General features: G+C 42.0%; 1 protein-coding gene across 7 annotated transcripts; it reads left to right on the top strand.

Annotated features, from left to right (window-relative positions):
* Window positions 1-52,350: 52,350 nt before the first annotated feature.
* ETV1 (ETS variant transcription factor 1) lies at window positions 52,351-262,714 on the top strand. 7 transcript variants are annotated; one of them, XM_030201254.1, is made up of 13 exons: window positions 52,351-52,412; window positions 54,017-54,150; window positions 54,828-54,915; window positions 55,425-55,478; window positions 65,603-65,656; window positions 163,975-164,104; window positions 170,057-170,245; window positions 173,451-173,698; window positions 202,914-202,982; window positions 216,530-216,598; window positions 228,664-228,833; window positions 250,239-250,340; window positions 260,592-262,714. In XM_030201254.1, exons 2-13 carry the CDS (start codon window positions 54,106-54,108, stop codon window positions 260,811-260,813), a joined length of 1,440 nt encoding a protein of 479 aa, XP_030057114.1. In that variant the 5' UTR covers window positions 52,351-52,412; window positions 54,017-54,105; the 3' UTR covers window positions 260,814-262,714. The 7 variants fall into 7 exon arrangements, with proteins under 7 accessions (XP_030057114.1, XP_030057123.1, XP_030057107.1 ...); XM_030201263.1 differs by lacking the exon at window positions 52,351-52,412 and adding an exon at window positions 52,417-52,495; XM_030201247.1 differs by lacking the exon at window positions 52,351-52,412 and adding an exon at window positions 53,178-53,440.
* Window positions 262,715-288,358: the final 25,644 nt, after the last annotated feature.

The following is a 288,358-nucleotide window of genomic DNA, read 5'->3' as shown; positions in this document are numbered from 1 at the left end:
TGTTAAGTGCTAGCATGCAATGCAACAGCTCTTATTTTAGAAATTCTAAAGAGCGGCATCATGCAGGCATTTGAACAAGTAAGTGCTGGCCCTTACACATGTACATGCTGAATTTTATTAAACTGGATGCCCAGGAATAGCCAATAAAAAGTTAAACGTACTAACATGATAACGCATTACTGTGGATCATTAGTAACTAGGTTCTTGTGAGGGACTGAGTGGTATAGCAGCAGGTGTCTCTAGGAGCACTCCCTCACTGAAGGTCAGGTTAGCCACCTTACAGCAGGTGGCGCTAAAAGGACACAGTTTAGCTGCCTGAAAGCAGGGGGCACTAAACTGCCAAAGCAGGTCCTGAGTCAGCAGGGTGGGGCTCAGAGGGAAGGAAGGTTAAATGCCCTGAGAGAGTGTAGAACCAGGGAGACTCCGAGTGTAGAGGCTTCCAGGAGAGAGGTCCTGAGGGAAGAGGACTCCATTCTTTTTTTTTTATTTTTTTAAATTTTATATTTATTGAAATTTTAACATATATCCAAGCAATAAACACTTGTACAGCAAAGTGATATTATCGAATTAAAACATAAAGCAATCTATAAAAACCTTATAAAGAAACTCAAAGAAAGTCACTCAAGTCCACCATAAAAGGGATCCAAGACTTAATAAAGAAGAGGAAAAATAAAGAAACAAATCAGGAAAATATGCACACAAGGTGCTTGGGCACAGCACTACTCAAATGAAGAGCTACATCAATCTCTAACACTCGTTTAGTTGCCAAAAATAGCTGAAAGATGCATTGGATCAAACAAAACATATTTAGTAGATTTATATCTAATGATGCATTTACAAGTATATCTTAAGAAAAGGGAACCTCCAGTCTGAAGAACACCTGATTTCAGTAACAAAAACTGCCTTTGCCGATGTTGGGTATTTCTTGATACATCTAGAAATATTTGAATCTTGAAACCCATAAAAGTTTTATTTTTAAAGTACATTCGCAACAACCATTGTTTATCAGGTGAAAGTGACACAGAGGCCACCAAAGTAGCCGCTGTAGCAATCTCTGAATCTGAAGTTTCTAATACAGCTGAAACATCTAAAGGAGCTTGCAACTGTTCCACAGCTTTCTCAGGGAGATAATAAACTTGGGTAAAAGTTTCCAGCAGACCGCCAAAACCTGTCGCTTCTTCCTTTTCAACATCAACAAAATTTGCCCTTTCCTCACTGAGCACACCACCCGAACTCTCGTCCACGCTCTCATTACCTCTCGCCTCGACTACTGCAACTTACTCCTCACTGGCCTCCCACTCAGCCATCTATCCCCCCTTCAATCCATTCAGAACTCTGCTGCACGTCTTATATTCCGCCAGAACCGATATACTCATATCACCCCTCTCCTCAAGTCACTTCACTGGCTTCCGATCAGATACCGCATACAATTCAAGCTTCTCCTCCTTACTTACAAATGCACTCAATCCGCTGCTCCTCACTACCTCTCTACCCTCATCTCCCCCTACATTCCTGCCCATAACCTCCGCTCACATGACAAATCCCTCCTCTCAGTACCCTTCTCCACCACTGCCAACTCCAGGCTCCGCTCATTTTGCCTTGCCTCACCCTATGCCTGGAACAACCTTCCCCAATCCCTACGCCAAGCCCCCTCCCTACCCATCTTCAAATCCTTGCTTAAAGCTCACCTCTTCAATGCTGCATTCGGAACCTAACCTTTCGAACATATAGGTTGCCCCAATCTGTGTGACCTATCAGATTAACTGTACATTTGTCTCTTAGATTGTAAGCTCTTCGAGCAGGGACTGTCCTTCCATGTTAAATTGTACAGCGCTGCGTAACCCTAGTAGCGCTTTATAAATGTTAAGTAGTTAGTTAGTAAGTAGTTAAAAGGTGGAAATGTGTCCTCTGATATACCAAAAATTTCCTTCATATAATACTTCACCATTTCCCTGGGCATAACAGTAGATACCTGGGGGAAATTCAAAAAACGGATATTATTGATACTCACATAATTTTCCAAACCTTCACATTTATTCTTCAAGTTTGATAAGTCCTTCACCATGGAAATTTGAACAGCAGATAAGAGGACTCCATTCTAAGCTGAGCTGTAGTATCTGAGGAGAGGATCAGGGAAGCATTGTGGCTCAAGCTTATCTCTTCAGAGTGGGTGTGTGAAGACTATCAAGGTAGGAGATAACCTTGAATTGTATGCAGAACGTACTTGTTTGATGAATGTCCAGAGGGAGCCCAGGAAAGTATTAATGGACACTGTTGGGCTAGACTGGAAGCCAGCCCTAAAGAGAGAGTGATGACAGTAATGTGTGAGGAACCAGAGAGAAATAAAGAGACTGTACTTGTGCTCCACTAAAGCTTGTGAAGTAACAGGGGGCAGATGTTGAGTCAATCAATAGTCGTTTCCTTTTTGCTTGCAAGTTGCAACCCTGTGTGTATGACTGAGTTTGTGCCCAATCCAAGCCACACCCTAGACCACACTAACACAATTCTATTCTATAAAATAGGACCTGTGGTAAAAGAATGCATGTTAATGACATTGGCATGAACTAATGCAATAGGGCATATTAATAATTCTAGACCTACTCAGTCGAGCAGGAATACTTTTTTTTTTCATTTTTGAGGTGGGTTTAAACACTAGAGGGGTAAGCACAATTGCCTCTCAATCACAGATGCAAAACCCCTAGTCTAAATAAGCAGTAAACTGAAACTAATGCCTTCCTTAGAGCAAGTGTAAATGACAATGTCTTGATTTATTCAAGTACAAACTTAGGGGTATGTTTACTAAGCTGTATTAAGCAGCTAGCATGGATTTTACCACACATTAAACATTAGCGCAAGCCTGCGCTAATGAGCAATGCATATCAACATGGCCAGTGTGGTAAAAGTCCAGCGCTAGATGTTTAATAGTAGGGGCACAGAATAATAGGAGTGGCCATCATTGACAGCTAGTGCACAGGTCATGACTACATGCTAGCTGTCACAACTGCTTATAGAAATGCTGCAAATACCGCCACCTCAAGAGGAGGCAGTAGGTGCAGCAGAGCTATTGGCAGTCCCATCTTCCCCTGACAAACATACTGTAAGAACCTTTCCCAATCTTTACAACAAAGAGACGAAGCCCTCCCGATCCCCTGACATACATAAGAAACCCTTCTAATCCCCTGACATACATAAAAAGCCTTCCTGATCCCCCCAACTATTAAGATCCCCCACATGGGGAGGCCTCCCCCCTCCTGATCAAGAATCCCTACTCAATGTCACCCTGAAAATCAAGACCCCCCCCCGATCCCTACCTGATCCCTCCCTCTCACCCCGAGACCTATTTCGAACCTTTGCGACTTACCCGGGGCCATCCATGGTGAGTTAGTGGGCTTGAGCAGAAATGATCCCCTCCTCTGCTCCTGCCTGGTCTGGTTCTGGGTTCATAATGGCAACCCCCTAGTGGTAGTCTTATGGTACTACTGCTAGGAGTCAGCGGCTACCATTTTGAACCCAGATGCACACCAGGAAGAATGGAGAGGATCAAATCCTGCTTGGGCCTTCTGGCCCATCATGAATGGCCCCTGGAGGTTCTAAGAGGGTCCTGGGGGGTGGGAGGAAGGTCGGTAGAGATCAGGTAGAGAAGTCTTGATTTTTGGGGTGGGATCGGGTAGAGGTTACTGATCAGGGAAGGGGGATTGAGAGGGTATATTTTGTCAGTAGGGGGATTGGAAGGGGTGATAATGTTAGGTGGGTGGGGGGAATGGCTAGATTTGCTGCTGCAGGCATGGAGTTTCTCTTTGACGGCACTAAGTTGCATGCAGTGCCTGTGCAGTAAGTAACTGCCCTGTATGTTAAATGCAGGGCAGATACAGGACACACCCCCTGCAGTTAAGATGTGGTAAGTGCAAAACCTTCCTCCACTTTAGTAAATAGGCCCCTTAGATTGTAAGCCCTTCAAGGACAGGAAAATACCTATTGTACCTGTACTTGGAACTTCTGAGAAAGGCATGAGCTAAATCCAAATCCCCTCTACACTGATAAATAGAGATTTTATATAATAAGTTTTTGCATGCTAGAGCACTCACACATGTAAACACTGCAATTTATGGGTCTGATATTCTGCCTGAAGCAGTCAGTGGTTTTTAAGCTGCTGACAGCATTGGACTGAATTAAATCTAGACATTCAGTGGTGGGCCATGTCTGGTCTCCAGCATTGAATATTCAGGTCAGTGCAGGAGTTAACCAGGTACTGGTCAATATTCAGATCTTGGCAGAGTTAGGACCTTATTTAACTGGTTAGCAGACTAAATTTAGCCGCTAACTGTCCTGGCACTAATCAGACAGTACTGTGACAGTCAGAGCTGATATTCAGTAGCAATGTCTGGTTAAGTGCTGCTGAATATTGGTGAAAAAGCAAAAAAAGATGTAGAGGGTAAACCAAATGTATTTCCAACGAGTAGGTTTATTGAAACAGACTCAACACAGTCCTGCGTTTCAGCGCTAAACGCCTGCCTCAGGAGTCAAGTAAATTATCTCAGCCATTGATGACAGGCACTAAAAATACACAGGCTAAGAAATCCAAAGGTACAGCATAAAACTATGTGGATTACGTGAAACATGCCAATTTTCTTGACTCCTGAGGCAGGCATTTAGCGCCGAAAGGCAGAACTGTGTTAAGTCTGTTTCAATAAACCTACTCATTGGAAATACATTTGGTCTACCCTCTACTTCTTTTTTTCGCTTTTACACTGTTGTTAGGGGAGCATTTCTGCTGAATATCGGTGGCCAGCCTGCTCAGCTTGGTTTAAGCTGCCAGGAGCCTCTCCCGTCCACTTAAACCATATTGAATATTCACCGCTATGGGGTGAATTCTATAAATGAGGCCTAAAAAATCAGCACTGAAAAAACCCCGCTTAAGCAGTATTCTATAAGCTGTACCTAAAGTTTGGCGCGGTTTATAGAATAATACTTAAGCAGAGAGGTCACGCGTAAATGTAGGCACCAACAAAAACATGATATAAATGTTCATGCCTAAATTTATGCACTGAATACCTTTATTCTAGAATTACATGTGTAACTCAGAACCACACCCCTAATCTGCCCTGAAACGCCCATTAATTTCACATTTCCACACCCCCTTTTCGGGCCACATGTAAATCTTAGGTGTGTAAATCCGAATTAAATCTAGTGCCAATAATTGTTTGTTAAAAAGACAATTATTGGCATTAATTGGCTTATTCTATTAAACTGCAGGCGCAAATCGGGGCCACGCCTAAATTTACACACGCACAATTTTTGGTGACTTTTATATCATCGGGGGTACAGGTATAAATGCTGTGCAAACTTCTAAAAAGACATTTTAAGTGTAGCAAAGTAATCCAGTGACTGAGATAGAAGGATTTTGTTTCCAATGTTTCTTTATATCCTGCCTCTGTGAAGTGCTTTTTGCCAGGCCTTTTACCATGGACTCCTTAGTTTAACTTCAGCAGAATTTCCAGCATTGGCCAGACTGAGAAACAAAAACCTGAGCTGGATCTAAATCAAGGTCTTCCTAACTGATTGATGACTAAGAATGTTTCTCACCAGTTGTCCATGATCATCCTTACTGTCCTCTGTGTTCAATATTATCAACTAAATATTTCTATCAGCTTTTGATCTCATATTGCTTGTCCAAGTATCAGTTTAACATGATCTGCATGAAAGGACCAGATGGCCCTGGTAAGTGAATTTACAAACCAGGACCAGATTATCATCTTATTATGACAGGGAGTTAAACTGGTACCATTGGCCTTCCTACTGCCATCAAAGAAGTTATGTTCTCTTATCAAAGGACTGTTAATATACTCACCTTTCAACAGACTGACTGGCAGATTGCAGCATTCCTGATGGACACAGAAGGCTTGATTTGTATTGAAGTGTGCTGGAAAATGAGAGACTTAAGCACTGCTTTGCCAGAAAGCTATATTTTCTAAAAGACCTGCTATTATTATTTTTTTCTCTTCTTACAATGTACAGAATACGCACTTGAGACTAATAATTCTATTAGCAATACCATTTCTGTGTGTGTGTTTTAACCACTATGTCCAGTTTTCCAGCATTCAGCTTTTCATGCAATAAACTGAATTAACCCCCCCCCCAAAAAAAAAAAAAAAAAAAGATACTGTGGATAGGTGGTTGAAATGAAGAACTACCCTACAGTAATCCAAATTTAGCTGCAGCTACTATTTTTCTGCAGTGAAATAAAGATTTTAGGAGTAACTGTTAACTCAAAATTAACAATGAAGCCATATATAAATACGGTCTTAAAAAAATATTTTTTATAACTTGAAAATGATCTGTTAGATTAAACCGCATCTAGAACGCAAGCATCTTCACACGATACAAACAATGGTTTTTTTTCCCACCTAGATTACTGTAACACAACACTATTGGGTCTCCCAAAAATGAAAAATTTGTAGATTACAAAATATAGCAGCCAGACTGATTCTGGGAGGAGGTTAGGCAGATAGGGCTACACCTTATTTAGGGTCCCTTTTACTAAAGGGTATTAGAAACTGGTCTTAGTACATCTTAAAGCAAGAGTTTCCCATGCACTAAACCCAGATTCAATATAGCACAATTTAGGGCATTTTTAAATAATTTTTTCAGGTCATGTGCAAATGTTCACATTAACGAGTGTTACCTGAAAATGTTAATGCGCTAAGGAAGAAATTCTAATGAATGCAAGGTGCCATAACATGAAAAAACACGGAGATGCTACTACTACTACTACTACTTATCATTTCTATAGTGCTACTAGATGTACGCAGCGCTGTACACTGGACATAAAGAGACAGTCCCTGCTCGACAGAGCATACAATCTAATTAGGAAAGACAAACAGGACATCGTCTATGGCAGGGGTTTAGCTACGTGGGGCCACGGGGGCCTGGGTCCCCGTAGATTTGGTCCTGGACCCCCCTGCCGATGACCCTCTCGACCTCCCCCTCCTGCCACCAACCCTCTCCCGCCGTCACCGTGGGCTACCTTTGCTGGCAGGGGACCTCCAACCCCTGCCAGCCGAGGTGCTCTTGCTTCCCGCGGAAGGCTTCATTCTGTTTCTGACGTCCTGCACATTGTACGTGCAGGACGTCAGACTCACAGAAACAGAACGAAGCCTTGCAAATCTGTAAATGTTACCTAGTGATTTAGGGGTATGTCTACTAAAAGGTGTTAAAACTTAACGTGTGCAAAAACACTTACCGTTGTACGTGCAGGATGTCAGACTCAGAAACAGAACGAAGCCTTGCGCCGGAAGAAGAGGACCTTGGCTGGCGGGGGTTGGGGTCTCCCGCCAGCAAAGGTAGGCAACGGCGGCAGCGGGTTGGCGGCGGGAGGGAGTCGAGAGGGTCATCGGCAGGGGGGTCCAGGGCCAAATCTTTGGGGGCCCAGACCCCCTTGGCCCCACGTAGCTACGCCACTGGTTGATATCCCAGCGCTTAAAACTAAGTGCCTCCATTTACACCAATGAAAACATGGCATAAATCCCTGCATGTAGATTTACAAGCACTGGGCCATATTTTATAACTGACCGCGTAAATTTTGGAACACCTATGTAATGCCCATTTCCATGCCCATAGCCATGCCCCTTTTGAACTGCATGCATTAGAATTTAGGCACAGATCATTACAGAATACGCTTAGAGGGGCATAATCGACCAGAAACGCCTATCTCCATGGGCGTTAATCTCCGAGAACGGGTCCGTGAAGGGGCGGAGTGAACCGTATTTTTTAAAAAAAATAGACGCCCATGCTTTATTCGCCAAGGTGTGAGCTGGGCGTTTTTGCTTTTCACCGATAATGGAAAATGAAATCGCCCAGCTCAAAAACGAATAAATGCAAGGCATTTGTTCGTGGGAGGGGCCAGGATTCATAGTGCACTGGTCCCCCTCACATGCCAGGACACCAACCGGGCACCCTAGGGGGCACTTTTACAAAAACAAAAAAAAAGGTAAAAGAGCTCCCAGGTGCATAGCACCCTTCCCTTGGGTGTTGAGCCCCCCAAATCCCCCTCAAAACCCACTGCCCACAAGTCTACACCAGTACTATAGCCCTAAGCGGTGAAGGGGGGCACCTACATGTGGGTACAGGGGGTTTGGGGGGGGTTGGACGACTAGTAGCATTAAGCAGCACAATTGTAACAGGTAGGGGGGGGATGGGCCTGGGTCCACCTGCCTGACGTCCACTGCACCCCCTAACAACTGTTCCAGGGACCTGCATACTGCTGCTTGGGAGGAGGGTATGACATTTGAGGGTGAAAGTAAAAAGTTGTGAAACATCATTTGTTGTGGTGGGAGGGGTTAGTGACCACTGGGGGAGTCAGGGGAGGTCATCCCCGACTCCCTCTGGGGGTCATCTGGTCATTTAGGGCACTTTTTGGGGCCTTATTCGTCAAAAAACAGGGTCCAGGAAAAGTGCCCTAAATTCTAGCTACAAACGCATCCATTATCGGCGAAGGGCGCCCATCTCTGTTCGGGTGATAACCACGCCCCAGTTCCGCCTTCACCACGCCTCCGACACTCCCCCGTCAACTTTGTCCGCATCCGTGACGGAGTGCAGTTGAAAGCGTCCAAAGTTCGGCTTTCGATTATGCCGCTTTATTTGTTTTTGTGAGAGGAACGCCCATCTCCCGATTTAGGTCGGAACTTGGGCGTTATTCTCGTTCGATTATAAGCAGGTTAGTGAGTTTTGCACATTAATTCTAATTATTGCCAATTAGTGCTCCTTATTGCTTGTTAAGTGCTGTTATCAATGCTGATTAGCTTGTTATGCCAAATAAGTTACGGACGCTGCTATAGAATATGCCTGGATTTCATCATGCATCTCTAGGTGCGCTATATAGAATCTGGCAGTTAGCGCTCATTTTTTTTTCAGTGCTGATGTTTTGGTGCCATATATACAATTTCGTCCCATGTGCTTAATGTGCTTTGGTATAAGGGCCTCTGAATAAATAAAATTAGTAATGGAAAACTAAGCGTGGGCCAATTCTGTGCCATCAATGCTACATCCAAAAAGGCTACATTAACAAATGAAGTCTTAATACCCTTCAGAAATGTTTCTTAAGTCAATTCCATGCACAAGTAGTGTGGTAAGAAGTTCCATAAGATTGTGCTGAGAAAAAGAATGCAGCATTCCTCAAAGTCTAGTCTTGCTCTAGGACGTCTTAGACTTTGAGATCATAAAGCACATCCAGGAATACAGGAGTCAATATTCAAAGCGATTTAACTGACCAGAAATGGCTCCTGGCTGGTTAAATCGTTTGTTAGGGGTTAACCGCTAATTTTCAGTTCCACTTACCAGGTTAGTGGCGCTGAAAATAACCAGTTAGCGTGGAACTGAAAACTGGCTATTTTGGTGGCATTCCAGGGGTGGAGTTGGCACTTGGCTGGTTAAGTGCTGATATTCAGCACTTGGCCGGCCAGGTTAACCACATACATAGGGCAGCATAAAAGTCAGTCCTATCTTTATGCGGTAACTCATAGCTGGTTAAGGGGTCCTTTTACTAAGCTGTGAGAAAAAGTGCCCTGCAGTAGTGGCGGAGCTGTTTTTCCCTCACACGAGGGCCATTTTTACCACAGCGGGTAAAAACCCCACAAAAAATGACCATGAGGCGATAAGGGCTCCCGCAGTAACCCAGTGGTAACCAGGCAGCATGTGGCAATGCCTGATTACTGCCAGGTTAGCTTTCACTATAAAAAAAATGTTTCTAGCACACCGGAAATGGCGTACGCTCGAGCCAGAACTAGCACCGGCAGCCGCGTTGGGCCAGCAGTAGTTCCGATTTAGCATGCGTTAAGCCCACATTGGGCTTACTGACGCTTTGTAAAAGAGCCCCTAAATGCTGAATATCCCACTTAACCGGCAATGTATTAGCTGGCTCTAGAAACCTGTAAATTCAATGCTGAAGCCCAGACATGGCCCGGCATTGAATTTCCGGGTTTAACACCGGTGGCAGATAGGAAAATGCTAATCACCACCAGATGAATTCAGGGCCCCTAAAGAATTAGTTGCTTAGATAGGTAAACAGGTAGACTTGTATGATGGGCTTTATGTGTCAAGATTAACATTTTATATTTGACATGATAACTAATGGGTAACCAATGAACTTCTTTTAAAAGGGGTGCATAATGGTCTGTATGAGTTGCTCTTGTGGTTAATCTTATAGCAGTATTTTGGACAGATTGAAGATTAGAAAATGGTATGGTAAAGCAGACTATAAATGTCTATGTTAAATTAAATTATGGGTAATCATAGTTTCTTCTCTGCATTTTGGTCAGAGTCATGATCCCTGTGTTACATATGTTTACACAGTTTCCAGTATTTGAGCTATGCCTTTTTACATACAGGCCTTCCGACATCAGTAACCTTCTAGTTCAGTGCTGTAGATTCTCAATTGTCTGTTATTCTGTGGGGTTTTCCTATGCTGGCTGTAAATTATCTTGTTTGTACTCAACCATCCCATGCTGCAATTATCAATATCTCATCTTTAATTGCCTCTCTCCAGCCATTATTGGGTCAGGTTATTATCTAGGCCAGTGGTCCATCTAGCCCAGTATTCTGCTTCCAACAGTGGGCAATCCATGTCAAAAGTATCGGCAGAAATCCAATTAGTAAAAAAACTCCATGCTACCAATCTAGGGGCAAGCAGTGGCTTCTCCCATTTCCATCTCAATAACAGACTATGGACTTTTCCTCCAGGAACTTGTCCAAACTGTTTTTAAACCCAGATACGGTAATTGCCATTACCATATCTTGTAATTTCATCAAGTGTTCCCTGGCCTTTGTACTTTTTGAATAAGTGAAAAATCGATTCACTTTTACCCATTCTACACCACTCAGGATTTTATAGACCTCAATCATATCCTCCCTCAGCCATCTCTTTTTCAAGCTGAAGAGCCCTAAGCCTTTCATCATACAGGAAGAGTCCCATCCCCTTTATCATTTTGGTCTTCTTGTTTGAAACATTTCTAATTCTGCTATATCTTGTTTGAGATATGGCAACCAGAAATGAATGCATTATTCAAGGTGAGGTCGCAGCATGGAGCGACACACAGGCATTATAATATTCTTGGTCTTATTTTGCATCCCTTTCCTAATAATAATTATTTTTTTTTGTTACATTTGTACCCAGCGCTTTCCCACTCATGGCAGGCTCAATGCGGCTTACATATACAGGTACTTATTTGTACCTGGGGCAATGGAGGGTTAAGTGACTTGCCCAGAGTCCTGTTTGCATTTTTGGCTGCTGCTGCACACTCGGCAGAAGATTTCAGTGTATTGTCTACAATGACATCTAAATCTTTTTCTTGAGTGCTGACTCCTAAGATGGACCCTAGAATCAGGTAACTGTGATTCGGATTATTCTTCCTAATTTGAATCACTTTGCATTTGTCCATATTAAATTTCATCTGCCATTTGAATGCCCAGTCTTCCAGTTTCCTAAGGTCTTCCTGCAATTTTTCAGAATCCGCATGTGTTTTGACAACATTGTGTAACCCAAGGGGTTAAAATAATCTTGACTGGGCTCCTCCAGGGAAAAAAATACAGGTTCTAAAGTGACATCACTCTGGGACAGCAGCTGAGCAACTGGTTGCCTTGGCAACGGCTTGCTGGTCAGTTGGGAGGTAAGCTTAAGGCTGAGCAGTCCTGTATTTTGAGTCTGAGATCAGCGGTGGCGACAAATCCTTTGTAAAAGTGGATTTAGAGCGCTTAGGAGTTGTATGAGTGAGAACAGTGTGACTGAGAACAGTTAACAAGAAGCCTGTCGCGGTGTAGAAGGCTTTGAGGGGGTGGTCTGATAGCTGCTTGTCACTAAGAATAAAGTAGCTTATTACTTTAGATTGGAATAGTATATCAAGCTGACTGTAGAGGCAGTTGGGAGATTGTTACTCCTAATATGGTAAATGAAGTGCTGATTGAGAGGCATCTTCAATGTATTTAAAGTTATAGCTTCCTGAAAGGCAGTAAAGAGGAAAATTATCTTCTGAGGCGTCTCTTGAAGCAGTACCCGTGCACACAGTGTTATAGTTGAATATATATATATATATAATTAATATATATATATGTACTTGAGGAACTACATTGAATTTGGAGTGGCACCATGGTATATTTATAAATATACTGTATGTATGTATAAGTATCCTTGAAATTCACTATATCTGGTATTGGGGTATATGTGAGTTACGAAGCAACTTTAAAAGCATTTCATACTCACTGTAATTTGAGGTATGAAAATATTGTCTCACACTGTTACTCAGAGATACTGATTGTGGGAGGGATAGCATAGGGATAAATAATTATCCATTTTTTTTATATTGGGAAAAGCCAGGGAAGAAAGTACTGAAATTGGGGGTATCATTACTGTTTGGTGTCATTGTGTCAAGTGAATGGTAGGGTTTTCCTATTTTGATTTGTTTAAGCATAGTGTAGTAGGTGTTCCAGTTCCTGGTTCCTGTTCCCTGGCCAGGGATCATCGCAGCATCATGTCTAAGGTACCCACCGTTTGCAAAGAGAACAGAATAAAACCTAACAAAGTATCCTTTTGAACATCATCAAAGTTAAAAAGAATGGAGATACTACAGTACTGTAGAGTTTCTACTTACCTTGGACTCGCCTGAAGAAGGACCTGTAAAGAAAAATAAAGCAAAGAATCAATTCTTGATAAGAGACACACTCCAAACAGTACTTTCTATTGCATGCATGTTTAAATCATAAACTAGGAAAATTGAACTGATACTTATTTGATGTTAGTGGCATCTTTTAGTTGATAGAGGGACCTGTGTAGAAACAAAGAAACAAATGACAAAAGTTACTGTTGTGTTGTGAGTTGAAATCATTTGTGTTAACAAAGTTAATGGTTTGAATAAAAAAAAAACCTTAAATCAATTCCATCTTGATAGTTTTATTTGTACCTCTTCTCCACTTCTGGGCGATACCATCTGGTCCAGACTACATTTGCAACCTAACCCATAAGTGGGGGAGGGGTTTACAATTGAATAGTTTTTCACCTCTTCATTCAGATTTCCAGATAATTTATAAATATTTTAAACAGCACTGGTCCCAGTACAGATCCCTGTGGCACTCCACAATACACCCTCCTCCATTGAGAAAAACGACCATTTAACCCTACCCTTTGTTTTCTGTCCAATAACCACTTCCTAATCCACAGAAGGACATAATCATTGTCTCCTATCCTATAACTTTTTAATTGTCTGAGGAGTCTCTCACGAGGAACTTTATCAAAAGCTTTCTGGAAATCTAGATACACTACATCAACCGACTTCCCTTAGCTAAACCCATGCTGACTCCATCCCATTAAATCATGTTTGTCTACGTGTTCTGTAATTTTATTCTGTATAATAGTTTCCACTATCTTGCCTGGCACTGATGTCAGGCTTACTGTTATGTAATTTCCTGGATCACCCCGGAACCCCTTTTAAAAATCAGCGTCACATTGGCCACCCTCCAATCTTCAGGTATTATGGATGATTTTAAGGACGGGTTACAGATTACAAACAGCAGATCAGCAGTTTCATGTTTGAGCTCTTTCAGTATCCTGGGGTGTATACCATCTGGTCTGGGTTATTTATCACTTTTTAAGTTGTCAATTTGGTTCAGTATGTCTTCCATGTTCATCAATTTTTCTTTCAGTTCCCTCGCATCGTCACCCTTAAAAACCATTTCCAGTGCAGGTAGATCTCTTATATCTTCTTCCGTAAAAACCAAAGCAAAGAATTCATTCAATCTCTCCACTATGGCCTTGCCCTCCCTGAGTGCCCCTTTTGCTCCTTCATGATCTAATACTCCCACGGATTCATAAGAACATAACATAACATAAGTGATGCCATACTATGGCAGACTGAAATTTCCATCATGCCCAGTATTCTGTTTCCAACAGTGGCCAATCCAGGTCACAAGTACCTGGAAAGATCCCAGAACAGTAAAACAGATTATATGCTGCCTATCTCACGAATACGTAGTGGATTTTCCCAAGTCCATCTTAATTCCTTCACAGGCTTTCTGCTTCTGATGTACCTGAAAAAGGTGTTACTATGATTTTAAGTCTCTGCAGCAAGTTTTTCTTCATATTCTCATTTAGTCTTCTTTATCAATGCTTTGCATCTAGCTTGACAGTGCTTGTTGCTTCATGTATTCTTCATTCAAATCCTTTCTCCATTCTTTGAAGGACGCTACCTTTGTATGCTGTATTTATTTGTACCTTTTGAACTTGTTTCTCCTTGTTTGACAATCCAACAATTTAAAGAGCTCTTCTTTCAAGTGCAAATGTTATTGCTTCTTCTGTTACCATGATCATTTCTTGCCTAATGGAGATTCAGTATGTAATGAAATATTAATTTAATTAAACTGAGTTCAATTATTCACCAACCTTAGCATGATCAAAATTTGCAGTGGGCAGAAAACTACAATGCAATTTTGATTTATATCCTGCAATTCCAGTATAAAATACAACTCAAATCAGCAAACACAATTCAACAATTTCAATTCAACATACAATATAAATATATGCATGAAAATATAAAACCAGTAAACTAAAATTATAAAGTGAACAGTAAGATACTCATAATATGCTACATTTTGCATATCTGATATGTATTAATTATTCCTTTACTTCTAATTTTCTTGATATCTAATGTACCTTAGTTGTAACAATACTCTGTTCTTCTTATACCGTTAATGACGATTGTCATTGTGGCATAATGTAAGCCACATTGAGCCTGCAAAGAGGTGGTAAAATGTGGGATACAAATGCAGCAAATAAATAAATAATTTCAGGTACCAAATCCATAGCTCGATGGCAGGAAACATCTGAGATTCCATGGTGGTAAGAAACCTTTTTTTTTCTTTTTACAAACACCTACACAATGAACTAAAGTATTAGGGGTTCTTTTACTAAGGTGCGCTGAAAAATGGCCTGCGGTAGTGTAGATACGTGTTTTTAGCGTGCGCAGAATCATTTTTCAACCTACCTGCAAAAAATGCCTTTTTTAAATTTTTGCTGAAAATGGATGTTTGGCAAAATGAAAATTGCTGCATGTCCATTTTGGGTCTGAGACCTTACTGCCAGCCATTGACCTAACAGTAAAGTCTCACGCAGTAACCGGGTAGTAATGGTCTATGCTCGTCAAATGCCACTTGGTACGTGCCTAATACACGTGTCCGAAAATAATTTTTTGGATGCGCGTGTCAGACACTTGCCAAAAATGAAATTACTGCAAGAGCCATGCGGTAGCCAGGCAGTAATTCCATTCTGGTGCGCATTGAGCCTGCCAAGAGTGGGAAAGCGTGGGGTACAAATGTAACAAAAAACAAAAAAACAAAAAACACGTAGACGCTTACGTGGCTTAGTTAAAGGGACTGTTAAATAAAACTAGAGATTGAATTTTTCTTTTAGGAACATGGATACACACTGAATATATGTTTTGACATTGAAGTGCATGAAATACTTTAGGAAACACATTTCTTTAAAAAACCTAATGGCCTTTTTACCAAACTGCGATAAAAAGTGCGCCCTTACATGGGGTGTTTTCCGTATGTTAAGGTCATTTTTACTGCTGGGGTAAAATGGCAGAATTTTCTATTATTTAATTAATGACCACTCATTAATTTTGCCATTAGCACATGGCCATTAGTCAGTGAGCCTCTACCACTAATCGGTAGCGCATGGCAATGTAGCTGCACTAACCGATTAGCGAAGAACATGCCCATTCTCCACCCCCAGATACGCCCCTGTGCCAAAAAATAAATGTTATTTTTTAGTGCATAGGTAGTGCGTGCACATTCCAAAATTACTACGGGATGCCTCAGTGCACGCCCTGGTATGCCATTTTTTGTTGTAGTAAGCATGCATTGGTGCTTACTGCAGCTTTGTAAAATGGCCCCCTAGTTTCCAGAACATCTGTGGATGTCTATAAGTATATATGAATCCTAATAAAATACCCTCATCAGAATCCTCTTGTACCTCTCTGAGATGTCCTGAAATTTTAGCATAGCCAGGATAATGAACACAAAAGGTATCATGGACATGTTCACACACACATAGCAATCTTATAAGCTTTGTATCTTAGGAAAGTGCTGTCATTTACTATGTTACTCTTTGGGGTACTACATGGAATGTTGCTGCTAATTGGGATTCCAGAATCTTGTAACTCTTTAGGATTCCAGAATCTTCAGAACTCTTAGTACAAGAACAGAGCTGGGCAGACTTCTACGGTCTGTGCCCTGAGAATGGCAAGGACAAATCAAACCTGGGTATACATATGAAGTATCACATACCATGTAAAATGAGTTTATCTTGTTGGGCAGACTGGATGGACCGTAAAGTCTTTATCTGCCGTCATTTACTATGTTACTATGAAAGTAAGCCATGACATTCTTTTTACTAAGGGGTCCATTTACAAAGCTGCAATAAAAAGTGGCCTTCGGTAGTGTGGGCATGTCTTTCTGGCGCACGCTGGGCTACTTTTTAATGTGGCTGGGAAAAAGGCCATTTTTAATGGGCCAGAGAATGGGAGTGTGCAAAGATTAAAACTAGCATGCACCTATATACGGCCTGAGCCCTTACTGCCAGTCATTGACATAGCGGTAAGGGCTCATGCATTACCCATGCGGTAACCATGCAGCATGCGCCAGTATGGCTGCACTGCTGATTACCACTGGGAATGCCCCCCACAGTAGAAAATAGAAAAATATTTTCTACCGTGGGATTTGGCATGCTCCAAACTCGGAATTACCACCAGGCGCATACGCTACCCTGGAAGTAGTGCAAATTTGGCACATGCTACCTGTGCGTTAGCCCTCCTGTGACTTTGTAAAAGGGTCCCACAGAGAGTAATATGCCATAGAATAAACATAAATAAAGGGTACTTTTTTCATTTTGTTCTTTTTTTTGGGGGGGGGGGGAGACGGTTGAACTTTCATAGGGACTTTGGGACACTAGTGGTCAATTTCTTGCAATGCACAATAGACTACAAGCTGAAAGTAGTACAACACGCATGCAATTAACAGTCATGAGGGCATCAAAGGCATTTCCATAAGTAAAAGGACTGTGTGTAGAAATGGGGTTTCAGAAATGCTCAAACAATGTCTCTTTCTACCACAACTACAACTTGTTAGCAAGCTACACAGGCCAATTCTGGGCAATGCACATAATGTGGAGAAAAAAAGACATCAGGTATAACGGACCACCTCTTTGTCAAAGGACAAGCCTTTTGTATAACGAGGGGACCGTATCAATCACGTGTCTTGAAAAAAACTCCACACTATTTTTTACAATCTCTAACTTGCCACTAGCTTAACCATGTACCTTGTCAACACTTGTAAAGGAGATTCAAACAACAAACTCTAAATGCAAAAAAGAACTTGGAAAGAGTACTTATCTTCACCGGAGAATTATCTTGCCTAATAACTCCAGCTTCACTTTCAACGTACTCCACATCTAATAAATCGAAATCCCGACAGGGTTGCCCTGTTTCGCTAAATTCAAGCTGCTTCAGGGGAATTTTTAAGAAATCCAAGCTTAGATGTCTCGCCGTCTCCCTTAATCCCTGGATCAAAACATGGCGGACGGTCTCTTCACTTTCACAATCCGTTTTTATACTCGGCGTCTGACGTCACTCAGAAGCCCTCCAATCAGAGAAACGCTTTCCATTCCAGCGCTACATTCAAACCTCCGGGTATGACAGTCTTAAGTTCAAAAATCCATCGTTGTTCTCTCTGTCGTAGAAGCCGTCTGATGTCCCCTCTTCTTTCAGAAACTCTCATCTGTTCTAGTACAATACAACGCAACTCTGAAAATCGATGTTGAAATTGTACACAGTGTGAGACCATAGGTTCATAGGTCTTCTCCGATTGAATGCAATGTCTATGCTCTATTAATCGAGTTTTTAAAGACCGGGATGTCTGTCCCACATAACATAATGCACAAGGGCACATTATGATGTAGATCACATTCGTTGAAGTGCAATCTGTTATAGAGTGCAACTTATATTTCTTGTCAGAAATGGGGTGCATAAATTGATTAGAACTTAACATGATATGACACACTGAACAATGTCCACAAGCGCCATGAAATCCATCATAAGGTCCTTTAAACCTATCTTGGTCCCAGACTTCCGCTGGGCATAAAGTATCATTCAGATTGTTATTCCGTTGATAAGCAAAGACCACTCTCAGATCCCGGAAACAAGAATGAACCTTCAACATCGCTAAATGCTTTCTGACAATCTTAGATATTTTGTCTGTATGTGCATTATAACGTGTTACAAATGTTAACACCTCTTCAGGCTTCTGGATCTTCGGGCTAGGATGCAACAACCAATCTCTATGATTATTCCTAGCTCTCTTCTTCGCTGTAGATACCAATTTCTTCGGGTAACCTCTGTTTATCAACTTCAATTCCAGCTGATCAGACTGTTGTTGATAACCCATAGTGGAAGAACAAATTCTTCTATATCTAAGAAATTGAACAAATGGAATATTCGTTCTACAATGGTGAGGATGCATACTAGCAAATTGTAAGGTAGTGTTGCGATCCGTAGGTTTGATATATACTGCAGTGGCCACGCACTGATGTTCTAAAGTGACCCAAATGTCCAAAAAGGCGATGGCTGAAGTGCTGTGTTTGGCTTCAAACTTTATTGTATCATGACATGAATTTAATTCGACGACAAATTGGTCCAATTGTTCTACTGTGCCCCTCCAGACCATAAAGATGTCGTCAATGTATCTGAGCCAACAGACAGCATGATCGAATAAGGTGGACGTATAAATCCATCTTGTCTCAAAATATTCCATGAAGAGATTAGCAATGGTGGGAGAGCAAGCAGCACCCATGGAGACTCCTGTCTTCTGAAAATAAAATTTCTTATTCCAGGTGAAATAATTCTTGGTCAAAGTGATACGAATTAAATCAATTATAAAATTCGTTGGTACCATCTGAGGACGAGGTCTAGAGTCCAAAATTCCTTGCAATACTAAGATTACTTCTTCTTGAGGTATTGACGTATATAAAGCACAAACGTCTAATGTGACTAATAAAATATTAGTTCTTTCTTGTATCTGTAAGGCTTCCAAAAGGATCAAAAAATGAGAACTATCACGCACATAAGATTTTATCAAAGTCATATGGGGTTGTAAGATCTTATCTATATATTGTGCTGCTCGTTCCAATAAAGAACCCTTGGCTGACACTATAGGACGACCAGGCGGATGTTCTATGTTTTTATGGATTTTCGGTACTGTATAAAAAACAGGAACTTTAAAAAAACGATAGTTCAAAAATTTATATTCTCTTTCTGTAAGAAAACCTTCTTTTTTGCCTCTATCTGATAATCTTTGAATAAGCTCTTGAACCTCCTCAGAAGGATCTTCGACCATCTCGAAATATGTGTCCCCATTAGCCAACTGACATGCAATCTCCTCCATATACTGTGTCGTGTCTTGCACCACCACTGCCCCTCCTTTGTCTGCCTTCCGAATGGTGATTGTGGAATCTTTTTTTAATTCATATAAGGCAGCCCTTTCGTCCTTGCTCAAATTAAATTTACATTTAGGCAAATGAGATTCCATCTCCTCCAGATCTGTCAAAATACACATTTTGAAAGTTGTCAAAACTGCTTCTAAATTGCCCGAAGGACACCACTTGGAAGGTTCGCTTACTAAAGATCTATCTGGGCTCTCCTCCATTGTATTTGAGGCAAAAAACAATCTGAGATTCAACTTGCGGATGAATTTCTCAAAATCCATACGAAATTGAAAAGGGTCATGAAACCCTGTAGGTACAAATGTAAGTCCTCTAGCCAACACTGCAGTTTCAGTCGATGTTAATATTCGATTAGAAATGTTCACCACTGTTGATTGCGTCTCTGGGACCACGTTTGGGGTCTCTGATTGAAGTTCCGATTTCCTCTGCTTCGCCCTCTCCAGGGTCTGGTTTTTTCTTGCATATTTTTTCTTGTCTCCCCTGGCGGATCATTGGCCTCCTCATTGCTGCTGGAAGTATCAGATGAAAATTGAAATCTTGTCTGTTTTTTAACATTCGTTTCCACTGGTTCTTTCCTCATCCAGGGATAAACATATCCCTCTTTATAATCTTTCTCATCTCTTTGATATTTATGAATTTTTTGAACACGCAGCTCTCTCTGGAATTTTTCTAATTTAAATCTAAGATCTTTATGTTCCTCTGCATAATTCACCGACTCCTCTTGTATCTTCAATGCATCCTCGCATCGAGTTTTCTCAATCCCAACCTGTTCTTGTGTTCTCTTTACTAATAATACCATCAAATCCAGAGAACATCTGTTAAGTATCATATTCCATTGCGTGACAAAATTTTCGTCTTCCTGAAACATTTTGGGACCCCGCAGCATTCTTAAACCTCTAGGCACAATCTCCTGTTTACAATAATCAGCCAGGGAGGCACTATGTAATTCAAGCCTAATCATAGCCTTGTGCATATTCATGATCTCTAACCAACTGTCATATCCTTGGGTGGTAGCATTATTAGTCAATAGTCCTGGTATGTTCAGAATTTCCTCCCTCTGTTCCTGTAAGAAACCCAATCCTGTTTTCCAGTTTTGAGCCATGAATCTTCCAATCTAGTATCACTGAGTTCAAAAAACCGGAATAGGTAGAATATATTATCAAACAATGTCTCTTTCTACCACAACTACAACTTGTTAGCAAGCTACACAGGCCAATTCTGGGCAATGCACATAATGTGGAGAAAAAAAGAGACATCAGGTATAACGGACCACCTCTTTGTCAAAGGACAAGCCTTTTGTATAACGAGGGGACCGTATCAATCACGTGTCTTGAAAAAAACTCCACACTATTTTTTACAATCTCTAACTTGCCACTAGCTTAACCATGTACCTTGTCAACACTTGTAAAGGAGATTCAAACAACAAACTCTAAATGCAAAAAAGAACTTGGAAAGAGTACTTATCTTCACCGGAGAATTATCTTGCCTAATAACTCCAGCTTCATTTTCAACGTACTCCACATCTAATAAATCGAAATCCCGACAGGGTTGCCCTGTTTCGCTAAATTCAAGCTGCTTCAGGGGAATTTTTAAGAAATCCAAGCTTAGATGTCTCGCCGTCTCCCTTAATCCCTGGATCAAAACATGGCGGACGGTCTCTTCACTTTCACAATCCGTTTTTATACTCGGCGTCTGACGTCACTCAGAAGCCCTCCAATCAGAGAAACGCTTTCCATTCCAGCGCTACATTCAAACCTCCGGGTATGACAGTCTTAAGTTCAAAAATCCATCGTTGTTCTCTCTGTCGTAGAAGCCGTCTGATGTCCCCTCTTCTTTCAGAAACTCTCATCTGTTCTAGTACAATACAACGCAACTCTGAAAATCGATGTTGAAATTGTACACAGTGTGAGACCATCCAGCTTATAATCGAACGAGAAAAACGCCCAAGTTCCGACCTAAATCGGGAGATGGGCGTTTATCTCACAAAAACGAATAACGTGGTATAATCAAAAGCCGAATTTGGGACGCTTTCAACTGCACTCCGTCGCGGATGCGGACAAAGTGGATGGGGGCGTGTCGAAGGCGTGTCGAAGGCGGAACTGGGGCGTGGTTATCATCCGAACAGAGATGGGCGCCCTTCGCCGATAATGGATGCGTTTGTAGCTAGAATTTAGGGCACTTTTCCTGGACCCTGTTTTTTCACGAATAAGGCCCCAAAAAGTGCCCTAAATGACCAGATTACCCCCAGAGGGAATCGGGGATGACCTCCCCTGACTCCCCCAGTGGTCACTAACCCCCTCCCACCACAAAAAAATGATGTTTCACAACTTTTTATTTTCACCCTCAAATGTCATACCCTCCTCCCAGGCAGCAGTATGCAGGTCCCTGGAGCAGTTGTTAGGGGGTGCAGTGGACGTCAGGCAGGTGGACCCAGGCCCATCCCCCCTACCTGTTACAATTGTGCTGCTTAATGCTTATTAGTCGTCCAACCCCCCCAAACCCACTGTACCCACATGTAGGTGCCCCTCTTCACCCCTTAGGGCTATAGTAATGGTGTAGACTTGTGGGCAGTGGGTTTTGAGGGGGATTTGGGGGGCTCAACACACAATGGAAGGGTGCTATGCACCTGGGAGCTCTTTTACCTGTTTATTTGTTTTTGTAAAAGTGCCCCCTAGGGTGCCCGGTTGGTGTCCTGGCATGTGAGGGGGACCAGTGCACTACGAATCCTGGCCCCTCCCACGAACAAATGCCTTGGATTTATTCGTTTTTGAGCTGGGCACTTTCCCTTTCCATTATCGCTGAAAAGCAAAAACGCCCAGCTCACACATTGGCGAATAACACATGGGCGTCTATTTTTTATCGATAATACGGTTCGGTCCGCCCCTTCACGGACCCGTTCTCGGAGATTAACGCCCATGGAGATAGGCGTTTCTGTTCCATTATGCCCCTCCATAGGTTCATAGGTCTTCTCCGATTGAATGCAATGTCTATGCTCTATTAATCGAGTTTTTAAAGACCGGGATGTCTGTCCCACATAACATAATGCACAAGGGCACATTATGATGTAGATCACATTCGTTGAAGTGCAATCTGTTATAGAGTGCAACTTATATTTCTTGTCAGAAATGGGGTGCATAAATTGATTAGAACTTAACATGATATGACACACTGAACAATGTCCACAAGCTACTATTTACTACTATTTAACATTTCTAGAGCGCTACAAAGTGTACGCAGCGCTGTACAAACACAGAAGAAAGACAGTCCCTGCTCAAAGAGCTTACAATCTAATAGACAAAAAGTAAAGCATTTAAATTTAAAATATTTAAGCAGTCAAGCACAAGAGAACAGTCACAGAAGGACAGAAGATGTTGAAGGGTGGTCAGTGTGATTAGGTGCATCATAAGGTCCTTTAAACCTATCTTGGTCCCAGACTTCCGCTGGGCATAAAGTATCATTCAGATTGTTATTCCGTTGATAAGCGAAGACCACTCTCAGATCCCGGAAACAAGAATGAACCTTCAACATCGCTAAATGCTTTCTGACAATCTTAGATATTTTGTCTGTATGTGCATTATAACGTGTTACAAATGTTAACACCTCTTCAGGCTTCTGGATCTTCGGGCTAGGATGCAACAACCAATCTCTATGATTATTCCTAGCTCTCTTCTTCGCTGTAGATACCAATTTCTTCGGGTAACCTCTGTTTAGCAACTTCAATTCCAGCTGATCAGACTGTTGTTGATAACCCATAGTGGAAGAACAAATTCTTCTATATCTAAGAAATTGAGCAAATGGAATATTCGTTCTACAATGGTGAGGAGGCATACTAGCAAATTGTAAGGTAGTGTTGCGATCCGTAGGTTTGATATATACTGCAGTGGCCACGCACTGATGTTCTAAAGTGACCCAAATGTCCAAAAAGGCGATGGCTGAAGTGCTGTGTTTGGCTTCAAATGCTCCCAGGGGCAGGCTGAGCACTAGAGTCTTCGTGCATGGATAAGAATGATAGTGCAAGAAAACGGCACGGTTACATGAGGATAGGCTCCATCTTAATCAGAGTGTACCCAGGCTGCTGGTGCATTTACAAAGGAGGTAGACCAGATTTTAAACTGGTTCATGAAGGAAAGCCGACAGTCACTCAGGAGCACATTGTTTGGACAATATTGGCAAAATTGGAAAGTTAGGCTATCCTGATAGAGAGGTTGATTTAAAGGTTGAAGCATTTTAATAAATAGCTGACAGATATACATTTTTCCAACAGCTAAAGAGATTGAAAATATAAATAAAAACACACTTTGAATCATCTGTATTCAGATGGAAGAAGTCTACAAAAATAAGTTTGGAGAGTTTGAATATATACCACTAAGTTGATGGCATAAAGTATCAAATTTGCTCAGAGCATTAATGTCCCTTGTTTTCCTTTGTGGCGTGCTGTCACTCTGGTTCTCCTGCATTTCTCAGTTTCAGCTCTCCTCCTTTGCCCTGTGTACAGGTTCTCCTGTGGATGGGTTCTGTACCCTCCCTGCTCTTTTGTAAATGCCTCTCTGTTACAGGGACTTGTGGCAAAACAAGGGATTTTCATGCCTGTGATTTCTATTATTATTCTAATTACAGGTATTTCTCGTTTGGCCAGCAGGTGGTGTCTGTCCTCTGCTTTAAAGCTGTTGCAGAGATGACTGTTTTCCATTCATCTTAAGTCTTGAGGGAAAGTAACCTGCACTGCTATTGGTCAAATACCCCTCAGTGGTAGTACTCTGACTCTGATTGGCCCTGAAGTACAAAATCCAGCCAGAATGTTCTGGATTCCCCCAATCTCAGAGATAGAGAGTACTGTGGAGAGTAAATAATCTCTGCACTGAGACCCTGTTCAAATCTTGTGAGCAGTTATTTTCTTGAACTCCCCAGGTACTACTCAGGTAATAAGAAAGTGTCCAAATCGTGGCAACACAAAATATGTGTGTAAATGCTGATATCCTAGTCATTGTCAAAACTATACAGTTTCATTCCATAGCACAGCATGCCCAAATGACTGAATCCAGGCACTGGTTAAATAACAGGACAAGCAGAATGTATGCCAACTTGAGATTTTGTGATACATCAATAAACAAGCCATTTTAATAAATATTGGTCCACAGAGCCGTTATAATGAAATAAGCCATCCAATTGAGGCTATCATTTCTTTGCTCACTTTACAGCATGTGATATCCCACATATATTATGTCAAAATACAGTTTTCTAGTGCCAGATAATAATGAATGTTAAAATGTCCATATACCACCGAAAAATAATTGGTATGCAGTGAAAACGTTCAATAAAAATGTCACTTTCCAATGAAATTCAAACTATCAGAAGGTTATCAATAGAAATCAAACAAAATAAAACATGGAAAAGAAAATAAGATGATACCTTTTTTATTGGACATAACTTAATACATTTCTTGATTAGCTTTCAAAGGTTGCCCCTCTTCGTCAGATTGGAAATAAGCAAATGTGGTAGCAGATAGTATATATAAGTGAAACATCCAAGAATTACTTTGACAGTCTGACAGGTTGGGAGGGTGGGGTGGGTAGGAGGTATGCAAGGGGACATCAAAGCATTTCATTGATAGTCTAACAGGATGGATGTGGGTAGGTGAGAGGATAAACTATCAGAATAAACTAGGGCTGAATACAACCATCAATCTAATGCTCAATGAGGGGCTGAACAATGAAGATATGAATAAATAATTTGGAACAGACAGTATTCCTGGTTCTATAGAACCCCATTTTGTCACATCCTTCCTCAGGAACCATTGTTTCAAAGTAACCAAATATCAAGATCCCATTCTTTGGGATGCTTCTGAATATAATGGTGAACTGTATAATTGGCTACAAGTCATTTTGTTATTTATGCGGTATTATTTATGTGGCTATATGGTTGAATGCTGAATATCAACACTTAACCACAAAAGTGTTGACTCTGCCCCTGAAGCGCCCATAAAATAGCCCGTTTCAGCCTAGGCACTAAGGCAGTGGTTCCCAAACTTGGTCCTGGAGGCACTCCAAACATTCAGGTTTTCAGGATATCCACAATGAATATTGATGAGAGAGATCTGTATGCATTGCCTCTACTGCATGCAAATCTCTCTCATGAATATTCATTGTAGATATCCTGAAAACCTGACTGGCTGGGGTACTACCAGGACCAGGTTTGGGAACCACCGCAGTAAGGGGTGAATTCTATATATGACACTGACAAAAAGTGCTATTCTATAAGCTGTGCTTAAAGTTAGGCACTGTTTATAGAATAGCGCTTACGCCCAGGAATCAGCCATTTGCACCAACTGAAACAGATAGCCAGTTTTAAGTGGGCCTGAGTCTAAAGTGGGTGGGCACAAATTTTTCTCTGCCCTGTTCTACCCTCACCTCAAAATATATATACTTTAGCTAATGAGGATCCCCAAGCTCTGTCAGCTTGAATACTTTCTCTGAAGGTGGCCTTTTACCAAGCTTGGTAGGCAGCAGCAATGACCCTAAGCCACTGATGCTGGCACCCCACACATGCTTAGTTGTTGATGGCTCAAGGATGCTTTTGTCAACTGCAGAGCTTGGTAGAAGGGAGTTCTGGCCATCTTTGGAGGAGGTCCTTAGCTGGGGATGCTTGGGGATCCTCACCAGCTATACAGCAAAGGTCAGGACTGGTGTTAGACCTGCTTGGACCCAGGGCAGAAAATAAAGGAGGGCCCCACTCCCCGATTCCTTCTCCTCTCTGACTCCCCTCCGATTTCCCACCTGCCATTACTATCACACCAAGAGACCCTCACCAAATATAGAACAAGGGATCACAGACTAGAAATAAAAATATTTAGACAAAAATTGAATGTAGTTGAGTGGAGGAGTGGCCTAGTGGTTAGGGTGGTGGACTTTGGTCCTGAGGAACTGAGTTCAATTCCTGGCACAGGCAGCTCCTTGTGACTCTGGGCAAGCCACTTAACCCTCCATTGCCCCATGTAAGCCACATTGAGCCTGCCATGAGTGGGAAAGCGCAGGGTACAAATGTAACAACCCCCCCCCCCCCCCCCCCAAGAAGTTAAACTTAGCATTATTGCAACACTGGAGACAGAAATGCATTTCCTTTTCTAGTGAACATAATACAAAGACATTTGCTATGCACATTTCCAAAAGCTAATATATTCCATTTAAAACATTCAAAATAAAAAGCTTTGTTTCTACCTTTGTTGTCTGGACATTTTATATTTCCATCTTGCCGGTTCCAATTTCTCTTTTCTGCTTTCCTGTCTGTTGTCTGCTAATTCTCCTTCAAGCAGCTGCAGTCCATTTGTTTTTTCTCCTCTCTCCTGTCTGTTCCCTCACTACATCTGCTTCTGACATGTTGATCATTCCTTTTTAGCTCTTTTCTGCTTCTCTCTCACCCTTCTTTGCCTCCTTTTTCCTTTTCAACTACCTGTCAAATTTCCATCTTCTTCTTTCACGCACTAGCTCTCCCATTCCCCATCTCACTCCTTCATCAGCCCTACTTTCCCTTTCATCTTTAATCTGCTCTCCATTACCATATTTCTACCCTCTGTAATCACTATCCTTTAATTCATTTCCTTTCCTCCCCCTCCTGGCCTCTCCCACAGGGTTCCACTATTCCCATCGTCATCGTCTTCTTCCCTCCACCCTTCTAGCCCAGCATCTGATCCCTCTTCCTCCCCTCTCCACCCCACCCCACCCTCATAACCTGACATTTCCCTGTCCCTTCCCTCTTCCTTCCTGTCCTCTCCCCTATGGCCAGCATTTTCCCTCTTTCTCCTCTCTCCACCTTCTCTGTACCTCTCTCTCCCTCTCATCCACCTGCATATCCAACAACTCCCCTTCTCATTCCCACTGTCCACCATCTCTCTCTCCCCCTCCCTTGTGTTCCAGGTCCAACATCTCTTTCCCCCTCCCATACAGCATCTCTCCCTTCCCCCCTCTACCATCATGTCTAACATTTCTCCCTCCTCTCCACCCTTTATCTAACATTTCTCCCTTTCCTCCACCACTATGTCCAACATTTCTCCCTCCCTCCCCACCTACTGTGTACCTCTCCCTCCCTCTCATCCACCCCCATGTCCAACTCCCCCCTCATTCCCACTGTCCACCATCTCTCTCTCCCCCTCAATTGTGTTCCAGGTCCAACATCTCTTTCCCCCTCCCATACAGCATCTCTCCCTTCCCCCTTCAACCATCATGTCTAACATTTCTCCCTCCCCTCCATCCTTTGTCTAACATTTCTCCCTTTCATCCACCCCTGTCCAACATTTCTCCCTCCCTTCCCATTTACCATTTCTCTCTCCTCTCCACCTGTATGTTCAACTTTACTCCTTCTCTCGCCACCTATTCCTTCTCTATGCAGCATGTCTCCCTCCCCTCCACCTCATGTGCAAGATTTCTCCCTTTTTTGCCCCTCTACGCCTTTGCTGCATCTCTCCCTTCTTTTCCCCCCATGCATCTTCCCTCCCCTCACCATGCAGCGTCTTTCCCCTATCTTCACTTCTCCCATGCAACATCTTTCCCCATCTTCCCTCATCCCGTGCAGCATCTTTCCCCCATCTTCCCTAATCTCTGTGTAGCATCTTTCGCCCCCTTCCCTTCTCTTCCTTATCCCACCCACAACTCTCCCTCTTGTGTTTCTACATGCTTCCTGCTAATGAAGGATTTCCTTGCAGCTGCTAAGCGCTAATCTGGAAGCCTCTCCTCTGCCGCATCCTGAGTGTACAGAAACCAGAATTTGCTGAAGAGGAGAAACTTCCGGGTTAGCGCTTAATGGCTTCAAGAAGGTCATTGTACGGCCAGGCAGCATGTGGGAATCACTGCGAGCCTGCGACCTGTGAAAGCTACTTGCTTTAGGGACACCGCTGCTGGGTGGGCCTGACCCCAAACTGGGTGGGCCCACCCATGGCTATGCTCCTGCTTGGTGCAAATATACATGCCTAATTTAGGCGTGTATTCCCCCTTAATCAATAGCAATGCAAGTAAATGCTAGGAATGCCCCCATTCTGCCCATGACCCTCCCATTTTTGTGCCCTCTTTTTTTCACTCTCACGTAAAATTTAGGCAGAACTTTCATTAGAGAAAAATTCCATTAAGTGAAATTCCATAGAAGGAAGAATTGATGTACTTGACTCTCCTTATCACAGGTCAGTGAGCAGCAAAACTCACACCTTTATACAGATCTGACAAGAGCTGTGATTCGAATGCTTGTGCAATGGCCCCTACAACTGTATATTCCAAGACCATTGTTTCATCCCCTATAGTCCACGTTTTCTGGAATTTTAAATGGTGGTTTAGAGGTGAAAGGCTCTGGCAAGCTGTGAGCATACCTGGAACTGGAAAAGGTACATGGAAGGGCAACCAAAATGGGGTTGCCCTTCCATGAGTCGGAAGGACTCATGAGGAAAGGCTAAAGAGGTTAAGACTCTTGGAGAAGAAACAGTTGAGAGGGAATAAAATTCTATAAAACCCTGAATAGAGTGGAGATGAATCAATGGTTTACAATATAAAAAAATACAAAGACTAGGGGACACTCCATGCAATTACGTGGAGGGGCATAATCGAAAGGGACGCCCAAGTTTTGCTGAGGACGTCCTCGCAAAACATCCCAATGGAGGGGCGGGGAAACCCATATTATCGAAACAAGATGAATGTCCATCTTTTGTTTCGATAATACGGTCGGGGACGCCCAAATCCTGAAATTTAGGTCGTCCTTAGAGATGGTCGTCCTTAGACTTGGTCGTTTCTGATTTTCGGCGACAATGGAAACCAAGGACACCCATCTCAGAAACAACCAAATACAAGCCCTTTGGTCATGGGAGGAGCCAGCATTCATAGTGCACTGGTCCCCCTGACATTCCAGGACACCAACCAGGCATCCTAGGGGGCACTGCAGTGGACTTCATAAATTGCTCCCAGGTACATAGCTCCCTTACCTTGTATGCTGAGCCCCCCAAACCCCACTACCCACCACTGTACACCACTACCATAGCCCTTACGGGTGAAGAGGGTCACCTAGATGTGGGTACAGTGGGTTTGTGGTAGGTTTTGGAGGGCTCACATTTACCACCACAAGTGTAACAGGTAGGGGGGGATGGGACTGGGTCCGCCTGCCTGAAGTGCACTGCACCAACTAAAACTACTCCAGGGACCTGCATACTGCTGTGATGGACCTTACTATAACAATTGAGGTTGGCATAGAGGCTGGCACAAAATATTTTTAAAGATTTCTTTTGAGGGTGGGAGGGGGTTAGTGACCAGTGGGGGAGTAAGGGGACGTCATCCCTGATTCTCTCTGGTGGTCATCTGGTCAGTTCGGGCACCTTTTTGTGCCTTGGCCGTAAGAAAAACAGGACCAGGTAAAGTTGTCCAAGTGCTTGTCAGTGACGCCCTTTTTTTTCCATTATGGGTCGAGGACGTCCATGTGTTAGGCACGTCCAAGTCCCGCCTATGACAAGCCCCTGGGAACTTTGGCTGTCCCTGTGACGGAAAGCAGTTGGGGATGTCCAAAATCGGCTTTCGATTATACCGATTTGGGCGACCCTGTGAGAAGGATATCCATCTTCTGATTTGTGTCTGATAGTAGCACATTTAAAACAAGTAGGAAAAAATATTTTTCACTCATTGTATAGTTAAGCTCTGGAACTCACTGCCAGAACAAGTGGTAAACAGTATACATAGCTGGGTTTTAAAAAGGTTTGGACAAATTTATGGAGGAAAAGTCCATAAACCATTATTAAGATATAACTAGGGAAAGCCACTGCCATTCCTTGAGGTTAAGTAGCATGGAATCTTGCTACTTTTGGGGACTCTACAGAAAAATGGAAGGAGAAATGTGAAAAGTGTAGCAATCTCCCAATTATATTACAAGTAACTTGAAACTTTATGGGACTCTGGTAGGTACTTGTGGCCTGGAGTGGAAACAGTATACTAGGCTAGATGGACCATTGGTGTGATCCAGTAAGGCAACTCCTATGTTCTTATCTAATACCTGGTCAGGCAGTCTGACTCACCTATTTGTAACATGATATTTATATGGTGCACATCAATTTTACGAAGCTAGCAGGAAGTAAGATTACTCCAAAGAAACATGACTAGGGTCTCAGTCTGCTCTCAATAACTTCTACACGTTTACAAACATTTTGTCTAAAGGACATTGTAAGAATAATTCTGTTGTTTATTTTTAAAAATAATTATCTTCTGTATAATGTCTGCAAAACATGTAGAACCTTCAAAAACCCTGAAGATCATAAGAGGGTAATTTCCAAAGGGGTCATTTTTAGAGAGTTGCAGGGGACAGAAATGTAACCCATCCCTGCTGGAATCTTATCCATTCCCCCCTCCCCCTGCTAGAACCTTACCTGTTCTCACCTATCCCCACAAGAATTTAATGTATCCCCACCCATCCCTGCAAGATTTTAATGGCACCAAAAAAAAAAAAAAATTCCAGTCCGCTCTCTCAGTCTCTGGGTTTGAGCCATAGCACTGCAGGCAAGGAAGAAATGGAAGTTGGAACACTCTGGTGCACATATGTAAGGCTTGTCTCTGATTCGCTGGCACTGTGTGTTGAGAGGTCGCCACATGCACGCAGCAATAGGTCTGAAGCTCATGTCTGTGTCAGGGGTGAGGCCTGTGCATCAGCCCAGGAGCAGAGAGGGTTAATGGAAGACTTTCTACATAAGCACTTTTAAAGCAAAGAGGAGGATGAGGTGGCACTCAAAAAACTTGGCACTTGGTAGGTGAGAGGCTGGCGCAGGTGCAGCTTACACTTCCATGAGAACCCCACAGGAACTGCTTCCATCCCTATGGAAACCCCGCAGCCCCTGAACAGATTCCCACGGGATTCCCACAAACCCTGTTCCCATGCATGTCTCTAGTCCTTTTACCAAGCTGTGTTAAGCATTAGCATATGTTTACTGCTGTTTTAAGAGTTTACATTTAGGCATCCTATGGTAAGTTCCGAGTTGGCACACACTAAAATGTTTTTAAAATTTTTATGACGGAGGGGGTGTGTCTGGGGGCAGAGTGGGCATTTCTACAGTAATCAGCTAATGCAGCTACATTGCTGTGAGCTAACTGATGAGAATGTGCTTAGCCTGTGAGCCCTTACCACCTACAAAATAGATGGCAGTAAGGGCTCTCACACTAATCTTTTTTAATGGCCACGCGCTAATGGCAACAATAATGGGTAGCCTTTAATACAAAAATTTGAAAATCGGCCATTTTACTGCTACGTTAAAAATGGCCTTAGCGAGCAGGAAAGACCCACTTAAGAGTGTACTAAGTCCACTTTTTAGTGCTGCTTTGAAAAAGGACTTCAAAGTTTTCCTGGCATAATTTTCATAGCAGAAGCATGGCCATACTTTCACTTTCTAGTAAAGCCAGCAAGATGAAAAGTAGGCATGCACTTTAAAAACAGAGGCACAATTTATTGTTTGGACTTCTAGAATAAGAGCAACACTCCCCAATGTGAAATAATCTTTAATGTTTAGAAGTCAAACCACTTCAGCTACACAACTACTGCTTTCAGTCTCAACTCCCTAAACTATGTGATCCATTTCAATCTTACTTAGATTCGACATGGACAGCCACAGCTGACAAAAGTCTCTGCTAATAGGGATTAAACACTTGCGGCATCAGAACTGTCAGCTTCTGGCCAGTAAAGACACTTTCGGTCTGATCAAAAGGAATTTTTTGCCTATGGGCACAGAGTGACAAAAACAATTATGATAAATCAGGTCCCTTGGATCAGAATTGTTTTCTATGTACATACCTAAACATTCTCAGACCTGTAGTCTTGTCTTGAACAAACAGATTATAAATGCTAACAACTGAAAGGTATAAATTTAACACAAACAAACAGAAGGCTGTAGGGATGGTTTGGTCTCATAGGAAGGTCCTGACAATGCATATCTGCTTAGTTATTCACCACCTGTGAAAGGCTACTCGGCCATGATGAGCAATGGTATAATAGGGTTAGCACCAACATCCAACTCATATGGTTTTCTTCAGAGAAGCACAAGCACAACAGGCTGTCAACATACAAAAATACTTTAAAAATCACAAGACTTCTACTATATAAAAGTCAGCTGTTTATGTACTTAGTATGCCTTGGTAGGGTATACTGTGCATGTGTGGCCTGTACAGTCCTGCTTATTTATTTACAAAATCATCTAGCCCATGCAATCCACAAACCTAGGTGGGTTACAAATGCACATACAAAACAGCAATATAAAAACAGCAAAAAACAAACATTAAAAAACAAAATAAAAATAAATAGAACAAATTTATTCTATATACAAGTCACAATAGAAAGTCATGTGAAGCAAAGATCAACACAGCAGGTATGGAGTGTCTGGGCCCTGCCTGCCAAAGAGGAGGCAGTGAGTCAATGGACCAGAGTGACATGGCATGGGAGGCCTCACCAGTCACAGCAGGCAACCTTGCATCCCACACGGAGTCCTGCCACCCCACTGCTCTCCGGGTCATTTTTGATGGACATTTTCATTTTTAAATTATATATATATATATAAAGTTCTATCAATTGGTCCTAGCAGTGAATATTTTTGCTTGCTTGCTTGCTTGCTCAAGTAGGGTGGTGTCACATCATAATCCTATCTTAGCCCACAAGACAAACACAATTAATATCTTTAAATGCAATGCACCTGCATGTCTAGTTTGCAGTTTTACTTAAAACTTCCAGTTAGCCAACAATTTGGTAAGCAGAGGAATGTAAATAACAGTTGTTGTAAAACTGCAATATACAAATATAATTAAGAGTGCTATGCAAGTAATGAAATTATAAATAGAATATTTACTCTGGCACCCATCAGAATGAATAATGTAAGTGTACTGCAGGAAGGCTGAGTTTCCTTTTGCAGGCCTCAGGGCTGTAGCAGTCCTGAGCTCTGTAAGGGCCTGAACATCAGACCACATTTAATCCACAACATTTCTTTGCTAATGCTCTGCACATAAAGATATTCAGCCTGTCTTAGGGAATATTCACATCTGCCTGCCTGAGAATGAATGTTTACACCCCTTTGAATTATGCAGAACTGCGGCCTCTCACTATTAATCCACAAACCTTGTTCAAATCAAACATCCCAAAGGAAATATAGCTGTGTTTCTGGCTTAGCTCTGAGATGAATGCAAGACACTTTATTTATTTTAATAAAAATAACAAAAAGGCCACATTGCTACGCTAAATAAATGGATACGGTTAATAGAGCAAGTCTGCTTATTATGATGCAATAATTTTATAACATCATTTCCCAATTTTATTTGCACCATTTTTCTACTGGAGTAACTGCAGGCAGAGTTTGGCACTGATGCTGTTGGTTCGCAGAAACTATTCTGGCATTTCTTCATAGCATGTTGTGATTACATGAGACATTCTGACTTCCATAGCATAGATGAAACGCGCAAAGTAAAAAAAACAAAAAAAACAACACACAACCCCCCCCCCCCCCCCACACACACACCACCACCACAAAAAAAGAAGAAGTAAAAATAGACTGGGCATTGTAGCAAAAGAAGAGCACTGCTTGGAGAACGAGAAAATCCTCAAATATATGCCGTATGAGCCGCATTTTACATCGAACGTAGAGATCAGAATTGAGACATCCAGGTCACGACTTGCCCGGTTCCGGTAGCATTGTAGAAAAGGATCTGCCAACACAGAGCCTTTTCTAAAATACCTGCAGAAGTGCAAATGTATTTGCCGGCATATGCAATAGGAACAGAGATCTTACAGATACACATGTTGAAAAAGTGAACAGCATGGACTTGGCAGATTCCACGTGGAGCTGTCAACACTTACATGCAGAAGTGGTGATTTCTGCACTTTTATGTGTAAGTGATGCCATTTCCACGTGTAACTGCCCCATTTCACAAATCTACAAGTATAAGTGTTGCTAATTAAATTAAACACTGAGGCTGTAGTTTTAATATGGGTTCATTTTGGAGGTGGGAACAAACTACATGGGATTAAGGAAAATGACTGTTTTAGTCCCTCATGTACAGCCCTGGCAGAAATGAGCATTTGTTAAAAAACCTCTGCAAATGGGCAAACTAGGTACATGCCTTGGCCCCAAAAGTTTAGGGGCTCTTATCAGATTTGCCAGGGTTAGGAGGCTTGGGGCTCCGTTTACTAAGGTGCACTAGCATTTTTACCGTGTGCTAATGTTAGAGACAACCATATATTCTTATGGGTTTCTCTAGAGTTAGCACACACTAACTTTTATCACAAGCTGAAAATGCTAGCATGCCTACAGCGTGGCTTAATAAACAGGGCCCTAAGTTTGCTATCTATCTGGATTTTTTTTCCCTGTAAGGAGAGAGGGAGGGGGAGGCCTTACCTTGGAGGGAGGGACACTGGACCCCTGCAAGAGGGGATAGAGGAAGGAAGGGCATGGGGTATAGGGTAAGAGATATAAGAACGGCCTTGAAAGCAAGGGAATGAAAGAGAGACAGACAGGGATGGAACTGGGGACGGATAGGGTAATGAGATCCAGTGGAGGGTAGATGAGTGATAAGAGGATAGGAATGGGGGCTAAGGAAGTGGGTGAAAGATGGAGAAAGATAGGGGTTTAGGAGACTGGATAACTGAGAGACAGAGGGAGCAATGGTAAAAGCTAGTAGGTAGATGAGAAGTGACAGGAAGGCTAAGGTGAGAGAAAGAGTTTGTTCCGCAGTCCCGCCTTCTGACGTCATTCCTCGAGGGCGGGACTGCAGAACGTACTCACGAAGGGAGGGAAGGCTAGAGATGGGGCAGGGCTTTCAAATGATGCGGCTGCTGGAACTGAGGTAAATTAAAGATTTAAAGCACCAAGAGTGGTGGGGGATGGGGTCGGAGAATCGCTGGACAGGGGCAGGGTGGGAGAAGAGAGAAAGGAGATGCTGGGGGGCGGGGGCGTGCGGGCGCCAACTCATAGTCTGCAGGGGGGCGCCAGAGACCCTAGGACTGGCCTTGCTCAGACAACTAAGGTAGAAAAGAAATATTTTTATTTAATACTTTTTAAGGACTGAGATGTGCCTGCTTTGTGAAATGTACATCTTTTCTACTTTTGTATTTTACAGAGTGCAGGAGAAAATACATTTCCATTTCTCTTTTACTAGTGTTTGCACTGCTTACAGTGTCTGGCTTCCTTGAGGGAGATCTCTGTTTCAGTTTTTCTGTGTTTCCTTGTTTTGTATAGTGATAAAAACCACTGAGGTGGAGGAATAGGTGATCACTATGAATAGTCTAGAAGGGAAAAGGGGGAGACTAGTGGAAGGGTCTTCCAACATAAGATACTAACATGCAGGTAATTGTCAAGAGGCTTTATTGGCAATTACCTGCATGATAATGTCCTGTGTTGGAAGATCCTTCCACTATTCTCTCTCTTTTCCCTATTTTGTATCATGTGAGGGTCTGTCCATGTTCTGCATGTGCAACTTAGGTGAAGGATTCTGCTAGCATGTAGTGTCTGTGTAGGAATGTGTAACAGTCCAGATTGTTCCAGTTTCCCAGTAGCAAGTGTTTGGGGGGTATTCTTTCTATCTATGTGGCATGGTATGAACAGTTGCTGATAAGGAAGGAGAAAGAGCTGGGATTTGGAAAAAGCGAACAGAGATGGTGCTGTGTCAGGCCTAGGGAAAGTGCATGCTCCTCTTGCTAATTTGTGTGAATGTGAGGGGCATAAAGAGAGAAATTTCTCTTGGTGCTGGCTCATTTTCAGTAAAAAAAAAAAAAAAAACGTCATTGCTTTGATATAGTGGCTTTATTCAATGTTTTAGTGTGTGTGTGTTTTTTGAAGAACCATAATGAATATGTATGTATGCAAATAAATATGCTAATAAGCCAAGCCATAACCTTTGCCCCCCCCCCCCCCCCCAATGAAATTACCAAACTACGCCCTTGGGGATGCCTGAAATTGCACCTTCGCTTTTGAAAAATTCCCATAGGATGTGGCAAAAACCCGCCTAATTCCGCGAGAAAGCCGTAGACATGGCAACTTTGAGCCTCATCTGAGCCCCGCCCATTTTACTCAGCATCAGACTCAGTGTCTGACTCTGCAGACTAGTGCCACCTGCTGAAAGCTGGCTGAACTACACCAGTGAGAGAGTGTGTTTAAAACTATTTAGTGTCCAATGTTCCCATCAATCTGTTCCCATATGGCTTATTACGGGAACATTGGACACTAAAGGGTTAAGGAAACTCTGCCTTGTACCATCCACTCCCTCACACAGCTGTATGCACAAAAATATTATATATGGCAAAGTTTTAGCAATTGTAGGTATTCACGCATGGAGTAACCAAAATATTTAATGTAATTTCCACATAAGCTATAACCCTTAAGAAAAGCCAACTACCCTATGGTCAGAGAAAAACCACACGGAGTGTGGAGGTGCACTTGATCCCCACAGGACAAAAAAGCGAAAACAAAAAAAGGGGTGGGGAAAATAGGCTCTATTCAAACAATGGGGCAGACGTATAGATTAGTTAAAACAATGATTTTTATTGTGAATAGGTGACTCAACACAGCCGTGTTTCGGCGCCATAGCGCCTTCCTCAGGAGTCTTCCGGAAGTGTTTCAATCTTTGAGGTGATTGGCACACTGGGGAAAAAACACTAAGGGATACACAATCCTTTCTTCCAAAGGAGTATTCAATGGTTAGATGGGTAACACTCAGGAAGATAATGGCATAAGGAAATGCACAGTTCCTCTTTAAGCCAACTAAACTTCTCAGGAGACCAGCACTGATCCGACGGCTGTGTTGAGTCACCTATTCACAATAAAAATCATTGTTTCAACTAATCTATAGTCTGCCCCATTGTTTGAATAGAGCTTATTTTCCCCACCCCTTTTTTTGTTTTAACTACCCTATGGTGCCAGAAGTAAAAAAAAAAAAAAGTAATACAACCGCATATTGGGGTCATTTACTGTAAATCACTGTTGCCATGCAGTGATAGCTAATGGTTCAAAAACTAGATGATGCAGGAAGCATTATTTCCATTGCCCCAAGCCCTAAGTCATATCGTGCAGTACCCTCATCACCAGAATTACATGTTGCAGCAAACAAGAAAGTCATTCCTACAGGGTTCCTAGCTAGGGATGATGCTATTGGTGAAACAAACCAATGTGGTCCACTAGATACTCTCCCCTCCCACAGTGCTGTTCATTCCTGCTGTCCTTGGGAGATGATTTTGTGTTTATTTCATGTCTCTGTTTTTATTGCTTTCCATTTGAACCTGGTTCGCACTAGCAACATTTGAGAGACTTCAGTTACAGTTGTTCTTTATTGGATGCTCTATTTTATACTCTAAGGCTCATATATTTGACAAGTGGTAAAAGACACAAAAAAAATATTGACGCTCAGGTTTGAAACATGTGAAGAATTCAATTCAGCAAACCTAAGCTAAACAGATAACTTTTCCTTTAGCGGGCTCAATATCACCACTAACCTGATTATTCCTGATGTCACTACCACCCTTCACCTAGTCCAGACACTAATTGAACTTATGTGACAGTTTTTTATGTGATGTAAACCGTGAATTTTATGTGATGATTTTAGTTTTAAAGTTTGTATTGTTTGTATGTCTATACTATGTTTATAATTTATTTTTATAGATCTGACTTTCTAATCCACTTAAAAACTTCAGATAATGCGGAATACAAATTTTGTAATTAAATAATTAGAGGGATCATATTTGGTTGTGTAGCAAAACAGTTCAATATTATCCAGCCAATATTCAGCCTGTGGGAGGTAGGCCGGCTATGTGCCTCGATTGGATCTGAGCCCGAATATTCCGGTGCCCTGCACTGAATATCTGGGCTTTTTAAGCTTAAATTTAACCAGCCAAATTACTTTCAGCGCTGGTCGGTTAAGTTTATAGTGGCCAAAGACAGGACTCCTATTTAAGTGGTCCGATTTGGCTGCTAATCTTAGCCAGCAAAGTGCTAAATATTTGTGGCTAGCCAGTTAAATCATACAATATATCCAGTTAGCTGCTATACACTAACACCTATGTTTATGAAGGTGCGCTATGGCGCATTAGTGATTTTAACATGCGTAAATTGTATATGCGCATTAAATGCTAATTCACCCATAGAAATGTATAGGCGCATTAGCGTTTAACGCACCTAAAATTTAAAGATGCGTTAGAAACGCTAACGCACCTTAGTAAACATACCCCTAAGCATTAATATTCAGCAGAGATAACCAGCTATCTCATGCTGAATATTAGCGCTTAGCTGGCTAAGTGCTATTTAACTGGCCAGGAGCCGTTTCTCGCCGGTTATATAGTGCTGAATATCGAACAGTATTTTTTTACAAAGTAACATAGTAAATGATGGCAAATAAAGACCTGAATGGTCCATCCAGTCTGCCCAACAGTCACACTCATTATCAAGTCATGATCAAACCAACAATGAATGTGATATAAAATACATAATTGTCTCTCTTTGGTATTTCTGGGACATAAACCATAGAAGTCCACCTGGCCCTGTCTTTAGGTTCCAACTACTGAAGTTACTGTCTAAGCCCACTGCAGCCTATCCAAATCCATCTTGTCATCTGCGCAACACAGACCATAAAAGTCTGTCCGGCATTGTCCTCATGTTCCAAATTGCTGGAGTTCCCGTCAAAGCCCTCTCCAGCCCATCCTAAACTGCATTGTCATATATGGGACCCAGACTGTTTAAGCTTGCCCAGCACCGACCATAGTTTTTCCACAACTGATGTTGTCATCTAAGCACCATTCGACATGCAAACACACATGCAACTATTTAAGTGCTTTATACCATTCATTTTCTAATTAGAGATCCTCTGTGTTTATCCCACACCTTTTTGAATTCGGTCACTGTTTTTTTGTTCACCACCTCCCTTGGGAGGGTATTCCAGTCAGTGGCGTACCAAGGGGGGACGGTCCACCCCAGGTGCATGCCGCTGGGGGGGTGCCGCGCGCCTGTCGGCTCTTCGTTTTCAGGTTACTTCCTGTTCTGGGGCAGAGGGAGCATGAAAACGAAGAGCCGGCAGGCGCGCGGCACCCCCCCCCAGCAGCGTGCACCCGGGGGGTTCTTTCACCGGGGGATCGGGGGTTCTTTCGCCAGGGGGGGGGGCGTCGCGCTGTTCCGGGGGGGGGGGCGGGGCGCATCGCCAATCCGCCCCGGGTGTCAGCCCCCCTAGGAACACCACTGATTCCAGTTATCAACCACCATCTCCGTGAAAAAGAATTTCCTGCCATTATTCCTAAGTCTACCACCCCGCTACCTCAGTTCATATATTCTGGTTTTACCGTTTTTCCTTCTCTGGAAGATTTGTTTCTATATTAATACCTTTCAAGTATTTAAATGTCTGTATCATATCTCCCCTGTCCCTCTACTCCTCTAAGGTACACAAATTTAGGTCTTCCAGTCTCTTCAAATACCATTTTTGGTGCCTTCCTTTCTCTTTTCACATCCTTAGCAAGATACATCCTCCAAAACTAAACACAATACTCCAAGTGGGGCCTAACTAATGACTTTTACAGGGGCATCAACACCTCCTTTCTTTTGCTGGTTACGCCTCTCTTTATACAGCCTAGCATCCTTCTGGCTATGGTCACCACCTTGTCACACTGTTTCGTCGTCGCCTTCAGATCCTCAGATACTATCACCCCAAGGTACCTCTCCCCATCAGTGCATATCATGAAACAAGGGACCAAAGATCAGTAATAGAGATATGAAGGCAAACACACTGAACTGGAAACCCTAGAAGTCAGACTCTGTATATACAGCAATGCTAGAGAAATAAAAATTAAAATGCAAGGTATCCGAGATGTGCATTTCCAAAAACTGACATATTCCAATTAATAAATTCTAAATAAAATAAATTTTTCTATATTTGAGCATTTAATTTTTTCCATTCACTTTGGTACTAATGTCTCTTTTCAGCTTTTCTCAATCTCTTTCTTCATAAAGAAACATCAGGATAAATAGTTTTCCTTCTCTTGTGTTCTGAAAGAGGGGAGACTGGTTGTAAAAGATATACCTGTATCTTGATCCATTCTTGTTCCTGCTTCATGCAGACCACTGTTCCATCCAGTTTCTTGTTCCCTCTTTATTTAGCCCACTGTCAATACAATACCCTCACATTTGGCCTCTCTTGAACCTCTCAGGGTCTATACCAAATGACTAGTGGTGCAGCTTGCCCATCTAAACAAGCAAGGTCACCTAGTTTTTTCTTTATCTCAATGACAAGCTTCTGGCAACTTCCTTGGAAAGCTACCTCTTGCCCTTAGGGGTTAAACAATTCACCTCCTCCAAGTTTAGACTTCATCATCAATTTCTAGGATTTAAGGGCAGTACTGAACACAGTACAAGCCAACGATTTTCTGTCGATCGACAGAATGTAATTTGTAATGCTTTATGTCCACAACATAGCTGTTTTCATGACAGCCACACCTAGGGCCTACTGCCCAGTGCCAAGCAATATAAATGCTGCCATCCTTGTAGTTCCTCTTGCTCAAGTGAAAATGAGAAGTTCCACTTGCTCAACTGAAAATGAGAATGAGAAGACCTTAATGGGATCACTACTTCCACTGGAACCATCCCTATTCCTTCACTTCAGCTAAATATCATGCTGCAGTGGTGGATAAGAACCTAACGAGATCTTGGATGTCCCTTATCTGCTCTGCTGAAAAATTAATCTGTCCTAACAGAAAATGCTTCCAACACTGACTGGGGAGCTCACCTAGACCCTAATCTTACCCAGAGCATATGGTCACATTTTACACCTTTTGAGTCTTTGTCCATCTTCCCTGAGACACTTCTGCTTTAATTCAAACAGACAAAAACTTGCTATGTTTTATGTCAACAGCAAAGATGGAGGCACAGGATCCCTCTTTTTCTGCTGGGAAGAAACCCAGATCTGGGACTTTGCCACAACATCCAAATAATAGCTGTTTACCTCCCTGGTGTTCAGTCAAGAAAGATGCACCCACCATTATTTGTAAGAGGTTTTCAGTGTGGAGAAAATGGACACTGGGAGAGTGTTCTCCATTCATCTATCCTTTTGACAACTGGGACAATTGGAGAATGAGTGACCTTTGAAAAGGCAGCCATAAATAGGGAACCATAGCTGTAAAACAGGGTCTGCTGGTTACCTCTAGCAATGTATATTAGTTTTAAAATCTTGGTATTTACTTTTTTAATTGAAAAGTATAACATCTTTTTATTTGAGACAATAGATCCAACAATATGTATCCATAACAGCATTACATCCAAGCCAGGATAGACAACTAAGAATTCCATCATTGCAAGAGATAAAGTTAATGTCAACTCAAAATTGAACTCTATTAGGAAAGGAATCCACAATTATGGAATGTTTTTTACCATCAGAATTGCAGAGTCATCTTCAGTTTCAGAAACTTTTACACGTTGTTTTATGAATATACGGAATAGTTTTCATTGGAGAAATGGGTAAGTTTATGATTTTTTTTATTTCTTTATGTTATTGATTTTGTCAATATAAATTGATTTCTTTGCTCTATATGAATTTTTATATTATGTATGATGTATTATAATCAATTAAAAATTGATCTGTCATTGGCCAGGTGATCAAAAAAGGACCAGTATAGCCAGATTCCCCATCCAGAAGACATTAACTCCAAATCTCTGGCCATCCAGAATACATAGGCTAGTAATATGATGAAGGACCAAGCAGGCATCAAGGTGATCTTGAGCACTGATAATCACAGGATCCCATGAGCAATGCTGAAGCCCTGACCTCTGATACAGTTTTGCTGACTTGATTTCCTTCACTCTGCCAGTGTCTCCATTCAGAGCTGGGGACACAAGTTCCTTCTGACAGATTCTGTGCCCATGTGCATCATTGGAGGGACTGTGCTGCCACTCAAGAGATGTTGCAAGCAGATTCCATGCTACCTCTGCATAGTGTGGGAGACCATAGAGACTTCAAAGTTCAAAACTTAAGCCATGCTTGAATCTGTGAGCCTGGGGATGGGCATCACATATAGCAGTGTATTTATAAAAATGGAGTCTTGAGTGTCTGTTCAATACAAAGCCAGACATCAACAGAGGTCAAACTCCAGCAAGGATTATGCATAGGGCTCTTGGTAGAAGTGTATCCTACCTTGACACCCTCAACTAGCAGAAATTGACACTGAAAAGAAGGTGGTTTTCTTACTGTCCCAGGTCTGGTGGAAAGGTACTACCACTCTTCCTCTACACTTATGAGAATTGGTTACCGCTTCAAGGATCAGTTGGTGCCCATTTTGCTGCAGTTAATATACATAATGCTTACAATTCAGATAAGACTGCATTACCCAACATGGGCTGGACTGGACTAAGTCAGAAGAATGCCACAGTCTACAAGAACAGACCCAATAACTGTGGTTCCAGAATCAGAGGTGGAAGAAACCTAATCAGAAGTACAGAGCTTAGTTGTGATCCCAGAGACATATTAGCCTGAGATGTCAGAAGGACCAGACCCTACAGGTGAGGACCATCTACCTAGAACTATACTAGCTATTCTGTCACTCAAGCAGCAAAGACTGTAGACCCACCTGCTCACTATTAGGGCTAACCTCTACTTAAGGGTGGACATCCCTGACTGGGTAAAATAATCCAGAGGAGCCACCTGAGAGTCTGATAGTCTTTTCTGTCTTCCCAGGCAAGTTTGAGAAGAAGAATTGCCAACCCCACATCCCAAAACCAACCTGTGACCAGAGCACAGATAGGAACTTTCAGTTGTGGGTGTCATGAAAAAAGCTAAGAAACAACTAATTATGTATGTGTTAACCTAAATGTTTATCTCCAGTTAACTGAGGAAAGGACTCAGCATAGGAGGAAGGGATTATGGGAAACCTGGCAAGACCCACCACTGCTATGCCACTGCTCTTGCTTCCTGCTGCTGCTTCTTCACTCTGTGCTACTGCTAGAGTGGTAAACCGGAGTGTAGTGCTTTCACTTTTTCTGTAGCCCATGCGTTAGTTCTCTGACTGTATGCATGGGTACTTGCTCTGTGGGTGCAATGAGTATTTGAGAACTCCCCAGTATATTGAGCAAGCTCCTTCACTATGCCCAGAGGCAATGTGTGTTGAATTTAGCACCCATAGGGTCAAATTTAAGATTTTGTCACCCTTAGGCCCCACAATGTAGAATTAGGGAGGGGTGACATAGATTCCAAAGAATAGAGATCTAAAAGAGGAACAGAGGAAGGCCATAGTGCCACAGTGAACCCTTTTCAAGCAGCTAATGCACATGACCCTAAAGCAGAGGTTCTCAACCCAGTCCTCAGGACACATCCAGCTAGTCAGGTTTTCAGGATACCCACAATGAACATTCATGAGATAGGCCTCACCCCATGCTTAGAATAAACTCTCTGAGCCCATATGCCAGGCCCCCTCCCTGCCCATCTTCAAATCCTTGCTCAAAGCCCACCTCTTCAATGTCGCCTTTGGCACCTAACCACTACACCTCTATTCAGGAAATCTTGACTGCCCCAACTTGACATTTCGTCCTTTAGATTGTAAGCTCCTTCGAGCAGGGACTGTCCTTCTTTGTTAAACTGTACAGCGCTGCGTAACCCTAGTAGCGCTCTAGAAATGTTAAGTAGTAGTAGTAGTTTGTATACTATGGAGGCAGTGCATACAAGTTTTTCTCATGAATATTCATTTATGGGTATCTTGAAAATCAGAATGGCTAGGGATGTCCCGAGCACTGGGTTGAGAGCCCCTGCCTTAAAACAGGGGTTCTCAACTTGGTCCTCGGTACACACCAAGCCAGTCAGGATTTCAGGATATCCACAATGAATGTGCATGAGAGTAATTTGCATAAATATAACCACTGTATGCAAAACTCTCATACATATTCATTGTGGATATCCTGAAAACCTGACTGCCTTGGTATGTCCAGAGGACTGGGTTGAGAAACTCAATCCAAAAGTAAGCAGAAGCAGGCTCTTTTGATATTTAGCCAAATTTGGCATCCTAGGCTGTTGCCTATTTCTAAATTCAGACCCAAGCACCCCTAATTGTTCTGAAAAGTTTGCAAGTATGGGTTGCATGTGCACACCCAATGTTCTGCCCTCGTGTTCATGGTGGCAGGGTGTATTGTTATGAATATTTAGTATGAGTATTATCTGTATTAAATTATAACAGATAGCACTATGTTATGGGGCTTCCCCGCCCCCCTATAGTTTGCAGTATCCTGTGATTGACTCTTTGTCAGCTTTCCCTATTGGCTGTTAGCTCTGAGCTAAGGCCAGCCCTCTTCTCTTTTCCCTATGAGGGCTGTGTGAAAGAGTCCAGTCTTCCTTGCATGCCTTAGTGTTCAGCAGCTATTCTAAGAGGGCTAATCCCTCCTTAATCTACTGTAATTCCATCAATATTTTTCACCATTTTCCCTGAGTTTCTCCCCCTTATTCTCCTTTGAGTGTTACAGCTTTTCCTCTCAGCTAGGATGAGGTTCTGGCCATCTTCTTGCCTCTGGGGTGGCTAGATACAGACTGTATGTGCAGAAAACAATTCTCTTCTAAGCAACTGAACTGTAAATTGGATTTTTTTGGTTGAGTGCTACAATAAAGAAGATTTGCTTAAGAATTGAGAGTCTACTGGTAAAGCTTCTGCTAGGGGATGGTTTAGCTGGCTGTTTAGCTACACTTTGCCTAGAACAGTAGAGTGAAAACTCTTGATGGAATCACAGTAAAAGTCTCAGGGGGAGTGAAGAATTTTGGAATAACTCAGTGGATTCTACTGACAAAGTTTGTAGTAGACATTCTCAAAGTATCTTATGTGTGGATAATGAAGTATGTTCCAGTTCAAGTGCATGTGTGCATGTAATTATAAGCATTTCTCAATGTAAAAGAAAGAGAAGAGTTACAAGTGCATTGCTTAAAAACTCCTAATGTGTGATCTCAGTTGAAAATTCTGCAGAAGAACTGTGCAGTATGAAAGCCCTAAGCGTCAGCTCTATCTCTAGCAGAGTACATAAAAGTTTGTTAAAGTAAATTGCACCTGCTTGTGGTATCGGTTTGATGGGAAATCTGGACTGTTAACATAAAAAGCCTGATAACCCTTGCTGCTGGAAGGCTATAGAGAAGGCAATTTTGGTGCACTGAAGGAAACACTCTCTCTGAATATGTTTATTAAAGCTTAATTGTATGGCCTGAAAGATTACTGTGTGAATTTAAGTGACAGACTTGTCTGTTTGAATTACTTTTAGCGCTTGCATTCAAGTTTATAAGCAAAAGATTTGTGCAGACTCCACTGGCTATTGCAGACAGTGTGGAACCAGCTTCCCTGCAAAGAAAGGCAAACCTGCATAATTAATTAGCTAAAGAACCACCACCACATTTTCCTCTTCAGAAACTAAATAAACAACTATACAAACTATGGATACCTTCTCCACATTGCACAACACTATTGTAACTCCACCATAATTTAAACTCTAAGCCACTTTGAACTGAAATGTGTTTTTGGATAATAGTGGGGTACAAGAATGCAAAATAAATAAATACATAAAACAAAGCAAGCTGCTTTTCCCAAAGCAAGAAGCTGTGCCCCTTTCCCCCACTGCCTGCAAGATACAAAAGAAAGGAACGCCTATATAAGGGCTTCCTAGCCAAAGTGCTTGTGCAACAAGGGAAGATGAAAGCTGAATGCATCCCCCAGCTGTTTCTATTAAGTGACATTTTGGCACAAAGCCAAGGTTCATTCTGTAAAGGTGTTCTAAGAAAGAGAAAAAACACACAGAAAAAAGGGGTTTATTTTACCTGTGCAAGCCATGGAAGAGTTTCTTGAGTCAGACAATGCAGTAACTGAGCAGTCTGAACAAAATACAGCACAAGCCAACCTTGGTAGTAAAAAGGGTTCAAAGTCCAAAAGACCATATATGCCTATGAAAGCCAGAGAGATGTATGGAACTGAAGTAGAAATGAAAAACATAGAGGCAGACACAACCCCTGCAGGGGAAAATCAACTCAACATTCAGGTAACTCCAGACACGGTTTTAGAAATTCTAGAAGTTCTACATCTCTAAAATCACACAGAACAAGTCATTCCAATCAGTCTGTAACCAGTGCAGCAGCTCTCCTGGTCTGAGCCAAGGCTGTAAAATCAAAAGTTCTTTATAGTAAACAAGAAGCAACTATAGAACTTGAGAAATTTAAAATAGGTGAGAGTAGTGGCTGTCAGTGTACGCAGGAAGGCAGCATTAATAGAAGAAGCGGCTGCTACTGCATGTAGGAAGGAAGGAAGGAAGGAAGAAGAGGTGGCTGCCACTGAATGTAGGAAGGCAGCATTAGTGGAAGAGATGAAAGCTGCTGCAGAAGGCAAGAAGGCAGAATTAGACATCGCCTTGAAGCTTATCCAGCAAGAAAAAGAAGCAGCCGCCCTGCAGGCCAAAGCCACAGCACTGGAAAAGGATATAAGGCAGGATAGCAGGGAGAGCCAGCTCTGCCACATTATCACAGAAGATTCTGCACAGTGCACAGCAACATGTGTGAAGGTGCATACCCTGGTTCACAAAAGCACACAGTCAGAATCTGACTCAGAAGTATCATCAGATTTTGAGAAAGCACGTTCGTCTACACCAGATTCTCGCTTGCCTAAAAGAAGTAAGCCTAAGGCAAAGCACGCTATGGAGGCGAACTGCTACCACAGTGATTCATTTGCTCACAAGCAAACGGATGCACTACCATTGGCTCTCGTTCCAGGAAAGCGCACCAAGGGAAACTTTTCATTTCAACCAAAGACTCTGGTGCTATCCAGGAACTGGTCTCAAATAAAAGTTGGGCAGCCCAGCAAAACACTCTATGATTAAGCGAGAGCCACCAGACCAGCCGCACTCCATGCCTGACTTCGGACATACCCCAGCACACAGCCAACTACAGGTACCTACTGCAAGCATGTTAGAAACTTCAGAGAGAGAAGATCTGGCAATGTACATAGCTTGCAAAAAGATGGTGAACATGCAGAGTAATTATAAGCATTCCTCAATGTGAAAGAGCAGAGTTACAAGTGCATTGCTTAAAAGCTCCTGTGTGATCTCAAGTGAAAATTAAATAATTCTGCAGAAGAACTATACACAAGTGTTCTCTGACATTACTCCTGAGTCTGCCCCCAATAAACCTCAATTCATGTCCTTACCCAGTTTAATGACTGCCCCGAAAAGTACAGAAGATGGAAACTAACTTTAAGGAGGCCATGCCATTTAAGAAGCTTACCCTGATTCGAGATATGAACCTGATATTAAAATAGTTGGGAACAGAGTCAGCCAAGTGTGTGCAGGAGATACCAGATGCATGTCCCCTCCAGAGGATTGAAAGAAATGTGGGAGAGACTTGACCAGCACTAAGGCAGCCCAGAAGCTATCCAACAGGTCACAAATAAAGATAATAAGAAGTTACAGGGATTGGGAGTCCTCCTCCAGGAACTGGAAACACTCAAGGCTGATCCGAACCTTTCTGGCCTGCACTACTTGGATACAGCTTGGGGCATAAATGAGATTATATCAAAGCCGCCATACAAGAGAAAATTGTTCATCAGTAGGCGCTAAGTATAAAGAGGACCACCAAGAGAGGTTTCCTCCCTTCACAGTCTTTGTGAAGTTCATCTGAGATTTGGCAAAGAGGAGAAATAACCCAGGCTTCATGTTTGATGTACCTGAAGCAGTCAAGACAGGCTACTTCTCAAATGAAAAGCCGGTCAAGAAGTATGGCAACACCAAGAAGCCTATAACTGTACATATGTCACCCACAGCAATCCCACCAACCGATCATCATCCTACTACAGAGAAGGTAGAAGATTCAGACAGTGTCCTATACATAAGAAACTTCATCCTGTCAAGAAACGTAGAGCCACAGCTCCCCGAACCTTCTCCAAGGTAATGGTGGTAGTAGCTGCCTTTCTCAGGCGAGAGGGTATCCGGGCAAGGTTGAAGGCGTGCCCTTAGCTGCTCATCCAGATGTGGCACGGTTTCTTAGAGGGGTGCTTTGGCTCTGTCCTCCCGTGTGGGCACCTTGTCCAGCTTGGAACCTGGGGTTAGTATTGAAGGCCCTTCAGGGGGCTCCCTTTGAACTGCTTCAGCATGCTTCAGAGAAAGATTTGACACTGAAGGCCGTCTTTTTAGTGGCCATTACCTCGGCAAGACAGGTGTCAGAGCTCCAGGCGCTGTCCTGTAGAGACCATTTTCTGCAATTCTCAGAGTCAGGGGTCACGGTTTGGACCGTGCCTTCCTTCATGCCTAAGGTGGTTTCAGCGTTTCACCTAAACCAGCCTGTTTTTCTTCCCTCCTTTGTTGAGGAGGAGTTTCCAGGTTCATTTGGGCAGTTGCACCTTTTGGATGTGCGCAGGACTCTGTTGCAGTATCTGCGAATTACAAATTCTTTCAGGACCTCTGATCATCTTTTTGTGCTGTTTGCAGGTCCTCGCAGAGGGTCTTCAGCGTCTAAAGCCACTATTGCCCGTTAGCTCAAAGAAGCTATCTTTTCAGCATATCTGCTGTCTGGCCGGGCTCCGCCTGAAGCCTTTAAGGCACATTCCACAAGAGCGATTTCCTCTTCCTGGGCGGAAACTGGAGCACTATTTCTTCATGAGATTTGCAGTGCTGCAACATGGGCTTCTAAGCTCTCTTTCGCCCGACATTACAGGCTGGATGTGGCTGTCAGGAGGGATGCGCGTTTTGGAGCACAGGTGCTAGCGCGTGGTGTGGCTTGTTCCCACCCTATTTAGGGATTGCTTTGTTACATCCCATATGTAATGGCTTCATCTGCTTGATGACAAGGAAGGGAAAATTAGGTTCTTACCATGATAATTTTCTTTCCTTTAGTCATAGCAGATTAAGCCATGAGCCCTCCCTGTATGAATGTCTGTATTGCAGTGATTCTGATTTTAGGTGCTGTTCTTGTTTCCTGAAGTTATATTCCTTCCTTGGGGAGTCGGAAAACAGTCTTCAGGATTCTTGTTACAGTTATAGGAGGATGAGTTTATTCCCTCCAGGAGGATGCAAGTATTCCCTCCGTTTATACAAAGTGGAGGACGAGTTTATTCCCACCAGGAGGATGAGTTCATTCCCTCCTTTTTTGAGTTCATGCCCTTGTTAAGGGGCCATCGTTCGCTGTGAAGAAAGTTCATGTTATTCCCATTGCGGTTCGCCATACTGCTTTGGAAGCTTCAAATACTGAAGAGGCAGTGGAGCTAGCTGGCCATGAGGCACTGAGAAAAGTTGAGTGCTCTCTATCTCCCCTTGCTGGTTGATGGACACCTCTCAATCGCCATGCCATAAGACCAAAGCGGCAGGCGTCCTCCATGGTCACCGGACCCTGTGACAACAGGTGCGGAACCAGAGGTAATGGAAAGGGAACCTACAACAGCATCTGTCCGAGGTCCGCATACCAAGGCCTCCTGGGCCAATCCGGGGCGATGAGCACCACTTCTCCTGGATGCAGCCGAATCCACAGGAGCACTCGCCCTATCAAGGGCCACGGAGGGAAGACATACAGCAAGCCCAGGGGCCAGGGTTGAGCCAAGGCATCCAAACTGGCAGAGCGAGGATCCCTCCGTCTGCTGAAGAAGCACGGGACTTTGGTATTGGAACTGGTCGCCATAAGATCCATCACTGGCTTGCTCCATTTGCCACATTAGAACAGCGCTTTACAGTCTGCGCAGCCATCGCCGAAAACGGCAGTAAAATTAAAAAATGGCAGTTTGCGCCAAAAACGTCCAGATCGCGGGCCCACCCCGGAGGAGTCAGAAAACACTCTTACCTCACTAGACCGAGTATCACGGCTCCGGTCCTGCAGAAGAATCTGAAGAAAAAAAAACCTCTTTTCCAAGATCGCTGCACTAAAGCGCGATGCGACTTTAATTAATTAATTATTTATTTATTTATTTTTAACGCTGTGAGGAAAGCAGAGGCAAAAGAGGTAAATAGAAACACTCCGGAGGCTCAGATAAGTGGGAAAGGCAGGGAAAGGCGAACCAATGTGCCTGCATCCACTGAGTGGGAAAGGACAGGGAAAAGCAAGCTAATATGTCCACATCCACGGGGGCATGGGTAAGGCAGGGCTCCATAAACTTCGCTCTCCTGTTCTTCAGTTGGGCGGCCTTTTTTGGTTGAATTTTCCATACAAATGTATAGTGAAGTTAAATTCAGTGAAATATGTTTTCTTTGATCCATTATATTTAAGTTCCTTTCTTGAATCTAGGTCAGTAACAACGCCATCTCCAATTCCAGAAATGGTAATGTCATCTACACCATAGTCTGTTATATTGATTTCTCTCAAGGGAACCTCTTTTCAAGTCTCTAATAGTAGATTAGTTAATGAAACTTATCCTGAGTATTGTGCCTTGTTCTCTTCTCCTAATTGTGGACTAAATTGGATAATATGTATTTTCTTTTCCTTTTGACAAAATGCATTGTAGTAGATTTGCTTTATTGTTCCTTTTTTTCTGTAACAGGATTGTTCTTGGAGCTGTAATAATAATCTTCTTTAAAAATAAAATAATTAAAAAAAAAAAAGGACAATGAAGAACGTTGGTACTTAACCTACTTTTGGTGTTTATCAGCCACAAAAACCAGGCCAGAACAGGATTGTGCTTGATTCTAGTGCTCAATTTTCAAGGAATCTCACTCAACAATGTTCTGCTTTTTGGGCCTGACATGATCAATAGTCTAGTAGGAGTCTTGATTCGCTTCCAAAAGGATCCTATCACCATAACAGCAGATATCTAGAAAATGTTCTATTGCTTTGTTGTACACCCAGACTTCAGAAACTACTTGGAATTCCTGTTGTACCATGACAATGACATCATCAGTTTAGAGGCAGTTAGATACTGGTATTGTTAGAGGTATGAGAACCTAAAGCTTTGAAGGATGGCTGGGATTGAGAGATACCTCCACTTAGATAGGGAAACCTATTTGGTGAAGAAGTTGAGGTCCGCTAGTATAAGGGCCTTGCAACTATATGCAGAGAGGGCCGGTAGTATCTGCTTGTGCCTTGCAGCCACTGCCAGCTGGATGTAGCCGGTACTCCAGGATTGTGGGGTGTATCAAAGAGGAATCATAATGCTTTGTGCTTCCTGAAGGTTTAGGACAGGGAGTAGCACTAGCAGGCACTGCCCCCTGCTACTGTTATTGATAGCTGGGCCTGGGAGTTGCTTTTGCCTAGTAAAGTTGTTGGATCCTACAAGCATATAAACACGTCTTTGCTACATGCCACCACAGAACCCACAACCTCCCAGAGAAGGAACCAAACATGTAAAAATATTATCTTTCATAAAATACTTATGTGTGCACAGAACTGCACAATCGTTTGTTAAGAGACACAATTCACATAACTTAGCTCCTGCTGTATATTTCGAAACCTCAAAAAAAAAAAAAAAAGGACAGCGTTGTAAGACCCAGTTTTGCACATACGCGCCATTTACTGTCTTTCACATTTTTCCTACCAGCTTTACAATCTTTTTTTAAATGCTTAAATACCCCGTTTCATTTTCCAATTCAAACTGTTTTTTAGTCTTGCTCTTTTTTTTTTTTCAGGTGTTTGCCTTTTTTTAAATTCCTTCTCTTCTCTCCCCTCACTCTCTCTCTCTCTCTTTTCTTTCAGTAACTTTGGCCCGTTTCCTCTCCCTCTCCCATGTGACCCTGTACGGAATTTTTGTGAATGAAGCTCTGTAACTCTCAAGCCCCCGAAGGCAGAGCTCGGCCGCGCGTCTATGAATAAACACATCAATCAGATTGGAAAAACACGTGCTCCCATTGGCTGCCGCGACATGCCCCGCCCCCGCCCCTCTGTTGCCCGGGGAACCAATCCTACCCTGTCGGCTCCAGATAGTCCTTTGAAAACTGTTGCTCAGATTACAAGGAAAGGTAACCTGGATACTAAACAATATCCGCCTGAATTTTTTTTGTTTCTTTTTAAAGCAAAGTCTGCCTGCTGGAACCTTGCGAAGGTAGTGATAGTTTACCCTCTCTCTTTTGTGTTGCTCACGATTATTGCACAAGGTTCCTGGCTGGATATACCTTGCACAACAGGCCAATACAGTATAAGAATTACAGCAAAGGAGATGGCTGTGGTTTTTTTTTTTTTTGTAATGTCTGTTTCAGGATGACTCCATTTGCAGCATAGTTGAATAGGAAGAGTAATAAAATAACAACCACAATAATACTTTTACGATGCGCGTATAAAATAATAGCACCAGGAAAAATTCGATTCTGATGCACCCAAGCCCCAGATGTCTTCAGAACGGAAGGCTTCAGGCTCCGTCCCAGTTGGAAACTTGAGACACGCTTGATGAGGAGGATTTAGCTCCCTTCCCCACGGGGAGAGGGCACGTTGCCCCTGCTCCGAATGGCCCCGGCCTTCGCTCTGTTTGGTTTGTTTTCCCCTCATCCCTCGTGCGCGAATCTTGATTCGCCCCCTCCCGGCTAGGTTCCAGTTTATACTATCCCGGAACCCTCTTGCTGTTTAGCGATAAATAAATAAATGTACCGATAAATACGCATAAACTGATTATTATTATTGTGCTAAAATGTCAGGCTGATGGCAAGCTGCATAGCGTGCATACGGAGCGGAGGCGGAGGAGGTGGTTGCTCTGGTTTATTTGGGGGTAGTTCCTGGAACGAACGAGCGGGCGGGGTACAGCACTGGGGGTCGAGAGGCCGCTATCCCCCCCGAGAGACAGGGGGGGCTGCTCAGGTCCCCCCCCCCCCCCCCCCGTTCCCATCAGAGGGCGAGAAGGAAAGTTGATTGACAGCCAGAAATCTGATCCAGTGAAAGAGACGGGGAGCCAATGGGAGGGAGCGAGCCATCAGCTGAGACTGGAGGCCCCTGGAGGAGAAGCAGAGGAAAATCCACCGACTCGCAGCCCTCGTCAGCGCCGCTTTCAGCTTCCAAGGTGGGGGGTGGAGTACTGGAAAATAATTCGTGGTTTTTTTAAAGTCATATTTGGAAAAAAACATTTTTGCAGCCGATCGCTTTGCGTTAGCGTCTGGTGGGTTTCAGCCGAAAGAAAAATAACTTGTTTTTTTAATCTTTTTTCTTCAAAATGATTTTTTTTCCTGCATTTGGAAAATGATTGCAGGGTGGGTGAGTCGCTATTAGAATATATATATGTGTGTGTGTGTGTGTATATATATATATATGTAAGTAAAAGGTGTCTGTGTCCTTACTCCAGTTAGGTGCAAAACAAATCATTTTGATCGCCATTACTAGTTTTGCTGGCGTTTCAGAGTCAGTACATAAATCGGAGAGGGGATACGCAAGATATGTGAATAAATATCTAGCCTCGCATATCTACGACTATTAAAAGGTGGTGGTTTTTTTTTTTTTTTTTTTTAGTATTACTGTAAAATCCAGGTTAGGGCGGTGGAATTGGGTTTTATGAATGGGACTGGCGAAGGTTAATTAGCTATGCAAATTCAAGCGGTTCATTCATGAATTTTTTTTTCTAAAGCCATCTTGTTCTCTCCAGGTTGATAGCACTCCAGATCCTGAGGAAATCGCTAGATAAATGCCCAGAACATACAGTATTGCCATAAGATTTGCATAAAAGCTGAAGAAATGGATGGATTTTATGACCAGCAAGTGCCTTACACGGTCACCAATGTGAGTGATTAAGTGAAAAAGTTGATGTTTATAAACTTAACTCTTGCATCGTCCCTGTAAAGGGACTTTACGGAGAGGCTGTTGTTTTGCAACCATTGTACTCTGTGATTCTTGCGTTAGGAGACTTTATGGTAAACTAATGTAGTAGCTTTTCTTTTTTTTTTTTTTCGGTTCTTCTAATGCATCTTTTCTAGAAGTGTTTTCACTTGTCAGTTTCTGAGGAGTTGATGTGCTACATAGAAAAGAGCATAAATGTTAATAGTGTTAGCACTGACTTGTTAATAATATCTGCCTGTTTCGAGCTCTGTGTGTGTTTTAATGGGTGCATCCATATTTTTATATGCATATCTATCGTTTATCTGTGTGCGCATAGAAAGAAATATTAGTAATAGACTCAAACGATTCTTGGGTGCTGATTTATTAAAGGTTTCCCACTGAAAACACTGGTTTGCTGTTTAAGTGCAAGTTTACCATTAGAACAGGAAAGTGCAAACCCTTCATCAACCACTCCATTTTTGACAATATTACACATTCAGATTTGGAATCCCGTTTTTTGAACTTTTGATTTGGGCAATGAACACTGCACAGCAGGGACCAATCCTTGGCGTTCAGCATTGCTGTTTATATAGATAGCCACGGGCATTTTAAAAAAAGTAATTGATATATCCTGTTTTTAGAATTCGCGTGGGAGAAACTGCAATGAGAGATCGACGAACCTCAGGAAAAGAAAATTCATTAGTAGAAACCTGGCCCATGATTCAGAAGGTGAGAGGGTTGTACATTGCCCAGAGAGCTGTGGCAGAGTTTGATATTTTCTCGACGTGATATCATTGTCTGAAAGCATCGTGAGAGCTATTTGCAGTATAAATTAGATTGTGATCGTTAAGCACATCTCCATTCTCCTAAGCCATGTAGCCATTCGTTTACATCTGCCCTCCCCCCCCCCCCCCAATATTATCCTAACTCCTGGCCAGGGATTGTTTTATTTAGTCAATGAGGACATTGTGCCTTACACAAGTGGGTTTGTTTAACATTTGCTGCCTTATAGAGATTGAGTCTGACTTAAGCACTTACTGTTACAAAAGGGCTGTGCAACCATTGATTGTAATCACAGTGCTAAGTGCCTTCACTTTGTATCTTAGTTATTCTCCTGTTCACTAGATTGTCTGGGTGTAGTTAGTAAAATGTGTTCCTCAATATTTGCATTCAGACATATTCTGAAAGAGTATGCGTTTTTCTTTTTCCTTACTGCCTGTGTTCACTTTTACTTTCAGAACTCTTCCAAGATCTGAGTCAGTTGCAGGAGACATGGCTTGCAGAAGGTAAAGGTAACCACCTCCTTCCCTCCCTCCCTCTCTCCCTAAACAACCCTGAATGTAGAAAAAGGGGGGGGGGGACCCCATCAACTCTGTAGAAAAAAAAAAGAGTCCTGAACTTGCTGTCTTAATGTTCAGCCCAATTAATTGAGCTCTAAAAGAGCCACCTCATGTGTCATGCATACATTAGAGCCTCTGATGAGTTTGTCTTTGGGGACTCTGGGGCTGCTCTACCCAGTGTCATCACAAATTACCAGGAGAAATTGCTTCCAGCTCACAATCACATCTGCTTTTGGCAAGAACTAATGCTCCAAGACTTCAGGTTCTAAGACTCTGTTCAGATTTTAATTGCCATTGATCAGGTTTGTATTATTGTACCTCAAGAGACTGCATAGAGCCAGAAGTGGGCTTGCAGTTGACTTCAAGCAGCACACATGATTCTTTGGTGTTCTGGTGGACTCCTTCTCTGATGGCAGAAACTCGTTTCTCTGTGTTCATCAGGACGGGATGCTTCAAGATTTAAGTGCAAGTGTCTTCTTTCCATCTTGCTCACAGCATAGAAGTTTTGGTGCGTATCATATCCATAGGAAACAAATGTTTGTTTGGTTTTTTTCCCCTATTTTTTTCCTTTCAGCGTTCTTTTAGATTTGAGTGCAACTTTATTTTCCTCTCATCATGTCTTGTATTTGGTTATGTACAGGGCTGATTATTGACTATAACGAGTGTCTCTCTGCAGTGATTATGTATTTAGTATTTTCAAAATTGCCTTCCAAGATGTAATCTGAAACAGAGTAGTTGAAAGCCATTGAAAGGAAATCAGAATTTAGATTACTTATAAAGTGTTTCTGCATCTGCCTGCAAAGTAACGTAGAGGAAACCTACATATGAGTGAGTTATTAGCAGTCAGTGGAAGGTCCTGCTCTTTGAGGTCTGTATTGAGACATTTATTATGACATTTTTTTTGTTGTTTTGTAACCTGAAATCTAATGTAGTCAAGGGTTCAGATTAATGTTTAAAATGCTTATGGTGCTCTGTGTTGATCTTGGAGGTGTAAGGTGGGGTTTTTTTTGTTACTTTTTTTGGTCTGACTCAAAGCTGTTCTCTGTTTGCCAGGTTCTCAGTGTTTTTGATTCTTGTATTCTATGTTTATGACCTCACAGAATTGTTGCCTTTTTATATTTACAACCTACTGGTGGATATTTTTCCACACAGGTGGAAGCGTTGAAAGAATGGAATAGAGCTGTGCCTAGTTGGATAAATAAAGAATTAGGTTTTGGTGAAGATAGAATTCTGTTTCTGAGCCACTAAGTGAAAGTCTGATGTTTTCAGTTGTTCTACGGTACCGTAGCATAAATACCTGCTATTTCTGAGAATCTTCTGAAGATGGTCAGAAAGGTTTTCACTGAATATAGTAACAGTTTGGGTAATGGAGAATACTGTGCCCCTATCAGAAAATACAGTGATGTTCTTGTCTTCCTCTGTTGGTTTGGCAATATTACAGATTAGAAGATTGTGAGATCTTAATGAAAATCCTCTTCCCTTCCCAGTTTATTAGCTTATAAAGTGTACTTTTCCTTCACTGCAGAACACAAGTAGAACTTACGAACTCTAAGCTTCAGAATTCTTAGAAAACCAGTAGTGCCATACACACGGTGAATCTGAAACTCCTGGATATTAAGGAAGTGATGGTAAACTGTCTGGACTCGGGTCTATCAATAGTTAAGTTCCTGAAACCACAGATTTTAACTTTTCTTCCTGTAACTTTTTTTTTTTTTTGGATCAAGCTTATCATTCTGTTATGTTTTCTTTAAACATTTGAATTGAATACACTTATAAACTATGTCCCACTCATCAGGGTAGAAGTCGTTTTAGATTTGCAGATTTACATATACAGTATGCAGAGCAGAGAAGGGATGAGCCCTTTGTAAAATAATGTTTAGTAATCAGAAATCAAAACCAAGAAAATGATTCCAAGAGCACATCGATGTCATATTCTTGACTATACAAGACTAAGCCCAACTCTGAAAGCTGAGTAGAGGAAAAGTTGTCACAGTGCAGTATTCACACATGTTAGGAATTGTTCTATATTTCAGTCATAGGACACTAAAGGGTCCTTTTACTAAGGTATGCTAACGAGTTAGTGTGTGTTAAGTGCCATATAGCCCATGGGTATACAATAGGCTAGGTGGCATTTAGTGCATGCTAAATCTGTTAGCGCACCCTAGTAAAAGGATCCCTTAGCCTTTAAAACCCTGTTATGAAGGAATGTCTCATTTTGAGTTGGGAAAACAAAAGTTCTGAGGGCAAAATAGGAGCAGAATGTAGGTGTTTTTATGATCCCCTGTTTTTGTTTGTTTGTTTGTTTGTCTATGTAGTACATATTTGTATTCACAGTACAGTTGCAATGAAAGTTTGCAAACTGTCAGTAGTTACGGAGCAGTAATGTAAAGAGTTGTCATAGATGTTGAAGGTTGTAAGTCTGTGGAAGACGTTAGCTGTGAAAGCAAGCTTAAGATTAGCCTTGTTTTTTAATTGATGTGTGAGTTTATGAATTTGATTTCATATTATGTAATGACTTCTTGTTAGCCACATTGAACGCAAAACTGTGCGGGGAAAATGTGGGGTGTAGATGTCATAAGTAAATAAACTTCTGCCTGGGTTTGTCAGTGCGTGTCCTTCTGTATTTTCTGAAACTACAGTGCTGCCAATTTGGCAGGTTAAGAAATGTTTATGTTGTTGTTGATGTATTTTTTTTTTCCCCATGAGACTTTGTAGTTGGGGAAGGAGACCATGAAGATATTAGGTATCATGACAGTTAAGATGTGTCATGGCCAGTGACCAGTTTTTCTCCCCCGAATTCAGAAGTCCCACTCCTTTTCTGCTAGTAACCGGGTCACACAACCTCCTATTCCATGAGATAGCTAGCTTGGTTGTGCTGTAATGCACATGAAGAATGTTTTTCAAGAGCCGATGAAGGCGTCGTTGGTATCGTAGGCGTAATTTTTGTCTGCATATTTTAAAGTTCAGCTGTTTTCTGAGAACATTCCTGCCAGCACATAAACAAATAGGGACAGCTTGGATTGCTGTTCTGGGCTAATGAATGCAAAAACTAAACAGAGAATTTCCGGCTGCGCTCAGGAAGTGCATGCATGGACAAAGACCCTTCCTAAGTAGCGGCCTACAAAGCAGGTAAACACACTTTCCCTAGAAGTGTAATGCTTATGGCAATATTCTATGTTATATGCGATGTCTCAGATTTTTCTGATTTACCCTTTTAAAAATACATTGTCCAAAGTTGAAACTCAAACTGTGTAACATAAGGCCCAATCTCAAACTGAAAAGAATACCACAGGTCTTTTTTCTTCTAGTGAAGTTTAAAACGAGAAAAAAAAAAAATCCTACTGTAGCTTGGAGGGGAGGAGAGTGGAAGAACTTCCTATGTTTTATATTTAAGAGCAGTAGATCTGGCTGGCCTAAGATGGTGTCTCGAATGTTCATGATTTTTGTATTTGGCATTGTGTTGTGGAAACTGTCTCTCTGATTATAGTCCTCCTATGTATTTCCACATGGCATCTGCAGGGTAAATATAGCTCTACGAATTGGCAAAGTTTCCACTTTGTAGAGGGGAAAAGACAAGAGAAATTGAAAGATATATATTTGCAGTCAGCCTCCACTTCTGTTAGAAGTGCAATTCCTTTCAACTAGTTGATGAGGATCACCAAATTTGATTTAAGAATAAAGATTCCAGTATTTATTTTGTGATAAGTATTTTCTGTTGCTGTTAGTGTGTAATGGAATGCTGTTTGAAGAACCTTGCTAAAACTTGCACCACTTGTAAGATTGTACAGCCTGAGGGTATTGTCCAGATTAAAAGACAAAAAAACAAAACCCCTCAAAAAAAAAAAAAAAAAAACCAAAAAAAAAACAGCTAACAGAACATCCATTGTCTTTTGACCAGCACAAATATTAGAAAGCTAGATATGTTTCTATTCATCTCATTTCAGCATCATCAGCGTAGCCAGTGTGGAATATTTACAAATATTGAAGGAGCCATCAACGTTCTAAGAAGCCGTAAAAAAAAAATATATTGCCGTCTGTATTGCAAAGGTCATGAATCATCTAGTGAGAGCTAAATGATTAGTTGAAGTATTACAACATATCACTGGCAAACCAAGCGGGTTAAGCAGCAAACGTTTGTGTAGAGAAAGTCTTGCTGTATTTGCTGTTTTGAAATCGGTTGGACAGGTTTTCTAGTTGGACTCTGCACTGTGCACAGCGGCCCTCTACCCTTTCTCAGTGTCCTAGGGTGAGCTGATTTGACTTCCAAACGAATAGTATCTCAGCACCTGCTTTTGATTGTTTGGGGACATCCTTTTTTTCAGTGTGTTACGATAACAATGTTGCTGAAATTGTAGGCAGATTTTTTTTTCTTCCTTGATAAAAATTACTCCAGAAAAGTATGTTGATCCCGCACAGTCTTTTGAATTTAGATTTTAGATCACTCGGTTTTTGAAATCTGAGTTCAGGGTGACTTCCTGCTTGTACCTATGTGTTCTGTGCAGATTTACTAATGTACATTAATGTTTTAATGTGTGTTACTGCACACAGAAATGTGTTACTGCGCACCCATTGTGCTAGTGTCATTTTTATGATGTGTTTACTTATTGCAAACCCCATTATTGTCTGTGGGAACTAGTTAATAATGTATTCTAATTGCATTAGTGCAGGTTAGTAAATCTAGTGCTAAGTATGTATCTGAGGCAATCAAGGGTAAAATGACTTGCCCAAGATCAAGTATTTGCAAAGGTCTAGTCAAAAAAGGCACCGCAGTGCGTTCTTTAAGGAGGCGTAATGAATACTTTGTCAAGATAATAAGAAATTAAAGGCTATGGTAGTATTATAGATTTAATGTACATCTCATGTAACTCTGCGCACACAGGGCAGATCCACTAAGTAAGCATTTTCCTAAGGAGACACAAAAGGTGCACATCAAGCCCATTGTCTCCTAGCCACTCAGATTTCTGGAACATCAGGGGCACTCTTAAGAACATAAGCATTGACAGACAGAAGGTCCATCAAGCCCAGTACCCTCTTTCCAACAGTGGCCAATCCAGGTCACAAGTACTTGGCAGGATCCCAAAACAGTACAGTACATTTTATGCTGCTTATCCTACAAATGAGCAGTGGATTTTTCCAAGTTCATCTTAATAATGGCTTACGGACTTTTCTTTTATGAAGCTATCCAAACCTTGTTTAAAGCCCGCTAAGCTAACTGCTTTTACCACGTACTCTGGCAACAAATTTCAGAGCTTAATTACACATTGAGTGAAGAAATATTTTCTCCGATTTGTTTTAAATTTACTACTCTTAATGTGTGTGTGTGTGTTTTTTTTAAATAGACCCGACACCCTCTAGAATTCTTCTGCGTCTCATTTTACTAGATATTTTTAGGCTGTTAGGTTTGAATTTGGGTTGCTTATTATGGTATGCTCTCAGTACCATTTTTTTTATTTCCTTGTGCATGTATGAGCATGTGAAAGTAATGCATGAAAAACTCTAGGAGTCTGCATGACCACCAGGAAGTGAGCAGAGATAGGAACTTGGCCAGCGTTTCCCACACTTGGGTTTTGTTGTCACACACAATGTTGCAGCAGAGCAGGTTTTCTTGTAATTGTGTCCGGTGTTTTTTCCCTCTGTAATCAAAAAGCCCAGGTCCTTTCTTTAGGGTCCTTTACCTTGATTCTGAGCTGTGCAAGGCACGTGATTACCTCATTCATACAGCTCTTTACTGGCGCTGAGCAAGTAAGTGGACCTCTTATTCTCTTTGCTCAATGACACAGTTAAATAGTTCTGAGCTATGGAACTTAAGGCTTTTCACATGCTGGAATAGGTTGTTTATTAAATTCTAAACATGTTCAGCTTGCTTTACTGTTTGTTGACTGTACAGTCTTCTTGTATTCTTTTTTGCTTTATGCCATGCACATTCTTTCTGGTGTAAAGGCGTTACCTTGCCCATCCAACTCTCGGAAAAGCAAACTTTTTTTGCTAAAAGGTTAAGGGAGAGGGGAGGTTGTGAGATAGTTTTGCATACAGAGCAACAGTCTCCATTCTCCATCTTTGCACTGAACCCTCCAGAACTTTGGCCCTAACTTGTGCACTCTGCTGGTCTGTGGCATTTAGTGTGTGAGCCTCAGCCAAATTTCTTAAAGCAAAATGTAACCCTAAAAAGTACTGGGGGGAGTATAAGATGCAGAAACATTACTGTTTTGGTATTCTGCATTCACCAAAGTTGTTTGACAAGAGCAGTTGTTGAAAACGACAATAAAATGAACTTGAATTGCAGCCGCTTCGGGGTCCCAAATTTTTCTGATCCGAACAATATTTTATTAAATCACCACCGAGGAAGATGTGAAATGTTGCTTATGGAGAATAGCAGAGAACTGAATGCTTGATCTTTTTTTTTTTTTTTTTGCATTTCAGAGAACTGAATTCTTGATTTTTTTTTTTTTGCATTTCCACTTTCCTGAGTGTATGTTGATGTTTTGACATTGAGCAAAGCTGCAGAATGCAAGGAGTTAAACCTGAGTGCCTTTCCTGTGCTTTTAACTTTGTAATTTTATAAAATTTCGTTCTGTCGTGGATTTGGACGAAGTAAACGGGATTGTGGTGTTTGTACAGCGAGTTCAAGTTTACTTTGCTGCAGCTTTCTGGAAGGGTGTGACATGAAAAGACTGTGGTTGGACCACATGGTAAATGCTGGACTATGTTTTTGTGAATGGAGGCAGAATTCCAATTCCGACTGCTTGTCTTGAGAAATTGCTTAGGAGATCAGCTGTCTCATTCACTGGCAGAAAGAATGACTCATACATCTTTTGCCTTGTTTGGCTCCGGGTCATTGTTACAGTGCATAGAGCTGGTTTTAATTAAAATGTTAACCCTCTGCATGCTGGGGGCTTTGTAGCCTACTGGGAATTTTTTTTTAGGGAAACACATTAACGTCCTCCCCATTTTAGCAGCTTGGCATTGTGTGAAATGCACATTTTGTTTTGAATATCCTGGATACAGTTTCCTGTTTATTGAAGAGATCTGAATTGTCTCGGGTTGCTTTGAAACCTGCAGGTAGATTTTTGTGACTGCTCCCATAGACTAGCAGGGGGTGGAAGCAGGAAACCTTTCATTTTTCACTACAAACAGGGTTCAACTTTTGTGACACAGTGTATCATACTTAAGTCTCTTTTTTTTGTAGGATAACTTTAATATGCCCTTTGCAAAACTGATTTATTCCCAGTTTTTGAGGTTTGCTGAGATTTGAGGAGCACATCTCTGTAAGAAAGTTGAACAGGAGATGAAACAAAACCCCCTTATCTTGTAACTGTTTGTACTCAACTTATTCTACACTTGTGTAGCTTTCTCCTCTGGACTATCTTGTGAGCTTCAGGAGCAGGGGAAAAAGAGAAACCTTAGGGAGTAATCTCAGCTGTAAGGAAAAACTGTTAGTGGACATCCCTGCCTCTTCAGGCCACAGACTCCCAGACCTGATGGCAACTTTGTCTATTAAGGTGGAACTGAAGGGACAGGTAGAACTGCTCCTGTTATTATTAATAAACTCCACATGACTAATCTCCTTGAAAGCATTTTATTGGCCTTTTTTTTTTTTTTTCTCCTTTAAGTTGCACGAAGAAAATATTTTTATTTTATGGCAAGATCATTTCAGTTATGGTTTATTACAGTCTGTTCAATGGAATGGAAATACATTGAGTTCATGTATCTATATTGCACTCTGATATATTTTTCAGTAGTGTCTGTGCCTAGTCACTGCATGTAAAGAACTTTTTTTTTTTTATTCTTTTGCTAAATTATGGCATCTAATACTGTTTTGTCAAAATTAAGCAGGAAAAGAAGTGAGTGAGATATACATACATATAAAGTTTTAATGGCTTAGGCCATTTTTTTCCTTCATTGGATCCAGGTTACATATTTCCATTGCTTGCATAATACATGAAAGCTTTGCCTTTGAAAATGTGGCTCTAGAAGGCCTTGCCATTTTGAATGATGTGTATAGTGCTCAGATGGGCCCAATTATTACATGTAACAGGCTGTGTTTTGCTTCTGTTCCGTTTAAGAAAAATCTTGAGATTTAATTTGTGTGCATCTTGAAGATGTCTAGGTGCTTTTTAGTATTTTAATTTTTACACTTGTAGTGTCCAGTATTTTTTTTTCTTTTAGGGCACTCTTTCCCAAATTCCTTTATTCTAAAGGAAACTTCAAAACACATAATTTTTCAAATTGCGTGGTGACAGATCGGGATGGTTGACATGAAATAGGGATAATTTCTAGATTTGCACTATTGTGCATGGAGTGCATTTTACTAACTGAACCTCCTTAACTCTGCTGCTTCAGGTTTTGCCGGATCCAATACAGCAGTGTTAGTGATCTGACTTTAAATTTTACCATGTTAATTTTTGTTCTTCTCTGGGAAGTAGATGAGCAGGTAAATGAAAGTTATTTTCTTTTGCCTTCTTATGGGGCTTTTGGTGCCACCTACTCAGCATGGAATTGCTAAGGAGTGTGAGCGCATCCAGCGCACAGTGCCATGAGGAGGGAAAATTTAATTTCTGAAATGTGCTATTGCCTTTCTCCCTCAAATATGGAAGGAAATTAACACTGTGCATATGCGGCATAGCACACGAAGTTTGCTTTGTTGTATTTCTCCTTTAAATAATTTTACAGTATGCTTTCATTCTGTGAAGGTGGATTCCACACATTCACATTTTGAGGTCATATTGCATTCAGGCTGGTTTATGGAATCTTTTTATTCTTGAGTGGTTTCTCCCTATACGTTGCTAAGTTTTTGAACCCCTCTGGCCCTATCACTGCCCTTTCAGACTGTCAATATTCCAGGTTCAGCCGGTGTCTTCTGATATTGGGCCAGTGTGACGAAGTACATGGGCACGTCCAAGGATTCTTAGTCAGATTTTATTTACCAGATTCTGTGTGAAGGCCTGAGAGTTCGTAGAGGAAAATCATGTAGTGATGTTATGCCATGTGGTGTGACAGAACGTTTTATCAATTTTCCCCAGATTTTTCTTATATTATTGGAAGATCTGTATTAACTGTAGCAGTGTAATATGATCTGCATGGAAAAGTCGGGCTTCATAGTGCCTTAAGTGTGATTGAACTTAAAACCTCTTGCACCATTGAGAAGCTGAGCTCTACGGTTTCCCTTCCTTCTTAAGAGTTAATATTATGAATGCATTTTATTGTACTATCAAGAACTGCAAACTAGAGGAAACCCCTTATTTCAGCTCTCTGTGCCTGGGACTTGGAGCTGGACTAGCATATTTCACAGGGCACTAGTTAGAACTTATTCCACAGAGGCTAGATAGGCAAGGATCCTCAGTCCTTTATGGACCATGGACTTTTCAGCAGTTTGCTTTTAATTCCTTGTTGAGAAAATGTTCTACTATCCTGGTGTCCAGCAAATGGTCGGGGCTTGGATTAGAACCCAAATAGCTCAACCCCTGGGATTTGATCACAAACATTAAGTGCATGCTGGCAAGATGGACGTAGTCTTTGGAAGGGTTTGCATTGCATTACTCCACATTTAGACATATTTTGGGTTTTTTATCTTCTTGTGCAAGAGTGCTGAATCTATTCTTGTTTTGTGCCAGCTCTGTTTACTTCTTGATAGCACAAGTAAAGACAGCTTTGTTGAGAGATCAGTGTGAATGCCTTGCATACACAGTGTTTTGTGTAGACACAGTATTAGGTTAGAAGTGCCTTCACTAAAGAGTAGCTTTCACCCTTCCTCCCACATGATAACAAGAAAATCAAGTGAATCTGTTAGGAAAACGTTTGCACTAATGTCGAGAGACATAATTCCAGCTCAGTAGCATCAAAGCAAAGATGGTTTTGGGCAAGCCAAAGTTGACGTTTTCTTAGGATTCATATTAGAAAGTGATCATTCTAAGCATTTTGTTTCTTAGTGAGACATCATGGCATTTGCACATGTCCAGCTTGCTACACATGCTTTGATCTGGGTGTGCTGGGATCCCGGGGCTGCAGGTTAGCGATAGTATGATAATTCTAATTCTGCACCTTTCATAATTCATTCTTTATTTCCCCTCCTCCTACAGCTCAGGTGCCTGACAATGACGAGCAGTTTGTGCCAGACTACCAGACAGAAAATTGTAAGTATAGTTTATGACTCATCTTGGTATGCATGGTTTATTTTTTTTCTTGTTGTTGTATTGTTTTGTTTTTGTTTCTAATTTTAGTTTTGTGCTCTAGCAGCTCATTTTTAGCCTGCAGTTACCCTGCTGGTTTGCTTGTCAAGTCTGACATCAGCAGGTGAATGGATTAGGCTACATTTATCTTGAGAAGGGAGGGCCTGTAAACTGAGCCAGAAAGGAAATGGATTGGGTTTAAAATAGCACCTTAGCCACATAAACTCTGTGCCAGAGTTTTGTTTTTTACACAAGCTGCACCAGCCACCAAAAGCAAATTTATGTAGCAAAGAAAAAGAGTGAGGGGAAAAAAAATGTGAGAAAAAAAAAAGTCTGACTAAGTGGCTACATAAATGTGGCATTGTGTGTATGTGTGTGGGGGGGTGGGGGATCTGTTACTAACAGCACATATCTGCCACAGGGCCCACTTTATTCCTATGGGTTCTGCTGCAGATAGCATGTACTATTTTTTTAGTAAAAGATCCCTTAATTTATTGAGCATGTGATCACCATTTTGGTGAAATTTAAGCCTGTACATCTATACATAAATATATATTTCCTTTATTTCTGCTTGTTATTTGGTGAGAAGTTTAAGTGACTTGCAGAGCGAGGAACTGGTAGTGATAGGGGTTAACTCTGATAGTGCTGGCTGGGATTGTTAAATTCCGCCCCCCCCCCACACACCCCAAATCAATAATTGCTTTTGATTTCCTCTACATCAGATTTTTATTTTGCCAACATTCAAGATATTTTTCCATCCAATATACAGAAACTGATTTGTGTGTATTTGTAGCTAAACTGCACCTTCCCTTTCATACTGGGACAGTTGTAGAATTCACTGCAAAAGAGAAGACCTGTGGTTGGCATGTGGCGAGAAAATTGTTCCCGTAAGACACTGTGAAACTGGCTGGATTATAGCCAGACAGATCTTGCATTTTCTTCAACTCCCGTTTCTGAATCCTTTTTATTTCACATTTTCTGAAAATGAAGTTAAGACTGAAGTCACTTCCATAATATATCATATTAACATGTTGTATTACGGTAGTCTGTTTTATATTAACGCAGTGCATCATATTATAGCAAATTAAATCATGTCAATCAGTAACAATTTCAGAGAACCAGTTTGTTACGATAGGGCGTCTTTCAGAGGCAAAGGAAATCACTATCCCCTGGATTCTATATAGCACGCCTAGAGATCCGCACTGAAATTGGCGCGTATTCTATAACAATATACATAACAAGCTAATTAGCACTGATAACATCGCTTAACAAGCAATAATGAGCACTGATTAGAATTTAGATGCACAAGTCACTAAACGTATTTTGTAACAATGTGCGCCAAACTTCTAACATGCACAAGCAAAAAAGGGTATCGTTATGGGCAGGGAAATGGGTGTTTCATGGGCGTTCCAAAATTCACGTGTCTAGTTACAGAATATGGCCCAGTGTGCCTAAATCTACGTGCCAGGCACAAATGATAGAATACGCTTAGTCAATGGTGATTTCAGCGCCAATAGTTTTTTAAGGCACCATATATAGAGTCTCCCCCTATGTGTTTGTCTTGGAAGCAGGAGTGAAATAATTCAAGGGGTGAGGGAGGGAGAAAAAAAATTGCCATCTCTTTAAAGTGAAAATAACATAATGTTGAAATGAAGGGAAGGGAGTTTGGATTTCTCTTGTGCCTTTTTCAGTTGTAACTCAAGGCGAGTTACATTCGGGTACAGCGGGCATTTTCCTGTCTCCAGGGGGGCTTACGGTTTGTAAGCGTTCTTCCTCTGGCTTTTGGTCTTCTTGCTGAAGGACTTCAGGTTCTGCTTCTACTGAGGGTTTTTTCAGAGAGAGAAAGAGGAACTGTGACATACAGATCTGCTCTGTAATGAGAGAGAAAAATAATGTAAAGGGACCTTTTTCAACCTATTTGGGCTGATGTACTAAGCATGTTTTCACACAGAGACGGAAGGGATAGAACACTTTGGTCCATCTGGCCCTCAGGAGGTTGAGGGCTTTTCACAGCTTGTGATAATACAGCTGGGAGCTGCAGAGGAATATTTTGTATACCCAGCTGAAAATAGATTTTGGTATCTGAGTGCGCTGTGGAGCTCTGCCAGTAGTCCATTGCAGTTGCATTTTCCCAGTTTGTAAAGAAGAAGATCTTCTAGTTTGCTTCTAATGCTGATGTGCTTGATTTTGTGATCTTTGGTGTTAGGCTGCTGCTGTTAAAGTTACTTGGCCATTCAGCATGATTATTGCATTAGACTTTTTTTTGTTTCACTGGGTCACAAACTTTTAGTAGGGAGCAATAACTGTGTGCTAGGAGGGCATGTGGTAGGTGCCTCTTCTGTAAAGGAAAATGGGCGATTACTTTCCTTTTCAGAGTTAGCCAGTATATAAGCACCTAACATTTATGCTAGCTGGTGTAAGTGCCTTTGTGTGGCAGGGACATGTGTAACTTGCAGTATTCCTTAACTTGTGCACCTAAGTGGGAGCTGTGCCTACTGTATGTCCCACCCGTATTCCACCCTATGTATGCCTCCTTGCAAATATGTGCTGTTGAAGTTAAGCGGGCATGCTGGTGTATATGTACAGCTATGCTAGTATTCTAAACATTTACAGGTGTAACATTTATTTATTATTATTATTATGTTACATTTGTATCCCACATTTTCTCACCTTTTGCAGGCTCAATGTGGCTTACATATAACCATTAACGGCTATATGAATGAATATGAATAGTATGAATGAATACAAAGTGATATTGTGGTAGAATGAGGTACATGTATGGTAGGTACAGTTGGGGGGAACTTAGAGAGGAAAAGGCAGAAGAAGAGTCAGGTAATGTTCGTTACGGTCTTTGGTTTACACAAATGTAAGCACCTAGGGGGAATTCTGTAAATGGCGCTCAAAAATGAGTGCCAAAAAAAATTGATGATGCTAAACGCTATTCAGTGAAGGGCGCATACCCTTTATAGAATAGTGCTTAGCACCGATTCCCATGCCTAACTGTAGGCGCCACACTTACGCATTCTGAAACCTTGTGTAAATGCTGGCACCCAAGTTAGGCGCACTGAGGAAGTATTCTGTTACTATGGGGGTCTTTTACAAAGGCACAGTAGCGTTTTTAGCGTGTGCTAAAAACTTAAGTGTGCAACTTTTTGGAACACGCTTGGCCATGCCTCCTTTTGAGTTATGTGCTAGTAGAGTTAGGCATTATACCTTATAGAATAGCACGCAGCCAGATGTGTGCGCAAATCCTAATTGATGGCAAATGACCTCAATAATTGGTTGTTGGCACCCAATTATTGGTAGTTAAGAGCTTGTTACTTAAATATTTTGACACGAAGAACAGTGCAGGCAACAAAAAACAATCAGTGGTGCACAAAAGTCCTTTAATGAGCGTTTTCAACTGACTCAACACGGGCTGTGTTTCGACTGAAGCCTGCATCAGGATCCTGTGAACAATTACAATGAACAATTGATGTGGCACCCAATGTTCTGTATAAGTGAATATAGCAATTCCAATGAAAATGCGCATTACAAAAACCTCAGCCTTGCGGCTTGTCAAGTTTTTAAATGCGTATTTTCATTGGATTTGTTGTAGTCACCTATGGACAGCATTGGGTACCACATCTGTTGTTCATTATAATTGTCCGTAGACTCATGATGCAGTCCATTCAGCCGAAACGTGGCCTGTGTCAAGTCATTTGAGTTGTTTGAAGACACTCATTAAAGGACTTTTGTGCACCATTAATTGTTTTCTTGCTGCCTCCACTGTCCTTTATGTTGAGTTCCAAAGTGTGGGGTTTAGTTCTTCTTTTTGACTCAATTGATTTGTGCATGCATTTTGGGCATTACCCAAATTTGGGGGCGCTCTCTATGGGGCTAGTTTTATAGAATTTTCCTGATAAAGCCTATTGTTCCTGTTCTTCTGTGGGCAGCCCATTTGGAATATACCGGCTGCTGATAAGATTAGAGAGGATCAAAACATCAGTTTATTTGGATGAGTGTGTGATTTGAAATGAGACTAAACTACTACTTTTTGTTCTTTTTTTATGTTATTAAACCATATTGTAACGTCTCTTTGATGCAAGATAATATAAAATAATTCTGGGTGCTGTATCTGTATGATGATATTGACATGATTTTAGTATTTGAGGGGCCCTTTTACTAAGGTCCGTACATGCATCCTATGTGTGTCCCTTTTGGACTACTGCCTGGCTACCGCATGTCCCAAGCGGTAATTTCATTTTTTATGCACACTGGAAAATTTTCCAGCTCGCATTGCTAACTGGGCAGTAATCAGCATTGTACGCATGCTGGCGATTACCGCCTGATTAACATGTGAGACCTTACCGCTAAGTCAATGGGTGGTGGTAAGGTCTCAGGCCCAAAATGGATGCACCAATTTTCATTTTACCTCATATCCTTTTTCAGCCAAAAAAAAAAAAAAGTCCTTTTTTGTAGGTGTGCTGAAAAATGGACCTGCGCGCATCCAATACACGTGTCTACACCAACATAGGCCATTTTTCGGGGCACCTTAGTAAAAGGACCCCTGAATTAACTCGACTTGATTGGAAGATTAGATATTACTAATCAAAGTGAAACAGTGACTATGGGCTAGGTTTACTAAGTAGTGCTATGGGTGTGTCACTTTTTTAACGCGTGTAAATGGTTTACGTGCTCATAGAAATGTATAGGTGCATTAGCGTTTAACACACCTTAAATTTACAGGCGCATTAAAAATGATAACACACCTTAGTAAACATACCCTAAAAAACTACCTTTGGAGAGAGTAGTAAGGTAGCTTACTTCTGCCACTTTTTTGACTTGGTTTTCAATAAATAGTTAACTTTTGAATTGCTATTTTGGAGCATCATCTTCCTGTGTGACATTTGACCTTTATGAGGGCTATTGTCAATGTCACACTTGTGTTGTGACTGGCAAGGAACACACTGAGACTAGGGTAGTTCACATTTGACCTTCAGATAGAACACATCACCTCTGTGTAATATCTTTAAAAGCTAGTCTGCTTATAACAGTGCAGTCTATTGCTGCTTCCCTGCCTGCTGGGCAAACTCTCTCTAAGCATTCATGTCAGTTGAATGAACTACTGTCCGCTACGACTTCCTAAACAAAGGCATGCTCCTAAAATAAGCTTGTTTAAATTACGTATTTTTATAGTGTGGCAGGATATCAACTAAATGTTCAGAAACTAAGCGGATGCATGCACTTTTTTTTCCAGTACAGTTATTTAAAGCAGATACTGCTCAGAGAAAGGAAAGGGGTGGGGACACTTTTAGGTTTTTTAATGGGGTCTTTTTCCTAATGATTAATGTGTGCTTTCTGCTACGGGACCTATTTCATTCCTGTGGGTTCTGTAGCAGATAAACATGTGCCATTAATAAAAGACCCCCTTAGTGAGTAAGGGAAGACACATATAAATACAAGTGCAATTAAAAGTTGAATCTTGAAAATTATGACAAATATTTATCAGTTGTGAATATCAGAAAGTGTTTTAATTTAGTCATCTTTCACTAGTGTATGGTTTGTGAAATGCCCCGAGTTACTGGCTGTTATGGAACTGGCACAGTCCCTTGAGCAACACACAGCTGACATCTGGAGCCCCTACCACCTCCCAATCTGTTCCCTTTATTTCCCCCCTTCTCCCAGTTAATTGGCAGAAGGATTAAATTATATTACATTTCAGTTTTATATTCTGCTTCTAGCAAGACAGATTTTGCTTTGTAGCAGATCACAACAAAATTAAAATAAAAAAAAAACCCCATAAAAATATACATCAGATATATAAAAAAAATTACACCAAAATTAATAATCTGTCAACAGAAAATATTATAAACTAATCCACCATTTTTATTCCCTTTCACCATAAACCAGTGTTCATCAGGCAGCATTTTTTTAATGACCCCAAAACACCTTGCCTCCTTTAACCAAACCTCCAGTTTTCCTTCACCAAAGCTTAACTTGATTTTAATCTGTGAGAAGGACCATGTTTTTTAGTTTCATAAAAACAGTAGTAGCTCTTTTAAACTTTTAATTCAGTGGGCATAGCCTGAGGTGTTCTCTTGGTAAATTTCTAGTATTTGAGTTGATGATAGGTTCTAACTTCCTACTGACTTGGTCTCCAGTGTTATTTTGGCTCCAGCTAGTAGAGCTTTGAACTTTGAATCAAATTCTAAGAGACCGATCCCTTGGCACTGATTAGTATATGGGGACCCAAGAGATGTGTAAAAAAAAAAATTGCCTATTTTTTCTGATATTTTATGCTACTTTTGTAAAACTATTTCAGGTGTTTCTGTTGGATCAGGGATATGTTAACAAAAATGATGATATATAACACAGACACACATATATATATATATATTTTGAAAGTTTTGGTCTGGAAGAAATTTGACCTTAAGGACAAGTAACTGAATGTAACTCACCTTGAGCTACTACTGAAAAAGGTGTGAGCAAAATCTAAATAAATAAATAAAATAAATAAGTCTGTTCTGAGCTAGAGGCTTCAAGGCTTTCAACTGAGATACCCTCTTTCTCTGAGGGGGTAATTCTATAAGAAACCATCTAGCGTTAGGTGGCAAGAATGTGCCTAAATACCGGTGTTCTAGTTGTATACACGTGTGTGAACATATATATGCGTACATGAGCAGTTTCCAGCTTGTTGATATTTTGTAAGTATGTGCCTAGATCAGGGGTTCTCAACCGAGTCCTCGGGACACACCCAGCCAGTCAGATTTTAAGGATACCCATGATGAATAGGCTTGAGACAAATTTGCATGCACTGTCTCCATTGTATGCAAATTTATCTCATGCATGTTCATTGTGGATATCTTGAAAACCTGACTGGCTGGGTGTGTCCTGAGAACCCCTGGCCTAGTTGCATTCGTGTGTACTCCTGGTGGGCATTCACTTGGTCAGGTTCTTGTATAATCTAGGCACGAGCACTTACCCCAGCTGTTTGGCTGGTATAAGTGTTTGCACCTTGAATATAGGTGGGGTTTCGGCCACTTAAGTAAGTAGTTTATCTTTTCTTTATATACAGTACAATAGGCTTCAAATAGGCACTTTCCTGGCACTTAAATCTAGGAGCCCACTTGCTTTTTTTCCCCCCCTCCGAGAAACACAACTCCTCTCTCTCACTCAGAAACACACTTGCTCTGCCCATGCCTCAGGTAACCCTCACTCACTTTCTCTGAGAAGCACACACACTTGCTTTCTTTCCCTTTGCATGAGGTCAAGGTCACTTGGAAGATATTACCTTGGGCTGTCTTCGTTTTTATGACGTGTGGTCAAAAGTTGGAAACAGGGAAGAAGATTGTTAGTTTTGCCCCTAACTCTAACACAAAAAACATTGTATACCCTAATAAAACTTCTGATGTATTGTTTTCAAAGTTTATTTGACTGTATTTGACCATTTTCAACTATTATATGTTGGTTTTCCTAAACTATTCCCCGTAACTCGGGTAGTAATTAAGTAAGTAAATACACATTACAGAGCGTGCACATGCTGCAAGGGGCACTCTCCCCTGAATGCAGCCTTTTTGAGTGTTCATATGTTCTGCACTTCATTAGTTGTTTTTAAATCGGATGCTAAAGCCCTATGTAGTGCATGAAGCAATAGAGGAGTCCTTATTATTCCACCACAGTAAGGGTGTGTAGTTAACGCTGCAGTGATCTTTTGGAGTGCAAAGGGGTTAATGTTATGTTTATTTACATTTGTTAAAATCGACTTTTTTACAACATAAAGCAATGTACAATTAAAATTGAAAAAGGAAAGGATCTCCATTGAAAATGAAGGAAATATTCTCTAAACATTCAGACAACATTAGAACAAAATAGCAATGAGAAATAAGTTTAAAATCATGGTTGGCAAATGTGAGCAAACAACTGTGTTACTAAGGCAGAGATCATTAGCATGGAGCCACTACACCCCTGGAGGCGTAGTTGAATTTCAGTGGTAAGAGCCAGTCTGGCCATAACATGCATTATGATAACGCGTGAATCAGTGTAACCCCCTCTCCCCCTTTGCATCATCTTAAAATTCTATTTAATTTGTAGTAACAATGCTTAATGCATATTATACCCTTAATGAGTTAAAACGCCTAGTGCACTTAAGAAATAGACCCAAAAGTAACACTGTAATCCATGGAGCCCACTTTAATGTGCTTTTTCAAAAGAAATGATACAGTGCCTTGCAAAAGCTTCAAACTCTTCTGTTTTTCACATTCTACTTCTAAAAATACAATTCAAATTGCATTAAAGAACTATTTTTTTCACTGATATACACAATATAAGTCTTCATACTCCAATTACTGTAGCTCTGAACATTAAGAACATTGCCGTACTGGGTCAGACCAAGGGCCCATCTAGCCCAGTGTTCTGTTTCCAGTGGTGGCCAGTCCAGGTCACAGGTACCTGGCAGAGTCCCAAAAATGAGTAAGATTCCTTGTTGCTTAACCTCAGGGGTAGGCAGTGGTTTTCTCCATGTGTACCTTAATAAGGGTTTACTGACTTTTCCTCCAGGAATTTGCACAAATCTTTTTTTTTTTTTAAACCCAGGTACATTAACTAATGTGGTTTCAGCTATTGCCTAATTGCAGTAATTGAACTGATGATATGAAGTACATTTGAAGCTAAAGGTTAAACACATGAATACAGAGTTGGTGAAAGAACTCCAGGATAAAGAGAATTAGAAATTTTTTGTGTGTGTGCTTTTGAATATCTTTTGGGATACTTTGAAAGTGGAAACAATTTGATACCACAAAGACACTGTCTCCAATGACTGTCCCTCCTAAGTCAGTAGCAGTGGGTAAAATAAATTGCTGAAGAAGCCTCTGATTACTTTCAATGAGCTTCACAGGTGTCTGGCAGAGACTGGGGAAATAGTGCCCGTATGGGAAGGTGGCAAGAAGAAATCTAGTGCTGAAGAAAAAACAAGGTGCTGCATAGTAATTATAAAGAAACAATTAGGGGACACTACGTGTATGTGGGAGAAAGTTTTGTGCTCTAATGAGACTAAAGTGGACTTTGTGCTAAGTGACAGGAGTGGTGTAAAACCTCTCACCTCACTGTGCTAACACCATCCCTGTAGTAAAGCATGGTGCTGATTTTATATTTTACTGTAAACCACTTTGGTAATTGCTGTTATAAAGTAGACAAGAAAATGCTACTCAACCAAACTTGTGAAGGTCGAGGGAATATGAACGGTGCAACGTACAGGCAGATCCTAGAGGAGAACCTGTAGACCTTGTACTTGGGAGAAGATTCCCCTTTCACAAAGCACAAAGCAGAAGCAACAATGGAGTGGCTCAGCAAGGAGAACGTGAATGTCGTTGAGTGGCTAGTCAATGCCTGGACCTGAAATCCAATGGAAAGTCCATAGCAAGACTTGACGACTGCAGTCCATAGATATGATTTTCTAATCAACTTGAAAGAGTATAGCAATTCTTATGTTTTTGTTGTGTTATTTGCATGTAAATGCCAAAAACCTGTCTAAGTTCTGTTGTGTAAATACATGCATATCTAACAGGTAGGCGAGACATAGGCAGAGTGTGGGCTGTGCATCAGCAGAGATTGTATATAAGTATACTGTAAGTTACTTGTGTATCTCTGGCACTTGGGCACACACGCTAACTCTATGGCCTATGTCAGTAGTTCCCAAACCTGGACCCGGAGGCACTCCAGCCATTCTGGTTTTCAGGATATCCACAATGAATATTCATGACAGAGATTTGCATGCAATGGGGGCAGTGTATGCTTATTGAATTACTTATCTGTACAAGTTTGATTGTGCATGGTTGAAGATGTAAAAATCTTATAGATAAAATAAATAAAAGCCTGAAACCTGACTGGCTGGGGTGCCTCCAGGACCAGGTTTGGGAACTACTTGCCTAAGGATTGGATTTATTCACTTTATATACCAACTTTTACCAAGGTGAAACTGTTTGCAACAAATAGCTGAATACAAAGTTATCAAATGCAGCATGAACAGACCAGTTAAAAGAAACAAACAAAAAAAAAAGTAAAATTATACTGCCTATATAAAATTTTGTTGAAATAACTAAGAAAACAGGGGGTAGGGCTAAATGGTCATTTCTCTCAATAGAGGAGGGTGAACAGTGGAGTGCCACAGGGATCTGTACTGGGACCGGTGCTATTTAGCATAATTATAAACGATATGGAAATCAGAACGACGAGTGAGGTGATTAAATTTGCCGATGAAGGTGACACAAAACTATTCAAGGTTGTTAAAACACATGTGGGCTTGAAATATTGCACGAAGACCTTAGGAAATTGGAAGACAGGGCATCCAAATGGCAGATGAAATTTAATGTGGACAAATGCAAGGTGATACACATTGGAAAGAATAATCTGAATCACAGTTACCTGGTGCTGGGGGTCCAACTTGGGGGTCAGCATTCAAGATTCTGGAGGAAATGCCCATAGTCTGCTACTGAGTCAGACATGGGGAAGCAACTGCTTGCCCTGGGATTGGTAGCATGGAATGTTGCTACTATTTGGGTTTCTGCGCGGTACTTGTGACCTGGCTTGGCCACTGTTGGAAGCAGGATACTGGGCTAGATGGACCATTGGTCTGATCCAGATGGCTAGTCTTATGGTCAGTTTATGAAAGCCCAGATAAGAGAGAGTCTCCCAAATGTCATTTGGTAAGGAATTCTGTAACAGAGGTCCAGAATAAGAAATCACTCTATATTTAGTTCTTGGAAGTCTTAACACATCAAAAACAGGAAGCTGTAACAAGTGTTTTTTGGATGATTGAAGTGACCTTTGAGGAACGTATCTCTTTAACTTGTCAGAAAGATAGGTTAGACATCTCAAACAAAATGATTTGTAGACCAGACACAATACATTTAGACTAGCTTTCTACAAAGCAGGGGTTCTCCACCCAGTCCTTGGTACACACCCAGCCAGCCAGGTTTTCAGGATATCCCCAATCATTATATGCAGATCTGTCTCATGCATGTTCATTGTGGGTCTCCTGAAAACCTGACTGGCTGGGTTGAGAACTGCTATATAGGAAAGTAGAATTACCCCTTAATACATTTTGAATTATGTTTTTTAGACTGGGGGGTGTGAAGAACGTACAAGGGTGTGAATCATTTTGCAAGGCACAATGATTTTGGAATACTGTAACAAAAGAATCGCAGGGAAAACAATTGTGGTTTCACCTAAAGTAATCATTGCCTGCATTTATGCAGAGAATAACTGCATTCCTGGAATCCACAATTCCAGGAATAACATGTATAGAATGCTTGTACGTTTGGGAAGCTTGCCAGGTGCCCTTGGCCTGGATTGGCCGCTGTCGTGGGCAGGATGCTGGGCTCGATGGACCCTTGGTCTTTTCCCAGTGTGGCATTACTCATGTTCTTATGGAGGTCATGGGATGATGTCAGTGTGATTGCTGAACATAAGTATAATGAAACTGGGTCAGACCAATGGTCCATCTAACCTAGCATCCTGCTATTTCTTATACATGTGGCAAAATGTTTTCGTTCACTATGGCAGTCATTTTAGAAGGCTCTTCGTGTTTGAGGCATGTGTAAACCAGCACTTGGGGGGGGGGGGGGGGGGGGGGGGGAGTTATCAATGTGGGCTACAGTTAAGTTGTGCTATTCTGTCAGGATATCAATACATTAAGAGGCTCATTTTCAAAGCATATAGAAAAAAATCAGAAAAGTGTCGTAAAACACCATATTTCTTCTCAAAACGTCCAAATCTGTATTTTTGAAACCTGTTTTGTAAACGTCTATCTATGCATTTCATCTGCAGTGCATCCAAATCACGAGGGGGGCGTGTTGAGGACGATTTGAAGGCAGGATTAGGGTGGACATAGGGCATGCCTAACACTTGGATGTTTTATAGCCATAATAGAATAAAACCAAAACTTCTAGGGCGAAAACACAAAAAGATTCCCTAAATGACCAGATGAACACTGAAAGGATTCAGGGATGACCCCCCTTACTCCCCCAGTGGCACTGACCACCTCCCACCCAACTAAAATGTGAATAAAAATAGTACTCATCAGCCTGTATGATAGCTTCAGATGTTATAGCCAGGTCCATTAGAGCAGTGTGCAGGTCCCCGGGTTAGTGTTGTGGTGGATGCAGTGCATTGTAGACAGGTGGACCCAAGCCCATACCTCCTCCTACCTGTTACACTTGTGGTGGAAACTGTGAGCCCTCCAAAACTTATCCAAAGCCCACTGTACCCACATAAGGGTATCCCCTTCACCCATAAGGACTCTTGTAGTGGTGTAAAGTTGGGGGTAGTGGGTTTTGGGTGGGTTTTGGAGGGCTCAACAGACAACATAAAGGAGTAATGGAGAGATGTGTACCTGGGAGCATTTATAAGACCACAGCAATGTCCCCTAGGGTGGCCTATTGCTCTCCTGGGATGTCTGGGGGACCAGTCTGCTAAAAATGCTGGTCTCTTTTATCCCAGTGGCTTGGTTTTGTGCATTTTTAACTTGTGCATTTTTCTTTTTTTGAAAATGGCCTGAAAGGATAAATGCATAAAGCACAAAACCTTATTTGAAATAGTATTTTTGAAAAAAAAGATGAATTTTTTTTTCCCGAAAATGGGTATATTTCCTATTCTGATTTGGTACGTTTAATGCAAAATGTCCAAAGTCCAATTTAGATGCACTATCGAAAATTCCCTTCCACGTAACTTTATAAGTCTATATGCTTTGAAAATGAGCACCAAAATGTGCTAAAATAGCATGATTTGAGGTAAAATAACCTGTCTTAATGTTGGCCCACGTTGATAACTTGCCTCCATAAACGTTTATCTTTCATAAAGTCTAAATTCCCATTTTACAAATCCAGAATATGCATGTAAAAAAACTCAAATGCATGCAAATGGAAGGGTGTTGTCTGGATGTATTTTGGGTGGGACTAGGACATGCCTAGAAGATATTTATTCCCCATTTCAGAATGGGAATAAACATTGATGTCCTAACAGATCGACATCAAGAGTTACACCTGCTACCAAGAACATTTAGATTTTGGCAAACTGTTCCTATTGAGCAGCGCTCAACTAGAGGGATTAGGGGAGGATGCTCCCTTATTTCCTTGGGCCCTGATGCTCAAAAGTAATCACGGGCACTAGAAGCCATTAGTGCAATAGTAGCATCTGTATTTACTTGTGCAGAATGTTCAGAATGGTGTAGCATGGGAAACACGCGCGCCACGCACTAGCTCAGATAGCATGCAAATGTAGTCAAGCTCATGTTAATGAGGTCATTTTATATTCCTTCCCAATGCTCAGAAAAGAGCGCCTGAAACAAAACTACCTTACTGCTGCAAAAAATAACGCCATGTCTGAGCAGACGTTGGGGTGTTGGAAGAGAGGATTTCTCATGATTCTCATGCTTCTGTTATGATTCTTTCTGCATAATTGGCCGGTTTGGAAGCAGTAGGAAGCTCATGCAAGCCCTTAAGCGTTGGTTGTGAGAAACAGCAGCCCCACACGATAGAGCACATTGGCGTCTGTTTCCTGCATCTAAATTTAAAGTGTCCATGCTAAAAAAAAATTAAAAATGCCCAGTGAAAGTACACATTGGCATCTGTTTCTTGCAGCCTTAATATGTGTCCAAGCTAAAAAAAAAAATTAAAAACGCTTATATTTAAGCTACAGAAAACAGACGCCTATGTGTGCTTCACATTCAAGTTCTACCAGGCGCATGCGCACAGGAGCCAAGCTACTGTGAAACTCTACGGCGCATGCGCCAAGCACAATTCTGCCAAACTCCGTAATGCTCAACGTTGTGAACGCAACTAAATTTGCATCTCAGTATTGAGCATTAGAGGGTTGTTCTGCGCTCTTCTGGTGGTATTTTTATGGCGCAATTCAGAATAGTGCTGGAGTTTGAACATCGGGGCTTCAGTGATTTTTGTTTCCCCTCAAAAATCCAAACTGGCAAGGGATACCCATCTTTGCGATAGTGTTGGGAAAATACACGTTTATATTTATAAACTGGCAAAGATAAAGTTTGTGTGCCAATTTTCAACCCATTGAAAATTTTCAACGTTTATTTTGCTAAAATGGATGTTTATGTTGCATGTACCCAGCACATAAACATCCATTTCTCCTGTGTTTTAGAACAGGCTCTTTGTTGACAGGTTCTGTTATGAAATACAGGTGAAACTTGAGATGTCCTGACCTGGGTGGCTCAAATCTGACTTCTGTTTCCTTTCTAAACTAGGGTTGCACCTGTCCAGTGAGATGTCTGAATATAGGGCATCATATCCTTCAAAATATTAAAAAAGCTCAAGTTTGATATGCTATCAATAAAAGTAGGAACAGTGAGAATACTTTAATACAATTTAATTTTATGCTGGTCAAAAAAATTGAGGTTTTCCAGAGCAGCTGTCCCCCTGAGCAGTGAGAAATTCATTCTGTGATAACTTTTGTGCCATGTCTTGGTAGATGCTGCAGGTTTCATACTGGTGGCTACTGTTTTCTTGATCATTTGTATCTCCCCTGTCACACCTAGCTGACTCAGTTTTGGTGCTATAACTGAGGCCTTCCCTAGAAAGTAGTTGCCGTTTTTCGAAGACTGTCCCCCTCTTCCGTAGAAATATATATATATATTTTTTCTTTTGAAAGCTCTTTCTGTGTCTTTGAATTCTTAAAAGGACGTTTATTTCAGATGCTTCTATTTCTTTCTTTACAGTCATGCCCAGGGAGACTATTTGCACAGGGGTCGTGCTTGGTAACTTGAACGAAATAGTGTTCCTATGTGTTTTTTAATTGTATTTCTTTTGTTATTAAATATTTAGAGACCTATTCATCGAGCTGTGTATTTGTTTACTTATAAAATTTTATATGCCCTATTCACGAAATGCCTAGCCACCCGCCTGGGGTTACCCCGCGGACACTTAGAGGATCTATCCCCAGCACAGCTCAGGTCTGCCTGCACCTGCCGCTTGTACTGTACACTAGCACCCTCCTTGCACTAACTGGGTCACAACCGCCTCTGGTTGAGTCAGTTAACCCCAGTGATTTCTAGGTTCTGGAGCCACTCCCAGTGATCCCACAGTTCCCAGAAAGCACTCACAGACCCAACACACAAACCTTCAGGATTCTTTATCAGTCCAGACAAACAGAGCGAACAAAGAATTGTATTTATTCTCAGAATTTGGAACAGTGGACAAAAATGTGCAATTGGCAAACAATAACAGATAACTGAAATATGGATCAACTATAACACTAACTAAACATCTATATACCGTTAAACAGTACTTGGGAAGATCAGGACATATAATTCACTGAGCCTCAGCAAAGAGATCTGTCTTTCTTTCTGGGTAAGACTGAAGCAACAGCCAGCATCTGCTAGGTAATTTTCTAAATTCCAGGCCAATTAGCACCCAGAACAGTCAAGTTTCAGATAAAAACTGGTTACATCACTACAGGCACTTCCTATTATCTGTGTGCCAAATAAGGAAAGAAAAGTCAGTCCTCTGTAATAGCTTTAAGCATAAACATGCACCATCTGCTGGCCAAACAGGAGAAATACACTTCAGAACATAATGCAGGAAAATATCCAATACATTTTACATTCTTAAAATACATTGGGCTCCTTTTACTAAGCGGCGGTAAGCCCAATGCGAGCTTACCGCTCACTATAACGGAAGTACTGCCATGCTACTGCAGCAGCCCGGCAGTACTTCCCACCCCTACTGCACTATCATTTTTGGCGCTACAAAGCTGGACTGTACCTGACAGTAATTGGACAGTGCTCTGGGTTAGTGCAAGAGCCCTTATCGCCACCTCAGTGGATGGCGGCAACCTAGTGGTTAGTGCAGTGGACTTTGATCCGGGGAGCTGAGTTTGATTCCCACTGATGCTCCTTGTGACTCTGGGCAAGTTACTTAACCCTCCATAGCCCCTGGTACAAAATAAGTACCTGAATATATGTAAACCGCTTTGAATGTAGTTACAAAAACCTCAGAAAGGCGGTATATCAAGTCCCATTTCCCTTTACTTGCTGCCCAGCCATTCCCAGCAGGAAAGCGAGACCTTCTCTTTTATTAGCTGCGGTAAAAGGGGGCCTTGGCGCGCATGTAAAACATGCTGGCATCAGCGACGGCCCCCTTTTGCCGCAGCTTGGTAAAATGGGCCCACTTTCTTCACGCCCTCTTCCTGGCAATCAAATTAATTAAATTTTAAAATCTGGAAACAAATAAGTTTTCAGTACCTTCCTAAAGGCCAAATATGATGGTGTTTTCCTAATCTCAGAAATTAGCCTGTTCCATTCATCAACAGTAATCAATGGTAAACGCCATTGGATTCTGTATAGGTCGCCCAAAATTGGATGTGCAAACTAATTATCTAATTAGGCAATAACAATTATTGGCATTAACAAGCACTTCATTGGCAGTAATTAGAAATTAACGTACGGATCTACCCTACGCCCTATTCTATAACATGTGAGCCTAAATTTCAAAGCATGTAACTGCAAGGAGGAGAGAGTGGCCATGGTACGAGCATGGCTGAGTCGGTCGTTCCCAGAAATTAGATGCAATGTTATAGAATATGTGCATTTGTGCACTTAATGGCCATCGGTTGAGCCCCAGCATTTACACCAACCTTTGGCAGGCATACATGCTTGTGCTCAAAGGGGGCCTTTTACTAAGCCGTGATAAAAAGTGCTCTGTGGTAGCATGGGTTCGTGTTTTTGGTGCATCCTGGGCCATTTTTTACCGCAGCTGGGAAAAGGACTTTTAAAAATAGGGGTAGTAAATGGCCGTGCGCTAAAATTAAAAAGTAGTGAGGAGCTATTTACTGCCTGAGCCCTTACTGCCACCCATTGGCTTAGTGGTAAGGGCTCATGTGCTACAAGCAGTGCATGGCATTCAAGCAGTGCATGCCAATGTGGGCGTGCTGCCGATTACTGCCGAGAACCCCCCCCCCCCCCGCGATAGAAAATAGAAACATATTTTCTACCGCAGGAAACAGCGCGTGCCAACTTCGAAATTACTGCCAGGTGAGTGTGCTACCCAGGCGGTACTGTTGATCTGGCAAGCTGTACCATGCATGGTAGCCCTACCGCCTCTTTGCAAAAAAGGCCCCAAAGTTAGGTATGGAATGTGTGCTAAGTTAGTATTCCGTAAAGGTCATTTCATGCGGAGCGCCCTTTCCTGAATACTAGTTTGGAGCGCTATCTTTGGGCACCATTTATAGAAACTAGCCCCATGTGGTAACAGTAGGAGCACACACTGGCATTTAACAGGACCTTACAGTTAATGTGGAGATCATTACCATGTGTTAACTGTTCTGGGTTATCTGGCCGCCTCGAGAAGTGTAGCTAACTGCATTGCATGTTATTTGCCCTGCAGTTAACATACAGTAGTTTTTTTTTTCTTTCTCTGAATGAACTGCACAGCACCCTCCTATAACACTAGGAATTTCCCCAAAAGTTAATACAGGGGTTCTGCAATTATTGCATGTTGCTTTAGGCACTTACACACAGTAACTGCAAAGTGTTTCGATGCCTTAATGAGCAGGGGTCTTAAAGTAACTGGTACTTTGTACCATCCATATGTTGGTTTTAGCGGCTTTTTTTTATCCTGGCTAGATACAATTAATTAGCAGTTTCACTAGTTTAAGGTTAATAATGATCTCCCCCTCTTTAATCGATAAACTGCTGCTTTTTGCATTCCTTCCTTTTTCTGTATCACTGACTTTGGAAAATTTGCTTGTCTTTTATGAAACACGTGCTAACATGGCAGGCTAATATCTGAGATTAGGAAAACACCATCATATTTGGCCTTTCAGAAGGTACTGAAAACTTATTTGTTTCCAGATTTTAAAATGTAATTAATTTGATTGAGTGGACTAAGCATGGAGTTGGATTAGCACTCAGAGTTCGTGGAGACCTTGATTTGTTCTAAAAGTCTAGAATATAAATTGAAGTTGTCTTTGAAAGCAGCTAAATACTGCTTCTGTTACACATGTAGGAAAGAAGGGAGAGGGGAGATATGATACAGATGTTTAAGAACACAGAGGATCTCTAATTAGAAAATGAATGATATAAAAAAGAAATAAACTTAAATGACTGCATGTGTGTGGCTGTGTCGAGTGACGCTTAGATGGCGACTCCGGCTGTGATGAACCTGAGCCGGTGCCGGGCAGTCTGTATGGTCTGTGTTCCATATATGGTAATCCGGTTTAGGATGGGCTGGAAAGGGCTTCGACAGCAACTTCAGTGGCTGGAACTTGAGGACAGTGCTGGGCAGACTTTTACATTCTGTGTCCTGCAAATGACAAGATAGATAGATAGGCTGGAGTGCTGTTCGACAGAAACTCCAGTAGTTGGAACGTAAGGACAGGGCTAGGCGGATTTCAATGATCTCTGTTCCAGAACGCCAAAGAAAGACCATGATCAAGTATTTTACATCACATTCATTGTTGATTTAATCATGAATTGATAATGAATGTGACAGTTGGGCAGATTGCATGGACCGTTCAAAACTTTATCTGCTGTGACTATGTTATGTTACTATGATATAATTTTATAAAGCATCTTCTGCACGTAAACATGTGTTAAACAGAACATGGCTAATGTATGCCCTTATGCAATTACCGCATACAAGAATGCAAGCCAACAGGAAAAGCAAAATGCAGAATGCTGTTGGCTGAATATTGAGCCTAGAATTTTTCCATTCTGCAGATACGGAGCTAAGCCAGGGGGCAGGGGTCGCTTTAGCAAAGGTCTGGGATCTTAGCCGTCCTATGTGACCATCAAAAATTGAGATCTTTCCAAAATATGTATTTTTCAGCGCCCCAACAAAAAAAGCCCTGACAAAACAGCCTGGTTACAAAATAGCCCCCTCGAAAAAAATGCAGTGCCATATTCTGGGCAGCCTTATCGGGCCCTTTTGTCAGGGGACTAATTTGTCAAGGGCTATATTGTGGGCAGGCCGTTTTGACAGTGGCTGCTCTGTCAGGGGCTATTATGTCGGGAGCTTTTTTTTTTGTTTGAAGCTTTTTTGTCTGGGCTGTTTTGACCAGGTACCATATTTTTCTGATATTGATTCACGTTAGTCCTATTACTAGGATTTAATTTGCCGTCTCCAAGTTCACCTCATTGATTGTATTCATACTTTCTCCGAGGACAAGCAGGCTGCTTGTTCTCACGACTGGGGGTGACGTCCGGAAGAAGCTTCGCGGGCGGTCCGCACGCAGGGCACGCCCACCGCGCATGCGCGGCCGTCTTCCCGCCCGTACGTGACCGTTCCCGCTCAGTCTTGTTTTTTCCGCGCTGGAGAGAGTCGTGCGTCGCCGCTCTCTCTTGTTCAGCCCGAAAAACCGTTGCGTTTTCGCGCATTTTCTTAGTTTTTTGTTTGTTTCTAGGCGCGTTCCGGCCTTTCTTTTTCTTCAAAAAAAAAAAAAAAAAGTGTGAACGTGCTTGTTTTCCCTCGTTTTCTAGCGGGGGCGTCGCGTTGCGGCCTTGTGGCCGCGCGACCGATATATTTTTTGAGGTGTGATTTACCGCCACCATCGACGACTTTAATTTCGCCGACGCGATTTTTCCGTCGATGTCCTCGAAGGTCCCGAGTGAATTTAAGAAGTGTGGTCGGTGCGGCTGGCCTATCTTGCAGACTGACACCCACACTTGGTGCCTCCAGTGCCTCGGGCCGGAGCACAATATCAAGTCGTGCTCTTTGTGTCTTGGTCTCCGGAAACGGACTCAGGTTGCGAGGCAAGTTCTACGGGACCGTCTTTTCGGAACTTGCGCCGGCCCCTCGACGTCGACCTCGACGGCATCGGTATCGACGGCCGGTTCTTCGGTACCGGTATCGATGCCCGCGAAATCGGCACCGATGGCATCGACCCCAGGAGCACAGGTCCCGTCGGCCCGTCGGCCCTCCGGTGAGGGTAGAGGCGAGAGGCCACGTGGGCAATCGGCCCCGGTCACTCCAACAGCCCATGGCCCTCGGGACCGAACCCTGTCTGACCCGGTTCCTCGAGACCGAGGGGGATCGACCTCCTCCTCCTCCATTCCACCTGGCACCGATGACGGGCACCGCAAGAAATCTAAGAAGCACCGTCATCGGTCGCCTTCGATGCATCCGGCTCTTGGTACCGGCGAGGAGTCGACGCCGAAGCGTCCGCGTCGAGAGGAGAGATCCCCTTTGGTAGTGGAGGTACCGACGCGTCAGGGTCCCAGCACTTCGGTGCAGTCTCCTGGACCCGAGCAGCTTCCGGCACCGACACCTCTACCGGCCCCCCGTCTTTCCCGGCAGCGGGCCTGGACGAGTGCCTCCGAGCCATCCTTCCGGGGATCCTGGAAGGGCTGATGCGCCAGGCTGTGCTGGCAAGCACCCCCGGCGCCGTTGACTGTGGCACCGGCGAGCTCTAGCCCGGTGCCGAGGCCGTCAACACCGCCGCCGCTTGCGGCGCCGGTCTTGACCGCCACGCAGGTGGAGTCGACGTCGATGGAGGGAGCTTCGTCCCCGCCGGTGCGGGAGTCCACCGCTCGACGACACCGAGGCCTCGGTGCCTCGACGTCGAGCCGGGCCCGGTTAAGGACTCAGCTACATGAGCTTATGTCCGATACCGAGGAAGAGGCCTCGTGGGGGGAGGAGGAAGACCCCAGATATTTCTCCTCAGAGGAGTCTGCGGGTCTTCCCTCGGACCCCACGCCTTCACCAGAGAGGAAGCTCTTGCCTCCTGAGAGCCTCTCCTTTGCCTCCTTTGTAAGGGACATGTCTATTTGCATTCCCTTCCCCGTGGTCTCTGTGGATGAGCCGAGGGCTGAGATGCTCGAGGTCCTCGACTATCCATCACCACCTAGAGAGTCCTCCACGGTGCCGTTGCACAATGTCCTCAAAGAGACACTGCTTCGGAACTGGATGAGACCACTATCTAATCCCATCATTCCCAAGAAAGCAGAGTCCCAGTACAGAATCCACTCGGACCCAGAGTTAATGCGGCCCCAATTGCCCCATGACTCGGCGGTCGTGGATTCTGCTCTCAAGAGGGCACGGAGTTCGAGGGATACCGCCTCGGCGCCCCCGGGGCGGGAGTCTCGCACTCTGGACTCGTTTGGGAGGAAGGCCTACCAATCCTCCATGCTCGTGACCCGCATCCAGTCGTACCAGCTCTATACGAGCATCCACATGCGGAACAATGTGAAGCAACTGGCGGACCTGGTCGATAAGCTCCCGCCGGAGCAGTCCAGGCCTTATCAGGAGGTGGTCAGGCAGCTGAAGGCGTGCAGAAAGTTCCTGTCCAGGGGTATCTATGACACCTGTGACGTGGCATCTCGTGCTGCGGCCCAAGGTATAGTGATGCGCAGGCTCTCATGGCTGCGTGCCTCTGACCTGGACAACCGCACCCAGCAGAGACTGGCCGACGTCCCTTGCCGGGGGGATAATATTTTTGGTGAGAAGGTCGAGCAGCTGGTGGACCAACTGCATCAGCGGGAAACCACTCTCGACAAGCTCTCCCACCGGGCGCCTTCAGCACCCACCTCAGCAGGTGGACATTTTTCCCGGGCCCGGCAGGCTGTGCCCTATTCTTTTGCAAAGCGTAGGTACACCCAGCCAGCCCGAAGGCCTCGTCAGGCAAAGGGACAGCCCCAGCGCGCTCGTTCTCGTCAACAGCGTGCGCCTAAGCAGCCCCCTGCGCCTCCACAGCAAAAGCCGGGGACGGGCTTTTGACTGGATCCACGGGAACATAGCCGCCCTCAAAGTGTCCGTACCGGACGATCTGCCGGTCGGAGGGAGGTTAAAATTTTTTCACCAAAGGTGGCCTCTCATAACCTCCGACCAGTGGGTTCTCCAAATAGTGCGGTGCGGATACGCCCTGAATTTGGCCTCCCTGCCACCAAATTGTCCTCCGGGAGCTCAATCCTTCAGCTCCCATCACAAGCAGGTACTTGCAGAGGAACTCTCCGCCCTTCTCAGCGCCAATGCGGTCGAGCCCGTACCACCCGGGCAGGAAGGGCAGGGATTCTATTCCAGGTACTTCCTTGTGGAAAAGAAAACAGGGGGGATGCGTCCCATCCTAGACCTGAGAGGCCTGAACAAATTCCTGGTCAAAGAAAAGTTCAGGATGCTTTCCTTGGGCACCCTTCTGCCAATGATTCAGAAAAACGATTGGCTATGTTCTCTGAATTTAAAGGACGCATACACTCACATCCCGATACTGCCAGCTCACAGACAGTATCTCAGATTCCGCCTGGGCGCACGGCACTTTCAGTATTGTGTGCTGCCCTTTGGGCTCGCCTCTGCCCCACGAGTGTTTACAAAGTGCCTCGTGGTGGTAGCGGCGTACCTACGCAAGCTGGGAGTGCACGTGTTCCCATATCTCGACGATTGGCTGGTCAAGAACACCTCGGAGGCGGGAGCCCTCCGGTCTATGCAGTGCACTATTCAACTTCTGGAGCTGCTGGGGTTTGTGATAAATTACCCAAAGTCCCATCTCCAGCCAACACAGTCTCTGGAATTCATAGGAGCTCTGCTGAATACCCAGACGGCTCAGGCCTTCCTTCCCGAAGCGAGGGCCCACAACCTCCTGTCCCTCGCTTCGCAGACCAGAGCGTCTCAGCAGGTCACAGCTCTGCAGATGTTGAGACTTCTGGGTCATATGGCCTCCACAGTTCATGTGACTCCCATGGCTCGTCTTCACATGAGATCTGCTCAATGGACCCTAGCTTCCCAGTGGTTTCAAGCCACCGGGAATCTAGAAGATGTCATCCGCCTCTCCACCAGTTGCCGCACTTCACTGCTCTGGTGGACCATCCGGACCAATTTGACCCTGAGACGTCCATTCCAAATTCCGCAGCCCACGAAAGTGCTGACGACGGACACATCTCGCCTGGGGTGGGGAGCTCATGTCGATGGGCTTCACACTCAGGGTCTGTGGTCCCTCCAGGAAAAGGATCTGCAGATCAACCTCTTGGAGCTCCGAGCGATCTGGAACGCACTGAAGGCTTTCAGAGATCGGCTGTCCTACCAAATTATCCAAATTCGGACAGACAATCAGGTTGCAATGTATTACACCAACAAGCAGGGGGGCACCGGATCTCGCCCATTGTGTCAGGAAGCCGTCGGGATGTGGCGTTGGGCTTGCCAGTTCGGCATGCTCCTCCAAGCCACATACCTGGCAGGTGTAAACAACAGTCTGGCCGACAGACTGAGCAGAGTCATGCAACCGCACGAGTGGTCGCTTCATTCCAGAGTGGTATGCAAGATCTTCCGAGAGTGGGGCACCCCCTCGGTGGACCTTTTCGCCTCTCAGACCAACCACAAGCTGCCTCTGTTCTGTTCCAGACTACAGGCACACGGCAGGCTAGCGTCGGATGCCTTTCTCCTTCATTGGGGGACCGGCCTCCTGTATGCTTATCCTCCCATACCTTTGGTGGGGAAGACCTTACTGAAGCTCAAGCAAGACCACGGCACCATGATTCTGATAGCGCCCTTTTGGCCCCATCAGATCTGGTTCCCTCTTCTTCTGGAGTTGTCCTCAGAAGAACCGTGGAGATTGGAGTGTTTTCCGACTCTCATTTCGCAGAACGACGGAGCGTTGCTGCACCCCAACCTTCAGTCTCTGGCTCTCACGGCCTGGATGTTGAGGGCGTAGACTTCGCTGCGTTGGGTCTGTCTGAGGGTGTCTCCCGTGTCTTGCTTGCCTCTAGGAAGGATTCCACTAAAAAGAGTTACTTTTTCAAGTGGAGGAGGTTTGTCGTTTGGTGTGAGAGCAAGGCCCTAGAACCTCGTTCTTGCCCTGCACAGAACCTGCTTGAATACCTTCTGCACTTATCAGAGTCTGGCCTAAAGACCAACTCAGTAAGGAATCAACTTAGTGCGATTAGTGCTTACCATTATCGTGTGGAAGGTAAAGCCATTTCTGGAGAGCCTTTAGTTGTTCGATTCATGAGAGGCTTGCTTTTGTCAAAGCCCCCTATCAAGCCTCCCGCAGTGTCATGGGATCTCAACGTCGTCCTCACCCAGCTGATGAAACCTCCTTTTGAGCCACTGAATACCTGCCATCTGAAGTACTTGACCTGGAAGGTCATTTTCTTGGTGGCAGTTACTTCAGCTCGTAGGGTCAGTGAGCTTCAAGCCCTAGTAGCTCATGCTCCATATACCAAATTTCATCACAACAGAGTAGTGCTCCGCACCCACCCAAAGTTCCTGCCGAAGGTGGTGTCGGAGTTCCATCTTAACCAGTCAATTGTCTTGCCAACATTCTTCCCCAGGCCGCATACCCGCCCTGCTGAACGTCAGTTGCACACATTGGACTGCAAGAGAGCATTGGCCTTCTACTTGGAGCGGACACAGCCCCACAGACAGTCCGCCCAATTGTTTATTTCTTTCGACCCTAACAGGCTAGGGGTCGCTGTCGGGAAACGCACCGTCTCCAATTGGCTAGCAGATTGCATTTCCTTCACTTATGCCCAGGCTGGGCTGACTCTTGAAGGTCATGTCACGGCTCATAGTGTCAGAGCCATGGCAGCGTCGGTGGCCCACTTGAAGTCAGCCACTATTGAAGAGATTTGCAAGGCTGCGACTTGGTCATCTGTCCACACATTCACATCACATTACTGCCTCCAGCAGGATACCCGACGCGACAGTCGGTTCGGGCAGTCGGTGCTGCAGAATCTGTTTGGGGTGTAAATCCAACTCCACCCTCCAGGACCCGTTTATTCTGTTCAGGCTGCACTCTCAGTTAGTTGTTCTTCGTAGGTCAATTTTCTGTTGTATCCTCGCCGTTGCGAGGTTCAATTGATTGGGTTCTTGTTTTGAGTGAGCCTGAGAGCTAGGGATACCCCAGTCGTGAGAACAAGCAGCCTGCTTGTCCTCGGAGAAAGTGAATGATACATACCTGTAGCAGGTGTTCTCCGAGGACAGCAGGCTGATTGTTCTCACCTACCCTCCCTCCTCCCCTTTGGAGTTGCGTTTCATCATTTTTTTGCTTGTCATTCAACTGAGCGGGAACGGTCACACACGGGCGGGAAGACGGCCGCGCATGCGCGGTGGGCGTGCCCTGCGGGCGGACCGCCCGCGAAGCTTCTTCCGGTTGGTGGGGGCTGCCGCGGACGTCACCCCCAGTCGTGAGAACAATCAGCCTGCTGTCCTCGGAGAACACCTGCTACAGGTATGTATCATTCACTTATTTGTTCGTTTTACTATTATGCTGTTAACACAGTTGTAATTTTTGTATGTTAAGCTCCACTTGCTGTACACCACCTTGGGAGAATCTCTTCATGAAGGTGGTTCATAAATCCCAATAAATAATAAATAAACATGCAAATAATATATACTTTTATACAATCTGCAAAACATTTACTCCTCCTTAGGAGTGGGTGTTTGTTTAAGAATTTGTGCGTTATTAGGGCTAATTCAGAGAGTTTTTTAAATAAAAGCACATATACCTCTATGTCAAAGAAGTGCCTCTTTTATAAGGACACAGATGCTTTTTTTATGAAATTACCACCATTATACCGGTAATACTATGAAGGGATGCCTCAAGTGTAACAGTTCAAATACTTGCATATAATTTTAGTGCAATCACTTACACCAGTCATAGAGCTGGTGTAAATGTTAATACCTAGTGCCCTGTTTACTAAGGTGCGCTAGCGTTTTTATCGCACTCTAACGCTAGAAACACCCATATATTCCTATGGGTGTCTCTAGTGTTGGTGCACGCTAAAAACGTTAGCGCACCTACAGCGCAGCTTAGTAAATAGGGCCTCTAGATTGCTAAAACACATGGGTAAATGATAGTATTCTGTAGTTTGCACACATAACTGTCTGCCCTGCCCAGACTCCGTCTGTGTGCATGCCTGCCTGCAAACCATGCACCATTATATTTAGATACCATGTTCTAGAATAGTGAGTCGCTGCAACATGAACATTTTTGCATGTATGTGCATACATGTGCATGTATACACTGGCATTCTAGCTCTTGGCATGCATTCTTGGCGCACAAAATGTTGATGCCCTCTTTACAGAATTACCTTCAGTGTGTATAAAACCTGGAATTATATTCTTGGCCTGAAACACAGGTCTGTTGTTTTTGTGAACATGTGTTTCTCAGGTTCGGTTCATGAGATGGTCTTTAGTTATTCTGAGTTCAATAAAATACATTCTAGTTTTTATCTAGTTGTGAATTATGTTTGTGAAGTTATAGTGGAGAATGCTGGAAGTCATTAAGTAGTTGGAGATCTTGTGATTCTGAAATGTTTTACATAATGTTTTTTTTTAATGTAATAATCTATTGCTTGTAATTTTTAACCCTCCATTGTCCCAACTACAAAAACAAACCTTAGATTATGAGCCTACTAGGGACTATGTAAACTTCTTTGATTGTACTGAAGAAAGGTGGTATATCAAATGCATTAGCCTTACCCATTGAATGTATTATGATTGTTAAATAAAACTTATATAACAGTAGTAATAAACAAAATTGTATGCTTGTAAAATTTGCATGGTAAAGGGAGGTTAGAAATGCTAAATTTAATTTTATTAGTGGTTAGCACATGCTATGCTGCCACTAGGTACATGTTATGCAATGGGTCCTATGGTGGATACGAAGCATTAGCATGTGCTAGCCATTAATAAATAACCGCCAGATTTTTGTGACCATATGATGTTCCTCCTTTGAGCACAACATTGTATTGGAAGAAGTTGACCTGCTGTTTTTTTGCTCTGCTGTTCTTTGTTTTGCAGCAACTGAAAGCCCCTGACGCAGCCCTTGTGGGCGAAACACAGTCTGTGTCAGGCGATTATTTTTCTAAAAGTTTCAACTATACTACTGATTGATCTGCTCTTTTTTGCCTCCACGTTGGATCTTGCGGATCGTCTGCCTTCTTGTTTTTTTGGGAACACTTAGCGATGTACATGCGTAAATTCTAATTTTTGCCAATTAGTGTTCATTATTGCTTGTTAAGAGTTGTTAACACTTAACAGCTTGTTAAAACAACCTGCATGCGTAGTTACAAAATACACATAGCTAGGCACGCTATATAGAATCCGGGTGATAGTGACTAACCGGTTATATCGTGTGATATAGCCAGCTATCCGTGAATATTCAAATGCTGGCCAGCTAAGTTTAGCGACTAAATCAGAATGCCTAAATAGCCTTCCCATCTTTGGGGCCCTTTCACTAAAGCACACCTAAAAATGGCCTGCGCTGGTGTAGGCGCATTGTTTTGGATGCACGCAGGTCCATTTGCTCAGCGCGCCTGGAAAAAAGGCATTTTGTTTGAGCCGGAAAATGGACGTGAGGTAAAATTAAAACCAGTGCATGTCCTTTTTCAGGCTGAGACCTTACCGTCACCCATTGACTTAACGGTAAGGTCTTACACGCTAACTGGGCGGTAAGCGGCTAGCGTGCATAAACTGCCAATTACTGCTGGGTAAGCTCCACCCGGTATAAAATAGAAAATATTTTCTACCTCGTGTTTTGGGCGCACATCAAAAATGGACTTACCGCCCAGGGCACATAGTAGCTGGGTGGTAGTGCCAATTTGATGCACATTGGATGTGTTTAGGCGCCTGCACACCTTTGTAAAAGGGCCCCTTTGGCTATTATGAACTTAACTGGCCAGTGCTGAATATTCATTTGATCGGTTAAGTTTGAGCCAACCAAAAATCCCCTGGATATTCAATGTTGGTCACCGGAAATAGCCCAGCATTAAATATTCGGGGTCAGTGCCGATCGTGGCACTTATTCGGGCTGCCTCCTACAGTCTGAATATCGGGCCCTGTGTTGTCAAAGGGATAATTTCAGCATTTGTCAAGATGATATCCTGATCCACTATAAGGAGCTGGTTCAATATGAAAGATGCCTGCAGTTTGAGATAAATATCTTAAGACCTTCTTATTTGGAAAAGCTTACGCTCAAGACCCGCCCCGCATCTCTTCCTATTGAATTCAATTTCTCTTTCCGCATTTTCCCACCTTTGCTATTACTCTCTAGTCTCTTTCACTTCAATGTCATTGACTGTTTGTTGTAGAATTGATGTATGATTTCTATAGATTACTGTAAGCCACATTGAGCCTGCCCGTGGGTGGGAAAATGTGGGATATAAATGCTATAAATAAATAAATAAATACCCAGGAAACAGATATTATAACTGAAAGAGGATGTCACAAGACTGAGAAGGAAGATTTTAACATAGTCATAAGAACTAAGTGGATATTCTTCTTGAGACATCTAAGTTCTCTAGCAGAGGAGGAGAAGATGAAACTGAACCACTAGATGAAAGCTGGACACAGGTTATTAAAGCCAGTAAACACCCTGACTTCATTTTCCCTGGCCCTGAAGAACCAATTTGTAGCCTTGGAAGTAGATGAGAAGGAACTGAAACTTGCATAGACCAAAGATGCAATATCAACAATCATTATGCCAAGTCAGTGAAGGATAGTGGTAGTTGATGACTCTATCCATCTATTCATCCACTATCTAGGCATGATGTCCTGGGAGCTGTTTTGTATGCCAGGTGTCAAGATCTGAGATATTATGAAGAAATTACTAGGACATATCAAACCTATTAATGAGTATGAATGATGCTGCTAAGTATTCCACCAAAGAAATCAAAAGTGACTGTGGCTCTAGAAGAGAAGGTCAAGCAAATAGATGTGCTGATGGTGTTTTTCTTGATCCTCTAGTCAAGAAAAAAGGATGAGACAAAGAAATTTGCATTCTGGGATAGGGTGATGAGGAGCATTGCAGCTTCTTGTTCCAAGCGATGGTTTTCCAAGGGGCAACTTCTATAGATAGATGTTATCTGGAATAGACTTGCTAACCATCTGAGGAGGGCTTTCAGCTAGGATTGATGGGGTCAGTAGACAAAGCCCTTGACTAAGTAAAGCAGTAAACACTTCTATAGAAATAGAAGAAAAGGGACTCAGCTTAGTAAGAATGTGATATCCTTGTGTTACTATTTTTGGTAATTTACCTTATTTACTCCTGTAATTCTTAAATTTTGGATCCCAATTTATGGACTTGAGTATCAATAATTACCTGAATGAAAGTTTTTTCTTTAATGATTTTGTAATAATCTTATTTTGGTGATACTATCTTAATCAAGATGTTTCTTGTAAAATTGATTAAACTGAATAAAGAATATAAATTAAAAAAAAAAAAAGAAATAGAAGAAAAGGGCAATATCTGGAAAATTTTGTATATTAATGTCCACTATATGAGAAATAATTCCTAGACACAGAGGCTGTAATGCAGGGAGTCTCCAAATTTCAGATCACCGGAAGGGCCAATGAATTTTCATCTACCTCCTCCCATCTCTTGTTCTGTGGCCCAATACAGCAGATGTTGCTGAGGTTTTTAGGATAATAGCTAGGGGACCCTGGCACAAGAGGATAGCAGTCTGTTTCTCTTTTCTTTGTTCCCTCCCTTCCCTCTCCCCTGTGGTCCATCATATCTATCTCTTCCTTTCCTCCTCCTTGTGGTCTGACACCCTTCTCTCCCCTCCCTCATGGTCCAGTATCTCTCCCTCTCCTTTATCAGCTGCTGCATTCCACTGGGCCACAGGAGCCCCTTACAAAATGCTACATTTATAGTCTTCTGTCTGTCATGTCCTGTCCTCTTATGCAACTTTTCTGTTTATGGCAAGGGGCAGGATGCAGCAGAGGTAGTGTTTCTTAAAATGCTGCTACTGCTGAGCTGGCAGCGAAAAGGAGAGATGCTGGGTCAGGGGGGAGGGGGAGGAAGGAAGGGAAAGCAGAGGGAGAAATGTGACAGGGCATGGACAACAGTACATTTGAATGGGTCAGCACCTGTATAGTCTAGGAAGTACTGAGGGAGCTGGGATAAATAAGTCCATGGGTTGGTTTTGGCCCATGACTGTAGTTTGTGAATTGCTGCTGTCATGGAAGTGGCTAACTTGGATTTAATGGTGGTCATGGGCAACCATGACCAGGAATTGGTTATACCAGGCTATAATCTATTTAGGGAAGGCCAGTGACTGTATTTCATGTTTTTAAAAATATTTTTTATTGTAATTTATACTAACATTATTTTATTGAATGTATAAACCAGCTTGAACACTGTTGATTTGGGGACGCGATATAAACTGCTAGTTCTGGTTCATCAGAGTTTATACCAGGAGTCGTCTCAATTCTTCACTGGTTTAGACCATGATGAGCTCTCTGCTCTGAGGACTCCAGTATGCTGGAGGTGCCTAATTTTCAACTCTCTTGGCTTGAATACACTCAGAGAAGGATTTATTCCATTACTGGTCCAACAGAATGGAATAAGTTACCGGTTGCTCTTAGGTAGCAGAAGAATTTGACAGTGTTTAAACAGTTAAAACAGATGTTGTCACAGGCTGGTTATTGAATTATGGTTGCAATGACTGTAGAATCACTGTCTGACCATCTTTTGTCTTGTTTTAGTTGTTTGTGGTCTGATTTTGTTGCTGGAATATGTTTTATTAGGTATGTTATTTTGTACTCTGCTTTGAACAAAAGCAGAATATAAATTAAAATAAATGATGAAAAATAAGATTTTTTGTTTTAAAGTAAGTAAATAACAACTTCCACAATTTTATCTGGCATCAATGCCAGACTTAGTGACATATAGTGTTCCTGGATCACCCTGTTGCATGTTATAAAAACTGGCATTACATTTGGCTTCTTTCAAGTCCTTATGTACAGTGGCAGATTTTAATGATTACAGATTCCCAGTAGCAGGTGTGCAGTTTGAGTTCATTCAGATCTCTGGGGTACATATCAGTTGCTGGTGCTTTGCTACTATTTAGTTTATCATTTCTAGCACCTCTTTCAGATTCTTTCAGTGACTTGTTCAGGAGCTGGTATCTTCCCAGCAGTATCTTCTCTGCAGTGAAGTCCAAAAACATAGAATTCATTTAGTTTTCCTTGCATAGGTTTTATCCTCCCTGTGTGTCCTCTTTTGCTTGAGCGCCCTCTACTTTAAAGGCTGACAGGGTTGCAAAGCCCTGCCATCTGAAGAAGTCTCCTGCGTAAGTCCTGCGTGACTGAACTGAGCATGCACGAGATTGCCAGTGTTGGTGGCTGAAGTGCTTCCCTCGACTTGAGCACTTCTCTGGCAACACGTGCAGCGATTCGTGCAGTTGACCTCTTCGGCTGGCGGGGCTTAGCATCTCCTCCAGCAAAGGCATGTTTTAATGCTATGGTGGGGGAAGGGAGAAAATACCTGGCCCCCTCAGTCCCCCTTGGGACCCCTTCCCCTCCTAAAATGGACTTCTGGTTACACCACTATTTTGGCCCCTTATCATCTAAAGGATCAACTGACCACCTCATAGCTTCTTGCTTTTGATTACTTGAAATTTTTTTTTTTGTTCTTGTGTGCTTTGGCAAGCTTCTTGTCACATTTTTTTGGCCTATTAATGTTTTACATTTAATTTGCCAGTGCTTATGCTCATTCCTGTTTTCCTCATTAACTTTGGTTTCTGTTTTTAAAGGATGCAATTTTTGGCTTTAATTGCCTCTTTGTAAGTACCATTTAGCTATGCTGGCAGGTTTTTGTTCTTTTGTTTGACCTTCTTTTCTAACTTGTGAAATACACTTTACTTGAGCATCCAAAATGTTTTTTTTAAACAATCTTCATGTCTCTTTCAAATAGTTAACCTCTGCAAATTTTACTTTCCTTCTAACTGCTTTCATTGTTTTATTAGAGTTGTCTTTTTTGAATGTAAAATGCTATTGCAAGTTTTTGTTTTCTCCCTCTCGTGATAATATCACATCTGATTGGATTGTGATCATAATTACCAAGTGACTTCACCACTGTTACTACGTGTACCCATAAATGAAGTAGTCATTTATGGCATTTTAGGAGGTCATTTTATCAAGCTGCGGTAAGCACTTGCACGAGCTTATTCAGCTTAAAAGGGCTTATCTCAGGTGTTCTCAGGAGTCCTGCAGTAAGTTCCAAGTTAATGCACACACATCATATGCTAAAAAGTATTTTGATTTTTATCACAAAGGAGGCATGTGTAAGGGGTATAGAGTGGGCTTTTCTGCGCTAATGAGTTAGGGCAGCTAAATTGCTGCATGCTGATTGGCAAGTGATTAGCCTGTAAGCCCGTATCGCCTACAAACTAGCTGGTGGTAAGGGCTCATGTGCTACTCTACTTTAATGGCCACATTCTAATGGTAACATTAGAGTGTGGCCACTAATACAAAAATCTGAAAATGCTGCGCTAAACATGGCCTTAGCGTGCAGGAAAGACCTGCGCAAAGGTACTCTAAGGTCACTTTGTAGCGCTACTTTGTAAAAGGACCCCTTATCTAGCATACTTTGAGACATTTCACCTACTCAATATTGGGGCAATTTAAATCTCTTTCTACCAAAATACAAATTGTTGACAAGCCACACAATCCTGAATTTGGCAATGCACTTAATAAAGAACTTAGAACTGGCTGGTAATATCTCCTTTACAAATGTTGTCAAAGTACACAGCCAAGCATTTGGCAAATTAATTTATAATACATAGTGTGGAGTTTTTTTAAGACATATGATTGATACGGTCCCCTCATTATATAAAAGGCTTGTCCTTTAACAACGAGATGGTCCGTTATACCTGATGTCTTTTTTTCTCCACTTTTCTATATTGAGCATCTTCTTTATTAAGTGCATTGCCAAATTCAGGATTGTGTGGCTTGTCAACAATTTGTATTTTGGTAGAAAGAGGTATTAATTGATTATATATTCTACCGTTCCGGTTTTTTGAATTCGGCAATTTAAATCTCCAATTATTTTTTTCCCCAATTCTGGTAGCCTGTTTCCTTTCTGTTAGTATGTCAGAGTCTGTTTCACCACCTTAGTTAGATGGATGATTGTATACGCCCACTGCTGTACTCTTTCCTGTTACACATGGAATTTCTACCTAAAGAGATTTCAAATGTGAAGTTATTTCCTGCAGTATTTTTATCCTGCTTGACCATGTCATCCTTAATATAGGAGTACCACCCAGTCACCAATTCAGTCTTCTCGGTCAGGTTAATTTGGGATCATTCATGTTTGTCTACTCTTATCTTGGCTTTTTTTGTTTTCACATTCTTGGCACTGGTATACTCTAATTTCCCTGTTTTAACAATATCCTTGGAAAATACTCTCATAGTAGTTCAACGCTCAGCAATTTATGCTGCTAGTTTCTCAGACTTCCAGAAGTTCTCTGTGCTCAAGTAGAGGGTTCTGGCAGGGAGATTTCCATTTGTATCCCTTTATTGTGGAATCAAATAACCCATTTGAGCTTCTCGCTCAGGGTGAACAATATTGTTTTAACTACACACCAGTTCATTAAGGGGTCCTTTTACAAAGGCGTGCTGAAAAATGGCCTGTGGTAGTGTAGGCGCGAGTTTTGGGCGCAAGTAGAATAATTTTTCAGCGCACCTGTAAAAAAGGCTTCCCCCCCACCCCCCCCCCCCAAAAAAAAATTGACTTGTGGCAAAATCTAAATTACTGGTCGTCCATTTTGGGTCTGAAACCTTACCACCAGCCATAGACCTAGCGGTAAAGAATTTGGGCAGTAATGAGCTACACGCATCAGATGCCACTTGGCGTATGTCCACTACGCGCGCCAGAAAATAAAAAGTATTTTTCATTCGCGCGTAGTGGATGCATGCCAAAATTGAAATTACCACAAGGGCCACACAGTAACCAGGCAGTAACTCCAATTTGGTGCGCGTTGGCACCTATGCGACTTAGTAAAAGGGGCCCTAAGTAAGGTTTCTTGTTTATTTAAATTTGATATACTGTCTTAAACATACATCAAAGTAGTTTACAAAGTAACCAAGATAAAAGTAGAAAGAAATAACACAACAATAGGGATAACATACATTATAGAAAATAATAAAACATATTGAAACTCAATTATTTGGATAGGACAAAGAGTGTAGAACGTACATGCAGAGGCTTTCCTATCTAAGTTGGTCTGTAAAAGCCATATTAATGAAATTGGATTTAATGATTTGATATACTGCACAATACTTATGTGTCCAAATGGTTTACAACCAAATGAGATTTAAGGGAACTTTAAACCTGTTCTAAGATAGTTCTATACATAATTCACAAAACAATGAATTCCAGAGAAAAGGAGCCAGATTTAAAAAAAAGGCTTTGTAGTGTGTAGAATCAAGATATGCCTGTGCCACAGGTGGAAGAGAGAGAGAGAGAGACGGAACTCAGTCAAATGAAGATGACAAAACAGTCTGTATGGAATCAATAAGGATGGCAGATAAGATTGGAGTGTCTTTAAAAAGACCATTGTGTGCAAAAAAAAAAAAGAATCTTAAATTTGACACGATAAGTAACCGGTTGCCAATATAAATGCTATATAGAGAATTGAGGAAGATCAACTTAAGAACATAAGTGTTGCCATACTGGGACAGTCAGGGCAATCAAGCCCAGTATCCTGTTTCCAACAGAGGTCTATCCAGGTAAAAAGGTTCCTGGGAATATCCCAAAAAAGTAAAACAGATTTTTATGCAGGTTATCCTAGAAATAAGCAGTTAATTTTCCCAAGTCCATCTTAATAATAACTTATGGACTTTTCATTTAGGATATTAGCCAAACCTTTTTTAAACCCTGCTAAGCTAACTGCTTTTACCAAATTCTCTGGCAACAAATTCCAGAGTTTAATTTCACATTAAGTGGAGAAATATTTCTCTAGCTTGCTTTAAATTTACTCCATAGTAGCTCTTCATTGCGTTCCCTCTACTACTAGTATTTTTGGAACAGGTAAACAAGTGATTCACGTCTACCTATTCCGCTCCACCAAGTATTTTATCAACCTCTTTCATATCTCCCCGTAGCCGTCTGTTCTCCAAGCTGAAAAGCCTTAGCTGCTTTATCCTTTCCTGATAGGGAAGTCATCCCATCCCCTTTATCATTTTTGTTGCCCTTCTCTGTACCTTTTTTAATTCCGCTATGGGGCTATTTTTGAAAGATAAAAACATCTAAAAGGTGACATAAAGCAGCATTTGGATGTTTTTCTCACAAAAATGTCCAAATTGGTATTTTCAAAACCTGTTTTTCAGATGTCTTTCTATGCTGCTTGTCTGCAGCGTGTCCAAATTTCAAGGGGGCATGTTGGGGTCTTGTTAAGGGCAGGATTTGGGTGTTCCTAAGACTTGGACGTTTTTCAGCCATAATGGAACAAAACCAAACCACTCAGGACTAAAACTAAGACGTTTTGAGTTAGACCTGTTTTTAGAATGAATAAGGCACAAAAAGGACCACTGGAGGGAATAAGGGATGACCTCCCCTTACTCCCCCAGTGGTGACTGACCCCCTCACACCCCCCACCCCAAAACAAAATGTGGTTAAGAACATTACTTACCAGCCTCTATGTGAGCCTCAGATGTTATACTCAGGTCCCTGGAGTAGTCTAGTGGTGGGTGCAGTACACTGTAGAGAGGTGAACCCAGGCCCATACCTCCTCCTACCTGTTACACTTGTAGTGGAAACTGTGAGCCCTCTAAAACTCACCAAAAACCCACTGTACCTACATATAGGTGCCCCCTTCACCTATAAGGGTTATTGTAGTGGTGTATAGTTGGTAGTAGTGGGTTTTGGGTGTGTTTTGGAGGGCTCAGCAGACAAGATAAGGGAGCAATGGTGAAATGTGTAGCTGGGAGCATTTATTTGACATCCACTGCAGTGTCCCCTAGGGTGCCTCATTGCTCTCCAGGGATGTCTGGGAAACCAGTCTAGTAAAAATGCTGGCCCTACCTACATCCCAGTGGCTTGATTTTCTCTGTTTTTCATTTGGACATTTTTTTTTTTTGTAATAATGGTCCAAAAAAACCAAAAACGTACAAAGCACAAAATCTTTGTGACATCAGCAAATGTAATTGCCTCTCAAGTTATTCCCATTTCTAGATCATTTATAAATTTGTTGAAAAGCAGCGGAACCAGCACAGATCCCTGGGGAACCCCACCATCTACCCTTCTCCATTGAGAATACTGACCATTTAACCCTACTCCCTATTTTCTATCTTTTAACCAGTTCTTAATCCACATAGTACATTATCTCCTATCCCATGATTTTCTACTTTCCTCAGGAGTCCTTCATGAGGTACTTTGCCAAATGCCTTTTGTAAATCCAGATATATAATATCAACCTGTTTACCTTTATCTACATGTTTATTCACGCCTTCAAAGAAATGTACTAGATTGGTGAGGCAAGACTTTCCTTGACTAAATCCAAGTTGGCTTTGTCTGATTAATCCATGCTTTTGTATATGCTCTGTAACTTTTGTTCTTTCTAATAGTCTCTACCATTACAATAATTCAGGCATGAGGTGACCAGGGCCTGAGTGTTCTTTGATCTTGTTCAGAAAGCAAATGTTGGACTTTTTGGAATTCGCGTATAGCCCAAAAAAACATTTTTATCACTGAAGAAATATTAAAATCAAAATATAATTAATGACTAATAAGCACACCTAAATACCTAATAGAATCAACCAGTTGAATTGGTGAGTTAGACAGCAACTCACTTAGATGGGTTCAGAATCAAAACATTCTCAGAAAGCCAGGAAGAAACACAATCAAGACACACTTAAAGAGGGGAAATATCAGGGGTCAGCGGGTCTGTGTAGTAGAGAAGATCATCTGCCTAATTGTAAGTGCTGATACCAAAGTTTTGAATAATAGTTGCAAAAGGTTATACTGATAATCAACCCTATAGAATATTCAGGGAAAGGTTAAGCTGCTTTGTCTCTCCTAACCATTTTCCAATTCTCAGCAACTCACTCTACCAGTGTCACACAACTGGAACTTCTCTCTGCTTGAGTGTCCACTAGTCACTGAAGAAGGGACTTATTTATTTTATTTATTTATTTGTTACATTTGTATCCCACATTTTCCCACTTATTTGCAGGCTCAATGTGGCTTACATAGTACTGTAAAGGTGTTGCCAAGTCCAGTAGATAACAAATACAAGGTGAATGTGAGGTCGACTAAGGTTCATGGGTTTCGAATGCAATGGGGCCGCAATGGGGGTAGAAGAGGGGAAGGGTTTTAAGGTGTCCATAACGAGCTATGATGTTGTTGTGTTGCAGAGTTCAGGCACTTAGGTTGGTAGGATGTGCCTTTTTAAACAGGTTTTTAGTGATTTCCTGAAGTTCAGATGGTCGTAGGTTGTTTTCATGGCCTTTGGTAGTGCATTCCATAGTTGCATGCTTATATAGGAGAAGCTGGATGCAAAAGTTGTTTTATATTTGAGTCCTTTGCAGTTCGGGTAGTGGAGGTTTAGGTATGTTCGTGATGATCTGCTTGTGTTTCTGATTGGTAGGTTTATGAGGTCTGTCATGTATCCTGGGGCTTCGCCGTAGATAGTTTTGTGGACCAAGGTGCAGATTTTGAAGGCGATACGTTCTTTGATTGGGAGCCAGTGCAGTTTTTCTCATAGGGGTTTGGCACTTTCGAATCGTGTTTTACCAAATATCAGCCTGGCTGCTGTGTTTTGAGCGGTCTGGAGTTTCTTTGTGAGTTGTTCTCTGTACCCCACATAAATTCCATTGCAGTAGTCTGCATAGCTTAGTACCATTATTCGTATTAGATTACGAAATGTTTCCCTCGGGAAGAATGGTCTCACGCGCTTAAGTTTCCACATTGAGTGAAACATTTTCTTAGTTGTGGGGTTCACTTGGCTCTCAAGTGTGAAGTTACAGTCGATTGTAACGCCGAGTATTTTCAGGCTGTCCGAGATAGGGAGGGTGCAATCTGGGGTGTTTATAGTTGAGGGTTTGTTTGTATTGCGTTGAGATGAGAGGATGAGACAGTGTGTTTTTTCAGAATTGAGTTTCAGTTGGAATGCATTTGCCCATGAGGTTATGGTGTTTGAGCTGAGCTTGATTTTATTGGTGATTTCTGTGAGGTCATGTCTGAAGGGAATGTATATTAAGACGTCGTCTGCGTAGATGTATGGATTGAGGCCTTGGTTGGATAAGGACTTGGCTAGAGGGGCCATCATTATGTTGAAGAGTATCGGTGATAGCTTTGATCCTTGAGGTACTCCACAGTATGCCTTCCATGGTGGTGATATGTTTGAATTTGATTTCGCTTGGTATGTTCTGGTGGATAGAAAACCCTTGATCCATCTGAGTGTGTTTCTACTAATGCCGAAGTATTCTAGGAGACTTAGTAGTATATTGTAGTTTACCATGTCAAATGCGCTCAACATGTTGAATTGGAGAAGTATGCTTTTGCCTATAGCTGTTTCCTGCTTGAATTTGGATAGGAGAGTGATTAGTACAGTTTCAGTGCTATGGAGGGGGTGGAATCTTGATTGTGATTCATGTAATATTGAGAACTTGTTTATGTAGTCAGTGAGCTGTTTGGTTACCATGCTTTCCATCAGCTTGACTGCTAGTGGGAAAGATGCAACTGGGCGGTAATTGGTGAGTGTTTTTTTCTTGGGATCTTTTGGTATTGGGGTGAGTAGAATGTTGCCGTATTCCTTAGGGAATAGACCTTGTTGGAGCATGTAGTTTAGGTGGGATGTAAGGTCTGTTATGAAGCGGTCGGGGGCAGATTTAAGCACGTAGCTGGGGCAGACATCCAGTTTACAGTGGGTGTTGGAGAACCTGTGAATCGCATGGGCTACTGTTTCTGTGGTGAGGAGGGCAAAGTTTGACCAGATTCGGTCCGCTGGGTATTCTCCAAAGGTTGGGTCCAAGCCATTGATGAAGTAGTTGATGTCGGTGTTGTCCTGAGGAAGTGTATTGCGTAGATTTACTATTTTTTCATTGAAGTATTTAGCAAGTTTATCTGCAGATGGGATGTCTGTATTGATTGTAGTGACTGAGGTGGTGTCAAGTAGTTTATTTACGAGTTGATAGAGTTTCTTTATGTCTTTGTAGCCTGGTCCTATTTTGGTTTTGTAATAAAACCTTTTGGCTTGTCTTATTGCATATTTGTATTTTCTTTGTGTTTGTTTTCATGAGTTGAGTGTGTGATCATCTTTTATTTTTTTCCATGCTCGATCTAGTTTCCTGGATTATGTTTTTAGCTTTTTCAATTCGTCGTTGAACCATGGTATCGAGTTTTGTCTATATGATGTTCTTGTTCTTATGGGAGCTATTTCGTGTAGTATGCTTCTGCATCTTTTGTCCCAGTCAGAGAGGTAGTGTATGGAGTCCGTTTGTTCTGTCCAGTCGTTGTTGTATATTTGTTGCCAGAATGCTTTAGGGTCTATTTGGCCTCTTGTACTATAGGTTGTGTGTTCTTGTATACGGTATGATCCCTTTTTCCGCCAGTTTAGGGATAAATTTAGTTTGTAGTGATCGGTCCAAGGTGTTTCTGTCTATCTGATATCTGTTATTGATAGGTTATGATCTGTGGACAGTTTCTGTGTAAAGAGGTTGAGTATGTGCCCTTTGACGTGGGTAGCTTGTGTGTGTGGCCATTTGAGATCACATGAGTAGAGGAATTGCATTCTCGTGTATTGTTGGAATCTGGATCTTCTAGGTGAAGGTTTATGTCTCCTAGTACTAATATGGAGTTAGTTACGCCAGTATTTGCATGAAAGAGCACAGATAAATCTCAGGAGTATAAATGTTAGAGTTAAACTGAAAATAGACAAGAAAGAGGGGCTATATGGGGCACACCCTTGGCTATTAAAAGTGTTTCGATAGATCTTGGTGGTTCCACTGACAGTGTTACTGGAGTGATCATATCCAGTTATCCCAAATTATCAAAACAGAGTGAGCTCCAAAAGAGTCAAAGATGTGTAGGGCGAAGCATAACCAGAAGAAAAAAGGAGATAATACCTCAGTTCAAATACCTCAAAGATATTAATAATGCACAAGAGTGGAAGTGAAGTCAAGATTAACATGCCACCTTTATAAGATACAGCTTTAATTAGTCCAGTCGTTATAGCATAGGTAATCCAACATAAATATCTAAACGTCTAGCGCTAGTCAATTTAAATTCATATAAATGTATGGGAGCAAATTATACCATAGAGCCTCAGCTGGTGACTCGTTTCACACGGGGACCTCACCACTGTGTTTTACTGTCAGTCGTCATCGGCTTGTCCTCACTGACTTAAGATCTCTACCCAAAATCTTTTATGAATTGAAATTTTAATTAGAATGAATTATCTGAAAGATAAGATTTATTGCCCTTAAAAAAAAAATCTTCAGGACTGGTGGCCAAACGCCAACATGGGCCATGCTTCAAGTAAACATGTTACTTCAGGGCTCAATCCTGTAAAATCTACTGCATGTTCTTTACAAGATATGCACATTTTTGTGTATTTTCAGGGTGCATTTATCCCAGCCTCTGAGCTGTTGTAAATGTACACAGCTTCATTGTAGCTCAAATTTCTGTAACTTTTGCAGGGCAGTTTATAAAGACACGTGGAGGGGCATAATCAAACGGTGCACCCAAGTTTTCCTGAGGATGTCCTCGTAGGAAGTCCCCGCAAAGGGGCGGGGAAACCCGTATTATCGAAACAAGATGGGCGGCCATCTTTCGTTTCGATAATACGGTCGGGGACACCCAAATCTCAACATTTAGGTCGACCTTAGAGATAGTCGTCCCCAATTTTCGGTGATAATGGAAACCGATGACGCCCATCTCAGAAACGACCAAATCCAAGCCATTTGGTCGTGGGAAGAGCCAGCATTCATAGTGCACTGGTCCCCCTCACATGTCAGGACACCATCCGGGCACCCTAGGGAGCACTGCAGTGGACTTCAGAAAAAGCTCCCATGTGCATAGCTCCCTTTCCTTGTGTGCTACCCCCCCTCCCAAACCCACTCCCCACAACTCTACACCACTACCGTAGCTCTTAGGGATGAAGGGGGGCACTTAGATGTGGGTACAGTGGGTTTGTGGTGGGTTTTGGAGGGCTCACATTTACCACCACAAGTATAACAGGTAGAGGGGGATGGGCCTGGGTCTGCCTGCCTGAAGTACACTGCACCCACTAAAACTGCTCCAGGGACCTGCATACTGCTGTCATGGAGCTGGGTATGATATTTGAGGCTAGCATAGAGGGTGGAAAAAAAAATTAACATTTTTTTTAGGGTGGGAGGGGGTTAGTGACCGCTGGGGGAGTAAGGGGAGGTCATCTGCGATTCCCTCCGGTAGTCATCTGGTCATTTAGAGCACATTTTTGTGGCTTGGTCTTAAAAAAAAAAGGACCAAGTAAAGTCGGCCAAGTGTTCGTCAGGGACGCCCTTCTTTTTTCCATTATCGTCCGAGAATGCCCATGTGTTAAGCACGCCTCAGTCCCGCCTTCGCTATGCTTCCGACACGCCCCCGTGAACTTTGGTCGTCTCCACGACGGAAAGCAGTTGGGGACGCCCAAAATTGGCTTTTGATTATGCCGATTTGAGCGACCCTGGGAGAAGGACGCCCATCTCCAGATTTGTGTCGAAAGATGGGTGCCCTTCTCTTTCGAAAATAAGCCTGATAGGGGTTTTCTTGATCTTCCAACCTTACTGACCTGTTAGAAAATTACTATCAATGTGTCTTTGTAAGTCTGAATTCAAGCAGAGCTTATTAAATAACAGTAGGGAGTAGAAATTGGATTACTGGTTTCTGTCTGCTGTTATTTTATGTTTCTATGCATATGTGAGTAGTAAGGACAGTTTAATTACAGAGAGATCAAAATAACCTTAAAAAATTAGAAGCTGAAATTGTGACCTGTATCCAGGGACTTTGTAATTTTTACTCTGATTCTAGTGGATTGGATTATTGCAATGAATGTCAATGCTCAGCTAAACCCTAGGAAGCTCCCTGAATTTGGGGGATGAGTTTTGGTCCTGATCTGTACTGACAGTTATTTTTAGCTAGGTTGTAGTTCAGCTGCCATCTAAAACCAGGGTTGGCTCAGTGGTTTGTGGCGCCCTGAGCCAACATATTGCTTCATTACCTCCATATTGTGGCTACTTTTGCCACAGGAGCCATGTACGTGGCACTGGCTTCAGCTAAACTGTATGTGACTGTGCCAATAATATCTGTTTATGCCTGCTTTTCATCAGGCCTAAACTAAATGCATAACTGGTCTGGATTGTGGATAAATATCGCTACAATCTGGATAAGTTTTTGGCCTGCTGTCACTCCTCCCCTCATATGGCCTATTAATATACAGATAATAGCAACATCGGCCTGATGTTATCCATATATTTTTTGGATAAACACGGAGAGGCTAATTATTCTTGAGCCCTTCTCCCTCTATACTGTCTCTATCTGATGTCCATCACTTCTCATTTGATACCATCTCTTCGCCTTCCAGCTGATCCTTTCTCTACTTTATCCCTTTATCCAGATCTCCCTCTTTCACTCCAAGATAGTTGCTTCATAACTTCACATCCACCAGTCCCATTATCATTTCCCATCTGGTCCTATAGCATTGTTCTCTCACCCCTTTCCCCTCCTGATCTTCCCTTTTCCTTGCTGATTCCTTTTATCATCTCTTTTTCTGATGATTTGGGTTGGGAGGACCATATCTTTCTCAGCTTCCTGATACTTGGAACCGTGAGTGACGTCCTAATGCCTCGCATTTAAAGAATGGTTGGAGTAGAGTGTAGCTTGAGATCCCACACTCTCCTCCATTCAGTGGAGAGGGCAAGAAAGTGAATCTTAAGGGCAAGAATTACACACCTACTTGCCCAGCGAGTCCACCTCTACCCCCAACCCGGCTCTTGGTTTTCTGTGGGTTTTTTTGGGGTGGGAGGGGGGCAGTTAATTCAATGGCAAGAACCATTGCTATGGCAGTGGAATCACGAGAGACCAAAGGCAATGATTACAGCATGTTTCACCTTATGCAGATTTCTAAGGTTTTAAAAAGTAGAATTTTTTTTCTTTTGCCTGAAATCTGTGCTAGTGATCTATAAATTGCTGTAGAGCCTTGTACTTTCTAAAGAATAAAATAACACTTTTTGGGTGTCGACTCAGTATGGGCATGATCTTTGTCCGTAGTGTGTAAATGCAGAGGGTAGAAATGAAATTGTTAAATAGATAATTCATGTAAGCAGGGAACAATTTTTCCATCATTGCATTGCACAAAAAAAAAAAAAAAAATCAAAAAAGGCAAAAGGTTTTTTTGATTTTGCAGTGCAAAATCTAGTGAGTATTTCAGTTGAACCATTACGTTATGGGTCTTATTTTCAAAAGAGAAAATGTCTTAAAAAGTGGCATAAAGCAGCATTTGCACTTTTGTCTCATTTTCCAAATGTTTTTCTATATAGTTCGACTGCAGTGCATCCAAATCTCAAGGGGGGGGGGGGGGGGGGGGTGTTAAGGGCAGGATTTGGCCTTTCCTAAGATTAGATGTTTTTCAGTTATGATGGAACAAAACAAAAACGTCCAGGACTAAAACTAAGACGTTTTGAGCAAGTCTGTTTTAATAATGACTAAGCCACAAGAAAATGCCCTAAATGACCAGATAACCACTGGAGTAGTAAAGGAATGACCCCTCTTACTCCCCCAGTGGTCACTGATTCCCTCCCACCACCCAAAGATGTAAAAGAAACAGAATATGCCAGCCTCTAAAACGGCCTCAGATGTTATAGCCAGTCCTATTAGAGCAGCCTACAGGTTCCTGGAGTCTCCTAGTGGTTGGTGGAGTGCCCTGTGGAGAAGGGGACCCAGGCCCATAATCCACTGTTACACTCGTGGTGGAAAGTGTGAATCGTTCAAAACCCACCAAAAACCACTTGCAGGCATAAGGGCTATTGTAGTGATGTACAATTGGGTACAGTATGTTTTTGGTGGGTTTTGGAGGGCTCAGCATATACTATAAGGGTGTAAGTGTGAGATGTATTCCTGGGAGCTTTTAGGTGAAGTCCGCAGCAGTGCCTCCCAGGGTGCCCCATTGCTCTGCTAGGATGTCTGTGTGGTCAGTTTATTAAGAATGCTGACTCCTACTACATCCCAATAACTTGATTTTGTGCGTTTTTCATTTGGCTTTTTTCCCCCCCAAAAATGGACCAAAAAATAAAAACGCACAGAGCCCAAAAACATCTAGCAAGTTGCCATTTTTGAAAACAAAAAAAAAAAGATAAACATTTTTTGCTGTTTTGAAAATCAATATATTTGCTATTTGGATTCCGGATGAAAATGCCCCTCCATGTATCATTTCAAAGATTCAAATTATCTTATGTTACCAGGTTTCGGCTTGTTAATGATGACAAATGGAGGTTAAACACCTAATGAAAGGTATTTTGGAGGAGTGCAAGACATATTCTGCTCTATCATTCTTCCCTCTCAGCCCCCCCTCCCACCTTGTATTTAGTTCAAGTCTGAAAGTATAGAGACAATGAGGCATTGTCACTATAGCAGCTGTTTTGCATCCATGAAATAGGATTCTTTTGTAAACAGGAAGAGTCATTGCAGGGATAGTGAGCACATGTTGTCCCATAGACCCCTTTGTCACACTACTGATGCAGTTTAAAATAAGGAAAGTCTTGAGGTTAAAGTTTCCTGGAGCATTCCCTGGAGGAGGCCAGTGGGGTGCTGGAGGGCTGGTGGCAGAAGAGGGGAGTGAGAGAGACGTTGAAAAGGAGGATAATTGTTAATTTTGTAGACTTAATTTATTGAGGCATGAGCTTTCAAGGACAAGATTCCACATGGCCATATATCGATTCTTGGCCAGGAAAGCTCGTGACTCAACAGTCCTTTTCGGCTGTAAGGTACTACCAGTCTCCTTGTTTTTGCTGGTACAGACTAAAATAATTACCCCTTAAAGGCTAGTTCAAAGTTGATCTCTCAAAAAAATGGAGACTGGGGAGAGAAGGAGAAGAAGGGAGGAGGAGGCTTGGAGAAGAGAGATGTTTAATAAAAGCCTGTGCATAAAACTTTGCTTCACCTGCAGAAGTGCCTTTTAATATTAACCTCCCTATGCTTTTTTAAAACCAGAATAAGAGACTTTCCTTTCAAATGCAAGAAAATTGCCCATCCTATATGTCACCTTTTTAACCAAATGATGGTTGGATTTTGTGGTTGGCAGTCTCAAAATGTCTAGTTAAGTATATATCATGAGGTTAAATTTTATAAACATTTTGCTAGGGACAACTCTCTGCAGGTTGCTTGCTTTTTTACAGAATTGACAGTCCTGTACTTTTATTTTTGATAGTTTTACTTTGATCTCTAATGATAAACTTCTCTTACATAATATTAAGGGCTTATTTACCAAGCTACGGTAAGATTTTGCAGTTACTTAACGCAGAGTTTCTGCAGTTAATGTTAACTGTTGGAGGTGTCTGTAACATTTTCCTTTGCCCCTGAGGCAGCTCATGTGTGGGCAAAACATGGCCTGTGGCAGCATCGTTGGTTGAATAAATTCATCTTCATATAGATTTTTTTTGTGCAGATGGTGATGCATTTCATTCTTCCTATTGAGATACACCATGTTATCTTCCATATTAACTGTCAAGATACATTAACTACTTCTGTGTTTAACGTAAGACAAGGATGGCCATTCTCTGCCCATTCCACATTTCCTTCTGGGTTAACTGTTAGCATCAGTTTGTACATGATAACAGTGTAGCCACTGCACTAATTATTAGCATGCACTAATCAATGTATTAATCACTAATGCAGCTTATAGTAATTGAGGCCCCTAAATCATTGATAGGTGCACATATGAAATTTGAATATACTAAAAAGAATTTGGAGCGTAGTATAAAGCCTATCAAAAATGTGCCTATTAGCTGAGAGCCTCTAAAATTGACAAGCTTCTAGGGATTGCTTAGGTCCCTAGACCACTTGCCTTCATCATTGGCACCTTCTTATATTTTACAATTGCCCCAGAAAAAAAGCTTGTGAGTTAGACCTGTCCTTATTTCAAATTAGCTTATTCAGGGTAATTTTATAACAGGCCACCTAACTTGTGAAGCCAGTATGCACACAAAGTTAAACTAGTTTTCAAAGGAAAGTATATATATAATTTCCCTTTGAAAATCATCTAATGGAAAATAAAACATGACACATTTACACCTGCTAATTAGTATACACAGCATTTTGCATAGGAAACTGTGGGACCGCTGTTAAGCACACTCTCTTACAGGGTCACATTAAGAGGCCTAGCTCTAGAGGGGTGTGGTTCAGTCAGGGGAGATAAAATCCCTGAACAAATATAAGCCAGAGAGGCCTAGAGTAGGAAGGAATGGACCTCTAGAGCAGGAGTCCTCGAGGTCCACAATCCAGCCTGGATTTCAGGATTTCCACAATGAATATGTATGAGATCTATTTGCATTCACTGCTTCCATTGCATGCAAACAGATCTCATACATATTTATTGTGGAAATCCTGAAAACCAGGCTGGGTTGTTGACCTCAAGGAGTGGATTTAAGGATCCCTGCTTTAGAGGGTACACCTCTGCAACTTTATATATCAAGGCCAAGATAGGAAAAGCTCTCATTGCAATATTGTGACTTTTTGTAGCCTGGCAGGAGCTGAACTTTTTCCTACTTGCTTTATACTGAACTTCAGGCTGAAACCTGTGCACACTGTGGCCTTTGTGATAACCTGGCAGGAGCCAGTCCCTTTTGATAGTTGGAATTGAACTGTATAATAATTTTATGCTTAATCCTGAGTTTCCTGGCCTGTGAAGAGAACAGGCTTTGGTGTATATTTGTTTGGAAACCACCATTAAAGAAGTTTTGCTTTACTTTTACACCTTTAACACCGCCTTGGCTGTAACTATGAAGGCTCCATGCCCTGCCCTTCCCCCACTCATGCTATCTCAAGCATTTTCTCAAAACTTTACATGCACGCTTTTGAAAGTTCAAACGCATGTGTACAAGTCCAAACACTACCCCAAACTCTGCCACCTGGAAAACATCTGCTCATTGTAAAATGACATTGCAGGGGCAAGTCTTATAAGAGGGGGGGCCTGGTGGTAGCCTATTCTATAAAGGAACATAGGGGCTCTTTTAAGAAGCAGTGGTAAGCCCAGCACAGGCTTACCGTTCATTAAAAGGGAAGTACCACCGGGCTACCGCAGCAGCCCGGCGGTAGTTCACGCCCCCCCCCCCCCAGCATTCGCCATTTCCAACGCTGCAAAAATATTTCAATTTTTGTAGCGCCGGTGTGTACCTGGCAGTAATTGGTTACCCATATCTGATCCGAGTGGGTTAAAAGGAAGCTTGCTCTCCGGCGCTTAGAACGCTTTTGAACTTTGAAGCTCTGCGGTGTGGTTCCCTGAAGAAGCAGTGCGAAACAGGACCGTTGGGACTGCACTTGAATCGTTATATTAACTGGAACCTACCATTCTAGACGTAACTGGACATGGAGCTAAGATAAGTCCTAATAATTCCATCTATTTGATATATAAGGACGTTTGATTGAGAAGCCATTTTTTGTTCTTGTTTTTGACTTAAATTGGATGGAAAAACTTAAACTTATTTGCAAAAGGAACAAAGAGTTTTTTTGCCGATGATTACTTTCTATACTGTGTGCAATTGACAAATGTGTTCACGCCGCAGTTTGATGAGACTTTTCCCTTTATTTTGTATTGACACTCTTCACTGGTTGTTTTTGAATAATTGGTTACCACCAGGTTAGCGCGGGAGCCCTTACCGCCTCCTCAATGGGTGGCGGTAAGTGCTCCCCCCCCCCCCCGAAATGGCCGCATGGCCATTTCTTTTCAGAAAAGGGAAATCTGCCTTTTACCCACTGTATAATGTCATTTTGTTATGTCTGTTTGATTTGATACCTTCTTTGGTCGAAAGAGGGATATACATTTGAAAAATAAAAATGAAATAAATTATGTATATAAATTTGAGCTCCGTCCAGGTATACATTTCCTCACAAATATGTACTGTGTAATTAAAACTGGTGTTTGCAGAATAGCGCTTATATGGACTTTTGGCATTTGCATGTGTATGTGCATGGATATGTATGTAAATGCTATTATTCTAAACATTTATGTGCATAATAAGTATGTAGATTTTTGTGCCTGTCATGCTGATAGTTCAGCATTATCTGATGATCGAAATTGGGAACTTCATATGTACTTTAGACATTGAGAGACTCTTTCTTTCTGAATTGTCAGGTTTAGGACTTTCCCGGACATGACATAGAAAACAGAGAAGAGAGGCGAAACAATTTCTTTTACTTAAACCTGATGTGGTCCAGTTTTGTTATTCCCTTGTAAATGTATCATTAAATTGCATGCTGTTAAATTTTTTTTTTGTAGCTAACTCAGGGCCCTGATTACTAAGCCACGCTGTAGGCGTGCAAACTTTTTAGCACGTGCTAACGCTAGAGGCACCCATAGGAATATAATGAGAGTCTCTATTGTTAGCGTGTGCTTATTTTTATCATGCATTAAAAGTTATCATACTTATAGTGTGGCTTAGTAAACAGCGCCCTTGGTTTACCACCTTCATTAGCAGTAAAAAGTTGGTGGGAACTTCTCAGGTTGTCCCCATATGTAACATCATTGTTAGAGCTCTAGTTTGGACACAGCTTCTTTTTTTCTTGTGGTTTTTTTTTTAAATGTCCTTTATTTTCTCTTAGCTATTTCCTAATCTTAGTATCTCTTTTTTATGGTAGACTAGATGTATTTTATGTCGTTTTCTTCCTTCTTTTGTTTGTGTGTGTTTTTTTTTTAATTCTCTTCTTTTTATTAAGTTGGATAACCACAATGTATTTCTATATAAGTGATTAATCATGGATATTGTATTGAACATTAAAAAAAAAAGGAATATAGACTCTATAGGAGCCTGAGTTTGCAATTTACACCAGGCATAGTGAATAAGCAGAGGCACCTAGCTTTTCAACCCAAATATATTTAGCCAGTGTTATATAGGAGGTGTTGCTGGTGGTCTATTTAGGCCAGGGAGAGAAATCTGCCTGTGTATAAATTATTCACCTGTAAATTTTTCCCTGAAACCATTGCTGCACAAAAGTACACAAAGTACTACCTTTAGCCAGTTTTAAAATGAAAACAAGCTAAGTAGTTTCTCTTCTGATAACTGGTTGCCACTATGGGCCCGATTCTATATATGGTGCCAAAAATTAACGCGTGGTAGGCAATCACGCCTAAGCGTATTCTAAATACTGTGTGTAAATCTACGCGCAGTATTTAGAATACAGTTAGGTGTAGTTAGTCTGAATCTACACGCATCCATTTACGCCAATGAAAAGCTGGTGTAGATTTACGCGCATTAGCCTATATTTTATAACAACACGCTTAGATTTTGGAATGCCCTTGAAATACCCATTTCAACACCCTTAACCACGCCCCCTATTTCAACACCCTTAATCACGTCCCCTTTTGCCTGTGCACATTAGAATTTAGGCGCAGTACATTAGAGTACACTTAGCAATCTACGTGCGCAAATTCTATTTTTTGCCAATTATTGCTCGTTATTGCTTGTTAAGAGCTGTTAACAATGCTTAACAGCTTGTTAAAACAATCTATGCATGTAGTTATAAAATATGCCTGGAAATCTAGACACACTATATAGAATCTGGGGGTATGGGGGTAATGCTATAAAGTAGGCGCTAACATTTATATGCCGATCATGTGTGTAAATGATTAAAATAATGGCATGTGCGTGTGTGTGTCCATGTATGTGTATAAATGCCAAAAGCGCTAGTCTGTAAATACACTCATACCTTAAGTAGCGCCTATTTTACAGGTAGGCGTATAAATGGATAGGCTGGGCAGGACTGACATGCTTATTACTTATAGAATATTATAAGCTACACCGCCATGAACACTTGCACCAACTCTATGTCTGGTGTAAGAGCTCACACCAAAATTATAGGTGTGTATTATACTTGTTAAGCTAGTATTCTTTAAAGCAAGATAGGTGCCTACTCTCCTTTATAGAATAGGTGCCACAGAAGTGTCTTCTGGTTGCCTAAACGTTGTAGCAAGGGTTCACACCCAGCCAATCAGGTTTTCAGGATACCTACAATGAATATGCAAGAGATAAATTTGCATGACTTACCTCTCTTGTATGCAAATTTGTCATTCATATTTATTTATGTATTTCAAATTTCTATTCCGCACAATCCTGCATTCTTGGTGGATTACAAAGTTACGTACACAGTAATTTAAATACATCATTCATTGTGGGTATCCTGAAAACCTGACTGGCTAGGTGAGTCCTGAGGATTGGGTTGAGAACCCCTGCGTTATAGTATTACACAACATGCGGCTTATTGAAATTTTCACCCTTAAGGACCACCGGGCATATCCAGTTTGCCCAGTTTCTTTACTGTGCATGGCTGGAGAACCACTTGATCTGTGATGATTTGTCCTTGCACTAAGGATCCTTTGTGTTTTGTCCTAGTTAATCCTCTACCACAAGCACTAGGACGTAGTTTCATGGAGTCTCCAACTTTTTGGTGAAGGAATATTTCCTTAGTTTACACCCGAGTCTGCTCTCCAAGTTCCATCCATAATCTGTAGTTCTAGAACTTCCTTTCTATTGAAATGTGTTTGCTGCTTGTATGTTACATATTTAACTTTGAAGTGCTTGAATGCCAATACCATAATGAGCCTCTCCTTCACATTTCTTAGTTCTTTCAGTGCAGACTCTGCATCATTTTGATAGCCCTTCTCTAGGCTGCTTCTGCTCTGCATCGTTTTAGTGAGGTAGACTTCAGAACTGGATATACAGTGGGGGAAATAAGTATTTGATCCCTTGCTGATTTTGTAAGTTTGCCCACTGACAAAGACATGAGCAGCCCATAATTGAAGGGTAGGTTATTGGTAACAGTGAGAGATAGCACATCACAAATTAAATCCGGAAAATCACATTGTGGAAAGTATATGAATTTATTTGCATTCTGCAGAGGGAAATAAGTATTTAATCCCTCTGGCAAACAAGACCTAATACTTGGTGGCAAAACCCTTGTTGGCAAGCACAGCGGTCAGACGTCTTCTGTAGTTGATGATGAGGTTTGCACACATGTCAGGAGGAATTTTGGTCCACTCCTCTTTGCAGATCATCTCTAAATCATTAAGAGTTCTGGGCTGTCGCTTGGCAAATCGCAGCTTCAGCTCCCTCCATAAGTTTTCAATGGGATTAAGGTCTGGTGACTGGCTAGGCCACTCCATGACCCTAATGTGCTTCTTCCTGAGCCACTCCTTTGTTGCCTTGGCTGTATGTTTTGGGTCATTGTCGTGCTGGAAGACCCAGCCACGACCCATTTTTAAGGCCCTGGCGGAGGGAAGGAGGTTGTCACTCAGAATTGTACGGTACATGGCCCCATCCATTCTCCCATTGATGCGGTGAAGTAGTCCTGTGCCCTTAGCAGAGAAACACCCCCAAAACATAACATTTCCACCTCCATGCTTGACAGTGGGGACGGTGTTCTTTGGGTCATAGGCAGCATTTCTCTTCCTCCAAACACGGCGAGTTGAGTTCATGCCAAAGAGCTCAATTTTTGTCCCATCTGACCACAGCACCTTCTCCCAATCACTCTCGGCATCATCCAGGTGTTCACTGGCAAACTTCAGACGGGCCGTCACATGTGCCTTCCGGAGCAGGGGGACCTTGCGGGCACTGCAGGATTGCAATCCGTTATGTCGTAATGTGTTACCAATGGTTTTCGTGGTGACAGTGGTCCCAGCTGCCTTGAGATCATTGACAAGTTCCCCCCTTGTAGTTGTAGGCTGATTTCTAACCTTCCTCATGATCAAGGATACCCCACGAGGTGAGATTTTGCGTGGAGCCTCAGATCTTTGTCGATTGACAGTCATTTTGTACTTCTTCCATTTTCTTACTATGGCACCAACAGTTGTCTCCTTCTCGCCCAGCGTCTTACTGATGGTTTTGTAGCCCATTCCAGCCTTGTGCAGGTGTATGATCTTGTCCCTGACATCCTTAGACAGCTCCTTGCTCTTGGCCATTTTGTAGAGGTTAGAGTCTGACTGATTCACTGAGTCTGTGGACAGGTGTCTTTCATACAGGTGACCATTGCCGACAGCTGTCTGTCATGCAGGTAACGAGTTGATTTGGAGCATCTACCTGGTCTGTAGGGGCCAGATCTCTTACTGGTTGGTGGGGGATCAAATACTTATTTCCCTCTGCAGAATGCAAATAAATTCATATACTTTCCACAATGTGATTTTCCGGATTTAATTTGTGATGTGCTATCTCTCACTGTTACCAATAACCTACCCTTCAATTATGGGCTGCTCATGTCTTTGTCAGTGGGCAAACTTACAAAATCAGCAAGGGATCAAATACTTATTTCCCCCACTGTATTACTCCAGATGAAATCTTTCCAATGATTTCTTACTACTATGCCTATGGCTCTGTCCACTATCTGGTATAGTTTTGCAGCCTTGACTATCATCCCTATTGGTGCACATTGTTTAAGATTTGCTATACTGCTCCTTATTGCAGTATTAGAGAGGTGTACAACCCAGCAGCGAGCTAAAACAGAAAGAAAGAAATGTAAAAGAGGGGAGACTTTAGAGTAAACATAAGCCAAACCAGGGTCTAGCTGCCACAAGTGGCAATCACTGCTAACTCGGGAGGTCTCGCCAAAGCACAATAGCAAGCTTTCAAACTGGCTTTAAATTTACTGTGGGAGCTTTCCAACCAGAGGTATTTGGACATAGAATTCTATAACATCAGAATATTTATTTATTACATTTGTATCCCACATTTTCCTGCATAGCAGTAGGCTCAATGTGGCTTACAGGTTCCAGAGAGGAGAGTACCAACTCCGGGAATATATACAGAGTGGAAAATAGAATAACAGTAGGTGCAAGGAAGTTGATAAGGTTCCGGAAAAGAGAATACAGTTCTGGGACAAATATATAGTAGCGTATAGAGAGAAGTAATCCCAATGAGGCTGATAAGTCTCCGGGGATGGGACTACAGCTTCTAGTGAGCAATACCGAGTAAGATAAGGGTAGAAGTACACTTAAATATAACTGGAGTGGTAAAATCCGTACAGTTTGAGGTAATAGGATTATGTGGAAGGGGTATTGCTAATTTCTTAGATGTGATGCATTGTTCATGAATTAGTTTGGGTCTGCTGGGTAGGCTTTCCAGAAGAGGTGAGTCTTGAGGTCTTTTCGAAATTTTAGATGGGTGTTCACAGTTCTAATGTTTCTAGGTAATGCGTTCCAGAGCTGGGTGCAAATGTAGGAAAAGCTGGATGCTGTTGATTTGTATTTTAGTCCTTTACAGTTTGGGTAATGCAGGTTTAGAAACGTTCTTGATGATTCAATGATGTTTCTAGTTGGTAAGTCAATAAGTTTGGTCATGTAGGTTGGGGCCAGGCCATAGATTATTTTGTGGAATATAGAATGCAGAGCTACGAGATGAGCAGGAGATGGAGGCAGTATTGCCAGGAGTCTTAACTGGGAACTGAGGATGAGGTTAGGTACATATGGTATAAGGGAATTATGTAAGGATAAAGGATAGCCAGAGCTAAAAATTTGGTGAACCAAATTCAGAAGTTTAAATGTCACACTGTAAGCAACAGGAGCTAGTGGCTTCCCCCCATTAGAGTACAGACAGAGAGGGTAATACAGTATACAATCAGAGAAACCAAAAGAAAAAAGCAACACTGGGCCTTCAAGAATGAGACAACAGGAGTACTTTATTAGCCAAAGACCCGACACGGGCCGTGTTTCGGCGCCAAAAAGGCGCCTGCCTCAGGGGTCAAATTGTAGATATAACGATCGTACAGAGTTCAAGTTGTAAGTGCCGGCTGTGCGATGCATCCTGCTCCTCGTGCTCGTGCTCGAGCACGAGGAGCAGGAGGCATCGCACAGCCGGCACTTACAACTTGAACTCTGTACGATCGCTATATCTACAATTTGACCCCTGAGGCAGGCGCCTTTTTGGCGCCGAAACACGGCCCGTGTCGGGTCTTTGGCTAATAAAGTACTCCTGTTGTCTCATTCTTGAAGGCCCAGTGTTGCTTTTTTCTTTTGGTTCCCCCCATTAGAGGCATTACATGGTCAGCAGCTTTTGCAGAAAATGTATTTTTAATTCTTGTATTCTGGACTGGGTGTAATCATGCAGCAAAGTTCTCATCTAAATAAGTGTGAACGGACCTAATATGGTGAAGGCTGAACACAATTTTATAGTAGCAGAATTATCAGCATTAAAATTAATATCCTAATATTTTGAGGGGGCCTTTTACTAAGGCTTAGTGCACACTAAATGCTATGTGGCCCATAGATATAAAATGGGATGCACAGAATTTAGCACACACTACGTTTTAGTAAAGGGGCCCGTAAGTTTGCATGAAAGGGAAAGCTGATGCCCTGTCAAGATAGGTGATACAGTAAGATATTGACACCAGCCACTGATCCACATAGCTGATGATTTGACTGGATTTAATTACAGCTAGTTATCTGAAGGCCGCTGAGATTCATTGGATAAGCAGTGATTAAGGGGAGCAAGGTTGAGCAATGAAGGATCCAAATAATGGATCAATTGAATGTCATCAGCATTAGTATCTCAGCCTCCATCATGCATTGTACTCTTGGTTCTCTGAACTGCAAATACATGATGCTTTTTATTTTTTTTTAATTAAATCTTAACTGTCAAGTACTTTACTCATATTTCTTGGATCATGCCTCACTTTGGGACCTTTTACTAAGTGGCAGGAAAAGTGGCCCTGCTGCATGCCAAGGCCCCCTTTTACCACCGCCAGTAAAAGGCTTTTTTTTTTTGTTTAAAGGAAATGGCCATGCGGTAAGTTAGACATTTACTGCCCGACCATTTCTTGGGGAACCCCTTACCATTACCACCACCTGTTTAGGAGGTAGTAGGGGCTCCCGTGGTAACATGGCGGTAACCGGGCAGTCATTACCGCCAGGTACGCCTCCTGCGCTAGGGCCGATTTGGCACATGGCGGTACGACTGCCACTGCTTAGCAAAAGAGTTCCTTTGTTTTTTCCACTCTGTGTATTTTAGGTTTGCTTTTTAAAGATGATGTTTTCATGCCAATCTCTGTACAATTTCATGTTTGAAAATATTGAACAGAATTGTCTCTAGGAATAATCCATGGAGTACACTATGTTAATGCCCCCTTTACTGTTACGTTTTATCTAACATTCAGTTAGTTTTGGTCAGGCAACTGGCTCTGGTGCCCTTCTTTTACACTGGTCATTTTATTTATAAGCCTTTTGTGTGTGGCTGTCTCCTATTGAAATCCTGGTATAATGTGCTAGTGCTGATTCCTGCTGTAATTCATTGGTCATCCAAGCAAAGAAATTGATCAGATTGACATGATCATACTCTGGTAAACCTTTGTTGCCTTTGATCCTGAAATCTTCAAGGTTCAATAAATTCCATTTCCTTTCCTTTTGTAAAGACACCAGTAATTTGTCCACCAACAAGGTTAGACTATTCTGTAGTTGTCAACCTCCTCCCTAGTTTGGTCTTTATGAAGAAGGACATCTGGTTGTCTCCAGTCATCTAGAACAGTGTTTCCCAAGTCCGGTCCTGGAGTGCTCCTTGCCAGTCAGGTTTTCAATATATCCACATTGAATATGCATGAAAGAGATTTGCACATAATGGAGGCAGTGTATGCAAATCAAGTTCATGCATATTCATTGTGGATATCCTGAAAACTTGACTGGCAAAGGGGTACTCCATGATGAAACACTGCTCTAGGGCCCAGTGTAATATTTGTAGCACTGTCTTTTCATAGGTGGGTTAGGGCTGTTGTGGTGTGGTTAAGTTTTTTCAGTATAGGTTTTGGGTGTCTTTTTGCAGGTTTTGTATTATTTCACAAAGTGTCTGGCACTATTTGAAAGTAGGCTCTGGGGCAAGGGCTGCCTTTGGTGGCCCTTGACACTCAAAATAAAAATGCTCAGGACTAGTGGTCACCACACACACAAAAACAAAAGCCCAAGTGTCTAGCAGTGTAAGTCATATGTGTGCTGTTCCTGAGATGATGGTCACAATTTGAATATTTTTACTTGTAGTTAAGAAGATGGGTTGCCTGCTCTGGCCAGTTCGGGGACCTGTGCTGCGTCCTGCTCCTAATGTAACTTCTTGTTTCCTTATAGGCAGGATGCAACAGAGGCAGCCTGTATTAATCATTGCCTGCCACAGCCACCGCACCTGAGCGACAACACCGGCACTGCTGTGTATGACACCAACAGTTGCCTATTTTATAAAAGTCTGGTCCTCCCAACATCAAAACCTGGCTACGCCTCTAGTTAACAGGATACAAGAAATACATCACATCACATCACAGAATTATGTATGAGGGAGTCCACTTAGTATAGTTACAATATCTCTTCACTACATAAGTACATATGCTGTATGACACTAAATACTGTAATATCTATCCTTCCACGTGTGTATTGTTGCCATGATCCAGTAATCCTCCTCCATTCCCTTTTTTTGTGTTATTTCATTAGCATATGCTAATGCCATTGTCATACATTATTAGTAAGTAGACCTCATTACATAAAATGGAACCTGTGGAAAATTGTGTGTCAGTGTATGTTAATGCATGGTATCATGGTAGTAAGTAGTCCAAAATCATGTATTCTGTGTTTGCTCTTTGACTTTCGCACATTCTTCTTCTCCAACTTTCAGTTTCACTATCCTTCTTGTGCACATTCTCCTTTCACTAGCATATCTATAAAGAATCTTGTTGTTTTCACAGGATGCTAATGTATCGCAGAGTTTAGTTTCTCACAAGCTTTTTATAATATGTTACTTTCCACCTTGGACAAATCTCCTTTTTAAGCAGCTTTGATGATAAATGTTTGAAAATATTTTTTCTTGGAATGGTAAAGCTGTGTGTTACAGTATAAAAGTACTTTCCTGTTTGCATTATAGACAAACTAGCAGAAATAAAATATGTGGCTAGACTGGCCTATGCACAGCATTGTGTAAATTATTTTGTACTAATTGGGCAGTATATCGAGAATCAAGTAAACATAAGTGAAGGAATCTGAGGGTATGACTATTGCAGTTTAATATTACCAGTTCAGAGGGAGTGAAAGCCTTGGTTAGACCTGAGCCTTCTAAGTAATAGAGTGATTTTCACAGAGGTACAAATAATTTTCCTGTCACATTCCATAAAAGCGTGTCTGAACTTGCACTAGTGCAAAGATTTTCTCTGCATGATTGATAGTAAGTGCCATGCTTTTTCTCCTCATCCATAAGAACTCTTAAATCCGAACTGTCATGCTGTCATGATGGAACAGTCTCTTATACAACTGGTGATATCATAGTATTGCTTTATTGTTGTTCATAAATGCAAATATATAATGATGTTATCAGCCATGGGACAATCTTCCACTTCCATTTTTTTTTTTTTTTTTAATTATTTTATTTATAATTTTAATTATAATTCACAAGGATAACCTTGTTAAAGCAATACAGGTAAAGAAATATATAATTTCAAGAATTTGTAACATTCTCATTTAAAATAAAAATTTACATTTCTGTCATTAAGAAAATTATAATGAGTATAATTACAAACATAAATACAAATAAATTTAACCTTTCTTAGACCCCAATAATTGCTTGGGGGGAAGAAGAGTAAGAGAAGTTATATAGGCATTAAGCAATTTAAACTAGACCTAAATAGGCACTCATGTTTACAAAATACAGGCTGTGAGTTCCAGAATTAACTTATTTCACTGTTTTAACTTCTAGAAACACTTTCAGTTGTTCCGGCGAAAAGAAATTATATTTTGTTTGACCCAATTTCACTACACACTTGCATGGGTATGCTAGAAAAAAAGTAGCTCCAATCTCTATAGTTTTTTGTTTCAAAGCAAGAAATTGTTTTCTTTTTTGTTGAGTCATTTTTGTCACGTCAGGATAGATCCAAACCTTAATACCATGGAATTGAGCTTTGATATTTTTGAAGTATAATCTTAAGATATTATTATAATCTTGTTCAAAGACCATTGCAACAATCACCGTGGCTCTGTGTATAATTATATCAGAGGATTGTTCCAATATTTCTGAAATATTTTGTAAATTAGCGGTATCTTTTCCGAGGTCTTGCTGTCCATCTTTAGATTGAGGAATAAAATATATTCTATTTATAGGGGGTATTGCCGCCTGAGGAATATGGAGAATTTCCATTAAATATTTATGAAAAGTATCCGTTAGTGTTTCCCCTGCTATTATAGGAAAATTCAAAAGACGGAGGTTGAGACGCCGGTTAAAGTTTTCAATTTGTTCAATCTTTCGTCGAATATCTAAGGAGTCTTTAGAAACCACACATTTAAATTCTTTCAAGATATCTACTTCTTTTTTTATAGAGTGAACTTGTGTTGTTAAATCATTTTTAACAGAGTCTATGGTATTTTTCATTTCTTCAAATTTGGTATTAAGGCTTTTACATCACCTGACGTCTTCTGAAGTGTGTCTGTGATCTGGTCTAACATCGCCTTTGGGGTTTCCAGGGACACCTCCGAGGTCTGCGCTGCCGTGGGAACACTTCCCGCAACGCCCCGGACTATCAGTTGTTTGCCTGGGTCCTCACCAGAAGCCCTCGTCGAAATCACTTCCTGATCGACGGGGTTTCTCTCCAGGGTCACTCGCGATGCCGGGCTAGGAGGGATCAGCGATATCGATGGTGGAGACAGGGAGATTTCCTCTCCCAGCAGGGTTTCCGCTTCCCCGGAGACTCCTGCAATGGGATCCACTCCCCGAATAGATCTGGAAACACCCGGGAAGAAGCGCTCAATCGGCATTTGAACCGGAGAGGAGGTTGAGGTAGGTGGAGGCACTACTCTCACCACTACCTTGCGTTTTGTATGAGGCATTGTAAATTTGAAGAAAAGTTTTTAGTTCGTGTCCGCTGAGCGTCTCAAACACCGACTGGTGCGGCAGCCATCTTGGTTTTCCCCCCCCACTTCCATTTTTTAAGTGGAAGAAAAAATGAGCAGTATGGGATAGTGGCTGTGTAGACATAAATAGAAAGCATAGGAGAGCATAGTGCTTACCAAACTTTTTGAGGAGTAGCCTAATGGTTAATGCAATGGGCTGAGATCCTGGGGAACTGGGTTTGATTCCCACTGCAGCTCCTTGTGATTTTGGGTAAGTTACTTAACCCTCCATTGCCCCAGGCACAAAATAAGTATCTGTATATAATATGTAGACCACTTTCATTGTAACCACAGAAAGGCAGTATATTAAATTCTGTCCCCTTCCATGACCCCTAAATAACTGATAGTTTTAGTTGACCATTTAAAGGCAAAGGCTGTCTTCAACGCCTCCATCGTCCACGGTGGCACCCCCACAGCCATCCCTGTGGACTTACTCGCATTCAATTTATACCCGACACCCGCGAGTATGCTTCTATTTCCTTCATCAAGTTGGGGAGAGATATTAAAGGGTTAGTCAAGGACAGGAGCACATCATCTGCGAATAATGCAATTTTATGCTCATGCACCCCGACCTTTACCCTAGTTATGTCCACATTTTCCCGAATAGCCACCGCCAGTGGCTCCATTGTCAAAGTGAATAGTAAGGGAGAAAGCAGGCACCCCTGCCAGGTACCCCGACCCCCCCCAAAACACACCCGAATTCCCGCCATTAATTCTCACACACGCCTGCGGTTGTGTGTATAGAGCTTGAATCCAGGACCTGTTCAACGGGTCTATCCCAAACCTACTCAGAACCCTGTCCAGATACCCCCAATGGACTCGGTCGAAGGCCTTTTCGGCGTCTCACCCCAATAACACCATTGGCCAAGCCCTCGACCAAGCCGCATAGAGTAAATCCAAGGTTCTGCGTACATTGTCCATTGCCTGCCGCTTTGCAACAAAGCCAACCTGATCTGGATGGATTAAGTTAGGAAGCACCGCCCCCAGGCGATTCGCTAGTACCTTGGCCAAAATTTTGAAATCTGTATTTAAGATAGATATAGGGCGATATGAAGCACACTCCGTCTTGTCCTTGTCAGGTTTAGGTATGACCGCGACCCATGCCTCCATCGGGGGAAAGGCGCCCCATCTCTTATCGAGTTAATAACCGACATCAAATTTGGCACCACCTCCCCAGCAAAAGTCTTAAAAAACTCATTTGTGAAGCCATCTAAACCTGGCACCTTGCCCGTCGGCAATGGTTTGATAACCTGTAACAATTCATCCAATGTTACTGGAGCGTCTAATTCGCACTTTTGACATTCCGATAGGACCGCCAAACCTCTAGCCTCCAGGTAATGATCAATTTCTCCAGTCTGTACAGCAGCATTCTCTTTATACAAAGTCTCATAATATTGGTAAAAGCGCTCCCTAATCTGAGCGGATTTATGCAACGTCACCCCCTGCATCCTTCACTCTCACAATATGTCTATCTGCTCTTATCTGTCTGAGCTTCGTAGCCAACAGCCGTCCAGGTTTATTAGAACTTTCATAGTAAACCTGTTTCAGCCGAACATGGATAAATTGCAAACTCTCCTCATGCAGCGCAGCCAACTCCAATCTCACATCTTGTAGCTGTCGAAAATCAGACACCAAGCCCGAGGCCCTATTTGTTTTCTCTAAAGCACCTAGTCGCTCCATACAATGGGTCAAACGTTCTTTATGAGCCCTATTCCGCTGACTAGCACACTTGATAAAATATTCTCTCGAGACTGCTTTAAAAGCATCCCATACAGTACCCAAGGGCGGCTCCGACCCCATATTGATAGCAAAATACTCTTTCAAGACAGGAATAAAGTTAGCGACAATCTCCGGGTCTTATAACAAGCCATTGTTAAATGTCCATCTTCGGTCTTGTACCCTTCTCCCAACTGCTCACCCTCCAATTTCCTTGCCTCATCTCTCCCCCTATCTGACCATCATCTTATAACTTTCACACTTCAACACCCTCCTCCCCAGTCCCGTCCTATTCTGACCAACACATGAAGGAAGGCACGGTCCGAACCGTGACCCCGGACTCTGAAAATTGCAGAAATGGGTCTCTACAGGACAGCGCCTGGAACTCTGACACCCGTCTCGCCAAAGTAATCGCCACAAGAAAAACGGTCTTTAGGGTCAAATCTTTCTCCGATGCTCGCCAAAGCGGCTCAAAAGGAAAAGCATGCAGAGCCTTCAAAACTAGCCACAGGTTCCAAGCTGAACAGGGTGCTCGCATGGAAGGCCGGAGCCGAAGCACCCCACTAAGAAACCGTGCCACATCTGGATGAGCAGCTAAAGACACACCTTCAACCTTACCACGAAGGGAGGCCAACGCTGCCACTTGCACCCGCAGGGAATTATAGGCCAAGCCTATTTGTACACCATCCTGCAAAAAGTCCAGAATCGGCGAGACAGGAGCCCGCATGGGTGTGATCGCTTTTTAAGCACTCCAAGACTCAAACTGGCGCCAAATCCTGGCATAAGCCACGGAAGTGGAATGCTTGCGGGCCTGCAGGAGAGTGGAAATGACTGTGTTTGAATAGCCTTTGTCCCTCTACCCTGTCCTTTAGTATCTCTAATCTTTTCTCTACTGCTATGTCAACCAAGTCCGTCAAAGAGGCTGTCTCTTCCTATAATACTATTCTGTCATCTACTCTGGACACTCTCGCTCCTCCCGTGTCCCGTCCCGTTAAACGTACCAAACCCCAACCCTGGCTGACCCCTACTATCCGCTACCTACACTTGTGCCCGCTCTGCTGAACGCCTTTGGCTTAAATCTCGTGCCCATGCTGACTTCATACACTTCAAATTCTTGCTGACCTCCTTCCAATCTGCTCTGCAACTTGCCAAACAGGACTATTACATCCAATTGACTAACTCTATTGGTTCAAACCCTCGACGTGTCTTTGCCACGCTTAACTCTCTCCTCAAAGTGCCTTCTCCTCCAACTCCCCCTTCACTTTCTCCCCAGAGTCTGGCTGATTACTTTCATGATAAGGTTCACAAGATTAAACTTGAATTCACAACCAGCTCTCCTCCACCCCTTTTTCCCTTAGGTCCACTCTCTCAACCCTCCTACCCCTGCCTCCTTTTCTTCCTTTTCTGAAATCACTGAAGAAGAAACTTTACTTCTTCTTTCATTCTTAAAACTAACCACCTGCTTCACTGACCCTATTCCCACTCATCTACTCAACACTATCTCTCATGCTGTCATCCCTTTCATCTGTCATATCTTCATTCTGTCACTTTCCACTGCGACTGTCCCTAATGCTTTCAAACATGCCGTAGTCATCAAAAAACCTTCTCTGGATCCTACCTCTCCTTCCAACTACTGCCCCATCTCCCTCCTCCCCTTCTTATCCAAGTTACTAGGACGTGCTGTCCACCGTCGCTGCCTCAACTTTCTTTCTTCTCAACCTATTCTTGATCCACTCCAATCTGGCTTTTGTCCCCTTCATTCAACTGAAACAGCTCTTACTAAAGTCTCCAATGATCTATTCCTGGCTAAATCCAAAGGGCTCCATTCTATCCTCCTCCTTCTTGATCTTTCTGCTGCTTTTGATACTGTTGATCACAGCCTACTCCTTGACACGCTGTCCTCACTTGGATTTCAGAATTCTGCTCTTTCCTGGTTTTCTTCTTATCTCTCACAGCGTACTTTTAGTGTATACTCTGGTGGATCCTCCTCTTCCTCTATCCTGCTGTCAGTGGGTGTACCTCAAGGATCCGTCCTAGGACCTCTCCTTTTCTCCATCTATACTTCCTCCCTTGATGCTCTGATCTCTTCCCACGGTTTTCAGTATCACCTTTACACTGATGACTCCCAGATGTCACGATTGTGGCCGTGACCCCTCCCAGACTCACCTTATTTCTGGCGGTCAGCTTCTGAGCTGGCTTCTGTCTGTTTTGCCTGAGTTAGCTCTGTCTCTGTATGCTGGCTGCTCTCAGCATGGCTCTAATTGCTTCACTATACTGCAGCTTTGTGAGTTAGCTCTGCCTCTCTGTGTTTCAGTATGCTGGCTGCCTGTGTCTGGTAGTTGTGACATCATCAGACAAGGCCTTGATAAGGAAGTGGTATTCTTCCCTTCAGGGCCTTTGCAACGTTTGCTTGTCATTTGCTTTAGGGCCAGGTCAGTGTGGTGCAGTGTGCACTTGTGACTTATGTGTAGCTTTCCTGCTTTTCCCTTGTGGCTCCCCTGCTTTCCCTTTTGTAGGACTTATGTTGGTTTGGTGCTTAGGAAGCACCTTTGGTAGTTTAGTGCTGCGGAGCACTGCTGTAGCTTGGTGCTTAGGAGCACCTGTGTTAGCTTATGTGTTTAGCGTTCCTGCTTTCCCCTTGTGGCTCCCCTGCTTTCCCTTTTGAAGCACTTCTGTTGGTTTGGTGCTTAGGAAGCACCTTTGGTAGTTTAGTGCTGTGGAGCACTGCTTTAGCTTGGTGCTTAGGAGCACCTGTGTTAGTTTATGTGTTTTGCTTCCCTGCTTTCTCCTTGTGACTCCCCTGTTTCCCCTTGGTTAGTTTAGTGCTGTGGGGCACTGCTGTAGTTCAGTACATAGGTGCACTGTGTTTAAGAGCACTTCTGTTAGTTTAGTGCTTAGGAGCACTTCTGTTAGTAGTGCTTAGGAATTCTTCTGTTGGTTTACTGTTAGGAGCACCCCTGTTAGTTTAGGGCGTTGGAGCACTTATGTTTCCAGCTTGTTCTAGTATCCTGGTCCTGGGGTTATCCTGTATCCGGTAAATCCTGCCGGCCACTTGAACCCAGGGGCTCAACTCTTGGGGGGGGATAGTGGCTATGTGCAGGTGAAGCAGTGTGGACCAGTCCGGGGTACTTCAGTCCAGTGTGTTCCAGTCCGGTGTACTCCAGTTCAGTGGGTTCCGGTTCAGTGTGTTCCAGTCCAGTGCGGACCAGTCCGGTGTACTCCAGTCCAGTGGGTTCCGGTCCAGTGTGTTCCAGTCCGGTGTGTTCCTGTCCAGTGCGGACCAGTCCGGTGTACTCCAGTCCAGTGGGTTCCGGTCCAGTGTGTTCCAGTCCGGTGTGTTCCTGTCCAGTGCGGACCAGTCCGGTGTATTCCAGTCCGTGTGTTCCGGCTCGCTGGGCGGCGCCTGTAGTCCTTGCCTGTGCCGGTGTGCTAGCCCAGTGTTGGTTGGTGGGTTTTGCCTGCTGCTGTCACTCCTCGTCAGCAGCCCAAGGGCTCACGTTTGCTCCAGAGCCCGTCCCCGCGGGCTCTGAACCTGAGAACCTGACACCAGATCTACCTCTCCACACTAGAAATCTCGGCAGAAATCCAGGCCTGCCTCTGTGACATTGCTGCCTGGATGTCTCGGCGCCACCTGAAGCTCAATATGTCCAAAACTGAGCTCCTTATCTTCCCACCTAAACCAACCTCTCCCCTTCCCCCATTCTCTATTTCTGTCGACAACACGCTCATTCTTCCTGTCTCATCTGCTCGTAACCTTGGGGTCATCTTCGACTCCTCCCTCTCCTTCTCTGCACATATTCAACAGATTGCTAAAACCTGTTGTTTCTTCCTTTATAATATCGCCAAAATTCGCCCTTTCCTTTCTCAGCACACTATCAGAACCCTCATCCACACTCTCATCACCTCTCGCTTAGATTACTGCAGCTTGCTTCTCACAGGTCTTCCACTCAGCTATCTCTCTTCTCTTCAATCTGTTCAAAATTCTGCTGCACGACTAGTATTTCGCCAAAGTCGTTATGCCCACATCAGCCCTCTTCTGAAGTCACTTCACTGGTTCCATATCCGTTTCCTTATAAAATTCAAGCTCCTGTTATTGACCTATAAGTGCATTCACTCTGCAGCCCCTCACTACCTCTCCACCCTCATCCCTCCCTACACTCCTTCCCAGAAACTCCGTTCACTAGGCAAATCTCTCCTAATTGCACCCTTCTCCTCCATCGCCAACTCCAGACTCCATTCCTTTTAGCTCGCCGCACCTTATGCCTGGAATAGGCTTCCTGAGCCGTTACGTCTGGCTGCCTTCAAAGCTGGGCTCAAGGCCTACCTGTTTGATGCTGCTTTTGACTCCTAACTTGTCACTTGCTCATAACCTTTGTCTTGCCTTCCTTTCTTCAATAGTCCCTTTCCCTATGTGTCCTTTCTGTCTGTCCTGATTTAGATTGTAAGCTCTTTTGAGCAGGGACTGTCTTTTCTTCATGTTTAATTGTGAAGCGCTGCATACGACTGGTAGCACTATAGAAATGATTTAGTAGTAGTAGTAGTAGTTCTTATGGTTTATCTTTCTCTTCAACACAGTCAAGCATTTCAGGAAACCAAAACAGCACTTTAACATAATGAGGCTCATTTTCAAAGCACTTAGCCTCCCAAAGTTCCATAGAAACCTATGGAACTTAGCCTCCCAAAGTGCTTTGAAAATATGCCTCAATGCCTTCCCTCCCTCTTTTAGAGTTGAGCCCTCTTTCTCAGCAAGCCTTGGGCGCAATGGCTGTCAACCCAACCCTTTTCTTACACACTACAGAAGGCTTAGACTGCAGTTTGACCCACCCCACTTCTACCAGTAACAGGGACTTAGCATAGGAAAGGAAAAGAAAAAGAAAGGTATCCTATTTCTTCATATGGTAATCATTTGCTTCCTGTTTAGAGACATTGCTGACTGCTACCTTTCACCAGTTGTTAAAGGTACTGAACCTTCATCTCTTCCTCGGGATCTCTAGGGACGGATACCTCTTTATCATAAGTTCTGGTTTCCTCGGTTCGGGGATACTCCTCCACCTCCTAACTCACTAGGAGATTTTATGCCATCTAGCTTCTCCCTTGGGAACCTCTCCCCTTTGAACCGGCCCCAGCCATCTTTGCTGTATCTCCCCTCCTCTTCCAGTAATCTACACCCTCCCTCAGCTTACATGCATTCCAGTGCCCTCTACTGGGAAAGTCCTTCATTACATTGAATGTCTCCCTTTTTGTTTCTGCCTTGAAATAAGAGGGAAGACTGGTGGAGCTATGGGGATTTCTTCCTTAGTTCCAGGTTCCCTCTTACAGTACCTGGGGCAACGGAGGGTTAAGTGACTTGCCTAGAGTCATAAGGAGCTGCAGTGAGAATTGAACCCAGTTCCCCAGGATCAAAGTCCACTGTACTAACCACTAGTCTACTCCTTTAGAGAAAAAAATATCTTTCTGATTTCATATCGTCCTTACTTTCCACCCACGAGGTGTTTCAAGTATAGTCTGCAGTCCAGTTTTATTGTAAATCTAACATTCTGGGAGTGCATTTGATGCCCATTTGAGAACTCAATTTATCAGAGGCACCAGGTAACAAATGCATCTTGTAGAAACCCATTTGAGGAGAGTAGTCCAGGCAACTGTTTGTCTATGTCAGATTGTTGGAATACAGCTCTCTTGGGTTGCCTGGAATAACAATTAATCTGATTAGAGGTTTTACAGAATGTGGCCGCCAAGATGGTCTTAGGGATTCTAGATGGGATAGTGTGACACCTTATTTTATCACTCTACATTGGCTCCCAATTCAAGCTTATGTTCAGTTTTAAAAATGTTGCTGTTCACGTTTAAGATCTTTCGTGGAATAGCTCCAGGTTATCTGAAATTTTGAGTTTTATGGTATGTCTCAGAGCGTGAGTTGTGCTCAGAGGGTCAATTTAGGGTAACACTGCTTGCAGTTAACCAATTTTGTTTGCAAGAACTGAGAAGAACGCCCATAGCTTGTAACTTTTGAAGCACAGGAAACAACCTTTATATGGTTCATTTTGTTGAGCTTTAAAAACATGGATGGTTGAATGCTGTAGGGGAAAATAATGTTCTTTATATTTGGCTATTCAGGCACTCTTTATGCCTTTTATTAGGTGCTTCTGAGAAGAAACGAGAGCTGTTAATGTAAATGTGTACCGAGATTTAGTTTGGTTTAATTATAGTAAATTTCTAGAATGATTATTTCAGATTAAAATTGTTTAGTGGAAAACTATTTTTGTATGTTGTTATTGTATAGTATGATAATCTTCTTGCCCTCTGCCTTATTGATTAAGCAGACTATAAATGTCCAAAATAGGTAAACTGAACCATGTACTTGACTCTTTGTAGCTCTGTCAAATGTCGGCTGCGTCTTCCCCATTCACTATCTTCCAGTAGATAAACATCAATCCTCCATTCATTGATTTAAAAAAATGGAAAACATTTAGCCATCTTGCCAGATGATCATTTCTTTAGTATTTTCAGACTTTTTTTGATCATAGATAGATCATTAAATCTCTGTTTTTTTGTGTTCAGCACTTTTGAAATTTGCATATATTTTTAATATTGACTTTAGAATTTTAGGAGTTCTTTTTGTTGTGGTAAACACCAACACGTGCTTATGGCAGCAAAAAAAGACCTTACCTGCATGCGCTCAGGTGCATGTATTGATCAGTGACTTTCCAAGACATCACATTTTTCTGCATTTGCAAGATTTATATTGGTTGCCCATTTTATACTGTACAAGATTTAAAAATATTGGTACTTATTCTGCAGGCACTCCAGCATGATGCTCCAGAAGGAATGGATCCTAAGGAGCTTAGCCGAGATTGGGTGGCAGAGCCGGTGGCGGGAGGCGGGGATAGTGCTGGGCAGACTTATACGGTCTGTGCCCTGAAGAGGACAGGTACAAATCAAAGTAGGGTATACACAAAAAGTAGCACATATGAGTTTATCTTGTTGGGCAGACTGGATGGACCATGCAGGTCTTTTTCTGCCGTCATTTACTATGTTACTATCATATATGCAGGGCTTTTTTTGAGGGGGTACTTGGGGGTACTGAGTACCGGCACCTTTTCAATTGTCTGCTAAAATTGACCCATGGACCCCAAGTTTTAATGAAAGAGCTCAGGCTCTACACACCAATTTTGCCTTGTCATGGACTCTGTGACTGGTTACAGGGGGCCTGGCAATTGGGGGGGTAGGTCCATCAGTGATCACCTCACCCCTGAAGAGTGGCCTAGCATTTGAGTACCGGCACCTTTTTTTGCTAGTAAAAACACACTGCATATATGTCACAAGTCTACTGTAACTAATCTATTGTCATTGAGCCACATTGAAACAATATTATTTGTAAAACATAGGATATAAATGCCAAAAATAAATAAATAAATAAAATGCTGTCCAACATGGTTGCTCAGGTCAGAGAAGTCATTTGGGCTGATACCTCCATCATTAGTGAGAATACATTTTGTGTAGACCAGCATAAATTGCAGGACCTCTGAAATGGAACAGACTTACAATGTCATTGAGACAGATGTACAGATATTGTATTTTTTAAATAGCAGTTGAAAACTTACTTCTACGTCCAGGCACATGGGGGCAATCAATATTTTACGTAAAGCTGTCTTAGAGGAGACATGTATTGTTTGTCAGTCTGGATTTTTAATATTTTGTATGTTCTGTATGGATTTCTACATAGTAACATAGTAAATGACGGCAGATGAAGACCTGTACGGTCCATCCAGTCTGCCCAAGATAAACTCATTTTACATGGTATGTGATACTTTATATGTATACCCAAGTTTGATTTGTCCTTGCCTTTCGCAGGGCACAGACCGTAGAAGTCTGCCCAGTACTGTTCTTGTACTAAGTTCTGAAGCTATCATCGAAGCCCCTTAAAATTTACACTCCAGCCCATCCCTATTTATTCAGTCACGATCAGGGCGTAGACCGTAGAAGTCTGCCCAGCTCCCATTTTGTTTCCAATTAGCGGTGTTGCCACCTAATCTCCGCTAAGATTCCACGGAACCATTCCTTCTAAACAGCATTCCTTTGTGATTATCCCACGCATGTTTGAATTCCATTACCGTTTTCATCTCCACCACGTCCCACGGGAGGGCATTCTACCCTCTCCGTGAAAAAATACTTCCTGACATTAGTCCTGAGTTTGCCCCCCTTCAACCTCAATTCATGTCCTCTAGTTCTACCACCTTCCCGTCTCTGGAAAAGGTTCATTTGCGGATTAATACCTTTCAAATGTTTGAACGTCTGTATCATATCACCCCTGTTTCTCCTTTCCTCCAAGGTATCCATGTTCAGGTCAGCAAGTCTCCTCGTACATTTTGCAACGCAAATCCCATACCATTTTCGTAGCTTTTCTTTGCACTGCTTCCAGTCTTTTTACATCTTTAGCAAGATACGGCCTCCAAAACTGAACACAATACTCCAAGTGGGACCTCACCAACGACTTGTAGAGGGGCATCAATACTTCCTTTCTTCTGCTGGTTATGCCCCTCTCTATGAGCCTAGCATCCTTCTGGCCACGACTGTCGCCTTGTCCCATTGTTTCTTCACCTTCAGATCCTCCGACACCAACACCCCAAGGTCTCTCTCCTGAATTGAGCTTACTAATCTCTCCCCTCCTATCCGGTATCTCTCTTTTGGGTTTCCGCACTCTACACTTCTGTGTCTGAACCCGGTGGATTTAAAAGGACTTTTTAGCCGCAGTGGATATTTTCACACAAGGTACTTTGGTAGCCTTTCCCTGGCTGAAATGATCCTCATGGACACGGTTCTTAAGAAGTTTCCATAATATGTGAACTGTTATTTAAAGACTCTGTGGGTGCCAATGCACACTGGAGTGTAGTGCCTGAATACGATCACGGAGATTTGGATATAGTAAAGAATGAAATATATTTCTTTGAGTTTATGCATTTGGTATAAGCAAATGATAGTCTTTGTATTAATTGATTAGAAGTGATAGAAGTGATTAGGATACGGAAGACAACTGTGGTATGAGTGGAAGCGGCGAGTGACTATGAGTGCCGAGGACTAATGTAAGATATACCTATATGTGATTAATAAATAAGTTGAAGAAATTAATGTAGTAAGGAGTACTTTATGTATGAAGTATTTGTTGAGTCTGTACTCGGGTAACAAACTTTGGACCCTAGATTGGCACATTATTAAATTTTAACTGCTAGACCCTCGACCATTCTTCTAACGTTTGGAGATCCCTTCTCATCATTTCTACTCCCTCCAGGGTATCCACTCTATTGACTTTTCGTGTCATCTGCAAAAAGGCACACCTTTCCTTCCAATCCTTCAGCAATATCTCCCACAAATATATTAAAAAGAATAGGCCCCATCACCGACCCCCGAGGAACTCCACTGCTCACCTTCCTTTCCTCCTAGCGGATTCCATTTACCACCACCCTCTGCTACCTGTCAGTCAACCAGTTTCTTACCCAGTTCACCACTTTCGGTCCTAAGTTTAACCCTTTCAGCTTATTCACGAGTCTTCTGTGGGGGACCGTATCAAAGGCTTTGCTGAAGTCCAAGTAGATTACATCTAGCGCACGTCCATCATCCAGTTCTTTGGTCACCCAGTCAAAAAAGTCAATAAGATTCATTTGGCAGGATTTTCCTTTGGTAAAACCATGTTGCCTCAGGTCCTGTAACCCGTCGGTTTCTAGAAAGTTAACTATCCTTTCTTTCAGCAGCGACTCCATTATTTTTCCTACCACCGATGTGCGACTTACTGGTCTGTAGTTTCCTTCCCTGGCTCCACTTTTGTGAAGAGGGACCACATCCACTCGTCTCCAATCTCGCGGAACCTCTCCCGTCTCTAAAGATCTATTAAATAAAATTTTAAGAGGTCCCGCCAGGACCTCTCTGAGCTCTTTCAGTATCCTGGGATGTATCCCATCCGGCCCCATAGCTTTGTTCACCTTCAGATTCTCCAGATGTTTATAAATTCTTTCTTCCATAAACGGTGCAGTATCCACTCCATTCCTAGACATTCCCTCGGCAGCCAACTGCGGTCCTTCTCCAGGATTTTCCTCAGTGAACACCGAAGAGAAATAATTGTTTAGCACGTTCGCTTTATCTTCATCACTCTCCACATAGCCATTCTCATTATCTTTCAGTCTCGCAATTCCATTCCTATCTCTTCTCCTTTCTCCAATATATCTGAAAAAAAGTCTTGTCACCTCTCTTTACATCTTTAGCCATTTTTTCTTCCGCTTGCACTTTTGCTAGCCATATTTCCCTCTTTGCTTCTTTCAGTTTAATCCGATAATCTTTTCCTTGATCCTCTCGTTGCATTCTTTTGTATTTCTTGAACAAAGCCTCTTTTGCTCTTATTTTTTCAGCTACTTGTTTGGAGAACCATATAGGCTTCCTGCTTGTCTTGTTTTTGTTTACTTTCCTCACAAAAAGATCAGTCGCCATATTTATAGCAGCCTTTAGCTTGGACAACTGTTTTTCCACTTCTCCTATTCGCTCCCACGCCAACAGCTCCTTCTTCAGGTATTCCCCCATTTTATCAAAATCAGTATGTCTGAAATCCAGTACTTTGAGTTTTGTGCGTCTGCACTCCGCCTTTGCCCTTATATCAAACCATATGGTGTGATGATCACTATTACTTAGGTGGGCACCCACCTGGATATCGGAAACACTACCTGCATTAGTGAGCACTAGATCCAACATCGACCCTTACCTCGTGAGTTCCGTCACCATTTGTCTGAGCAAGGCACTTTGATAGGCATCCACAATCTCCCTACTTCTTTCCGATTCCGCAGATGGGACGTTCCAATCCACGTCAGACAAATTGAAATCTCCCAACAGTAGCACCTCCCCTTTCATACCAATCTTTTGAATATCTTCTATCAGATCCTTGTCTAACTTCTCCGTTTGCGCAGGAGGTCTGTAGATAACTCCCATGTGGATACAGGTTCCGTCTTCTCTTTCCAGGACGATCCATAAAGCTTCTTCTTTTCCCCAGGTTCCCGGCATTTCAGCTGCTCTGATATTCTCTCTCACATACAGAGCCACTCCTCCACCTCTTTGTCCCTCTCTATCCTTCCTAAAAAAATTATAACCCAGTATGGTCACATCCCATTCATGAGAATCGTTGAACTACGTCTCCGTAATAGCAACAATATCCAAGTTTTCTTCAAACATCAGGGCTTGCAAGTCTTGAACCTTTTTACTTAGACTACGAACATTTTGTGCACATAGCTTTCCATGTGCTTAGTGAGTTTGGGTGGTTTCTTATATTTACATGACCTTTCCCTCTGCCATCATGTTTATTCTGGGGGTGACTTTCCGAAATCCCCAGTTTCCTTTTGTCACCACCACTCTCTAGGTTAAATGTCTAGAAACATGCTGTCTCAATTTCTCTCCAAGGATCCTTTTTCCCATCACAGAAAGATGTAGCCCATCATTACAGTACAGCCTGTTATTTTGCCATGTATTACCCCATTCTCCTATGTATCTAAAACCTTCTTCTTTACACCAAGACTCAAGCCACTTATTGAATTCCTCTGTTTTGCGTAGTCTTTCCTCTTCCCTCCCCAATGTAGGAATTACTTCAGAAAAAGCTACAGTCCGAACCAAAGATTTCAGTCCCTCCCCAAACTTCTGGAACACTCTCTGTGCTGTAAATTTGCTATTGTTGACCAGGTAATTTGTCCTTAGGTGAATTACAACATCAGCGTTAGAATCCTCACTCTCTTCTCGGATCACTTTCAGTATTTGGTCTGTACATCTTGTAGCTGAAGGTCCTGGAAGACATTTCACTAAGTTGGAACCCCTGAACTGTGCTCATAAGTTAATGCCTCTGATAATAGAGTCTCCGAGCAGTAATAATTTTCTGCTTTTCACAATTCTGTCATTAGTTGGGGGATGTTTCTGGGGTTGTGCTATTTTCATTGCCTCTGTCTCTACCACAGTACTTCTTTTTTCGCTATCATAATGATGCAACGCTGCAAAAGAATTTGACAGGGTCAATGCTTGGGAGGGCGAGCGTTTCTGTGTCACAGATCTTAGTCTACCAGAGCTTACTGTGACCCATCTATTCCTCTGATATTTCAATCTCTGAGGCAGTGGTGGTGTTAAATTAGCTGGGAAATTGCTTGTGATTTACATAAGTACATAAGTACATAAGTAGTGCCATACTGGGAAAGACCAAAGGTCCATCTAGCCCAGCATCCTGTCACCGACAGTGGCCAATCCAGGTCAAGGGCACCTGGCACGCTCCCCAAACGTAAAAACATTCCAGACAAGTTATACCTAAAAATGCGGAATTTTTCCAAGTCCATTTAATAGCGGTCTATGGACTTGTCCTTTAGGAATCTATCTAACCCCTTTTTAAACTCCGTCAAGCTAACCGCCCGTACCACGTTCTCCGGCAACGAATTCCAGAGTCTAATTACACGTTGGGTGAAGAAAAATTTTCTCCGATTTGTTTTAAATTTACCACACTGTAGCTTCAACTCATGCCCTCTAGTCCTAGTATTTTTGGATAGCGTGAACAGTCGCTTCACATCCACCCGATCCATTCCACTCATTATTTTATACACTTCTATCATATCTCCCCTCAGCCGTCTCTTCTCCAAGCTGAAAAGCCCTAGCCTTCTCAGCCTCTCTTCATAGGAAAGTCGTCCCATCCCCACTATCATTTTCGTCACCCTTCGCTGTACCTTTTCCAATTCTACTATATCTTTTTTGAGATACGGAGACCAGTACTGAACACAATACTCCAGGTGCGGTCGCACCATGGAGCGATACAACGGCATTATAACATCCGCACACCTGGACTCCATACCCTTCCTAATAACACCCAACATTCTATTCGCTTTCCTAGCCGCAGCAGCACACTGAGCAGAAGGTTTCAGCGTATCATCGACGACGACACCCAGATCCCTTTCTTGATCCGTAACTCCTAACGCGGAACCTTGCAAGACGTAGCTATAATTCGGGTTCCTCTTACCCACATGCATCACTTTGCACTTGTCAACATTGAACTTCATCTGCCACTTGCACGCCCATTCTCCCAGTCTCGCAAGGTCCTCCTGTAATCGTTCACATTCCTCCTGCGACTTGACGACCCTGAATAATTTTGTGTCATCGGCGAATTTAATTACCTCACTAGTTATTCCCATCTCTAGGTCATTTATAAATACATTAAAAAGCAACGGACCCAGCACAGACCCCTGCGGGACCCCACTAACTACCCTCCTCCACTGAGAATACTGGCCACGCAATCCTACTCTCTGCTTCCTATCTTTCAACCAGTTCTTAATCCATAATAATACCCTACCTCCGATTCCATGACTCTGCAATTTCTTCAGGAGTCTTTCGTGCGGCACTTTGTCAAACGCCTTCTGAAAATCCAGATATACAATATCAACCGGCTCCCCATTGTCCACATGTTTGCTTACCCCCTCAAAAAATGCATTAGATTGGTGAGGCAAGACTTCCCTTCACTAAATCCGTGCTGACTTTGTCTCATCAGTCCATGTTTTTGTATATGCTCTGCAATTTTATTCTTAATAATAGCCTCCACCATCTTGCCCGGCACCGACGTCAGACTCACCGGTCTATAATTTCCCGGATCTCCTCTGGAACCCTTCTTAAAAATCGGAGTAACATTGGCTACCCTCCAGTCTTCCGGTACTACACTCGATTTTAGGGACAGATTGCATATTTCTAACAGTAGCTCCGCAAGTTCATTTTTTAGTTCTATTAATACTCTGGGATGAATACCATCAGGTCCCGGTGATTTACTACTCTTCAGCTTGCTGAACTGACCCATTACATCCTCCAAGGTTACAGAGAATTTGTTTAGTTTCTCCGACTCCCCCGCTTCAAATATTCTTTCCGGCACCGGTGTCCCCCCCAAATCCTCCTCGGTGAAGACCGAAGCAAAGAATTCATTTAATTTCTCCGCTACGGCTTTGTCCTCCTTGATCGCCCCTTTAACACCCTTTGTAATACGTCTTGTTTTTAGGGGGACTAAAAATGTTAAATAAAATAAAATAGGTGCCTTTTTGGATTGCTCACATAGGTGGCCTGTTATAAATTCAGGCCCATTGTTAGCTGGTGAGGAAAAGCGTTTTTCCTGATAGTTGACAACATCTGCCGCTGACGCAAATGGAAAATGAAACAAGTTTTGCGTTTCATTAATTTTGCTCATAGTGTTTCAGCATCGTATGATAGTAATTTCTTGTAAACTCTCAGGTTTATGAGTCATAGTGAAAGGCATTTCAAACAAATGAAATAAACAAGGACCATGCTTTCACCAGACATGAGAGAAAGATGTGTTTGAAGCTTAAGATTTAAATGTAAAATAAAACCAAACAGCAATTAAATACTAATGTTGTGAGATTCAGCCTCCCCCCCCAAAAAAATACTTGCTGAACATAATGAAAGAAAAAAGAACATATTCGTTTATTTTAATCATTTGCCAGTATTGTATATTTTAAGCACCTTTTTCCATCTCTCTCTCCCTATTTCTCACAGTTGTGGGCAGAGGGATAGTTCTGAAAGAAAAGTAATCCTTTTCAACGGTTCCTCCCCTCACATCAATGCTTTTGCTAATTCCTCCTGATTTCCATCATTCCGGTGTGTGCGCTTTATTCACAACTGTTCTTACTCCATTGCCAGCAGCACCAACACCACACACACACACACACAGCCAGATAGAGGCTGTGTTTAGAAATATGTAGCACACTGGGTCTTTTCCAGCCAGGATTATTTCACTTGAATTCCAAGTAGCCTTCAAATCAGATGTAGAAGGCCAGAAATTAGATCAGAAATTGAATACCTAGCATCTTGCAATTCCACCTACCACTCACACTTCAGAAAGGTAAATTCATTTCAGGTTTTCCTTCCCTTGCCCTTTCATGCTGTTTATGGATTAATTTAGCAAATTGAACTGCCAAAAGCAAGTTAAAATGGTCAAATATTTTGCAAGTAACAGAGAAGTACGGCTGCCAAGTCATGGGATCACTGAGCAGGCAGGTTACTGACTGCGTAGGTTGCTTATTTTAGCTTACTGTTATGGGTCACCATTCACAGATCACCTTTCATCTTTAACTTGTCCCTTATAATGATGTTTGCTCTTGGGCAATTATTCGTGGAAGTGCGGGGCAGGGAACTTTTATTTAACTGCTCCTCACTCTGTCCTGATCCCTGTAGTTGTGATGCTTAGATTCCTAAAGCAGAGCATAAAAAAGTTAGCATAGGAAAAAAGAAGTATGGTGTAGAATACTGACAGTTCTATACCAGCTCGGAGGCCTTAAGACATTGAATAGTTATGCCAACAGCTGTAAATGTATATCAGATTGAATATTCAGGCCATTTATAAACTTGATGCTGAAACACTTTGTGGAGGGGTGAGGTTGGGGGAGGCATAAGAAGAATCCATGTGCCAAATTAGTGGTCTGCTTGAAAATGTGTTGACAGAATCTTCTGTTAATCATGCAGATTTCTGGCATATTGATGTGTTCAAAGCATAAAGCCAAGGGGCTGCCTGTGTCTTGACAATGTGTTTACTGCCAGACCGTTGCAGGCTTTTTTTTTAATCCTTTTACTTGACCTTTATACTTTTGAGAGCAGATTAAATTTTGTGTTGGCGTCTGCAGAAAGCTTTCCTTTGGATCTAGTCCACTAGCTTTTCTTTTTGGGGGTGGGGGTGGGGGTGGGGTGCAGGTTTGCTTTGTTTTATAATAAGGGAAGTGAATTTTGTATAGTATTGTATGTTCTTGAAGCTTTGTCATTTAGTGTTAACAAATGTAATAAATGGAATAGGATGAAAATTTGCAGTGCTGACTGTTGATTGGTTGTGACCTTTTGAACCAGGACCCAAGCTCCTAACCAGTGACTGACTTGATTGCAATGCTAGCTGTGGTATAATAACACTATTCAAAAATTGCATATTTATTCCAATAAATTTAAATGTTGGTGCTTGCCTAAGTTATCAGACTGTAGAGTGCACTAGGTGGGCATATGGTGTAAAGATTCTCCATATTTAGGCATAAGACTTGAAGGAATCATATGATCTGGTTATACAGACCTAAATATGTTTGTTTTTACCCGAGACTTTTGAGGTATCAAAATGAAATCAAAAGTAATTGTATGTTTCTTGTTTAGTTATGAACTATTACTACAGCTACTTACTTCTGAAGGGCCATTAGATATATGCAATGGTGTGTAAATGCACATTTCCAAATCTGAGCTCAAGTCCAGGACCAGCTAAACCTACAGACTACGTGAGACATTGACTCGCAACACTGATGATAAAGGTTGCCTAAATTACTGTTCCCTCTAGGTAGCCTGTGGCTCTCCCTCTTGTTTCCCTCCTCATCCCTCTAGGTGTACTTTCAAAGTCATCTTCCTTACTAGAGATCATCATCATCAGCAGCAGCAATTCCCATATGCTGCCTGCAGTTGGAACCAGAGCCTTCCCTCTGGTGTGTCCTGCCCCTCTGGCTCAACTTCCTTTTTTCAGCGGGGATGCTTGTGGTCAGTTTCAGGCAGGCTGTATGAATTGCTTTTGGTAACTTCTAGGAGTAAAGGTAGTTCCATTACATAGCTTCCCACTATTCCAGAATCTGTGGGATAGTTGTGACCATCAACCAGCATGTGGAGATAGAGAACTGAAAACTGAGCTGAGACATATTTCTCTTGGCATCCAATCCAGGTCCTCAGTATTTTCTATGTCCAGCAGGTAGATGGACACTTTTCAGCCTCTGGTTCTGAGTGCTTTCCTCCTGGTCCAGTTGGTCAGCTGGTCCCCAGTTGAGCTTTGTGGGTGGCTTGAGTCTGCAGAGTCATATCTTGAGGTCTTCAGATCATTGTCTGTGGTAACCTGCAAATTTACTTCTTCCCTCCCTTCACACCTCCCCTCTTTTCCTATGGAGCTCTCCTTTTCCAGCACAACAACCTTTAAATAAATAAAGGAGAAGGAAAGAGGTTTTATGGAGAATGTGGGACAGGCTCATGACTGATACTCCTCATCTGTGGTAAGACTTGTGGAGACTGTGAACTTGGGGGCAGCAGCCGGCAGTTGTAAGTTCGACTAATGTTTGATTCAGAGCTGTTTGGAAGGCTGCAGGGGAGGAATCCTTACTTGCTGCTTGGGACACGTTGTACTGCACTGGTGACAGAGTGAATTGTGATTCCTGCAGAGGCAGTTAAGTGGTGGTCCCACTGTGAGACCAGCTGACTGGCATTGGGGCATTGCAATGCGTGCAAGCTGGGAATCCCATGGGATGCAGAGGAACCTATCGACAGCAGCACATCTACAGATTTGGCGCAGCATCTGAATATGCCTGGGCCTTCCGGCTCTCCAGCAGGGCCTGTGCAGGAGATCGTGTGAATGGGCACCATGTTGTTGGGGCCGATTGGCAGTGAGGAGCAGCCTGTGGCTGATCATGCACGGAGCACAGTTGCCATTTTATAGCCTCAGGGCCCGACAGAGCATTCAGCTGCATCAGGATCTTTGTTTTCTCTGAAGTTTATATTGCTCTTACACCAGGCCTATTGACTGAAGCAGGGACAGTCAGAGTTGCTGCAAAGTGCTTAAGTTTCTCACCCTGCTGCTCCTCCAGCTCCTAAGAAATCTCATTTAGACCTCCAGGAGTGAACATCTCTGCTTACTCCTCATTATCTAATGTGGCCTCGGTCTATTCAAAGGAGTCGTCATTGTAGGCATCATTAGAAGAGAGAGAGCATCCGAAAGTACCGACGTTTCATAAAGAGGAGCTCAGGACTCTTATTTCTGAGGCACTGGTGGTGCTTTCCATTAAGGAATCTTCTGCTTTGATGTCAGGATTTCCATCTTGGTCAATCATGAGGGGGCTTAGTGGTCCTTATAAGGCCTTTCTGATGCATCCAGACATTCAGGACCTGATTACAGTAGAATAGGTTTCACTGCATGCCAGAATGAGAATGGGAAGAGCCATGGCTCACTTGTACCATTAGTTCCAGAGGAGAAAGATAAATTGCAGCTTCCTAAGGTGGCTCCATGGTTATGGCGGTGACTAAGACTACCCTTCTGGTGGAAGGGGGCATTGACCTAAAAGTCCTACAGGATAGGAAGCTAGAAGGCTCAATCAAACAAGCCTTTGAAGTGGCCTCTTTGGGCCTTCCAGCGACAATGTGCAGCTTGTTTGTGGTAAGAGCATACCTGAAGTGGCATCAGAAGTTGGCAACACAAGACGGGAACCATAACGCCCAGTTGGCCTACTTGGCGGATGCTATTTAGGACATGTTACGGGTTATGGCTACAGTATGTCTGACTGTCACGGCATGTCAGCAAATCTGGTTGTGGATGCAGCGTCAAAGTCAAAGAACTGGGGGAAACTAAGCCACAGCGGTTGCAGGAGGATAAGCCGAAAGCCACTGGTTGTCCGTCTTCAGGGGTCTCTTGGTCTTGATTTCAAGATAGCAGACTGTACCGGCCTGGTTGTCAACAATGTGGTAATAGGTAATGGTAATGGGATTTGATACACTGCCATTCTGTGGTACAATTAAAGTGGCTTACAATTATATGCAGGTACTTTCTCTGTCCCTAGTGGGCTCCCAATCTAAATTATTGTACCTGGGCATTGGAGGTTTAAGTGACTTTCCCAGACTCACAAGGAGCTGCAGTGGGAATCGAACCCATTTCCCCAGGTTCTCAGCCCACTGTACTAACCTCCTTTCTGCTTGTCTACAAGTAACCACTAGGCTCCTCCATTCAGAAGTCCTGCTTTCAGGCATGCCAGTCTTCCTTTCGTGCAGACAGTAAGTCTTCTGCTCAGTCAGCTAGAGGCAGTGTTTCCAAGCTTTGCAATGGTGCAAGTCTTGTCCCCTCTTCTCTTTCTCTGGTGAGAGTTCATCTTGAGGAGTTTTGGGAAGAGTGGGCCAAAATCACATTAGCCTAGTGGGTTCTGGATTTTCTTACAGAAGGCTGTATCTTCCATCTTAAGTAGAGGAGTGTGGTAGCCGTGTTAGTCCACTCTTAAGGTTATCAATAGAAATCAAACAAAATAAAACATGGAAAAGAAAATAAGATGATACCTTTTTTATTGGACATAACTTAATACATTTCTTGATTAGCTTTCGAAGGTTGCCCGTCAGATCGGAAATAAGCAAATGTGCCTGCTGACGGTGTATATAAGTGAAAACATTCAAGCATTACTATGATAGTCTGACAGGGTGGGAGGATGGGGGTGGGTCAGAGGTATGCATGGGGACATCAAAGCATATCATTGATATTCTAGCACATTTGCTTATTTCCGATCTGACGAAGAAGGGCAACCTTCGAAAGCTAATCAAGAAATGTATTAAGTTATGTCCAATAAAAAAGGTATCATCTTATTTTCTTTTCCATGTTTTATTTTGTTTGATTTCTATTGATAACCTTACAGAAGGCTGGAGTTCTTCCACTCAGTCGCTCCTCTCTTCTTGCAGTCTCCTTGTTGAATGGGAACCAAGACGGTGGAGATTCAGATCACCTTGGATTCCTTGCTGGCGCTCTGGGCCAGTGCTCCAGTTCCCCAGGCTTAACATGGACAAGGCAGATACTCCATCTACTTTATTATCCCAAAAAAGGAAGGCACCTTTTATCCAGTCTTGTATCTCAAAGGTATAAATCGCTGCCTCTGAGTGCCCTGCTTTTGCCAGAAGACACTTAAGAGCAGTCATATACTTAATTCATGTGGGAGAATTTCTCACTGCCTTCGATCTCAAGGAGGCACACTTGTATATACCAATATAGTTTCCGCATCAGAGGTTTCTACATTTTGCAGCACAGGGCAGTCATATTTCCAATTCAGGGCTTTGCTTTTTGGTCTCGGAATGGATCCAAGAACTTTCACCAAGGTTGTAGTGGTGGTGGTAGTGGCGGCCTTCCTTTGGTGTCATTCCCTTCTTCTCAAAAGATTACATGATATAGGAATAATTGACTTAGTGCTTGACTGGTTCACCTCATACTTGGAAAATAGGCACATTATGCAGTTCATGCAAATAATATCACCAGTGAACCATTTAGAAATTGATTCCGGTGTTTATTTATTTATTTATTGCATTTGTATCCCACATTTTCCCACCTTTTTGCGGGCTCAGTGTGGCTTACAATACATTATGAATAGTGGAAATACAATTTGTTACAATTTAGGTTATGGATTACATTGTGAAGAGTTGACGAGATGAAATCAAAATCATTAAGGAATCAGTCAATTGAGAAGAACAATGAGACAGTGGAAGGAGAGAAAAGAAATTAGAGGCGCTATATAAAGTATGTGGTGTACATTTTTCTGTGAGTAGAGGTATGAGTGTGGTGAGATTAAGGGTTGAGAGTTCATAAATGGATGTATTAATGTATTACTGAACAGTGAGTGTGAGCTCAGTACTTTTTCCAATACTCTTTAATATTTTTCTTTCACCTCTTCTAAAACTGACTCAGAGTCTGGGTCAGCATATGTTTGTATACGCAGATGATATCCAGATCCTATATCCTTTCTGTACCATGGAACAACAAGAAATTATTGATGTTAATAAGAAACTCAAGCTTATTACTACTTGGCTTTGATCACATAAGCTCATTTTGAATCTGCGTAAATCTAAGCTACTCCTTTTTTCCAATCAGCTAAGTGTATCCCTTCCTTCTCCTATTTTCCTAGATTATATTACAATCCCACAGGTACAGACCACCCGTATACTAGGTGTTATACTGGACTCACAATTTACCTTTCAATCCCAGCTATCTCAAGTAACACAGTGCTGTTTTTACAAACTCTGTCTAATAAGATCTTTTCATTCTCTAATTTATCCTCCAGCTCTTACTATGTTGATACATTCTTTGATTATCAGTCAATTGGATTGCTGCAACTCTTTATACATGGGCATAAGGGTAAAAGACCACCAAAGATTACAGCCTATTCAAAATACAGCTATAAAACTCATTAGTGGACTCAGAAAGTTTGATCATCTCACACCTCATCTTAAAAAAGCTCACTGGCTGCCCATTACTCATCGGGGTACATATACATTACTGTTATTAGTATTTAAAATTCATATTTCTGATGAATCCTTCTAGCTAGCATGATATCTAGTCACACATACCCCATCTAGGACCATTAGATCCGCACAACTTCTTCAGCTCAACATACCATCTTACAGAGAGATCCACTATGAACATATTAGGCAAGCTATTTTTTCAGTACAGGCCTCAAAACTTTGGAATTCTTTCCCAAATTGTGTGACACATTCACAGTCTCTTGATCTGTTTAAAACCAATCTCAAAACATTTCTTTATCAAGATGCCTATTCTGCTAATCCATAATCCATATACTCTTAATTTTGAAACTCAGTAAGATTGCTGCAGGGCTGGAAGGCAATACAGGATACCTTTTGCTTTTTACCTATCCCTTGCTTTACTATCATAAAATGGTGTTCTCCCCTCTTTCCTAATGTGTATAATATGTTTTGTCCAGAATTGTCTACCCCTTTTAAATTTTAGATTGTACAAAGCCTAGACGGAATTTCTTAAGGGCGGGATAGAAAATTTTAATAAACTTGGAACTTGAGTTCACTTGTAAGTTGGTGACTGGCTCACTTGTACATGTCCTCTTCGGACATTGTTGTGGTGACATTCAAAGTTGTGTTGGGTGATCAGTTTCGAGAAGAGCAGACTAACTCCTTTGCAGTCCCTGGTATATCTGGGTGTTTTATTCGACACAGCATGGGAAAGGATCTTCCTCATTGAGCGCAGGAGCTCAAAGCTAGTTCAACAGATTGGTCTTCTCCTCAGTCAAGGCAGGCCAAGGGTCTGGCACTACATCCAGGTTCTGGTGTCAATGACTGCGGCAGTGGAAGTGGTGCCATGGGCAAGGACTCTCTTCTCAGCTGCTGGTCTATGGTGTCACAGAAGTATGACCTCTGTGTTCCTTGGACGCTGGTTGTCAGACAGAGTAAGCAGTGGTGGTTGTCGCCCAGGAATTTGGCTGTCCGATCTCCCTTTCAGATAGCACAATGGGAAGTGGTAACAACAGATGCCAGCAAGTCAGGTTGGGGAGCTCATTGCAAGTTCCATCTGGCACAGAGCACCTGAATGGAACAGGAGTTTCAGTGGTTGATAAATCGCTCAGAGCTCAGTGCAGCGTGGAATGCCTTACGCAATCGCTTCTTTTTTTTGTTAAATTTTTTTTGTTTTTTTTAATTATGCAATTTCAAAAAATTAACATCAAGTATATACACCTTGAATAGAAACTAGAAATTAACAAAGGAAATATACAATCTCTTCAAAAGAAATAAACCTAATACACAGATCCACAAATAGAAGGAAGGGTGGGGCAAGATAAACTTAGGAAACTTAAAGGGAGTACAATACAGTACAGATTTATCTTAGTAAAGAAAGAAGGGCGACGTGCCTATACTATATCAAACAGAGGTTGCTAACCTAAAAACCCTTACACTACAAAGGAATATTGCGAGCATTTAGAAAATAGTGTAATTGTATTGGCTCAAAGAAGACATTCTTCTTATTTTGAAACCTAATCAAACGCAAAAAAAGAAGTGTCCAAAGTCAGGACTTCCTGGCGCATTGCAACTAATTTCTTTCTCCATTCCTAGAAAGTTTTACAGAGGTCTGAAAATATCCAGATTTTTTGACCTGGAAATAGTGTATGTTTATCAAGAAAAAATAATCTCATTACATGGTCTCTATCTGAGGGGAAAACAAAAGAGACAAGTAGAGTATCTCTATTCAATTCCTCTTTCTCGGGTTCTTCCAACAAACCAGAAACATCTAAACTATCAGCAGAGACATCACCAGAGGGGGGAACTCCTTCCCTACTACTACTCTTCACACTGTTGGGTAAATAGAAGACTCTGCTAAAATGGAAAAAGTTCTGGTTTGAAGCCAAATATTTCCTGGAGGTATTTCTTAAATTAATTAGTTGTCCCAAATGTCTCTTGGGAAAGTTCAGTACTTTCAAATTTAAAGCGCTTGGCTGGTTCTCAAGCGTCTCAATCTTCTTAAGAAGTATCATCTTATCCTTATTAAACTTGATTGCACAGATGTCACCTTCTCATAATTCTTCTCCAGCACTGAGATTTGTGTCTTCAATCCCCCTCTCCTGAAACTGTAAACCTGAAAATGTAGCTAAACAAGCTTGCACAAGAGTTGAAACTGAAGCATCAACAGACACCATTAAGGTCCATAACAATTCCATTGTCATCTGGGGCAGTTTCTCAGCAGGAGGGTGCTTACTAATCTTAGCCAGTGGTTTAGTATTCAATGACAAAGTAGTAAGTCTTACCCCCTCATCATGGCTCTATCATGGTTCAGAGTGCCACAGTTCTGTGACAAAGTAGTAAGTCTTAACCCCTCATCATGGCTCCCAAACCTGGTTCCCCCTCCTCCAATGAGGGCATAACCTTCTTGGAGATCTCTTCCACTTTCTGCACAATGGTTTTTGGTGGCTGTTGCCTCAACACATAGGGTTTTTGGAACTTCTGGCTCTCTTTTGTTGGGATCCCTTTCTTCGCTTTTTGGAGTTGGGGTCTCCCTGTGCATGGTTTCTTTCTTTCTTCCAAAGGTAATATCAGCATTTCATCTCGACCAGTCTGTAGAGCTTCCGTCCTGTTGCAGAGAGGATGAAGAGGCTTAGTGTTCTTCCTTGAAGATTCTCAATGTGCGTAGAGTCCTCATTAGATATCTGGAATTCACAAATGAGTTTTGGAAGCCAGTTTATTATTAGCATTATTATTAACATTTGTATAGCGCTACCAGATGCACGCAGCGCTGAACACCTGACATAGAGAGACAGTCCCTGCTCAATGGAGCTTACAATCTAAAAGTAATAGAGACAGACACGACGATTAAGGGCGATGTCAATTAAGATAATTAAGTCAATTAAGAGAATTAAGTCAATTAAGACAAGACAATTAAGGACAAGGGAAGTACTGGGTGAGAAGGAACAAGGGGAGGCAAATGAGTAGTAGCTAGGAGCCAAAAGCAGTGGTGAAAAGGTGGGTTTTCAGCATAGATTTGAAAACAGGTAGAGATGGAACTAGACGTACAGGCTCAGGAAGTCTATTCCAGGCATAAAGTGCTGCGAGGGAAAAGGAACAAAGTCTGGAGTTAGCAGTGGAGGAGAAGGGGGATGACACGAGAGATTTGTCCAGTGAGCGGAATTCATGGGGAGGAATGTAGGGAGAGATGAGAGTGGAGAGGTAATGGGGAGCTGCAGAATGGATGCATTTAAAGGTCAGTAAGAGAAGTTTGAATTGTATGTGGAAGCGGACAGGGAGCAAGTGAAGTGACTTGAGGAGTGGGCTAGTGTGGGTATAACGATTTTGGCAGAAAATAAGTCATGCTGCAGAATTTTGGACAGACTGGAGAGGAGAGAGATGGCTGAGAGGAAGACCAGTGAGAAATAAATTGCAATAATCCAAACGAGAGGTGACAAGGGTTTGAACAAGGGTTCTGGTAGCATTCCATTTTGGGGATTTGATACTCAGAGTGGTGGTGCCAGGATCTACTCTAGGGATTGTTTTTGAACATTCCACAAGTTCTGTAATAGTGGAAAGCTATGTAATGGAAGGAGAAATTAGGTCTTACCTGATCGTTTTATTTTCATTCGTCCTTCCCACTATTCTGAGATGCTTAGTCGGTGCGAAGTAATGGGTCAAATAGCAGCTCTCACCTTGCATGGTGCTTCCTGTATATCTTTTGTTTTCTTCAAGTTGTCTACAGATGAGAGAGGTCCACACATTTGCTCATCTAGTTAGTGTTAGGTTAGTGAGTTGTTTAAGGTTGTTGTGTTTATTCTGAGTTTCAATTTATTTCTTGTCTACATAAATACTGAGCAGCTGAACTGAATGCCAAGAAAGATTCAGCTCAGTTTTCAGTCCTCTCTTTCCATCTGCCAGTTGATGGACACACCTGTCCTACAAGTTCTGGAATAGTGGGAAGGACTAGTGGAAAGAAAATTATCAGGTAAAACCTAATTTCTCCTCATGAAGTTAAGCCGGGAGTGGGTGAGGACTTACTGGATTATGGGCAAGGGAGTGGAGGGGAGATACCAGAGTGGGTGTGGGGTTGCTAGTGCAGGGAAAGGCGGATGCCAAACAAAAGGTTGGTTCAGAGCGCCACGATTCCTCAAGCCAGCGCTGTTCAAGATGACATACAATCTAGGTGGCTCCCTGGAAAGTCCATGCTCAGTAGAGCTTACAGTCTAGCTACATTCTCTCAGCAGATACGGGTTTAGTTGAAGTGTCTTTGGGTATCTATGTTGAGAAGAAACATTAGCAAAACAGCAAAAGTAGAGGCTGACAAATGCGCAAACCAATAGGGAGATATTATCAATAACCAGTTTATTCATATCAAAGACCCGACACGGTCCATGTTTCGGCGCCAAAGCGCCTGCCTCAGGGGTCACAGTCAACTTTCTCTGAGAAGAAGCTGATAGGTTTGAATAATTCCTTTATGTATGCAAGTTAATCCACAGAGAGAACAAAAGAACAGCCAACCGATCTGTGGATTAACTTGCATACACAAAGGAATTATTCAAGCCTATCAGCTTCTTCTCAGAGAAAGTTGATTGTGACCCCTGAGGCAGGTACTTTGGCGCCGAAACACAGACCATGTTGGGTCTTTGATATGAATAAACTGGTTATTGATATTATCTCCCTATTGGTTTGCGCATTTGTCAGCTTCTACTTTTGCTGTTTTGCTTTGACTTTCCGTGGAGGCTCCTCCTGTCTTCTTCGAGAAGAAACATTATTCATCTTCTTTTCTTGTTTTGAAGGCCTACAGTTGATCTCCATCTACCACACCATCTTTGCAGTTTTCTCCTTTTATTTTCTCCCTGAAGCATTCAGTAAGTTTTATCCTCCATATTTCTAAACAAGAACATACATTCTCTATATACAAGGCTACATCTTCTTTTTTTTTTTTCTCTAACCTCTCCTCGAACAATTTAGACCAGTATTTCTAGCAAGGAAATGGAGGTGATGGTGCCTTTTTATAATTCTCTGGTAAGACCTAATTTAGAGTACATGTACAGTTCTGAAGATCACATATTCAAAAGATATTAACAGGATGGAATGAGTCCAGAGAGTGGCTACTAAAATGATGTGATCTTCGTTTCTTTAAACTGAAAGGAAGCTCTGGAATGAGGGGCATAGGATGAAGGTGAAAGTGTGTGTGTGTGTGTGTGGGGGGGGGGGGGGTAGACTCAGGAGTATTAGAAGGAAATTCTTTTTCATGGAAGGGGTGCATGGAAAGGCCACCCAGTGGAGGTGGTGGAGATAAACACGATATCTGAATTCAAGAAAGCATGGAATAAGCTCATAGGATTTCTAAGGGAGAGGAAGGGATACTAGATGGTATGAATGAACAGATTGGATAGGCCATATGGTCTTTACCTGCTGCCATTTTTCTATGCTTTTATATTTGGTTATGACAATTAAATTGTAATGTAGATTCTGAATTCTAGTTTATCCTTCCCCCCTCCCCCCCCCCAGTCTCATATCTTGCATGTTAGTACAGACAATTAAGATTATAAGCAGCATGCCCTCGTGATCTTTTCCATTACAACTCATCTTCTCTCCAATTATAAGCCTTTTATCGTTATCTTGAACTGTTTTCACCCACCCCAGAGAGGTGTGTATCAAGCCCCTCTCACTGGGCCTGGTGGTAAACCGTATTGGAAGCTGAATGAGAAAGAAGGTTGTACAAGGAGATGAAGCACAGAAATGATGATGTTGGAAGGGGAAGCAAAGAAGAAATACTACGGGGCCTGTTTGCTAAGCTGCATTAGCTGCTAATGTTTCAAGCTTCAAGTATATTTGATATACCACAAATCAGTACATATGTCTAAGCGATTTACAAAATATATTGTGGAGCATATTAAACAGGGGCTGGATGCAACAAGAGACATATAGGTGAAACAAAAGGCAAGGTTACAATTAGTGTGTCCTTATAGTTAATTTTAACAAGGAGCTACTTATGTGCGTTAACTGTTAACACAGCAGATAATATAGTACAGTTAACACCACAAGAATAGCTGTAGCTACTGCACCATGCTATCTGCAGTGCAGTTAATGCGTAATGACATTTCTTCTACATTAACAGAATTAGAAACTGCTGGGAACTTGCCCAAGAGTTGATGCTGAGGTTTTGCTGTTACTGCCTGTTAATTTTGCAAATAAGACTTTAATTGCAAAATCTGACCTACTTTAGTAAATAGAGCCCTATGGAAGATGGAAACATATATACAGTAACTTATTATATAATGTTAATTAGGTTTATTTGGTTCTCCTTTGTATTTGTTTATTGTCCCATTGGTTCAATAAAAAAAAGTTTGATTCAGTGCCATGTGTGCCATTGTCAGCTTGTTACTAGATCACAAATCCCTTGAGCTGATGCACAGTTCTCCCTTTATTTCCTGATATCTAATTGCCCAGTTCTTTTAAAAAATAGTCTTAATTATTTGCTCTCTTAGTGAGATGGAAGGGTGGTAGAACTAGAGGACATGAAATGAGATTGAAGGGGGGCAGACTCAAGAAAAATGTCAGGAAGTATTTTTTCACGGAGAGAGTAGTGGATGCTTGGAATGCCCTCCCGCGGGAGGTGGTGGAAATGAAAACGGTAACGGAATTCAAACATGCGTGGGATAAGCATAAAGGAATCCTGTGCCGAAGGAATGGATCCTCAGGAGCTTAGTCAAGATCGGGAGGCGGGGCTGGTGGTTGGGAGGCGGGGATAGTGCTGGGCAGACTTATACGGTCTGTGCCCTGAAGAGCACAGGTACAAATCAAAGTAAGGTATACACAAAAAGCAGCAAATATGAGTTATCTTGTTGAGCAGACTGGATGGACCGTGCAGGTCTTTTTCTACCGTCAGCTACTATGTACTATGTATGTATGCTCTCTTAGTGGTCCGAAGAGAGACTGAGGTGAAAGAAATGGACTGTTGTATGTATGCAGGTGTTTTCTGCTACAAAGAAAATGCGTTGTTCTACTTGTTATTTTGTTCAGTTGCACTGCTGTGCACTTAGAGGCAGATGTCTTGGAGGTTATTTACTAATGCTATTTGCTGGAAGCCCATAAATCTGATGTTGCCAATGTGACAGAATCTGAGGGTAAATCCGTCTTCGCTGGTAGATAAAGGCAGCGGGAAATAAAGCTGCTATACTTTTGGTTTTGCATTGCGCTTAACTCTTTTGTGTTCAGAGTGTGCAGTCTTTGCATTTTTGTTTCATTTTGACGGCCTATTTGAAAAACTTTCGTTTTCACTATTTCATTTCATTTTATCTGTTTGCATAATTGATCTTATGTGCATACGTTTGTTTACACACACAAAATCGATCTACCTACAAGAAAAGAAACAAGATGCCATCAATTTTTTACATTGCAAACAACTTTGGATTTAGTTATGAGGTTCCCACACCTGTGTTGGGTGGGATTGAAGTAGGGCCCAGGATGGGTCCCACTCTGAAGTCAGTGAAAAATTTGCTTTGGTCTGTGATCAGGGTCCAGAGAATAAAATGTGCAGGTGAAGGGAAACTCTTCTGGATCAGTGAATGCACTGCATGCTTTAATGACCAGAGAGTCCAGCGGAACTCAGAAGAACATCCTGGAAGGATAATTGTTATTGCAGAGAACAGCACAAGCATGTATATCAGACACAGCTTTTGCCAGCTCATCTCATTTGTGTACAAGTATACTGTTAAAAATTTTGATAGAAACAGCTGTTTGCTTGTTGCCTTATTTTTTCCCATCTACTCTCTCTTCTTCCTAATGTGTAAAACTACTACTACTACTGCTTAACATTTCTAAAGCGCTACTAGGGTTACGCAGCGCTGTACAATTTAACATGGAAGGACAGTCCCTGCTCAAGGAGCTTACAATCTAAGAGACAAATCTACAGTCAATCTGATAGGTCAGGCAGATTGGGGCAGTTCTGAATTATCCTGCTCTGTATAACCAGATATTCATTACTGGTGTCCGGACATGGCCTGGCATTGAATATCCAAGGATACTGCCAACGGAGGCCAAAAATATGCTGACCACTATTGGCTGAATATTGACCCCCATCCCTATGATATTCAGCCATGATGGTCTTTTCTTTTTTTTGTTGTAAACATCAGCCTCCACAGATAAGAAAACAAAATCAAGATATTTAGAGGCAGTACCTGGACAGTGGCTACCACTGAATATAAATATCTGGATACTGCAGGGAGTTCTGGACACTATCCAGGTAGTAGCGATATTCAGAGCGCGTCTAGGTGCATATTTTGCACCTAGTTTATAAAGGCAATACGCATCCACACTAGATTATACCTGCTTCAAGGCAGACGTCTTTTTTTTTTGCCCAAGTTTCTGCTCTGCCCAGCCTCCATCCCAGTATTGTCTATACGTATACTAGCATCTTGATTATCCAAAAGTCAGATAACACAGAAAAAGTAAGGAATGTTTAATGCATGTTTCAAAGAGGAAGCAGTAACAAGAGTTTACAAGTTTATTGTGCCCCAAACTCCTACCTAGCACTGCTGCCTTTTAACTAATCGTGACGCCAAGAAAGATAAAGAAACCCTCACACATCTCATTAACTTCTGTGACGTCACCTAGGTATGTCGGATAAACGAGACTCTTCTGTAAATATCACAGAACAGTATATGGTGTGCTTTAGTAGAATGTATCTTTCTCTGTGTATACCTTTGGACAATTTTATAAGTTCTTATTACCCTATAGTGCATGTTTTTAATTGTTTTCTCCTTTAAGTTTATTATTTATTTAGACTTGATAGTACCCCCTTTCAGCCAAACAACCAAAGCAGTTCAAAAAAGTAAATAAATAGAAACAGAAAGGAACTCCATCTAATGAAAGAACAGAGGCAAAAGGGAGACAGAGGAGAGAAGGGAAAGAAAAGTTACTCTGTTGCCCACAGCAGGTCACGCTACCTTAGGGAGCTCGGGGAAAGGCAAAGTGGAGGAGAAACATTTCTTCAAATTGACTTCTTATATAGGGGTTGATACTCAAAAGCATTTACCTGGATTGCAGCACCTGCTATCTGTTCAAATGCCACTAAGAAAGATATTTATGAGGGAAGTTACCAACTCCTCCCTCCCACCCTCCCTCCCTCTCTCTCTCTCTCACTCTCTCTCTATATATAATTGTCCTGTATTTAGAGTACTTGTAAATATAAGTTATATTTACTAGTATTTTAGATACAGTACAGAAAATTTAAAGCCTAATATCAGTAGGAGTCGGAGTCAATAGAAAAATAGAGGAATTGAAGTTTGGTGTAGCGACTCCACAGATCTGGTATAAAATGGGACCTGAGCTAAAATTTATTTATTTATTTGTAGCATTTATACCCCACATTTTCCCACCAATTTGCACCAATAGCACAACTTGTGGTAAAATAACTCATCTTGATGGTAGCCCACTTTGATAGCTCCCCCCTTAGGGACACTATCCAGATAGTACTGGTGAATATCTTTACAGACCACTGTGGTGTTATCAGGATAGGGCTGCAGTGGAGTTGGGGTGGTTGACAAAGTTATCTGGGTAGTGGTGATTTTCAGCACTGCTTCCCAGATAACTATCTGGAGAATTTAGGACATTAAAAAAAAAAAAAAAACCCTGAATATCGCTACTACCTGGATAGTGACAGAACTCCCTTCAGTATCCGGATATTCATATTCAGTGGTAGCCACTGTCCAGGTACTGCCTCTAAATATCTTGATTTTGTTTTCTTATCTGTGGAGGCTGATGTTTACAAAAAAAAAAAAGAAAAGACCTTCATGGCTGAATATCATATGGTTGGGGGTCAATATTCAGCCAATAGTGGTCAGCATATTTTTGGCCTCCGTTGGCAGTATCCTTGGATATTCAATGCCAGGCCATGTCCGGACACCAGTAATGAATATCTGGTTATACAGAGCAGGATAATTCAGAACTTAACCGGATAATTAAATCAGGTAAAGATAGGAGTGTGTTTTATGCAGTCCTATTTATCCAGTTAACTTATCTGGTTAAATGCTAAATACTGGCATTTAACTGGATAAGTGCTAACTCTGCCCTTCGGCTTGCACATAAAATAGCCTGGCACTGAATATACTTGGGTAGCCTTGGACAAGCGATTTAAATGGCCAGGCGTCCTGGCCATTTAAATCACTAAGTATCGATCCTATAGTTTTTAGCTTACCCAGTTTGACACTTTTAGCTATTCTTGGTCCTTTTTGTATTAAACATCTTTCCCTCATAAATTTGCGTGTGTGGTGCTCTTCCATCTTCCAGAGGGGAGGACAAAAATGGCAAGAACTGGTTTACAGTCTCGCATATGAGAAAGCCGAGAGTTACTGTAATGTATATTCAAGACATAAAGTGCTGGTTTGAGTGCTAAATGTTGTGGGTTTGTTTCTGAAAAGTCCAAGGATCCCAGCAATGTTTGGGGATATAGCACTCTATCCATTAAACATTAAACAGCTTGAATCCTTTTTCCTTTCTTCTACTTTGATGTTTAGGCCACTGATCCTCAGGATCATAAAAGCTTACCCATTTCACAGCTAACCTAGGACTTAAAGCCCTCTCTCAAAAACATTACATGATCACTTTCGCAGATGCAGTAAATAAGAGGAATCCTGAAAAACAGGGCTGGCTAGCCCCCCCCCCCCCAAATCCTTAAATGTATTTCTCAGTTTGCATTTTGATAACAGTTTAGAAATGTTGTCCCCAGTTGGGTGACAGGCATAATTCACCTTTCTTTTTTTCAGGCACTGTAAACAAGTGAAATGGTTTAATGGCTCCATAAAAGGCACTCTGCATTGATAGCCGAGATTGCGCCCTGTAGTAATGGATTTTGGCTTGCACTTGTAAAGGGGGGGGGGGGGGGTATCCTGGCAAAAGTAAGTGTATTCAGAATGAATCTTTGAGAGGCCCTGATGTATCTCAAGTGCCTGCTGTTTCTCTGTGTGCATTGGAAGATGGTTTTAAAGAGCTGGTGAGACCTTAGCTTAATCAGCATCTGTCAGTTTATCCCTGGCTGGTAGAGGGATACCAACTTGCATTAAATGTTTTTATGCACCGATTTATTTGAATCTATTCTAAATGACTAGTTGATTTATACGGAGGATACGTGTTTGTTCTATAGTACTGATGTCCACATTGCTCTGGTTTAAAGGAAATGGGGCTGATTGCAACACACCAGTATCTAATTTGGCTGTGGGAACCAAGAAAACAAACATCAAGTGTGTGCTCCCAGAGCTTGACTCTTGTTTATTTACAGCCGCTTGCTGCAGGTGCAGCGAAGGCTCCAGACATTGGTATCCAATATATGTAAGGGATAAATTCCCAATTTCATTCAACTTTACAGTTGGGATTTCCATCTGTTAAAAAAAATCCAATATAAGAAATTTCATGATGGATCTTTTTTTGTTCCAAGCTAGTAAATTGTGGTATTCTTTGCTTGTACAGATTTGGACAATTTTTTGTTATCTGCAGTTCTGTAAAGGATTGAAAACTGCATCTTTTTAAATAAGTACTTAGCATGAATAATTCTGTAGGACTTTCTTGATTTTAAAGGTATGTCTTTGATTTTATGTAACCCACTTAGATTCAGTGTTAATATTAGCGGGTTATAAATACCTTGAATAGAATAGAAATATTCAGCTGGTGGCGGTGAGTGCTTTGCTGACCGCTGCTGGCGTTATTCCTGGATATTCAATATTGGGCCATTTCCGGGTGTGTGCATTGAATATCTGTTTTTTGCAGCGCCAGCTAAAACATAGCTCGTTAAGTTGATATACAGAACTTAACCACATAAAGATAGGACTGTTTCATGCGGTCCCATTTATTGGTTACTCTGGCTGATTAAGTGCTGAATATCGGCATGTAACCAGCCAAGTGCTGACTCTGCCCCGGGAATACCCCCAAAATAGCCAGTTATCACCTAGGCGCCAACTGGTTAAGAACTGCTGAAAGTTAGCAGATAGCCCTGAAGACATGATTTAACCAGTAAGTGGCAGTTCTGGCCGGTTAAATCGTTTTGAAAATTGACCAGTAAGTTTCCACAGGCACATTGCTTTACAGCTGGCAGGGCCTAGAGACAATCCTGCCTTCCATCATGTATAGTATATGTGCCCCAGCTTTATTATCTAATGAAGGGTCCTCCATTGTTCTGTTGAGTCACAGTTTAAACATGCTATTTTTGAAGGTGAATGGCAAGGTTTTGTACACAGGTGCATGGAAGCTTTTTCTGGAGAGGTCAGTTTCTTGTTAGTTTTTCAGATTGAGCTTCTGGTTTTGTCGTCTTTCACAAGTGGAAGGAAGCTTTTGCTAGTTAAGGCAGACAGAAAGTAACAAACATGCGCATAAGATCCTTCTGTAACACTAAATGTCTATTTTCTAATATATTTCCACCACTCATGATGTATTGTAAGCCACATTGAGCCTGCAAAGAGGTGGGAAAATGTGGGATATAAATGCAATAAATAAATAAATAAGGGCATAAGTGTTGCCACACTGGGACAGACCAAATGTCCATCAAGCAGCATCCTGTTTCCAACAGTGGCCAATCCAGGTCACAAATACCTGGTAAGATCCCAAAAAGGTTCAATACATTTTATGCTGCTTATCCCAAAAATAGCATGTCTGAGCGAAAACGAGAGTAAAGGCACATATCCGCGCCCGATCTTCTGCGCCTAAATACGAGCCTTGCAAAAATTCTGTATGCTAGTAATACTTAGGCACTGAAGAAAAAAGGCTGGTGTGTGCTGACATTTTGTTTTTTGTCTGGGCATGCGCACAAGAGCCGTGTGTACTGCAAAACTTTTGGGCACATATGCCAGGCACGTTCCTTCCCTCCCCCCACCCCACCCCCGCACCCCCACTTTTTTGGTTTAATAGCATGATTTAACCACGCATAAAATTTAAATATAATTTGCTTTCAGCATTGTTGTACTATATTTTTGCATTGCTGTTGCGTTGTGTGCACATCTCTGCGCTGTTTTGAGCATCGACTCCACATTAACTTTGTCATCATTGGCCAATGTTAAGATCTGGATTACACAGGATTTTGTATTTTAAAGGCATTTGTAGACTTCTTACAAGGCTTCTCGACTATATCATCTCTGGCTGGCTGTAACTAAGATAAAGAACCTCCATTAAATAAATGTTGGCCTGCTCTGCTTTTTTTCTCTCTTTAGATGAAATGAAGGAGTTTATTGACTTGATTTTACACACCCGTAAACTGGAAGAGAAGTGGGTGGGGGCAGTAACCTTTAATTAAAAATACAGCCAGTATAAATGCCTTCTATCTAGCATCTCTGCTCTGGGTTTAGAATGGTACAGTAAGCCAAATAAAATGTTATGTAGCAGTTGAGACAGCAGGCTGGAGCCGTATTGAGTGAAAGTAATTTAATTAGTGTTGATCATGACTCCAGATGATGGTGATTTGATAAGGAATAATTTAGTACTTAACGGCCTTTTACATCCACCAACTCCATGTGGGAAGGTAAAGCAAATTGTGCAAAATGAATGTGCTGCTTTCTCTTGTGAGTGTGCCAGTGGGCTGGAAAACTGCCTGTTAGCAGACGAACAGGCTCTCTCGGCAGTATGATAAAATACCAGATTGGCCTGCAGTTCAGGACTGTAGAGGGAGCTTCCATCCTCCAGCTTTGAAAAATGAAAATCAAAGAAGGGAAGCGGCTTTCAAAAATGTTTAGTTTTTACATCATTATTAATTTTTAAGTAAAAGTACTGTAAAACAAAGACGGCAGAAGAGGACAAGATGAATATGAAAAGTGAGTGGTTCTCGCGTGCATTAGGTATTTTGTCACATTTCATGTTGCTCATAAAAATATCATTGGTGCAGTAGGAGAACAACTGATTTGCCCAGAAGACCACAAAAATAAATAAATACATGAAGTGTGATTCACAGCTTCAGCAACTGCTGCTGAACACATTCAAAAATTAGCACACAACCTTGTGTAATAGGGTTTTAATGCCCTTGACCGTAACACCATTGACTAAGAAGTGATTGCACTTTGGTTAGTTTCCTTTGAATTCCTTCAACTGGAAAAGCAGCTGTCTAAAGAAAGAAAAGTTAAATGCTGCTTCTATAGGATGCCTTCTAGATAAGTATTAGCATTGTTGGTTATTTTTGTTTTGTTAAATTTGTAAAAATTGTATATACTGGCATTTGATTTCTGTAGCAACTCCTGACAGTGCTGGTATATTGATCACAATAAAATTAGATTGATTCATAAAGATTAAGGGACAGAGTTTCAAAGGGATGGAGCTGCACAAACTGGATTGGCCCTTTGTAAATCTATGGTGTTTGAGTGACTGCATTTACCCACCTGACTCTATTAGATAGGTGTATTTAGCCATTCTTTTTAAAATGCTGGTCCCAGAGTGAGAGGTTAAGTGAAAAAAAGTTAGGTGACTTAACACTAATTTTCAGTTTTAGCTTGGTTATAGGGATTGCTGGCTTAAATATAGCCATTGTTGTATTCTGCCCTTCCTTTAAATCTGATGTCTTAACAAAAAGGGCCCTTCTGGACATTTCCCATTCTTTCTTCCAGTTACCATTCTCATATAAATGATTCTTGTAACAGTTACCCAACCCTACTCTTAGCTTCCGGCACCTCTTAGCCTGGCATCCAGTGGTTTTCTGCTGCTTGGTATTATTAGAACTACATTGGACACCAGGCTGGTAGATGGTAAGCTATCAACTTAGTTGGCTGTGAGAGCTTTGGGGGAAAGTACAAAGTGTGAGGGTAGGGGGGGGGGTCTCAAGAAACAGTTGGTCTTTTTGTTGTATCGGTGAGTGAGTGGAAGGAGTAGGTATTGGGTGACATTTCTTGGGGGTGGGGGGCACTTTTGGTATAAGATATTTTGGAAGGAACGGTAACTTTGGCTTGGTGGCTTTGGAGGCAGAGGTAGGTCCTTCAAAGGAGAATGGTTAGCACTTTTTTCAATGCTGTCTGGCTACGTTTAGCTCCAGAGTCTAAGTGGCTTAAATCTAGGTCATCTAAATTTAAATCTTTTTCATCCGAAACCTAGCCGCCTAGGTCAGGAGCTCAGCATCCCTTTGAAAGTTGACCTGTTACCAGTATATTTATTTAACTGTTATACCCTGGCTCTGTTTTTACGATTGTAATTCAAATGGATAAACTTGGGCATAATATTTAAACTGAATCCTCACAAATTTAAAGCCAAAACAATATTACTAATATTTCATGGGCTATGAATAAGTTAACGAAACCATTCAGGAATGTGAGTCTTAAAGAGGCTGGTGTTTATCCTTTGGTGAGTACAAGATATTAAACAGTATTTGACTCATGGGCACAGCATGTGCTGACTGTTTAGGACATTAACATCCAATAAATGGTATGTCTATGGGAGATTATTACAATTTAAAGTACCATTCATTTATTCTGGGGAACAAATTCCCTGTTGATTTTCAAATATAATTTTGATAGAATTTGTTTGGGTTTTGTTTTCCTTGGCTTGTGGACTTTGGGTTTTCTATGGCTTGTGGATTTTCCCCAGCATGTTGGTTTTCTAGGGCTTATGGGTTTTCCCCGGCTTGTTGGTTTTCTAGGGCTTATGGGTTTTCCCCGGCTTGTGAATTGTGGGTTTTCCTTGCTTGTGGATTGTGGGTTTTCAAAAAGAAGCAGTTAGCATGAATAATATGAGACTTAATAGGAGTAATGTTGTAAGTGAGTGCATGTGTAACTAGCACGCACACACACACACACACGCACGCACGCACGCACACACACACACACACTTCCTTGTGAGAATACAGACAAGTTTTCAAACCAAGAATATATATATAAATTTATGCTTGCTGTTATATTCCGGGTTATTTTATACCTGTGCAAACATTTTCAGAGATATGCACATAAATGCAAATCTCAACCCCGTGCCCGCATATGTCTCAGTTGGGGTAAAGTTATGCATGTAGAGGCTGTAGGTGTGTAACTTTATGCGCATGCCAGATGTTAAATTTTATAAATGTCTATTTTCTTGCTTAAAGCATTGCTCTCTATGCAGAAATGTCTTTTAAAACTGTCCTGTAAGCCAGTGAAAAGGGAACATTTCTGGAAGATTAATACAGATCACTGGAGTGAAACAAAACAGTCTTACAAGTGTTGATCGTTACTGGGGCCAGTCCAGTGGCTCTGTGGTAAATGTGTGCCTTGTCATGTGGAGGACTTGGGTATTATTTCCCATGTCAGGTTTTCTATTTCCTAGTCGGGCTGGGGAGGCTGCAAGGGTAGTATTCATTCCCCTTGAGGGGCTAGGGAGTCTTAGCTATATATAGCTTGAGTAAAACCTAGCAGCTAGAGTTAGGGTTGAACTTGGATGAATTTTGGAAGGAATTGACGTTTGTAGTCCTTAGCCAAGGACTGTTACAGCAATCGCTGGGCTAATCGTAGTGGGATGAGGATTTAAAATAGAAAGGGGAAAAGAAAACCATCGTGACTAAAGGCTCATGGCACCAGATCTTACCAGATCTTTCCAAATGAGGTATAAGTATAAAACACTAGGAGAAAACCACTAGTCCCCCCCAAAAACGTTTTCATTTCTCTCTTTCTCTTTTATTTATTTATTTTTGTATGCTGAAAGAAATTAATTTGTGAAACTGTAACCTAATGTAATATTGCTGTAGTTTAATTCATAGCAGAGTCTGAATTTCCCAATTAACACTCGCTGTTTCTGAATTCATGGTTTTAATTTACATTTTCTTCCATTGTAGTGGCTTTTCATGGTCTCCCGTTGAAAATCAAGAAAGAACCACATAGCCCTTGTACAGAACTCAGCTCTGCTTGCAGTCAAGAACAGCCATTCAAGTTCAGCTATGGGGAAAAGTGCCTGTACAATGTCAGGTAAGATAGCAAGCATCATGTTTCTGGCCCATGTAAATAAGCACTACCGATTAACAAAACTATCACATGGTTTAGTAAGAGTTGCATCTTCCATCGATATAACTTACAGATTCTTTAATATCGTACTGCCTGTAATGTATTAGTATCTGACTTCTTTGGTATGTTGGGTGGCATGTCGGTTGTCACAGTTTGATAAATGATTTATTTTGTGTTGGAAGCAGTAGCAACCATATCCTTTACAGAATATAAGCATTCCTGGGAAAGGCACATCCTGGGGGTATATGTTTAACTGCCTAGAACATTGGAGGACCAAAGAGGGGGAAAGACAGGGATATGGGCAGGGGTAGGAGCTCAGTGTTGGTGTAGTTTTAGAACCTTAGGTTAGTATTTCAAATAACTTTGAGTTTGAAGGTGGTGCAAAAAGCCAATTAATTTTTTTTTTACATCTGTAGTACTTAATTGTGATGTATTTGTGTATTTTATAAAATACACGAATACATGCATTCACACTGACTTCAGAGCAGGTTGAAATGCGTGCGTTGGTATTTGCGCTGTTGAGGCTGGATCTGGATGGCACATAGGAACCTATGTTGCTTTTGCAAAATAGGCTTCAGTTAGGTGCCTTTTTGAACTTTACACATTAGTGTCCAGTTACAAAATCAGGTGTAAGTATCTAAAATACACACTTAAATTGCAACTCTGCCTCTTTTACTGCACCCAAACTACACCCCTGGGAATTCGTATATGAAGACCACATAGAAATTGGAGCAATCATGCGGTACCCCTACTTTTTACATGTGCACTCAGCCAATTTCCATATGTAAAACATGCTTTGCATGTGGAAAATGGTTTATAAAATTACCCCCTATAAGTGCAATTCTGTAAACAAGGCGCTCACCTATATGTACACATTATAAATGTAAATGTTCAGAATAATGGCGTTAAGCTGTGGATATGTATACGTATGTTTGTAACAAAATTCTGCCTAAGTGCTAAACTGTAAATACCCACTTAACTTACATAGCACTTAATTGCAAGAGGGCGTACCCAGGGGTGGATGTAGGCGGGGCTTCCACTTACACATGTAACTTACAGAATACTGTAGGTTACATGTGTCCCCGGCGCATTATGACATCTGCACTTATGCCAGCTCTTGGCTGGTGTAAGTGTGGATGCCTAGATGTTAGGTGCACTGATACCGAGTAACGCTGGTATTCTGTAATGGGACCTAAGTGCCTTGGTTCTGTTATAGACTAAGCTCATGCTCATGGCCTCAGGGTGCCTAATGGAGGCACGCATTAATAGAATTGTCCCTTATGGACTAGATTCTATATATCGTGCCTAAAAAAATCATGAACCACTTGCCACTTGGCCATTTCAAGGGGGGGGGGGGGGGGGTGGAGCGCCTAAACAAAATTGTGAACCACTTGCCACTTGGCCATTTCAGGGAGGGGGGGAGCACTTGCCACCACCCATTGAGGTGACGGTAGGGGCTCCTGCGCTAATACGGCAGTAACCGGTCAGTGCTCGGCACTGCCCAGTTACCGCTGGGTAAACACCAGTGCAGCAAAAATAAAAAATATTTTTGTAGCGCTGGAAATGCTACGTGCTGGGGGTGGGAACTACCGCCAGGCTGCTGTGGTTGTTCTGGATTAGCAAGCGTAAAAGACCCCCAGTGTGAGCAGAGCCATGAAGTACATGCCTAGTTTATAAAATCCTCATCTTTGCGAGAACAGGTGTAAATGTATGCAAGTGTATTTTAGACCTGATTTCTTCAGGTTTTGTAGGGCTATATTTCCTACTACTACTACTATAAATCATTTGTATAGTGCTACCAGTCGTACGCAACGCTTCACAATTTAACATGAAGAAAGACAGTCCCTGCTCAAAAGAGCTTACATACACGTTTATGTTGGGTTTTATAAAAGCCACAAATTAGGCTCCTCCTTCCTTTCTAGGTAATCTTTAATAAAATTCCCATGCAGAAGATAATGCACACTTTACTAATTTAAATGATCTTGTCTGTCATGTTCCACAAGGTTTCAACTTATTACCGGTGCTATTTAAAACATTTGTTTATGCATCTTTCAGGTAGTATTATATGAGAACTCAGCAAGATATTGTTGCCCCTGTGTGGATGATATTCAGTTAGTGTTCTCTGTGCAATATGGTTTGGACTCTGCAGTTGACCAGATTAATGGAGGCTTAAAGGTTAAATCTAATTGGCTGTTAAATAATAGATTGGTTGAATTCCAATAAGATGGAAATTTTAAGAATTACAGAAAAGATCCTGTTCCTTTAGTGCTACATTTAAACTCCAGTTATTCTGTGCCCCTTCACTGAGAGATCTTGGAGTCCAAGTTGATGTAAGGGCCCATGTTGCATTAACTACCGGAAATTCTCTTGGAAAATTGAGGCAATATGTAACAGTTGTTTGGTGGTGATAATTTATTCAAAATGAGAATTATAGCTTAGTTAGACTATGGCAATGGTCTCTATTTGGGTCGTCTTGCTTAAATTTATGAGATCACGTCAGATGATTCAAAATATGAAGGCTAGAGTTATTTGAGGCTGCCCAAGGAAGATCAGTGCCAGTCCATTGCTTAAAATACTGCTCTGGGTTTCTCATTGTTATCAGCTTTATTGTTTAACATTATTGTACAACGTAAAACAAATACAAAAGTTTATAAGTGAAATAAATCCCTTTCTCCCAGCAAAAACTATGTTATAAAAGAACATGCATGTGCTAAGGGAGAGCAGATAAATCTTGTCTTATCTTTCCAATCACAACATAATCTCAAATACTTCATAACAAAATTTCTGCAGTAACCACTGAGCTCAAACTTGCAAAAATTTGAGAATATCAGACATAAACAATAGAGGTTTAACCCATCTTAATAAACTACAAACTCAGGTTGCCTTTCTTCAAAAAACCCATGACTATAGCAGAGTATCTTAGGCTGAAAGCAGGCTGGGTGGATCAGGTGCTCTTCTCTACATACACGAAAGCTAAGCAGGGTGGAACTATTTTGATAGCTAGAGTCACAACATACTCTTTCAGATCCAGAGGGTAGATATTTAATTGTGGGAGGGGAATTGAAGGGTATCATTGTTGCTCTTGCCAATGTGCATGCCCCCTCAGATTACTCCCCTACCTTCCTCCTTAAGTTTTTTTTTTTAAGATTTTGAAATTGCATACCAAGGCTTCCATTTATTTAGGTGGTGACTTTGCTATTACAACACTTGATAGAACAGCCAATTTTCATGGATGCACCTTGGGTTTACATTCACTAGCTGCACACTTGAAGGATGTTGGTCTTCATGACCTGTGGCACATTACTCATCCGCATGGTAGAGAATATACTTTTTTTTCCCTGTAGCTCATCAGTTGTATTGGAAAACAGATTATTTATTCCTTTCCAGAGATCCCCTGGGCCTGGCTGCATGTGCAGTATAGATTCTATTAATGTTCCTGACTATGCTGTGGTTAGTTTTCAATTAGATAACCCAGGTGCTATTAAGACTACAGAGAAGTGTTCTTTTAGTAGATGTTTGTTAAATAATCCTCAATTCATGGAAGCATTGACTAAAGCATAGGTGGAATTTGCATTTGATAAGGAAGTACAGTCTTTGATAGTTTGGAAGGCAGTAAAACGCTTCAAATGCATCAAGTTTTAAGAAGCAGAGATCTGCTAAGCTTGCAAATTTAAATATATACTTTAAGAAAATAAATGCAGTTGTTGGACGATGAGAAAAATCACTGCTTTATCAGTTAAGATGAAATATTTAAATTGAACTGAAAGAACCTGTTAAGACCCTGCCAGTAAATTGATTAAGTTGCTATTTTGGCAATGAAAGAAAATGAAAATGAAGAAATGGATAGATAAGATTATAGATGTATAAATCTCAGGAGATTGCCAATGTGTTTGCTTTAGCTGTGTTTGTTTGTTTATTTAAAATGCAATATTGCCCTTAAGGTTTACAATTCAATACAATAAACAAATATTAAAAATACCTAAAAAGAACTCCATAGTGCGATAGGAAAGACCTATACACATTCATACAGACAACTTTCACTCCAGTTATAAAATCATACGTTTTATATTTCACAGAAATACTAATATACTCTTTCATGAAAATTACAATCCATATTAAAAGCTTCTTTAAAAAGACAATGTCTCCAATAAGATTTTAAACTTCCTAAAATTTTCCTCTTGGCAAACTTAATTTGGAAGTTGATTCCATTGCAAAGGAGCTAGATAAAAGCTTGAGACCTGGTGGAATTTAACCTTGCTGTTCACGAAGGAGGAACTACTTGTCTATGATATTCTAAAGATCTTCAAACCCGCAAGGGAGTATGCACAATTGTTAATGAATTTAGATACCCTGGCGGTAATATGCCTTATGAGTTAAAGTTAATACTTTACATTTTGTTTTATATATAATCGGTAACCAATGATATTTCCAGGAAAGCGGCATTATGTGAACAAATTTCCTAATAGCCTAGGGCAGGGGTAGGCAACTCCGGTCTTCGAGAGCCGCAGGCAGGTCGGGTTTTCAAGATATCCACAATGAATATGCAGGAGATAGATTTGCATACCATGGAGGCAGTGCTTGCAAATCTATCTCCTGCATATTCATTGTGGATATCCTGAAAACCTGACCTGCCTGCGGCTCTCGAGGACTGGAGTTGCCTACCCATGGCCTAGGGGCCCTGTTGACTAAGTCGCGCTGTAGGCACACTTCTGTTTTTAGCATATATTCCTATGGTTGTGTCTAGCATTAATGCGTGCTATTTTTTAGCTCATGATAAAAATGCTAGCGCACCTTAGTAAACAAGCCCTAAGTGCAGTACTCTGCAACATTTGAAGATGCCTAATGTTAGCATATGTATTAGTAGAGTCATGTTAAAATAGGTGGGCGAGCAAATTTTGCTAGGGCCAATGCATATGAAAGCTTTCTGACCATCTAATCCTCACTGGTCTCCAGAGTATACTTACAAATTCCGTATCCCCACAGTCAACTATGGCTTCCAGATGATCTGAAAGCAAGTCTGACGTTTGCTGAGATCCAAGAAAAAAAAGAAATACCAGCTTTGTGTATGTAGCTGCGAATGTGGTGGGTAAAACCGAGCTGGAAAAATCACTAGTACGCTATAGTTGTATGTGAAATGAGAGTAATAAGAATAATAAACACTGACTTAGCTCCTGCTGCTGCATGCTGTAAACTCCGGCTGCACCCAAAAGAATTAAATGTTTAGTTTAGCACAAGGAGTGGAGTAGGCCTCACCGCACCTCCATTGATCCAGCAGCCAGAAATGCTTTGGGCTTCGAACAGAAATAGTTGCTGCTCAAATATAGCAAAGTTATATAGCAAACGTACAAATTTGAAGAACCCTGGCTGACATTAAAGACTTTACAAGTCAAACCACAGTTCCACAGCACGTGCAGATTGCATGCACATCTTCTGTTCTCACCAGGCAGAGAAGACAGCAACTATCACAAAATCAGCGGAGAGTCGCAAATGCAGCAAAAATCAAAGATAAAGACCATCATTGGCACATGTTTATAATCTATACTATGTTTTTAGCAATTGTCTGCGACTGATGTGAGCTGCTGGCTCAAATTTTTAGAACAATAAGCTTATGGGCTTTAGTGTTTGGCCTGCTTGGTGTCCTTTGCTTTCTTTAGGAGTTTTTCTTTTTATTGCCTTTTCTTCTAGTTAATCCTCTGAATTTTCTGAGGTTCGCCTAGTATTGAGGGGCTGAGGGATGTAAGAGATTACTATTTGTCTTTAATTTCTAAGATATTGATTTTGATATTGTCCTCTTATAATATTCTGTTTATACTCATCTCTGTTTTCTGTATCAAGTATTGCTTATTTGAATATATCATTTAAAAATTGTGTAGAAATAAAAAAGGAAGAAGAATAAACTTTTGACCTTTTTCACAGTGCCTATGATCAAAAACCACAAGTGGGAATGAAGCCCTCCAACCCACCAACGCCATCAAGCACTCCAGTGTCACCACTGCACCATGTGTCACCGAACCCTGCTCAGACTCCAAAATCTGATAGGGCTTTCCCTACTCATCTCCCTCCTTCTCAACCCATCCCAGACAACAGTTACTCCATGGACCATAGGTAAGAAAGTGGCAGATGGTCTATGTGTTAAAACATTCTTCTTTTTTCCCCCCCTTTTTTGGTTTGGAGATGCTGCCTGATCCTTTGAGATTCCAGCTCAACTAAAGCCAACCTCTGTTGGACCATAGTGCCATGAGATTTCCATTGCAATTGCTCATGTTTTTTTTTTTTTTTTTGATCCCCTTCCACCTCTTCCTACCCCATTACATGGGCAGCCCCTAAGTAGGGTCCTCAAACAGCATCTTCTTCTGGAACCTATACAGCATGAATACTGACTTTGGCTACTAGGTTTGTGGAATTTTTACATTTAAGTTTGCCAACCACCAGTCAAAGGGCAAGCAAGTTGATATGATGACTCAGCAGCTGTGTAGACCCAGAATAAGGGAATGCTTTTTTACGTCCTTAATCTCACTTTATTCAATAACACAGCTCAGTGTAATATGCAGTAAAGTTTTCTACAACCCTGCTGACTATATATAACCCGTGCGCTTTGTAGCAGTTTTCAAAACAAAAGTATGAACATATTTTTTCTTTGGAAACTGCCTCAGGTGAGAGTACCTTTAACATGTGCCTGCTTTTTTCATGAAGGTTTATTTTTCATGTAGTCTGGAATTGCAGACTTTTGTTTAGTAAGATGGGGAAGGGTTTGCAGTTAGTGTGCAATAACTTCAAAACCTCTGTGTTAACTGTTTGGAGTGCTCCCAGCATTTTTGAGAAGTCTCCAGTGAGTTAACAGAGAAAATATAGGTTATAGTGGTTTAACTCCAGAGGTGTAGCTAACTGCTTAGTCATTTCCGCTTTGTCCACATTTAATGTGGAGTATTCCATTCCTTAAAATGCTAGTTTCCACATTAGCTGCTTCAGGCAATACCAGTTCACACATAGAGGGTCTTTTACTAAGCCGCGGTAGCGTTTATAGCTTGTGGTAGAGACACACTTAGGAATATAATGGGCATTTTAGTATTTATCACCAGCTGATTTCTACCGTGGGCTAAAAATGCTACCACGGCTTAGTAAAAGATCCCCATAGTAACTTAAAACACGTTATCAACCAAAGTAGCTTAGGGGCCATTTTACAAAGGCACATAAGGGCCTATGCATGTGCAGCATGCGTCAAATCTGCATTACTGCCCAGCTAGTGTGTGCGCATGTGACAGTAATTCCGAGTTTGGCGTGCGCTGAAAACACGGTAGAAAATAATTTTCTACCACGGGGACGTTCCCAGCAGTAATCGGCAGTTAGTGCTGTGGACGGTTACCACTAAGTGAATGGATGACATTAAGGGCTCAGACTGTAAATAGACACGCACTGGTTTTAATTTTGCCACAAGTCCATTCCCCCCCCCCTTTTTTTTTCCCGAAATGCGCTGGAGAAATAGTCCAGCGCACATCCAATCCATAAGGAACATAAAAAAACATAAGAATAGCCATACTGGATGAGACCAATGGTCTATCTAGCCCAGTATCCTGCTTTCAACAGTGGCCAATCCAGGTCAAAAGTACCTGACAGACATCCAATTAGTAGCACCATTCCATGCTACCAATCCTGGGGCAAGCAGTGGCTTCCCCTGTGTCCATCTCAGTAACAGACTGTGGACTTTTCCTCCAGGAACTTGTCCAAACCTTTTTGAATCCCAGATACGCTAACCGCTGTTACCACATCCTCCAGCATCGAGTAACAGAGCTTAACTATTCTCTGAGTGAAAAAATATTTCCTCCTATTTGCTTTAAAACTATTGCCATGTAATTTCAGTGAGTGTCCCCTAGCTTTTGTACTTTTTGAAAGAGTAAAAAATTGATTCACTTTTACCTGTTCTACACCACTCAAGATTTTGTAGACCTCAATCAACTGTTTATTCATGTTTGTATTTATTCAGATTTGATATACTGCTGTTACTTCAAACAAGGTCAGCTGTCTGTAAAGAACACGCCATGCAGCTTTTCTCAGTTCATCCTAGCATCTTTGTAATGAATGTAGGCCCTTTGTTTATAGAATAGTGCCTAAGTGCTGTTCTGTGCGTAACTACAAATTAGTGCCAATTAGCACCAAGTAACACTACTTAAGGGCTATTATTGGCTCTTAATGCCAATTGGTGCCTAATCATAAGAACATAAGAGTAGCCGTACTGGGTCAGACCAATGGTCCATCTAGCCCAGTATCCTATTTTCCAAACAGTGGCCAAGCCAGGTCACAAGTACGTGGCAGAAACCCAAATCGTGGCAACGTTCCATACTACAAATCCCAGGGCACGCAGTTGCTTCCCCATGTCTGTCTCAATAGCAGACTATAGACGTTTCCTCTATAGTCTGCTGTTTGTCAACTCACTTAAAAAGGCCCAAATTGGACTACTGTAAATAGCAGCAGAGCAGCTATAAATAATGACCATTAGTTTCTAAAAAACAAAAACAACTGCAGCACAGCAATAAAAACTATATTATGTATTTTTTAAATAGATAAGTTTTTAGTTTCTGCATGAAAGGGAGTATATACTAATCTCTCTTAAATCCATAGGAAGAGCAGACCACATCTGTACCACCTGATGATAACCTGTACTATTAATTCTCTTTTATACCGGACACCTATTGGAGAAGGAAAGAAAATTAATTGTGATTCTACATCCCGAGTAAAATATAGGGCCCTGTTTACTAAGCCGCACTAGAGTCACATTAGTGTTCTTAGCGCACGCTAACTGTATAGGTGTCCACAATATTCCTATGGGTGCCTACACAGCACACACAAATTTAGTGCACACGCTATAGACGCTAGCGCACCGTAGTAAACAGGACCCGTATTCTATAACAGGCTTATCAAATATCTGAGCTTGTTCCCTCAAAAATTTTAAAAAGTTTAAAAGCAACCCGAGCCTTGACAAGGCAACTGATGAGCTGTATCAAGGAAGTTGTCCCCTCGTCAAATTCCGACAAGCGAAAAATCAGTTGACCTGAATAAATAGCTTTTGAATTCCACCATTGTCATAGACTAATCTACTGCAGTTGTCTTTCGTGATAACAACAAATATTTAATTAAAGGCATGCCTGGCATGTTCAGTCAGTTGAGACTGACTGATAGGATGTATTTTTTTGATTTGAGTGTATTTTTTACACTCACAAGAGAGTGTAGGGAGAATTATAGACTAGTTGTTGTGCTGAGTCTTGTCACCATGTCTTGTCATGACATCAACTGAGCTTTCCATTTTACCTCCCAGATTTCGCCGCCAACTCTCTGATCCATGCAATTCCTTCCCACCCTTGCCCACCATACCGAGGGAAGGACGTCCGATGTACCAACGCCAGATGTCTGAGCCAAACATTCCGTTTCCACCGCAAGGTTTTAAACAGGAGTACCACGATCCAGTTTATGAACACAGCACTATGGTTGGAAATGTAGCCAATCAAAATTTCCCCCCTCCACTAATGATTAAACAGGAACCAAGAGATTTTGCTTATGACTCAGGTAAGTAAGACTTTACTCTGTATGTTTAAAGAGTAAATGATACAGTGGAGCCCTTTTGTTAAATTGCGGTAGGTTCTTAATACCTGGTATAGTACAGCTAATGCAGAGACGCTTTAACTGCTTTTGTGATAAAAATGCCATTAGTGCATAGCAAGTTGTGCGTTAATGACATATTTTGTTAGGGAGTGTTACAAGGAGGAGCATGGGCAGTAGGTATCAACAAGAATTATTTATAATGGGGCCAATATTCAGACCACGGAAGGTAGTCTGGCTAACTCCCACGATCGGTGGCGAACCCAGAAATTCAGTGCCGGGGCTATATCCGAAAACCAGTATTGAATTTCTGGGGTTTTTTAGCTGCTAAAAACATAGGGGCCCTTTTACTAAGGCGCATAGGCGTCTATGCGGGTACAACACGCGTCAAAATTAGAACTACTGCCCAGCTACCGCGTGCCCCGGGCGGTAATTCTAATTTTGATGCACGTCCAAAACATGCAGCAGAAAATAATTTCTATTTTCTACCGCGTGGCACTAGCCAGGCGGTAATCGCCAGTGTATGTGTGCTGGCGATTACCGCCTGGTTAACGCGTGAGACCTTACTGCTAAGTCAGTAGGTGGTGGTAAGGTCTCAGGCCCAAAATGGGCCGTGCTGATTTTTATTTTGACACACATCCTTTTTTAGCCAAAAAAAAAAAAAAGTCCTTTTTTGCAGGTGCACTGAAAAATGGACCTGCACGCGTCCAATACACGTGCCTACACCAGCGCAGGCCATTTTTCAGCGTGCTTTAGTAAAAGGGCACCATAGCTGGTTAAGCCGATATTCATTGGCTGACCAGCTAAGTTATAGTGGCCAAAGATAGACCTGTTATTTACGTGGGTCTGTCTGGCCGCTAAACTTAGCTGGTCAGCCAGTACTAACTGGCTATGTTGGTGACATAGCCGGTGACCATACTAGCTGCTAAATGGTAATATTCAACTGTTGTGCGAACATCTCGGGGTCATGCCCATAATATGGCATGCAAATGTCAGTGACCTTTACAGAATTCGGGGGTAAGTGCCTCTTTGGTAACAGCGCACTGGTTCCACATGCTACCGGCAACATTACATATGACCAGAAAGATCAAATACTGGGAACTTCCCTACTTGCCACCTTTTAAAATCCCACATTACAGTGCATTAAGCCCAAAACTTGCCACGAATAGCCCCAATATATTAAGGCAGAGTTCTTCTCTAATGTGATCTCAATTCAAAGAATGTTTTAGGAAGAATTATTTCAGCCATTAAATTCATTCTTTGCCTGTTGGGCATACAGCGTTGGTTCATTTAGCCACTTAGATAAAATCTAATAGTTGGTTTGCCACTTGGAATTATAGACCTGGGCATGGCATACAAAATATTGTTCCCTTCTAGTTCTCACTTTAAAATTAGCATCTGAATTTGCAAGCTTTGACTCTTCCCAAGAATATTCATGCACGGTGTGGGAACAGAGAGGGAAGCTCCATTGACTCTTTCGTAGGGTGGTCCTTTCAGATCAGGTGAGATGTTTTAGCAGAAGCATGTAAGAAATAACATCATTGACTACAACAGGACTGCAGCTCAGTAAACAGAGGAGTTCAGTTGGAGGCTTGGTGCCTTCCAACCTTCACAAACAGGGGTATTCATCCTACTGTACTAAAAGGGCCCTTTGTAAGCATGGAACGTATCTGGCAAGTTTAAAAAGCATGATACAAGCAGCTGTGAGTTCAGCTTTCCATTTCGTTTATTAAAGCTCCAATTTAGAACCATAATGTTAACATTTTATGTGACATACATAATTCAAGACTTTTTAATACTTTACAAGCATGTAGCTGTGTCAAAGCAGTTTGTTTTGGATGTGAGTAATTACAGGTTTTGAAACCTGCTTTAGTCATATGACCAGTAGTAGTTAAATATTGATGTATGAGTATTCAAACATATTTTTCTTGGATAGTGGAACAGTATATTATGGTTGACACTTCAGTGTTGGCCATAAATTACAGTACATCTTTGCGGTAAGGAGGTCTTTTCACCTGTGCGCTCTGTTCTCCAACACGTCATTTTCACCTTGCTGTGAGTACGTTCACTGGCCCTTCTTACTCCATGATAGGATACTTGATTCCCTCCCCCACCCTCCCTCTTTAATGCGGAACAAATATGGTGTTGGAAAAAAACATTAATATATAGTATTTACTTGTATTTCTAGGATGGATATATAAATAAGTGAAAACGGGTCAACTTTGAGAGGCTTTGCTTTCTCAGTGCATTTGGAATGTGTTGAGGAAGAAAAAGATTTTATATTTATAGCAAAGAAGAAAACATGAAGCAAATTATTAATATGATGTCATTATAGTAAAGCTTATTGTAAGGATGTGACTAACCCATCTGTAATTTGCGGTTCTGTTAAGTGTGCCGTTTTGTTTTCAGAATAGAGTATTTGAGCGGAGAAAACCAAAGACAGATAAATGCCTCTACCACTGGAAATGCTATATCTTTCATTGAAACTTAATACTACTACTACTTATCATTTCTAAAGCGCTAATAGACGTACGCAGCGCTGTACACTTGAACATGAAGAGACAGTCCCTGCTCGACAGAGCTTACAATCTAATTAGGACAGACAAACAGGACAAATAAGAGATAAGGGAATATTAAAATGAGGATGATAAAATAAGGGTTCTGAACAAGTGAATAAGGGTTAGGAGTTAAAAGCAGCATCAAAAAGGTGGACTTTTAGCTTAGATTTGAAGACGGCCAGAGATGGGCTTGATGTACCGGCTCAGGAAGTCTATTCCAGGCATATGGTGCAGCAAGATAAAAGGAACAGAGTCTGGAGTTAGCAGTGGAGGAGAAGGGTGCAGATAAGAGAGATTTACCCAGTGAACGGAGTTCCCGGGGAGGAGTGTAGGGAGAGATGAGAATGGAGAGGTTCTGAGGAGCTGCAGAGTGAATGCACTTATAGGTCAATAAGAGGAGTTTGAACTGTATGCGGAAACGGATAGGAAGCCAGTGAAGTGACTTGAGGAGAGGGCTAATATGAACATAACGACACTGGCGGAATATTAGTCGTTCAGCAGAATTTTGAACAGATTGAAGAGGAGAGATATGGCTAAGTGGGAGACCTGTGAGAAGTAAGTTGCAATAGTCTAAGCGAGAGGTGATAAGAGTGTGGATGAGGGTTCTGGTAGTGTGCTCAGAAAGGAAAGGGCGAATTTTGCTGATATTATAGAGAAAGAAATGACAGGTTTTAGCAGTCTGCTGAATATGTGCAGAGAAGGAGAAACTTAGCTTCAATCATATTTTCAGTTTCAGACTGAAACTTAGCTTCAGTCATATTTAAAACATGCTTGTAGTCAGAATGTATTTCTGGTTGCTGGGTGGTTGTACTGATACTTCTACATACATGGGCTTTGGGACAAAAATAGCAAAGTTTTTTTTTTTTTTTTTGCTCGTACATTGAGTCTTTCATTGGATGGAACTGCTCTTTCTGATTAAGAAGAATTTTTTTTCTTCTTTTGCTGATGTTTGAAATTGAGAAGCTCTTGGAGGGCACTGTTTCTGCTGGGTTAGTGAATATCTGTAGTTGGTTAACAGTATCCTGAATGCAGCTAGCTAAAGTTAACTAGATAAAAGTATCCAGTTATGGCTAGGACAGCCCTCTGGCATGGCCAAGGTGATCTACACAAGTTCAGTTGTTTAGCGCTAATATTCAGTATTATCAATCTAAACTGAATATGCACCTTCCCCATTGACCCTCTTCAAATAAGTACTGCTTGGCCACACTAAGAAGAAATTTTAAAAACCAAAGGTTTAGCTGAATAACTGCAGAAGATACCCGGACAGACTTTCTGTCCTCTTTCTCCTCCCCCCCCCCCCCCCAAATATACAGGTTGTAGATTTCAATACTAGTACAGTGCCACAGATCCCCATTGATCTGACTTACCGTCACATCAAATACTGCCATATCCACAACTTGTTCAGTGCATTCAGGACTTTTGCACCAGTAAAGCCACTGGTTGTCCCTCGAGGTATTGTGAATTAGTTCCCACAGGGCTGTACACTATGTACTATGTGTACACCTCAGATAAGTAGTCACTATTTTATTTTTTATTTTAATGGTTTTGAAATTTGTAGTTGATAAAAGGTGCATAAATAAAATATTTTTTGTTTTTCACTTTGGAGTATAAAATTAAATCAGGCTATTGAGGCAAGTGATTGATGAAGCTTTTTAGAGCTCGAATCTGGTATAGCTGTGCACTATAGGAGATACTTTAGCTCATTACATAACAAAATCTGATGCCTCATGGTCTATATTTAAAGGTTGTTAATAGGTGACTGAGGGCTGACATACCAGACCTCAAATTCAAATAAGACTTTTGAATAAATTTGAAAGACAGTTTTAGGTGGTGACGTAAAATATGATTAAAAATCTGGGACTATGAATATAGCATGCTTTACTGGTGCAAGAGTCCTGAATGCACTGAACAAGTTGTGGATAATGATTGTGCTTTTGTAAGGAATATAAATGAGTTTTGAAGATTCTTTTAAATGTTTTTTGATCATTTTGGGTTCCACAGTGTTTCTTTATATTTATGTCTCAATTGGAATCATTGGGTTTATCTACTTGGTATTTTTCAGGTTTTTCTGGGTCATGCCCACACCACTCTTCTGAGGAAAATAATTTTCTTGGCAGACAGCAGCTATTTTCCAGTAGCAAGATATCTTTTACCAGCTGCCAGTGGTGTAGCCAGACCTCGAGATGGGGGTCCACAGACCAAAGTGTGTGTGTGTGTGGGGTGTGGGGGGGGGGGGGGTGTGGGGGGGGGGGGGGTCACTGCCTCACATACCCTGGCTGGCGAGGGTCCCCTGCCAGCTGAAGCATTTGTCCAGCACTGGTCTCCATCGTATTGCCTGCCCTGCCCTTCCCCTCATGTCGCATGCATGCTCATTTTAGTGAAACTGCTCAGTTTCACTAAAACGAGCATTCACGCGACATGAGGGGAAGAGCAGGGCAGGCAGTGCAGCAGAGAGCTGGAGACCAGCGCTTGACAAACACTTCAGCTAGTCGGGGTTGGGGACCCCCCCACCACCAGCCAAACCAGAGGCCCTTGAGCCAATTTGGGGGGCCCGAGGCCCCCGTGCCCCCCCCCCCCCCCCCCCCCATAGCTAAGCCACTGCCAGCTGCATATTTAACAGCTAATACTGGATTTGTTAGGGGCTAGGCATTCCTCTTCTTCATAACCATAGACTCTGCAGACTGTTGATAGACTTCAAGGCGACACCTATAGATCTCAGGGATTGGTTAGGGCTTAGTTGTAAGAGGTTGCTGGGAAGTAGGAAGCTGTTTGCTGCAAACTGATGCCTTTCTGTGCCCCGGGTCTCCAGTTCTTATTCATTCCTAGTTCCTGCTCTAGCATTTTGACTGGCTTCCTGACTCCGATTCTGGGCCTCTGGGTTTATTTCCAGTTCCTGTGATATGCTTACTGATTCCAGTTTAAGACTTTCAGCCCTGGTCTAACTCTTTGGGTGAGCTGCCCTCCATCTCATAAAGCAGATGGCTGGAAGACCTGGGTTATTTGCTTAATAAGAGGCAGTGCAGTTTGTAATTCAGGTGACATCTGTCCTGGTAATGCGAAGCAAACACAGAAGAGCAAACCTTTGCAGCAAGATATAGAAGACATACAAGGAGCAGAGTTGGCTAGGAGGGAGGACACAAAAAGGCGTTCATTCAGAAGATCATCCACCAGGATATAGAAAACTTTATTGGTCACAATTTTTCAGCAGAGTATATCTAAAGACCCAGCATAGCCATGTTTTGGCCATTTACACACTGGCAAATCCAGAGCCAGAATAAGATAAAGCATGAAAGGTACTTCAGTATTTAAAACAAACTTCAATAGAGCTTTTGTGGTCTGCTCTGTTGAAGTCTGTTATAAAGATTGAAGTACCTTTTTTGTTTTGTCTTATTCTGGTCTCAGTAGAGTCTGAGAAAGACGGGAAGGTAGATTCCTTTCTGGGAAGACCTTCTAGGTCTTATTATTTTGCGGTTAAGGAAACTATAAAAAAGTAATGCACTTACCTGAATTGCAGGGGGATTTTTCTTTCCAAGCTATTCAAGCTTCTGAAGGAAATGAATTACTTAACCCCTGCTGCATGAGGACAGACTAAATGCACTTCTCACAGAGCCACATTTTATGAAGAATGATGTGGACAGGCTCATGGAAAAGGCTTTCAGAAGAATTTACAAACTTGATGGGCAAATTGCAGACAGACAGAAAGAAGTTTCTTCTTTTTCAAGAGAGGCAGCCTAGACCTTTCCTTGCAGAGATTTCCAGAGGTCCTGCAGAAAGACCTTAAAGGAGCCTCATTCCTTGCAGTTTCCAATCTTTTCAGGCTCACAGGAAAGAATAATAGGCAGAAGGAAAAAAAAGCTAATATAGATAGCATGCCGGATACCTGCTCAGAGACAGAGACAGGAGCAGGGATTGGGTAAAGAATACTAAAAGAAGGCTACAGATCTATACACATATTAAGGCCTGTTTTTTTCTTTGCTCCAAGGAGAAGAGAGAGACCCTGCGGGATACCCTAATCTAGGCTTGTCCAAGTTTAGCCTACGAGGACTGCAAGCAGGTCAGGTTTTCAGGATATCCCTATTGAATATGTATGAGAGAGATCTGCATACAGTGGATGTAGAGTGCATTCAAATATTCCTCATGCATATTCATTATGGATATTTTGAAAACCTGGTCTGCTTGCAGCCCTCGAGGACTGACCTTGGACTAGCCTGCTCTAAACAGAGCTTAATTTTGGGTGGAACAGCCTGGAATGCTGTATAGCCACTTCTTTTCAGACTAAACATCAATGTTTTTCTTCTCCAGCCCCTCTTTTTCAGACAGACTTCTGAGAAAATGGCAGAGCCTGAAGTAGAACAGAAAAAAATCCTCTGCTCTCAAATCCTCTTCTCATGTGGCTCCTGTGCCTGCTCCTGCCTGCCCACCCTCCTATAAACCCCACAGTTCCCCCTTCCTGTGGAGGAGTAGCCTAGTGGTTAGTTCTGCAGACTTTAATCCTGGGGACCTGGGTTTGATTCCCACTGCGGCTCCTTGTGATTCTGGGCAAGTCATTTAACCCTTCATTGCCCAGGTACAAATAAGTACCTGTATATACTATGTAAACCACTTTGAATATAGCTGCAAAAACCACAGAAAGGCAGTATATCAGCTAAGCCCAGACTCAAAAGTAGCTGTCAGACTGGGTACAGTAATTCCTAGTAGAGAAGTTTTCAGTTAAATCCTCTGTTGTATACCACAACATTTTTTTTTCTGATTGTTCAGTCTCTTGATTTTCAGCAATGTCATAGAATCCCTTTCTCCCATCACTCAGGCATCTAAAGGATTTTAAACACAGCTTAAAATCCACAGGGTAGATAGTCTGCATTTCCAGTACAGAGCCTTTCCATTTAACCTAGTATCAGCTCCAAAGGGGGGTTCCCAGTTGAGGTTTGTGTCTTGTGGAAGCAAAGTTTGCCACTGTGACTTGTCTGATGGAGAAGGAGGCCGTACAGATTAGAACTCAAAAGGCAGTGATGGCAGAGCAGTTGCTAACCCCACTAGAGATTCATGGTGGTGATAAAGTTTGATCACACAAGAGCATTAACAATATTTAGTACTAAAGCGGTGGAGGTAATTGAAAGATGATGTAACATTAAGACTCTCTGCACTAGGAGGCAGATGCAGCAACCAAACGTAAAAAAATCTAAATCGTTAAAGTCCCTAACGATTTTAAAATAACGAAAAATGCACCAAAAAAAAAAAGTCACACATGCTGAGATCGGTAGTGAAACGTACAATGTATCAAAGAATCACAATACACATCGTTAATCGGCCCCCAAATCATGCGCAGAGCAGCCAAGCGTTATGTTAGCTGCTCTGCGCATGCCACAAACAGTCAAAACACAGTCAAATCGCAAGCACATGGCTCCCAAATAAAAACAAAAATAAAAAAAAAGGGTCGGGAGGGGGCAAGGGCGCTCATCAGGAGCGTCCTGTACAGACGGCCTTGCCCCCCCCCCCCCCCCCCCGCTGCTCCCCACTTTCCGCCGCTCCCCCCACCCCGAAAAAGCAAAATTCTAGCAGCCCCTGCCCCCTCCCCACTTTCCGCCGCTCCCCCCACCCCGAAAAAGCAAACTTCTAGAAGCCCCTGCCCCCCTCCCTTCCTCACTACTCTCTCACCTCAGCTCCGCCTCCCGACATCCTCCATCCGTGCCCCGCCCCCTTTTGGGGTCGTCGCCGCCATTCCCCTCCTCCATCGGGCCCCCCTTCCTCTTACCGGGCCCGTGCAGCGCCTCTCTCCTCTGTCCGAAGGCGCTGCACGGGCAAGAAGAAAGCTGAATCAGCTGATGCCTGCCTTCGCCTAGCTTCGATAGAGCGTCTTTCTCCTCCTGGGCCCGCCCCTGTCTGACGTCAGTAACCTACGTAGGTTACTGACGTCAGACAGGGGCGGGCGCAGCAGAAGAAAGACGCGCCATCGCGAAGGCAGGCATCAGCTGATTCAGCTTTCTTCTTGCCCGTGCAGCGCCTTCGGACAGAGGAGAGAGGCGCTGCACGGGCCCGGTAAGAGGAAGGGGGGCCCGATGGAGGAGGGGAATGGCGGCGACGACCCCAAAAGGGGGCGGGGCACGGATGGAGGATGTCGGGTGGCGGAGCTGAGGTGAGAGAGTAGTGAGGAAGGGAGGGGGGCAGGGGCTTCTAGAAGTTTGCTTTTTCGGGGTGGGGGGAGCGGCGGAAAGTGGGGAGCAGCGGGGGGGGGGGCAAGGCCGTCCGTACAGGACGCTCCTGATGAGCGCCCTTGCCCCCTCCCGATCCTTTTTTATTTTTATTTTTTTATGTGTTTTCTGAGGTCCTTTGGACCAATCACAGCGCTTTTAGCTCTGCTAATGCGCTGGGATTGGCTCAAAGTTTGTTTATTTTTTCACTTAACACTTTTTCCTGCCACGGAGCTGTCCTAACGAGAGGTCCAGACCTCTCGTTAGTTTTCCTGCCTTTTTCCTGCGTAAAGGCAATCGGAAAAGGTTAGTGCATGTCGTTTCAATGGGGTTTTCACACTAATTGCTCATCTCCATTCCGTTTTCGTTAGCTGCTACTGTCGTCGGAAAATAGGCTTAAGTGCATGGAAAGGATAGGAAATTCTTCCCTGAGGGCTCATTTAACGATGAAAAACGTTTAGTGCATCTACCTCTAGGGCAGAGAATTTAGAGAAAGAAGATCCCTGTGGAAGGAAACCAGGATATTCATTTCAGTAGATAAGAATATGTTTTGAAGGAAAGCACCATGTTAGCACTTTTGAGCTCCAGAAATTTGGTCTGAGCAGGAGAGGAAAGCGCATATGAATGTTCTGTAAACAAATGTAGTTGGAAATATTTCAGTAGCTTCTGGGCCAAGTTTTGAAATGTGCAGCGGCACCATGCATGAGGGGCACTTTTCCTTTTGGTGTCAAGGACAATTCTTCCCTGTCCTGTCTGCCGTCAGCTGCGTTATTGTCTCCCCTGCTTCAACAGGAGGTGAGCAGCACTTTATACCTTCATTCTTCTATGCCTGCTTCATGGCTGAACCATACAGAACTCTGTAATCTTGCAGGAGATGCCGGCCCAGACACCCTAGTGAAACCAGTGGAGGAGGAGGCAGATTGAGAGAGGCTGAAAACTGACCTCTATATGGACAGAAATAATGGGTTTTATCCAGTGTTTTTCATTGCACACATGAAAATATAGGTTTTAAGAAAATAGGATCTGACGCTAGCTACATGCTGTTACAAGCTATCAAGCAATGTCTTGCCTTTCATGAGTATCATATCAGCATTCGTTTTATGTTTGCTCTGCTTAATGTCCTTATTCCAGCCAGTTTCTCAGGATACACAAGGGGACAGTTTTCAAATAACCCGCCAACTTGTATAGTGTGCCGGCATCTTTGCATGCTTTACTCAAAGTGCTCTGTACTTTTCCTTCAAAACTAAGGCATACATCCTAAGAGCATTTACACATTACACATTGGGTGGCAGAGCCGGTGGTGGGAGGCGGGGCTGGTGGTTGGGAGGCGGGGCTAGTGCTGGGCAGACTTATACGGTCTGTGCCCTGAAAAGGACAGGTACAAATCAAGGTAAGGTATACACAAAAAGTACAACATATGAGTTTATCTTGTTGGGCGACTGGATGGACCGTGCAGGTCTTTTTCTGCCGTCAGCTACTATGTTACTATGTATTACACAGCTGCTCATTTGTGATAGAGGCCAAGAGTGTATAAAAAAGTATTTTGCATTACAATATCACTGTGCAAACTGAATGAAGAGAGATTTTATTTTGTTTTATTTTTATTTATATCTGTTTATATTCTGCCTATAGCCTAGGTAGGGTACAGTCTACATGCATACATAGCCAATAACATATGAAGACAAGACATAAATCAAGTTTTAAACCACTGCACCAAACTCTACACCAACATTCTCTGATACCGTACAGTATGTAGTCAAAAACATCACACTGTTCCATAGGCTGGAGAAAACAAATATTCCTCCAGATGCTCTTTCTTTAAAAAGCTCTGTATCTGTAATATCAGCTGGCAGCTTATTCCATGCAAGCGACCCAACGAATGAAAAATCACCCACCCTTGTTTCTGCAAAGTATACCTTTGACAGTGCTGGAATAGGCAACCATAAAGTTGCCTCTAAAATGTTTTCTGCAGTGCAGCGTACATTGCTATTCTTATATCAAAATGCAATAGTACAAAGACAAAAATTTCAACTAAATACTGGAGAAGGGCTTATGTTGTATGTGACATGCATGCATACAGAGTAAAAATAAAAGCACTTTGCATTTGTGAAACAATAGATCTCGGTTGGTAAACTCCGTCAGCCACAGTTCTTTTTACTTCTAAGAAATGTCTACATATCCCATAAATCTCCACTTAACAGTAAGTAGCAGTGGCCAGTGATTAGATTTGTGAATTGAGAATACAGCCTGGAGTTAGTCTTTGTGCATTAGCAAAGGTCAAATGGACAGGAACAGCGTTTTAAATCAGTAATGGAAGGCTGAGGCCTGTCTCGAACCAATCGCAACTCTTCTCCTATGATTGACTGATCCCCAAGGGCTGAGCCCTTGTGAGCTTAGCTCTTACATGAATGGACTTTGTATAGTCTAGTGTTTCATTCATAAAATGGAGGCAGAGCAGGAAAAAAAAAATCATTCTGGAATGTCTAGTTATTGAAAGTTGAAGGGGTGTAGCATTGCCTCAGCTGCTATCCTTTGCGAAGATTGCTTGAACTAATGATTAATGCTCATTGGCTGTGCCCGTGCGTAACATGATACCATCCTCACCGCCTTAGAGTGTTCTAATGTATAGTGAATGGGAAGACTTTACATTCTCCAGTGAGAAAGATAAACAGGAACTGGTTGGTCTGAATTCCATTCAAATATGTCACTCCAGCCAGGCTTGTGTTTGTGCAGCTTAGATTTTTCAGGCAAAGAAAGGGGGAGGAGAAGCAAAGAAAAAGCAGAGCTGGAAGGTTTTTTTTTTTTGTTCCAGTAACCCAGCAAAATGAGGAATAAAATTACAACAACAACAACAAAAAGTTAACTTTCAGTGTTCAAAGGAAGAATCTTTACACTTCAGAGTTTTCAAGCTTTGGCTCTTCGGCAGTATTTTATTTTTACTTATTCTAATCAGAAATAAGTCTTTACGTTCTGCTCAGGACTAGGACACGTAAAGTTTACTAACTTGGTGGTGGTGGAAAGGGGGAAGAGGTCGTTCTGATGGCTTTTAAAGCAAGCCCAATGCCCAATATGTGCTTACTGATGTAATAAACAAATAATATGTAAATATGAGATGCACAAAACTTGTTCAGTGATTAGGGAGAGCACACCAGATGCATGCACTCAAGTTTCTGCACTAAGGACAGCTAGTGCTGTGGCCATGTCTGAGCAGAAAACTGTATCGGCACACGTCTGCTGGAATGCTGTTCTGTGTATAAAATGTTTGCAACGACGATATTTCAGTGCGGAATAGAATTCCAACTCATGCACATATGTGTGCTCAGACCTGCATGCAGCTGTAGCTACCCTTAGTGCAGAACCATCACCTCCCCAGTTCTGTCTTTATTTATTTATTTATTTTTAGTCATGGTCTTTGTAGAGCCTGTGCAAAAATTGTCTGGTCCTGTACGTTTGCAGGAAAAAAAAAAGAGGCATTAAAACCTCGCAGATGCTACTGCAGAAGAACAAGCTAACTCTTCTACACTACCTCTGACTTGGTGTTAAAGCCACATTGTTGTTACAGTCTTGAAGCCTCCTGCGTGCTTCTGTGCATCGCACAGAATAGCTTATTATAGCCTCAGTACCTTGCATTTCAATGTGCTGTGCACTGGTGTCTAATGCAAGACTTTATGCAGGGTTAGCTTGTACGTAAAACCCTTTTCTGCATCATGCATCCACAGACTTGTGTGCGGATGTCTTTCTATCCCCGCTCTGATGTCTGCGTAAGGTTTCTGCATTGGCCCCACAGTCCTTGAACACTAATTATATTTTGAGGTCACTTTCAGATCCTTTGCAGGTCTGCAGGTACTTTCTACCTACAGACTTATAAGCTGATTTTCAAAAATTCCTTCCCAAGCAGTATGTACAGGGAGTTAAAAAAAAAAAAAGAAGAAAATCCTCTGTGTGTACTTTGCTGGTCAGGCTTCAACTGTGCCCTGCTCTCAGCACCTCTCCTTTTCCCTGTAGAAAAGGAGCCATGGTATTCAAAATGATTTTTTCCACCATTAAATACCGGCTTACCTGAGGAAATCCCTTTGAAATTTGTCCCTTTTAAGACCAAGTTAATGCCATTCTTATGCATCTATGAAACTTCACCTCTTATTTAATTTCTCAGACTCTAAGCCAAAAACGCAGAGAGGAAAAACCTTGCAGAAATCAAAATCGATGAAATGGAGCGGAGATTGACCTAGGAGAGGAACGGTGGAAGACTCGGACGTCCACAGTAACAAAAAATGTAATGGCATGTGCAAAGGCCCAGCGTGGACCATGTTTCAGCAGAAGTGTAAACGTCCTCGGCTGTATTTCAAACTCTCTTTGGTGGTGAGAGCTTTTGGACACAAAGAGTTTGAAATACAACCAAAAATGGTTACATTTCAGAATTTCATTTGGCATGCTAACAGTTTGAGACAGCCATTTCTGACACAGCCATTTCTGCCAAACACACAGTCCATGTTGGGCCTCTGCACACACCATTATGTTCTGGATTATAATACATTTTTATTACTGTAACTTCCAAATCCTGCATCGTTTCTCTTCTTGGTCCTCTGTGCTCCATTTGATTCACCGGTATTTGTGCACTTACATTTATAAAACACTGCCATACATGGACATAAATTACCTGTGTAAATGGCAGGTTCAGCTTTTGATATGCCTTATGTTTCCGCTGCATAGGCAAAACTGAGTAGAAGGGGGGAGAGGGTATTCAAATAGTAAGGACTAGTAGTGCCATGGGCATGATTTAGCATTAAAATCCTCTCCAGAGAAAGATTAAGTACTATCAGAAGCCACCAGTTTTAGGAAGGAGGTGGGATAAAGAGCCTTATTTTAAGGTGTTTTGCCCACTTTCTGTCCGGCGGGGCACGAGAGTTCACTTTTTTATTGGCCTGTGCAATTATATAAACAAAAGTGAATGTAATATAATTCCCCATTATATGGGGATTACTGAAGGTGTCAGCTTTTCCTGGAGTCACTGGGGGAGAGCATGGGATGTCCCTGAGTGGGAAGGAAGCTGTGCCCAAGGAGATGTGGTATTGAAATAAACTGCAGAAAGAAAGTGGGTTTGTTTTTTAATTGAAAGGGGGAGGTGGAGCTGGAGGTAATAATGTCTCTGACTTGTGGGGGAAAGTGGTCTTTGGTTGTCTGTACCCCTGCCTGGATCCTTGGTGGCGAGGGGGATCCCAAAGTGGCTAAATAAACTCAGGCTGAAGGGAGGAGTGGTTGCTGCCCCACTTCGTGGTGACTGGGAAGGAGTGAGAGCTAAGGGTGGGTAAAGGGAACCCAGCTCGAAGCAGGACAGGAGGAACCTGTTCAAGGCCAGGTTGCAGCTCGATAAGCACATCGCTGGAAGAAGGTCAGCCTAAAGAGTTTGTGCCTGAGGAGATAAAGATTGTGATCAGAGGAGTAAGGAGCAGCCTTGCATTATTACCAGCCTCTGGGATGGGTAAAGGACAGGAGGTCTTGTAAATTGTGTAAATATTTGGAAAATACAAAGAAGTTAAATTTTGGACAAAACTACTGAGATTGTGTTACGCAATCTTGGATAGACAGAAGGAGTTATTGGTAGGAGGAGTGGCCTAGTGGTTAGGGTGGTGGACTTTGGTCCTGGGGAACTGAGGAACTGAGTTCAATTCCCACTTCAGGCACAGGCAGCTCCTTGTGACTCTGGGCAAGTCACTTAACCCTCCATTGCCCCATGTAAGCCGCATTGAGCCTGCCATGAGTGGGAAAGCGCGGGGTACAAATGTAACAAAAATAAATAAAAAAAAATAGATGGTTTGCCTGTTCGTTGCATTAAATCAACATCCCTGGAGTACTGTGTGGTTCTTTGAAGCGGAGGTGAGGACACTTGCTCCCTAGTCTGGTAAAGCATCACCGAACCCCTACTTATAGTATCCCAGTCCCCGACCTACTACTCCCAAGGTTGAACTGAAGGGACTATGCTGAATGGAAAGTGTGGAGTGAGCTAGCGTGTGATGTATAGAGAATAGAGAAAAAAACTGAAGGTTTATCCCTGTGACCCTGCTGCTGCTGCTAGTACTTATCATTTCTGTAGTGGGTCGGAGGTTGGAACTGATCTAGTGGTAGTGGTGAGACCTGGGTTACAGTAGTCTTTGCATCTTGATTGGTTTCTCCTCTTTTACATCTTACAAAATCTTTTTGCTAAGGTTAGATGTCTGTGTAGATGTCGGCGCTTACATGTATAGTAGATGTGCTTAGGGCAATAATTTTAGTTTAGTTTCCTTGTCCTTTACAGGATTTTTTGTTTGTTTGTTTGTTTGTTTTATTTAGGATTTTTAATGGGGTTTATTTTCAATTATTTTTATTTCAGGGTATTGTTGTCAGTGGTGCATCCTGTTTCTTGTATAATGTTCCCTGTTCTTAGTTATGTGCCCTGTTGAGCAATAGTGCACACTGTTGATCAGGAAAAACAGGAAAGTTTGTTTCAAATGAATGCACATCTCTAATGTTTAAGTGCTGTCTTTTGCAAAGCTGCACGTCCAAATATAGCCAGTTTGGAAGCTATGTGAACAAGCTGTTATTTTTAGACATTCGGACATGGTGTTAACACACCAGAGAGATAAACATAATTGTCCTTTGAATGATTGGTGTGAACACCAGGTCCAAATGAGCATTTTCTTTACATTTATGTCTGCCATGGAGCAGATGTAAATGCTGATGTCTAACTTTTTTTAAAGTATGCAAGTATTTCCATTGTAAAATTGTGAATATTTGTGTAATTCATGTTCCTGTCTAAACCACACACATGACATACCCACAACCCATCCTCTTCCAAACTGTGTATCCTGTAGCTTTTACACATATAAATAGGATTTGTCTAAAATCACTATTCACATGTATTGGCTATTTAGCCTTGCAAATGCTGCTATTTACATATCCAGACTTTAACCTTTCTCAGGAATATTCCTGCTGTCACCTCTTTCTGTCTTTTTAATTTTGCTGGGCCAACATTTAGCTTGGGAGAGAGAAGAAGTATTTCAGATGTCAAGGTTTGTCTGGCTAGCGTCCAAAATTTGCCTGATAACACCTTTTGAATTTGACCATTAGCTCACACTCTTCATGCCTTCTTAAATCACATCTCATTCTGTCTAGTCCCTTAGGTATGCTCATTGTCTTACAAATTTTGGCTCCCTCTGCATAAGGACAAATGCCCCCAGCCCTCCAGTCCCTCCACAGTATCACTCACAAAGATATTGAACGGGATCGCCCCCAGGAATGTCGTCTTGGGCACTCTGGCCCCGATATTGAGACAGCAGGAATTAGACCAGCTAACTCCTGTTGTTGTCAGCGAATCCGGAAATTCAGTGCCGGGGCCGTATCCAGCCACCAGCATTGAATTTCATGCTCCGCAAACATAGCCGGTTATGCTGATATTTTATCGGCTAATCAGCTAAGTTCTAGCAGCCAAAGATAGACCTGCTATTTATTAACCGGTCAGACGCTGAAAATCAACGCTAACTGGCTATGTCGCGTGACATAGCCGGTGACTGGGCTATCCAGTGACCGGGATATGCAGTGGAAGATAGTCGGGTATCTCCCGCTGAATATTGGCGGATAATCGGCTTGAAGGTATTTAACCAGCGAGGTGCCATTCCTGGCTGGTTAATTACCTTTGAATATCGGGCAGTCTTTCTTCTGAGTGAATTTCATTTACTGCTGTAGCCAGGACTGATTGTTCTTGATGGGGCCAGAGGATAACATGAGTGGACACTAAGCAGTGCAGGTGTTTATGCTGCCTCTCATTTGGCTGTGCTCCTGCTATTGACTGGGTGAGCGTGACTCTAAAGTGATGGAGCCATGACTACGCTCCTGCAATATATTCTGTCCCTCAGTGAACCAGTATCTAACCTATTCAGATACCTTGGGTTTCACTTCAAGATTGTTCAGTTTATTTCTGAGCCTCCTCCTTCAGGAGACTTACAAAACCTGTATAAATTATCCAGTGCGTGTCCTTGATTTAATTCGTTAATCACTTCATCAAAGAAATTGATCATATTTGCTTGCCTCTGGTGGAGCCCTGCTGTCCGTGATCCTGCAGCACAGTGGGTTCTAAGCATACGCCACCATCTTTTCTTTCACAAGAGTCTTCATTATATTTTCCTATCACTGAGGTTAAACTAACCAGCCTGTAGTTTTCAGTCTCCTTTATATTAAGAGAAGCAGCATAGTCCTATAGGACTATTACTGTATCCAAGGATTTATCCAACAGATCCTCCAGCAGATGCCAGAACCTCTCTGAGTTGTCTTACATAAGTACATAAGTACATAAGTAGTGCCATACTGGGAAAGACCAAAGGTCCATCTAGCCCAGCATCCTGTCACCGACAGTGGCCAATCCAGGTCAAGGGCACCTGGCACGCTTCCCAAACGTAAAAACATTCCAGACAAGTTATACCTAAAAATGCGGAATTTTTCCAAGTCCATTTAATAGCGGTCTATGGACTTGTCCTTTAGGAATCTATCTAACCCCTTTTTAAACTCCGTCAAGCTAACCGCCCGTACCATCCCAACTCATTGCTTTTTCCACTTGCAGTTTGCTACGTCTGCACAAACTTCTCTATAAATACCTCAGCAAACATCTATTCCAATACTATAGCTTAAAACCATTGCCAAAGCAGAAGGATTAGAGGGTAATTCTGTGAGTTTTAAGAGATATTGCACACAAATGTCAGTATCTTAGTCATTTATGCATGTTAAGTAATCACTTTCCCCAAATTCTGTATATGGAGCTTCAAGTTCAATATGTGATACCAATTGTATGTAATCCATGTTAAATATGTGTTACCTGACTGTTCATTATATCATCCATGTTCTATATGTTACTGCAGTTTCACGTGGAACTTAAACTTAAGTCTGCATTCTCATGCCTAACTTTAGAAGCAAAAACAATTAGGCACATTCACTTTAACTCTGAATTAACTCGGTCAGCGTGATGAGCGGAGGCTAACATTGAGGGGATTTCCTTGATAAAGTGACCTACAGAAACACATGCCGTATCGGAAAAGAGAGCCCTATGCCGACTTGATCTGAAAATACATTCTAAAAATGAGTAATAATCTATTGATATAATTTTGAAGGAATAATTTAATAAGATTTTCACACATAATAAGAATTTGAATATAACAAACAACACAGGAAGGAGGCGTTGAAAGAGCCAGTGAGGATTTAAGTGTGTCAGTCTTTGTGTGTAAGGACATCTTATACAGTGCATCACGACTGAGGTTCATTGGCTAACCCCCCCCCCCCCCATTGGTGTTGATTCTCTGTTTTTTTTTTTAAGTCTTTTGAAGTATATTAGACATTCTGTTTTGTTGTTAACTTTAGACACAACATTTATGCCAGCTAAAGGCTGGTGTAAATGCTCACACCTACCTACTGGCATGTAGAAGCATAAATGCAAGTATTCTATAAAACTATTCTAAATGCTGGGACCCACCCATCCCCTCCCATGACCATACCCCTTAGGAGATGTGCACTGTTTATAGAATGGGGCGTAAATAGTTAGTGAGTAACTTCTAATTGGTGCTTGTTGAGGCCAGTTATTGATAGTTATCGCCAAGTAAGCACCAGTTGGGCCAATTAGTTTTTGTGTTTAAGTGACTCTATTCTGTAACCATGCACTCAATTGGGCACCATTTATAGAATCAAGGAGGCATGTGTAGAAAATACAATAGCGTATTTGCAAACATCTAGGCGTGGCCATTTAGGGTGATATAAGCGATCGTGCCCTGATATAAAACTGCCATTTAAATGTCCTGCAAAAAATTTAAAAAAAGTTTACGCAGGAAAAGCTAAAGTGTTTTAATAATATTTGTCATAAAAAATGTATTTCTTCTCCTGTTGGACTGGGTGAATTGTAGCATCAGAATCATTCACAACATATGATTCATTCTTGAGTTAACTTCCTGCCACCTGTCCCTGCTGGGCACATGACACTGCTGAACTCTTGGCCAATATGCAAGAAATAAATCTACCATAAAAAGAGAGCATGAAAAATATGTACATATGCCAGATGGGTTATTGTGAGGAACCCAGAGTTAAAAATGGCACTGTTTGTTTATCAAATGTTCCTAGCTTTCTATCCCACTATTAATGTAACTATTTAGACTCACGTATTAGGCAATATGAATAAAGTTTGAAAGTTTTAGAATCCTGAGCCTTTGTTGCTTTTAATATTCTTTAGAATCCACTTTGCCACTGAAAGCTTCAAGTATGTGCCATTTTTTTTTAATTATCAAGATGTTGGTCATGCAGATAATGATTTTTTTGTATGCAGCTGTCATGCAACTATTAACATCAGCCTCAAAAGAGAAATATGGTATGGTATTGGATCAGTGGAAATGAAATAATTGAAAACTGATAATTATAAATGGACATCATATTGATTGTAGAGTAAGAGGATTGTGGAATGATCTTACATTGAGAAAAAAGCAACAGTATTGGATTTTCTCTGTGATTTACTTTCTTTTTGTATATCTGTTTTTATAATCATGATCTGATTTTGGAAAGATGAATGTTTTAGGGGTAGCTGTACATTACGAGTAGGATAATTAGAAATCTTTAAGTAGTCTGTGTAAGGGTAAGGGGTGTGTATTGATAAGCACACACTTGGTTTGGGCATCTTAAAATTTAAACTACATGCAAATCACTTGTATGTGCGTATACTTATGAATTAACATGCATATCATTGATTTGTCTGCTTAAAAAAAGTCTAGTATGTGTACAGTATGCAGGCAAAGTATGAATAGGTGAAACAAACCTGAAAAAATGCCTAAAAATGAGAAAAGATGTATTTAAAATGAGAGGGGACTGTTTATTTTTATTTCCCTAGGGCAGTGATGGGCAACCTTTTGAGCTTGGTGTGTCAAAATTCGCCAAAATACCAAGCATAACTCGGGTGGTGTGTCACTTCGAGAAAAATCACTGCTACTAGGACCGCCCCCGGGCCCCCCCCCTACCCAAGATCGCTGCCCACCCGAGGTCGCTGGGCCCCCCCCCTCCACCCGCTACCGGGCCCAGAACTAACCTCAAAGCCTCCTTTCACGTCGCAGCAAGCAGCAGCAGGGCAGACCTCTCCTCCTTCCTTCTGTGCTCCGCCCTCGCGGACGTTACGTCAGGCGAGGGCGGGACATGGAAGGAAGGAGTGGCCTGCCCTGTTGCTGCTTGCTGCGGCGTGAAAGGAGGCTTTAAGGTTAGTTTCCGGGAGCGAGGAGGGAGGGCGGACCACACTGCGGCTGCGCCGCGTGTCATCGAAAATGGCTACGCGTTTCAGTGCTGACACGCATGTCATAGGTTCGCCATCAGGGCCCTAGGGGGCACATCTACTAAACTGCAGAAAGCACAGGAGTTAGCATGCAGTAACTGTTAGCACAGACTACTACTACTACTACTTATTTCTACAACACTATTAGACATACGCAGTGCTGTGCACAAACACCATAAGAGACAGTTCCTGCTCAACACAGCTTGCAGTCTACTCAGAACAGAAACAGAACAAATAAGGGATTAGGGAGGTCCATGCTAACAGCTACTGTATATGAAAACCAGCCAGCATGGTAAAAATTCTGTGCTAGCTGCTTAACACGGGTAGGGGCAAAACATGGGCGACAATAGGGCATGGCGGCACTGCAGTAGCTCAGCTGCACTTATTACCGCCTCAAGAGATGGCATTAAGTGCAGTTAGCACTACCAGTAGTGCGGCCACAGCCCTGTTCATCTAAATCCCTGAACTCCATCCCAAGATCAGAACCCCCCTCATCCAAGACCCCCTCTGGGGGCCAAATCTCTCCCTTAGACCAAATTTACCTTACGCAGGCCCCTCTCTTAAAAAATAGAATCACACACTCTCTCTCTCTCTCTCAATCTCTCTCTCTCTCGGCACCCCAGCCACTCAGGTTTTCAGGATATCCACAATGAATATTCATGAGAGAGATGTCGAGGCAGTGCATGCAAATCTGTCTCATGAATATTCATTGTAGATATCCTGAAAACCTGACTGGCAGGGATGCCTCCTAGCCAAAGTTTGGGAACCACTGGTCTAATGTATGGGGCAGCAGCAGTTCTAGGCTAAGAGTGGCAGAGGGGTCAGTCTGAGTTTAGATCAGATCAGGAAGGAGTATTGATCGAGGTGAAGCATGGAGGAGAGGGGGTTGCTTTTCTTTGACGGTGGGGGTAGGGGTGGGGGTAGGGGGTTGTACCACCACAATGACTTCCTTTCAGTGGAAGTTAGTACCAGGGCCCACATTCCATGGCTCTGCAGGTAGCGCGGGTGAGGTAGGTGTCTGGCCTGTGCAGTAAATGCAGGATAGATGGTGGGCACACAACCTGCATTTACTCCACAGGACTTGATATGCTCCTTTAAGTTTTGCATTTAAGGTTTGGTAAATGCCAAAACTTACTGCGCTGTTGTAGTAAACATGTCCCTATGTGCGATCCAAGAGGTTGAAGGAAAGCCCACAAAGCCAGTGCACCTTGAAGATGTCACCTTTGGAAATAGAATGATGTCCAAGATCTGTGATGTTAATGATCCAGTAGCTGTGCTTGCATCTGAGGAAAAGATTCAATTAGCCTGCAGATTTCAGTAAATGTCTGCTTTGAAGTATCCTTTTTTTAACTAGTCAAGGTACTTCCAGGCCTTAGTAGAGCATTTAGAACAATTTGAATCTGTAAATGCTAGATTTCTATGGTTGAACTTTTTATTAGATAAGATAGAAATGGAAGCAGCAGGCAATTTAATTAGCAGCAATTTTTCTGGGCAAGTCATTACTTTGATGAACTTCAGAGCAGTGTTTATGTCTCCTAATTAACCATACTAGTCATCTGATTGAATAATCACTTTGGAAATATTTCTACAATTTGATTAGTGTTTGACCAGCTCTGATAGTCATAAATTAACTGTTAGCACTTTAGAATAACAAGGCCTTACTTCATGATGACAAAACCCTTCTCTCTCATGAGTTTTCATTCCTCTGTGGACTATTAAAATATACTTATTTTTTTTTCTGTGGGTTGGATTTAAACCATGTTATTACAGTAAAGCTCATGTTAAATGTAATGATAACGTGATTTCTAGCCTGCCTTTCCTCATAGCGCCCAAAATGGGTTATGTTTTAACATAAAAACAATATCATGGAAACCCAAACAAGCAGTATAATCCATATAGGCTCCAAACACAAAATCACAGTCAGTACCCACAACACAACAATAATGCACAGTACAACATAATACACAAGTATTTTTAACCATGCGCAGTACAGTTCTGATCTAATTATTTACCCAGTGAGTTTGGATGTTGGTTTTAACCAACAAAATGAATTGTCTTCAGCTATCATGGATTCTGTTCAGGTCTGTAAAAATGTATGACCAATATAGTAAGGAAAAAGGGCTTGGGAAATCAAAGTGGTTTACATATTATATATAGGTACTTATTTTGTACCTGAGGCAGTGGAGAGTTAAGTGACTTGCCCAGAGTCATAAAGAGCTGCAGTGAGCATCGAACCCGGTTTCTCTGGTTCTTAGTCCACTGCACTAACCATTAGGCTTCTTCCGCATACTCAGCTCACACCACATTTTAAAAGTAGCAATCAAATATCATGATGTGATTATATAGTACAGGGGTGTCAAACTGCATTCCCCGAGGGCTGCAAATTGGGCTTCTTTCCAGGAAATCCTTCACGAGTATACATGAGATATATTTGCATGCATTGCTTCCACTGCTGATATATCCCATTCATATTTATCAGGGATACTCTGGATTGTGAAAATTGGCTTTCAGCCCTGTAAAGCTGCCATTTGACATCCTATTTAGAATACTGGCATATATCTACGTATGTACATATGGTAGTTTTTCTCTGGAACACACCCACCTGTTCATTTCCTTTCAGAGGTATATTCTCCAGAACTGGATACAGTATTATAAGAATAGCTATAGAGGTTCAGACCAATGATCCATCTAGCCAAGCATCCTGCTTCCAGCAGTGGCTAATCCAGGTCACAAGTACTTGGCAGAATCCTCATTATATTTCAACTTATTTATTGATGGTATAGCAAAATAACTTGTCAACACGTTCCAAATATAACAAGGTGCCAAATCACAATATCTGAGTAAGAACAGCATAATAGTCATATCCTCAACCTTTTAACATTGTTCTTCCTAACCTGTCCCTTCCCAGAACCCACCCTCTCCCAAGATTGTAATCAGCAAATCTATGTATTAAATTAGCGGTATATAAAGCATATGCAATCACCTTTCAAGGCAGTCTTATAAACCAGGGACACCTAAATCTCAGGTCAGTATCACCCTCTTTGTCATATAGTATTTGGCAGTCCAGCTACGAGGCCAGGCCAGAGGCTTTGTTTCTTATAGCCACCTGTCTCCCAGCTAGACCGTTTTTTTAAATATATTTCAACATTTTATTGAAGGTTCAGCATACCAATCGTAATCGTCTAGTGAATTGCATAACAAAATTGAGTTGCCGCCTGTACCCTATCAAATAAAATCCACCCCCTACTTCCACCATACAACCCCCCCAAAACTTCAACCCGAATCCCACTACCCCTACCCCCCCCCACCTATTCCACCCCCCAAATGCCACGTCCCCCCTCCCTTCTATACCCATCCCCCCCTTTCAGAAGCTATCAAGACTCAACATACCACCTTTCTGGAGCAAGAGTGACATACCATCAACTTATCTCATGCTATTAAGTAGGAGACTACGCCCTCGGGGACTCAAAATTTGGAGATAAGGGTTCCAAATTGCCAAGTAGGACTTACACCTCTTTGGTGACCCTCTTGCGTCTTTCGCTTCCCAAGGTGCCAATAAATGAATCTGATTTCTCCAATACCAATAAGCCGGCGTATCTGCTACTGTCCAATATTGCAAAATAACATTTTTTGCTACAAGGGCAAATTTACGACATAGGAGCACAGCAAATCTATTCATATTAATGAAGGCCTTAGGAACATCTAGAAGCAACTGTTCCTCCGAGCCACCTATGTCTCGAGCCAAAAGCCAACTCAAAAATCTTTTAATTTGCTCCTAAAAGAATTTGACTTGTGGGCATCTCCAAAAAGCATGTGCGAGAGTGTGAGTGGACTGTTTACATTTGGAACATTTATATGCTCCCCATGCCCCCACATGCGCCAGTTGTGCCCCAGCCATATATGCCCAAAGCACTACTCTATACCCACACTCCCTTAGTCTTGCATCTTTAGTCAACGCAGGAATACTCCTGATGGTGGCAGCCACATCCCAGGTCCCCAAAGCCACACCGAGTTCCTCTGCCCATTTTGTTTTCAAGGAAGAGAAGTCCCTCTCTGGTCCCCCCTTTAGCAAGGCCTTATGTAAATTTGATACTGAAAATCCTAAATCTGAAACTCCTTGAAAAAAATCCCGAATTCGAGAACCCAAGGGGACCTGTAGGCCCGACTGGTCTAGGGCGGCCATATAATGTCTAAGGCATGAAATCTTCCTCCTGGTTGTGGCAAAACATCAGTTCCTATTAACTCAAGTGTACCCCGTCTGTGCTAGCAGCATCTCCAAACGCTGCAGGAAAGCACGAGCTTCTTCTGCAGCGGTATATGACTGGACTGTTCCATTGTGAGTGATCTTGAGAGTCGCCGGATACATTAGGTCAAACTTTATTTTGAGAGTGAAGAGCTTAGAGCAAATAGGTGAAAAAGCTTTACGTTGAGTTGCCACTCCCACTGAATAGTCTTGAAAACACATAATCTTCTGATTATCATATTGTAGCGTTTTTCCTCCTCTCGTTACTTGTACAATGGCTTGCTTATGGACATAGTTCAAGATCCGAGTTATTACTACTCTCGATTTAGATTGTGCCGCTTGCCTCTGCCCCAATCTGTGCGCTCGCTCCACTCTCAGCGGGCCGCTGCCCATCGGCAAGTGCACCTCCTTTGCCAGCCAAAGCTCCAGGAAACCAAGTTTTTATCAGGTAAGGATTTCGGAAGGCCCACCAGACGCAGATTATCTCTGCGGGATCTATTTTCAAGATCCTTCTCCTTATCCTCCAGCATAGCTATCTTCTTTTGCAATGTACTCTGTGTTTCCTCCACCACTGTGACTCTGTCCTCCACCTTGGCCGTTCTCAACTGAAATGCCCCGCGTTCCTTGGAAAGCTCCTCCAGCTGGGCATGCGTCCCAGTTTTGAATCAATCGGGGACAAGCGCCTTTCCAAAAGGTCCACTGTCGTTTCAGAGGTAATCTCCGTTACCCACGCTGAGGAGATGGAGGGCCCCACTGGGCTTGAGGGTGCCACAATTTTATCTTCCACGGCCTTCCCTCACGTCTTTGTGAGCTTCTCTTGCCGCCATGTTGAAAAATTTGTCACCCAAAGCACAGCGGGTATGTTCCAACACCCCAGGGGAATGTAATTTTTAATTCAAGTGATGTTCGCTGTTGTTAAGACCCCGGGGAATAGCCAGGGGGCTCAGAGGAACTTAGCTCAGCGTCGTCCCTCGAGCATCACCTCACGTGACCGGCAGAATCCTAAGTAATAGCACCATTCCATGCTACCAATCCCAGGGCAAGCAGTGACTTCTCCCATGTCCATTGCAATTACAGACTATGGACTTCTCCTCCAGGAACTTGTCCAAACCTTTTTTAAAATCCAGATACGCTAAGTATTTCCATGCAATTTCATTGAGTGTCCCCTGGTCTGAGTGAAAAATTAATTCACAATCATTTTTTTTTTAATTTTTGTTACATTTGTACCCCGCGCTTTCCTACTCATGGCAGGCTTACATGGGGCAATGGAGGGTTAAGTGACTTGCCCAGAGTCACAAGGAGCTGCCTGTGCTGGGAATCGAACTCAGTTCCTCAGGACCAAAGTCCACCACCCTAACCACTAGGCCACTCCTCCACTCCACTCCAATCATCTGCTCTATACCAGTCAGGACTTTGTAGACCTCAATCATATCCCCCCTCAGCCGTCTCTTTTCCAAGCTGAAGAGCCCTAACCTCTTTAGCCTTTCCTCATATGGGAGCATTTCCATCCCCTCTATTATTTTGGTCGTTCTTCTTTGAATCTTTTCTAATTCTGCTATATCTTTTGAGATATGGTGACCAGAATTGAACGCAATACATATGGTGAGGTCTCTCCATGAAGCAATACAGAGGCATTATAGTATTTTTGGTTGTTTTTTGCATCCCTCTCTTCTAATCCTAGCATCCTGTTTGGGTTTTTTGTCTGCTGCCGCACACTGGAAAGAAGATTTCAGCATATTGTCTACAATGACACCTAGGTCTTTTTCATGAGTACTGATTCCTAAAGTGGAGCCTAGCATCAGATAACTATGATTCAGATTATTCTTCCCATTGTGCATCACTTTGCATCTGTCTACATTAAATTTCATCTACCATTTGAATGCTCAGTCTTCCAGTTTCCTGATCCTGCAACTTTGACTAGTTTCTTCCAGATCATTTATAAACATTTTATTTATTTATTTAGATTTTGCTCACACCTTTTCAGTAGTAGCTCAAGGTGAGTTGCATTCAGGTACTCTGGGTATTTCCCTGGCCCTAGAGGACTCACAATCTAAGTTTGTACCTGAGACAATGGAGGGTTAAGTGACTTGCTCAACATCACAAGGAGCAGCAGTGGGATTTGAACCAGCCACTTCTGGATGTCCAGAGCAGTGTTCTAACCACTAGACCACTCCTCCACTGTTAAATAGCCCTGGTCCCAGTACAGATCCCTGCAGCACTGCACTATTCACCCCATTGAGAAATGGCCATTTAACCGTACCCTCTGTTTTCTGTCCAATAACCAATTCTTACATAGTAACATAGTGGATGACGGCAGAAAAAGACCTGCACAGTCCATCCAGTCTGCCCAACAAGATAACTCATATGTGCTACTTTTTGTGTATACCCTACTTTGATTTGTACCTGTGCTCTTTAGGGCACAGACCGTATAAGTCTGCCCAGCACTATCCCCGCCTCCCAACCACCAGCCCCGCCTCCCAACCACTGGCTCTGGCACAGACCGTATAAGTCTGCCCAGCTCTGTCCTCGCCTCCCAACTACCAGCCCCGCCTCCCAACCACCGGCTCTGGCCGGACATTGCCTCCTATTCCATGACTCCTTAATTTTCTCAGGAGTCTCTCATGAGGTATTCTAGGTAGAGTCTCACCAGTAACCAGTAAGCAATTATCACATTTTTAATAAATTTATGTATGTATTGTTATATTCAGTAGCGTACCTAGTTTTTTCGCCACTGGGTTGCTGCTGCCCCCCTCCCCCACCCTCGACAGATAAAGACCTGCATAGTGCATCCAGTCTGCCCAACAGTCACATTCATTATCAATGCATGATTAAACCAACCGTTTTGGCCTTTAAAGCTGTATAGAAAAACTTAAATAAATAAAGGAAATAACACAGCAGTCTAAACAGTTTTAAACAGCCTTCACCTGATAGAAATATTTTATTTGCTAAATTCAACTTTAGTTTTCCCCTCCCTCATTGAGTTACACAAACCCGCACTCTTATCATATGACTGTGGCATAAAATACATATATTTGATCTTAATCTCTTTGCCATTTTTGGGACACAGAACATTTTTAAGGCATTACCTTCCCACAAAGTATCACTCAAAGAGATTCAATGTTTTCTTTAAGATACCATGCTTAACTGGTATCCTAATTTTTTAATAGGTAACCAAGAGAGTTGGATCAAGTTGAGCACGAGATGTGATATCACGTGTTTGGCAAGCTCTGAATTGCAGAAGTATCTGCAGTCATTTATATGTGTATGCTACAAACTATCCAAACGTTATGTTCTCACTAGCCGTTAAGCCCGTAAAAACGGGCGAGATTTCCAGCTACTGTCCTCGCCGCCGCTCCCTCACCCCCTCCGTGCCGGGCCCCCTGCACAGACCTGACAGCGCCTCCACCTCCGTGAGAGGGGGCCCGATACGGAGGGGGGCGGGAGCGGCGGCGGGGATGGAGGGGAAGGGTGGAAGTTGGTGCTCGCGATGTTCTTTTCCAGGCTCCAGCGGCAGCATCAGTCCAACTCCGTTTCCCTCTCTGTTCCGCCCTCTGACGTCATCACATCTTGACGCGAGGGCAGGACAGAGAGGGAAGTCTCTACTGCGCATTTGCAGGTGAGTCGGTCACTTGCCGTTTATATGTTTGATGTGATATCTTGCAAGTTTGTTGTCTAGACTAAGCGCATGCTTACAGAGTTCTGACGCAGGCCCTGTCACTGAAACACGGTCTGTGCTGAGTCAGTTTGAAGAATTGCTTATTAAAGACATCCTGCCATTTCGACTACTCCGTTGTCTTTTCTTTAATAGTATAAAGGATGAAATTCTGTGCGAGAAACCAGAGAAGAATCTGGGGATAGTCATGTCTAATGAGCTTAAGTTGCCTAAACATAAGAAGGTATAAAAACAGAATCATGCTTGACACAAGAAGAGAGGAATGGCAGGCATGGAAATGAGGTTATAGTACTTCTATATAGGACTGTAAAATTCTGGAGACAGCACCTTCAAAAGGATATAACAGGATGGAGTCAGACCAAAGGGTAGTTAATAAAATGGTAAATGCTCTTCATTATAAATCAAAGATCTAAACATATACTTTGGAGGAAAGGCAGGAGAGGGGAGATATGATGGAGACATTTAAATACCTCCATGGTGTAAATGGAAAGGAGGCTCCGGAATGAGGAGTCAAAGGATGAAAGTGAAAGAAGGTAGAACTAGGAATAATTTAATTGGATTTTCTGTAAAGAGGTGTTTTGCTTGAAAACCTGGCAAGTATGAAGCCCTCAATGACTGTTGTCCATCTCAAATTAATTTTAGTATATGTGGTTGTTATTTTATTTATGTTTGATTTACGGTTTGTTTTATATTTTTTATGTATCTGTCCAAACATCATCCATACAAATAACATTGTGCTTTGAGGAGCATAATGTAAGCTGGTATAAAGTTGAAAAAATAATAGCTATATATACTTTTTTTCTGTGCTCTGAATAACTGCCTTTGGGCACCAAGTAGATGTGCAAACTGCCAGGGGTGAATTGACGACTTAAGTTGATTGTAGAGAGGTATATGGATGGGACTAAAAACAGGAAGTACAAAGTAGAATGTTTTTCATAAATGAATTTTAACCTGGGTTTTTGTTGGTTACTGATGCTTAGTGAGTTTGAAGTTCAAATACCTGCATTAGGCATGGTCAGTGATCTTGCCTTTAGTATTTTTTGGCTGTTCATTGCACATGCATCTTTAAAATGCTGTTTTTGACAGATTCCTTCTTGCTGCATCTTGTGTCCTGTTCTTGTTTATCCATCTGTCTGCAATCTGCTGTATTAATAACTTGCACCCATTTAAATTTTTGACACTTTTCTTCTTTTCTTACAGAAGTGCCTAGCTGCCATTCCCTTTATATGAGGCAAGAAGGTTTCCTGGCTCACTCTAACAGGACAGAAGTTAAGTTTGACATTCTATCCTTTGCTTTGATTCTATAAAGCTTTACATTGGGGATGGTCCAGTGGCTCAGGAAGCAAGGGATGTGCACTGCAGTGCAGGTGGTTCCTAGTTAAGTACCGAAGACTGATCTTCTTCACCCCTGGTTGGTAATGGCTGGGTATGCCACAGAGCAGTATTCAGTGCACAGTGGGAAGAGTCATGGTTTTGCTAACGGGTGACATGGGATGGGGTGGGGTGAGGGGGGAGATTTCTGTGGGGAAAAGGTTCTAAAGTCACTTTTCTGTGAATGTACCAATATATGCATGTATGCATGTACATTGCCTCTAGGTACTTTTTGGTGTGTGGCCATTCATGTGGTATGAGTCTCTAGAGGCCTACTGAAACCAAATCAGCTGCTGAAATTTGCCATTTTTGGTTTCACCTGAGAATGAAATTGGTTCTTCCCACCGTCCCACAGCCCCTCCACCCTCCTACCACTCGAAGGCCACCCAAAGACCATACTTTTAAATGCCCTAGTGGGTCTAGTGGTGGCGCCCACCTCTCTCCTTCCCGGGCCACCTTGGCCTACTTTTTAAAACTCCTGGTGGTCTAGTCGCCTCTTCAGTGTGATCCTGAATCTCTTGCTGGGACTTCCTATGACAGACTCACAACACTGCCACGGGAGGTCCTCGTGGCCATTTTGGGATTGGAACCAGCATAAGCAGGAGCAATCTGGTTCCAATTCCAAAATGACCACTGGGACCTCCCATGGCAGTCTCATGAATCTGCCACAGATAAGTCCCAGCAGCCATGTGGCAAGAGCAATTGAGGATCACTCTTGCCTGGAAGAGGCCACTGGACCACCAGGAGTTTTAAAAGTTAGGCCCAGGTGACCCAAGGGGGCATCACTATTAGACCACAAGGGCATTTAAAAGTAGCCCGGGGGAGGGACTTCGGGTAGTGGGAGGGTGGAGGGGCTATGATGGGGGGTGGAGAATGATCACAGGGGAGGGGGGATAGTTTTATTTTCAGCCGAAAATGCACTGGCATTTTCAGCCAAAATGTGAACCCAGATTTCGGGTTGGTTTCGGTGCCAAATCCTAAACCAAACTCAAAATTTGCTGAGTCTCTATATGTGCCCTTCTAGCCACATGGTTCATACCATAAGACTGACCACATCAAGGGAGTACAAACACAAAAGTTGGCTCAGGGTGCCACAACCCCTTGAGCTGGTTTTGAGTGCCTTTTAAAAATTATCCCACTCATAAAAGTATGCACAGTGACAGTGACCAGCAAAATTTATGCATATACTATATAAAATAGAAGTGATTGTGTGTATTCTCTGTTGACAAGCAGGACTGAGTCAGGCACATTAATGAATGATATCTGATGACACTGGAACAGAATTGTTTTCCTCAGCCTCTGAGTTTTTTGTTTCTTCTGCTCTGCTGGATAAATGTGTCACTGAACTCTTATTGTCTTTTGGTGTCTACTTACCTTTTCAGTGTACCATTGACGTTTCTCGACATTATCAGTCTCCTGCGTACTTTGCAACTAAGTTTTTAATTTGTCAGAATATCATCTTTTTGAATGCACCCTGTTTTTTCGGACACCTTCCATGCTGAAGACCTTCACCTCTTTTGCATGGCTGTAAGAATCCCCCCCCCCCCCCACCCCCCATGATCTCAAAAATTGCTTGTTTTGCATGGTCATGTCCATAGCTCAGTAAAATAACATGACCAAGACCACTTTCATGACTTTCTGTCTGCAGTGGTAGTACACCAGATGTACCCAAATCGTAAAAGGATCATCTTTTTCTCTCTCTTTCATTGTTGATTTAAGCCTTTGTTCTTTTCATGTCTACTGATGGGGCCTATGAGGGGATGGGTTTTTTTATTCTGTTGCATGTTACAATTCATTCAGCATGTCTTAATTGTTCTAACACAATAGATTTGGGAATTTAACCTTGATTGTATTGGATCTCTTCCAATTCTTTACTCTGATCAGTTGAAAAGTTGAATGCATTTTTAAAATAATTAAAAAAAAGGGATGAGAGACTACAGCTGTACATCTTACTATACACCTCTCCATCCTTTTTGTTATGATGAAGTGCTACCCTTATGATAAGTACACATCATTACCCAGTTTTTCAAATAAACACTTAAAGGAATATATAGCTAAATGAATAAGCACAAAAACCAGATACAAATGTATAGGGCAAGAAGGGAATATTTGAGGTCCTTGACCTCTGTACAAATAGAACTCCAGTGATTGAATATTCTTATTGGAAGCCATGGTTTTTCCACAATTTATTGTTCTCCAGTAAGTATTTAGCAAAAAAAATAAAAAACCCCAGCATGACCAAATTTCCTCTCAGTAGACCATTTGTATGCTACAAACTTGTTATGCCCTTTTTGCATGCCTGTTGTTCGGTTTTAGCATCGTTCAGGTAACTTGTCCCCCTAGGTTATTATTCAGACTCCTAACTTCCATCAGAATCTCTCTTGGAGGGGGCCGAAAAAGCCTATATATAGCCCTTTCCTCATGTGTTCTAGTTGGTGATCCAGTAGTGAGCAGAATGTTGGTTGGTTTGTGGCCCCCGCCAACCCAGTGCATCAGATGCCTAAATTTTAACCATAGCAAGTTATCTGCTCAGTGGCAATTTCTCCAAATTTTTTTTCACATTCATAAAACCCAGATTCTGTCTTTAATTTGATTGCAGTCTTCTCTCTAAGCAGATGACTGCCAGTCATATCAAAGGACTCAACATCCATCTTCCTTGTGGGGCTGTGTTTATTTCTCTCTAGGAGATAACTAAAGAGCTTCCCTGTTCCACTTCACTGTGAAAGGGAATTAGTCTGACGTTTCCAACCTTTTACGTATATAGGGACCTTCAGACCAGTTGTCTTACTTGCTGTTCATAGCCTGCTCAGTTCCCAACAGGTCTGTATTTTTTTTGGTTTATAAAAAACCTCTTGAACTTACAGTAAATTATAAAACTACAAAATTTAATCAACTTCTCTCATCACATTTTTAATTGTTTCTTTTCTTTTCCTTTTTTTTTTTTTTTTGAAGATTTCTCTACCATTTCTGTGGGGAAGATAATCCTTTGTGTTTTTCTTAAAGAAAAAAAAACCTTTTCAATCAGCTATATTGACCCCTTCATTTTAAAATCTTTCTATTGTTCATTCTTCTGCTGGCATTGAGTGTGGTGCTCACCTTGGCACAACCAAAGAGCATGCCTTCCAATCTTGGCTGGAATTTTCCTCTCATACAACCTTAACCAAGCATCTTTGCCTGGTTCTCAACTGCTGTTTTCCGTGAAAATATCCACTCTGAGCTGGAGACATGCCTCTAAAATAATCAAATAATAGGAGGAAAAACAGGGGAATAGGGGAACAGATTAAAAGTAGTAAAGCTAAACAGCTGTTACCAGGGTTGAACATCATTATTCTATTATTATTCTATTATTTCAGCATCTAACAACATTTTCCACTTTTATATGCTCTGCTTTGAAAACCATCTTGACCAGTATTGATGTGATTTGTTATTATGACTTTTGCTACCAAGAGCAACCACATCAAATCGCTGGCATTTCCCTTTAAACCAATGCAAGGGGGCACTAGTCTCCTTAGACCAGTAGTATCTGCTCAGTCTACTCAACAGGTGTCTCTTTCACTACATTCTAAACCTTTGGTCCTGATGGAGATCTTGCCCTATCCTGCCCTGCCTCTAGAGAGTCAGGTAAAAAAAAGTTTCTTTCCGATTGTGGGGATAGGAACGTGAACTGGGAAGATAAGTAAATCCCTTCTATAGTCCCGAATGACTATCTTTTAATTTTATCAGCGATCTCCTAGTAACATCCTATATAATAATTTGCACCTCCAACATTCTATGTCTGGATGCCTGGGTTCGTAACATCCATAACCACTCATTGCCCCGCCCCCGTGTCAAAACGTAATGATGTTAGAGGGCGGAACAGTGAGAGGGAAGGGAAGCCAGCACCAGCCAGCCAGAGATCGTTCAGGTACAAATCGAGGGGAGGAAAGAATTGCGAGGGGAGGGAGGGAGGAAGGGGAGGGCAGGGCAGAGGAGAATGGATGGGATGGGAGGACAGTAGAGGAGAGAATCGCAGGACATGGATGGCAGTTCAGGGAAGAGGAGAATGGATGGGATGGGAGGACAGTAGAGGAGAGAATTGCGGGACACGGATGGCAGGGAAGAGGAGAATCACTGGACATGGAGGGGAGGGAAGAATTGCTGAACATGGAGGCATAGGTGCCGACTCCGTGGGTTCTGTGGGTGCTCGAGCACTCCCAATATTTGACCCGTCTGAAGTCCCGGAATGGAAGTTCCCAGCCAGCCCGACCTGCGCTGCCCGCCCTCTTCTCACAGTCCTTGCCTGCTCCTCGCCTTCCTGCATGCCACCCAGAATTTAATAGTTCTTACCTTGGAGTCCGGCGGCAGCAGTGAAAGACAAGCAGGCTTGGCGCTTCAGCCTGCCTTCCTTTCTCTCTCAGCTCTGCCTCTGGTCCCACCCTCATTTCCTGTTTCCGCAAGGGCGGGACCAGAAGCAGAGATGAGAGAGAAGGGAAGGCAGGCTGAAGCGCCGAGCCTGCTCGCCTTTCATTGCTGCCGCCGGACCCCGAGGTAAGAACTTTTAAATTCTTGGCGGCATGCAGGAAGGCGAGGGGCAGGCGGAGGACTGGGAGAAGAGAGCGGGCAGCGCAGGTCGGGCTGCCACTCGGAGGAGAGAGAGAGAGGGAGGGAGGGAGGCGGGGGGCCTGGAACTCGTAGATGAGGGGGGGCCTGGAACTCTGAGGAGGGGGGCCTGGAACTCGGAGGGAAAGAAAAGGGGGCCTGAAACTCGGAGGGGAGGAGAGGGAGGGAGGAGGGCATGGAATTCGGAGCCTGTATGCCGTATACGTTAATGAGTGCTGTGTCAAATTCAGAATGGCTGCGAGGCAGGAACTCGCGCCACAACTGGCCGTTGACGTCCAGACTCCTGCGCCGCTCAAACTCCATCGTAACCAGCAGGGTGGCGGGAAGCGGGCGAGCGCAGAACTCTCACCTGATTACCTTGCTAGCGCCCATTTCATTTGTGTGAGAAACGGGCCTTTTTTACTAGTCTATATCATAATTCCATCCTCCGACCATCCTTCCTTCTTGCATGTGAAAATCCATCTTCTTTTCCAAGTCAACATCACACCACCTTCTCCTCTACACAGATGAAGCCAAAGCATCCACTTCATGGAGAAAAGGGGGCAGACAAAAGGTTACAATCATACATTCAGTGTTTCCTCTATGCTGTGGGAGTCCTCCAACTACATTGCTGCCGGGGGGGGGGGGGGGGGGGGGGGGGGGGGGGTGGGGGGGTTCAATATTGCATGTTCAATCTCTAGGGACAAACGGGTCATCTGTAGTCCTGCAGAACTTGCCTGTCCCTCGCTATTGAAAATGTAATATTGAAACAGAACCACCACTGGCAACTTAGAGGGAACATTGCTTACAATAGATCTCATAGATCTTAACTCTTTCTATCGATTTGAAGAATTTTAGAATAGCCATTATCCCTTCCCTTCTGCTGCTTCTCAACAGAGAATGGCATTACAGTTGTGCTCTTCATCTGTGGCCATGGATACAAGTAATCCTTTCAATTTTCCTCAGAAAAAGTGCCCCAGACTTATCCACAATCCAGTCAGTTCCAGTGTAAATCCTCATCTTAGATTTGTTCCTCTGAGTATTTTCAAGATGCCTTGTGCTGGTGGCTTCTCACCTGCCTCAGTAAGGCCATCTAGTACTTCTATACCTGGATGACTGCTTTCCATCGTGCTTTCATAGTCATGTCCTTAACTGATTTGACAGAAACAATTGTACCTTTTTATTTCCTGCACTTTCACATCAATTTTCATAGCCCATCTAACATTCCTTTATAAGAATAACTAGTAAAAAATGCCCGTTTCTGAACACAATGAAACAGGCGCTAGCAAGGTTTTCCTTGGAGTGTGTATGTTTGAGAGAGTGTGTGTGAGAGTGTATGGGGGACAATTTTCTGCATTGTGAATTCTGCCCACAGAGATAGATTGTGTGTGTGAGTGTCGGTGTGTGTGTCACAGGGAGAGTTCGTGTATGTGTGTGTGTGTGAGTGAGAGAGGGTGGGGCGGGCTGGGAGGTTGGGGGCGAGTGTTTGTGTTATTGTGTGTTTCACAATGACAGGGGGGCAAGGGGGTGGTGAACTGAGAGTGTGTTGCAGGGGGCTTGGAGGAGGGGTCAGGTTTGTTGGGGGGGTTGGCCATTTTGTTGCTGGCTGGTATTAGTGTGGTGCTTTATTGAGTGTATGTGTTTTGTTTTTGAGGGGCTGTGGCGGTGTTTTTGTGTGTGAGATTGAAAGGTCATGTGTGTCACAGAGATAGATTATGTGTGTGTGGAAGTGATGGAGAGTGTGTGAAAGTTGGTGTGTGGGGTTGAGTAAGTGTGTGTGTGTGTGTGTGGAGTTTATTGTATAATCAGTGATATCTGTATGAGGGAGAAGTGTCTGAGTTGCATGAGCAGTTAGTGTTGCATTGTTTTGGGGGGAGGGGGTGCTTGTCAGGTAGGGTAAGGTTGTTCTGTTTGAGTGTTTGTGGTTTTGGGGGCAGGGTTGACATTGGGGTGGAGTTTTTGACAGGGGCGAGGCTAGTGATGTGGGAGGCGGGGTTAATGATGCGAGAGGCGGGGTTAGGTGACACGGGGCGGGTTAGTGATGCGGGAGGCGGGGTTAGGCTTCGGGCGGTTTTGGGTTGTGGGGAGTTTGGTGTGTTTTTTTTTTTTTTGTTGCTGGTAGGGGTTGATTCTCTGCATGTGAGTCTGAGACAGTAATGAGAAATCAGCAGGGCAGTCTGTAGTGCTATTTGTAAGCACTTGTATTTTTGTTGTAACCGGAGGGATCCGTTCCAGGCAGGTAGGATGAGGAGTATTTATGGCTTGGTTTGAGTGTTGAATGTGGGTGTTTTTCTTTAGTGGGGGCAGGGCTGAAGGCGCATGTGTCATCTGATGGAGGTTTCCGTTGTAGTCACTGATTGTTTGGCGCTTTTTTTTTTTTTGGGGGGGGGGGGGTTGTGCGTCGGAGGTTTGCTTTTGTCTGCTTTTGTTTTGGGGGGGGGGGGGGGTGGATGTTGCGTTTCCGTGGCAGTCGTTCGGAGTAGTCAGGTGGGCTCTTTGTATGTATTTTTATGAAACCGGAGGGATCCGTTTGGGTGTTGTTTGTTTGGTGTGGGGGGAGGGGGTTTGGACGCCAGAGGGTTCCATTTGGGTGGGTTTTGTTTGTGGGGGGGGGGGGTTGCGTCGGAGGGATCCTTTTGTCTGTTTTTTTTTTGTGGGGGGTTCAGTGCGGTTAGTGTGGGCGTGTGCTTCCTGCGATTCCTTGGCAGCCGGTCCGGGAGGACAGGGAGGGTATTTGTTATGGCTGACGATGCGTACCCGGCGTGATTGACAGTTTTTATCTGGTTTTCCATTTGCAAGGGGGAGGGGGCGGGGTTGTTGCTCGGAGGAGTGTAGTTATGGCGTTGTTTATGTTTGCTGGGAGGGCTTTTTTTATTGGGATAGCACATACCGGCAACAGGATCAGGGACATCAGAATGGGAATCCCTTCAGTGATGTTCCTTCGCTCCCTGCTGCTGTGGAAGTGTGAATTGTTCGTTTGTTGTGGTGCTCTTTCTCCTCCCTTGTTCTGATGTTGCTCTTTGTGATTGTTTTTTTTTGCGATGCGATTTTGTCGCGTGGCAACGTGTTGGCGATGCTTCAGTGTCAGTGCTCCGCCCTCGACGTCATCGCGTTTGACGCATGGGCGGGGCAGACACTCTTGGATCAAAAGTGGTCTCTGCCGCCTCACTTTTAGAACGTTGGGAAAGTGAAGCTTCATTAGAACGTTGGAGGTGCGTTTTATATAGAGAGATATTGTGCACTTGGAGTCCAAAACCTTTCTGCCAGAAGCTAAAGACTCAGATTGCCATACAGAAGATTCATATAATTCCCTTGGAGCACAATATCACAGCTAAAGCCTCCCTAAAAATACTGCATCACAGAACAGCAGCTCTTCATATTCCCTTACCGGTTTAAGGATGAAGCATACTCCTTAAGTCTCAGATTCTGCTGGAATCCTCACTCCTAATCTTTTTTTGATTCACCACCTCATGGACTCCACATTCTCACAGTGGTAATGTGCCTGGAATAGACTTCCTGAGCCAGTACGTCAAGCTCCATCTCTGGCCGTCTTCAAATCTAGGCTAAAAGACCACCTTTTTGATGCTGCTTTTAACTCCTAACCCTTACTCACTTGTTCAGTACCCTTATTTTATCATCCCCACCTTAGTATTTCCCTTATCTCTTATTTGTCCTCTTTGTCTGTCCTAATTAGATTGTAAGCTCGGTCGAGCAGGGACTGTCTCTTCATGTTCAAGTGTACAGCGTTGCGTATGTCTAGTAGCGCTATAGAAATAAGTAGTAGTAGTAGTATTTAACCCCCAACTAATAATTGCTGACCTTTTTGCACCTTGATGGCATCAATTCTGTTTTCAGTTGCTTTCTTCTGAACGTGTTAAGCAACATTGTTTTCTTCACAAGTACATTTACACCTGTTCCCCAGGTGCATTTTACGTACAATTTGTATAAGATTTATGTCGGTATTTTATAAAGCCCTGTCTGGCCGATACTCAGCCGGTGGCGGTCAGAGTTTTTATGTGTGCCACTGGCTGCATTCCCAGATATTCAATTCTGAGCCATGTCCTGGCACCGGCATTGAATATTCGATTATAGGTTGGCCGGTTAAGTGCAATATTCAACCTTTAACTGCATAAGTTAAACCACTTAAAGATAGGACTACTTTTCATGTGGCCCAATTTAAGCAGTTATGTTATGCAATTAAGGGCTGAATATTGGCACTTAACCGCTTAAATGTCAACTCTGCCCCTGGAACAAGTTAGCTGCTTTTGACTCTGGTTCTAACCGTGAATATTCAGCGGCACTAACTGGTTGCCCTCTCTTGCCTGCTTAAATCATTTTGAATAGTGTGCATCTTTATTAAATAGGCAAAAAGTAGGTGGCATTTTATGTGTGTATAGAGCATATTTTATACAGTATTCATGTATATCAGAAGTTTGCCACAATTCTGCCTAAACAACATCTCCAGGGATGCCAGAGGACAGATCACATAAAAGATCACGTTCTTGTCAGCACACACAGTTCTGCTCATATATACCAATGAACAATTCTGTAATGATCATTCTTTGAGTATAAAATGTGTTTTACATGCAGAAAATTCTGCATAAAAGTACCCTCTAAGGGGTAATTTAAAAAGCATCTTGAGCATGTAGAATAACATTTTACATACTCAAACAGATGTTTGTACAATTGCTCTTGTATATACACAATAAAGTAGCTGCTAGGGAAATGTGAAGGGCAGTTCTATAAATTGGTGTCTCAGTCTAGGAACTCCAATGCCACGTGCTTATTGCAAATTCTATAACTGCATCTTAACGCCAAGATTCTATTATAGAACACTGGTGTAAGGTTGGCTTTGGCATGCTCATGTTTTGGTACATCCTCTTACATCATGTGAATGGCAGGCGTAAGTTGGTGACCTAAGTGATGCATATAGTATTTTATAAACTATGAGTGTAACTGCAAGACACGTCCATGGCCTGCTCATGTGTACGCCCTCTTGCAGTTAGGCACTATAAGCACCATGGAGCTACCTTATAGAATAGCATCTAGTGCACGTAAATGCCTAACTGCCACTTCATGGCGCCTTTGATGTGTGTAAGTGGTGCCTAGCTCTATGAGCTGTAGTAGTCCCAGAGAGCCACTGTATACAATTGCCCCATAGTGCATACCTGTAAGTGTTCAGACAGTGTACATAAGTGTTGCTATACTGGGACAGACCAAAGGTCCATCAAGCCTAGTATCCTGTTTTCAACAGTGACCAATCCAGGTTACAAGTACCTGGCAAGATCCCAAAACAGTAAAATAGATTTTATTCTGCTTATCCTAGAAATAAGCAGTGGATTTTCTCCAAGTCCATCTTCATAATGGCTTATGGACTTTTCTTTTTTAAACCCCGCTAAACTAACTGCTTTTACCACATTCTCTGGCATTGAATTCTAGAGTTTAATTACATGTTGAGTGAAGAAATATTGTATTCAGTTTGTTTTAAATTTACTACTTCACAGCTTCATTGCGTGCTCCCTAGTCCTAGTATTTTTGGAAAGAGTAAACAAGTGATTCACGTCCACCCATTCCATTCCACTCATTATTTACAGATCTCTGTCATATCTCCCCTCAGCTGTCTCTTCTCCAACCTGAAGAGCCCTAGCCGCTTTAGCTTTTCCTCATAGGGAAGTCATCCCATCTCCTTTATTTTTTCATCGCCATACTCTGTATTTTTTCTAATTCCATTATATTATTTTTGAGATGCGGTGACCAGAATTGCACACAATTTGAGGTGTGATTGCACCAATACAAAGGCATTATGACACTTTCATTTTGGCTTTCCATTCCTTTCCTAATAATACCTAACATTCTATTTGCTTTCTTATCCACCGCTATACACTGAGCATAGGGTTTCAAAGTATCATCAATGATGACACCTAGATCTTTTTCCTGGGCAGTGACTCCTAATTTGGAACCTTGCATTTCGTAGCTACAGTTTGGTTTCCTCTTTCCCACATACATGACTTTGCACTTGCTCACATTAAATGTGATCTGCCATTTGGATGCCCAGTCTCATAAGGTCCTCTTGCAATTTTTCACAATCCACTTGCGATTTAACAACTTTGAATAAATATGTCATCAGCAAATTACCTCACTAGTTTTTCCCATCTTAAGATCATTTATAAATATGTTAAAAGCAACGGTCCCAGCAGAGACCCCTGCTGCACCCCACTCTCTATCCTTCTCTATTGAGAATACTGACCATTTAACCCTCTGTCTGTTTTCTATTTTTTTAACCAGTTTCTGATCCTCAGTAGTACATTCCAGCTTATAATCGAACGAGAAAAACGCCCAAGTTCCGACCTAAATCGGGAGATGGGCGTTTATCTCACAAAAACGAATAACGCGGTATAATCAAAAGCCGAATTTGGGACGCTTTCAACTGCACTCCGTCGCGGATGCGGACAAAGTGGACGGGGGCGTGTCGAAGGCGTGTCAAAGGCGGAACTGGGGCGTGGTTATCACCCGAACAGAGATGGGCGCCCTTCGCCGATAATGGATGCGTTTGTAGCTAGAATTTAGGGCACTTTTCCTGGACCCTGTTGTTTCACGAATAAGGCCCCAAAAAGTGCCCTAAATGACCAGATTACCCCCAGAGGGAATCGGGGATGACCTCCCCTGACTCCCCCAGTGGTCACTAACCCCCTCCCACCACAAAAAAATGATGTTTCACAACTTTTTATTTTCACCCTCAAATGTCATACCCTCCTCCCAGGCAGCAGTATGCAGGTCCCTGGAGCAGTTGTTAGGGGGTGCAGTGGACGTCAGGCAGGTGGACCCAGGCCCATCCCCCCTACCTGTTACAATTGTGCTGCTTAATGCTTATTAGTCGTCCAACCCCCCCAAACCCACTGTACCCACATGTAGGTGCCCCTCTTCACCCCTTAGGGCTATAGTAATGGTGTAGACTTGTGGGCAGTGGGTTTTGAGGGGGATTTGGGGGGCTCAACACACAATGGAAGGGTGCTATGCACCTGGGAGCTCTTTTACCTGTTTTTTTGTTTTTGTAAAAGTGCCCCCTAGGGTGCCCGGTTGGTGTCCTGGCATGTGAGGGGGACCAGTGCACTACGAATCCTGGCCCCTCCCACGAACAAATGCCTTGGATTTATTCGTTTTTGAGCTGGGCACTTTCCTTTTCCATTATCGCTGAAAAGCAAAAACGCCCAGCTCACACATTGGCGAATAAAACATGGGCGTCTATTTTTTATCGATAATACGGTTCGGTCCGCCCCTTCACGGACCCGTTCTTGGAGATTAACGCCCATGGAGATAGGCGTTTCTGTTCCATTATGCCCCTCTTTATCTCCTATCCCATGACTCTCTAATTTTCTCTGGAGTCTTTCATGAGGTACTTTGTCAGATGCCTTTTGGAAATGCAGATACACAATATCAATTGGCTCACCTTTATCCACATGTTCGTTAACCCCTTCGAAGAAATGTAGTAGATTGGTGAGGCAAGTGAATGGCCAGACTTGGGTTTGGATCAATATTTATGCAAGTATCTTGCAAAATACAAATATATATGCCAGTAAGAATCAGCACTTGCAAATTATGTGGGTACCTGGAACTGTGTGTACTTTTATTTAATTTTTGAAGGAACATTACATGGGTAGTTTTCTTTTCATAAAATATGCTTGCTACAAGCTATTTCCACAAATAGCTTCAGGGAGAGATGTGGCACAGTTAAGTTAGCTTGCTGACTTTTGAAAATACCAAGTACATACACTGTTTTGCTCTCAAAGGATCCTCTTTCTATTGTGTGATTGAAAGAACACACTTTAAGAGTGCCATTTAACTACTCTCGGAAGGGCAAATTTCAGACAGGTCAGTTTACCTGAACAAAAGCTATTTAGTTAGCAAATCTAAGAGTGTAAGTAATTTATGGCAAAATTAAGTACAGTATTTCTAAATATCATGAAATTCCCATGGAATATTTTTTTCAGGCAGCATATAAAGTGATTTGGAGTGGTAGTTACTGAGATGCGGTAAAAGTCAGCCATTTATCATATCTTACATTATTGTGGAAATCACTAACCTGTGATAACACAGTACTGCAGATTACTGACTCCTGTTGTAGAGGATAGTGCACCTTGTGATCAGCTTTGCAGGCTGCGCTATTCAGCTGCCTGGGAAATTGGGCCACTAATCACCCGACTGTAGCCCCCTCCCCACCTGCTTTATTCTCCCCCTACCTTCAGGGGAGCTCCAACCCAGGCCTACCTAAAGAAATAATATTACTACTAAGGGTCCAGCTGCCATATAAGCAAGACTACTGCTAGGGGTTGCCATTTTGAACCCAGTGTTGGCAGGGGCAAGAGCAACTGGGAGTCACTTCTGCCCCATACTCCTGGACCAGCAATGCTTTTTTAGGTAGGCTTGGGTTGGGGGTCTTCGAGGGAGGGGGAGTATGGACTAGGTCCAGGAAAGCCTACAGTAGGGTGGGGGCATGGCTTGGCATGCTGCTAGGCAATTTTCTTCTGGAGAGGGGATGAGGGATTTAGCAAGGTTAGCATTGGGGGGAGGGGGTGCCAGGCCATGCTTTTGTACTTGTGCTGGCCGCTTTAAGACATTCTTCCTGGGAACATTGGGCTGTATTTTTGGATTTGCATAATAATGAGATGTTTTACATGTATTTGCATGCTTTGCATCACATTTTTATGTATCCCATGGTAATTTAATATGTGTTGCTGTAATATAGCACATTTTATTGCCATTTAACACATAAGGGACAAATATGATGCATTATTCCTTAACTCACCTTAGTAACTAACCCTTTTAGTCTTCCTGCCCCTAGTAAATAAATACATGTCTTTAACTTACAGGTTGCATATTTGAAAAGGGACCCAGGCAATTTTATGATGACACTTGTGTGGTTCCGGAGAAGTTTGATGGTACGTTGATCATGTTTGTTTTTGTTTTTACTGTGGGAACAGAGTACAATTTTTTTTGTAATTGTTCATCTTTGCTATCAGAAGGTAAGTAGGAGGGGGTTAACTGGTGCTGTATAATACAAATGGACAAATCTCGTTCCCCACCAACTTTTCTGAAGCTGTTGTGGCTTGGATGTGAATGCAATAATCCAAAGTTGGCACAATCATACAAGGCACTTGATATGAAATATCTCTTTAAAGAATGCAGTAAATCATGATAACGCTGATGATCTTTACCTAGGAAGAATGTTGGGCTTTGACTTTTATTTCCAAAATATAATTGAAATTTGCCAGATTTCTAGGGTCTTAAAAATTCTTAACATCTTGTAGGTGGAAGACCACGTTTTCTAGGGAGCAAGCTGGTCAAATGTCAAATCAAATATATATTTTTAAATTTGCATTTACTAAATATATACATGTAAGAACTTGAAAGGAAAAGCAGGAAGACAATTATAACAAGAAAAAGTAGAATTACTCCAAAAACATATTAGCTTGAGCCTGTTAACAGTCTCTTAGCTTCTGTGAGAAACTGCAATTGGTTTGGATAAAGAAAAAAACCAAACAAAAATCTTGTTGAAGAAATACCAACACCTCATTTACAGGGATAATATAACTGAAAGTATCACCTATGGACTGGACTTCTTGTCTGTATGTTAGAAATTTCTTCCTTCACTCCTGAGTGGCTTTTGTTAGATCTGGAAAAACCCTAATCTTTTGTCTTGTAAATTCAGCATTCCTAAACCAAAAGAAAAGTCTTACCAGATGATCAGGATCCTGAGGAACAATAAAAGTAGCCATCAGGTTAGCTTGACCCAAATATCTCTGTCCGAATGTTCCAAAAACTCTCTTAAATCCAAACTGTCTTGAGTCATTCTCTAACCTGGAGCATTCTGTTTTCCTTCAACATGAGGTTTTCTTTTAGTTGAAATATAGTAAACCTTAAAAAAAAGGAGGGAATGCTTTCTTAAATAATTCCATTGATGACAGAATAGGGTGCTCTGAAAAATTCAGAAAACATAAATTTAAAATAAGCGCGGAGAATTTTCCTTAATTTCAAGTCCTCTAGAAGTTAGCTTTTTGTCTTTTACTAAAGCATATTGAACACTCTGTAAGTCAGTCACCTGACTTTGTTCAGCATCACACATTCACGCTCATTCTTTTCAGTTATTTCCTTAGAAATTTGATGGTTACAGAAAAACAAACAGGCTTATTTTTGAAAGAGAAGGGCGCCCATCTTTTGACACAAATTGCCCTTCTCACAGGGTCGCCCAAATCGACATAATTGAAAGCCGATTTTGGGCGTCCTCAACTGCTTTCCGTCGCGGGGACGACCAAAGTTCATGGGGGCGTCTCGGAAGTGTAGCGAAGGCGGGACTGGGATGTGCCTAACACATGGGCATCCTTGACCGATAATGGAAAAAAGAAGGGCGTCCTTGACGAACACTTGGACGACTTTACTTGGTCCTTTTTTTTCTTACGACCAAGCCAAAAAAAATGTACCCTAAATGACCAGATGACCACCAGAGGGAATCAGTGATTACCTCCCCTTACTCCCCAGTGGTCACTAACCCCCTCCCACCCTCAAAAAAGTTTTAAAAAAAATATTTTTTACAGCCTCTATGCCAGCCTCAAATATCATACCCAGCTCCGTGACAGCAGTATGCAGGTCTCTGAAGCAGTTTTAGTGGGTGCAGTTCACTTCAGGCAGGTGGACCCAGGCCCATCCCCCCCTACCTGTTACACTTGTAAATGTGAGCCCTTCAAAATCCACCAGAAACCCATTGTACCCACATCTAGGTGCCCCCCCTTCACCCAAAAGGGCTATGGTAGTGGTGTACAGTTGTGGGGAGTGGGGTTTGGGGAGGGGAGGTTTGGGTGGGGCTCAGCACCCAAGGTAAGGGAGCTATGCACCTGGGAGCAATTTCTGAAGTCCACTGCAGTGCCCCCTATGGTGCCTGGTTGGTGTCTTGGCATGTCAGGGGGACCAGTGCAGTACGAATGCTGGCTCCTGCCTTGACCAAATGGCTTGGATTTGGTCGTTTCTGAGATGGGCGTCCTCGGTTTACATTATGGCCGAAAATCAGGGACGACCATCTCTAAGGTCGACCTAAATTTTGTGATTTGGGCGTCCCCAACCGTTTTATCGAAACGAAAGATGGACGCCTATCTTGTTTCAATAATATGGGTTTCCCCGCCCCTTCGCCGGGACGTCCTGCGAGGATGTCCTCAGGAAAACTTGGGCCCCCCTTTCGATTATGCCCTTCAAAGAGGCTAATGTTGAAATAGACTTATGGAGCAGTGTAATCACATCCCACAAAGCATAATAGTGTCCGGTTTTACCAAAGGAGAGAGATTCAGCAATGGCTCCTGTTTCTGTGCCAGTACCTGGTCTACTTGTGGTAAACATGTTGCTCTCTGAGTTTCTATGACTTCTTGCTTGCTGCATCAGGAGCACTCTCTCCAACTGCTGCTGTCCTTAGCGGTGTCTGTACTACTGGCTGGGAGTGCGTCTCTACATCTGGGATGCCGACTTTTCCAGTATGTTTATGAGCAGCTTTGGTATCATTGTTTGTCTAAAAGGAGAAGATTGCTGGGTCTCAGAAGGGAAATCCTAGGTCTTCCCCTAGAGTTTTTCCCCCCATTACAAGGAAAGTCCTCAGAGCACTCCTCGCCAGATCCTCCCTTCAAGATGCCATCTTGACCCTAAGTCTACAAATCAAATAATTTTAGTGCAAAAACACTCTGTTAACTATACAGGCAGAATCACCATGAAAACAGATACAATAACAAATTAAATTAAGAAAAACAATGCAAGATACAAATTGCCGTCACCAAACAGTTTTGTAAATATACCCCCATCCTCCCTACCCTAACTTCCCTCAAACCACTCTTCTCCGGTCAAATAAATGGCGAGGAGACAATTCAAATTAAATAATTTTAGAGATCATGGTGTACTTGACCCTTGTTGGTGTGAATTTTGGGGTTGCCCTGGGCATGGGACTTTCTTTGTCTCTCTGCTTGAATCCCTGTAATGTGACGATAACGAGCTACTATTTTGATATTTCTTCAGTTTTTCACACCTTGACTCGTGCAATTACTCTTGACCTCTTTAAAGCTTTAGGTTTGGTTGCTACCATGCATAGCTTGTTTGTGTCATTCTGACTGGCAGATTCCATCAGGTAAGGAGGCTTCTGTACCTCAAGGCACTGCGCTTTCTGCAGTTTTAACATCTTTTGCCATCTGTTTAGGGAGGTGTGATTTTTCTCTTTTGGAATGAATATATAGTTAATAATATAACAATTGCTTCCACCTTAATAAAATCTTAGCTTTAGATGTCCTTGCTGAACAATTCAACAGCAAACTAGCTCTTAATCTAAAGATGACAGTGTCACTTTGGGTAAGTTGCACCATCTGCCTCTGATGAGTTGGTCCAGCGGAAAGTTGTGAAAATCACTGTACTTCTCTTGTTTATAAAGAAAGACAAATCAGGTTTGGACTCTTCAGCCTGGAGATGAGATGACTGAAAGAGAGAAGATTTTATTAGAAATCTGTAAAATCATTACAGGGGTGAAACGTAAATAGGGAACAGTTATTTAGGCTTTCAAATAGTCCTAATTGGTGGGGGTGGGGGGAAACGACACTCTATGAAACTGATAGGTATCACATTTAAAACAAATCAGAACTCGATGTACAGTCAGGCTGTGGAATGTGCTGTTGAAAGTAGTGGTGAACACAGTTAACATAGCTGGGATTAAAAAGGATTTAGGCAATTTCCTGGAGGAAGTCCATAAACCAATATTAGCCATGTAGGCTTGGGAAACCCAGCGCTTATTGGTTGCTGTGTTAGTCCACTTGAATGCATGGTATTGTCCTTGAGTCTAAACTTACTCAGAGGAAACAAGTCGAAGCCGTGGCCAGATCTGCCTTCCATAAACAGAGTAATGAGGAAACTGAAATATATATTGCTGCCAGCTGACTTTAGGATTGTATTACAGTCCTTCTTATTAACCAGCATTGACTACTGCAGTGCAGTTTGTGTAGGTCTCCCTGATTTTCTGATGAAGGTATACTGTAGCTTGTAGGGAATGTGGCTGCTTTCTTAATGACCTATTGTGGTATTTTGACTGAATTACACCAAGTTTGAGGGACCTCCAACGGTTACCTGGTGCCTCAATAATAAAGTTTAAAGGCACTGTGCTTATGTTCAAAGTCATAAGGGAATGGCCTAATCTGTTTACTTCCTTTCTATTGTATTGTAGTTTCTCTGTTACTGCTCCTTCCGGAACTTCTGCAGTAACCCCTCTTCAGTCCAGTGTACCCCAGGGTTCGGCTCTTTCCCTACTCCTATTCAACATTTTCATCAGCCTGCTTGCTACAGGACCACAATATTCATTTTTTTCATATATGTTGATGATATCTTACTAGTATATCCCGTTTCTCCTTTTGACCTGAACTAAACCTCACTTTATTCAGCATTGAAAGCTTTGGCCCACTGTTTGATGCTGCTTTTAATTCCTAACTGGTCACCTGCTCGTAACCGTTATCTTGTCTTCCTGTCTTCTGTAGGCCCTTTCCCTATGTGTCCTATCTGTCTGTCCTACCCTTATCCCTTGTTTGTCCTGTCTGTCTGTCCTGAATTAGATTGTAAGCTCTTTTGAGCAGGGACTGTCTTTTCTTCATGTTCAATTGTGAAGCGCTTTGTGCGACTGGTAGCGCTGTAGAAATGATTTGTAGTAGTTTTGTAGTAGTAGGTTATCCTCCTACAGACTTGTACTAAACCTTGCTAAAACTATTGCATGCTGGATTTCTGGGCTATTATCCAAACCCACAGTCTCTGTTACACTTTTTGACCTTCCCATTGTTTCTGTTGACTGTTTCAAATACCTTGGGGTTATTATCGATTCGAAATTTGTGTACGACCAACAGATTTCTCAGGTTGTAAAGAATGGATTTTTTTGGCTTCTGTGACTGCAGTCAATTAGGCACTTTTTTGATTTTTCATCACTACATACTTTGATTCACAAGTTTATCATGTATATTGGTTGGATTACTGTAACATGGTTTACACAGGGCTTCCTCAATCTCAATTTTGCCACCTCCAGACCTTACAAAATTCTCCAGTCCACCTGTTATTTAGGGCTAAACGCTTTGACGCAATCACTCCTTTTTTAGCAAAAGTACACTGGCTCCCATTCTTTTACTGTATACAATTTAAGATGTTTCTACTTACCTATAAAACTCTTCACCTTGGCAACCCTCCTTACTTGGCCACTTTAATTATCCCATACACTGCTTCTTGTGCTCTTTGGATAGTAACCACCTAGTACTGCCCACTACGAATCTACCCGCTACTCTGCATTTTTCTTCCTGGGTCCTTTCCTGTGGAACAGCTTACCAGCCAATATTAGATGTGAACTTTCCCTGTCCAGATTTAAAAATAAACTTAAGACCAGTTTATTTCAAAAAGCCTTTGGCTTTGTTCCCAGTTAATTAATCCTTTTGGGTAAAGCAGAGACACAGATCTTCTTCCTTCTCTTTTTCTCCTATTCCCTTCTTCCCTTTTACTCTCCTTAACTATGTGTGAATGCTACTTTACCATTTTATTGGAGTTCCTTTCTGGTTTTATATTTTATTGTACATTGCTTTGACCTCTCTCTGAGCAATGGCAGTATATCAGGTTCTTAATAAACATATAGGATCTTCTGGAGGATTATATCCTCTGTTGGCTTTGTTATGCTCATCTGGAAAAGCACTTGTGTTTGGCCTGCCACCTAAAAGGCAAATTCAGCAGAGACATGAAATTGGTATTTTGACTGTTGACAATTGAGTCAGGCACACAAGTGGATATAAGTATTCTGTAACACAATCTGTTTGCTCCTGTGTGACACGGGATGCCTAAATATAGGGGTCCGCTTATAGAATTTCCCCTTGTAACATAGTAGATGATGGCAGATAAAGACCTGTCCGGTCCATCCAGTCTGCCCAACAAGATAAACTCATAGTATAAGGTATGATGTGATACTAAATATGTATTCTGATCTTGATTGTCCTTGCAAGTTTGGGGGCACAGAGTGTAGAAGTCTGCTCAGCACTGGCCTTTTTCTCCACTTACGGAAATTGAACTTGTCCAGCCATGATCAAAGCACAGACCATAGAAGTATCGGTACCTTCAGCGGTTGGAATTAACTTTAACCAGATACCTGGATAAGTTATCTGGATAATCTTAACTGGTTATCTACCCACTGCAAACAGCCCCTTTAAGGTTTAACACAGATCTCTAGTTGATTTTACTTGCATCCACATCCAGACATAGGAGCCAACTTTTCAAAATGATTGGGGGTGCTGAATTTTTTATTTTTTTTTTACAGGTGGTGAATCCTCCTCTCCCTCCTCCTCTCCCCTTTCTCCCTCCTCTCCCCCTCCCCCTCCCCCTCCATTCATATCCAGCAATTCTCCTCTCCCCTGCCCTCTCCATTTATATCCAGCAATTTTCCTCTCCCCTGCCCTCTCCTCCATTCATATCCAGCAATTCTCTTCTCTCCCCTACCCTCCCCTCTCATCCATGTCCAGCGAATTCTCCTCTCCCCCCTGCCCTCCCCTCCCTCCATCCATGTCCAGCGAATTCTCCTCTCTCCCCTGCCCTCTCTTCTGTGTCCAATGATTTCTCCTCCCGCCCTTCCTCTCCCCTCCATGTCCAGTAACTCGCCCCAAACACCACCTGCCCCTTTTCAGCCCCCCTCTTCCGAGTTCCAGGCCCCCTCCCTCTCCTCAGAGTTCCAGGCCCCCTCCCTCCAAGTTCCAGGCCCCCCTTCCCTCCCTCCGAGTTCCAAGCCCCCTCCCTCTGAGTTCTAGGCCCCCTCCCTCTCTGAGTTCCAGGCCCCCCTTCCTCTCCTCCGAGTTCCAGGCCCCCCCCTCCTCAGAGTGCCAGTCCGACCCCAGCCCGACCTCTTCTCCCACAACAGTCCTCCGCCCTCGCTTTCCTGCGGGCCACCTAGGATTTAAAGCTCATCTTACCTCGGGGTCCTGGCGGCAGCAGTGAAAGGCAAGGAGCAGGCTCGGCGCTTCAGCCTTCCCTTCCCTTCTGTCTCAGCTCTGGTCCCGCCCTTGCGGAAACAGGAAATGAGGGTGGGACCAGAGCTGAGAGAGAAGGGAAGACTGAAGCACCGAGCCTGCTCGCCTTTCACTGCTGCCGCCAGGACCCCGAGGTAAGATAAGCTTTAAATTCTGGGCGACATGCAGGAAGGTGAGGGTGGAGGACTGTTGAGGGAGAAGAGGGCGGGCACCGGGCAGGTCGGACTGGCTGGGAAAGGAACTTCTGATGGGTCAAAATATTGGGGTTGCTTGAGCACCCATGGAGTCGGTGCCTATGCATCCAGATGTGCCCTTTAGTCAGAGTTGACTTCTGTGGACCATACAGTGAGGGACCGTCTCCCATGGTTTTCTTGGCACAATACAGGAATGGATTGCCATTGCTTTCTCCCGAGGCATGGTTAGATGACTTCAAGGAGGTTTAATTGACAGGAGATGGCTGAAGCAGTCTACACCCAAGGAGGTTTAATTTCTTCCCTAAATGCAGCCGCCATTTGATAAACTCAAAATACATTACTTTGAATGGTGGCAAGCTCTGCCTACTGGCTTCTGGCAGATAAGGGGCCAAGTGTGCTCCTGCCTTCTGTCAGTTAAACCTCCTTGGGTGACTTGCCCAAAAAGCCACAAGGAGCACTGTAGGATTTGAAGCTGGGCCCTCCAATTCCCAGCCTGCCCTTCTAACCATTACGCTACTCCTCCGCTCCTGCAGTTGCATAGCATCCCAAAACCTAGAGCCCCCCAATCACCACCTTAGTTACTACAGACCCACTTCTAATGCCATGGTAGAAATGGGAAAAAAACTATTCCTTAGTACAGTTGGCGAACTGCAGAACTGAACATAAGAACATAACTGAACTTCTAATGTTTTTTCTTAATGAGGATAGTTTTCAAAGGTAAAGGGAAATGGGACTTGATATAGCGCCTTTCTGTGGTTTTTGCAACTACATTTTTTGTTACAAAATTATCTGCCCGAAATGTGGGTAAATTTTATACATATAGGGCTAGTTTCTATATATCATGCTGAAAAAATCAGCACTGAAAAAGTTAAGCACAGTTTATAGACTATGCCTAAATCTAGGTGTAGTTTATAGAATACGCCCAGCACCTATTTTCTGCTACTATATTTAGTTGTGGCTATCTATGCCAATGAAAACCTGGTGTAAATGCCAACGCCTAAATTGTGCATGGAACGGGCATATTCTGTAACACTGCTCGTAAATTCAAGGAACATCCATGACCCACCCAATGCCCCTCCCATGGCCACACACCCTTTTCAGAGCCATGTCTTAGAATTTACGTGCATCACTTTATAGAATACACTTAACAGTTATGCACATAAATTCTAATTAATGCCAATTAGTTTCTATGATTGCTTGTTAAGTGCAACTAATGGTGCTGATTGGTTTGTAGCTAATTAAGTTGCGCTCACAAATCCAGAATATGACTGGATTTGTGTTCAATTTAAGTCGCACTATATAGACTCTGGGGGATAGCTTGCATGTGTAAGTTTACCAACTATTTGGGAATGTGCTTGGGAATATTCAAAAGTGGGCACACGTTTTAACCCGGAAATGTTGTGGTCCCCAAATAGCAGGTGTAGGGTTATTTTCAAAGTTGAAGTACTTTTCTTTGAAATTGAAGTTCACTGAGAGAAAACGCACTTTTTACCCGTATGCTCAGTTATAAAAATTTCCCCCTAAATGTTTGTAGTTTGCTCACATTAGTTACTTTTGCAATATTTTATCAAAAAGATAAAATATATTATAAATGGGTTGTTTAGTGTGTGCAATTGCTGGCTCCAAGTGCTATTAATGGCAGAATTACATGTCCCAAGCTATGTATTGTGTTCCCTGATGCATAATTATATTACAAAAAATTGTGTATTCCTTTCGAGAATGAACACTGAATGATGGTCATGTGCAGTAGGTATATAGGGGTAAGCTTTAGAAAAGGCTAAGCCCTCTGTTTATCAAACTTAGGGCTAGATGCACTAAACCTTAATGACCCTCTAACAACCCTTTAATGAAGGAAATTCCTAACCGTTGCATGCATTAAAGGCCTTTTTCCTACGAAGCAACCAGCTAACGAAAACGAAATGCAAAGGAGAAACTACCATTGAAATGTGGACAATTCGGAATGCACTAACCATACCGATGATTGCAACGAATCATTTACCGTCAGAAATTTTACGTGTGCTCAGACCTGTCGTTAAGGCCCCCTGCACTATAAAAATCCAAGCCAGCATGTTTAAAAAGAAAAGTGAGATACAAACACGTGGCTCTCCGCTTTCCCCTGCATCATTACAAAACAAAACATACTGCTTCTCCCTGCAGCTTAAAAATCCTGTCTCTCCCCTTCTCCAACAGCTTTGAAAATTAACATATCCCCTAAAGCCAATTTTCCCAGTACTGTAAACAAACTGCAAAGAGGTCTTTTGTTACAAAAGGGGATTTACGAGGGTCCGCCCTTCTTTTTAGAGTTATCTTCAACTGCACTCTTCTGCTAGATCAGACAGCTAAAAGGCTTGCAGGTCGGGACCCCCCCCTCGCACGCCCCAGTCTGATGTAAGCAACCTACGTAGGTTTAATAGGTTTGTGGCTGCTCTGCGCATGCTTAAGGAGCAAATTAACATCGGGGATAACGTATGCTTGATACATTGTACTTTTCAATACCGCACCGAACATTTCTGAGCTGTTTTTGTTTGTGCATTCTTCGTTGTTTCAAATTCGTTAAGCACTTTTACGATTTAGATTTTTTAACGTTTGGTTGATGCATCTAGCCCTTAGTTAAACCTATGGGTTAAGGTGTGACCTTTAACATGTGCATTAGTGTTGCATCTAATGCACAATTCACCAGAGGGTGTAAAGTGGTTAAGTGTTTAATGGTGACAGAAGCCTCCATCTCATCTCCAAAGGATGCTTCCAAAAATGCAGTATCATCCACACAGCCTTTTGACTTTGAAACATATCCTATTTTCTCTCTTCTTTCTTCCTGCCTAATAAACCTTCACCCATAAAATGTGTAAATGTTTTCTTCACTCAATCGCTCTCCTACTGACCCAGTGAGTACCCTTGCATAGAGTGTTTTCTGACTAAGCAATTCTTAAAGGCAAAAAAAAAAAAAAAATCTGTCAGCTGTGTCAACCTAGAGTCCTGGGGCTCCCCTTTTTTCATTTCTGTTTTTGCATGATAAGCAGCCTAGTAGTTAAAGCAACAGACTGAAAACCAGGGAAGCTGGGGTTCAAATCCCACTGAAATTCCTTATGATGTTGAGTTGTGTCACTTAATCCTCCATTGTCATAGGTACAAAACCTAAGTACATGATTGTGTTAGCATGTTAAATTGCATAAAATGGGATTTGTGGTAAATTACACACTTTAATGTGTGTCAGCACACTAATTGGTAATGTTTGTTAGTGAATTTAGCCCATAGACTGTGAGCCTTCTTGAACAGGGATTATACGTATTATAACTGTATGCAAAATCCTAGAGCTCAGATTTAGAAAGGCAGGTAATCAAATCTAAAATCCAAATGTGTGTTCATCAAAGGTGTAAACAAATGAATGTTTTGCATTTTCTAATATTAGATTAAATGAAAGGCCCACTGATGTTTACTATGTGACAGAAGTCTTGCTGTTATCGGTGCAGTGAAAGCAAGCAGTTTGTAAGAGAACGCATTAGTTGGATTTCAAGTGCACTGAGTAACTTGATATGAATAAGTTGTTTGCTGTAGCCTTTAATTGAGGGGTTTTTTGTACTATTACATTTTGTGGATAAGTTGAGGCATGTGTATAAAGCACGACTTCAGCTGTTCTGTGTCCAAATGCCTCTCTTCATCTTGCCTACATGCAGGCCACATAAAATTACTTGTGTTCTTGTTACCACATACATTTTTATGGATGTAACCCCTGAGGGCCCTTTTATGTACCCAAAAGAATCCTTTTTAAAATGACCTCCTTCTTGTTTTATTAATTGCTGTTCAGTACCCATTAAGGTGCATAGTTACCAATATGGGCTACTGTTAAAGACATGCTGTTTTAATACTAACTTGTTCTTTTTAGCACTGGATAGACCTAGTTACTAATTCGTGTAAATAACATGTAAGATAGCATGTTTTAACGGTAGGCCATGTTGATAACTTCACCCCTTAGTCTTGCCCTTCCATATTCAGTTATCTTGTTTATATCAGGACCAGTATTCAGCAGGACTTTAAGTAGGAGCAGCTTCTATCCGGAAAAGATCTACTCACTGAGTCCATACCCAGATTTTCAGCAGTACTAGTTCCGGGGGGGGGGGGGGGGGGGGGGGGGGGGGGGTCGTCCGAGGGCAGAGCCTGTGTGGAGTTTCTGTTTACCTGGTTTTTGGCGATTTTCAGGCTGGAAATCAGGTAGCTGCACAGAAAAAGTTAGGACACCAAAAAGGCTGTCTTAATTTTATTTGTGTACTTAACAAGGTTCCAGTCTGGCACCCAGGTAAGTTTCAGATTTTCTTAGAGGACGAAAGAGCTGATAATGCATAATCTTTACAAAACTCTTTCTTTTGTATGATAGCTCGCAAAACTTAAAATATCTATATGTTCACTGAAGTACAAAAATCCCTGTAATCAGCATTGTATTTAAACTTTTCAAGTTTTGTATGGGTGGCCATCACCATAACCACTTGCAGAAGGTAAAATGGGGTTCTTGAAGATCCAGAGGTGTAGGATTCTGACAGATTACACACAACTCCAACAGAGTGAAGCTCTCAGGCATCCATTTCTCAGCAATGATGTTACTTCCTCACTTTTTAAGTGTTTTTTTTTAATTATTATTTTTAGGTTACTGGAAGTGTTTACCAGAGCTGGGTTTTTTGTTTTTTTGTTTTTATATTTTATAAAAAGGATTATAAAAGGCAAACTACAATTCCTGCAACAAGTAAAGTGCTAACTTTTTATTTTTAGGTGATATTAAACAGGAGCCCGGAATGTACCGAGAGGGGCCTACATATCAGCGACGGGGCTCACTTCAGCTCTGGCAGTTTTTGGTAGCCCTCCTTGATGACCCCTCAAACTCGCACTTCATTGCGTGGACAGGTCGAGGCATGGAGTTTAAGCTGATTGAGCCTGAGGAGGTATGTGTTGCTTCTTAAGTGGAGGTCACAAATAACAGTACAAATTTTTTTTTTCTTCATTCTAAAATAATTTGGGATTTATTTTCAAATGAAAAAAGATTTTATTGATTAATTTTCTTGTACTAAGCATCTACATGTATTAGTGTGTATCTGGATGAATATAAGAATTGTTTATTTACTGGCGAGTAAGAGGGTAATTCTTGATACCCACTATAGGTGCTGGTTATGGGGCTTATTTTAAGCCTATTCTATAGAATACTAGCACAAATATTTGAAACATGTGTGCATTAAGGCATGGTCATTTATACCAGCCCTTCAGCTGGTGTAAATTTCCATGACAAAAAAGTGAAGGTAATAAATACAGTCAGAGACCAAAGCAAAACAAAAAGCACAAGGTGGATCTTCAGGAACAGGACAAAGGAAACTCTTTGTTGAATGGACACGGTGCGTGTTTCAGTGACCAAGCACCTGTGTCAGGGATCTAGTAAAAAACATATATATTCAAATTAAAAATACATAATACATAAAGTAATTACATATAAAAAGAGCAAATAATACAAAGATATAAAAATATGTAAATCCAAAATGGTACAAGATTACATTTGGTGAATTACTCCCCCCCCCCCCCAAAAAAAAAAACCCCAACAACTGGGCCCTGTTTAGTAAGGTGCACTAGTGTTTTTAGCACGCCTACACTTAGTGCTTGCACGCTAAGCATGTGGGCGCCTATAGGTATATTGTAGGCACGTACATGGTTAACACATGGTAAAAACGTTAACCCACTTATAATGCTGCTTAGTAAACAGGGACCTTATCTTGTTATCAAACTCTGTTGAAACTAAAAATGTCATAAAAATACTGACAGAAGAAATGGAAAGTGAAAGCTCTGCTTACCACAATACTGTTGAATGTTGATGTATATAAGAATGTATCGTCATCAAAGTTATAAACATGTAAATGCCCATACCTAAACATTAGCACACACATGCATGTAAATGATATAATTCTTTAATTGTTGTTGTTGTTGTTGTTGGAAGGTCTATGTAAAACCCCTACGTTTGCCTTTTTTCATATTGTACTGCATCCATCTTTGTCCTTTCTAGAATTTACATGCATCCCTGTGCGCTCTGCTTAAATTCCACTGATACACACATTTGTGTGCCATGTGATCATGGCACGTTCTTTTCCCCTGACTGATATTCTATAATTCTGTTTTACTCACAAAAGTGGTCACTTAAGTAAATGACTAATCCTGCCATTTACATGTCTTCCTACTGCCAAAAACTAGGTGGCTCCTTAAAGAATTACCCACTATGAGGGTAATTCTATCAAAGGGTGCCTAAATTTAGGTGCCAGGAAAGCACATATTTGAAAGTCAATTCTATAAAGAAAATAGGTGGCTGAAAACATGCCTATAATTAAGGTGCAGACACTTAGACCAGCCATAGAGCTGGCATACATGCTCACACCTAGTTTGCAAAAGAACACAAATAGATTATGAGGTCTTATAATCTACATGCACTGTTTGCACTCCTGCCCATGTGAGCCCCATCTACAGAGTATGTATCATCACAACTGGATGCATACTTACACAATACCACTTGGCCCGAAACTATTCATTTTCATGTGCATGTACACAAATGAATGAGGTGAAAGAGCAGCTTTATTCCCGAGAGCTTTGGTTTTGAAAATAAAGTCCTTTCTGTCGCCATTCCTAACATCTATGCATGTGTAATAATAAACTTTGTCTAAAAAATCCTGAGTGGAGTAGAATGGGTAAAAGTGAATTGATTTTTCACTCTTTCAAAAAGTTCAAAGACCAGGGGACACTCAATGAAATTACATGGAGGTACTTTTAAAACAAATAGGAGGAAATATTTTTTTCACTCAAAGAATAGTTAAGTCCTAGAACTTGTTGCTGGAGGATGTAGTAACAGCACATATCTGGGTTTAAAAAAGGTTTGGACAACTTCCTGGAGGAAAAGTCCTTAGTCTGTTATTGAGATGATGGATATGGGGGAAGCCACTGCTTGCCCCGGGATTGGTAGCATGGAATGTTGCTACTAATTGGGTTTCTGCCAAGTACTTGTGACCTGGATTGGCCATTGTTGGAAGCAGGATACTGGGCTAGGTGGACCATTTGTCTGACCCAGTATAGCTATTGTTATGTTCTTATGTTTTTAGCTAGAGTTACTATTGTACACTACTGTGTTAGTATGTGTTATTAGTAACTAAACTCCATTGCATAAAATAGGACTTGCAGTAAGTAATGAGGAACATTTCCATTACGTAACTTCCGCTATTTCAGAACCTGTGGGGTAGTTGTGTCCATCAGCCAGCAGGTGGCGATAAGAGAACTGAAAACTGAGTTGAGACATATCTTTCTTGGCATCCAGTCCAGCTTCTCAGTACTTTCTATCTCCAGAAGGTGAATGGACACACTTTTCAGCCTCTGGTCCTGAGTGCTTTGCTTCTGGTCCAGTTCGTCAACTGATCCCCAGTCAAACTTTGCAGGTGGCTTGAGTCTGCGGAGTCATATTTGGAGATCTTCAGATCCCTATCTCTGGTGCCTCACAAATTTACTTCTTCCCTCCCTTCACCTCTCCTCTGTTTTCTGTGGAGCTCTCCTTTTCTAGCACAACAACCTTAAAAAAGAAAAAAAGAAGGGAGAAGGAAAGAGGTTTGCTAAAGTGTGTGAGACAGAGTATCGGTCCTGAGCCTTTCTCATCTGTGGTAAGACTTGTAGAGACTGTGAGCTTGGGGGAACTAGTGTCAGTGGTAAATCTGACTAAAATTTGACTCGGAACTGCTTGGAGGGGGCTGCAAGTTCTACTTGCTGCATGGGAAGGATCCTGACTCACTACTTGGGACATGTTGTGCTGTGCTTGTGACAGTCGGGGTGAATGACAGCTGCCACAGAGGCAGTTAGGCAGTGTTCTGGCTGACGGATTCACTGGCCGGTGTCAGGGCATCGCAGTGCATGCAAGCTAGGAATCCCATGGGACATGGAGCAAACAGTCGATGACGGCATCCTTTCTTCAGCACCAGGGAATCAGAGTTTACCCATATCTCGAGCTCTGGCTCATTCATGCATTGTCCTATTCGGACAACTTGTCGGCGACAGACAGAGTTGTCCATCTTTGGCAGTCGGGGTTGGGTGATCGATTTTGAGGGTTAGGTGATCAATTTTGAGAAGAACAGATTAATTCCTTTGCATACGCTGGAGTATCTGGGCATTCTAATCAACACAGCACAGGAGAGGATCTTCCTCATGGAGCGCAGGAGGTCGAAGTTTGTTCAACAGATTCATCTTCTCAAGTCAGTGCAGGCCCAGGGTCTAGGACTAGGTCTAGGCTCTGGGGTCAATGACAGTGGTGATAGAAGTGGTGCCATGGGCAAGGACTCATATGCAGCCATTACAGGAATCTCAGCCACTGGTCTCCCTATCACAGAAGTACAACCTTCTTCATTGGACGCTGGTTGCTAGACGGAGTATGCAGTGGTAGTTGTCGCCCAGGAATTTGACCATCGTAGCTTCCATTCCAATAACACAATGGGAGGTGGTGACAACGGATGCCAGCAAGTTGGGTTGAAGAGCTCATTACAAGTTCCATCTGGCACAGGGCATCCGGACAGAACAGGAGTCTCAGTGGTCGATAAATTGCTTGGAGCTCAGGGCAGCGCAGAATGCCATATGCAACTTCACTCCCTTTCTGGAGGGCGCTGTGGTCCAAGTTTTTTCCAACAGTTCAACGTTGGTGGCTTATATTTATACAAGCAAGGTAGGACCAGCAGATGTATGATGGTGGCAGAGGCGGCCTCTCTCATGAGTTGGGTGGAGAAAAATCTCTGCTTGTCAGCAGCTCACATCTCAGGATCCTTGAATGTGGAGATGGACTTTCTCAGCAGGCACTCCTTGGACCCGAGAGAATGGGAACTATCTTGCCAGGGGATTCAGCTGATAGTGGACTGATGGGGTTCTCCGCTTCTGGACTTGATGGTGATGAAAAGGAATGCCAAAGTACCTAAATTCTTCAGCTGTTGGAAAGAACTGGGATCAGTGGGAGTTGATGCCCTACTGCAGCCCTGGCTGGAGACATATCTACTGTATGTCTTCTCTCCTTGGCCCATGGTAGGCCGTGTGTTGAAAAGGATCTGTGCCTAATTCTCGTAGCCACGGATTGGTATGCGGACCAGATTTGACTACTGGACAGGAGTCCTCTTCAACTTCTGCAGGTACACTGAAGCAAAGTCTGGTGCTCATGGAGGATCCGTGCCCTTTTGGTTTTACGGCTTTACTATTGAAAGGGCTCAGTGAGACGAAAAGTTTATTCTGATTCAGTCATTGCTACCTTGCTTGAGGCTCAGAAACTGTCTACATCCATGTCATATTCGAGGGTGTGGAGGATGTTTGAAGGCTGGTGTTCTGAGCGTGGACTATCTCCCTTCTCTGCTCAGATCATGCATGTCCTAGTGTTTCTCCAAGCAGGTCTTCAGAAAGGATTAGTGTATGATTCTGTTTCAGGTGCCAACTACAGGACATCTCTTGCGGCTTATCCGGATATTATTTGACTCATGCGGGGAGCCATCCCTTTCATACGCCATGTCCAGAGTGGAACCTTAATTTAGTCCTTCAGGCACTTCAGAAGCCTCCTTTTGAGCCATTCCAAAAGGCCTCCTTGAAAGGTCTTACGCTAAAGACAGCTTTCTTGGTGGCTATTGCATTGGCACTTAGGGTTTTGGAGCTTCAGGCTCTTTCTTGTTGGGATCCTTTTTTCTGTTTTTCAGAGGTGGGGGGGGGGGGGGGGGGGGGAATGTCCCTGCACATGGTTCCTTCTTTCTTCCGAAAGTGGTATTAGCATTTCATATCAGCCAATCTGTGGAGCTTCTGTCCTTTCAGAGAGGACGAAGAGGCTCAGTATTCATCGTGAAAGCTTCTGGATGTGCATAGATTCCTCTTTGGATATATGGAAGTCATGAATGAATTTTGCCAATAAGACTATTTTTGATTTTTGATAAATAGATGCATGGCTTCATGGCTTCCAAGCCCACAATTGCTAGATAGCTGAAGGAGACTATGAGGTCAGCTTATTTGCTTGTGGGGTAGCAGGCTCCTTAGACTTTGCGGGCTTGTTGTACGAGGTGTACAGTGACATGCTGGACAGACTGTACCTTACTGTCTCCAGCGGATATTTGCAAGGCAGCAACGTGGTTGACAGTGCATAACTTTACCAAGCATTACAGGGTGGAAGTTGCGGTGCACTTGGAAGTCAGTTTTGGGGCTTTGGTCCTCAAGGTGGCAACACCAGGATCCCAGCCACTTTAGGGATTGCTTTTGAACATCCCACATGTTCTGGAATATTGGGAAGCTATGTAATGGAAGGAGAAATTAGGTCTTAACTGATTTCCATTATTCTTTCCTACTATTCCAGAGGCCCACCTTGAGTTTTCTGAGATGTTTAGTTGGTGCGAAGTAATGGGTCAAATACCAATTGTCACCTTGCTTGGTGCTTCCTGCATATCTCTTGTTCTCTACAAGTTGTCCAGAGATGAGAGGGGTCCACACATATTTGCTTATGTTAGGTTAGCAAGTTGTACGTTTATTGTGTTTATTCTGAGTTTCTCCTTTGCTTGTCTACATAAATACTGAACAGCTGGACTGGATGCCAAGAGAGATATGTCTTAGCATAGTTTTCTGTTCTCTATTTCCATCTCATGATTGACAGACACAACTATCCCATAGGTTCTAGAATAGTGGAAAGGACTAATGGAGAGAAAATTATCAGGTAAAAACTAATTTTTCTTTTTGATATATGACGTCCAAATCCGATTTTGGAAATTTTGCAAAAGGTGTCAAAAAATGCAGTGCCAGACATGGTGATTTTTGAACCAGAAAAACATCTATTTATTTGTTTTGAAAATCACCCTGTGTTAGGCATTTTTGTGCTCAGTGTGCCTTTGGTTAAGGGCCATTTCCAAGCAAAAAACGTTCAAGAGAAAATGCACAAAACAAGCCATTGGGATATCTGGGGGCCAGCAATCTTACTAGACTGGCTACACAGACGTTCCAGCAGAGTAGTGGGGCAGCCTAGGGAGCACTGCAATGAACGTCACATAAAATGTCCCAGGTACACATCACATCATAACCTCCTTATATTGTATGGTGAGCCCTTCAGGAATAGTTAAATATCTACTGTACCCAGCTATACACCACTACAATAGCCCTTATGCCTGCAGGTGTCACCTATATGTGGGTTCAGTAGGTATTTTGTGGGTTTTGGGGTGCTCACACTTTTCACTGCAATTGTACCAATTAGAGTGGGATATGCGCCTGGTCCCCTTCTCTATAGTCCACTATACTGATCTCTAGGCTACTCCAGGGACCTCCTTGCTGCTTTAGGAGGAATGGCCATTATTTCTGCAGCTGTCATAAAGCCTGGTATGTACTGTCATTTTCACCTCGTAGAGGGTTGGGATGGGGTCAGTGACCCATGGGGGATTAAGGGGAGTCATGCCTTTATCCCTCCAGTGGTCATCTGGTCAGTTTGATACCTGTTGGCACTTAGGGCCTCTTTTATTAAGATGCGCTAGCGTTGTTTGCGCACGCTAATATTTAGGGCTTGCTAAATGTTGGCGACGTCCATAGGAATATATGAATATCGGTAATGTTTAGTATGCCCTAAATATTAGCGCATGCTAAAAGCTCTAGCGCACCTTAGTAAAAGACCCCCTTAATGTTTATTGAAAAAGATCTAGTGAAAAAAATCCTATGTTTTGCCTTGGACGTTTTTACAATGTTCCATTGTCACAGAAAAACATCCAAATCCAAATTGTAAGCCCGCCCTAGTCCTGCCCAAAACATGCTGTTTTGAGATTTAGATGAACTGCTTAGAAAACCATCTTAAAAATTAGTTTCAAAAATAGCAATTTGGATGTTTTTGTGAAAAACACGTCCATATATGCCGCTTTTTGCTGTATTTTGGATGTTTTTCTGTTTCGAAAATGAGCCCCAGTGGTGTTAACTGTATTTGTGTACACAAACAGAGTTGCACACATTAGTAACTAGCTCTATATCTCCTTTTGAGAGGTTGGGGCTAAGAAATCAGAATGCCATTCACAATTTTTCATCTTTTTTTCGTTGAGGTTCTACAGTGTGACTCATTTTATAACAGGGCTGCTCTTCCCTTTATCCTACAGATGTAAAGTGGAAATTCATGCCTAAATGCTAAGAAGTCCATAGATATAAAATGTGCTTCTTAGCATTTTGCGTGTGCTAATTCCATCTAGATTGTAAGCTCTTTGAGCAGGGACTGTCTTTCTGTGTATGGTGTACAGCGCTGTGTATGCCTTGTAGTGCTATAGAAATGATAAGTAGTAGCACATGTCATGCTTAAGTAAAAGTGCTGTATGGTATATTTGAATCATTCAAATTACAATTTGTCACTTCTTGATCTTAATGCAGTGACAGGGATTGTATTGTATATTCTTGTTTACTCCCTTCTCCTATAATGTGTTGCATGTTCTGAGTGGTTATATGGATATTTAAAGAGATAACTATGATATTTCATGACCTGCTGAAATTTATGGCTTTGAATTATGTTGTTATCTTATCTGGATATTTTTTAGGGTTACTGTAACTGCAGCCAAGAAATTGAGATAAAGTTAGCCAGGCAGCAGCTGAATATTGCCTCTATCTGGCTAACTAGAAATCCCTCCCCTGACCGCACATGCAACCTTCTTACTTTATATGGCTCAGTTTTGGCTGGCCATCAACTTGTCCAGCCAGAGCTGATCTGTTGGTTGCTGGCAGATTTTAAAAATGAAGGATTTATAGCTGGGTGTAAAAGTTTAGGCAACCCTTGTGTAAAGTTGTGTGGTAGCTGTGTTAGTCCACTTTTAAAGGTAATAAATAGAAATAAAACATAGAAAAGAAAATAAGATACCTTTTTTATTGGACTAACTGAATACATTTTTGATTAGTTTTCAAAAGTAACCCTTTTTTCTTCTGATCGGAAATAAGCAACCGTTGACAAATAGAATGTAGAAGTGAAACACAAAAGCATTCAAATGACAGTCTCACAGGAAGAGGGTGGGGTAGGTTAGGTGAAAAACAGGGAGAGCTAGGTGAGTGAGAGATAGGGAGAAATAGATTGCTGATAATAGAGTGACAAAGCAGTAGAATTGTATGGTTTACAGTGGGATAGAAAGCCCAGTCTTTAAGTCCTGTCTGGTGGGTGTAAAAATATTTCATAATTTTCACTTCAAAGGTCTTACTTTCCTGGATTGTCTTAAAATTTCCTTTTAGTATTCTTATCATAAGATCATTGATGCAGTGTTCTGGTTTTGTAAAGTGCTGTCCCACGAGGTTGGCATTGGAATGTTTAATATAGTGCTGTGTAAACTGAGTCTCGTCTTTAGCATCTGGCTTGTTTCTCCAATATAGCACCCTTCTTCACACTTTTTGCATTGAATGATATATACCACATTTGAGGATGAAGGATCCCCTTATGCTGAATGTTTTTCCCATATGATTGGTTGTGGGATCCTGTGAGATGTGTTGGCACAGTTTGCAACTAGGTATATTGTAGGGACGTGCACCATTCTCTTCTTGTGAAATTGTGTGTTTCAGTGCATTGTTACTATTTATCTAGAGCTTTTAAAAATAGTTTTAAAGTTTAAAAAAAATCAGTAAATATGGCAGATGAAAAAATGTGGGCATTCTTTCAGGTAGTACTTTGACAGAAATACGTTTTCAAATATTTCCTAAAGCCAGCTAAGAGTCATTCTCTTTTTCCTTTTGGAATGTTTCTCTTCCTTGCAGAACTAGTTCAAGAAATATTTGTGATCTCCTGGCATATAATATGTGTTTGAGATCTCCCTGCAGATTTTCCATAATATTTAAATCTCCTAAACCATAGTTGTTTTTGAGGTTTGTTTCAGATTGTTTTTCTGAAATATTCAGTTCAGTTGCTTCACTGACTGTGGAACATTAGCTAGCTTCTACATAAGGAGTAGGGGAGAGTGGGAACTAAAACCATGGGTTCCAGAAACTGGAGCACACAATGTCTTGAAGTAAAACAAGGTTTACTGATAAAAGTCTCTGGAACCCGTGGTTTTAGTTCTCACTCGCCCCTTCTCCTTGAGCTTCTCTGTGGGATTATTTGAGTTCTCTACACACGTGAATTCTCTTTGGAGCTTTTACATAAGTACATAAGTATTGCCATACTGGGACAGACCAAAGGTCCATCAAGCCCAGCATCCTGTTTCCAACAGTGACCAATCCAGGTCACAAATACCTGGCAAGATCCCCCCAAAAGTACAAAATATTTTATGCTGCTTATCCCAGAAATAAGCAGTGGATTTTCCCCAAGTCCATTTAATAATGGTCTATGGTGGAGATGGAAACCAGTATTGTAAAATACAAGTGTAAGCAGCAGAAATTGTGCAAGAGGGAGAAAGAGGAAAGGTGATTTATAAGCTGAGTACCATTGAATGATATAGGAGCCAAGGTAGAGCCCTGTGATACTGTACCACTGCACTTGTATGGGCTTGATTGAGTATTGCTCCAGGGTACAGTTTCTCACAGAGAAATGTGATGTAAAACTTTAGTAAAAGGACCTTAAAGTCTAGGATTGCAAGGAGTGTTTGCTCAGTGCTATGGTGGAGATGGAAACCAGTCTTGTAAAATACAAGTGTAAGCAGCAGAAATTGTACCTGCCTTGCAGATGTGGATATTTATACTTGCTGTTGATCAAGTGAAATGTCTACTTGAGTAGATTGGCATATTATGGGGCTCATTTTCAAAGCAGAAAATCATCCAAAAAGTGGCAGATGGATTTTTTTTTGTCAAAACGTTCAAATCGCTATTTTCAAACCCCATTTTTAAGACGGTTTTCTATGCAGTGAGTCCAAATCACAAGGGGGCACGTTAGTGGCGGGATTTGGGCGTTCCCAAAAGTTGTACGTTTTTCTGCCATAATGGAACAAAGCAAAAACATTTGAGGCTAAAATTAGAAGGTTTAGTCTAGACCTGTTTCAGTCACAACTAACAGAAAGGTGCTCCAAATGACCACTGGAGGGATTAAGGCATGACCCCCCCCCCCCCCCCCCCCCCCCCCCCCCCCGTTATTTCCCCAGTGGCCACTGACCTCCTCCCATTCCCCAAAGATGTGAAAGAAACTACATATATTTGCTTCAGATGTTATGGCCAGTCCTATTAGAGCAGCAAGCAGGTCCCTGGAGTAGCCTAGTGGTCGGTGCAGTGCACTGTAGAGAATGGGACCCAGGCCTATATCCCACTAAATGGTACACTTGTGGTATAAAATGTGAGCCCTCCAAAACCCACCAAAAACCTCCTGTGCCTACTTATAGGTGACACCTGTAGCCGTAAGGACTATTGTAGTGGTGTACAGTTGGGTGCAGTAGTTTTTTTTTTTTTTTTTTTTTTTTGGGGGGGGGGGGGTTGGAGGGTTTACCATACAATATAAAGGGGTAACTGTGAGATGTGTACCTGGGACATTTTATGTGAAATCCACTGCAGTGCCCCTCTGCTCTGCTGGGATGTCTGTGTGGCCAGTAATGCCCCCCCCCCCCCCCCCCCCCCCCCCCCCACACCAATACATCCCAATGACTTGTTTTTGTGCTTTTTTTTCTTTGGATGTGTTTTGCTTTGTTTTGTTTTTTTTAATTGCCCAAAACGATAGACTCACTGAGCACATAAATATCTAGCAAATGACCATTTTCAAAATTGGACCTTTTTCTTGTTTGAAAATGGCCATGTTCGCTACTGGATTACATAAGAACATATTGATGTATGGGTGAAACATCAATATTGTTAGAAACAAACACCACCACCAAAAATAAAATCCATACGTGTAGATCACTTCAGGGTTCAAGGTAATTTACTCTTTGATATACTGCAGATTGAAATTCCACCTCAACGGCTTACAAATTGTAAATATAGGAAAATGTGATTGAGGAAATTACGGAAGGAAATCCTAGAATAGATTACAATAATTTCAATAATTAAAACAGAGGGTAGGATAGAGGAGAGTGGGAAAATACTAACAAAATTTAAACAGACATCAGATGGAAGGCGGCAGACAATAAAGGAGCAAGAAACCAAAAAAGCACAAGGAGCCTTCAAGAGTGGGTGCGTCACAACTTTGCTTTATTAATCAGACCCGACATGGTCCATGTTTTGACCGGAAATGCCTGCATCAAAGGTCTGATGATGGTATCTATATACTAAGAAAAAGATCATCCAGTGAAGGTAAACAGCCTTGTCTTGAAAAAGGCAAAACTGCTGGAAACTTGAAATGATGCAAAATGCACAGCGTAGGAAAGATAAAACTTTGAAAGAACTTCTCATACTGCAAAATCGCCATGTGCCGGCAGACAAGCTCTTCAGAGAAAAATGAAATGGAAGCCAGCTGAAGATATCTAAAGAGACAATAAAGAAGAACACATGGAAAATTCAGGACTTAGACATTCTAGCAAGCTGTGCCCTGCTAAGGTAGATGAGAAGATCTGAGCCAAAGCTAAGATTCCTATATTTATTGAAAAAGATTTTGTTAGAGTTCTCTTGAAACAGGTAAATGAAGTATCCTGTCAGAAGTGTTAGCGGAGCATTCCAGAAGGATGGGCTGACCACACTAAAAACAGCATGTCGGTAGGTGTCCAAAGAAATTATTTTTAAATGAAGGGACCACAAGAAGTGACTGAAGAGTTCTGGTGGATGTATAAGGTGCCATAAAAAGTAATAGAAAATCTGGTAATCCTATATTATATGGATCAAAATCTTAAATCTATTCCTTGCTGAAATAGCCAGTGTAATTATGAAACAAAAATCAATTAGTAGTTATACTCATTGATGGAGGTTATATTACAGGGATCAGAGGGGTCAAAAATTGTCACTAGTTGGATTTCATTTGCATAAAGATATGATGTAAAGTTAAGAGATTGTATCAAAATAGCTAGTGGTGATATAAAGGTATTGAAAAGAAGCGGCACCAGAATTGATCCCTTGGCCATACCACAAATGAGACTAGTGCTTGAAATCTGTATTCCTCCAATGAACTAAAGATTTTTCATTTGAAAGATAAGAAAACCATTGGAAAGTGATACCTGAAATGCTAATATCCTAGAGTCTACAAAGCAAAGAGAATAGTCAACTAGATTAAAAGTTGCTGAGAGAGATCGAGTAGTTAGTCTGGTCAAAATGTGTGTGTATGTAGGTCGTGAGACCTAATAATGCAGCTTCTGTGTTACAACAGCAAAGGAATCCTGACTGATTTAGGTAGAGAATGTTAATTTGTTCTAAATAATAGTTGTTCCACCACAATAGTAACTGAGCTGCCATTTTCTGAGCATCTGTGAAAGATATTGCTTATTTTCTTTATGCCACAGTTAGATAGCTTTAGAATTTGTATCTAGTTTGCAGTATTTGAAGTCATAGAATAAGAAACTTAAATTAATAGATGCATTATTAAGTAAATAGATATCTTTTTAAAGTTTAGATTGTGATCCATACATAGAAACATGCAGGAGGGGCGAGTATTCCACGTGTACTCGCAACTTCACCCCTGTACCACACAAACTATGCTCACAGGAATGAATGGAGAGAAACAAACAAGTGGCAGTAGATTAATAAATATTAACTGATAGCTACAAAATAAGTTTTAAAAATAATAGAGAAAAGGCAATTCATTTGGGAATTTTTCTGCTGCATATATATAGTTTATGTAAACCGCTTTGTTGTACCCTCAGAAAGGTGGTATATCAAATCCATGACCCTTTATCCTTTTATTGCATCATTATTATTTCACTCTGACTTCTTTGTGGTTTATACACCAAAACTGTTGGCAGTATAGCAGTAGTCTGGCCCAATCTGTCCAGGGTCAAAAAAAAAAGCATATGCAGTAATTGATCCTTAACTCCAACCATTAGGAGACAAACCAAAGCAAAAGCACAAAACTCCTGTTCTTTGTTCTAGACCATCAGAATTGATTATTTCGAAGAAAGAGACCACTTTTGGTTGTATCATTTTATTTCTCAGTTTCACAAGTCCAAATATATTTTCAGTCTAAGCAGAACATTCTTCACTCTGTTAATTTGACTATTGCACAATCAACACCAATTCAAGTCAGTTCCAGCTCTAGTCAGCTGCAAATCTAAATGATATGCTCCGATGAAACGATCAGCATCGGTGATCTCTCTCCTCATTTGTCATCATAATAAATTATCACCAGCATATATACAGTGGGGGAAATAAGTATTTGATCCCTTGCTGATTTTGTAAGTTTGCCCACTGACAAAGACATGAGCAGCCCATAATTGAAGGGTAGGTTATTGGTAACAGTGAGAGATAGCACATCACAAATTAAATCCGGAAAATCACATTGTGGAAAGTATATGAATTTATTTGCATTCTGCAGAGGGAAATAAGTATTTGATCCCCCACCAACCAGTAAGAGATCTGGCCCCTACAGACCAGGTAGATGCTCCAAATCAACTCGTTACCTGCATGACAGACAGCTGTCGGCAATGGTCACCTGTATGAAAGACACCTGTCCACAGACTCAGTGAATCAGTCAGACTCTAACCTCTACAAAATGGCCAAGAGCAAGGAGCTGTCTAAGGATGTCAGGGACAAGATCATACACCTGCACAAGGCTGGAATGGGCTACAAAACCATCAGTAAGACGCTGGGCGAGAAGGAGACAACTGTTGGTGCCATAGTAAGAAAATGGAAGAAGTACAAAATGACTGTCAATCGTCAAAGATCTGGGGCTCCACGCAAAATCTCACCTCGTGGGGTATCCTTGATCATGAGGAAGGTTAGAAATCAGCCTACAACTACAAGGGGGGAACTTGTCAATGATCTCAAGGCAGCTGGGACCACTGTCACCACGAAAACCATTGGTAACACATTACGACATAACGGATTGCAATCCTGCAGTGCCCGCAAGGTCCCCCTGCTCCGGAAGGCACATGTGACGGCCCGTCTGAAGTTTGCCAGTGAACACCTGGATGATGCCGAGAGTGATTGGGAGAAGGTGCTGTGGTCAGATGAGACAAAAATTGAGCTCTTTGGCATGAACTCAACTCGCCGTGTTTGGAGGAAGAGAAATGCTGCCTATGACCCAAAGAACACCGTCCCCACTGTCAAGCATAGAGGTGGAAATGTTATGTTTTGGGGGTGTTTCTCTGCTAAGGGCACAGGACTACTTCACCGCATCAATGGGAGAATGGATGGGGCCATGTACCGTACAATTCTGAGTGACAACCTCCTTCCCTCCGCCAGGGCCTTAAAAATGGGTCGTGGCTGGGTCTTCCAGCACGACAATGACCCAAAACATACAGCCAAGGCAACAAAGGAGTGGCTCAGGAAGAAGCACATTAGGGTCATGGAGTGGCCTAGCCAGTCACCAGACCTTAATCCCATTGAAAACTTATGGAGGGAGCTGAAGATGTGAGTTGCCAAGCGACAGCCCAGAACTTTTAATGATTTAGAGATGATCTGCAAAGAGGAGTGGACCAAAATTCCTCCTGACATGTGTGCAAACCTCATCATCAACTACAGAAGACGTCTGACCGCTGTGCTTGCCAACAAGGGTTTTGCCACCAAGTATTAGGTCTTGTTTGCCAGAGGGATTAAATACTTATTTCCCTCTGCAAAATGCAAATAAATTCATATACTTTCCACAATGTGATTTTCCGGATTTAATTTGTGATGTGCTATCTCTCACTGTTACCAATAACCTACCCTTCAATTATGGGCTGCTCATGTCTTTGTCAGTGGGCAAACTTACAAAATCAGCAAGGGATCAAATACTTATTTCCCCCACTGTATATATATATATATACACACACACACGCACCACACACACTGTAAGTTACACTGTTGTCTGTAGCACTTAGGTTCTAACACATACACTAGCTCTACGGCCCTCACATATCCAGATGCACTAATATTCTATAAAGGAAGGTAGATGCCTGCTTTCTGTTATAGAAAAGGGTCTTGCCTGTGCTCTCTGGATGCCTAATCATAGATATCCTGTTATAGAATTGCCTTTTAAATGCACAGATGGTCAGTTGTGTGAATACGATCTAGCGATGGATTTAGGAGCATAGACAAATTGAATATAGGGAAGATAGTATACACCCTCATCCTCCCCATCTCATCTGCCCGCAACCTCGGAGTCATCTTCGACTCCTCCCTCTCCGCCCATATCCAGCAGACAGCCAAGACCTGTCGCTTCTTTCTCTATAACATCAGCAAACTTCGCCCTTTCCTCTCTGAGCACACCACCCGAACTCTCATCCAGTCTCTCATTACCTCTCGCCTTGACTACTGCAACCTACTCCTCACTGGCTTCCCACTTAACCATCTATCCCCCCTTCAATCCGTTCAGAACTCTGCTGCACGTCTTATCTTCCGCCTAGACCGATATGCTCATATCACTCCTCTCCTCAAGTCACTTCACTGGCTTCCGATCAGGTACTGCATACAGTTCAAGCTTCTCCTACAAACCTACAAAAGCACTCAATCTGCAGCCCCCACTACCTCTCTACCCTCATCTCCCCTTACGCTCCTACCCGTAACCTCCGCTCACAGGACACAGGACAAATCCCTCCTCTTAGTACACTTCTCCACCACCGCCAGCTCCAGATGCCGCCCTTTCTGCCTCGCCTCACCCTATGCTTGGAATAAACTCCCTGAGCCCATACGCCAAGCCCCTCCCTACCCATCTTCAAATCCTTGCTCAAAGCCCACCTCTTCAATGTCGCTTTCGGCACCTAACCATTGTACCTCTATCCAGGAAATCTGGACTGCCTCAATTTTGATTGACTGCACTTTTTGTCCTTTAGATTGTAAGCTCCTTTGAGCAGGGACTGTCCTTCTTTGTTAATTGTACAGCGCTGCGCAACCCTGGTAGCGCTTTAGAAATGTTAAGTAGTAGTAGTATACCTGTGGGTTGGTATATCTCCCCCTCCTCCTGAGCTGTCAGTTTTGAGGGTGGAAGGGGATGTGTAGCTATGGGGCAATTGTGGAATCAGCTCTGACTATGCACTCCCAAGTGTGAATGTAGATAGCAAGTTTTTGTGTTGTCTGTGGTTGGTTAGGAAGATCCACCCTTTTTTAAAACGTTTGATCTATATTTTAGTCAATAGTTCTTCTTTTGCATTACTGCAATAATCTTTATCAGGAAATAACTTAAAAGAACAATGAATAAATTACATGTAGGTGGTGGCACTTACGTAATCATACTAGCATGAACCCAAATTGGCGCACCTTAATTTAGGTACAACTATTTATACCAGGTCAATGGGTGCACCTAAGTGCATCATGCAAAGTGCGTAACCTATAATATAAGTTACACGTATGTTGGAGACACACCTATAGCCTAGCCATGTCTCCACCCACACATACCCATCCCCCCTTGCAGTTATATATTATAGCACTTAGACACTATCTTATTATAAATTGTTCATTTAGCACTTAATATACTGCCTTTAATATCACTTCTGCAAGGTGGTTTACAGACTAATACAGGCAGAAAAGATCACCAGCTTCAATATGGGATTGTATAAGATGATAGTAATAAAAGGTTAAAGAGTGGCCAGGTATGCCGAGCAAATGTTGGGGTGAGAAAAAAAGAACAGCTAATGGTGCATGGAATCCAGGTGAGCATGGGACAACATAGAGAAGGGGTAACAGGAGTTCAGAGAAGAACACAGATGATGAGAAGCATGGTGGTGAGTGATAAATGATGCCAACTATAGTGGGGAGCCAGTATGGAGAACTTTGTGTATGAGGGGGAGGATTTTAATTGAATGTGGCAATGTACCCCGGAGGCAGTGAAACTTGGAAATAAGAGGTGAAATTCAGTCAAATTTACTAACATGGCAAAGAAACCTGATTACAGTATTCTGTACTGCTTGTAAACATGTTTTTATTTATTTACTAGTAAAAAAGGCCCGTTTCTGCCACAAATGAAATGGGCAATAGCAAGGTTTTCCTTGGCTCCCCTGCAGCCACCCATGTCCAGCGACCCTCCTCTCCCCCTGCAGCCACCCATGTCCAGAGACCCTCCTCTGGACATGGATCAGCTGTGAGGCATGGTTTTTTTTCCCCCCGGGTTCTGAAGTTAACATCTTAATGGCTACGGTGATGTCAGCCTGATCTACGGAGCCTAACAGACCAACTTGGAATGAGCCACAGTCCCAGGCAAGTCAGAACGTTGGAGGTGAGAATTATAATATAGGATAAGAAGTCTTTATTAAGAGTATAGGCAGGGAATACATGACAGAATACAATATGCCACCAAGAACATCACTACAGTTTGCCCATGAAGAACATTCCAAGGAACATTTTAAGGATGTCTGAGGAAGGCCTACAAACACTGCATTACAAGTAATCCAGTCAGGAAGTAACAGTGGTGTGGAGAATGCTTTGCTGATGTGATATATCTAAAAAGGTGCGTATGGATCTAAGTTGACGAAGAGTGAAGCAATATGGAGCTCAAACGAGAGTTGTTCCAAAATGATTCCGAGATCTCAAAAGGAGTCAATCAGTTGAATTGGGGATCCAAGTAGTACAGGAGAAAGTGTAGGACAGGAAGGACGACCAGTTAACCAAGAAGCAACTATCTTAGAGGAATTAAGTACCTGCAGATTTTCCCTGTGATCTAAGTCAGACTGAATTTGCAAATAACTGTCAATTTTGGTGTCTTGGATGCATGTAAGTGTAGGCGCCAAGTTATAGAATTGCCCTGCAAATGCAAAACATAACAGCGCAGGTGATCACAGAAATTGCCAAGTGACAATGGACTACCCCATTGGTTGCTGATAGAACAATGAATCTTTTTGAAGACCCTTTGATATATCAGAATTTTTATGAAAATGCACCAGTTTATCTGAGAAACTTAAAGTACAAACCTGTGTTTTGATTTTTGTGATCCTCCTGCTCATACTTTTAGATGAGTTAAAACTTGAAATGAGTCATTTTCGGGAACAGTTACAGGATCATGGAAGAAATTACCAAGAAAGCATTGTTGAGTATTTCTGGTTCCACTGTAAACTGAAGAACTGGCTTTCTCATTGTATTGATTAGATGAAGTCTGATTGAAGGTGATAAAGTTGCTTACTAAAGTATTGATAAAATATTCTAGGTAAAGTATTGATAAAGTATTCTAGGGAGATCAATACTATAATCTAACATTATCCCCTTGATTAAACAGTAAAGTGTTGTATGTGCTGCTGCTGTTTCTTTTAATTACTGCCATGTTTGTATGGTGGGAAAATGTTGTTCTGTGCTCTGTATATCTTATGGAGCTCTAAATCAATTAAACGTTCAACTGTCAAAGCTCACTGGGAGGCACATAAACTCCAAGAAGGGATGTTAGCAGATCAAGTAGGTCCTGCAAATGATCTATACCAACCTCATTTAGGGACCCTTTTACTAAGCTGCATTAGGTGCTTATGCATCTTAAAATGGCATACCTTGGGATGCACTCAGACATCCTGTGGTAACTGCTAAATATATGCATACTAACCGTGTACTGAAAAAATATATTTTTATTTTTTTGAGGGGGCATGTCGGGGCAGAGAGTTGAGTGTTCCTGTGCTAAACAGCACATCTACATTAGTGCATGCTAACTGGTTAGTGCAAGAATACCATGTGAACGCTTACCTCCTACTAAATGGGTGGCATTATGAACATTAGCTCATGGCCCTAAAAAAAAAAAATAGATTATTGGCCACTTTAGGGCAGGGTGGACAGAAGTTACTGTATAATGCAGCATTTGTTAGCAAGCTACAGGATATTTCTTTTATTGGTGCCACAACCATCAAAGCATGCCACTTTAGATAGGTTGTAGAAGTAGAAATTGAGACATTCAGGTTGGTGCATCTCAATTTTCATCTGTGTTTTAGAACAGAATCTGCTGACATAGAGCCTATTTTAAAATACAGGGAAATGAATGTTTATACACTGGGTGTGTGCAGGATAGACATCCATTTTTTTAAAGTATATAATATTGACATTTTAAAATCTGGTGATAGTAGAAACATAACTGGTTATGTTCCTGATGCTGTCACATGGACCTGTTTTTCTTGCCAGTTTGGGATTTTGCGGGGGACAAAAACCGTTGAAGGATTAAGGGGGTAACGCTCCCTAATCCCTTCAGTAGAGTGCACCTCAGTAGCGCTCGTTTACTAAATCCTAAACATGCTTGGAATGCCCAATGTCGATTTTTTGGGGACATAGATGTTTAGTCCCTACTGAAATGTGATCTAAAAAGATATCATCACTAGGAAGTCTTCCAAATCCCTTCTATAGCCTGTCTGACAGACCCTGTTATGTGACTGGTGTATTTTTACTAAGATTTCTAGTTAGTTACAGAAATAAACTGCCAGATGATTCTGTCATCACAGTCTGCCCATGAAGATGCCTGTGTTACACCTAGGACTCCTGGCTTTCCATATTAACCTTTTCTTTCTGCTCTTCCCAATTTCAGCAATTAAGGATCTTCTGTGCTCATTTTAGTGCAGTTAGGGCTAGATTCCATGACCATACCAGAAATGCAATTTTCTCTGTCCCGAGGCCATTTCATTGGAACAGTACCTTCACTACCTGACATCATTAGAAAACTTTAAAACGGGACTCAAAACCTTTTTACTTACAGATGCCTGTAGCTCTGCTGAGAGACATACTGGCCCTGAGACAAGTCTGAAAGATTTATACTCCCTCCCTGATGTACTATTGCATGCTATACTATCAGAATTGTAGATCATGCCCTCCTGTCCTATATGTCCCACTCCTTTCTCTCTTTTCTTTTTAGACTGTAAGCTGCCCAGATATCATTGTCTGATGGGCAGGATAGGAAATTTTTAATGAACTTGAAACTTGAAAAATTGGTTCCTGAAAAGCACTGTTCTATAAACCATGCTTAAAGTTAGATTCAGTTTATAGTGTGCACCATAACCTCTGCAGTTATGCACATTAAGAAGGATGTTAGCAAACTTTATTATTATTTTGGATTTTGCTCAGACCTTTTTCAGTAGTAGCTCAAGGTGAGTTACATTCAGGTACACTGGGTAGTTTTGTACCTGAGGCAATGGAGGGTTAAGTGATTTGCCCAAGATCAGAAGGAGCAGCATTAAGATTTGAACCTGCCACCTCTGGATGTCAAGACTGATGCTCTAACCACTAGACTACACCTCCACTTAAATAGTGAGGCTGCAATTTTTATGTTTCTTCATTTTGGAAGTGGAAATAAACAACAGAGGTTTAAGGGGAATGACTCCCTTAATCCCTTGTGTAAAGCCCTGGCCAAAACTAGCACTTTATAAAAATCTACGCATGGCTCGAGCTGGTGTAAAACCCAACAGAGAAATTTATTTTGTTATAGTCCTATATATTCTTTCTGAAATGAGGAATACACATGTAGATTTTCCAACCTACGCCCCTTCCACACCCTCTTGAAATCTCTTGTGCAGCGGGGATTTCCACATTTATCTACGTCTTTCTGAAATCACCATATACTTATGTGTGCAATCAATACATGCAAATTCCACCATTAATAGGGATGGTCAGTCAGAAAAGTTCATGTTTTTCTTGGTTTATTTTCATTCCAGAATGTTGTCAAGAGTGTGCACTCAACGGAGTGTGCCTTATGTGAAAGAGAGCACACTCTTCATAAAAAATAAACACTCCTTTCCTGATATTGTGCGTATGCGTGGACCATCTCATATGCATACACTATGGAGAAAGAGTGCATGCTGTTATTAATGAATGACATTTCTTCACAAATAGACAGCAACAGAGTGGAAGACACCATAAATAAGTTCCAAGTCAATCAATGTCAGAAAATACATATTTATTCTTCATATCCAATGTGCAAGAGGTGTTGACAAGATTTACCCGACACGGGTTGTGTTTCGGTACACAGTCCTTTGACAGGGTTCCTGTCAACCAGCAGGCTAAATTATATGACAGTGCCAGGTGGATGAAACATCATTGAAATGCAAATAGCCAACAGTTTCTCAAGCTTAAAACTAAAATGAATGGTGCCTGTAGCAAGCTGACACTATCTCTACTTGTTTTTTTGTGGAAGTTATTAGTTTCCTGTTTTGTTTTGATTTCCTCACAAATGACAGCCCATCGCTACTATTTACATGTGGAGATGTTTATAAAATAACCCCTAAACATTGGAATTATGGTTTAGCATTGTAATGTCACATGCCTATGTTAATTATCAACTAGCCTTAGACAAACCATAGCTTTATTTTATTGTTCGTGCATATTCATGTTTTGTTTTTTTAAATAAAGACCCTAAATACAGAATTTACATGCTAGGTTCATTTAAACTAACCAATAATTATTATTTTCCATGGTAGGTGGCACGTCGCTGGGGGATTCAGAAGAATAGACCAGCTATGAACTATGACAAGCTTAGCCGTTCACTCCGCTACTACTATGAGAAGGGAATCATGCAAAAGGTGAGAAGTGAGAGCTGCATTCACGTACAGTGGGATGCAGAGTACCCTCATCTTATAGCACGTTCACGGGACTGGTGGGGATGTGCCCATTTCTAAGGAAGATGAGGAGATGGCTTACAGTAACTGCAGAGACACATCTTGGCCATTGAGCAGTGCTAAGAGCGAGTCTCGGTAGAAACTTGCCTCCAGCCCTGGGTTTGCTAAACACTTTAGCAAACCCAGATTAACTCTGTTTCCAAAATTGCCTTTAAAAGTCCCATAATACAGTAAATAGAGCTCATTTGTGTGCAGTCACGGTAGTTAAGCTGGGCCAAACACTCCTGGATAAAGCATTGAGCTTTTTCTGATGTGTGAAGTGAGTTTGAAAATGTGAATCAAAGTTCTAAATAGGCTGAACTTGATTCTTCCACAAAGAACTCCGGGATAAGTTATTTAAAGGTTTATAGATTGGGAGAAAGCTACTGTAGAAGAAGAAGTTTCAGTGTGTTTGAATCGCCTTTGGGATACTCTGATTCCCATAGTTTGGCACCACCAAAGCTCTTCCTTGATCAGGCCATCTCTCCAGAGTCAATAGTCTTGGGTTAAGGAAATTGCTGAGGAAGACTGTGAAGAAGACTGCGGAGGTTATGGTTATGTGAGGTCTAGGATTACTTTAAGGAACTACAGAGGTCTCTGGCTGATGCTAGGGAAAGTGTTAACTGTTAAGGATTTCAGTATTACTTCTGATTCTATAAAGGTCGTCAAAAATTGCGTGAGGAAATTTAGGCACGTTCCCAATTTGTGTGCACAGTTTAATAGAATAGTGAGCCAATTAGTGCCAATAATTGGCTTTTTAACCAGCACTAATTAGATTTAATTGGGACTAAGGTGCGTAAATGTAGGCATGGTCCAAAAAAGGGAGCATGGAAATGGGAGGGTCATAGCCATTTCAAGGTGGGTTGGGGGTGTGGTTTTGAGTTACATGCATAATTAAGAATAATTGTGCTCCATGCATAAATTTCTGTGTGGGCATTTGCACCACATTTTTGTTGGTGCATACGGCCACACCTAAAGGTACATACAACCTCTCTGCTTAAGCAGTTATTCTATAAACCGAACGTAGATAGTGGAATTCATACTTACATGCATAACTTGGAGATACGAGCATAACTTATGGTATTCTATGGCATTTATGCATGATACAACAGCTGTATGGCTAGCATAAATGCTTTGCCTAATCACATCCATATGTATATACCCAATTCCATTAGAATTCTATAAAGGAAAGAAGGTTCCTACTTTCCTTTACAGACTAGGCTCCTAGGGTGCCCAGTTCTAGGTGCCCCCTTATAGAATTGTGCTATCAATGTTTACTCCCACCTGTCTTGAGGTACAAGACACCCCCAATACTTGTTACAGTAATATCACACAAGCTTAGTAATTTGTGATAAAATACATCATTATAAAATATAAAATAGAACAATGCAAATCCCTGTAACACTGGAGACCCGACATGTGCAGATTTACCAAGTAGTGTTTTGAAAAGCAAAACTATGCATAAAAACTAAGCATTTGTTAACACAAATAAAAGTAACACATGCCAAAATGCACAATATTTACACAACCAGGAGCTGTAGTTAAGATTTTGGTATTGCTGGATCTGTGTTAGTTATGTTTTTGCAATACCATTCACATTAGCATGCAGCAAAAATACTTACCTGTAGCAGGTATTCTCTGAGGACAGCAGGCCATTCATTCTCACATGTGGGCGGCATCCATGTAGCCCGGTGCAGAGCTTTAACAAGCTAGTATACCTTTAAGAACGGGCGCAACATCTCCACCATACATGTGTGAGTGCCTTCCCACTTGCTGCGAGAGCACAGGGCCATGAGTACAATAACATAGCATGGAAAACAACTCCAAGAGGAGGTGGGAGGGTATGTGAGAATGAATGGCCTGTTGTCTTTGGAGACTACCTCCTTACAGGTAAGTATCTTCGTTTTCTCCGAGGACAAGTAGGCCATATTCTCACATGTGGGAATTCCTAGATACCAGGCTCACCGAAAACAACAATCATTGATCAATTGCACCTTGCAATGGCAAGGGCAAAACAGGAATTAACCTGAAACTATATATAACTGTGTTAGAGTGTAGCTTGGAACAGAACAAAATGGACCTGGGGAGGTGGAGTTGGATTCTAGACCCCAAACAAATTCTGCAGAACTATCTGTCCAAACTGACTATTATGTCGGGTATCCTGCTCAAGGCAGTAGTGTGATGTGAATGTGTGGATAGAAGACCGCGTTACAGCCTTGCAGATCTCTTCAGTGGAGGTTGATCCCAAGTGAACTACTGACACCGCCATAGCTCTGACATTGTGAGCCTTGACATATGACCCTCAAGAGTCAGTCCTGCCTGGGCATAAGTGAATGAAATGCAATCTATCAGCCAATTGGAGATTGTGCATTTCCCGATGGTGACTCCCATCCTGTTAGTATGAAATGAAACAAAAAGCTGGGTGTAGTGTCTGTAGGTCTTAGTCCTCTCCAAGTAAAAGGCCAGTGCTCGCTTGCAGTCCAAGGTATACAATGTGCTGTTGCCAGGATGGGCATGAGGTTTGGGAAAGAATATTGGAAGAACGATCAACTGGTTCAGATGGAATTCAATGCAACCTTAGGCATGAGTTTAGGGTGCGTGCAGAGAACTACTCTGTTATGATGAAATTTTGTGTAAGATGGATCCGCCACTAGGGCCTGAAACTCACTGACCCTTCGAGCTGAAATAACAGCCACCAAAAACAGGACCTTACATAAGTACATAAGTACATAAGTAGTGCCATACTGGGAAAGACCAAAGGTCCATCTAGCCCAGCATCCTGTCACCGACAGTGGCCAATCCAGGTCAAGGGCACCTGGCACGCTCCCCAAACGTAAAAACATTCCAGACAAGTTATACCTAAAAATGCGGAATTTTTCCAAGTCCATTTAATAGCGGTCTATGGACTTGTCCTTTAGGAATCTATCTAACCCCTTTTTAAACTCCGTCAAGCTAACCGCCCGTACCACGTTCTCCGGCAACGAATTCCAGAGTCTAATTACACGTTGGGTGAAGAAAAATTTTCTCCGATTCGTTTTAAATTTACCACACTGTAGCTTCAACTCATGCCCTCTAGTCCTAGTATTTTTGGATAGCGTGAACAGTCGCTTCACATCCACCCGATCCATTCCACTCATTATTTTATACACTTCTATCATATCTCCCCTCAGCCGTCTCTTCTCCAAGCTGAAAAGCCCTAGCCTTCTCAGCCTCTCTTCATAGGAAAGTCGTCCCATCCCCACTATCATTTTCGTCGCCCTTCGCTGTACCTTTTCCAATTCTACTATATCTTTTTTGAGATACGGAGACCAGTACTGAACACAATACTCCAGGTGCGGTCGCACCATGGAGCGATACAACGGCATTATAACATCCGCACACCTGGACTCCATACCCTTCCTAATAACACCCAACATTCTATTCGCTTTCCTAGCCGCAGCAGCACACTGAGCAGAAGGTTTCAGCGTATCATCGACGACGACACCCAGATCCCTTTCTTGATCCGTAACTCCTAACGCGGAACCTTGCAAGACGTAGCTATAATTCGGGTTCCTCTTACCCACATGCATCACTTTGCACTTGTCAACATTGAACTTCATCTGCCACTTGCACGCCCATTCTTCCAGTCTCGCAAGGTCCTCCTGTAATCGTTCACATTCCTCCTGCGACTTGACGACCCTGAATAATTTTGTGTCATCGGCGAATTTAATTACCTCACTAGTTATTCCCATCTCTAGGTCATTTATAAATACATTAAAAAGCAACGGACCCAGCACAGACCCCTGCGGGACCCCACTAACTACCCTCCTCCACTGAGAATACTGGCCACGCAATCCTACTCTCTGCTTCCTATCTTTCAACCAGTTCTTAATCCATAATAATACCCTACCTCCGATTCCATGACTCTGCAATTTCTTCAGGAGTCTTTTGTGCGGCACTTTGTCAAACGCCTTCTGAAAATCCAGATATACAATATCAACCGGCTCCCCATTGTCCACATGTTTGCTTACCCCCTCAAAAAAATGCATTAGATTGGTGAGGCAAGACTTCCCTTCACTAAATCCGTGCTGACTTTGTCTCATCAGTCCATGTTTTTGTATATGCTCTGCAATTTTATTCTTAATAATAGCCTCCACCATCTTGCCCGGCACCGATGTCAGACTCACCGGTCTATAATTTCCCGGATCTCCTCTGGAACCCTTCTTAAAAATCGGAGTAACATTGGCTACCCTCCAGTCTTCCGGTACTACACTCGATTTTAGGGACAGATTGCATATTTCTAACAGTAGCTCCGCAAGTTCATTTTTTAGTTCTATTAATACTCTGGGATGAATACCATCAGGTCCCGGTGATTTACTACTCTTCAGCTTGCTGAACTGACCCATTACATCCTCCAAGGTTACAGAGAATTTGTTTAGTTTCTCCGACTCCCCCGCTTCAAATATTCTTTCCGGCACCGGTGTCCCCCCCAAATCCTCCTCGGTGAAGACCGAAGCAAAGAATTCATTTAATTTCTCCGCTACGGCTTTGTCCTCCTTGATCGCCCCTTTAACACCATTTTCGTCCAGCGGCCCAACCGACTCTTTGGCCGGTTTCCTGCTTTTAATGTATCTAAAAAAAATTTTTACTATGTATTTTTGCTTCCAACGCTAATTTCTTCTCAAAGTCCTTTTTTGCCCTCCTTATCTCCGCTTTGCATTTGGCTTGGCATTCCTTATGATCTATCCTGTTACTTTCAGTTGGTTCTCTTCTCCACTTTCTGAAGGATTGTTTTTTGGCTCTAATGATTTCCTTTTTCTTACTGTTTAGCCACGCCGGCTGACGTTTAGTCTTTTTTCCCTTTTTTCTAATACGTGGAATATATTTGTCCTGAACCTCCAGGATGGTGTTTTTAAACAGCATCCACGCCTGATGCAAGTTTTTTACTCTGCGAGCTGCTCCTTTCAGTCTTTTTTTCACCATTTTTCTCATTTTGTCGTAATCACCTTTTCTATAGTTAAACGCTAGCGTACTTGATTTCCTAGTTTCACTTCCTTCAATGCCAATATCAAAACCGATCATATTATGATCACTGTTATCAAGCGGCCCTCGTATCGTTACCCCCTGCACTAGATCATGAGCACCACTAAGGACTAAGTCTAGTATTTTTCCTTCTCTTGTCGGCTCCTGAACTAGCTGTTCCATGAAGCTGTCCTTGATTTCATCAAGAAATCCTATGTCCCTTGCGTGTACAGATGTTACATTAACCCAGTCTATATGCGGGTAATTGAAATCCCCCATTATTATTGTGTTGCCCAGTTTGTTTGCGTCCCTGATTTCCTTTAACATTTCCGCATCCGTCTGTTCGTCCTGGCCAGGCGGACGGTAGTACACTCCTATCACTATCCTTTTCCCCTTTGCACATGGAATTTCAATCCACAGTGATTCCAAGGAGTGTTTTGTTTCCTGCAGAATTTTCAATCTATTTGATTCAAGGCTCTCGTTAATATACAATGCTACCCCTCCACCAATCCGATTCACCCTATCACTACGATATAATTTGTACCCCGGTATGACAGTGTCCCACTGGTTATCCTCCTTCCACCAGGTCTCAGAGATGCCTATTATATCTAATTTTTCATTTAGTGCAATATATTCCAACTCCCCCATCTTATTTCTTAGGCTCCTGGCATTCGCATATAGACATTTCAAACTATGTTTGTTGTTCCTAAGTACATCCAGGTAAGTACTTCAGATGACAGGAATCAAGTGGCTCGAAAGGAGCTTTCATCAGCTGGGTGAGAACAGCTTTGAGGTCCCATGACACAGGGGAATGTTTGACAGAGGGCTCTCATGAAGTGAACAACTAGAGGCTGTCCAGAGATAGGCCTACCCTCTACACAGCGATGGTAAGCACTAATCATACTAAGGTGAACCCTTAAAGAGTTGGTCTGGAGATCAGACTCAGAAAGGTGTAGAAGGTATTCAAGCAGGGTCTGTGTAAGGCAAGAAAGGGGATCTAGGGCCTTGCCCTCACACCAGACGGCAAACCTCCTCCACTTGAAAAAGTAACACCTCTCTGTGGAATCTTTCCTGGAAGCCAGCAGGACCCGGGAGACACCCTCAAGAAGATGCAAGGAAGCAAATTATATGCTCTCAACATCCAGACTATGAGGGCTGGAGACTGTTGAGATCCCTCGTTCTGCTTGATGAGGGTCAGAAAACACTCCAATCTCCGCGGTTCTTCAGAGGACAACTTCAGAAGAAGATGGAACTAGGTCTTCCTGGGCCAGTATGGAGTGATCATAATCATGATTCCTCGGTCTTGCTTGAGTTTCAGCAAAGTCTTCTCCACAAGAGGGATGTGAGGATATTCATACAGAAGACCTCCCAATGAAGGAGGAGGCATCCAAAGCTAGTCTGTCGTTGGCTTGGAACGTGGAACAGTGGAACAGAACTGAGGGACTTTGTGATTGAGTTGAGTGGCAAAGAGATCTCGTGGGCAACGTCCATGTTGAGTGACCACTCATGCAGTTGCATGATCCAGCTCAGTCTGTCATCCAGGCTGATGGATTTGCCTGCCAGGTAAGTGGCCTTGAAAAGCATCTCATGCTGGACTGCCCACTGCCACAACCAGACAGCTTGCTGACACTGTGGGTGTGATCCGGTGTCTCCATGCTTGTTGGTGTAGTACATTGCCACCTGATTGTGTGTTTGAATGAGTACAATTTGGTTGGACAGCCAGTCTCTGAAAGCCTTTAGAGCGTTCCAGATTGCCTGTAGCTCCATGAGGTTGATCTGAAGATCTGATTCCTGAACTGACCACCCTGGGTATGAAGCCCATCTACATGAGCCCCCCACCCCAGGTGGGATGTATCTGTCGTCAGGACCTTCTGGGGCTGAGGAATCTGGAATAGAAGTCCCACAGTCAAATTGGACCGAATTGTCCACCAAAGTAGATACTGAATCAACTCTGGCATTACTCGGATGATATCCACTAGGCTTCCCGAGGCTTGGCACCACTGAGAAGCTAGGGTCCACTGGGCAGATCTCACGTGAACACTTGCCATGGGCGTGACATTGACAGTGAAGACCATGTGGCCCAACAACTTCAATATCTTCCAATCTATGACCTGCTGGCTGGCTAGGACCTGAGCGACAAGAGTGTCCGCCCTTGGCACAGGGAGAAAAGCCCACACCTGTTGTGTATCTAGCAGGGATCTGATGAACTCCAATTGTTGAATGGTGTGGAGATGGGATTTGGGGTAGTTTAAAATGAAATCTAGTAGCTCTAACACATGAATATTTCTCTGCATGGACTCCTGAGCACCGTCGGTTGACGTTCTTTTCACCAGCCAATCATCCAGATAGGGGAACACATGGATTCCCAGTCTGCGTAATGATGCTGTGACTACTGTAGGACACTTTGTGAAAATCCTGGGAGCTGACACAAGGCCAAAAGGCAACATGTACTGGAATTGATGTGTCCTCAGCCAAAATTGAAGATGCATGCTGTGACCTGGAAGTATTGGGATGCGAGTGTAAGCATCCTTTCATTTCAGAGAGCATAGCCAATCGTTTTCCTGAATCATGGGGATAAGGGTGCCCAGGGAAACCATCCTGAACTTTTGTTTGACTAGAAATTTGTTCAGAGCCCTTAGGTCTAGGATGTGACGTATCCACCCTGTTTTCTTGGGCACAAGGAAGTACCTGGAATAGAATCCCTGCCCTTCTGGCCCTGGTAGAAAGGGCTTGACTGCATAGAAGGGTGGAGAGTTCCTCTGCAAGTACATGTTTGTGCTGAGAGCTTAAATGAGACTCTCTTGGTGGGCAATTTGGTGGTCATTGATGCCAATGCAGTGCGTAACCAAGACAGGCTATTTAGAGAATCCACCGGTTGGAGGTTACAAGGGGTCACCTTTCTTGGAAAAAATTCAGCCTCCCCACCCCCCACCCCCGGCAGGTCATCCAGGATGGTTACGTTTGCTGAAGCTATGTTCTGCTGGTGCCAGTCAAAAGCTCATTCTTGACTTTGACTGGGGAGCTAGTTGAACCTTGGGTGCGCGCTTTTGGCGAGAACGAGCTTGCTGGGACCGAGCCTGCTGAGGCTCGTAAGAAGGAGTGTATCTACATCTCTGAGAGTAGTAGGGACTCCTCTCCGACTTGCCCAAAAACCTTCTAGATAAGGTGGAAGGTGCAGGAGAGAGTATCAGTGGTGTCAGTGTGTTTCTTGATGAGGTCAGTGACCTCCTCCACCTTGTCTCTAAAAAGGTTATCTCCCCAGCACTTGGCATCTGAATTACTTACAAAATCGCCGTATTGGCATTCAAGGCTTTTAGAATGGGTACACCAGACTGTCTCTCACATCTTACTATTCCCTATTCACCAGCAAGAGTCCTCATCTCGTACTACCAGGTCCAAAACTTGCCCAACTAGAAGCAACCAGACACTGTGCCTTCTTTTTCCTCTCTCCCCATATTTGGAATTCTTTGCCTCTTTCTCTTCATAGCAAACTGTCCATCAAAGACTTTAAGGTAAAATTGAAAGCCTGGATTTTTAGACAAGCTTTTGAAGATCAGAATTAGCCTGAAATTGCGGACTGTTGGTTAGGTGAACCAACGACTGGTCTTAGCTGTGTGCTTTATACTTTCCTTTATTATCCGTCTTCTTTGCTGTGTGCTTTATACTTTCCTCAGCATGAATGCATTAAATTTTTCTTTGTGTAACTGGATTTTTCTTGAGTAATCATATATCTTTCCTGTCAAAAATTGGAGTTCCTTTCCATTTTCTTTCTGTTTTAGTCATGTACACAATTCTGCTTTGCCCAGGCAGCTAGTGCAGTCTAGCAAATCCAATAAAGTATAAGTCAGATCCCCACATCACCTCGGGGTCGGGTCTGATGCTGACCGATCTCTGGGGCCCCGCACAGCGGTCGGTGTTGAGGCAGGTGGAGACCCACTCGATGCACGTCCACTCCCAATGTCTGATGCACCTGATGCAACTCCCAGCATCAGTGCTGATACTGATGCCGAGGTTTCAGACTGGGCTTCAAAAAAATTTCTCCCTCTGTGCTTCTCTGGCGAGCTGGGTTCTTGGGTTCTTTTTTTTATATGAAGGCAAGGAACACAGCTGGAAGGGCCCCCAAACTCTGAAGACACCAAGAATGAGTGTCTTTGCCAGATATGGTCCTGTTGCTCCTCGCTTAAAGCCACTGGGAACATGGAAGGGAAAACAGCTGTGGCGAAATCGATTGGTTCAATGGTGACTAAAAAAGGGGCAATCACCAGAAAAATTTGAGGGACAAACGCCAACTGGAGCTCAGGCCTAAGAGGGCCTACAGAGCACACCAGAAATAAAGGAAACTTAAAAGTGGGGAGAATCAAACTAAAATTGTATAGGGAGGGAGAGGAACTTTTCCTAACAAAACAAGAAAATGGAAAAAAGCAGGGTAAAAAAAACCCTGAAGAGAAGGCACAAAAATGAAAAAATAATGCTCATTCACCAGGCGCTGTGAGGAGCGCAGGACAATCGCATTCTCTCTCACTGTGGATAAGAAGAAACTGATAGTCCCGCATTCTTGCGGCAGGTGGGAAGGTACTCGTGCATACAAGGTGGGGACGCTACACTTGTTCTTAAAGCTATATAAGTAGTAGTAGTAGTAGTAGTATACTAGATTGTTAAAGCTTTGCACTGGGTGACATGGATGACTCCACCTATATGTGGGAATATGGCCTGCTTGTTCTCGGAGAATAATTAAAATATTTGCAAATTAATGCAAAGCTAATTTGCTTATCAATAACATTGACCTGACTTAGTGAACACACGCTAATGGCCAATATTAATGCACTCTAGTACATTGACCCCTATTTATGTATTTTGTGTTCTCCACCTCTGCACTGAAGAGCTAATGTACCACCACTTGGAATGCTTAGTTGCTATTTGAGTAAACGTTGCAAGTGTTTGTCTGTTGTGTTTTGTAACATTCAGACACTAGTCTTGCAATTTTACAAAAAAGTATTCCCCAAGTTGCATACTGCACACCACGGTAAGGTATTTCTGATGCATTTATGGAAGAAACATGAAGGGATGAAACAAATTGTTTTCTTAAGTTGATATGACTGTAATAGTTTGCTTAATAAACGTATTCCTGATGTACACCTTATTGCTGTGCCTTTATTTTATTTATTTTTTCTTAAGGTTGCTGGTGAGAGATATGTCTACAAATTTGTTTGTGACCCAGAAGCGCTTTTCTCCATGGCCTTTCCAGACAACCAGCGGCCATTGCTAAAGATGGATATGGAGCGCCATATCAATGAGGAGGATACAGTGCCACTGTCTCACTTTGACGAGAGTATGGCCTACCTGCAAGAGGGTGGCTATTGCAACCCTCATCCATACAACGAAGGCTACGTGTACTAGCCGCAGTAACGGAGAACGAGGGAGTCCCTGCTTTTCCTCTTTTGCAAGATCTGGAGAAAAGCAAAATTCACTTAATTTTTTTTTTAAATAGTACGCAGAGGGGCTTTTCCTGTTGCATTACTCCTATGGTCTGCCATGGACAGCGCACTTTATTTCAGGGGGTGGGTTAGAATCTAAACTTTTCTTGTATGTAACAGGGAGAGAAGGGTGGGTTTACTATTTACATAAGCCTGGGAAGGGGTACATACAAGTTTTGAGTACAACAATGCTATTATTCATGTCTGGTTCCACACATGCATAAGATATATTGTACATTTTCTCTTTGTGTCAGTAGTACAGTTAACTCTCATTGTGTAAATAGCAAGTTTGAAGTAATGTTTTCACCTAATCAAATTTGTTGTTCCCAATTGTATTATGCCAATTATAAGAAAACAAACAAACAAACAAAAAAAACAACCCTAAATCCGAATTGAAGAATTTGTATTTAGAAGCTAAAATTGTTTGTGCCTTTCCTTTTTGCCTTTTTTTATGGGTGTGAAAAGAGCTCTATTTTTAATTTTATCATATTGGACGGTTAGCACACAGGGCCATGAATGCTGATGTTCTCTCATTTTCTTCCTGTGAAGCCCTCCATAAAGCAAAACTCTTCAGATGTGCCACAAAATGCATTGCATCTGATGCCACCTTGCTGTCTTTGCTGTCTCAACATGGCACACCTTCAATTTATCAAACTTTCAAAGTTCTTTTGGGTGAAACAATGACACACAGTGTGTATCTTTATTTTTCTATATCATCAGCATTAAATGCAGAATCATGATGAGGGGAAACCTTTATTTCCTTCCATTTCCTTTGGTACATAAATAAGTTATTTAATCAATAGGAATTAACTGTACTAAAATCACATATCTAATTATGCTGTTCTAGACACAGCAAGCACTCCTTGGAAATATATCCAATACACTAAAGGTACTTTAGTAATTTTTAGACACAATACCCATTAATATGCATTTAAGCCTTTTACCGCTGTGTTATGTTGATAATATATATAAATACTAGATAACGCTAATGCTTCTGCTGCTGTTTTTTCTGTAATATTCTCCTGCTGAATTTACAATGGCCATTATAAGCAGTGCTGTAACTACAGGTAGCATTTCAGGACAAAATAGATGAACCATTTATTGCTTAGACAGTAACTTACATCCTAGCTATGCTGTAAGCAGCTTTTATGCGCATTGACGAATGGACAGTAACCTGCAGCTTGCTAAGGGAAAACTCTACGGAGCCTTTTGTAAATTTTGGTGAGGGGGGAGGCAGAGACTTCAGTTCTTTACAAACTGTCAAAGAATACAATGAAGTCACTGTGTGCGTGTGTAGTGCTGGCACTGATGATAGTATCCAAAACAAGTTAATTTTTATAAGTGTAAATGTGAGCCAATATGCTTGGAAGACAATTTCATGTTTTGAGTTTTTGAAGTTTCTTTTAGAAGGAGAGTATAAAAAGCAAAAAAAAAAAAAAAAAAGTATTACTCAGCTTGTACAAAAAAAAAAAATTAACAACCCCACCCCCAATCATGCTGTATTTCAAAATTTATTACCACCTTTTTGAAACTTCTGTTTCCTACATCAGTTTGAAATAGGAAATACTTTTCACAGGAGTGCCTCCCCTTCAAATTGTGTAAAATAAAATGAAAGTGAAAAAACAAACAAACCATAATGGTAATAATAAAACTCTCACTGTAGAAAATTGTACTGGGTGTGGTTGCAAAGGTATGTTCTGGTGATGGTTAAGTTGATAGGGAAGTATCAAAAATGCGGCTAATGAATTATATACATTTTGTTTTTAGGGAAAAGTGGTATGCATGTGATTCAAAATGGTTTGCACATTTCATTTAACTTTTCCTCACCAGTGAGAGTGAAATCGTATTGACCCAATTTCAGCCACCTTCCATTTGAAACTTGTTTTGAACATGGATGGGCATTCATTTGAAATGACGTTTCCTGTTATTTTAAAATTGAAATAATGTGATCAAAAATATAAAGCGGTCCTTTTACTAAAATGCATTACATTTTGCAGTTCCCGTGCCTTAATGCAAGAAATTACCTTGTGATGAGCGCAGATTTACCGTGACACGTATTAGGGGGCATGTCCAACATTTCTTTTGTATGTTAAAATATCCATTAGCGCATGGTACCCAGGTTTCACTTAGCACCTACTATGTAATGGACCCATGCTACCTGCAAAATTATCAGCTTGCAGTAGTTGCCACACGCTAACTGCAATATACTCTCCATGCCTGTTCTTACCCATGGCCCACCCTTAACATGCAAATTAGCACCCTCTAATTGTAAAATTACTGCAAAAGCAGTTACTGCATTTGTACGATAGCAGTTAATATGCGCCAATTTGTGCTTTAACCCTCAGATTCTATATAATGCGATTTGAGTTGCGCATGCAATTCTGGTCATATTCTGTATTACATGTGCATCTTAATTATCTTAACAAGCCAATCAGCACCGATAAATGCCACTTAAGCAATTAGTGGTACTAATTGGCTTTAATTACAGTTTACAAGCACAGCTTGCTAAGCGTAATCTGTAAAGTGATGTGCATAAATTCTAATGCAGCCACGAAGGGGTGTGGCCGTGGGCGTTTCTAAAAATTATGCGAGCAGTTCTAGAATACACCTGCTCCGCCCCTAAGTTAGTCACCGACATTTATACCAAGTTTTACGTGGTGTAAATGCCCGTGATCAACTTTAGTCATGTGGACGGGCCAGCCCTAGACATATTTTAACAACAAATAAACTGTGTCTAACTTTAGGTGTACTTTATAGAATACGTCTAGATGTATTTTTTTAATGCCGATTTTTGCAGTGCCATATATAGAATCTAGCCCTAAGTGCCTAATGCACTATAGTAAAATGGCTCCAAAATGTTGGGTGTTTTTCTGCATTGCCAATAGCGTGTATTACTATTATTATTAACATTTGTATAGCGCCACCAGACGCATGCAGCGCTGAACACCTGACACAGAGAGACAGTCCCTGCTCGATAGAGCTTACAATCTAAAAATTGATTGATAGTACACAGTGCAGCTAATTAAGGGGCCCTTTTATTAAAGCTTAGCACAATATAATGGACATTAGCATACACAGCCCATTATATTCTTATGTGCCATATTAGCACATATTAATATCTGTTAGTGTATGCAAAGCTTTAGTGAAAGGGCACCTAGGTGCACTATTGAAGAGTAATGCACAGTATAAACGATGTCCCCCCAAAATGAAATAGAATTTTAAAAATATCTGGTGATTGAAATTTTTTTTGGAGGGGGGATCTCTACACCCTTAGTTTTGAATACAGTACCCCAAAAGCTAATTGAGGCAGGTTATGTTGGTGATCTTCTGATGAAATAGGCTTCCAATAAAGCTTGAAGGAAAGAAAACTTAGTGTTTTTCTTTTTTTTTTTTTTTTTTTACTTCTAGAAGAATAATTGCTTTCTTATTGAATTTTTGTTTATTAACCTTTAATTGAAAGTGATACCTGTCTCTTGCTGGTGCTGACCTGTCCTGTGAGGTAATTTGTAGTGACTGGATACTTTCAGTTTCACCTTCCCCCTCCCAATCTTGGTCAGCGTTGTTGGGTTGTTTTTTTGTTTTTTTGTTTTTTTTTTAACACTGGCTGCTACTGGCATTAAAATGTGAATATTCAGCAGCACTGTCTGGATAGTGGAAATATTCAGACACTGTTCAGCTAGTGTATCCGGATAGTGCTAAGGAAAGTTTGTTTACTTTCCCTAGTTATCTGGGTAGCAGCGCTGAATATCTCCACTAACCGGATAATCACTGACTTTGCCCAGCTCCCCAAGGACCACCCTGGCACTATGAAGAGAGGTATGAAGCAGTCAGAGGAAATATTCAGTGGCACGATCCGTTACTGCTGCTGAATATCCTTCTTACTCTTTCGTATCCTGGCTGCTCCTAGCCAGATAAGTGCCTTTAAATTTTGATCCATCAGTGATTACATGTGTATTACTTGTTGAGTTCATGAGGAAGGGAACAACAACTGTAGTTGCAGTAAAGATGAACAAAATCCACCCCATTAACTACTGAAAGACTAAGGGACCCTTTTTACTGAACCATGTAGAGCACATAGGGGAGAATTAGCATAGTCCCAGTTCAAATCTCATTGCTGGTCCTTGTGATCTTGCACAAGTCACTTAACCCTCCGTTTTCTCAGGTACAAACCTAGGGCCCTGTTTACTAAGGCACATTAGCATTTTTAACATGCCTACAATTAGTACGCACACTAACCATGCAGGCGCCTATAGGGATATTATAGGCATGTTCACAGTTAACGCGCGTTAAGAACGCTAGGACAGCTATAATGTGGCTTATTAAACAGGGTCCTTAGATTGTGAGCCCTCCAGGGACAAAGAAATACCTAGTGTACCTGAATATAACTCACCTTGAGCTACTACTGAAAAAGGTGTGAGCTAACTCCAAATAAATAAGTAAAATAAAATAAATATATGGTGCTGAAAACCCCCCCCGCGGTTAGCACTGTTCTATAAACATACCTAGAGATAGGCATGTTTTATAGAATACATGTACGCCCGGCCCCATGACTAAAATATAGGCATGGCCATTTATATCAACTAAAATGTGATATAAATGGCCACGCCTAACTTAGGCACGGATTGGGAATATTCTATAACACGGTGTGTACTTTTTAGGAGCACCCATGGCTCTCCCTTGCCCATACTCCCTTTTGAGATCTGCACTTCAGAACTTACGTGTATCACTTTACAGAATACTCTTAGAAAGTTGCACGTGTAAATCATTATTAGTGCCAATAATTGCTTGTTATCACTCAATTATCAGCACTGACTGGCTTGCAGATTAAGTTGCGCATGCCAAATTTGTGCATGCAACTTTAGTCTCCATATATAGAATTTCCCCTTAGGAGGTATTTCTATATAGTCTGCCAAAAGTTAGGCACCAATTAAGTTCCTAACTTAAATGGAGGTTAATGGTAATAAGGTCCCCTTTTACCAAGCTGCGGCAAAAGGTGGCCAGCGCTGGTGTCAGCGCGTGTTTTACACATGCGCTGAAGCCCCCTTTTACCGCAGCTGGTAAAAGGTAAGTCTCGCCTTCCTGCAGAAAATGGCCATGCAGCAAGTAAAGCACTTGCCACATAGCCATTTGGGGGGAGAGCCCTTACCGCCACACATTGACGTTAACCCAGCGGTAATCAGGCAGCGTACAGCACTGCCTGATTACCAGTGCTACAACAATAAATTTTTGTAGTGCCGGAAATGACAGCGTGCTAGGGGGGGAAGTACCTCTAGTCTGTATAGCGAGTGGTAAGCTCAACACCGCTTAGTAAAAGGAGCCCTAGCTGCCAAAACAGGGAAAAGAGCAGTTAGGCACTTAAGTACTCTTGGGCACCTAAGTGTTCTCACGTGTAACTACAATGGGGGTGTTCATATGGGAGGGGCATTTGGAGGGTCATGGATGTTCCAACTATTTCAGCAAGAGCTTGATTAAAAACTCACTCGGGTGCCTACGTGCTGTATTTAGGCACTCCTACTTAGTCCTGCCATAGAGCAGTTGGTACATAAGTACATAAGTACATAAGTAGTGCCATACTGGGAAAGACCAAAGGTCCATCTAGCCCAGCATCCTGTCACCGACAGTGGCCAATCCAGGTCAAGGGCACCTGGCACGCTCCCCAAACGTAAAAACATTCCAGACAAGTTATACCTAAAAATGAGGAATTTTTCCAGTCCATTTAATAGCGGTCTATGGACTTGTCCTTTAGGAATCTATCTAACCCCTTTTTAAACTCCGTCAAGCTAACCGCCCGTACCACGTTCTCCGGCAATGAATTCCAGAGTCTAATTACACGTTGGGTGAAGAAAAATTTTCTCCGATTCATTTTAAATTTACCACACTGTAGCTTCAACTCATGCCCTCTAGTCCTAGTATTTTTGGATAGCGTGAACAGTCGCTTCACATCCACCCGATCCATTCCACTCATTATTTTATACACTTCTATCATATCTCCCCTCAGCCGTCTCTTCTCCAAGCTGAAAAGCCCTAGCCTTCTCAGCCTCTCTTCATAGGAAAGTCGTCCCATCCCCACTATCATTTTCGTCGCCCTTCGCTGTACCTTTTCCAATTCTACTATATCTTTTTTGAGATACGGAGACCAGTACTGAACACAATACTCCAGGTGCGGTCGCACCATGGAGCGATACAACGGCATTATAACATCCGCACACCTGGACTCCATACCCTTCTTAATAACACCCAACATTCTATTCGCTTTCCTAGCCGCAGCAGCACACTGAGCAGAAGGTTTCAGCGTATCATCGACGACGACACCCAGATCCCTTTCTTGATCCGTAACTCCTAACGCGGAACCTTGCAAGACGTAGCTATAATTCGGGTTCCTCTTACCCACATGCATCACTTTGCACTTGTCAACATTGAACTTCATCTGCCACTTGCACGCCCATTCTCCCAGTCTCGCAAGGTCCTCCTGTAATCGTTCACATTCCTCCTGCGACTTGACGACCCTGAATAATTTTGTGTCATCGGCGAATTTAATTACCTCACTAGTTATTCCCATCTCTAGGTCATTTATAAATACATTAAAAAGCAACGGACCCAGCACAGACCCCTGCGGGACCCCACTAACTACCCTCCTCCACTGAGAATACTGGCCACGCAATCCTACTCTCTGCTTCCTATCTTTCAACCAGTTCTTAATCCATAATAATACCCTACCTCCGATTCCATGACTCTGCAATTTCTTCAGGAGTCTTTCGTGCGGCACTTTGTCAAACGCCTTCTGAAAATCCAGATATACAATATCAACCGGCTCCCCATTGTCCACATGTTTGCTTACCCCCTCAAAAAAATGCATTAGATTGGTGAGGCAAGACTTCCCTTCACTAAATCCGTGCTGACTTTGTCTCATCAGTCCATGTTTTTGTATATGCTCTGCAATTTTATTCTTAATAATAGCCTCCACCATCTTGCCCGGCACCGACGTCAGACTCACCGGTCTATAATTTCCCGGATCTCCTCTGGAACCTTTTGATGCCTACATTTTGATGCCTGTTTGCTGACTTACACATTAGCTCCCAGATTCTACATGTGTGGCTAGATTCTATATATGGTAACTGAAAATTCCATGTGGGGAAAAAAATATGCCTAGGCGTATTCTCTAAATTAGTGCGCCTAAATTATATAGAATAGGCTTAAATTTCTGCATGGGTATATAGAATACGCTGAATGCTGGCCCACATGATTAAATTACGCCAACTAAAACCTGGTGTAAATCCCAATGCCTAAATTAGGCACAAAGCAGGTGTATTCTATAACAATGCACATAGATTTTAGAAACGCCCATGACCTGCCCATTCCACGCCCATACCCTTGCCCACTTGTGCACCACGTTATAGAATATGCTCGGTAGCTTGTGTAAATTCTAATTAATGTCAGTTGGTGCTGATAATTGCTTGTTAAACATTGTTATGGAATACACTTGCACGTGGAAGTCAAATACACTTTAATTTCCATGCGGAAATCTCAGCACAATATATGGAGTCCCGGGGATGATGTCTAAATTTGCACACACAACTTAATTGGCTAACAAGCCAATCGGTACCAATAACTGGCCACTAACAAGCAATTATTGGCACTAATTAGAATGTATGCGCTCAACTTTCTAAGCGTATTCTCCAAAGTGGTATGCGTAAATTCTAATGTGCAGATCTCAAAAGGGGAACATGGGCAAGTCATGGCCATTCCTAAAAATTACGTGCACTGTTATAGAATATGCCTAATCCGTTCCTAGTTTAGACATGGGCATTTACACCAGGTTTTAGTCAGCAAAAATGGTTGTGCCTAAATTTTAGCTGCAGGAATGGGCGCTACGCGTATTCTATAAAGCATGCCTAATTTTAGATGAGGTTTACAAAATAGTGCTTGGTGCAATTTATTTCGGCGCAAATTTTAGAATCCTAGCTTAGATGCCCAAAATCTAGGCACTAACTTCTAGCACCCTTTATAGAATTTCCCCCGCAATGCCCAAACCTATGTTAACTGCTAGAACAGAGCTGTGTTATGGAGCTTTGTTGTATTTTCACAGCACGCAGTAAAGTGGGCATTGAGTGCTTTTTGTGTCAGGGCGTGGCATGGGCAGAGTGGGGGGTGGAAGGCTTTTGGCAGTTCATATGTAGCACTTACCACACACTAGCTGCCTAACATGGAGTTCCTACCATTTACCACCATCTAAATAGGAGACGCTAAGGGCCTTATTCTATGAAGTTTATACTCGGAAATTTACACTCCTAAAATTCATTACAAAAATTAAAAATACCCGAATGCCCCCAATAGCTACTGTGTTAAATTTGCAGCTACTGTGCAGTAAAATGCCCACATTAAACTGCAAGAACTACAGATTTTACTGTGGTTTAGTAAAACAGCCCCTAAGTGAAGTGGGAGAGGGTACTGGAAAATGTGTGAGAGAGAGAAGGCAGCCAGAATTGGAGGAAGGAGAGGCATTTTCAATCCATTTATAAGAGTTTTTGGAACCACCATCAACTGAAGCTATAATTACCTGAGCTGTAGGAAGCAACAGCATTGTAATTATGCAACGAAATAAATTATTTCCATTGTTAAAATGGGAGTTTTTCTTTATCTAGCACTTAAAATAAAATGACTAACTTCTGTTAACTGTATTTTATGTTAAATGATGATATGTCATGCTTCATTATTTTATTTTTACCTGATGCAGATGTGGTGTGACCATATATCTCCATGTTTAGGGAACCATGCTAGACCAGACCCGTGTTTCTCTGTTTTCTGCAGGCAGGTATAGGATTTAGAGAACTGAGTTGGAAATCAGAACTACTTCTCCCTGCATGTAAAACCTGCCCCCTCCCCGATCTGGAACTCTGTTGCTATCCTATGGTCATGTACAGTTCCAAAGAAGCAATTTAAGGAAGTATGAAACTGGAGTCCTGCTAGGTCAATGGAGTTGTGCTGAAAATGAGATACAGTAGGGGTCATTTTAGAAAACTTGAATGGATTTTACATGTGTAAGCTTCACCAGTGAAGGCCTTTTATGTAGATAAAGGGCTTTTATAACCTAGGAGCTATGTACATAGTGTGTGTGGTGTCAAGAAGGCACATACTTGTACATGAGCCACATGCATGTGTGTTCAGGGGCAGAGTCTGGAGAAAATGTAGGCGGAGTCACTAATTATACATGGACTGTTTTTAAAATACACGTTAACGTTCGTACTTTTATGCCTATTCAGGGGCAGGTGGAATGTCCATGGCTTTAGTAGAAGCGAATCGATTTTTTTACGCTTTAAAAAACTACAGCCCAGGGGACACTCAATGAAATTACATGGAAATACTTTTAAAACAAATAGGAGGAAATATTTTTTCACTCAAAGAATAGTTAAGCTCTGGAACTCGTTGCCAGAGGATGTAGTAACTGCAGTTAGCGTATCTGGATTTAAAAGAGGTTTGGACAAGTTTCCTGGAGGTTAAGTCCATAGTCTGTTATTGAGACAGACACAGGGAAGCCTCTGCTTGCCCCAAGATTGGTGGCATTGAATGTTGCTACTATTTGGTTTTCTGCCAGGTACTTGTGACCTGGATTGGCCACTGTTGGAAGCAGGATAACTGGGCTAGATGGACAATTGGTCTGACCCAGTTCTTATCTCTAGGTACAATTTCTGCCACTTTGTAGTATTTTATAACACCTGAGTGTCCAGCACACACTACATAAGATGCCATATCTAGAATTTGAGGGATGTAAATGCTAGTATTCTATAATATAAATGTATAAATGGTACTTAAATTCAGGCACCAAGTTATAGAACATTAATCTGCAGCAATCACGCTTTGCAGCAGGTTGTATTGTGAGCAGGCCAGAAAATATACATGTACTTAAAAAAAAAAAAAACCTGGATCTCAGCACTTACACCTACTCCAAGGTAGGATAAAATGTTGGCAAACTTCTCATTTGGCCTTGGTATTTGCTCAAATGATTGAGGGGGCCATTGTGCTTACTTCTCTGGTGTTTAAAAACACCTCAGCGTTAAACTTTTTTTTATTTTTATTTTACTCTGCTCGTTAATTGACCAATCCTGGATATCCAGGTTTATCAAATCTGGCATTTACATATTCAAAAACCTCAAGTAATATTACTCTTTGATTGCTTCTTACTAAAATGGCTGTTCCTACTGGACATCCCTGCGCTTGCATGTGTATTTCATGATTTTCTTATCCCATTTTGTACAAAATGCTTCACAGTCAGTGAGGCTTACCACTCTGGGAACCATTAATGTCCCAATCTGGACTTCCTTATTCCTACCTGAATGCCCTATACAAAATCAGCTTTAAAATTTTGGCCACAATGTTGTAAAATGTAAGGGACAGGGCCGCCGAGAGAGACGGCCAGGCCTGAGGCAGGACCACCGACCACCCCTCCTGGACTGCTGTTCGTTCGCACCCCATAGTCCACCCCCCACCCCCCCACATTCGAGCCACCCCCTTACCTACCTGTGTCTGACTGCTCTTCCTTCGGTCTCTCCTCTCCTACTCTTGTGCAAGGAGGTAATCTAACCTCCTTGCTCCTGTGTGCCAGGAACCCGGATGATTGCATTAACAAGATAACCTGGGTTATCGAGTTAATACAGTCATCCGGGTCTTGGCACACAGGAACTGCAGGAGACAGATCCGGAAGCAGGCAGGCAGGAAGAAGCTTGCTGGCTCCTCCCTCCCTCCCGCCTCCCCCTCCAGGAGGCCAGGCCCGGGGAATTTTGCCCCACCCACCCCTCTCAGTTGCCCTGGTCAAGGCATGGTAACTGCTTTGTAAGTCAAACCCGTACATAATCTTTACAGTGGAAAACCTTTTCATTTGATTGCCCAGCATTTTGCTCGGATGATTGACATCAGGATGTTGATTTTTCAAAGGCATTTGTAAGTAAAGAAGAGATTTTTATTCATAGAAATCCTAACAATTGCCCACTTTGTGTATGTAAACATGTGACACACAGTCAAGTTGATATTCAGTGCTGGCTGGTAAAGTTGAAACTAGCCAATGTTAGGCCTTCTATTTTAGTGGCCTAATTTGGCTGCCAAACTTAGCTGGCGATTTACTATCGGCAGATAGCCGGTTATATCATGCAATATAAACGGCTATCTATTAATTGCTAACCGGTGATATTCAGCAGGAGATAGCCGGTTATATCCCGCTGAATAAATCTGGTTAAGTGCCATTTAATCAGCCAGGAGCCGTTCCTGGCTTATTAAATGGTTTAAAAAAATTTTTTTTTTTTTTTTTTTGGGGGGGGGGGGGGGTAAGTTTAAGCACACAGGACTTTCTGTGGAAAGTATGGGCGGCATGGCTGGCACTTTTGCACATACGTGCAAATTTGTTAATGCACTTAAAATTTAGCATGCACTACATTGATTTTAACACAAACTAATCTGCTTAGTTCACCTCAGTTTGTTGGTTAGTGTGCGTCAAATCAAGTTAGGGAGGGGGTTGGTGACCACTGGGGGAGTAAGGGGAGGTCATCCCTGATTCCCTCCAGTGGTCATCTGGTCAGTTCAGGCACCTTTTTGAGGCTTGGTTGTGAAAAAAAATGGACCAAGTAAAGTGGATCAAATGCTCATCAGGGACGCCCTTCTTTTTTCCATTATCAGCCGAGGACACCCATCTCTTAATCAAGCCCCAGTCCCGCCTTCGGTATGGTGCTGACATGCCCCCGTGAACTTTGGTCGTCCCCGCGACGGACTGCAGTTGGCGCCAAAATTGGCTTTTGATTATGCCGATTTGGGCGACCCTGAGAGAAGGACGCCCATCCCCTGATTTGTGTCGGAAGATGGGCGCCCTTCTCTTTCGAAAATTCCCCTGATAGTCACCTCAGGGATCACTTGTGGTATATCAAGTGTTGAAAATATATTTTTAAAAATTATGTTTTTGCATCTGCACAAATCATTTTGGGGTCTTTTTACTAAAGGGCATTAGAATCTGGGCTTAGCGCATCATAATGGGAATTTCCCACAACTAAGCCTAAATTAAAAACAGCACTAAAAATATAATGTTTTTAATTTTTTTTGCAGGCCATGCACTGAAGGGAAGGGTATGGGAAATAGGACTTGATATACATATATTCAGGTACTTATTTTGTATCTGGGGCAATGGAGGATTAAGTGACTTGTCCAGGGTCACAAGGAGCTGCTGTGGGAATTGAACTCAGTTCCCCAGGATCAAAGTCTTCTACTGTACTAACCACTAGGCTACTCCTCTGCCAAAGATGCCAGAAGCATGTAGTAGCTGCACAAAGTAAATTCTGGAGCACCTACCACCTCCTATTTAGGAGGTGCTAAATGGTCCTGCATTAACCCTGTGTTAACCAGTTAGTGAAAACTAATTCTAATGCACTATCTGGTTAATGCTTCCACATCCATTCTTCACCATGACACATCCCCTCCTAAAAATAATTTTGAAAAATAGTAACATGCAGGTTACAGTCCATAAAATGTAAAGTGTTTTGCTGTAGCCTGTTGGCACAGGCTACAGTGTGTTAAGGTATTAACACCCCTTTAGTAAAATGGCCCCTTTGTGTGGAAAGAGTTCCTGTTGAAAAATCAGGTATAAATTTCTCTAGTTTCTTTTCCCTGGGATAGTTTTCAAAGGGAGCATATCCTCATTCATCCTCCTTTAAAACATGGTGCAAAGTCTACATACTCTGCAGTTATTTATGTACTTTTAAAAATCTCCACTTATACATTTCCAATGTGGACAGAAACATAAAAGAGCCTGTTAGCATCGCAGATTTTTTGTGACCTCAAAACTCTGAAATTTCAGTTCTCTGTTTTGTGAGTCACAAGAAACCTTTGATATCTTTTCTTAACATTAGTTGTGCAGTTTGTCATACTTGTTTCTATGTTATGATAAATATAGCTTGAAATTGCAAGATTTTTAAAATTTATTCACTCTTATAGCTAAAAGGCATCTTCAAAAGGAAAAAATAAAATCACTCTGAGATGACAAATAGATTGACATTGAAATCTAGCACCTATGTATTGCTCTGATAAGTGGGGTATTATTTAGCCATCCCCTCAAACACAGTTGAATAAATATTTGATTATACATTGTCTGCCTAGGATACCTACTGCCTGCAATGGAACTATAGGTTGCTAAGAGAAAAGACGTCATCAGAAGAAAAACAAACATGTATTTACAGAACATGGCAGTGACGCACTGCTCAAAAGTCCCTACACAATGCAAGTCCCAGTAAGCTGAAACAGAACTGTGCAAATTTTGGTGGTGGTGGCTGAGCAGGAGGGACAATTGTTATTTGAAGATTTATTAAATGTTCTGTTTTTATTCCATTTTTTCTGATAAATCTGGCAGCAGATTTTCTGAAGACTGGTGTGTCTAGATTCATTATCGTGTTGCTGGTGATGGTTGTCTGTCAATTATTACCTCTGAAAACCGCCAATAAATGTGGTTTGCATTGTGTAAATTTTCCCAAATTACAGTAGAATACAGAATATTAGTTCTGATCATGTCTAGCTATATTGACCTGTGTTCTTTTCATGATATTCAAATGTCATAATTTCTGCTAACACAGCCATTGCAAACATGTTGCTTACTTTATTTATTTTTTGTCTATTAGATTGTAAGCTCATTGAGCAGGGACTGTCTTTCTTCTATGTTTGTGCAGCGCTGCGTATGCCTTGTAGCGCTATAGAAATGCTAAATAGTAGTAGTAGTAGTAATGTTAACTCGGGGATTGGCAATCTTTGGCACCTGTGCCACAAGGTGGCATGCCAAGAGGTTTGTGTGGCACACATGGTTGGTATTGCTGGCAGGGATGTTCTCTGCCCCAGCTCCTTGTGCCATCTAAGCAGCGAGGAAGTCAGCTGCATGCTTCCAGCGACTGATGCTGGACTCCCGTTCATGCTAATTCTTGAATTGAGCATGTGCGGGGAGTGCCTGCGTCAGAAGCTAGGAGTGCGCCACCAACTTCCCCGCTGCTGAAACTGCACAGGGGGCTTGGGCAGTGAACATCTTTAGCTAGTGAGCTTGGGCATCCCTGCCAGCCAAGGTATTAATTTTAATGTGGCAGGGGAGGGGACAGAAAGAGGAAATGCACTGGCACATAATTGTTCATTGCAATTAAAAAAAATTTTTAAAAAGTGACAATGTTACAGTGAGTTGCTGAACACTGTGTTAAAAATTTCTTGTGCTAAGGTGCCTTACTTTGCACTCTCATCCTGATATTATGTTAAGTGAGATAATTGAGCTAGGAAAACACTGCTCCTTTTAGTTGAAAGTTCCTGGGGTCTTTTTTTTTTAAGTTATTCCTGAGGTGCGGGTTTCTTTTGTCATTAACTCAGACTCATCTTTTGCTTCAGTCAGTGCAGTATCCAGGGCACAAACGTAAGGAATGGGTCCTGCTCTCCTCCCCCCCCCCCCCCCCCCAATAATAGGAATGGTGGATGGATTTAGTTTTGGGTTTAATCCACTACATGCGTGGACTTATAGTCTTGTTTTTCATAGGAAAATCACTAGGAACAGAGGAGACTAAAGGGTACTGCATGGTTAAATGACACTGGGTGATTCTTGGATTATCAGTGCGCCACTGAAAAATCAGAGAGACTACTGGGGCAGGACCCTGGGTAGAGACAGAATCTATCCAATTAGCAGCAATTTTCATTGTGCTAACCAGATAAGCGCTGGAATAAATTTAGAACAGCAAAAAGGCTTTCCTGACTTTATCTGGGTAGTGATTCAGGTACTGGTCTGAATATTGGCCAGCGCCTGGATAATTTCCAGTGGTCAGACAAGACCGGTGTCTAGATTAGGCTTGGCATTGAATATCTGGGTCAAATTCTCCCTGTGGCAGTCTGTGCCTTGAGAACTGCTGAGAATCATGGGTCTTTCAAGTCCATGTAGGTGCCAGAATAAAACCAGGATTAGATCAAGCATATTAAAGCTCTGGTACCAGTTAACCCAAATCCCTGGTCCTTCTCTCCCCTTCCCTAATTCCAGACTGTCTAGAACTGGGGGGGGGGGCAAGAAGAGAGAGTGAGGACTAGCCCCTCCCCCCCCCAAACACACAATTTTAGCTTTAGACAAGAAGACCATATAATGCATCTCTAGCTGAGACTTGGTGGTAGACTTGGCATAGTCATAGACTTGGGCAGTTGGCCTCTTTGCTACTCTCTGGTTTAAAAAAAAAAAGAGTTGATTTGAAGAAAGTATGGTGAATTTACAATTAGAAACAAACCTGAGGTTTAGAAGGAAGATTCCTTGTTATCCTTTGGGTCTGTGATATAAAGTACCTGTCTCCTGCCTTAGGGGTCCTTTTACTAAAGCTTAGCACATGCTAATATCTGAAAGGTATTAATATCTGAAAGGCAAACAAACCTTTTCCCTAGATGGGAAGGTGGTAGAACTAGAGGGCATGATACGAGATTGAAGGGGGGCAGACTCAAGAAAAATGTCAGGAAGTATTTTTTCACGGAGAGAATGGTGGATGCTTGGAATGCTCTCCCGCGGGAGGTGGTGGAGAGGAAAACGGTAATGGAATTCAAACATGCATGGGATAAACATAAAGGAATCCTGTTCCGAGGGAATGGATCCTCAGAAGCGTAGCTGAAATTAGGTGGCAGAGCCGGTGGTGGGAGGTGGGGTTGGTGGTTGGGGGGCAAGGATAGTGCTGGGCAGACTTATACGGTCTGTCCCAGAGCCGGTGGTTGGGAGGCAGGGATAGTGCTGGGCAGACTTATACGGTCTGTGCCCTGAAAATGACAGATACAAATCAAGGTAAGGTATACACAAAAGGTAGCACATATGAGTTTATCTTGTTGGGCAGACTGGATGGACCATGCAGGTCTTTTTCTGCCGTCATCTACTATGTTACTATGAGGCTTATTTTCAAAGCACTTAGCCTCCCAAAGTTCCATAGAAACCTATGGAACTTAGCCTCCCAAAGTGCTTTGAAAATATGCCTCGTATATATGGTGCCTCAAAAGTCCGCATGGTAAACATTTCTGCCTAGGTGTATTCTATAAGCGGTGCCTAAATTTAGGTGCGGTTTATAGAATACGCCTAGGCAGAACTCATAGCACCTAAAGCTATGTGCATCCATTTACACCAATGAAAATTTAGCGTAAATCCTGGCGTGTAGATTTACATGCACTAGCCCATATTTTATAACAGTGCACGTACATTTTGGAACACCCACAGAACGCCCATTTCCCCACCTATAACCACACCCACTTTTGCCTGCACACGTTAGAATTTAGGCACAGTGCATTATAGAATACACTTAGCGATTTGTGTATGTAAATTCTAATTTTTGCCAATTAGTGCTACTACTACTACTATTTAGCATTTCTATAGCGCTACAAGGCGTACGCAGCGCTGCACAAACATAGAAGAAAGACAGTCCCTGCTCAAAGAACTTACAATCTAATAGACAAAAAGTAAGCAAATCAAATCAATTAATTTGTACAGGAAGGAGGAGAGGAGGGTAGGTGGAGGCGAGTGGTTACAAGTGGTTACGAGTCAAAAGCAATGTTAAAGAGGTGGGCTTTCAGTCTAGATTTAAAGGTGGCCAAGGATGGGGCAAGACGTAGGGGCTCAGGAAGTTTATTCCAGGCGTAGGGTGCAGCGAGACAGAAGGAGCGAAGTCTGGAGTTGGCAGTAGTGGAGAAGGGAACAGATAAGAAGGATTTATCCATGGAGCAGAGTGCACGGGAAGGGGTGTAGGGAAGGACGAGTGTGGAGAGATACTGGGGAGCAGCAGAGTGAGTACATTTATAGGTTAGTAGAAGAAGTTTGAACAGGATGCGAAAACGGATAGGGAGCCAGTGAAGCGACTTGAGGAGAGGGGTAGTATGAGTAAAGCGACCCTGGCGGAAGACGAGACGGGCAGCAGAGTTTTGAACCGATTGGAACCGATTGCTTGTTAAGTGCTGTTAACAATGCTTAGTGTGTTTAGAATTCACTTGGGATTTCAGCACAGAAATCTAGACATGCTATATAGAATCCGGTGGTAAATGCTGCACTTCCTATTTTATACCTATGGGCCATATCATATGGCACTTAGCACATGCTAAGCTTTAGTAAAATGTTTTTGGAAGGGTCCCCTCTATATTTTGTTATGGTGAGGGTAATGTCACTGATATCACTTTTTAAGACTAGCATCCACTCCAGGCTGCAGACTCCGCTGTCAACTTCAATTCACTCTGTCTTGTTACTCTTTTCTGGACATGCCTCTCTTTGGATGACCTGAGGCATATCTGTAGTATGGATGGAGGAAGCACACTGAGCTTGTCCCATCTTGCAATAAGAACAGAGAGTCCGAAACAGCTGCATAAACTTCAAACAATTGTGGGATTAATGTGTTGTCATTTTTATCCTGGTATTGGTTGGATTTTCAAGCATTTAGTTTTATAGAACAGAACACCAAACTGAACTTTTACGCTTATAGACTACATTTAAGTTTGCATTTATATCGTGTCCACCTTCAAGGTATAGCGTAACTTTATGAGGGCAATTTTCAGAGCCATTTGCTTGAGTACAGAGGCCTTTCTGAAAATCACCCTCTTCTCCTTAGCTAAAGTATGCACAGGCTTCCATATCATGAATATTTTTAGTAATTTTCAACTGAGTTCACAATGACAGTGGCTAGCATTTCATAAACTACTGCATCGGAGAATTATAGGACCAATGGTCATAACAGACCTATAAGTCCCTAACGCTGGCCACCGTCGGTGGGACCACACTTTAGATGTTCTTCTATGTTGCACTTTGAGCATAGAAGTTCTCCTTTCTTAATATTTGTTTGACATGCACTTTGATGTTTTTTTTTTATATTTGTATGGAAGGTTTTTTTTATGCCTATAAGCTTATTGCCCACAAAGCCTGTATATACTCTTTAATGTTTGAAGGCTGAGCTCTGAGGCTTTTTCCTTCCATATTTGTTGTTTAGATTGAATAGTGCAAGAACTAGTATAGTGAAGAGGTTTTGGTGGTAGATACAGTTTTCTCTTTAATCTTTTTTTTTTCATCAATTTATCCCTATAGGAAATTTTCAAGGGCAACCACCCATATAGTTTCCCCTTTGAACACAGTGCAAGCTATATCAGTATCAGAAACTTTTACACACACTTGTGCCATCTGAAAATTGTCTCCCATATTACAATGAATATGAAATTAATTTAAAAGGCTGCTGCAGGTCCACAGAAGCTAAGGTTTTGTTTAAGCAGCTAACAAGGCAGATCTTTATCCATGAGTCCTGCTTATCTCCTTAATTTTTGATAATTCATCTTTTCTAAATCCAAGCACAAGGCAAGTTACAAGAAGGTACAGCTTATTTCCCTGCCCAAGTGGACTTACAACTGCAATTACACTAGAGGATGAAGTGACTTGCTGAAGAGGAGTGTTCGTGGAAGAAATGGGATTTGAACCCTGCCTTAATCACTTGACAACTCCGCCACTCTTGCATAACAATCCCCATGGAAGTTCACAGTTCATCACTATTCTGCATTCAACATTTGTCTTTCACCTGCCTGCAGGGCTTGGTTCAGTACTGGTCCAGACTTACAATGTAGATGGGTGAGGAGGTAGTCAAACGTCTTACCATTACTTCAGCCAAAACACAGCCAGTACTCAAGGGCTACAAACAAGATGTATGTTCCAAGCTAACCACAATTAATATATCTGGTTAAAATTGCATAGCATGATTAACTTGAGATCTAAGATTACTTGGAGTGGAGGAGTGGCCTAGTGGTGGACTTTGGTCCTGGGGAACTGAGGAACTGAAATTCCCACTTCAGGCACAGGCAGCTTCTTGTGACTCTTAACCCTCCATTGCCCCATATAAGCCACATTGAGCCTGCCATGAGTGGGAAAGCGCAGGGTACAAATGTAACAAAAAAAAAATCTTGTCCAAGGCAGAAATGTTGTACCCTTGCTTTAAGCAGACATGCCCACACCTGTACCACTTCTCCCTTTCTATCACAACATGCAACATCTAACTGACTGTCTAACGCCAACTTCACACAGGATTAACATACTTAAAGGGCCTTTTACTAAGCTGATGTAGTGTTTTTGACATACACTAATGATTAGTGTACGCTAAGTGCTAGAGATGCCTATATATTCCTATGGGTGTATCTAGTATCTAGCATTTGCCAAAAACGCTACTGTGGCTTAGTAAAAGACCCCTTAATTTGGATTTGAGTGATAAATGTATTTCAGATGGGTGAGCGCCCCTTTGGCCTTTATAACACTGGGTGTACATCCTCTTTATGTAAGTTTACTGACTGTGATGGGTTTGCTTGCTACTGCCTTGTCTCCTCTGTGGTCTTGGCTCTGTGCTTTGGTCAAGGATGAATTTCACGGATGCCTATATAATTCCCAACTCCTCCCTCACTCCGCCCTGCCACTAACCAGTGAGTGCTGCGGTGTTCACAATGGATTTTCAGCAGCAGTGTGCAATTGAGTGCTACTGAAAATACAGGGATGACCCGCTCAGCATGATTTATCTGGGCAGGAGACTCTTCTGCCCATTTAAATTGTTCTGAATATTGATCCTCAGTGTTTAATGTGAGTGGATAGGAAAGAAAGAAAAAGTGATCATAACAAAAGAATATCTGAGGATGAAGAAAAGGAAGGTGAAAAAACTAGAAAATGGTACAGGGGAAGCAGCAAATAAACAAAAGAAATGGAATAAGAAACCATCAGTGACAAAGTGGCATGTAATGTCTCTTTATTTAGTAAATTTTAATTTTATGGACACATTTGGTGATACAGCAAGAATATGCTTTCCCCTTTGGTATCAATAACATTTAAAGTTGGGCACATCTCATTGTTTTGCTCTTATTTGCCATGTGAAAAATACACATGGACGGAGGAAGCCTTGTATTTCAGCATTCTCACTTTTCAGTACTCTGACCATGACTGAACAATATAAGGGGTTAATAGTGAGTGATGGCAGAGTATATAAAATTAACCAGTAATTTTGGCTAGGTAATTTTGTCCAGATAATCAGCTGCACTTAACTAGTTAAGTGTGTAGCTGAATAACCAGTTAAATCCAACTGCACAAAACTTGCATTCATTCATGTGGAATGCAATACCCTTTCATCATTTCACTTATCCACTATTCCTGCTCTTCTAAAGGCTTTAAGAAATATTAAAATCACAACTGCACCACATGACCTTCTACCATTGCAATTAATCTGTGACTTTCAACTGCTTTTTCTATCTGACTTATACAATTGAATTACATCATCTCTGGAACAAGGCTATGCTCCATCAGCATGGAAAATGGCCTATATTCGTGCTAACATAAGACTTTAAAAAAATACTGTGGATAAATCCAATTATCACCCAGTAGCTAACTTCCCTTTCTTATCAAAATTGACAGAATTTATAGTAGCAGAATGACTAACAAACTTTCTTGAACAACCAATTCCCTACACCCATTTCAAACAGGCTTTTGTCAATATCATAATACATCTACCCTACATATATTTATTACATCTTAGGCCTCAATAAATCAGTAGCTCTAATATCCCTGCATCTTTCAGCAGCATTCATTCTGGTGGGTCTCTCATTTCTACTTAATTGATATAAAGAAAAGGGCATTTCAGGTACAGCATACAGGCGCATAGCCAGACCTCCAATTTCGGGGTTGCCAGAGCACAAGGTGGGGAAGGGTCACAAAATTTTGTCTCATTCTGCTGCTGCTCTTCGTCCCCACTCCATGACCCCCACGTGCTTGAGCTGGTGAGGGTCCCCAACCCCACCAGCAGAAGTGCCGGTTCCACCTGTGACTGCTGTCATCTCTGTGCTGGGTCTCCCCCCCCCCCCCCCCCCCCCCAGTGCATGCACAGTTTCATGTAGGATAGCCCCACCTCGTTAGCACGCTCAGTTTAGTAAAAACTGAGCATGCATGGTGGGGGGAATGTCCAGTGGTGGTCATGAGTGGAGGAGCACTTCCACTGGTGAGGCTTGGGATCCTCTGCCAGCGAAGGGTCCTGAACACAAATTGGGAGGGCTGAGACCCCCAAGGACCCCCCCCTCCCATATGGCTACATCTACTACTACTACAAACTACTACTACAAATCATTTCTACAGCGCTACCAGTCATACGCAGCGCTTCACAATTGAACATGAAGAAAAAGACAGTCCCTGTTCAAAAGAGCTTACAATCTAAATCAGGACAGACAGACAGGACAAATAAGGGATAAGGGTAGGACAGACAGATAGTATAGTATACACATGGTTTCACTTGTGCTTGATAGATAGATCATATAAAACGCTATGGCAAAACTCTCTCTCATAATCCTATCCACTTACCCATGGTGTTCCACAGGGCTAGAGTCATGCCCCAATCTTATTCAATACTTTCATGACTCCATTAGTGACCCTGATACAATCAGAAGATATCACAACATATACTTCTGCAGATGACATTCAAATTCTTACTACCTTTGATCCCGCTCAAGTCAAAAAACATTTAGTCTGTCAACAGCAAATTCTTTCAAATTGCTAGATGGTTACATTCTTATGGAATTAAATCCAGAAAAGTCTAAAGTGCTCACATTTCAAGAGAAAAACAATTCTTCCTCTCATACCCTTTCACTATAGATAGTGCAAGCGTTAAGGTAGTGGACTCTCTGCAGATGTTAGCAGTCATATTAGTTGATAAACTGACATTTCAGTGTCACATTTTTATGATTGTGGAGAAATGATTTTTTTTAACTTGAAAATAATTCGGTCCATTTGGTCTTTTTTTTAATCAAAAATCACTACATTTTCTCATTCTCAGTCATCTAGATTACTGTAATGCACTTTTTCATGGTATCTAATTTTTAGAAACAAAGCACTTACAACTTGTACAAAACACAGCCATTATACCCATTATAGGTGCTAAAAAATGGGACCACATTATTCCTTTTCTCAGGCATTTCATATAAAATATTATAAAATACATCATGTAGGCCTTCACTTTACCTAAGGGGCCTTTTTAGTAAAATGCAGTAGAATCTGGGCTTAACATGTGGTAAAGTGATATTTTACCATGTGCTAAGTTTAGATATAATGCAGCACGTTGGGGGGATTTTTAAAATAGATTTTATTGCAGGTTGTGCGCTAATATCATTATTAACACATGGTCATTTCATAGAGTTAACGTGGGAGCACTTACTGCCTTCTGTTTAGGAAGTGCTAATTGCTCCAACATTAACTCTGCATTAGTCAAGGAGTGTTAAGAAAAACATGCCCACTCTCTGCCCACAACATGCCTCGTCCCGAAAATATTTTTTTTAAATCAGTACCACATGAGTTAGCACACACAGACAGGCACTATACTGCAAAATGCTTTAATTCATTTCTGCAGTAGCCTGTTTGTGTGCGCTAAGGGCTTAATATCTTTTAGCAAAAGAGCCCTTAAATCTATAATTCCTTACTTCCAGCTAGAGTTCTGAGATCCTTCACAATCCTTAACAATCCCCTTCTTCCAACAAATTTCAATTTTATTCACAATGTCCACAACCCAGCCTGGTTTTCAGGATTTCCACAATGAATATATATGAGATCTGTTTTCATGCAATGGAAGCAGTGAATCCATACAGATCTCATACATATTCATTGTGGAAATCCTGAAAACCAGGCTGGGATGAGGGCCTCAAAGGACTGAATTTGAGGATCCCTGCTCTAGACACATATATGGGCACACTGTTATAGAATTAGCCTAAAGAGCGAGCACTTTATTTTATTTATTGGAATTTATTAGCCACCTTTATGAAGAGATTCACCCAAGGTTGTATACAGCAGGTACAGTTTAACACAGTGGTTCCCAAACCTGGTCCTAGAGGCACCCCAGTCAGTCAGGTGTTCAGGACACCCACAATGAATATTCATGAGAGAGATTTGCATATAGTGGAGGCAGTGCATGAAATATCTCTCATGAATATTCATTGTGGGTATCCTGAAAACCTGATTTGCTGGGGTGCCTCTAAGACCAGGTTTGGGAACCACTGGTTTAACATAAAACTTACTATTTTGTTAACAGCATAACAATAGTAAAAAAAACAAAGAATAAACATAAATACAATAAATGAGGTAAACTTGAAAACAGTAAATTGAAACCTAATAACAGAACTACCGTGAAACAGTATAAAAAATATACACATTTAATAGCACTGGAATTCAAATACCAGAGATATAATACAATGTTACCATAATACTAACAATACACCTAATAAGCATGCATTAGAACATTCAACTAACATAGATATGATGCTAAAGATTTTCTATAACATGGCTTATCATATAGCTAAGGGACCAAGAGCAGATATATGATGGGAACAAGATTTATGGTACAGAGTCAGCTGGAAATCACTAAAAACCAATCTCTTAAAAAAGGCCTACCCCAACGACCCCAGGTAACCCCCACCTACCAACACAGCATGACTGATCGAACAGGACAACATGCAATCTTCATCCATTCCGACCCTCCACTTATACCTCATACGATCACTATACAGCTTTGTATTTGTTATCCACCGACTGGGCAAACGCCTTTGATGGTACTATGTAAGCCACATTGAGCTTCAAATAGGTGGGAAAATGTGGGGTACAAATGCACTTTGACATAGGGGTTCTCTACTGGGTAGGTTAAGTGTGTGTCTATATATGGGGGTGGTTCTTCTTCTGCCAGGGTCGATTAAGTACCAGGGGGATCTTCCAGGCAGGATCAGTGTGTGTGTGGGGGTGGGGTGGGGGGGGGGTTATTATGCACCAGCTCCCTTAAGAAGGATCTCAAAAGCACTTGGCCCTGCATTTGCGGATGAGTGCGCAAGGGGAGAAAAAAATAACCCAGCTTGTAAGGCTGTATACAAATTGTCTTGTTCATTTACCATGGGAATTATTAACCTGCAGTAACATTTCTGACCTTAAGTGGTGTGTTTTCTGCAGGGGAATATCAGCAGCAGGAAATATGATACAGGAAATTAGCCATGATTAGCCCTCTACTTTTGCAAACTGTGCTATGGGATCTTTCATATTCTCAAAGGTCTCCTCTCATAAATAGCGTTTCTTGGTGCCCCCTCCCCCCTCCATTTGTCCTTTGTAGACTCTCAAGAAAGAGCCCAGTTCTACTGAGCCATTAGCATCTTTCCCTAAAGTACCCAGTATTTCTTGGCAGTCTCTCATTCAAATCTAGCTTTGCTTGGCTTCCAAAATCATATGGGATCAAACCCATGGTGGGATGGGTACAGACAGATGCCACATTATGCTAATTTGATGTTTTCCTCAAAATATTGGTGGTAACTTGATGATATTTGTGTTATGCAGTCTGTAAGCAATTATAATAAAAATATGTTTTATGGTAAATGTAATTAGTTTTTGCAGAATTCTGTAAATTATTTAATTAATTCTTGGGTTTGGCAGATGGGGTGTACTGGAACAAAGTGTATTTTGCATCCATGACTTAGCATTGAAAAGCTGCATGCCAGCACATAGGGGATCTGTCTGCAGTTGGATAGAGCAGCAATGAATATTATAGAAAATCTTTACAAAGAGTATTTTATAAAAACCCTTTACGAGAAGGAAACAGTTGAACAAAGAAAAACATTTGATTTCTGAATAGGCATTGGATAAAAAAAGTATGTTTGATTATTTTATGAGTGAATGCAGGAAGCATATGTACTGAGATTGCAAGTCTACATGCATATGTATTCAGTGCAAAATATGATGTGATTGAGTAATTGAGATTTCGCTTAATTGTGAAATTGGAATGCTAAGGTGTGGAATTAGAATGGAATTAAATCTTAGGAGGACATGCCATTAAAAATGGTGTATTTGATCCAGTATCTAAAACCTCCCAGAGACACACAATACTTTTAGGGAGTTCTCAAACCATCATCACAACAAATCTCCCATATAGAATAATTATACCATAACCTCAGCAGTGCCACTCACTGATTCATGTCTTAGTTCAGCAAGAATTATACACCCACCTTTTCACTGGTATATGGTAAAGATTTTTAATATCAAAAAATGTTTTCTTTTTTCTTTCTTAATATGTCTTTTGTGATTTATATCAAAATCTTATCCACTGTAATCCATTCTTAACAATTTACTAAATGTTTAAAGTTCAATACTCATCTCAAAGATGCGTTTACTGTCGGGTTTTTTTTGTCTGACATATACTATGTTTCGCTTTTCAGCTGTATCAAGGCATACTTCCTGCTTAGAATGACACCACCAGTAATCACGGGAAGAATGTGCGGTGTGATTACTGGTGGTGGTGCCTTGATACAGCTGAAAAGCGAAACATAGTCTATGTCAGACAAAAAAAACCCGACAGTAAACGCATCTTTGAGATGAGTATTGAAACATTTAGTAAATTGTTAAGAATGGACTACAGTGGATAAGATTTTGATTTAAATCACAAAAGACATATTAAGAAAGAAAAAAGAAAACATTTTTGATATTATTATTATCATTATTAACATTTGTATAGCATTACCAGACACACGCAGCGCTGAATACCTGACATAGAGAGATAGTCCCTGCTCAATAGAGCTTACAATCTAAAAATAATACAGAAAAGACAATTAAGGGCGAGGGAAGTACAGGGTGAGAAGGAACAAGGGGAGGTAATTGAGTAGTAGCTAGGAGCCAAAAGCAGTGGTGAAAAGGTGGGTTTATTAAAAATCTTTACCATATACCAGTGAAAAGGTGGGTGTATAATTCTTGCTGAACTAAGATATGAATCAGTGAGTGGCACTGCTGAGGTTATGGTATAATTATTCTAAATGGGAGATTTGTTGTGATGATGATTAAAAATGGTGTATGTAGATGAGATGCTGGTAAAGAATGACAAGGAGGTTATTCAACTAGATTCTCATTTATGATACAATACTACTGGTGCATTTCCCAGAACATCATAGGATTGTTTCTGAAGTGTGATAACCAACTAGCAAATTGAAAAAGCTGCATATTATATGAAACAAGAAAAATGTTTCTCCATTATGGGAAGACAAATACTTTTTAGCTGCAGATATTCTACTTAACAGCATTTTGAGGCCCATCAGATGCACTGCTGTGTCATTTTCGAAGTATTGACTTGGAGGAGGGAATACTGTACTTATTCTAAAATGGCCAATCAGAACTAATTTGTAGCTTTAAATTGCTGGCAGTCACATGTTGTTCATATCAGATTTCTAAGTAGAAGCATTGATTCATTACTGCAAGAGCATAGTATGAGTTGATGAGTTGGTAAATAATCCGCTTGGTACTGTAGGCAGGAACAAGTGGATAGACTGCATGCTTAAAGATCCTTATCTGCTTTTACCTGCCATGTTACTACTATGGATGGTATAAAGTTTAGATGTAATCTTATTGCTGCCAACACAGAAATAAAGATCAATAAACATTCAGATTACCAGTAAGAAATCTGCAGTTTCAGTTTTCTTTTAGAAATCTAGAGTGTTATAAAATAGCTGAGATTTTGAGACAAAGTCAAAATGAAATTGCAGACTTACTGTGTTACTATGTAAGCTGTAATGTCCCATTCAAATCAGCAATTGCACTGTTATCTCCCATCTGCCAAAGTTCCAGATACTTTTTCTGGCTGCAGAAAAAGGAAAAATAAGACATTTAAATCACAAAGATAAAGGCATATAATTCTCATACCAAACGTAATTCTGGGTATTCTCAAAAAAACGGTTTCAAATTTTTAAATTAATAAATATAACAGAAACCTTCAAAACAATTTTAAACAAAAATTATCACTCTCATGATTCATATATATATAATTATTTTTTGAAATAAAATCCAAAAAATTTTTTTTTATTGTGCTCAGTTTTTGGTGTATTGCTGTGGACTAGTAATCCAGGCTTAGCAGGAACACCACCCATTCATCATGGCACATCCTACCTAACTGTTGAATCGTGACCTTTATGGTCTTACATCCTGCACAGAGGGATTTTTTTGAAAAAAAAGCATTGCAGTGGACAAGAACTTGGCAGGAAGAAGATTTTTTTCTGCACATCTCTACTTAAGTTAAGTAATTGCTATTTATATATTTTTTGAACATCAAGTTTATTATATTCTTTTGGACTTTGCCCATCTATTGAACAATACTATTAGGATGGAGGTAGGATGTGCCATGATGAATGGGTGGTGTTCCTGCTAAGCCTGGATTACTAGTCCACAGCAATACACCAAAAACTGAGCACAATAAAAAAAATTTTTTGGATTTTATTTCAAAAAATAATTATATATATATGAATCATGAGAGTGATAATTTTTGTTTAAAATTGTTTTGAAGGTTTCTGTTATATATATAATTCTCATAACCAACCCTTCCAAGCTGCCCTAGATCTGGCAAAAAACATTTCTCGCATTGTGTGGGTGTCAAAAGCCACTCTTTCCTTCTCTGCAAGGTTAACTCCTGTAATACA

Source organism: Microcaecilia unicolor, chromosome 1, assembly GCF_901765095.1.
Source record: "Microcaecilia unicolor chromosome 1, aMicUni1.1, whole genome shotgun sequence".
Taxonomy (NCBI): Eukaryota; Metazoa; Chordata; class Amphibia; order Gymnophiona; family Siphonopidae; genus Microcaecilia; species Microcaecilia unicolor.
Note: the sequence above shows the minus strand (reverse complement) of the source record. Positions and strands in the feature narration are given on the sequence as shown.

Coding starts and splice junctions, on each gene's coding strand:
- ETV1 (XM_030201254.1), top strand. CDS start 54,106: ATGGATGGATTTTATGACCAGCAAGTGCCTTACACGGTCACCAAT. Junction 54,916..55,424: donor CCTGGCCCATGATTCAGAAG/GTGAGAGGGTTG, acceptor TTTTACTTTCAG/AACTCTTCCAAGATCTGAGT. Junction 65,657..163,974: donor AGACTACCAGACAGAAAATT/GTAAGTATAGTT, acceptor CTTCCATTGTAG/TGGCTTTTCATGGTCTCCCG.